Source organism: Salvia hispanica, chromosome 1 (assembly GCF_029641045.1).
Source record: "Salvia hispanica isolate PSC_SH4W2 chromosome 1, Shi_PSC_v1, whole genome shotgun sequence".
NCBI lineage: Eukaryota > Viridiplantae > Streptophyta > Magnoliopsida > Lamiales > Lamiaceae > Salvia > Salvia hispanica.
The window spans coordinates 35,754,423-36,005,966 of record NC_142692.1 but is presented as its reverse complement, the minus strand read 5'-3'; the positions used below and the strand labels follow the sequence as shown (position 1 = coordinate 36,005,966).

The 251,544-nt window shown below is 36.4% G+C and overlaps 24 protein-coding genes, 4 long non-coding RNA genes, 1 other non-coding gene and 3 pseudogenes across 43 annotated transcripts; 15 read left to right on the top strand and 17 right to left on the bottom strand.

The window, feature by feature from the left end:
• Positions 1-7,491: 7,491 nt before the first annotated feature.
• Positions 7,492-27,394, top strand: LOC125223085 (protein SPIRRIG-like). Of its 2 annotated transcripts, XM_048126053.2 has the most exons (19): positions 7,496-8,290; positions 10,193-10,265; positions 10,393-10,478; positions 10,932-11,067; positions 11,152-11,208; positions 11,659-11,832; positions 12,493-12,684; positions 12,776-12,841; positions 13,811-13,925; positions 14,184-15,331; positions 16,038-16,737; positions 16,826-16,928; positions 17,031-18,145; positions 18,302-19,952; positions 20,105-23,155; positions 24,225-24,533; positions 24,678-24,984; positions 25,090-25,236; positions 25,779-27,394. In XM_048126053.2, the coding sequence occupies exons 1-19, from the start codon at positions 8,076-8,078 to the stop codon at positions 26,955-26,957; spliced, it is 10,824 nt and encodes a 3,607-aa protein (XP_047982010.1). In that variant the 5' UTR covers positions 7,496-8,075; the 3' UTR covers positions 26,958-27,394. The 2 variants fall into 2 exon arrangements, 1 of the variants encoding a protein (XP_047982010.1); XR_016134586.1 differs by lacking the exons at positions 24,678-24,984; positions 25,090-25,236; positions 25,779-27,394 and adding an exon at positions 23,411-23,485 and having other exon boundaries at positions 7,492-8,290; positions 24,225-24,286.
• A 157-nt stretch (positions 27,395-27,551) lies between these two features.
• Positions 27,552-27,623, bottom strand: TRNAE-UUC (transfer RNA glutamic acid (anticodon UUC)). The gene has a single exon. It is a non-coding gene; the product is annotated as a tRNA-Glu (tRNA).
• Positions 27,624-32,463: 4,840 nt separating this feature from the next.
• Positions 32,464-39,181, bottom strand: LOC125218467 (protein transport protein SEC24 A-like). Of its 2 annotated transcripts, XM_048120139.2 has the most exons (13): positions 38,060-39,181; positions 37,831-37,969; positions 37,066-37,256; positions 36,299-36,406; positions 36,017-36,220; positions 35,604-35,835; positions 35,310-35,459; positions 34,978-35,134; positions 34,587-34,714; positions 34,055-34,377; positions 33,803-33,976; positions 32,945-33,185; positions 32,464-32,852 (listed from the first exon to the last, which is right to left on the bottom strand). In XM_048120139.2, exons 1-12 carry the CDS (start codon positions 39,179-39,181, stop codon positions 32,952-32,954), a joined length of 3,162 nt encoding a protein of 1,053 aa, XP_047976096.1. In that variant the 3' UTR covers positions 32,464-32,852; positions 32,945-32,951. The 2 variants fall into 2 exon arrangements, with proteins under 2 accessions (XP_047976096.1, XP_088919082.1); XM_089062956.1 differs by having other exon boundaries at positions 33,803-34,377.
• Positions 39,182-41,506: 2,325 nt separating this feature from the next.
• LOC125218468 (uncharacterized) lies at positions 41,507-43,454 on the bottom strand. Its single transcript, XM_048120140.2, has 2 exons — positions 42,710-43,454; positions 41,507-41,846 (listed from the first exon to the last, which is right to left on the bottom strand). Exon 1 carries the CDS (start codon positions 43,403-43,405, stop codon positions 42,770-42,772), a length of 636 nt encoding a protein of 211 aa, XP_047976097.2. The 5' UTR covers positions 43,406-43,454; the 3' UTR covers positions 41,507-41,846; positions 42,710-42,769.
• A 1,174-nt stretch (positions 43,455-44,628) lies between these two features.
• Positions 44,629-46,251, top strand: LOC125220791 (glycerol-3-phosphate acyltransferase 1 pseudogene; annotated as a pseudogene).
• Positions 46,252-48,798: 2,547 nt separating this feature from the next.
• On the top strand, positions 48,799-50,501 carry LOC125220792 (glycerol-3-phosphate acyltransferase 1 pseudogene; annotated as a pseudogene).
• Positions 50,502-51,843: 1,342 nt separating this feature from the next.
• On the top strand, positions 51,844-54,323 carry LOC125220415 (3-isopropylmalate dehydratase small subunit 1-like). Of its 2 annotated transcripts, XR_016134585.1 has the most exons (3): positions 51,844-52,640; positions 53,851-53,904; positions 54,065-54,323. XR_016134585.1 is itself a non-coding variant. In XM_048122588.2 (2 exons), the coding sequence occupies exon 1, from the start codon at positions 51,869-51,871 to the stop codon at positions 52,631-52,633; it is 765 nt and encodes a 254-aa protein (XP_047978545.2). In that variant the 5' UTR covers positions 51,844-51,868; the 3' UTR covers positions 52,634-52,640; positions 54,065-54,323. The 2 variants fall into 2 exon arrangements, 1 of the variants encoding a protein (XP_047978545.2); XM_048122588.2 differs by lacking the exon at positions 53,851-53,904.
• A 3,130-nt stretch (positions 54,324-57,453) lies between these two features.
• LOC125223359 (Cyclophilin-like peptidyl-prolyl cis-trans isomerase family protein) lies at positions 57,454-63,649 on the top strand. Of its 3 annotated transcripts, none has more exons than XM_048126478.2 (14): positions 57,454-57,607; positions 58,577-58,682; positions 58,806-58,860; positions 59,204-59,292; positions 60,041-60,065; positions 60,173-60,211; positions 60,293-60,410; positions 60,533-60,693; positions 60,805-61,147; positions 61,470-61,612; positions 61,737-61,941; positions 62,127-62,465; positions 62,784-62,870; positions 63,121-63,649. In XM_048126478.2, exons 2-14 carry the CDS (start codon positions 58,605-58,607, stop codon positions 63,470-63,472), a joined length of 2,034 nt encoding a protein of 677 aa, XP_047982435.1. In that variant the 5' UTR covers positions 57,454-57,607; positions 58,577-58,604; the 3' UTR covers positions 63,473-63,649. The 3 variants fall into 3 exon arrangements, with proteins under 3 accessions (XP_047982435.1, XP_047982434.1, XP_047982432.1); XM_048126477.2 differs by having other exon boundaries at positions 62,124-62,465; XM_048126475.2 differs by having other exon boundaries at positions 61,737-61,953.
• Positions 63,650-64,050: 401 nt separating this feature from the next.
• APG1 (S-adenosyl-L-methionine-dependent methyltransferases superfamily protein) lies at positions 64,051-66,547 on the bottom strand. Its single transcript, XM_048126480.2, has 3 exons — positions 65,855-66,547; positions 64,922-65,228; positions 64,051-64,524 (listed from the first exon to the last, which is right to left on the bottom strand). Exons 1-3 carry the CDS (start codon positions 66,406-66,408, stop codon positions 64,369-64,371), a joined length of 1,017 nt encoding a protein of 338 aa, XP_047982437.1. The 5' UTR covers positions 66,409-66,547; the 3' UTR covers positions 64,051-64,368.
• A 1,168-nt stretch (positions 66,548-67,715) lies between these two features.
• Positions 67,716-69,738, bottom strand: LOC125219952 (putative xyloglucan endotransglucosylase/hydrolase protein 26). Its single transcript, XM_048122058.2, has 4 exons — positions 69,379-69,738; positions 68,811-68,911; positions 68,437-68,630; positions 67,716-68,211 (listed from the first exon to the last, which is right to left on the bottom strand). Exons 1-4 carry the CDS (start codon positions 69,560-69,562, stop codon positions 67,815-67,817), a joined length of 876 nt encoding a protein of 291 aa, XP_047978015.1. The 5' UTR covers positions 69,563-69,738; the 3' UTR covers positions 67,716-67,814.
• A 15,084-nt stretch (positions 69,739-84,822) lies between these two features.
• TRM5 (zinc finger CCCH domain protein) lies at positions 84,823-87,743 on the top strand. The gene is made up of 4 exons (XM_048119705.2): positions 84,823-85,084; positions 85,156-86,265; positions 86,337-86,514; positions 87,113-87,743. Exons 1-4 carry the CDS (start codon positions 84,965-84,967, stop codon positions 87,670-87,672), a joined length of 1,968 nt encoding a protein of 655 aa, XP_047975662.1. The 5' UTR covers positions 84,823-84,964; the 3' UTR covers positions 87,673-87,743.
• Positions 87,744-93,871: 6,128 nt separating this feature from the next.
• Positions 93,872-95,872, bottom strand: LOC125185374 (putative histone H2A variant 3). Of its 2 annotated transcripts, none has more exons than XM_048081900.2 (3): positions 95,729-95,872; positions 95,044-95,188; positions 93,872-94,399 (listed from the first exon to the last, which is right to left on the bottom strand). In XM_048081900.2, the coding sequence occupies exons 2-3, from the start codon at positions 95,158-95,160 to the stop codon at positions 94,103-94,105; spliced, it is 414 nt and encodes a 137-aa protein (XP_047937857.1). In that variant the 5' UTR covers positions 95,161-95,188; positions 95,729-95,872; the 3' UTR covers positions 93,872-94,102. The 2 variants fall into 2 exon arrangements, with proteins under 2 accessions (XP_047937857.1, XP_047937858.1); XM_048081901.2 differs by having other exon boundaries at positions 95,044-95,184; positions 95,729-95,870.
• Positions 95,873-101,983: 6,111 nt separating this feature from the next.
• On the top strand, positions 101,984-108,108 carry LOC125223436 (uncharacterized). The gene is made up of 17 exons (XM_048126582.2): positions 101,984-102,365; positions 103,309-103,411; positions 103,646-103,715; positions 103,807-103,845; positions 103,947-104,064; positions 104,167-104,224; positions 104,694-104,758; positions 104,916-104,922; positions 105,038-105,098; positions 105,264-105,323; positions 105,425-105,444; positions 105,540-105,605; positions 105,944-106,111; positions 106,401-106,658; positions 106,732-106,944; positions 107,181-107,452; positions 107,610-108,108. Exons 1-17 carry the CDS (start codon positions 102,277-102,279, stop codon positions 107,740-107,742), a joined length of 1,800 nt encoding a protein of 599 aa, XP_047982539.1. The 5' UTR covers positions 101,984-102,276; the 3' UTR covers positions 107,743-108,108.
• On the bottom strand, positions 105,703-109,123 carry LOC125223437 (uncharacterized). Its single transcript, XR_007176716.2, has 3 exons — positions 108,911-109,123; positions 106,332-108,673; positions 105,703-106,193 (listed from the first exon to the last, which is right to left on the bottom strand). It is a non-coding gene; the product is annotated as an uncharacterized LOC125223437 (long non-coding RNA).
• An 844-nt stretch (positions 109,124-109,967) lies between these two features.
• Positions 109,968-113,085, top strand: LOC125218137 (Mitochondrial transcription termination factor family protein). Of its 2 annotated transcripts, XM_048119740.2 has the most exons (7): positions 109,969-110,624; positions 110,721-110,858; positions 110,935-111,180; positions 111,371-111,484; positions 111,586-111,768; positions 112,294-112,511; positions 112,596-113,085. In XM_048119740.2, the coding sequence occupies exons 1-7, from the start codon at positions 110,028-110,030 to the stop codon at positions 112,921-112,923; spliced, it is 1,824 nt and encodes a 607-aa protein (XP_047975697.1). In that variant the 5' UTR covers positions 109,969-110,027; the 3' UTR covers positions 112,924-113,085. The 2 variants fall into 2 exon arrangements, with proteins under 2 accessions (XP_047975699.1, XP_047975697.1); XM_048119742.2 differs by lacking the exon at positions 110,721-110,858 and having other exon boundaries at positions 109,968-110,624.
• Positions 113,086-113,444: 359 nt separating this feature from the next.
• LOC125223319 (tryptophan synthase alpha chain-like) lies at positions 113,445-116,989 on the bottom strand. The gene is made up of 9 exons (XM_048126409.2): positions 116,725-116,989; positions 115,693-115,839; positions 115,526-115,591; positions 115,154-115,262; positions 114,914-114,990; positions 114,387-114,464; positions 113,984-114,061; positions 113,798-113,857; positions 113,445-113,707 (listed from the first exon to the last, which is right to left on the bottom strand). The coding sequence occupies exons 1-9, from the start codon at positions 116,914-116,916 to the stop codon at positions 113,573-113,575; spliced, it is 942 nt and encodes a 313-aa protein (XP_047982366.1). The 5' UTR covers positions 116,917-116,989; the 3' UTR covers positions 113,445-113,572.
• Positions 116,990-121,828: 4,839 nt separating this feature from the next.
• Positions 121,829-125,081, top strand: LOC125219702 (uncharacterized). 2 transcript variants are annotated; one of them, XM_048121745.2, is made up of 8 exons: positions 121,829-122,048; positions 122,595-122,692; positions 122,926-123,047; positions 123,471-123,609; positions 123,695-123,771; positions 123,839-124,031; positions 124,188-124,297; positions 124,692-125,081. In XM_048121745.2, the coding sequence occupies exons 2-7, from the start codon at positions 122,632-122,634 to the stop codon at positions 124,295-124,297; spliced, it is 702 nt and encodes a 233-aa protein (XP_047977702.1). In that variant the 5' UTR covers positions 121,829-122,048; positions 122,595-122,631; the 3' UTR covers positions 124,692-125,081. The 2 variants fall into 2 exon arrangements, with proteins under 2 accessions (XP_047977702.1, XP_047977701.1); XM_048121744.2 differs by having other exon boundaries at positions 121,830-122,048; positions 124,656-125,081.
• A 1,742-nt stretch (positions 125,082-126,823) lies between these two features.
• Positions 126,824-128,876, top strand: LOC125185376 (uncharacterized). The gene is made up of 3 exons (XR_016134408.1): positions 126,824-126,891; positions 127,716-127,778; positions 128,642-128,876. It is a non-coding gene; the product is annotated as an uncharacterized LOC125185376 (long non-coding RNA).
• Positions 128,877-146,297: 17,421 nt separating this feature from the next.
• On the top strand, positions 146,298-149,300 carry LOC125219466 (uncharacterized; annotated as a pseudogene). The gene is made up of 7 exons (XR_016135306.1): positions 146,298-146,507; positions 147,037-147,139; positions 147,373-147,494; positions 147,954-148,092; positions 148,177-148,222; positions 148,261-148,496; positions 148,653-149,300. The product of XR_016135306.1 is annotated as an uncharacterized LOC125219466 (transcript).
• An 18,038-nt stretch (positions 149,301-167,338) lies between these two features.
• Positions 167,339-170,485, top strand: LOC125223302 (transcription factor UNE12-like). Its single transcript, XM_048126387.2, has 6 exons — positions 167,339-167,890; positions 168,464-168,589; positions 168,930-168,995; positions 169,213-169,278; positions 169,759-169,836; positions 169,936-170,485. The coding sequence occupies exons 1-6, from the start codon at positions 167,543-167,545 to the stop codon at positions 170,164-170,166; spliced, it is 915 nt and encodes a 304-aa protein (XP_047982344.1). The 5' UTR covers positions 167,339-167,542; the 3' UTR covers positions 170,167-170,485.
• An 825-nt stretch (positions 170,486-171,310) lies between these two features.
• LOC125223303 (NADH dehydrogenase [ubiquinone] flavoprotein 2, mitochondrial-like) lies at positions 171,311-175,025 on the bottom strand. The gene is made up of 10 exons (XM_048126388.2): positions 174,875-175,025; positions 174,760-174,792; positions 174,577-174,642; positions 173,889-174,005; positions 173,114-173,191; positions 172,929-173,034; positions 172,764-172,810; positions 171,965-172,042; positions 171,818-171,883; positions 171,311-171,731 (listed from the first exon to the last, which is right to left on the bottom strand). The coding sequence occupies exons 1-10, from the start codon at positions 174,935-174,937 to the stop codon at positions 171,624-171,626; spliced, it is 762 nt and encodes a 253-aa protein (XP_047982345.1). The 5' UTR covers positions 174,938-175,025; the 3' UTR covers positions 171,311-171,623.
• Positions 175,026-176,242: 1,217 nt separating this feature from the next.
• On the bottom strand, positions 176,243-177,266 carry LOC125223304 (auxin-induced protein 22D-like). The gene is made up of 3 exons (XM_089062954.1): positions 177,012-177,266; positions 176,708-176,916; positions 176,243-176,613 (listed from the first exon to the last, which is right to left on the bottom strand). The coding sequence occupies exons 1-3, from the start codon at positions 177,167-177,169 to the stop codon at positions 176,441-176,443; spliced, it is 540 nt and encodes a 179-aa protein (XP_088919080.1). The 5' UTR covers positions 177,170-177,266; the 3' UTR covers positions 176,243-176,440.
• Positions 177,267-182,932: 5,666 nt separating this feature from the next.
• Positions 182,933-183,478, top strand: LOC148933697 (uncharacterized). Its single transcript, XR_016134476.1, has 2 exons — positions 182,933-183,057; positions 183,161-183,478. It is a non-coding gene; the product is annotated as an uncharacterized LOC148933697 (long non-coding RNA).
• Positions 183,479-190,357: 6,879 nt separating this feature from the next.
• LOC125221675 (auxin-induced protein AUX28-like) lies at positions 190,358-192,498 on the top strand. The gene is made up of 5 exons (XM_048123874.2): positions 190,358-190,664; positions 191,178-191,374; positions 191,459-191,594; positions 191,929-191,990; positions 192,205-192,498. Exons 1-5 carry the CDS (start codon positions 190,450-190,452, stop codon positions 192,240-192,242), a joined length of 648 nt encoding a protein of 215 aa, XP_047979831.1. The 5' UTR covers positions 190,358-190,449; the 3' UTR covers positions 192,243-192,498.
• Positions 192,499-192,773: 275 nt separating this feature from the next.
• Positions 192,774-197,705, bottom strand: LOC125221674 (P-loop containing nucleoside triphosphate hydrolases superfamily protein). Its single transcript, XM_048123873.2, has 11 exons — positions 197,546-197,705; positions 197,164-197,288; positions 197,013-197,056; positions 196,462-196,539; positions 195,846-196,038; positions 194,685-194,715; positions 194,547-194,605; positions 194,206-194,279; positions 193,713-193,799; positions 193,153-193,243; positions 192,774-193,044 (listed from the first exon to the last, which is right to left on the bottom strand). Exons 1-11 carry the CDS (start codon positions 197,589-197,591, stop codon positions 192,955-192,957), a joined length of 918 nt encoding a protein of 305 aa, XP_047979830.1. The 5' UTR covers positions 197,592-197,705; the 3' UTR covers positions 192,774-192,954.
• Positions 197,706-198,234: 529 nt separating this feature from the next.
• Positions 198,235-201,712, bottom strand: LOC125219673 (F-box/LRR-repeat protein 17-like). The gene is made up of 11 exons (XM_048121718.2): positions 201,108-201,712; positions 200,693-200,794; positions 199,965-200,109; positions 199,687-199,871; positions 199,500-199,604; positions 199,329-199,426; positions 199,028-199,248; positions 198,878-198,944; positions 198,692-198,777; positions 198,476-198,574; positions 198,235-198,394 (listed from the first exon to the last, which is right to left on the bottom strand). The coding sequence occupies exons 1-11, from the start codon at positions 201,653-201,655 to the stop codon at positions 198,317-198,319; spliced, it is 1,734 nt and encodes a 577-aa protein (XP_047977675.1). The 5' UTR covers positions 201,656-201,712; the 3' UTR covers positions 198,235-198,316.
• A 3,251-nt stretch (positions 201,713-204,963) lies between these two features.
• GR (glutathione reductase) lies at positions 204,964-209,461 on the bottom strand. Of its 5 annotated transcripts, none has more exons than XR_007176504.2 (12): positions 209,279-209,461; positions 208,659-208,909; positions 208,017-208,242; positions 207,638-207,916; positions 207,363-207,539; positions 207,073-207,126; positions 206,848-206,996; positions 206,607-206,670; positions 206,369-206,539; positions 206,151-206,285; positions 205,533-205,631; positions 204,964-205,240 (listed from the first exon to the last, which is right to left on the bottom strand). XR_007176504.2 is itself a non-coding variant. In XM_048124762.2 (12 exons), exons 1-11 carry the CDS (start codon positions 209,411-209,413, stop codon positions 205,590-205,592), a joined length of 1,683 nt encoding a protein of 560 aa, XP_047980719.1. In that variant the 5' UTR covers positions 209,414-209,461; the 3' UTR covers positions 204,964-205,240; positions 205,545-205,589. The 5 variants fall into 5 exon arrangements, 1 of the variants encoding a protein (XP_047980719.1); XR_007176505.2 differs by having other exon boundaries at positions 204,964-205,360; positions 205,538-205,631; XR_007176503.2 differs by having other exon boundaries at positions 205,538-205,631.
• Positions 209,462-210,499: 1,038 nt separating this feature from the next.
• On the top strand, positions 210,500-211,327 carry LOC148933696 (uncharacterized). Its single transcript, XR_016134583.1, has 2 exons — positions 210,500-210,544; positions 210,629-211,327. It is a non-coding gene; the product is annotated as an uncharacterized LOC148933696 (long non-coding RNA).
• PSBW (photosystem II reaction center W) lies at positions 211,175-211,855 on the bottom strand. The gene is made up of 2 exons (XM_048124764.2): positions 211,720-211,855; positions 211,175-211,615 (listed from the first exon to the last, which is right to left on the bottom strand). The coding sequence occupies exons 1-2, from the start codon at positions 211,811-211,813 to the stop codon at positions 211,308-211,310; spliced, it is 402 nt and encodes a 133-aa protein (XP_047980721.2). The 5' UTR covers positions 211,814-211,855; the 3' UTR covers positions 211,175-211,307.
• A 29-nt stretch (positions 211,856-211,884) lies between these two features.
• Positions 211,885-217,026, bottom strand: GAUT6 (galacturonosyltransferase 6). Of its 2 annotated transcripts, XR_007176502.2 has the most exons (10): positions 216,611-217,026; positions 216,480-216,514; positions 215,969-216,010; positions 215,719-215,866; positions 215,560-215,633; positions 214,587-214,822; positions 213,646-214,003; positions 212,936-213,457; positions 212,267-212,593; positions 211,885-212,020 (listed from the first exon to the last, which is right to left on the bottom strand). XR_007176502.2 is itself a non-coding variant. In XM_048124761.2 (9 exons), the coding sequence occupies exons 1-9, from the start codon at positions 216,714-216,716 to the stop codon at positions 212,318-212,320; spliced, it is 1,797 nt and encodes a 598-aa protein (XP_047980718.2). In that variant the 5' UTR covers positions 216,717-217,026; the 3' UTR covers positions 212,071-212,317. The 2 variants fall into 2 exon arrangements, 1 of the variants encoding a protein (XP_047980718.2); XM_048124761.2 differs by lacking the exon at positions 211,885-212,020 and having other exon boundaries at positions 212,071-212,593.
• A 16,189-nt stretch (positions 217,027-233,215) lies between these two features.
• LOC148933695 (uncharacterized) lies at positions 233,216-234,313 on the bottom strand. The gene is made up of 2 exons (XM_089061177.1): positions 233,675-234,313; positions 233,216-233,221 (listed from the first exon to the last, which is right to left on the bottom strand). Exons 1-2 carry the CDS (start codon positions 234,311-234,313, stop codon positions 233,216-233,218), a joined length of 645 nt encoding a protein of 214 aa, XP_088917303.1.
• A 13,925-nt stretch (positions 234,314-248,238) lies between these two features.
• Positions 248,239-249,295, bottom strand: LOC148933694 (uncharacterized). The gene is made up of 2 exons (XM_089068040.1): positions 248,957-249,295; positions 248,239-248,838 (listed from the first exon to the last, which is right to left on the bottom strand). Exons 1-2 carry the CDS (start codon positions 249,254-249,256, stop codon positions 248,239-248,241), a joined length of 900 nt encoding a protein of 299 aa, XP_088924166.1. The 5' UTR covers positions 249,257-249,295.
• Between the last annotated feature and the right edge of the window lie 2,249 nt (positions 249,296-251,544).

Here is a 251,544-nt window from a genome sequence, read left to right as displayed (position 1 = left end):
GTGTCATATATGTGGCTCAACCTTGCCAATCCGCATGTAGTATTCTGATCAGGTGCTCTATTCCGTGTAATCTTAGCCTCGTGTTAATGAGTGTCACTCTATAAAAGAAGAAAATGAGATGGAAATTCCCTGAGGCCACCTCTAGCAAGGGGTGCGCATTTGGTACTCTCATGTAATACTTGTTGGATTTGATCTTGTTGACTTTCACTATATATTAGTGCATATAGTTTGTATATTACTTCCTCCGTTTTCTATAAATATGAACTTTGAATATAGCGAGTTTTAATAGTATAAATTTTATAAAATAAGAGATATAAAAAAGTATGTTGAAAAATGTGTTTCACATTGTAAAGAGAGAAAAGTTTCCTATTTTCATTTTTTTTAAAACGGATTAAAATGTAAAACAATTTCTATTTTTAGAAAATATAATGGAGTAGTATTAAATTTGTATAGACTAATTAGTAAAACAATCACTTATCAAAGCAATAGAATCAGTGAACTTAAAAAGGGGTAATAATCAATGCTCATGTTGCTAATTCCAAAAACAAAGTAGAAGCATTATCATTTGTTTGATATTGCGAATTTCGCAAACATTCAAGGAAGGAAATAAGTATGGACAATATCACACGTTGTTTAAGTCAACATAATTGAGGCATGCATTTGCGCAAAGAATAATTACGACTAATTTTATACTATTAATATAAGTAGCACAAATATTGTAATCGTTTGGAAGCTTTGGATCTAAGATCTAACCAAGCTCCAATTAAACATTAACAATAGTATGCATAATAGATGACCTACATTAAATAAATTATACTAAGGCTCCGTTAGGTACACGGAATTGGAATTGGAGCCTTCAATTTTAAACAGTGTTTGGTATAGTAAAAATTATTGATTTTGGAATTGAATTCAATTCCAAATTCTTCAATTCCACAATTTGAATTTCATATCGAAAGTAGTGGAGTTCCAAATATTTATTAAATTACACACACAATGCACACATTCTTACACGCACATTGCACATATTCATACACAGTGCTCACATTCTTACACGCACATTCACACACGCTGCACACATTCACACACACACACACACACTGCACACACATTCACACACATTGCACACACACACTGCACACATTCTTACACATGCATTGCACACACACTGCACACATTCTTACACACACTGCATACATTCACAATGCGCGCGCACACATTCTTACACACATGTGTGTGCGTGTTGTGTGTTTCTAGGGAGTGTGTGCAGTGTGTGTGCGCGCACGCGGAACTTTTCAAATTCAATTCCATATCAATTACTCCCCTCGTCCCACAATAAGAGTCACACTTTGCCATTTTAGTCCGTCCCACAATAAGAGTCACACTTCGTTTTTACCATAAATGGTAAACAGGTCTCACATTCCACTAATTCACTTCACTCACATTTTATTATAAAACCAATAAAGTATAAAAAATTAGATCTCATATTCCACTAACTTTTTCAACCTTACTATTATTTACATTTCTTAAAACTCGTGCCCACAATAAGAGAGACTCATATTGTGAGAAGGTGGGAGTATTTCATTTTGCCGAGCAAAGAATTTGGTCTATAAAATTCAATTCTAATTTCGTGTACCAAACGAACCCTAAATATTTTATAATCATCGATTTATAATCTCCGAAGAGAGTTTTTAAAATGTGGGATAAGTTTATTGCATTGAACAATTAAGTTTAAGGGATAAGTTCAATGACTATGGCCTACCCTTTTTCTAAAATAAATAAAAATTATAAAGAAAGATGATAAAAATGATTTTCTATCTATTTAGTAACCTCTAATTTATTAATTGGATGACTTTTTGTCAATTTAATTGGGCTGGCCTAAATTTTGTTGTGACGCTCGATTTAATAATTGCAAAAACGAAAATGTGTGCCACAATCAAATTGACTAGGTTTTGCTTTGAATAAGACTATTTATATTATGAGTGTATTAAATTGACTTGATCACACCATATTTTCGTTTTGTTTATTCCCAACATTATTAAAGGAAACTTCTTTCTAAGTGGAGCCTTGGATCTGATGTTGGGTCGTGCTCATATATCTTGGTTGTGCGTTGTATATATGGACATCGATTGACTTTTGAGGCTATTTATTTTTTAACAAGACCTATTGTTTTTTTTAATAAGATAAAATATTTAGTAGATATTGCTCAGTGGAGATAATATTATATCAAGGGTAAATAAATCACACGACATACTACTTGTACTATTTGTTTGCTAATTGGCAAAGTAATTTGATTATTCATTTTTAAATTTCAGAATTTATCAGAATATTTAAAATAAGAAAAGAATCCCAATTTTATAAGTTTTACATATTTGGAAATTTAATATTAATATTATTTAATTATTATGTTATGATCAATAATTATTAAAAAAAATTATGTAATTTTAAAATTATGGATTATACTTACTATTAAAAATATAATAATAATGATATTTACAACTACGTATTTTCATTTTTTCTGACGTTAAAACCTTTGGGCTGCATAAGTAGAGCAATTTATGTGAGTTGAAATTGTTTGGAAACCTTAACAATGTTTTAATGGCAAGTTGAGTAAAAATTTGATTTTCTTCAAAATGGTTCTATGAATGTGATGAGAGTGTCATTTCAGTTTGATGTTTTAGCCATAAACTTGTAAGACTACGACCTTGTAACTTTGTAACATTAAATTAAATATGACTTTCCTACACAAATATAAACTTTACTATGTAAGCTCTAATTGCATTTGTAAAGCATGTTAGGATGAAACCCCCCAAAACAATGAAACCGAAAAGGACTTGCTACTAATTATTTATATATATGGATGGAATAAAGAGTAATAAAATAAGCTAAAGATTTATTTATTGCAGATAGCGTCTTAGTAATGAAATTAAGAATGACACTTTTTTTGTTTTATGTGATTACAAACTAGAAACAATATTTTACGTCAAGAGCATTATGCCAGCCTCTCTCTCTCTCTGCGACGTCAACAGTACTAAAAACTCACATGTCACGTCAGCATTTATTCAAATAGGCCAGTCATAGGCCAGTCGCAATAAAAATAAATCAAAAACAACTACATTTACGAAATTAAATTTACGATTAAATTACGGAATTAAATTTACGAGATATATACGGGAAAATCCATTCATTTCATTAAAAAAAAAGGTACATAGATAAAAAAAAAATACATGTTTTTCTTTTTTTAAATGGGCTTCCACACACGAGCCCCGCCACTCTCTACTCCTCGTCGTCGCCGCCGCCACCCGAGGTATCTGAGCCCGCGTCCGAACCCCCCACTAGTAGAGCTGCCCAAGGTTTACCGAACCGGCGGTTACGGTTCCGAACTGAAACCGCGAAAAATATGCCAAACCGAAACCGTGAATTTTAGAACCGTGGTTCGATTCAGGTTCCAAATTTTCCGAACCGAAACCGCGATCGAACCGCCGGTTCCGGACGGTTCCGAACCGGCGGTTTCACGGTTCCGAACCGCCAACGCAATGATAAATTTAAACATAGTTAATCCTTATATTAAAACTATACTCCATTAAATAAAACATTGCTGAATGATCCGGTTTATGAGTTTTATACTCTTATATAAATAACTTTCATTTTTAGATTTGGTAATATCCATAGAAACAATAATGTGGGACAAAATTTTGTAGCAAAAATAACTTTATAATACTATTTGGTAAAATTGGATGGTAATTTGAAAAACATAAGATAAAAGATAATAAAATAAAAATAACTAAATTACAAGATGGAGTCTATGTTGTATGGTTTATGGTAATAACTTTATGATACTATTTCCGATTTTATTAATTAACATATTTTTTTACGTATGGAATCTATTGAGTATGGATAATTATTAATAAATATTTATCCAACATTTTTTAATAAACTTAGAAGAATTGATTATTTAAATAAAGTATAATAAATTAACATTAGTTAATGTTGTAGTCTTCAAAATTGATTAGTTGAGTCTTCAAAATTGATTGGTTGACGGTGGGCGATGGCTGCACTATTCAAAATTGATTGCACAAAACACCATTTCTTTTATTTTTATTTATTTATTTATATATTCTTAAATGTTGATTTTAAATTCAAATTTGATCTCATTTCTCTCTATTTTTATCTATATTAAATACTCCTCTATATCCTTACTTACACTCACCTCATTTTAGTGCTAACAAGAATTTCTCTCTTCAATCTTTCAATTTAAACTATCCATTTCCTTGTTCCAATTTATTTTATAATTTCAAACTATATGGCAAAAAAAAAATTAACGGAAAAAACCGTGAAACCGCGAAACCGAACCTAAACCGCTACGAACCGTCCGAAAATCGGCGGTTCCAAATCGAAACCGAAACCGCCGGTTTTCGAACCGAAACCGAAACCGAAACCATGAAACAGCCTCACGGTTCGGTTCCGGTTCCATATTTCCCAAAACCGGAACCGGCGGTTCCGAACCGAAACTGCCGGTTCATGAACCGTGGGCAGGTCTACCCACCAGTGCCCTCGAGGCATCCAAATCCACCCGCATATTCTCGAGCATCGAGTGGAGAAACCTCTTCTCCGTGGGGTCAGTTGCGGCCTTCCACTCTTGGAAGACCTTGTACATCCGTTCATCCGTTTTTGCACGCGAGAATAAGGTGTACGCGCGTGGGGGGGTGCCGAGATGACTTCCTGGGGCGATAGGGGGATCCTCCCCTCGCTGCCCGTTGCGCCCGCTTTTGGCCAACCGGGCGAGGGCGACGAGTAGAGGATGGAGGGGACGGAAACTCCTCAGCATCCAGGGGGAGGTCGTGGGATCCGCCGCTGCTGCCGTTGTAGTCGCCGGAATAGTTCAGCCTCTGCTTCTTCGGCCACCCAGCGTCGCACCCCGCCCGTAACTTCTCGGAGTCCTTCAGCAACACATAGCATTCCCTGATGCGTTCCCACCCCTTCCGGCACTCCTCCCCGTGCGGGCAGTTCCTCCTGTAGACTGCTCTAATCTTCGTCCACATGTTGACGACCCGCTGGTTGTTCGCAACCAGCGGATCGTCGCAGACCGACAACCACGCCTTGGCCACGCCGGCGTACTCATCCTCCGTCCACTTTCTCCGCGTGGGGGTGTCGTGATCAGCGGGCTGCGACGACTCGCCGACCACCTCGCCCTTCCCCTTGGCCTTCTTCTTCTTCGGCGCGGCCCGACCCGCTAGAACGGGAGTGTCCGGTTCCCCGAGATCGATCCCCATCTCATGCAATGACAAAAGGTCATCGCCAGTGAACTGCGTCTCCACTTGGGTCGACGTGTGAGACGAAGCCGTCAAAAAATCAAGAGAGGGACGATAGACCGTGTCCCCCCCGGTGACCCCTGCATCCCGGGATGCATACCGGGCTGCATCCCTCCCTGCCATACCGGCACCATCCCCATCATCTGCTGCATCATATGCTGCTGCATCTGGGGCATACCTCCCCATCCCGGCGTCGCCTGCCCGCCGTTGGCCTGCACCCCGCCCGGCATCCCCCACGGCTTCCCCCCTGGTTCCCCCCTGCATCCCCCTGCGCTCCAGCCATCATCCCCATCAACTGTTGCCAATGGACGTTAAACCCTGAGCCCATCTGGCCCATCCAGATCCCACGGGTATCGTGGGAGTCCGAGATCCGCTCGTCACCGAGCTGGACTCGTTGTTGTTGTTGTCTAAGCTTGTTTCTTTCATATTCCATTAATTAAACCTTATCTAAAAAGCTACGAAAATAGACAAATGACAATAATCAATTTCCTATGTTAATCAGTGTAAGTAATCAAAACATGAGGCGTGCACGGTTCATTAATTAATTAAAATTTTGTTTTCTTGAACATGTGAATTTGATTTTAGGAATAGCAAAGACCATGAAAAGTAAAAGTTTGATAAAATTAATTAGTGTTTATTGGATAAACAGTGCTTTTTTCATCTAACACTCGAAGAAAAGTAAAAGTTTGATAAAGTATCAATTTTCAATTAACTCTATTGCTAGCGTAAAGTAAAATAATCAAGATTTAGATACCACCGACAAATATAAAATGTACAAGTTTTAATTTATAGTGGAGATACGAAAAATCTATATTCAAATACTAGAATAATTTTATAAATTTTGAATATTATACTCTTATGAAAGAAAAAATCCACATAGTTCACACGAAAGAAGTCAAATTTCGACTTCGAAGAATACAAACAAAGGTTCATCCATATTTTGATCAAACCAAGAAATTATGAATAATGTTATTAAATGTAATGTAATCAGACAAAAATAGCGACCATTTATCCGGTTTCGTATTTTCTCAGATGCCAGGCACAACAGTTGAATATGGAGTATTTGAAGCATGAAGTTTGGTTGATTTTAATTAATTATATGCTAGTATTTGAAAATAGAATATTAAATTATAGTACTAAAATTCATTTTTTCCTGAATTGCGTCATGTATTAAAAAAGGATGCCTTTTGAAATGCTCGAATGCGTTGGTTAATTCCACATTGTTTTGTTTATATTGAATTCATTTTTATAAAAATAATTACATTTTACAAGAGTAGGGACTATTATTTAATCATATCACACTCAATATCAATATCAAGAAAGAATATAAGAACATATTATTAGTTGAATATCGCAATATTATGACTAATCAACACATTTTCTTATCACGAATTATTCATGGCAAATATTTGAAAATATGTAGTACTAGGATTTTGATTTTTAAAAAATGTATTCTACGATTAGGAGCATGGAAAAAAGGCAAGTAGATCCACACATAATATCATCAAAGTATACAAAATAAATATTGAATACAAACACAAATGCAAGTATCTTTCTAATATCAAATATAGATTATCAGTAATAAGATTCAACACGTCCAACAAAATATCTTGGACATTTTCATAATTTTTGAACAAACTCGTTATTATAATTTATACTAATAACTAAATATAGATATAGTATATTTTTTCTAAATTTCGATTACAATATTGAATAATAGTAGTACTCCCTCCGTTTCTTCATAGTTGAGGCGGAACTTTTCGGTAAGGAGTTTTAGAAATGAATGTTAGGTGTGTTAAATAAATAGATAAAATAGTAAGAGAGAGAAAAATGTAGAGACAATAAAGTATAAAGTGAATAAAGTAAGAGAGAGTAAAGTAAGAAAGAGAAAAAAGTTACCATATATAAAAATGACTCAACTATGAAGAAACTTTCTGAAATGGAAAAATGACTTAACTATGAAGAAACGGAGGGAGTACATTTTAAAAAATAATAATAAATGGATTTGGTGAAAAAGGTAGAGCTCACGTTGAGGATGTCGATCCCCGTAAGCCACATGGCAGATTTATGGACGTTGATGTGAGCTGCCTACGTGGAATATCGAGAGTTTTAAAGGTAGGGACGCGGGTTTAAGATTAAGCCTAGAATTGAAAAATAGAGCGAAAATAAAGAGGTGCTAATATTATTTACATTAAAGTAATTTTAGAGAGAGAAAGAAACATGTCAGAGATATAGAGCGAGAAACAAGGCGCGAGAGGCCGTCCGAAACAACAGAGAAAACACGCTGCATTTCCTTTCTTCTTCTCTTTTGCTCTAAGCTTTTTCTTTTCAACTCCCAATTTCTAGGGCAAAATCTAAGATTCAAGACCGCCTCGATCATCTATCAGAAAATTGTTTGACTGGCATTTTCGATTGTCCACGGATTGATTAATCCAGCACACATAATTAGATTTGTTTCTCTCAATTAGAAGGAAGCGATTGGATATATTCACAACTCGGATCCTGCCGCTCTTAATCCCTAATCCGTCACCAGTTGATCGCATTTTGTTTTGGTTTTGGATTTGGCTGTATCGAATCGTTTATTTGTGGAAATAAATCTGGGGGATGAGCTGGGAGATCCTTCTAGCTTATGTCTAGAAGGGTTCGTGTTTGAGATCTGATTGTTGATGTTTGGTAAAATTGAAATATTGGCTCTCGGATGAGAGAGCTGCCTTGTTTGACATATTTTTATCATCTTTTCCAATTAGTTGAGACATCTGCTCATATATGTTCGGAAATTCAAGTGGAAACAAAACGATGAAATGGGTAACATTGCTTAAAGACTTCAAGGAAAAAGTCGGTCTTTCATCGCCTCCGGCATCGGCACCAACAACTCCATCCCCGCCGCCCCCGAGGGATAGAATCAGCAGCAGCAGCAGTAATGCTAACGATTTGTTGTCGCCGACCAGCCCAGACTATTGGTCATTTGCATCGCCTTTAAGGTTCGATTTCTATTCCAACGAGGAACTTTGACCGAGTCTCTCACTTTTATCTTCTTTTTTTCCTCTCCTGGTTTTATGTTATCGTAATTTTGGCTGCAGTATTGTGAGCTCAAGGAGCTACCAACAATAGTTTAGGTGGTTAGATATGAATACGTTGTGATCAGCTGATTCCCCTTTAAAATTTCTTCTATGCTAATTTGGAGTAGAGGTTTTAGTTATTTTTATTGGAGTCTGCTAGTTATTGATGAGGATAACCGCTTAATCAGTGTACTGAATACGACTACTTTAAGTGCACAAATATTGGCGATATATGCTGAGTTGTTACACTTCCTCTTTACATCTAGGTTACATTGGAGAAAGAGGTCTGTGCACCATATTATTTTGATGAAAGTGATGGTTAGATATGAATACGTTGTGATCAGCTGATTCCCCTTTAAAATTTCTTCTATGCTAATTTGGAGTAGAGGTTTTAGTTATTTTTGTTGGAGTCTGCTAGTTATTGATGAGGATAACCGCTTAATCAGTGTACTGAATACGACTACTTTAAGTGCACAAATATTGGCGATATATGCTGAGTTGTTACACTTCCTCTTTACATCTAGGTTACATTGGAGAAAGAGGTCTGTGCACCATATTATTTTGATGAAAGTGATGGTTAGATATGAATACGTTGTGATCAGCTGATTCCCCTTTAAAATTTCTTCTATGCTAATTTGGAGTAGAGGTTTTAGTTATTTTTGTTGGAGTCTGCTAGTTATTGATGAGGATAACCGCTTAATCAGTGTACTGAATACGACTACTTTAAGTGCACAAATATTGGCGATATATGCTGAGTTGTTACACTTCCTCTTTACATCTAGGTTACATTGGAGAAAGAGGTCTGTGCACCATATTATTTTGATGAAAGTGATGGTGAATTTGAACTGCTGTACTTTGGCCACTACTTTGCTTTGTTGTGCTTTCGTTTAGGAAATATATATGCTCTTTAGTGGTGGTGTCAAATGTCAAAGTGGAAAACCCTTTGATATTAAACACATCTAGGATATGTTATATTGTTATGCAATAGAGGTGTTTGTTTGTTTCCATTGTAAATTAAATTCCCACAGAGAACTGCATTGCAGGATCGACTGTTTTATGGATGCAAGCCTATGCATTGAACTTTTAAATTGCAGTATATTGCTCTGATAAAACGTACTATATTACCATTCCCATGTTGTCACATTAAGGATTTTTTTAATTATACTTTATGGTACTTATGGTTGGACATTTTATAACATTTGCTCAGAATAAGAAGGTTATTCTTAAGGAATATGTGACTAAAGTGTAATACTAACACATTAGAGGATCAAGACCACACATTTAGACTCTATTTGTAGGTAGAGTGTTTAAGGAGCTACCAATGGTATTGGAATCACGGAACAGTATTAGCAAAAGTGGCGGATTATTACGGAATCACTGTCATACAATTTTTGGTCCGGAATGGGTACAAAGAAATAGGAGATTGGCAGAGTGTAAGAATCATGGGATGATGTATGGTAGAGATTGAAGATGTAGTTAACAATTCATGAATGACACTAATGTTTTATGAATACAATATTTGGTAATCTTAATTGGGGCTTTAGTTGATTTTTTGAGGTACTAGTTGAAAGAATAGTGGTAGATTGAGAACTGGAAATACTGAGATTAGTAATTATTAGTACATATTTCTTTTCCTCGGTTGGCTTTTCTTCGTACTATAGTTTTCTTATAAAATATGCAACTAAATATGGCAGATTATCATACTATTTATGTTACTCTTTTAGAGCCTCCACATTTACTTTTTTTTTTTGGATTTTCTGATTGCGTATGTGGATTTTTGACTAGAGAAAGTGATAAATTTCTTTCATTTTTTTTCCCTCAAAGCCGAGACAAAGATGAACTGGAATTGGATTTCAAGAGATGCTGGGAAGTGTTTCGTTCCTCCAATTCCGAAAAGGTGCGGATACATGTCATAAGAATGTGTCTAGCTTTATTTATTGTTGTATTTTTGTTGTGTGTTCCTACTGAACTTACCAATACTATCACCACTGTTGATATATTCATCATTTAATTTTCTGTCACAGGAAAAGGAGAGGGCCTTGACATGGACTGTAGAAATTTTTTGTAGATTAGAGAGGGAACACAAAAATGTTGCCCAATTAATTTCCATGTAAGAGAGACTTTTCTTCATTTAATTTCACGTGGATATAATTCAAAATACATTTGACTGGATGGACATTTCTACTGCCTGAGACGTTGAAAATATTGCTTTGCTGCCAATTTATTAGGTTTATGAAGAACCAAATTTAAAACAAGATTTGTTTATATGTTTTAGAAAGCTTAAATGTCACACTCTGCGAATGTTAATATAGTACAATGAAATCAACACATCATGGAAACTAGTCCTGAGATCTTTCAGTATGTTTTTCTATATTGCGTGAAACTGTTCGTTATCTTCTCCAGATGTTTACAGAATTCCTGGTGATGCACTATTTGACTAAAATTAATATGGTTAATCATTATGGAGCGTATTCACAACAATTGTTTTTCTCTTGCTCTTAGAGTTATACTTGTGAGCTCAAGAGGATGCTAATATTTTATATCCTGACTGCAATTAATGCAGATTGGTAGAGACGCACATTTTTTCGTTTGTTGTGGGAAGGGCTTTTGTAACTGATGTAGACAAGCTGAAGTTTAGCAGTAAAACGAGAGCTCTGGAAGCTGAGAAAGTTTTATTATTTTTCTCAGAAATTACCAAGGTATTTTCAGATGTACAAGTACAAGGTAATCCTATTTTGGTGGAGTCACGTTCTTCAGTCACTTATGCTCATAATTCACTGCAGGATGGCATTGCACCTGGTGCAAATCTGTTACATGCAGTGGAAGTCCTTGTTTCCGGGGTTTGTTAACTGATCCATATGAAGATTTCAATAGAATAGTTTGGCTTTTACTTTCTTTCTCGATTTCTTGATGCTACATTTTTGAATATCTAGGATAAAGTCAAATTGGTTATTTCTATGATAAAGTTGCCACAACATTGGTATTCAAATTTCAAAGTTCCCAAGTTTTGGCACCCCAGGCAGTCTAATACATATGCTTTACGTTCCATTTGTGACTTTGATGCTAAAAAGCCATTGTGAATTTTTGGATTTTGTATGTGGCAAATTAGGCTGTTATATTTGTTAGTGGAGTGTATCTTTTCCACATGTTGCGCTGCTGAACATGTTACTGGGGATAAACTTTGAGTTATAATTACTAGTGCAAGTGGACCTTATTCTTCTTATTATCTCTATCAGTTGATTCAGTTCACTTTTTTGTTGCTTATGCTTTTGATGATTTTGTGATTGCAGCCAGTTGATAAACAATCATTTCTTGATTCTGGGATCTTTTGCTGTCTTATTCATGTCCTAAATACTCTTCTTGCTCCTGATGGTAGCAGTCATTTAAAAAAGTCAAATCACAACGAAGACTTGTCTACATTTGATGAAAATGATGACGGAACCAGACCTGCTCGCAAGCTTGAGGTTGTATTTTCGACATTTCATTTTTGTATTTTTTAGTTTATTGTATTACGTTGTAGCATTTGAAGTAGCTACTCCATTTACATTTTCTGGTGTTGGTATGTGCTAGTGATAGTGTTTTTTAATGTTAATTTAATAGCTGTTCAACAGGTTCCAAGAATTTTTTTCAATAAGGATTTGTTGTCTTCTTCATTTAATAGATTGATTATATTGAAACTCTCAACTATCTCCTGCATGTTGAATATTTGACTTTCCTGCATTTTATGCCATTTTAGTCGACCTATTTCATTCTTTGTATATACTGCAGCTTTGTAGTTTGTTTTTGTTCTGTTATGTTTGTAACAGTAAAACAAATTGTGTCCTCCCCCCGCCCCCCCTCTTTTCCTGCATGTTTATTTGTTGATTCTTTGAATTGTTGGAGATTGTTGCTGACAAAATCAATATTATATACTTTGGTGCCTCTTGCTTTCTACTGTACTTATTTGGTTGTAATATAATTTGATGCCCATGATTCAAATATTATATTTTTCATTTCTGTGTCACCTTATGATCAGAACATATCCACTAACTGGGGAGGTATTTTCCTGGTTATTTTAGTTGCTTAATAAACAGGGGCCTTATTTATGATCTTGAGAATACTTACCCTGCCAACGTTTTTGTCAGGTTGAAGGCAGTGTTGTACATATTATGAAAGCATTGGCTAGCCATCCTTTAGCTGCTCAAAGTCTGATAGAAGATAACTCACTTCAATTACTGTTTAACATGGTTGCCAATGGTTCTTTGGTGGTTTTCTCTCAATTCAAAGAAGGTCTAGTTCCTCTGCATGCCATTCAGCTTCATAGACATGCTATGCAGGTAACAGAAAATTTCATCTGGTGTTGGAATAGTGACGAGTTATTTGCACATAAAAGTGGACAACTGATGACTAACTGGCTTATAATTGCAGATCCTCAGTCTTCTTTTGGTTAACGACAATGGTTGCACTGCCAAGTACATACGCAAGCATCATCTGGTATATATATGTGCACATAATTTATTTTTAGCATGCATCTTCATTTTTTTGTTGCCAATCATATTATGTCTTTTGGTTTGTTGAATTAAGAAGACATAAGAACGTGTAATTATTGTATTCCTCTTGAAATGATATTTGTTGTGTATTTGGTTAAATCTCTTCAATCACTGAAAGATGACAGTCTTCGGAATTAGTTTCTGTGAATTAACTAATTAATTATTACTTATTTTTTTGGAGGCAGTTTGATATTAACTCTGAATGTCAGTCATAGATGCATTACTCCCATTTACTATCACACAATGAAACCTTGAATACCTATATTCTCTCTTGTCCATCTACTACAATAAATACTTGGCATACCTTTCTCTCTATTAAAAATGACAGCAAATTACAATCAATTACTCCCTCTGTCCCACCATAAGCGAGGCGCTTCTTTTAAGCACTCAGTTTTGGGAAAATGATATTTAATAGTTAGAGTGGAGAGAGAGAGTAAAGTAAGAGAGAGAATAATGTAGAGAAGAGTCTTATGGTGTCGCTTATAGAATGAATCTTTTCTCTGTATATCATATCATTATGCTATTCCATTAAAGATTGTGAGAATTATGGCTTCATATTTCGATAGGAAAATGCTACCACCCAATACTTTGTATTATCCGACTCCCTTTACCAAGTATTTTTTCAAATGTCTGCACTAGATTTTTAATATTTTCATATGATACCTAAATTGCCATGCCAAGCTCATTCCTGTTGCCAAATAATAATGACTACAGATTGCATCTTGTTTATGGCAGAGTTGGTATACATGATTACAATTTACATGTGAAAGGAAAATGTTACTAAATTTCATTCAAATAGCGCTCTCTGCTCCTTTGATTCCTTTTGGTCACTTCTTTTATTGATTCCCTTAATAATATATAGTATAATCTAGCTTTTAATAATAAAGCTGCTTGTTCTCTTTCTGTTTGGCAGATTAAAGTTCTCCTAATGGCCGTGAAGGATTTCAACCCAGATTGCGGGGATCCAGCCTACACTATGGGCATTGTAGACTTGCTTCTTGAATGTGTGGACTTATCTTACAGACCTGGTAAGATTGTACTGTATATGTTTTCTTATAAACTGACATGAACATAAAATATTCGTTTCTTCTTAACTGAATGGGTGAGATTGCATCGATTCTTGAATTGTCCAAAATTTGGCTTTCTTTATTACTAAAGATGGATAATAGTATAGCTTGAGTGAGAAGTGTGGTGTGATCTAACTAGACACCATGGATTCTCACTCAGATACTGAACTGCTCAAATAGATTTCGCATTCTCTTTAATCTTTTTTCATTTTCGTGTAGAGGCTGGTGGTATCAGGCTCAGAGAGGATATTCACAATGCTCATGGCTATCAGTTCCTGGTTCATTTTGCCTTGACTCTGTCAAAAAATCGATCTGGCCAGACTTTCAATTCAATGACATCTGAAGATTCTTCTTCAGGCAGTTTACATGAAGATGAGGGGGTGGATGGAAGGAGCTCAATCGAAGAAGTAGTATTAAAGAACTCACCGCACAGTCTCTCACCAACACTTTGTAGGCTCCTTGATGTCATTATTAATTTTTCCCAGATAGGTCCCTCAGAAGCTTCAAAAAGTTCTAATATAAAGACAAGCAAGCATGGAAAAGGCCACACATCATCTAGTGATAGAGCAGTGGAGGACATTTGGGAGAAGGATGACAGCCAAGTAAGAGATTTAGAAGCCGTACAAATGCTGCAGGACATTTTAATTAAAGCAGAAAGTACAGAACTGCAGACCGAAGTGTTGAATAGAATTTTTAAGATATTCTCAGGCCATCCTGAAAACTACAAAATGTGTCAGCAATTGAGAACTGTTCCCCTCTTGATCCAAAACATGGCTGGTTTTCCTTTGTCTTTACAAGAGATAATCTTGAAAATTCTTGAATATGCAGTTACTGTAGTGAATATCATCCCTGAACAAGAGTTGCTATCTCTTTGCTGCTTATTGCAGCAAAAACGATCTGCTGAACTGAATCAGACAATTCTGTCCTTTCTTGTGAAACTCCTATCATTTGACCAACAGTACAAGAAAATCCTAAGAGAACTTGGTATGTTGGAGTTTCTATTGGATGATCTAAAGCAGCATAAATTTTTCCTGGGGACTGAGCAGCTAATTGGTGCTCATGGTCAACTGGAGAGAAAAACTAGCCCTAGCAGCTTCAACAAGCACTTGGACATAGAGGGTGCAATTCTTTCTTCACCAAGACTCTTAGAATCCGGTTCTGGGAAATTCCCTCTTTTTGAGGTAGAAGGGACGATCTCTGCTGCTTGGGATTGTTTAGTCTCGTTATTAAAGAAAGCAGAAGCTAATCAAGCAACATTTCGTTCTGCTAATGGTGTCTCTGTTATACTTCCTCTTTTGGCCTCTGATGTACACCGCCCTGGTACCCTGAGGGTTTTGTCATGTTTGATAACCGAGGATGTCAAACAAGTAAGAAAGTTCTTTATGCATTTTTCAAAAATATTTTAGTACCTTAGTGCTTTAGTTTTAAACTTTGATGAAGTTCTTGTCTCTATTGTTAAAATAAGAATTATGCATGTCCATTTCACATGTGAAATTTGATATGTCGGTGTTAACTATGCCGTATAATTATTTTTGTATGTCCTCAGGATCAATCATCAGGTATAACATAGACGATGCCTTAAAGTTTACTTTTTTTAATTGGCCGTGTAAGATGGTTAATGGGACACATCTTTTGTATCTCTGAGCCCGTTTACTAATTTGCACCTGTGGTTTTAGCCTTAGGGAGTGCAGAGAAAATTGACATGTATGGTAACCACTCATATTAGTCTAATTAGAGTTCTCTTCAAAGTTAGCATATCCATGGCTACATTATACATTCTTAAAAGCACTATGTCTTCCATTTGCTTATGATGAGTTAGGTTGAAATCATTCATTGAGATTAATTGCTGCTTGTGGATGATGTTCTGGCAGTTCATTGGTGTCAAGACATATTGTCTTAGTCATGTTGGAACAAATCATCTAAAGCTTGCAGTAATGTATTTTCGTATGCTATGATCCAAGTGAAACATATTTTAGGTGTATAACTTCTGATGTTTCAAGAAACCAATGTGCTCTTTCTTTTAATTAACTAAACCTACTGTATTAATTTTGCCTTACCCCCATATGCTATCAGGCTCATTCGGAAGAATTGGGTACTGTGGTTGAAATTTTGAAAAGTGGAATGGTCACAAGTGATTCGGGTTCTCAATACACACTTAGAGATGATGCAAAATGTGATGCTTTTGGAACATTATGGCGCATATTAGGAGTTAATGGCTCAGCTCAGAGGGTTTTTGGCGAAGCAACTGGGTTTTCTCTTTTATTATCCACACTTCACGCTTTTCAGAATGACGGTGAACAGAAAATCCAGCGATTGATGTCTACAAGGGCCAAGGTGTTTACATATGTGATGCGTGCGATGACAGCAGGGGTTTCTGGTAACGCGGTGAATCGGATGAGACTGCACACAATATTGGCATCACATACCTTTTCTGATCTTTTATGTGATTCTGGACTCATTTGTGTTGACTATGAACGCCAAGTCATACAATTGTTTCTGGAACTTGCTGTAGAGTTAGTTCTTCCACCATTTTTAACATCTGATGCAGCAACAGTAACTAGTGAGATGCAAAATGAAACAACTAGTTTTCCTTTGATTACACCATCAGGTTCCTTCATTCCTGAAAAGGAACGTGTGTACAATGCTGCTGCTATCAGAGTGCTCATACGCGCCTTATTGCGGTGCACTCCAAAGGTGCAACTTGAATTGCTTAACCTTATTGAAAAACTTGCTTGTGGTAGCTCCTTCAATAAAGAAAACCTCACATCTGTAGGTGCGAATCTTCGAAGTCAAGTTTAAATTTGTTTATTAGGCTGATTGTAGTGATCACATATAATAATTTTTTGTTCCTCTGCTGCTAGGTTGTGTACAACTTCTTTTGGAGACTATTTATCCCTTCATTTCTAGTGCTTCTCCTTTAGTTTCCCATTCTTTGAAGATTGTTGAAGTCCTTGGTGCCTACAGGTAATGGCACTGACTAATTTGGGCAGGGATGCATCTGTATTTCTGTTAGGCGATTCATTGAATATCAAACTAAAATAATCTATGGTTGCAAAATTTTGACAGGCTATCAGTTCCAGAACTTAGAATTCTTATCAGATATATATTTCAAATGAGAGTAAAAAGTTCTGGTCGCTGTCTTGTTGAAATGATGGAGAGATTGATCCTTCTAGAAGATATGGGCTCAGACGATGTATCTCTTGCGCCTTTTGTAGAGTTGGACATGAGCAAGTCTGGACATGCTTCCATACAAGTGCCATTAGGGGAAAGGTCATGGCCTCCAGCTGCTGGTTATTCTTTTGTGTGCTGGTTTCAATTCCGAAATTTTCTGAAGTCATCAGCTAGGGAGACTGAAGCTCCTAAAGCTAATTATTCTAGAAGGCGCGGCTCATCAATAGGACAGCAACTTGGATCCCAAGTTCTTCGAATATTCTCTGTTGGGTCTGTTGAAAATGGAAATACTTTTTATGCAGAATTACTTTTGCAGGATGATGGACTTATAACCCTTGCGACAAGTAACACTTCCTCCTTGACCTTTTCTGGGCTAGAAATGGAGGAGGGTAGGTGGCATCACCTAGCAGTTGTGCACAGCAAACCAAATGCTTTGGCTGGGCTATTTCAAGCTAGTGTAGCTTATGTATATGTTAATGGAAAACTGAGGCACACTGGGAAACTTGGATACTCTCCCTCTCCTGCGGGTAAGTCTCTACAGGTAAATATTGGGACACCAGTCGCCTGTGCCAAGGTTAATGATTTGTCATGGAAACTCAGATCTTGCTACCTATTTGAAGAGGTACTTTCACCAGGTTCCATATGTTTTATGTACATTCTTGGAAGGGGATATAGAGGGCTTTTCCAGGATAGCAACCTGTTGCAATTTGTTCCAAATCAGGCATGTGGAGGGGGCAGTATGGCTATTTTAGATTCTCTAGACACAGACTTGCCTTTGACTGCTAACAAGCAAAAGCCTGAGAGTGCTGGCAAACAAGGTGTCACTAAAGTGGATCAAAGTGGAATTGTTTGGGATTCTGATAAATTAGGAAACCTATCACTGCATTTGTGGGGCAAGAAACTGATATTTGCATTTGATGGGACGAGTACAGAAATGTTCAGAGCATCTGGAACCTTATCCATGCTCAATCTAGTCGATCCTCTTTCAGTTGCCGCTTCTCCTATAGGGGGTGAGTAAGTTAATATAGTTCATTTCATTCGTAAGATGACGTAATTTGTCTACTCATTTCTAATATACACATATAATACCATAGTACTGCTCTGCTAATTGTTTGATTATAACATTTTATGCTAAAGTTTTAAACATTTATATGGATTTCTTCCAGGGATACCACGCTTTGGCAGACTTGTTGGAGATATTTATGTTTGTAAGCAATGTGTCATTGGTGATACTATACGCCCCATCGGTGGCATGTCCGTTGTACTTGCACTTGTTGAAGCTGCTGAAACAAGGGACATGCTTCACATGTCGTTGACATTGCTTGCATGTGCGCTTCATCAGAACCCTCAGAACGTCAAAGACATGCAGAAGTACCGAGGATACCACTTGCTAGCTCTTTTTCTTCAGCGCAAAATGTCATTGTTCGACATGCATTCACTTGAGATCTTTTTCCAAATTGCCGCATGTGAGGCTTCATTCTCTGAACCAAGAAAAATTGAAACGGTGCATAACAACCTCTCACCAGCAGGCACCATTAATGAGTCCAGCTTTAATGATATTACTTTATCAAAGTTCCGTGATGAATTTTCGTCAGTTGGGTCTCCAGGGGATATTGATGACTTTTCTGCAACAAAAGATTCATTCAGTCATATATCAGAGTTGGAAAATACAGACATGCAGACAGTTACATCTAATTGCATTGTTCTGTCTAATGCTGATATGGTTGAGCATGTGTTGCTGGATTGGACCCTTTGGGTGAGAGCTCCAGTCCCAATCCAAATTTCTTTACTTGGATTTCTAGAGCATCTTGTCTCCATGCATTGGTACAGAAATCACAATCTGACAATTCTTCGTAGAATTAATCTTGTTCAGCATTTGCTGGTTACCCTGCAGAGGGGCGATGTTGAAGTGCCAGTGCTAGAAAAGTTGGTTGTTCTGCTGGGTGTCATTTTGGAGGATGGGTTTCTTCCTTCTGAATTGGAGCTAGTTGTGAGGTTCGTGATTATGACATTCGATCCTCCTGAGCTAACATCGCGTGTTCATATTATGCGAGAAGCAATGGGGAAGCACATCATTGTAAGAAATATGTTACTTGAGATGCTAATTGATCTTCAGGTGACAATTCACTCAGAGGAGTTACTTGAGCAATGGCATAAATTGGTTTCGTCAAAATTAATCACTTATTTTCTTGATGAGGCTGTTCATCCTACCAGCATGAGGTGGATCACGACTCTTTTGGGTGTGTGTCTGACATCATCTCCTACATTTGCACTTAAATTTCGGGCAAGTGGAGGCTATCAAGGTTTGGCAAGGGTGCTCCCAAGTTTCTACGATTCTCCTGATATATATTACATTTTGTTTTGTCTGATATTTGGGAAGCCTGTATATCCGAGATTGCCAGAAGTGCGCATGCTTGACTTTCACGCACTCATGCCAAGTGACAGTAGCTACATAGAGTTGAAATTTGTAGAACTTCTCGAATCTGTTATTGCCATGGCAAAATCAACATTTGATAGGTTGTGCAAGCAATCAACACTTGCCTATCAAACCGGAAATATTTCTCATGTTAGTGCTAGCCTTGTAGCAGAACTCACGGATGAACATGTGGACATGTCTGGGGAGCTCCAAGGTGAAGCTCTCATGCACAAAACTTATGCTGCTCGCTTGATGGGTGGAGAGGCATCAGCGCCTGCTGCTGCCACTTCAGTTCTCAGATTCATGGTTGATCTTGCAAAAATGTGTCTTCCCTTTTCTGCTGTCTGCAGACGTGTGGAGTTTCTTGAAATCTGCATCGACCTCTATTTTTCCTGTGTCAGGTCTCAGACATATTTTCATGCCTAGCCTCATTCATAATCCATAATATGCAGATATATGTTACATTTGATGCATGCAGCATTTGATTTCATCAACTTATCGTGCCTGTGCCTGTTTTATTTTTGGCTAACTATGTTTCTGTTTGTTAATCCAGGGCTGCACATGCTGTGAGAATGGCCAAGAAAATTTCTGTAAAAACAGAAGACAAGAATCTGAATGATGGTGAAGAAGATGGCACTAGCTCCCACAATACCTTTTCGAGCTTGCCTCAAGAACATGAGCTTTCAGCAAAGACCTCTATTAGCATAGGGAGCTTTGCCCATGGGAATGCTAGTGCTAGTTCAGAGGATATTCATGTTTTCCCAAATATTGTGGCTAGTGAAAAACCAGATATTGGTACTGTGGAAACACAATACCAGCCACTGAAAGAAGATGCACAAGTAGTGAGGAACATTGATGTTGAAGCAGTTGAGCAGGCCTCCCATGCTACTTCTGGCAGCAATGAGCTCAGTTTTCATGATATAAAAAGTACATCAGATCCTAGTCATCAAAAGGATTTGCATAGTACTTTGTCTTCCACTATGCTGGAATCTCCTATTATGTCTGAAAAAGCTAATTCCATGATCTCGCCAACCTCTTCTTCTTCTCCAGTTTTAGCTTTGACATCTTGGCTGGGGAGTTCCAGTCGAATTGATCGAAGATCCCAGTCAGCTCGATCCATGGATTCTTATGTATCATTGAATGATACCTATCTCACTCCAGATTTTAAGCCTTCTGATCAGACTAAACCTGATACAAACATGTTAGCAATCAGTCCGATGCTTCTGCTGGAAGTTGATGATTGTGGTTATGGAGGTGGTCCATGTTCTGCTGGTGCCACTGCAGTATTAGATTTTGTAGCAGAAGTTCTTGCTGATTTTCTCACTGAGCAAATGAAAGCTGCATCAGTTGTTGAAACTGTGCTGGAAAGTGTACCTCAGTATGCTGATGCTGAATCTGTTTTAGTTTTTCAGGGCTTATGCCTTGCTAGAGTAATGAACTTTCTTGAGAGACGTCTCTTGCGTGATGATGAGGAAGATGAGAAGAAGTTAGATAAGACCAGGTGGTCCTTAAATCTGGATGCACTGTCCTGGATGATAGTCGATCGTGTATACATGGGAGCTTTTCCTCAGCCATCTAGTGTATTGAAGACTCTGGAGTTTCTGTTATCCATGTTGCAGTTGGCAAATAAAGATGGACGCATTGAAGAAACAGTTCCAACTGGCAGGCTCCTTTCTATTGGGAGAGGAAGCAGACAACTTGATACTTACATACATGCTCTCTTTAAGAATACAAATCGCATGATACTGTTCTGTTTCCTTCCATCGTTCTTACTCACCATAGGGGAAGATGATCTTCTTTCGCGCCTGGGCCTGCTGAATGAGCCCAAGAAAAGATTGTTTGTGTATCCATCACCAGAGGAAGAAGGGGTTGACATTTTCACTGTGTTGCAGTTACTGGTTGCTCACAGGAGAATAATATTTTGTCCCAGTAATCTTGAGACGGATCTGAACTGCTGTCTTTGCATAAATTTAATATCCCTTCTCCACGATCATAGGCAGAATGTCCAAAATGCAGCTGTTGATATTCTCAAGTATCTTTTGATACATCGAAGGGCCGCACTTGAAGAGTTTTTTGTTTCTAAACATAACCAAGGATCTTCATTGGATGTTTTGCATGGTGGTTTTGATAAGCTTTTGACTGGAAACTTACCTGGATTTTTTGATTGGTTTCATAATTCTCAGCCAATTGTTAATAAAGTGTTGGAACAGTGTGCTGCCATTATGTGGGTACAATATATTACAGGGTCAGCAAAGTTTCCTGGAGTTAGGATAAAGGGCATGGATAGTCGTCGTAAAAGAGATATGGCCAAAAAAACAAGGGATACATCAAAAGTGGAGCATAAACATTGGGAGCAGGTGAATGAACGGAGAATTGCACTTGAATTGGTTCGTGATGCCATGGCTACTGAGCTGCGTGTTATCCGTCAGGATAAGTATGGATGGGTGCTTCACGCCGAAAGTGAGTGGCAAACTCACCTCCAACAACTTGTGCATGAGCGAGGAATATATCCGATCAGCAGATCTTCTATGAGTGAGGAGGAGCCTGAGTGGTATCTTTGCCCCATTGAAGGCCCATATAGGATGCGGAAAAAGCTTGAACGGTGTAAACTAAAGATTGATACAATTGAGAATGTTCTGAATGCACAATTTCTGTTAGAGGAAGGAGAACTGTCCAAGGAGAAAATTGAAGATGGAGATCATGCCTCTGATACTGAATCAGATTCTTTTTTACGATTATTAACTGCGAAGCCAAATGATGAATCTTTTAGTTCTGAATTATATGATGCATCAACTTTCAGAGAATCAGAAGATGCTAGGGATATAGCCTTTTCGGGGGTCGGATGGAACGATGATCGTGATAGTAGCATAAATGAAGCAAGTCTGCATTCAGCTACAGAATTTGGTGTCAAGTCAAGTGCTGGATCAACTATAAGAGCTGAAAGTGTTCCTGGAAAGTCTGAGTTAGGCTCTCCAAGGCAATCTTCTTCTGCAAGAATTGATGAAGGCAGAGTCGCAGAGGATAAATCAGATAAAGAACTAAATGATAATGGTGAACACTTGATCAGACCATATCTCGAACCATTAGAAAGGATCAAGTATAAATACAATTGTGAAAGGGTTGTGGGCCTTGACAAACATGATGGCATATTTCTGATAGGAGAATTGTCCCTGTATGTCATTGAGAACTTTTACGTTGATGATTCTGGGTGTATATGCGAAAAAGAGAGCGAAGATGACCTCTCTGTCATTGATCAGGCTTTGGGTGTAAAGAAAGATTTTTCCATTTGCATGGATTCTCAATCCAAATCAACTCTGTCGTGGAGTTCTACAGTGAAAGCTTATGCTGGGGCTAAGGCCTGGGCATACAATGGTGGTGCCTGGGGAAAGGAAAAAGTGGGGAGTAGTGGTAATGTGCCTCATCTTTGGCATATGTGGAAGCTTGACAGTGTCCATGAGCTTCTAAAGCGTGATTATCAGCTTCGGCCAGTTGCCATTGAGATTTTCAGCATGGATGGTTGCAATGACCTATTGGTTTTCCACAAAAAAGAACGAGAAGAAGTTTTCAGAAATCTGGTAGCCATGAATCTACCTAGGAACAGCATGTAAGTTATTAACTTTTTCTGTCTCAGTGGCTCCTTACTTTACTTTTTGACCTGGCTTCATTACTGCTTCTATGGGCAGCCTGTTGATTTTGTTACTATAACTAATTTGGCTAGCTAGGGGTCCATTATGTTTGTATACAGTGATGTTTTTCTGAAGATCTTACAGGCAACAATTAAGAAAAATAGTCTAAACAGTTCTTTAACTTTTTGCTATAACTTTTATTTCTGGAGATGTCAATACTTTGTTGTGACCAGATACTCTTAGCTACCAGAGAATGTTTGGAGAGAGGTTCCATTTTAGGTTGGATCATGACTGTCACTGCCTTACAAGTATGTTTAAAAAGTTCTGAGTTTTATTTGTGTCAGCTTCTGATTATTCTTTGCTGAATTGGTGGCTGTCGGGATAGAAACACAATTCTGGATTTGATTTCCTTAAGAAAATCTTGCTGGATATGTTCTTTTTCACAAATTAGTGCTCCGATGCCCACTTGATGCTACAAAAGTATTCACTAGGATGATGCTTGTTTATATGGCTGTCTGAAACACTCCTGGTATATGAGTATTGGCTAATATGGCTGTCTGAAACTATCCTGGTATATATTGGCTAATACTCCCTCCATCCCACGTTACTTGAGGCATTTCTTTTTGGCACGAGATTTAAGAAAGTTGTGTTTAGTGAGTTAAATAAAGTAGAGGAGAGAGTAAAGTAAGAGAAAGAAGAGAGAGTAAAGTAAAAGAAATAGTAAAGTAGGTGAGATTAAATGTTTTGTTTTTAGCCAAAAAATAGAAATTACTCAAGTAACTTGGGACAATCCAAAAAGGAATACGACTCAAGTAACTTGGGACGGAGGGAGTATGATTTTGCTTCTACTTTGTGGAGATTTAGGTCATTGTAGCTTTTTCCTTTTGTTTCTTTCCCAAGCTTATCTGTAACAACTTTTATGTAGTGTTTTTTGTTGGTTATTTTATGCAAATAGATATTTAATAATCTATTCTTTATGGTTCTGTTATGTTTACCATTTTCTCAATAACAGAGTTTGAGCTAACATTCATGATATATAATTTACAGGTTAGATTCCACAATCTCTGGTTCAACCAAACAAGATAGCAGTGAAGGTAGCCGTCTATTCAAGGTTATGGCAAAGTCCTTCTCCAAGAGATGGCAAAATGGAGAAATTAGCAATTTTCAGTACATCATGCATCTCAACACACTAGCTGGCCGTGGATACAGTGATCTTACGCAGTATCCTGTGTTTCCTTGGGTGCTGGAAGATTATGACAGTGAAACCCTTAATTTCTCAGATCCAAAAACTTTCCGGAAACTTGATAAACCAATGGGATGCCAATCATTAGAAGGAGAAGAGGAATTCAGGAAGAGGTTGGCAGTGCTTTTATAAATTCTTTACTCCCTGATCTTGTTGTCATCCTATATCTTCATTTCTCGCTCCTCGTCTCCATTCTTGAAACATAAATATGTTTTTTATAATATACTCTCTCTCTATCTCTCCCATGTCACGTACAGATACGATAGCTGGGATGATCCAGAGGTCCCCAAGTTCCATTATGGTTCTCATTATTCTAGCGCCGGGATTGTTCTCTTCTACCTCCTACGCCTGCCTCCCTTCAGTACAGAGAACCAAAAGTTGCAGGGTGGACAATTTGATCACGCTGATCGTCTTTTCAACAGTATACGGGATACGTGGTTGAGTGCTGCTGGGAAAGGCAACACTTCCGATGTCAAGGAACTAATTCCAGAGTTCTTCTACATGCCTGAATTTCTGGAGAACAGATTCGAGCTTGACTTGGGTGAGAAACAATCAGGAGAGAAGGTGCGTGGATGTATTTTAAAAAGTTGGAGAAGTTTGTCCCCAGTTTGACCTTTCTCCTGTATTAGTTATATCTGAGTTTGCTGACAGAGAATAATCTTTCTACAGGTTGGTGATGTTGTCTTGCCACCATGGGCCAATGGCAGTGCTAGGGAGTTTATCAAGAAGCACAGGGAAGCTTTGGAGTCTGATTATGTTTCAGAGCATCTGCATCACTGGATAGATCTTATTTTCGGATACAAACAGAGAGGGAAGGTGAGTGTGCTAGAATATTCTCCATGATAATGTTAAATAAAAATTTAAACTTATTCAATCACCGGCAGTTCCTTCTTACTCTTGTTATGTTTATTATGACCGTATTTTTTGGATAGTCCTACATTTACTTCCTCCTTTTTTTTTATCATGCTGGTGTCATTGTTATATCTTTAGCATAAAGAGGTCTTGTAATATATGTGATCAACCTGGTCTATTCTGGGGTTATATTTATTTTTCGATTAAATTATGAATTATCCTTCATGTATTATCCACACTCCCTATTTATGGATCTGGGATCTGGATTAGAAGAATAGGATAGTGAGTTTCATATTGAGTCGACCTGAACCTTTTTTTGGTCCTAGAGGGTTTTCGGATTCTTTGCATGTGAATGAAGGCCTTGCATTATACTGGCATTAATTAGTATACACACTTTGCTATATGCATCACCTGTCGTCATGTCTAAAACTTCAGCTGTTAGCTCATTCATGTTCTATTCATATTTATATGGTATTAACTGATGATGCGTGTAATGTGTTTTCCAGGCTGCCGAGGAAGCTGTTAACGTCTTCTACCATTATACTTACGAAGGCAGTGTTGACATTGATTCAGTTGCAGATCCGGCTATGAAAGCTTCAATACTAGCACAGATTAATCACTTTGGACAAACACCAAAACAACTCTTCCAGAAGCCCCACGTCAAGAGACGAACAGATAGAAGGCATCACCCTCACCCACTTCGGCATTCTCCGCTGCTTGTTCCTCATGAGATTCGCAAGAGCTCGTCTCCTATATCTCAAATTGTGAATTTTGGCGACAAGATTCTTATTGCTGGTGCAAATAATTTGCTTAAACCAAGAACGTATTCTAAAAATGTCGCATGGGGTTTTCCTGATCGGAGCTTGAGATTCGTGACATATGATCAAGAAAGGCTTCTTTCTACCCACGAAAATCTTCACGGGGGCAGCCAGATCCAGTGTGTTGGTGCGACCCATGATGGTCAGAGTTTGGTTACTGGGGCTGACGACGGCTTAGTCTGTGTTTGGAGACTCGGCAAAGATGGACCTCGTGCAGTTCAACAACTGCAGTTGGACAAGGCTCTTTGTGGTCATACCGGTAAAATCACCTGCCTTCATGTTAGCCAGCCCTACATGATGATTGTGAGTGGCTCTGAGGACTGCTCAGTAATAATATGGGATCTGAGCTCTTTGGTTTTCGTGAGGCAGCTGCCTGAATTCCCTTCACCGATATCAGCAATCTACGTGAATGACCTGACGGGAGAAATTTTGACTGCAGCAGGCGTGATACTCGCTGTTTGGAGCATCAACGGTGATTGCCTTGCAGTGGTGAACACATCACAACTCCCATCGGATTCCATCCTCTCCCTCACAGGTAGCACTTTCTCAGACTGTCACGATACACAGTGGTATGCATCCGGTCACCAAAGTGGCGCAGTCAAAGTGTGGAAGATGGTTCACTCTTCGAGCGAGGAGTCGAGCAAAGCCAAACAAAACACCAGCCCTAGAGCTGGCCTGGGACTCGGAACTAAACTTCCCGAGTATCGGTTGATCCTACACAAGGTGCTTAAGTCCCACAAATTCCCAGTCACGGCTCTTCACCTTTCGAGCGACCAAAAACAGTTACTGAGTGGGGATGCGGGAGGCCACCTTCTTTCGTGGACGCTACCAGACGATCGCTTGAGATCCTTAATTAACCATGGCTGATGAGAGCAAGTGCGAATGGTGGTCGAATCCTCCTTTCGTTCACAGGCAGATCAGGTCTCTTGGAATGACTTTGACAGAGGAAGAAACTAACCGAGATGACAATGCCAGCTGCGCCAGTGTGTTGCAAGGACGAACGAGAGCTCAACCTCGGATACGTGGCAGAATACGCGTGGTCGGGGCTCGGGGGGTGCTGCAGGTGGATTGCAACAGCAAGATTGTGGAGGGATGGTTTTTGACACTGTAAAATTATCTTGTACAGATATATATGTGTGTGTTTGCACGGATTGTAAGTCTCTGTTAATCTTATTAACAATGAAGGAGAGACCCCACCATCTTAGTCATGCTCCATTTTTTGTTGTGAAATGAGTGTAAATGAACAGTGCATATATATATATATCTTAACTTGTGAGGGTGTAATTTTCCCCCTTTTTTTGTCATTTCTATCTGCCTGCTCAATGCAAATTATTCTATAAATAATATTTGGGCAAATGGTAAGAAAAATCACGGTTCTGATTATTCTGTAACTTCTGTTATGTTCGCAATTCTGATGAGTGTAATTGTATTTATTAGTCGAAAACGGTGAAATCGAAAAAATTCCGTTGCCGGGAATCAAACCCGGGTCTCCTGGGTGAAAGCCAGATATCCTAACCGCTGGACGACAACGGATTGTTGAATGCTAAAATTACATTTTACAATTAATAATCCTATTTCATGCACAGTTGTACCATTTCAGCTAGGAAAACACTGTCATCTCCTACACTTAATCCATTTTTCACATCATTTTACAACTTGATATATAAGACTATCTTTATAAGTTAAAAAACATTGTAAAAGAAAAGAAAATCTATGATTATTGAAAAAATAATGGCAAAGAATCATACTCATATATGCATTTCATTCCTATCATGTATCAAGTGGTCTTTATTAGATTTGCAGATGGTGACTACTTACTTGAATGCTTGAATTCATCTTTCTCCAATTTAGTATTTTTAGGTAGTCCTATTTTCTGATTTTTGTTTATGACTCCTCATTTGATGTCTCTCTTCATTCACTGTCAAAATGTGTGAGAAAAGAGGGGCTCAAACTTAGCTGGCAATGTCAATAAAATAAATGAGGCATGCAGCATAAACAGACATAAATACTGTTATCAAGAAGAAATTCAAAAAAAGATTATTTTGTAAATAAAAAAGCAAGTCTTCTTTCTGCTTCATCTTCATCAGTCCTCTTTTCAGGTTCATTTTATGTGTAGGTTTGTTAGCCATTGGACCACTCTACCTCTATACTATGCTGTTATTATCTAGGGTTACTATTTGCTACACTACTACTACTACTACTACTACTAATACTATCTATCTATCTATCTATTCTTTTTTTAAATAGGAATAGTCCAACAATTATTCAAGATAAAAAGATCTTCTCCCCTCCTAAATAGACACAAAACAAATTCGTTTAAAACACACATTGTAGAATCAAAACCGTATCATATTTGAACATATATTTCTAATATTTCATGCTTGAAAGTTGAATCTCTTGTTAAGCATATTTTAAAAAAAAATTAATACTAGTAGAATAGTACTCTTTTTATTGAACTAAGAAGTGATGACAAATCAGTCTAGGCATAGGGCTATCTGTGCTCAAGACTGCAGCTATAAAAATACGGTAGTGGCATTTTAATTAAGGCTATAATAGCTGAAGTATTTTGTCATGTAGTACTAATTTCAATTTAATCATGTTATTCTGTTGATTTTACAACAGTTGCTATACAAGTGTCTTTGACCATTTATCTCTGGTCCCCTTCTCTTATATCTACAACCTGTCTTGTTTGAAGCCAGTCAAATTTCTTCTCTTTTTTTCATTTTTATTTTCATCATGTTTAAAAACAATGATCTATATTCTATACTAGCTATCCCTTTATGCATTAGTTTCAAATATTCTCCATTTTTTATAGTAGTGGAGTACTATAGATTTGTATTAACATTTTAAATTTGATATTATTTCAGTCATGTACTGAATCTGATATTATTTTAAAATTATCATTCTTCTTCCCTTTTATCATCCTTCACTTTGTTTCTTTATTTCAATATTAGATTTAATTTTACAAAATTAAATTTTAAATTTCAGTTTTTAAATATCAATAAATTTTTTTAATTATAAAAATTAATAAATAACAAAAATTAATAGTCATAATCAATATTTGATAGAGTCTAATATTTAATCAATAAGATATGACAACGCCTTAGTTTTAATCAATATTTAATAGCTTTAATCATAAATAGATCATATAACACGATTTATTCTGAAATAAATATGCATCTAATGCAAGACTAATATAATTTTCGTTTATTAATTTGAAAACAATCAAAATGACTAGAAAATTTCAACAAAAATAATCCTATATAAAATTTTTAGTCAACTTTATAATATTCAATCACAAGCAATTATAACAACCGAACGAAGGCTAAATAGAATAACTCTTATTTTTCCATCGTGATTAATATTATCTTTCTGTACTTCTTCAATTCAGCTGAATATTATATTAAATAACAAAAATTAATAGTTTTAATCAATATTTATAGTGTCCATGAATTAATAGTTTAATTAAAAAAAATTTTGATAAATTAAAATTTAAAATATAATTTTATGAATTAAATCTAATATTGAAATAAAGAAACAAAGTGAGGGATGACAAAAGCGAAGAATGATAATTTTAAAATAATATCAGATTTAGTACATAACTGAAATAATATCAGATTTAAAATGTTAAAAGTGTAAAAAGATCAAATTGCCCAAACCCCCCAAAACCCTTCAAAAGGGCATTTTCGTCTCGAAACAGTGCAAAAGGACCGTTTTTGATATTAACCCTTAGTTCAGGGACTACTGATGATATTTTTAAAGTCCAATGACTATTTTCGAGATAAATCCATAGTCCAGGGACCATTTTTGAAGTTCACTCTTTTATAAAACATCTTGGTGAATAAATACAACTAGTATATCTTGATTTCAAATTTTAACCATGAAACAAGAAAAATAATCAAGTAAAATTGACCACTCCATGAAAAAATACACATAGATGTAATATATATATATAGGGTAGTGATAAAATGCAAACTTATATATTATACAAACTCAAAACTCCTCAACACAGCTTTAACACAGTGTCAACACAATATCAACACAATTTCAAGATTTTAATGTTAACACAGTGTCACCACAATATCAACACAGTATCAATCATTGACTACCGTTGAAATTCTGTTGATATTTTTCTGTTGATGCTTTTTTGTGATTTGTTGACATTTTTCAATGGTCCAGATCATAATTTTGAGTTTCTACAATATTTAGAGTTTTCATTTCATCACGTTCACGTTCACGTATACATGTGTTTGATATGTGTCAAAAATGAATTGATTTGAGTTTATCCTTCTCTGCCCTTTAACAGACCTGAAGTGTCATAGAGTTGACCAAAACCCTACCTTTGCATTCTATTTTTATTATTCTGATGATTACACAACAGAAGCCCCCTCTCTCAATACTTTTATATAGGTACTATAAATAAAGGTAGTTAGCTATAAATATTTCCTTTTCTTTATGACTCCTTTAATAGCTTCCCACATGACTAGGCCTTAAATTTACTGTTGAAGAAATGTGAGTTTGTCTCCTTCATCATTTCTCCTCCTATAAATACCCTTACCTCTCTCAACATTAAACACAAATTCTCCATTCTTCTTCTCTCATCCTCTTATAAATAGCTTATTTCTTCTTGATTTGAATTTGGAGATCTAAGAGAGGAACAAGTGAAGCTGCCAGCATGATCTATGTTGGGATAGTTTGATAATTTTTTCTAGCAAGAAGAAATTGTTCTTGTCCCAAATTAGGTCATGCTCTGACAGCATCACTCCTTCCTCTCCGGAGACATACATACATATATATATACAGACAGAGATTCTTCTTATTTTGTGTCTATACCTCAACAAACATAACTATATTTTTTTTACTTCTTTTAGAATATTATTGTTGGGTCTCTGTCTCATGTTGTCATGCTAGATTCTTGTTTTTTTTTCTTCTTTTCATCATCAATTATTAATTTGGAGGATATGTCGACCTATTTTAATATGTCAATCATGATAATTGTTACATTCCTCTAATTCAGGTGGAAGGCTTTGAATTCATGAAAGAGTATCACAAATAACAATTATTTTTATTTACTTTATGACAGATCGATTCTTTTTAAAACTGTACAAACCCAATAAAAATCAGTGGAATACTTTTAAAATTACTCTATGCCCTAATTTTTGGCACCTTCATAATTTAAATACATTTAGCCATTTAGGACAAATAATACCACTGCAACATTTTGATGACATCTCTTGCAAAAATTTTGACATAAGAAAAAGAATAAATCAACCTCTAAAAACTTCCAAATCAATTTCAAGTGAACTATGAGAAATTGCAAACATAATACTCCATGATTAAAGACGAATTCTCGACTACTTACAAGTTAGAACTAAAGATTATAATGCTGAAAAGATGACCTAAAACGATCTAAATGATATCCGTATAAATTTCAATTTTCTAAGATAAACTAAAAAATTTTAAAATACCTCCATACTAGCTTAAACCGCGTGATGGTTTGCAATAAGACGCAGTTGCTTGCATCTCATTGGGATAGGGCAACACACTAATTAGCTTCATCGGAAATGGCGGGTTGCTTGCATTGTCATATATATATGTCCCTCATCAATGTATCTATCTGCTCACTGTGAGAGAGGGGCATATCATATATGAGAACGCAAGCAGCTCGCCATTTTTCGGAAGCTTTGGATACTAAGAGACTGCCGTCGTAAAAAGTAAACAAGAAAGACTTCATTTATATAGCTGCATATTTGGAGAGAGAGGTGTGAAAGAAGAAATTGTATGAAGGTTTCGTTCACACTAATTTGAGTAAAGAAAGTCAAGAGTGTGTTTTCGCAGCCGCCGAAGTTTCCTCGTTTCCTCTTCCTACATCAACTCATTTTCCCCAAGAATATATAGGTACTACTTCATCTCTTTCATTTCACACTTGAAAGTTGAAACTATGGCTTAATGTCAAAATTTATTTCTGTCGAGATGTAGTACTTATCTAAAATTTATGGGTTATTCGTATTCATAGAATTTTTTTGGATGTCACATTAGAATTTAATTTAGATAAAATTATTCAAATTCATAGGTTTTTAACTTTTTATGGCTTTAGAGATGAATTCCACTTGAATTATTTGAATTCATAGGTTTTCATGGCAGAATTTGACTAATATTATACTCCAGGAGTACTACTTTGAGAGGTTGACTTTAGAGATGAATTCTACTCGTGGTTGTGTTCTCACATATCAAGAATATTCATCACTCATTTTGATCCATTTAAATAGATATGTATATATCGAGAGAGAATTTCGTTGACATATTTTAAGTTGGTATGCCAGCAAAATGAAAATTGTCTCAACTCTCATATAACATTAGACGAGGCAAAAGATTAATCCCAAATACAACCAAAATGCTTAAAGAATACTGTTGAATACATATATTTATAATCTAAATACACATCTCTAAATCCGGTATTGCAAATTTAAAATGGAATGAAATTACACCAAAAAAAGTAAAAATCTATAAACCCAAAAAACCAGTTCCAACCAAACAGAGGATGAATATAGAATAACTAGTGGATCATCTCTTGCATTTTCCAGAACTATAAACACCACGAGCAAAGGCCGATCCGCTAGCTAGCTGCTACTCCTGAATATTTCATCTCGAAATCTAGATCTCCTCTTCTTTTTATTCGCCTTCATGAATTTAACCGTATGGAATCTGAGGGGCGAGCTGCTGTCTGCTTCGAAACTCTCACATGCCCGTAATATCATATTCCTGGACAGTCACAACATCAGAGAGAGGGAGAGGGAGAGAGTATTTCTCTTAGCCATCGTGCGAATTTTGGGGTTTTATTGTAAGATCATTACCCGATTATTATGCATTTTGTTGGACTTGCTTAAAAAGCAGCACCATCCAGTCAGCATAACCATTGGCACCACCAATCTGGTCCTCGACAAGACTTGTAAGTAGGAAGAAGCCTTCTCTAGGTTGATCACCCTGCCTCACAAGATGGCATAGCTGAAAATATGACGGATCGCTCTTCCTACATTGATTAAGAATCTCCATGATCTTTCTAGACACGGGGTTGTCTCTTTGGGAGAGGCTAACCTGGATCCACAGATGAAGAAGAAAACATCTTACGACAGGATACAAAGGCAAAACAAGAGTTACTTCAAAGAAAATACCGAAAGACTAGTATGATTTAACATAAAAAAAAAAAAATTATAACCAGCTACAGAGATATGAAACAATAAACTAACATCCTAATTGATGCGTGTCAATGTAGTCAAAGAAAATTGCATTATTAAAACTTAAAACAATTGTGAGTGATGGTCAAACTATCGGCTAGAAACACTTCAGGTATTGTCCCACCCAATACAAAATTAAAGAAATTTTACACATTGCTGTTATGGTGAATATAACATACAAATAAATTTAGTACTTCGGAATAAAACTAAAATAAACTAATAAATACAAAACAAATTTTAAACTAAATTATATATATGCCAAAACAGTTTGAAAAGTGCACACATGGGAAAACTTAAACACAAAGACGACGCATAGTGTGTGCATGCTTATATGATACCTACATTATTTATTCCTGTTTAATCGTTTTTATTTAAAAGACAAACTGCAAAGAACATGATTATCTTATTACTTTGCGTATAAAATAGTTGCAGAATGAAAGTTGTGAGAAGTTATATAAAATGGTCAATGAAGTTCACCTTTGAGAAGTCCGTGGCAAAATCTTCCCCAACCAAATTCTTAGTTATGTCAGGTGAAAGTGCTTTGCCAAACCATATGACAAACCGGAAACCATCATCAAAGATATAGAGACCTCTGGTGTCTAAGCTCTCTACGGTTAGTGGAAGCCTCTTTTTGGAGTCAAATTCTTCATTCTGAGGAGACATAGGGAATAGGTAAGATGCACACCAAATCATACTCCAACAAAAGAAACAAGAATGCAATAAACTTACTTTTACAAGACACTCATCCACACGAACCAGGTTGGGATACAGAAGTTTCAGCAAACTTTTAACAGGTAAAGCCATCATGGTGTATGCAGCTGCACTGCGCTCATCAAGCTGCACATCGGAATACCCACCGCGGAGGGGTAGTGATTTACACAATGCTAGTCCATACAATGGTAAGAATTTTAGTGACTCGGGGTAGATCATCCTTCCTGATAAGCGATGTTGAACAGCATAAAGATTTCGGTATTCCCTTAGAGCTTTGACAATACGATGTTGAACACTAGTCCGAGCTTCTTCCAGCTTGGATGTCAAAGTCTTTTCAATTGCTGCAGATTAATCATGTTAAATTGGGACCAATGTTGCATGGGCATTATAAAAGAACATAATTATACACTTATATCTTATCTATTTTGTTTCCTTCCGATTGAGGGGAAAGAGGTTGAGAGTGGGGCAGGCTCGCGAATTTATCGATTTAGATTTGTAAAAAGAACAAAATTTTTGTTGTCAATTTTATATGATAAAAAATGATCCTTACCTAGCCTGGAGAACAGAGAAATAATTGCTCCAGTGTCAGCTAGGCGGTACATCTCTCCTAGATCTGTAACAACTGGAGCAGCTGCAGTGTGTACTCTGATACGCCGTTCGCCAGAAGATGATGTGTATCTTATAAATGGTTAAGGCTTTTAGTATTCTAAAATCTCCAATTGAAGGTAATGAGGATGGCCCTAAAGATTCCTATAACCTAGATGGCTAGTTAATGACATGAAAAGACAAAAGACGTGATAATAGAATGTCAGTAGTTCTCCCAAAAGAAGAGAAATTTGCCTTTCATGTTATTAGAACAAAGAATCTGACAGTTATATGTACTAACTTGCAAGATATGATCAAATAGATAGTTACACAAAAAAAGGGTTAGATAAGGATACAATAGTGCAACTTGAAAGTACACAGTCTGAGTAGTCAACAGTGTCTCTTCAAGAGACAACTGTGCAGCATAAGCCTTATCACAGTCAACAGCAGGGAGTGCGAGTAAGTCTGTGGATCTTAGCATAAAATTTCCATGATAAGATGTAAACCGTACTCCTACAGACAGAGAACAAAAAAAAACACAAGCTTCCAGCATCAGAAGTGTATCCAACAATACTTAAATTATCTGCAGGTGAGTGTGAGAGTGCGTGTGTGTGTATGAGAGAGAGAGAGAGAGACATAGACTTCTTAACAACTAGATTTCATCAACATGTGACTTAAAAGTATCTACCTTTTCCACATCTTATCCTCATGACCGCTTCCCACGCAGTTTCTCTGGTAAGATCTCTGGTTAGCTCATGTTTCAACTTTTCTTTATGGATACTAGCCTGGAAATTCGGATAATAATACACCTGACCGCCAGTATACTTTGCCAGTGTTCCTAGGAAGCATCAACGATGGCAGAATTAAAGTGAAATCTAATTATCATTTAACAAGTCAAGGCCTCGGTTATGTCAAGGCCTACAAGTCAAAAACCATTGACAGTTCCAACTAAAACAAAAGGTTGAAGGACAGTATAACATACCCAAAGTTGCTATATCCGTGTACTTATCACTGAATGCATATACATTTACAGCTATCTGATACTTAGTAAAATCAGCAGCCATCTGTTTATAAAATGGATCTTCAGGTAATCGTAAAGTATGCTCTTTATCAGTCCCATAAACTCGAATATCATCCCCACGCAGCTTCAGGAGGCCAGCACCCAGAGATGGTAGACTATTCTGGAAGATTAACAATTTACCGCCAAGTTGGCTCTGACAATTGAAAGAAAAGCTCGTTAGTCTAGGCTAAAGGAGAACAGTTTCCGAAAGTACAACCCTTAACAGAAAACTGAAGATTAGTAACATGAACCATCAATGGTTATTTCAAAATAAAGTTCATACTCAATAGTTAAAATCAATGTTTAAATGGTGCAAGTTACAGAGGGAGACGCACCATAACCAAGAATGCAGCTTTGAGAGCTGGACCAAATGCGGATTCAACATTCATGTTCTCCTGGAACATGGAGGGCAAGCTATCAAGAAATGCCTCCACCACACTCCTAGATTCTGACAAGTTGACTAGAAGATCATCTGGCAATGGAACAAATATATCATCCAAATCCGAGACAACCATCATCTGAGGCTGTGCCAATGATGACTGATGCAAGAGAAAGCCACCAACATTATGTTAAGCTAGAAAAAACTTCATAAATAACTTCTATGTGTAACAATTTACCTTCATGTTATAAAAATGTATGGTGCTATCATAAGTTATAAAGCCAATCTGTGTTCGTGTTGAACCAGGTAAGCTGTCCAGGCAAGACTTAATAGTCTGTGACATAACCTGAAATTTATTATTAGCATTAATTTAATTAATAGAAGAACTGACAAATAATTGGGATATAGTAGTAGTCAATGCTTTATTGTTCTGGAAGAAAGAAAATATTTCTTCAACCAGTTTGCATGAGAAAACATAAGATGACAGGATGACTCAGAAATTACATGATATGGAAATAATATAGGTATTAAAACTGAATAAGTACTCTAAAAAGGAAAATGGAATAAGCTTCCAAATAAATTGTGTCATATCACCCATTAAACTGTTTAGCTAAAAGCACCTATAAAAGTACCACCCTATTAACTAAACATTAGGATAAATGAACCCCTACAATATTATTATGAGAGAATTCAGACATTAGTATAGGAACAGTAGATTCAATATATAACTCGCACATGCAGAGTAGCTGAATCTCAAACCAGAAATTTTACGTTGAGAATACAGTCAGATCCAAGCCTACTTTCACTCCTACCAAATGCATTAATTATGGATAAAAGACAAACATAGCATAGAATCTGTCTTGAGTTCCAATGCAGGATTACAGGAAATTGATATTAGCTCTTACATAAAAGTAACATATTAGTAGTCCTGTTAACTATACAGTGAGTTGTACTTCAATTAAAAACAACATTTTAGTGGATTAAAATTCAGTATAAAAAAGTTACCTCAAGCATTCCGCTTTTAACAGCAGATATTGATACATCGATGAGGAAAAAATAGAGTGGTGGCATTGGAGGGCGGACCATGTACTCAGCTGGAGCAATAAACTCAACACTACCCTTTATAAGTTCAGGCCTTTGATCCAAATCAACTCTTCTTCCACTAGCATCCACGTGGGCAAAATAATCACTTGGAACTGCATAAGAAGCTACTGGTAAACAGTGCAGAACCTTTTGAAATGATAAAAATAAAAGGACCTAAATAAATTTCCCTGAGTTGCTTCTAAATTTTTCAGACTTTTTAGTAATCCTAGATTAACAAGGCAGATATGGCATTAAATCAACAATTGATTCCTCCAGATTGACTGTTAAATCATGCCATAGTTGTAAACCAACAATGAAAGAATATCCAATGCAAAATGAAAAGAAACCCACTAAAATAGATTAAGTAAAAACAGAAACTGTTTGAATTTGTTAATTTTAAGTTTACAACCCATCATCGAGGAAAAAATGAACCTTTGAAAAGCATCAATAGAAAGGTTTACTAAATCATTTATTTAGCAAGGTGGTCTTATACAAAAGGGATAGTTTTAAGAACCTATTAACAGAAAATTTATAGTCAGTGAATACAATAGCAAAACACTAGCAACTAGCTATAGCAGAAATCTTCTCAATTTTTGTGATTAAAAGAAAACATCAAAATTGGATATGGATATACATATATAATTATACATACAATTTAAGACTAAGTAAAGTTTGGGAACGATTTACCATCATTTAGCAATGAGCATATATTGCATCTCCACTTTCTTCCATTGTCAGTGAACGCGACATACGGGTTCACATAAGTACGGCACCTTCTACATCTAATGATTCCTGTTGTGGCAAAATTAACAATTGGAACTTCCTCCTGGAAGTAAATTAAAGTTACAATTAAAACAAATAGATTGTAGATTGCAATCTACATATGTGTGAAATCAACTTCTTAATAAAGACTAACCCCGGGAGGAGTTTCTGCTAGAGGGCAAACAACAGCCCCAATAGACAAATGCCATCGTGATGCCAATGATTGAGAGTTTGGTATGCCACTTGTTGTTAGTCGCAAGAATCTAGAATCACAATTCATTGGGTACATATCAGCATAAGACTTAGGTTCCACATCACCGTCTAATGGCCTTGGTAAGGCTGTGATATCAAGTCCTGCATCATAAGATCCTGGTACTGATCCAAGAGAGAGCGAACTAAAATCTTCAGCCAAACCCTGTTGAGCAGGTGCAATGCCATGTTGCTGGAACTGGTTCCCTGAATAGAGGCCAGATGAAGTTGAAACAGGTGGAACAGGAGCATAACCTCTTTGTTGAGCTAGAAGAGATGTTGGAGGTGCTTGTGGAGCATAGCCCCGTTGTAAAGGAAAGGATGACTGCATAGGTGGACCATAACCTCCTTGTTGCATTTGAAAGGAGGCAGGCGGCATAGGTGGAGCTTGGGAAACAGAATTTGGTTGCATGTTGGCATACCCTGGATAGGTACCCCTGCCAGCTGGATAAGATGTCCCAGTTGGTGGAGAAGAAGGCTGGGAACTTGGCCTGAGAATGGGAGTTGAGAAGCGTTGATCTGCAGGAGGCGGGATATTTGGGTTAGGTTGTCCAGTTTTTATGCTTTGAGGTGGAGATCCCATGGATACCAAAGGTGGCTGGGGATGTGAAAAAGGAGAAGCAGGACCTGGAGGAGGTCTGGTTGGTGGAGCTATAACAGGCTGACCTGTAAGAGAGATGTGAGGAGGTAGTACTTGACCAGCTGACGACACGGGGGGGTTTGGGAATCTCTGAAATCCTGAGGTAGGTGGGCCATAAGATGGTGGAGGAGGTGGGCGGACCACTTCACCAGGTCTAATTGATGGAGGGGGTCTAAAGGCAGGGACCTCCGTTCCAACCAAAGGTCCCCCAGCAAAGGGAGGTGCTTGAAAGTTTGAGGCTGCAGGAGGCCCAGGCCTAAAGACGGGTGCTTCTGATCCAACAGCAGGACCAGTCGATGAGAAAGGTGTTGAAGATTGCTGAGAAGCAAAGGGTGTTGCAGCTGGTCTTAATGGATAGTTTGGACGATTAGGATTTTCGGGCCCCATAAAGATTTAGCTTGAACACTATGGAAATGGCTGAATTTCTGTAAGCAAGGAGGCACAAGTCACAAAATGCGTAAGAAACAGAATATAATATACATGTACATATCTGTATATATTAAATGATGAGAGAAGCTGGAGTAGCAGATTCAGTTTTTTTATGATTCCCTTGAAAATAAAGTCACATAAGTCAAAGACCTATAAAGTTGGATAAGAACAAAATGATTTGTTACTTAAGTTAAAAGGGAAATGCGAGGGCTCCTATATGGGCAAGAGGTCATACTGCAGCATGATACTCCAATCTTTAACAATGTCAGAAAACATGCAAAGTTTACAATTCTATGCATTGAGCCCGCCAGACCGGCAAAGCAACCTTATGACCTAAAGCAACCACCTAAATGGATTTCTTAGAATATTCAAATCAAGACCTATTGCCTGAACATAAAAACCAAAAGCAAGTGCATATTTACTTTTATCTAATAAGATGCAAAAATTCAACATAGTCCAAAGAAACTAAGATATTTAAGACAGGAATCCATTGTATTGATCAATTTTCGAGAGATAGATCTCTGTTCTTCAGTAATTGTATGTAGCCTAGCTAGCTGTCTGGGCCACTCCACCAAACTCATAACTAGACCTAAATAAGTAAGACTTTCTAGCCTGTCCGGCATGCCCATTCTGCAACTCGGAAAGTGAGGAACGAACGTGCTCTCTTTTCCACAAAATTACAGGCAAAGATGACTAAGTAATGTTGCAGTAATGGAAAATTTTAGCTTAAAACAATCATCAAAACATGCCAAATGTAGATTTATGATGCTATCAAGTACAAATGGATTGTGTGGCGATGCAAGTGAATTCAATGGAACACTATTCGAAACAAAGGATCTCGTGAGCTAAAAGAAGTGCATCAACAAGAACAATGTACATCTGTATTTTCCTAGGACAACCTCTCACTAGTAATCTAACAACTAAAACACAATTATACACGGCCAAATTCTGTCAAAGCTGCATCCTTTTCTCTCTGCAAATCTAAATTCATCAAACCCTCCGTAACCTAAACTAAATCAGTTCACAGACAGACAGCAGATGATAACTGAAATTCTGAAATCCGAAATTCAGTGTTGACTGCGCGAACTCGCACATGCACTCGATCTCAGTTTGCAAAATATGACATAACCAATCAAGATCCGCCTATGGAGAAGGTAGAATCACAGTGATTCAGCATAAATCAATCTCGCGAGTGAACACATAAAACCCAAACTTGAATCAAAGGAAAAGGAAGATTCGCTACTCCAATAATCCAACAACACAATTTTAATCAGGAAATCCTGATTCCGAATACCTGATCGGAGATCTCGCCGGCGGAGAGCGCGGTGGAGGAATCGAGAGCCGGCGATCAGAGAGAGAGAGAGGAGAGATGAAAACACAGCGAAAGGAGAGTCCGATAACTTTCGCTCTATTAATTAAGTGGAAAAAACGCAGTCAAAAAAATAAAAATATAGTTCTAATAATATAAAAAATTCGTCTGCAGTTGTATTTTTATGAGATTGATTCCAATCTTATTTCAAATTGGATTCCATTCTTATTTCAAATTGGAGAGCTGATATAATGTTTCACCGATTCTAATCTTAAAATTCATTTATAAATTACTGAATTATTGATTTATTTTAATTTTAAAATTCGTTTATAATGCGACAATAGTTTGGTGATTGTTTATACTATGGTACGGAATTCCGCTTGTGACAATATATAAGTTAGGAGCAAAATAAGAACTAAATGAGAATTAATTACGTCATTTTTTATTCATATCAGATTCATCATTCATATGGTGCGAAATGTGAAACAAATAATAAAACTGGAATAAAACTTGTATACTATAGTTAGATAATTCATTAATGACATTTTTTTTATTATAAGCACAATAAGAAATTATGGAGGGGTTGCTAAAAGATTTTAATCAAATCAGCCATGCATGACATTTTGATTTTTGAATTCCTTAGATTGGAGGTTTTAAACAAAAGGAAAATAGAGTACACTATTATTTATTCAAAATATTACTACTAGTATTTGGCTAATATAAACTGATTAAACTGTTTATTTTAATTGAATAGAAAAACCTGATTATTTATCCCTTAATATGAAATTTAAGAAACTATTTTTATTCCAAATCACTCTGATATTGAAATTCATAACAATATGAAATAAAATAGAGAAAATTGAAAACGCAAGAAATGCAACACAAATCCCCCATTGCCACAAACTCAAATTAATTACATCAGCAAATTTCCTAAGAATAAATTAACAAAGTGCACCAGTAATTTGAGCAAGACATAGCCGAAGAACTTTTTTAACAATTTCCATATTTACATTACTCTGATTTACAAGACATTTACTACTGGAAATTATGTTAATATGTTATCTACAACATTTCAGAGATTCTAATTTACAAGTTAGTGATACCAAAAGCAAGAATATTGAAGAAGATATAGACCTTCGCTACGAGAGCTCTAAATCACAGGAATCTCCTGTTCTCTCTATAGCAATGATCATCTTTGTAGATCAGGAAGAATTCCAAAAGATACAGAAGTTTATATGTGGAGAAACTTTGAAGTGAACCATCAAACTTAGTATCAAGTATCACGTAGCTACAACTGTATCCTAAGTACAGTAGCTGCAAGTTTCAGTTAGAAAACAAGTATCAACACTGTTGAAATTGTAATAAGGTGTTAAAACAAAGGGTGATAATGGCGGATCATGTCAGCCCATAATGTAGACTACTACAGAGTACAGACATCCTAATAATCATAATAATCAATAGGTAGCAATGAATTCTCTCCTCTTCTTCGAGCACAGTAAATGTGGTGGGTATTATAAATACACTATGCATGCAAAGATGCAACCTACCACAAAAGGTTCCTTTAAGCTCACTATGGGCAGCAGTTTATATGAATGCAAATGCATGTTCATGTAACAATAAAAATGGAAAGCTAAGAAGAGTGAATATACACTATTTTGTGGGGCAGATGGAGTATAATTTAGCCTCATTTTGTGCACTTATTTACAAAAAAATCCAAACGTGATCCACCATTATCTACGTTAGGTTGTTAACTAACATAAAAACAACCAAATGGGGTTCTTTGCTCTCTCCACTCACAAAAACACACTACCTAACTTCGATTAAAATTCGTGCCACGATTGAATGTGCACATTTTTGTGGGACAAAGTGAGTAATAAGCATTCCTATAAGCTTGCAGCATGAATTTATATCTAGCTCCATATGACCTTTCGTAATGCAAATCATAAGACGGGTGAAAATGGAGGGTTTTGATATATCCACATAACCAATAAACAATCATTCAAAGTGTATAAGAACATGAATTTTTTGAATAGTCTGTCCAACTACAACTCATGGTTTCCATGAACTTACAAATTTCTTATTTCTTGATGATTCAATGTATATAATCCAAATTTTTAATTAGAAAGTAGTTTACAAATCAACACATGACAACAAATGGTAGGGCTCAAGAGCACTACCTGAAAATCTCCTCTTCAGCAGAATCTCATCTCCATTTTGTTGAAGAAAGGATGAAAATCTCACACTAAATTCTTTCCCAAATACTCATCTACATCCACACAATTGGAACCCAACAAATCCCCCCCTCTAATATTAGTAACCTCACATTTCTGCCCAAATTCACCCCAAAATCCAATCCCATAACTCTTTTCCTCCGCAAAACAAACCACTGAAATCAACCGAGAAACTCCCTTCCGATCCACCACGCTCGAATCAAATCCAGTCGCCACAATCCTCGCATTCCTGAACGCCGGCTCACACTTCTGCTTCGCGAAGCCGCCGCATCTCTCCTTGGCAGCGGCGAAACACGCCTCCATCTCAATCTCCTCACACTTCTCCCTCTCCTTGAAATCCTGTTTCGAGTATACGCCTAGAATTACTCTCCACCACGGGGGTTTGCATTTGCTAGAGGCGGAGATGGAGCAGCCGATCCGCGCACCCGATTCGCATTGCGCGGTGATTTGGGCGCGGCAGCTCCGATACGCGGCGGCCCATGCGCGGGCGGATTTGAAGGCGAGGAGGTATGGACCAGAGGAGGGATCGTCGAGAGGACCGGCTTTGATTGGACCTCGCAGGAGAGGGAGAGGGCGGGGGAAGGGGATTAGGGTTGCGGCGGCGGAGTAGTCGTCGGGATTGGGGAGCTCGCCGCCGTCCATTTGCTGCTGGGTTAGGATATTGCTAGGATTTTGAGTAATTTCTAGAAAATAAAAATGCATTAATCTCTTTTTCGATTAATTGTTTTATTTTATTTATGTATTTATCTATTTTATTCCATTTTCATTTATAAATTTTTTAAAAATTTTGTTTTAGAAAAACTTCAATTTTACCGGGGAATTATCCATTTAAAATTATATCATGAATTTCAATTTCATTAATCAAAACGCCACTTCATATCCCAATATACTTCCTCCACAATATATGGGTCATCTTCTCATCAATTATAGCGCCACGATCGCCATCTAGACCTGCCCAAGATTTATCGAACCGGCAGTTAAAAACGAAACAGTGAGAATTTACCCAAATAGAAACCGTCGATTTTTGAACCGTGGTTTGGTTCAGGTTCAAAAATTTTCGAACTGAAACTGTGCCGGAACTGCGAAAAACCGCCGGAAACTGTGAAATCAAGCCGGAACCGCAAAAAAACCGGCGGTTCAAAACCATAAAAAATCGTAAAAAACCGCCGGTTCAGAACTGGAACCGGAACCGTGAAACACCCACGTGGTTCGATTCCGGTTCAACAATTTCCAAAATCGTAACCAGCGGTTCCGAACCGTGGGCACTCGGTTGCTCCCTTTGTTGGAAGTGCCCACTGTCATCATCACCACTAAGCACGCTAAGTCGGCGGCAAATCTAACCACATATATCAAATTCAAGACCCTCATCTACGCCTCAGGCTGCAGGTGCAATATTCGAGTCCCCTCACAACATTCGGACCACTCCTCCATCAATATTAAAAAATAACATTTTATTAGGTATATTATCATTTAATATTATAATTTTAAATCAAACTAAATATATTGCTGTATAAAATAATAAGCATGTTTGCAACTCCTATAAAAATATTTTTTTATATATTTCCACGATATAAGCATACGTGCGACCAAGAAATGTACTCGAATCCAAACTATATGGTATATAATATTATAAATAGTCTACCATATCCAATGTCATCTAATACAATATATGCATGTAAGATTTAGTGATAAAACAATAATATCACCTCTTAATTTTTTACACAATAAGTCAATGGACATGGTAGCTGGTGTCTAAATAAAATAGTCACAACTAATTTGCTAGCTGCCTTAAATCACCACTATAAATTGGTGTACACATTGTCACACAAGCGTACAATCCCAAAAAGCACAGACACTAGAAAAAGATGGCAATGCACACGTACAACCCTGCTCACCCCAGCCTCTCCGAGTTCCGCCGCCGCGGCCGGAAATCGCAGACCATCGCCTACGAAGTCCATCGCTGCCTCGTCCGATCGCCCTCCTTCTTCCCCTACTTCATGCTCGTCGTCTTCGAGAGCGGCGGCATTCTCAAAGCTCTGCTACTCTTGCTGATGGAGATGAGGGTCATGATTTTCGTCACATTTTTCGGGATGAGGGTGAGGGACGTGGAGAGCGTTTCTAGAATGGTCTTGCCGAAATTCTACCTCGAAAACCTCAATCTCCGCGCCTACGAGGCGTTGGATTCCGCCGGAACTAAGGCGGTCTTCACCGTTGTGCCTAGAATTATGGTGGAGGCCTTTTTGAAAGACTATCTCGATGTTGATTCGGTTGTCGGGACCGAACTCTGCACCGTTGGTGACTTCTTCACCGGTTTGGTATCTCCCTCCGGTTTGCTTGTCTAGCATAGGGCTGTCGAGGACTTGTTCGGTGACGAGATGCCCGATGTCGGCATCGGATCGTCTAGTGTGTGTGATCATTTATTCGTCTCTCTCTGCAAGGTATATCGTCTCATTTTACTATTTTTGTCCGACAAGAACTAATGATTAATTCTCTTTTAGTAATTATATTACCACTCATAATTAAGTCATAGTATAACACATCCAACTAGAATAATTAATTTAAAATTATAATAAAAGTGTGATCCCCGCTCCATTTATATTAGTCAAAAAATAAATTAAAATATTTGACGTAACTAAATGAGGCATATTTTTTGTGAACATATAAACAGGAAGCATATGTTATAACAGGAGACGACGACGTGGCAAAAATGCCAAGAAGCCGTTATCCGAAACCCCTAATTTTCCACGACGGCCGGCTGGCGTTCCTGCCAACGCCAGCCGCGATGTTATGGATGTTCACATGGCTCCCCGTAGGGATCCCCATTGCCATCTTGCGTCTCTTCATCGGCTCTGTTTTCCCCTGCCACCTCATCATCCCCCTATGTGCCGCGACCGGCATGGACCTCCGTGTCTCCGGACCCACGCAGCCCGCTGCAACCACCGCATCGTCATCGACCCAGCCTTCCTCGCCTGTGCCCTCCGCAAGCCCCTCACCGCCGTCACCTACGGTATGAGCCGGACAACGGAGATCATATCGCCGATCAAGACCGTGCGCCTCACCCGTGACCGGAGGCACGATCGCGAGACGATGTAACGACTGCTGGCCGAGGGCGATCTTTTTGTGTGCCCCGAGGGGACCACGTGCCGGGAGCCGTACCTTCTCCGGTTCAGCTCCCTTTTTGCGGAGCTCGCTGACGAGATCGTGCCGGTCGGGATCGACACGGAGGTGGGCATGTTTTACGGAACGACGACGACCGGTCGAAAGTGGTTGGACCCGATTTTGTTCATGGCACAAGACCGGTGTACAGTATCCGGATTCTCGACATGGTACCAGAGCAGCTAACGTGCGCGGGGGGAAAGACGAGCCACGAGGTGGCGAATTATATACAAAGGGAGTTGGGGGAGGCGTTAGGGTTTGAGTGCACCAATCTCACGAGAAGAGATAAGCATTTGATGATGGCCGGCAACTATGGCAAGAACAAGCATTGATGCAATATTCTGATTATTCTTGTTTTAAGTGTGAAAATTTATTAATGGTTGCTTGTTATATTGACACGTGACTCTTAAAGATGGTAATCGAGAGAGGTAGAGAAAGGTTGATAAGGCTTATTAGAAGTAGAAAGTAGAAGGATATATTTCTTGTATTTTTTGTGTTGTATCTTACATTTGCTCATCACCTTAGTATTTATAGGGATGTTTGAGACTCTTCAAGTACATCAATAAATGAAGATTGGAACTCTACAACATAGGAACTCTCTACTACTTAGGAATTATCTACTACTTAGGAACTCTCCTACAATAAATGAGAAGCAGCCATTTAATCTTCTTCTTTTTTCCCCACGGTGACAATAGTTTTTTTAATTTTATGACTGGTTGAGCATGTATACTTTTGCAAAATAAGATGTTTGAGAAATCGTTCCATGGAAAAAATAAATAAAAATAATCATCAACACCATGATTTTAAAGTTGAAAATGTTAAATAGAATTTAATTGTTCATTGATTGTGGCATAATTTGGAAGTTATGATTCAATGTTGATTTTGATTCTAATACTAGGATCGACTTTTGAGTGATTTTGTCGCGTGTAAACCCCTCCGAAGTATATATGTACTCTATATATTAAATAAATAAATGGGTACTAATGTAGCCAAATGCCAAATACAAAAACACTGAGATATACTCCCTCAATTTCCTCATAGTTGAGTCATTCTTCCATTTCGGAAAGTTCTTTCATAGTCGAGTCATTTCCATATATGATAACTTTTTTCTCTTTCTTACTGATAAGGTCAATTTCATGCATCGGTTATGGGGTTAAATTCTGATTTCTATGAACTAATACACGATTTAAGTTTAGGTGCGTACATGATCTGCCAGGTCAAGGAAAAGGATAAAAAAATCTACCAAGCAGAGGAAACCGGAAGAAAATGGAGTGAAGAAGCCAGCTGCAACCTGACCCGGGAGATTGCGGAAGCAGCTGTGAGCGGAAAAGTATCTTTTTGAAGGACTTTCTAGGATGGAAAAATCGACAAATCAGCAGAGAAGTTACCTCAGAAGTTCGAGCCTCAACTATAAATAGAGACACAGCATGAAGAGAGGCATCATCAATCATCATTCACCAATCACTTTTAGCTCTTAGCCCATCACTTCACACACATCATTTCGCACTTAGCAATTATAGGGTAATTTATGGGGATTCGTTGTGGCCTAGTTCGATTTCTGTGGTGTAACACCATCCTTGCGAAAGGCGAAGATACAATTTACTGTTTTCCGTCGGTTTGAGCTGAGACTTCATCGTTTTAGAAGCTCAGCGTTTATTATTTCCGTGTTGAACCTTAAATATCGTAGTAGTATGGAAGTACGTTTTATGTTTCGTTGCTTCTGATGTTTTGATTGTTGAAATCCTAATTCGAGTATACGCCTAGAATTACTCTCCACCATGGGGTTTGCATTTGCTGGAAGCGGAGATGGAGCACCCGATTCGCGCCCTCGATTCGCATTGAGCGGTGATTTGAGCGACGGCAGCTCCGGTACGCGGTAGCCCAGGCGCAGGGGATTTGAAGGCGATGATGTATGAACCGGAGGAGGGATCGTCGAGAGGACCGGCTTTTATTGGGCCGCGCAGGAGAGGGAGCGGGCGGGTGAAGGAGATTAGGGTTGCGGCGGCGGAGTAGTCATCGGGATTGGGGAGCTCGCCGCAGTCCATTTACTGCAGGGGATATTGCTAGGATTTTAAAAATCAATACTTATATTTAAGTAGTAATAATGCATTAATCTCTTTTTCGATTAATTGTGTTATTTAATAGTAATTTTTTAAAAATTTTGTGCTAGAAAAACTTCAATTTTAACGAGAAGTACAAAACATTAATTTGAAGCTTTTGTTGGAAATGTAGTTACATGTCATTATCCATTTAAAATTATAGTGAATTATAGAGCTACGATCGCCATCGCCCCTAGGGCTGTTCCCTTTGGAGAAGTGCCCACAGTCGTCATCACTGAGCACGCCAAGCGTCACTGAGCACGCCAAGACGGCAAATTCGAGACCCTCATCCACACCTGCAGGCTGCAAGTGCAATATTCGAGTCCTCTCGACAACATTCAGACCCCTCCTCCATCAGTATCAATAGAAAACATTTTATTATGAGCACCTAATCATTTAATATTATAATTTTAATCAAACTAAACATTTTGCTGTATAAAATAAAAATCATGTTTGCAACTCCTATAAAAATATTTTGTTTATATTTCCGCGATATAAGCATACGTGCAACCAAGAAATGTACTCAAATCCAAACTATGGTATATAAATAGTCTACCATATCCACTGTCATCTAATACAATATATGCATCTAAGATTTAGTAATAAAACAATAATATCACCTCTTAATTTTTTAAGCAATAAGTCAATGGCCATGGTAGCTCGTGTCTAAATAAAATAATTACAACCAATTTGCTAGCTACCTTAAATCACCACTAGAATTTGTTGTACCACATTGTCACACAAGTGTACAACCCCGAAAAGCATAGACACTAGAAAAAGATGGGTGCAATACACACGTACAACCCTGCAAAGCACCCCAGCCTCTCCGAGTTCTGCCGCCGCGGCCGGAAATCGCAGACCATCGTCTGCGACATCCATCGCTGCCTCCTCCGATCGCCCTCCTTCTTCCCCTACTTCATGCTCGTCGCCTTCGAGGGCGGCGGCATTCTCAGAGCTCTGCTACTCTTGCTGTTGTCCCCATTGCTGCTGATTCTCGACGATGAGATGGAGATGAGGGTCATGATTTTCGTCACATTTTTCGGGATGAGGGTGAGGGACATGGAGAGCGTTTCTAGAATGGTCTTGCCGAAATTCTACCTCGAAAACCTCAATCTCCGCGCCTACGAGGCGTTGGATTCCGCCGGAACTAAGGCGGTCTTCACCGTTGTGCCTAGAATTATGGTGGAGGCCTTTTTGAAAGACTATCTCGATGTTGATTCGGTTGTCGGGACCGAACTCTGCACCGTTGGTGACTTCTTCACCGGTTTGGTATCTCCCTCCGGTTTGCTTGTCAAGCATAGGGCTGTCGAGGACTTGTTCGGTGACGAGAGGCCCGATGTCGGCATCGGATCGTCTAGTGTGTGTGATCATTTATTTGTCTCTCTCTGCAAGGTATATCGTCTCATTTTACTATTTTTGTCCGACAAGAACTAATGATTAATTCTCTTTTAGTAATTATATTACCACTCATAATTAAGTCATAGTATAACACGTCCAACTAGAATAATTAATTTAAAATTATAATAAAAGTGTGATCCCCGCTCCATTTATATTAGTCAAAAAATAAATTAAAATATTTGACGTAACTAAATGAGGCATATTTTTTGTGAACATATAAACAGGAAGCATATGTTATAACAGGAGACGACGACGTGGCAAAAATGCCAAGAAGCCGTTATCCGAAACCCCTAATTTTCCACGACGGCCGGCTGGCGTTCCTGCCAACGCCAGCCGCGACGTTATGGATGTTCACATGGCTCCCCGTAGGGATCCCCATTGCCATCTTGCGTCTCTTCATCGGCTCTGTTTTCCCCTGCCACCTCATCATCCCCCTATGTGCCGCGACCGGCATGGACCTCCGTGTCTCCGGGCCCACGCAGCCCGCCAACGGCAACAACAAGGGCAAGGGCATCCTATACGTCTGCAACCACCGCATCGTCTACGACCCAGCCTTCCTTACCGGCGCCCTCCGCAAACCCCTCACTACCGTCACCTACGGCCTGAGCCGGACATCGGAGATCATATCGCCAATGAAGATCGTGCGCCTCACGCGCGATAGGAAGCGCGACCACGATACGATGCAGCGGCTGCTGGTCGAGGGCGATCTCGTGGTATGCCCCGAGGGGACCACGTGCAGGGAGCCGTACCTGCTCCGGTTCAGCTCCCTTTTCGCGGAGCTCGCGAACGAGATCGTGCCGGTGGCAGTCGACTCGGAGGTCAGCATGTTTTACGGAACGACGACGACGGGACGAAAGTGGTTGGACCCGATTTTGTTCCTAGTGAATCCAAGACCGGTGTACAGTATCCAGATTCTCGACATGGTACCAAAGCAGCTAACGTGCGCAGGGGGGAAGACGAGCCACGAGGTGGCGAATTATATACAAAGGGAGTTGGGGAAGGCGTTAGGGTTTGAGTGCACCAGTCTCACGAGAAGGGATAAGCATTTGATGATGGCCAGCAACTATGGCAAGAACAAGAATTGATGCAATATTCTGATTATTCTTGTTTTTTTTTGTGAAAATTTGTTAATGGTTGCTTGTTATAATCACATTAGTGTTTTTTAATTTTATGACTGGCTGAGCATATATACTTTTGCAAAATAAGATGTTTGAGAAATCATTTCATGGACAAAATAAATAAAAACAATTATCAACACGAGGATTTAACGTTGAAAATGCTAAATAGAATTTAATTTGTCATTGATTGTGGCATAATTTTGAAGTTATGATTCAATGTTGATTTTGATTTAAATACTAGAATCGATTTTGTGTGATTTTGTCGCATGCAAACCCCTCAATAGTATTATCAATATACTCCTTCATCAGTGTGACCTTCTAATCTAACCACTCAATTTACAATACATTTATCTAATAAAAAAAAATGGAGGAAAGTGAATATTGTAAAAATGCGTTAGTCACTATAGCTTTGTTTAAATTAACGATGCATGAGTGATGGATATTAATTCGCGAATATTGATTATCAAATGCTATTAGGGATGAGAATTCGGTCAGTTCGGTTCCAATCGAACCGATTAGTCAGTTAACCGACTCCCATTTTTTCCAAAATTCAGAACTGAAACCAAACCCTCTGTCGGTTCGATTCCTCAAGGAACCGATCGGTTCATTCTTTGGTTCCAACGAAGGAACCGAACTCAAGTGCAATATAATACATTAAGTAATAAATCGTGAAATCAAAAGGACAAAAGTAAAAAACCATGATCATCAAAAACCAAAATTCCAACAAAATTTACAAAACTAAGTCCAAAACCAATATAAACCAACATCATTCATCAAACTAATTTTTACTTTTCTAAAACAATAATAATAAAACTAAAACAAATATATATAAATTAAATATTTAGAAAATAACGGTTATTCGGTTAGAACCGGAACTGAGATTATCTTAAACTTAATAACTGGAACCGAACCTTAACCTTATTTTTTCGATTTCCAATTAGGTTCGATTCTCGGTTAAAAAAGAACCGAGAACCGTTTCCCCAGTCGTAAATGCTACAACGATATTATACAAATTGGATGATCAAAAGATGACTAAGGCTGTCATACAATTAAAAAAAACAGCCATTCATGCATTAAAATTTGAAATTGGATGATCAAAAGATGATTAAGGCTGTGATACAATTAATTAAAAATTGAAATTGGATAATCAAAAAGATGATTAAGGCTGTGATACAATTAAAAAAAACATCCATTCATGCATTAAAAATTGAAAATAATATTATTACTTGTAAGAGTTACCAAAACTTATTTTTATTTATAATAATTATAGAAGATGAACACTACTAGTATATAAATCTTACTCCATTTTTAATCTCTCTCACTATCCCACAACAATGGCGGCTATCTCAACAGTAACACCACCCACTTTCAACCTCTCCTCCTCTTCCCGAAACCCTAATTCCCCTTCCTTCTCCTCCCTCAAGCTCGCCTCCTCCAATGCCAATCGCTCAATCCCCAACCCCAAATCCCTCAAGCTCCACCGCAATTCCCGATTTGTAACCGCCGCCGCCACTTCCCCATCCGCCGCCTCCCCCGCCGCAAACCCTACCAACACATTCCACGGCCTGTGCTACGTCGTCGGCGACAACATCGACACCGACCAAATCATCCCCGCCGAGTACCTCACCCTCGTCCCCTCCAACCCCGACGAGTACGAGAAGCTCGGCTCCTACGCCCTAATCGGCCTCCCCTCCACATACGAATCCCGATTCGTCGAGCCCGGGGCCACCAAAACCAAGTACTCGATCGTGATCGGCGGCGATAACTTCGGCTGCGGCTCGTCCCGCGAGCACGCTCCCGTGGCGCTGGGGGCGGCCGGCGTGGCGGCGGTGGTGGCGGAGTCGTATGCGAGGATTTTCTTTAGGAATTCGGTTGCTACTGGGGAGATTTATCCGCTGGAATCGGAGGGGAGGTTGTGCGAGGAGTGTACGACTGGGGATGTGGTGACGATTGAGCTTGGGGAGAGTAAGCTGATCAATCATACTACGGGGAAAGAGTATAAGCTGAAGCCGATTGGGGATGCTGGCCCTGTCATCGAGGCCGGTGGGATCTTTGCTTATGCTAGGAAAGCTGGAATGATCCCTTCCCGCGATGCCTGATTCCTCGGTAATTATACAATATTATTCCTTCAGTATCAACGCTGTTCTGTTGTGTTATTTGGTGAACCTAAATCATGGACTGGATAAAATCTATCTCCATTTTATTGAGCAATTGAATGAGGTCTGTTGTGAAATTTGGCCTAAAGTAGTGAACCTGAATCATAGAATGCATAATTTGTTGGCTTTCGTAGTTGATCTATCACTGTTTTCTCGAGCAATTAAATGTGGTCTTTGTGTGTTTATTGCGTTTGCTACTTATCTTGACATATAGTAATACAGAAGAAGAAAATTGAACTTTGAAGAAAATAGTTTTTCTTGACTGGTTAAGAACTTGATTCCCCTATTTAGAACGTTGAGATATCCATCATGCTCATGAGGAAGAGCATATATACAAACTTAATCTAAAACATTTTGCATTATGAAGGGAATAGATGACTTGTGTTTGTGTAACATGTCTACGGCCGAAGTAAGACTCTGTTGGATGCCTGATAGTTCCCACATTTAAAGAGGATTAAATAAAACAAACCTCTCTATATCTTCCTGGGACTGGTTCACCATGGTAGACCACTAGACCTATAAAAGTTTGTTGGTGTCTTGCATTGTAGTCTTTCTGGTTTTCTTATGGATCCAATATCCAGTTTGTTTGTTCAGTGGCTTTCCGTGGTTGATTGATTGTTGTAATACATGTTTGTTTGAACCCCCAAAAGGTATGCAAAATCATGCTGCGTGTTTATGGCATTTAATTGCTATGTTCTACAATTTGAAGCTACCAGACACAATTTAATCTGTAGATTCATCTGTATTCTTCGACCCCATTTTGGGGTTACATCTGTTTCTATTTTGTTGATACTATTTAAATTCTAAAACAAGCATGGCACTTCTTGCGACTGTTACTCCTTGAAGTTTTTTAATATGGATTTGTTAGAGCTTTTGCAAACAGAGCCGTGGTTTAATCTTTTCTTTGCAAATAGTTTAACTTCATATATGTGTACACAAAAGTATTCTGGAAAGCCTAATCTGCATATTTTTAACCAAATAAAGAGAAAGAAGCTGAATTGTGCTTTTCTTTGGTACATGGAAATGGTAGCAATGGGGTGGTAAATTTTTTCATTCCTGCTAATTATTTGCTGAAGTGCATCAACAGTTACTATTGATTAACATATACAAATAAGAATGTTAACAAAACATTTACTTTTCTTGCTTTGAAACTTAACAAGATACTGGGCTCACAATTACAACCTTATGGAAACCACAAACATGATTCAAGACAGGTATGAAGCTCACACTCGAGAGTGAAGGAGATCAAATGTGTTTGATTCTCAACGCTCTCTTTGTTGTGCATCTCATACAAGCTAGGAGTCTTAACTGATTGGTAAATCCGTTATCAGATGCTATGCTTCTCATCGTTTTTTTCTTTTTATTTCGGTGCAGGTATCTTCACATCCTGACACCGTACGCCACCATGCATCTCCATCAGTCTTGAGAAGTGACATTGTGATTTCTAAATAGATTCATGTGTGCTTGTAGTGTGATAGAATGATGCTTCTTTATCCTACATTAGTTTTAGTGATTCAAGTTGGAACCTTATTAGCTGTGCTGTGTTAAGACTTGAGATCAAATTATTGTAAGGCTGTTTTGCTGCATTTAAACTGATCTAAATAAATGTGAACAAATGTTTTGTGATGCAAAATCATCTTTCTTCATCCTGTTATTAAAACGCAATTTTGATGATTTAATTAAATAGTATCAACTGATTGAAGCCATCATCATCCTTGCAATTTCTTTGTAGCTGACTTGTCCATCTCTGTCTAGACCAACTTCTTTAATCATTTCTTCTACTTCTTCATCACCCACTACTCCCAAATTCATCAACGCATCTTTCAACTGTTCGAAACGGGCCATGATAGATATTTTAAGGTATAGTTCGTATATGAAGATATGTCTGCGTTCACCTCAATAAACGATATAAATCCATCTTTTCGCAGTTGAAAAATGTGAAGGCTTGTTTTAGCCTCTTCATCTACATCTTCCTATTAGATCATCAAACTAAACTAGTACATCAAATTTCTGAAACTTTTAACCTAAATGGAGTACTATAAATGCTACTTTACCTTCATTTTGGCTCCATAATAATTAAAAACTCTTGGGGTTCGTTCAGTACACGGAATTAGAATTGAATTGGAATTAGAATTCTGCAGAATTGAATTTGAAAGAATTGAATTAATTGATAATTGATAATTGATAAGAATTTGAATTCAAAAAAATTATGTAGTGTGTGTGGGCTGCTGTGTGTAGGTGCAGGGGTGTGTGATTGTGTGTGGTGTGTGTGTGCAGGTGTCAGTATGGGTATGTGTGTGTGTGTGTGGGTGTAGGTGTGTGACTGTGTGTGCAAGTATGTGTTGTTTGTGTAGGTGTAGGTGCGTGACTGAGTGCGCAAGTGTGTTGTTTGTGCAAGTGTGTGTAAATGCGTGTGTTGTGCGTGAACGTGCAATTTTATTATTACTTGAAATTCCAATTATCTACTTCGCATATGGAATTTAAATTATGGAATTGAGAGGAATTGGAATTGTAATTCAATTCTAAATCCAAATACTTTGTGGTATCGAACATTGGATTTAGAAACTCCAATTCTAATTCTGCATGTCCAATTTCGTGATAACGAACGGAGCCTTGAAGATCAATGAATCCATCACGATCAATATCGACCTCATTCATCATTTCTTGAATTTCTTCTTTGGCACTCATAGATGAGATTGCTGATTCTAGATCTCAGCCTACAAAAACATAAATAGTACACTAATATCATGTTTGGTAGGGACGATAACATGAAAATCCATGAACAAAGTGATAACTCATCTAGGAATGGAAATCCATGAACAAAAAATTTATTCATGGATTTCTATCCCTATATGAGTTATCACTCTTACTGAACATGCCATAACTCACTTAGTCCTAGTATTTTTATAATTCATAGAAAAGGAAAAAAAATAAAATAATAATACATGTATAGACAGAATCAGTAATAAAACAATTATATGTAGATAAACTCATGGAATAAAGTTGGTATGAGTTATGAATAATGCATGACTTTTCAATAGACGCTTTTTTTTTAGAAATATGTTAGAATGATCAAATATTATCCGAACTGTTGTCATATATAGTAGTAGTTAGGGCATCCACAATGGGGCGGAGGATGCGACGTCCTAAGCCTTGCCCTATGCACTGCCACATCAACATTTTATCCTTCGCCTATTCCATCTGCAATGAGGCGGACTATAGCTCGCCATAAGCCCCGCCCTAAGTATTTTATTTATTTTTGAATATTTAAACACTACAATATTTATTTTTTATGTTTGCAAACATATCAATTAGCAAGAATAAATATAAAAACACTATATATTAAAGACAAATCATATTGTCAATATTTATTTTTTATTTTTTATTTTTTGTGCTTGCAAAAATGAAAAATTGTCGGAATTCATTATTGAATTTAGAGAGAAATTGAGATGAGGAAGAGAGTGGACTGAAAGGTGTGAAATGAAGAAAAAAAATTGGTGATATATATAGAAGAAAATACAAAAAAAAATAAAATGTGTGCATCCTCCGCCCTATAGTCCGTACCGCCTGCAATGGCGGACTAAGGGGCGAAGGATAGGCCGGAGGATGCATCCACCGTGTCATAGTCCGCGGACGATGCATAAGGCGCGGAGGATAAAATGTGCATAGTCCGTGGTGCTGCAGTGGTGGACTAAGGGGCGGAGGATGCATCGTCCGTCGCATCCTCCTCTCAATTGCGGATGCTCTTATATATAACGTATACTCGTCCAGATTGAATATTTTTTATTATGAACTTCAAGATTGATTACTGGTGTTTGCAGTGATTTGGCGTCTAAGGGTGTCTCCGGTGCGCCCCTCCCACTCGCCCCTCCCATGCCACGTCAGCACTAGCTCTTCCCATTCCACTGCCACATCACTAGCCCTTCCCACTAGGACTTCCCGCAATAAAATTAATAAATTCACAATTAAAATTAAAATTTACGGAATTAGAATTTCGACACGAGCCGTATTTATAGAGTTTTTTTAAAAAAATAAAAAATAAAAATCGGTGGGACGTCCTACCCACGCCACAGTGGCGCCCGTCAGGTAGGACGTCGACGGGAGGGGCGAGGCCATCGCAGGGGCACACGGGACGGGCGTGGGCGCCCTTCCCGCCCACTATGGCGCCCGTCAGGTCGCCCGTCCCCGACGGGCGAACGGGAGGGGCACCGTTGGAGACACCCTAAGTATATCCAACCAATAATCACTATTTTTTATATATTATGTTTTTTTATCTATTAATTTTATAGCTTAAAAATATACTTTTAAATATTTAGCATTTAAATAATGCTCACTTCACTCCATCACATGTCTCATTTGACTTTTATTATTCTTGATAAACAAATATTGTATTCTACTAACTTATTTGTTATTATAAAGTGAGAGAACGAAGTGCAATAAAACAAGTAAATAAAAGAAGAAATAAAAATAAATAAAATAATTATTGATCTCTCTTCTCGCACTTTATACACTTTATCTCATTGTCATCCGCTCCCGGTGACCACCTAGGCCCGCACATCCCCGTCTTTGGTAATTGAGTACCAAAATGGAGGTACGTGTAGGATTTAGAGCAAAATCGGAGCTGAATATCCGACTTTTTTCAAGTTGGATCCAAAATAAAATGTCTTCGACTTTTAAAAATGAAATAAAAATATCCACAATTTGGGCCTTTGATATTTTCCTGGCCCATTGGAGAAGTAAATTAACAGAGGGCGCGAGTTTTTTGTTTTTACCCTTTTTCACCAAGAATCTGAAATGCATAAAAATCGAAGCACCAAACATTTTCTCCATATTTAATTGCTGTTTTTGCAGTAGCCGTCTCCTCTGATTTTCGCAGAATTGGTGTTTCTTTGCTTGCTCAGAGCTGTATAGATCGAGGTATGTACCGAATTTGTTTTTCCGCAATGCTAGGGTTTAGGGTTTTATGCTCCACTGAGTAGAATACGCGTGACTGAGCTGGATTCACTTTTTCCGCATTCACAGAGTTCAATTTGGTTTGAGTTTATGCTCATTGATTCAATTTGGTGTTCGGAGTCGATTGGATTTCCCCTGCCCAGTTGAATTTTGGCATTTGGACATGTGCTTTAGCTATACTCATTCATTTGTATGATTTTGCTTTTTCTGAGAAGCGGTTGTTATGGATACTGATGCAATTAGGAGGAGATACATGCGTATTACTCCATGTTTTTAGTATGAACTGAAATCCTTCGGTACTGATTAAGGAGCGATCATACTAGTTAGGGCATTTGGATTTGAAGTATGCATGCCTTTTGAGTTAGCTTGCTTTATCATCCGACACTGTATATTGTCACGGTGTGGGTGAGTTGGTTTACGCAGTAGTTTCTCCTATACATTTTTTGCTATTGATAAATATATCAATTTTATGTGAATATTTCAGGCAACAGGGTTTATCAGTTTGTTTATGTTCTGAAGTTTTGCAACCTTTCTGGTTGTTTGCTTCACTTTTTCAACTGATTCTTCTTTGTTGCTTGCATTAGCTATCTTAATTCACGGCGGGCTTGAGGTTTTCTAAGTTGGGCTTGAGGTTTTCTAAGTTGTTTTGAGTTGTGGACCTATTTCATGTAAATCACCTGCATATTTTATTGCCTGCAAATTTTAGAAGTTATGCTCAGTGGGGGATATATGTAAGGAGAATATTATTGTTCTTCATGTTAGCAATTCTACAAGTATTATTCTTTTTTTTCTTCATTGTGTGCGTTAGTGTGAATATTCTGGGGATCTGTACTATGTGACATACTCTATATTAAATTAGCTCAACTTACTGGCCATGATATTTTTATAGTTGCTGTTTTCATTTGACTTTATCGAAATGGTTTTCCTTTTCAGGGTCTGCTATCTTAAAACTGTAAGCACTATGAAGAAGACAAAAAACCCAATGGTTTTCTTGGATGTTTCCATTGATGGGGATGCTGCTGAAAGAATTATCATTGAGGTAGTTATCCTATTGGAAACACCTTCAAGCCCTTTAGTTGGCATAAACTTCAAATATGGTATCTAGTGATAATAATTTATGCCTTCCATTGTCCTGCTCTTACACAATTAATTTGTAATGCAGTTGTTTGCTGATGTTGTCCCTAAGACTGCTGAAAATTTCCGGGCTCTCTGTACGGGTAAGTTGAATTTTTTTTCCTCATTTCCTTTTCATAACAAAGAACAGTAATGCTGAAATATTGGAGACCCCACAAGAGGGGGAGTGAAACATTCTGAGCTCCAGCTTCTTCTTAATTTGTCATTGATGATAAATCTAAAAGCTGACTTGTTAGTTCGTTGCAAGGATTACGTTTATCTGTTATGATATTGATATTTGCTGAGGTTTTTGGTTGAAAACTCGAAATTTTTGAGGAGTTTGTTGGAAGTGTCCGCTGGTTGGCGTTGGACCATCATTTCAAGAGTTCATTTGTATTTTCCTTTTTGCCTGGCAGTCTTTAAAGCAATATTCATTTCCCTTTGTAGGTGAGAAAGGCATTGGAGCCTCAACAGGGAAACCTCTTCACTACAAGGGTTCCACATTTCATCGCATAATCAAAGGGTTTATGGCTCAAGTATGCAGTTCAATGCTCATAAAAAATTGTTTAACAGAGAAGATATCAATACTGTTTGCTGTTTTTGTTAACTTTCATGTGATCTGTTGCTATCTACTTATTTCTCATTAGTTCACTCCACTAGATGCCTGATAGTTCCTTCATCCCTTTTTTTAAAATGGATTAATAAAACCTCTTTACATGCCCTACATCTTCCCAGGACTGATTCTCCATGGTAGATCTAGAAAATCTTGTTGGTATCTTGCACTGTAGACGTTCTGGATATTTGATGCATCACATCTCATCTCATTCTCAACTTCTTCTTACCATTGCTGGAGGCTGCTTAGCTGAAAGCAGTGTTTGCTTGTTTGTTGCTGTCCATGTTTATTTGAAACTCAAAAACAGTATGCCAGAGTCCAAACATATGGACTCATGTTGTGTGCATCTGCATTTCATTTTTCTGTTATTCATTGTAAATTTGATGGCAAATTGTTTTGTGGATCCATATGTGATTCTTTGACCCCTCACAGGGTTATAATTTTTTGTTTCCATTTTTGTTGATTAAAAAATATTTAAATTGAAAACAATTATGCCACCTTTCTTGCCACTGTTGGTCTGAGTAGTTTTTAATATGGAGTTGTGATAGCTCATGCAAACAGATCTTTGCCTTAATAGTCCTTTTGCAAATAGTTAGATTTCAGACATGTATATAGAAGAGTATTATGGAAAGTCTAATCTACGTTTTGGTTTTCCCTTTTTCCACCTGAAGGGCGGTGACTTTTCAAAAGGAAATGGTACGCTTTTCTTCTTCCGGATGTGGTGGTTTCAAATGATGCCGGTACACAATATAACTTGCGTCTTCATGCTGACTTGTACATCATTACTTCTTGATGGTTTGCAGGAACTGGTGGGGAAAGCATTTATGGAGGGAAATTTTCTGGTAACATTTTCCCGTCTTTAGTTTCCTACACGCCCCATTGTTAATAGTTATTGCTTACATATAAATGTTATTTCTGTGCAGATGAAAACTTCAAGCTTGATCATACTGCAGCTGGTCTCCTCTCGATGGCTAATGGTGGTCCAAACACAAATGGATCTCAGTTTTTTATAATTTTCAAGCGACAGCCTCATCTTGATGGGTATGCCTTTCTCTGTTTTGTTAGATTACCTGCCCAATTTTTTAAGTTGTTAAACTTTACCATGTAAGTTTGTTATGATTATTTTCTCAATTCCTCCCTCAAATTTCATTTTATGGTGACAGAAAACATGTTGTTTTTGGAAATGTTGCGAGTGGAATGGATGTTGTTAAGAAAATGGAACAGCTTGGAACAGCTGATGGGAGACCAGATGGAATTGTTAAGATCATAGATTGCGGTGAGATGTCTGATGCAAAGACACAAAACTTAATTGTAGCTGATAAAGGTATTGAGCTTGTCAGATGGAGAAAATTGTTTTCTGCATATATTTCTAATTGAATTTTAACATATATTTTGTTTGAAAATAATATTATCTTGTGTTTGTGTTATGATTCAGTAAAGAAGAAAAAATCAGTAAACGAAGATGCATCTAATGACGATTCTGACAGCCATGCCAAACGGAAACAGAAAGTATCTGTGAAGGATAAAAGGAGAAAGAGGAGCTACTCATCTGATAGCTCTGCCTCTGATTCATATTCATCTGGCTCTGATTCATATTCAGACTCCGAATCGGATGCTTCTTCAGAGTCAGATTCTTCAACTTCATCCAGAGATGGACGGCGTAGGAAGAAGAGGAAGGTGGCTAAGAAAGGAAAACGTAAACATGGGAAAAAAGGGGGGGCTGGAGAAAGGAAGAAGAGAAGAGGTCATAGTCATAGATCAAAGAGAAAATCGAGAAGGTCTGTCTTTATGTATTGTGATTATATTTCTTTCTGATAGATGCCATGGGAATATCTGTCTCCTTTATCATAATTGTGAATTTGTGAAACAAATTTTTGTCTCTCTCAATATTCAAATTTCTATGGAAGATATGTTAATGTTTCTTGCTTATGTGCTTTATGTTAGGGATAAAGAAGAGTAATCTTACCAGTGCACAAATTTTAGAAACAAATTCATGATATGATTGCTGGATAAATGTTTTGCTGTGATGTAGTCCTGCAACCCTGTCTTCCTATACTTTTTTTGGAAAAATTCAAAACATGTTTGTCATCGGCTGTTTAGGTACTCGGGAAGCTCTAGTGATACGGAGAGTAGTGGAAGTGGTTCTGCTACCAGCAGTTCTGATGACGAAAGTCCACGAAGGGGTAGATCACGGAAAAACAACAGGAAAAGTGAACAAGAGAAGAAGCCGATCCGCATTCGTGGTATTTGTACAGTTCTTAGATTCTCTGCATTTGAATAAGCATAATCATTTTGTATCTTTTCATTTTGTTTTTCCTTTAGCCCAGTATCTGATATGTGTATCTAATGTGACTGACCAATGTGAAGGGAATGAGAGAAAGCCACCAAGTCCTAGCTTAGGATCTGGAGATGAGCAAAAAGGTGATGACAGGAAACACACTAGGGGTGACTCCTCTCATGAAGAGGGTGAACTTCCTCAAAAGAATGGTAGCCGCATGAATAATGGCCAAGGGAATATCAAGAACAATGAAACTTCCGCCAGAGGACATCGAGCTTATTCAAGCAGATCCAGGTTTTTTGAAGGGTTTGATTCATGCTATTTACCTGCCTTTAACCCTTGCAATGTGGACCGCTCCATCTGTACTCCTTGTTTGTGTCGTTGAGATCAATTGGGATTGGTTGATACTCTGCTTTCTCCAATAGTTGTAAGGTTGGTAGTTAACTTACTTTTACACATTGTGTTCTTTTGACTAGCAGGAGTAGGTCTCCAAGTCCTGGTGGAAGGCCCAGTCCTCGCAGCAGTCCAATTAAGACTCCCACACTTGAAGAGAACAGTAAAGTTCCTAGAGAGAAAAATCATTCTCAGAGTCCAGTCAGGAGTCCTTCTGACAAAGGTATTCAACCTCCTGCTTCTACTCATGGTCGGGATTTGTCACAGAGCCGCTCTCCAGGTGGAACTCCAAAGCGAGTAAGAAAAGGCCGAGGCTTTACTGAGAGATATGCATTTGTTAGAAAATACCGTACACCTTCTCCAGAACGTTCACCTGATATATCTTATCATCACGGAGGAAGAAATTTTCAAAGGAATCATGAAAGGTGATTTCTGATGGCTTTAAAAGTATGCATGTTGTATTATGACTTATTTAGTTGGCATATGCATTTAATCAGAAGTTGTCAGTTGATCTGGATAATGCATGTTTTTTTCACTGAGAAACTATGTTCTCATTTTTAGTTTCTACTATAAAAAATTGTTGCAGAAATTTGGTCATCATCTTATGTCATGACGTCCAGTAATTTTTGTTGAATGTATTTGACATACTATTATTTATGACCAAGTCAGTAAATTATATGGGTTTTGCGCGAGTGTCCTGAGAAAAGTTGTGACTGGGTTGTGTGTTGCAATCTTTGTTTCAGGTATCCAAGCTACAGAGGCAGCAGGTATGAACGCTCACCCCAAAGACATCACCGTAGTCCACCTAGAAGAGGAAGAAGCCCGCCCAGGTCTATATTTCCCTAGTCTCATTTCCCTTAATCTCCTCATATATCCTGCTCATGTATGCACTTTAATGCCAGCACGGTATCACAGATTTCATTTACGAATTATGCTCTGTAAGACTTGTATACCGTTAGAAACACAAATATAGGTCGTTTGCCAGCAGCATGCCAGAATATATATGGATCTTCCTTGTTTCAGTTTACAAAGCCCTCTGCTGTTCACATATTTTGTCTTATAGTTTGTTATTGGAATTAGATACGAACGCAAGAGGAATCGGAGCAGGTCTCCATCTCGAAGCCCTGGAGCCAACCGTGGTCGTGGGAGGCGCTATAGCAGAAGTCCCGTGCGCAGCCCAAGCCCTTTAGATAGGCGCCCACTGATTAGTGACAGACTGAAATCTCGTCTCGGTCCTCAGAAGAGTGACGACTCCCCTCGAGGAAGGTCAGTGTCACGCTCCAGGAGCCGCAGCCCCCGTAGATCAAGGTCACCTCTGAGAAAGCATCCACGCAAAGTTTCGCCTGGAAGCTCTCCATCGAGCCCTTCTGGTGGGCATCAACGTGGACTAGTATCGTATGGAGACTTGAGTCCAGACAATGGGGTAAGTTAGTTATTTTGGTGCTTATTATTGATATGGAACATGAAATCGTGGATCATTCTTCTTTGTTGTAATATCAGTCAATAGTTAACTATGGTCCATGGCTCTATGCCTCTTCTAAATCTTGAATGTTTTTTTTGACTACTGATTTGGATATTAACTATGTTTATGGGATTTTTCAGTCGTCCATTTTTGGTGTTTCGTTTCTGCTCCACAATTAAATTAGGGCTCACGAATTTAATTATAGTTATTTTTTTCTGGATAAAATTGATATAGCTTTGATCATAATGTATAATATTTTAGTATTTAGTATACTGAAGTAGTATTAGTTAGGATTTACTTATAAAAGTTGGTAGGACGTGGTAAAAGACATAGTAGAATTGAAAAATTTAAGCCTCAACTAATAAGTACTCATCTGCTATTTTCATAATACTATGAGCATAACTTGTGTCATTAAGATTAATGTAACTTGAAGACATGAAATAATTTTTATAAGTGGAAAAAAATTAGATTAAGAAAATGCATGTTCCAAATTTCATGACTCAAGTCCAATTAGCAACTAAATTTAAAAAGAAAATGCACAAAACAAAGAAGGGAATGCAGATCGATATTTTCTACGAACAGATTTTCTACAAAATAGCACCAAAATGTGGATTGCCTTGTTACAACCATTATTAAGTTCACCAGTCTTGGTTGATTATCCAAATACTGGAGGGGAACTTTCATGGTTTGAACAACTAAGTTTCACTGATCTTGTTTGGTACATTAACTCGAAAACTACAAGGGAACCCGCCTATCAATCTGCAGGGTGAGAATTTTTAATTTTTGGGAACTGCCATTTGAGCTGAGGAGGAATACAGTAAAGGTCCAACAGCAGGAACAAACGGTTTGCTTTTAGCGTCAGCCTCCTATATGGGCTGCCCTTTCGGGACAATTTGGTCCTTGAGCCACATGTAAATCGGAACCAACACGTAGTAAGCTCCTGCAATGGCACCGAGAATCAACCGGGCCAGAAACACCAATGGATTCACAGGTTTTGATACATCCTCAGCCTTAGGACCAAGCTGCAAAGCAAAGATCTCAAGAGTTTGATGCCATTCCCAAAAATATAAAGGAAAAATGTAAAAGGAAGACAATAAGTCATAAATAGATATCTATGAATTAACTACCAAGCTGTAAAATTCGAGTTCCACAAGTAACATAGTTTCCATTATGTTGTATGTACTCGGTAATGAGTTATGTTCCAACGCACCAGCAACAGAAAAACTAATACTTTCAGAGAAAATCTTAGTTAAGGGGCCAAAATTCATCCCTATACTTTTCATTTTGAAGAGATATCCTTATCAATTTCATCAAGAATTCAACTAAACAAAGTTGAGAAATGCAAAAACCAAAGTTGAGTCTGGCATGAAGTAAAAAGAGCATGTTAGTTGGTGCTTGGGAAACCAATTCGAAGATTACCTGCAGAGGTGAGTCCCCGGAGCTGGCTTTCACACCTGAGACAGAACATCCCATGATGAGCCCATGTCTGCGAACCCCACGATACCATTTTGGGCCAATCCTCTTAAGTTGGACATTCTTGAACCCTGCCTTTTCAAACCACTCTATGTACTCTTCCTCCTTTGGGAAGAGCATCCACGCATCTGCAAAAAAGCGCGACAACCAGAAGGTTGGATACACGGGACCAATCAAGCACGCCTTTCCCCCAAGTCTCAAAACCCTGTACGCTTCCCTGATTCCTCGCTGTGGGTCTGGCCAGTACTCAATACTGAAAAAACAAAGAAAACATCCAACATAAATAGGCTACCCAAAAAGACATCTCTAAACAGAATCAATCAATACCTTATCGGCTTATCCCTGTCAATCTCTCAACAGTTTGGCATCTATCCTAAGTTCCTAACACCCTTCCCACCTTTCACTAGTAAACACTACCACGAGATAACTAATGGTTCGAGTTTAACTCCAAGTCCTCACTATATAATACTCCTACTCCATAATCCTTTAAACATCAAAACAATCACAAACATGTTGGCAATTCACAGCCATCAAGAGCTGAAGTCCATAAACCTTTTGTGCATTTGGATGTACAGTGCGCATCCACCCTAATCAAATCCAATTAGGGTTTATTCATCTCCAATTAGGATTTAATTAGAGCGGATTCCCCAAGGTATGCCCCTAATCCTTTCAAGTTTCAAGTATTAGTTGAGATACAATCATAAACCTCAGGAAAAACTTGTGCATTAGGGTTTTTTGATCTCCAATTAGGATTTAATTAGAGCGGATTCTCCAAGGTGTGCCTCTAAACCTTCAAGTACTAATTGAGATACAAAATCGTCAAAATTTTCAAGCAAACAAGAGAAAACACACAACACCAAACTACAAACACACATATACCTCCCAGCAGAGACGTATCGATCGACGGAGTCGGTGGGGAAGGGGAGGTCCTCAGCATCCCCCTCAATAATCGTGCACTCCTTGAGCGGCTCCTTCTGCCTCGCCTTCGCCAGCTGGTGCGGCGACTGATCGAGAATCGTAACATTCTTCGCATCCACATGCTTGACAATCCCCAGCGTGGTGAACCCCGTCCCTCCGCCGACGTCCACCACCGTCAAATCGCGGTGGTTCAGGTCGGCCGGCTCCAGCGCGTCGTCGCGCATGTCCTCCGTCCAATGGCCAGGGTTTATGACGTGGTCGTACACGATGGAGAGGAATCGGTAGAACCAGAACGCCTCCTTCTTATGCTGGATGAACCGCGGCTGCGACGCCGGCCGTGGAGCCGGAGCGGAGATGCTGCATTTCGGAGTCCTTGCAGTTCGAATTGAGACGGTGCTGCGGGAGATTGGGGGTAAGCGGAAATGTGAGGTGTGGAGACCTAATCGGTTGGGGTTTGGGGCGATTGCGCGGAGGAGAGTGAGGTTTTCGGCGCCGTTGAGCATTGCGGAAGCCATTGGAGCGGCGAATTGAGGAATCGCGGGGATTCAGCAACGGAGATTTGGTGAAATGAAGAGAAAATGGGCGTGAATGTTGAGAAGAAGAGACTTCTGTGGAAGTCTGCAATCAAAGGCTGTGACTGGTTGTGGAAGTGATATAGCAGCCACAATATTTTTCATTTCATTCATTAATATTTATTCGATTAATACGTACTGTACATTATATTTGGACACATTGCATCATTTGCCAAGTTGTTAATATAAACTTTTGAGAACCTTTTTATAGGTAAATTACCAGATAAATTTCTACTGCAAAAATCGATCCAATTTTAGCTAAGTTTCACTAGTGGATTATAAATCATCGAAATTAATCCATCTTCTTTTTGGTGATATAGGGTGACAATCAATTTTAAATACATTATCCATCATATAAATATTACTACTATTACATCCGTCCGAGAATAGATCCGGCACATGTTTTAGTGGAATATTGATATTACTTGTATTTATTAGTTTTAAATAATATGTGGGTAGAATGAGTTAGTGGAATATGAGACATCTTTGTCATTTATAGTAATTATGAACCAGAATTCTTATTCGCGAAGGGTCCAAAATATAAAAAAACGGAATTCATATTTACGGATAGATAGAGTATATTTTATCAATGCAATGAATCCAATGAAGAGAATTATCATTCCTAATCGCATTCCTTTTCGAGCAACTCCATAATTAAGTTATATTTTTGAATAAAAAAACTTTATTTCACTTACACTTTATTAGATTTTCACTCTACATTTAACTCAACTATCAACTCATTGTCGTGTATCATTTCTCACTACAAAATTGTCGTAGTACTAATTTGTATGATAACCCAATCCGCTGAATATATATGAATCGATTTTTTTGAATTGTATGCTATTTTAAAAAACACTTAAATTCTCAATTTATTAATTAAAGAGAAACATTTCTCAAACGAAAAGGTATCTCAAAATGATACTGTCATTAAAAAGAAAAAGAAATGTAGTAGGTGTAGTACGTTTGGAAAAATCAAATTACCAGAAATTAATTTTAGACTTCAATAATTAATACAGTTTGATTCAATTTTTTGGGATCGACTTTCCTTACTTGCAAAACCATGTTAACTCTGTTTATTAGTTACAGTAATTATTAGTTTATCACCTATCATGAATTATTGCAAATATATTGTCCCTTTTCGCATACAAATTCAAAATCATTAGTTCCATCCTAATAAAAAATCCATTTCTTTAGGTGAAAGATTAGTTCTACCGATTATGTTACAAAATCTACGAACAATGCTCAACAAATAGCTCCAATAACGATCTTTTTTATCCTAGAAAGAATATATGTAAATAAATAAAAGAGAAATACACGTTAATTGAATAATTCTAAATTACGTACATCCCTTAATATTGTGGTTTGAAACACTCACCAGGAAATAATCCCTTGTATCGATCATCATCTTCGCAATAATCATAGATCAAAGATTTATATCTGATCAGCTCCATTTGGCTCTGACCATCAAGGCCGAGCTCCAAGGTTGTACTCGCCGCAGCAGCTGCTGTACATTTCCCAACGCTCGTGCTTCCTTCAAACTTGCAAGCCCGAGCACGAAATTTGCGCAACTTGGCGACGAAGGGTGCTTTGCTCCAGTTGATCCTGTCCAGGCCGCCTCTCGTCGCCCAGCTATCCGCATTCCAAATGCTTGAGTACGCCCTCATCGGCTGGTCCAGGTCCGGGTACGGGATTCCTTCGTGTAGATAGTTTCTGTATACTCTAATCGGAATATTATCCACGAACCACCTGATTGAATAGTCACATTTCCACATTATACATATGTATAGAGATGTGACTATAATCTTATACATTTGTTAAATTTTAATATTTATAGGCAATCAAATTGATTGATGGGAACTTTGGCATTACAATTCGCAATGGTCTCTTGCGAAAATATAAGTAGTAGATCGATAAGAATTCGAACTCGTGAACTTAGGCTTCAAACTATAAGATTCAAACTCGTGAGCTTACACGATGCGAGAGGGAGACCAATGGATGGTGTAGTTGTGGTAGTCTTCAGAGGGGTCGAACCACGGGTAAAACTGCACTTCTCTGCCAGCGGCTCCTTGCGTATAGATGTTGGTGTGTATAATGATGGGTTGTCCCGTTACATTTCCTAGAAACTCAAAGTCGACTTCGTTGTGCTTCGCCCCTAGAGAAGATAGCTGCAAAACCAACAAAATATGTGTCACATTTCATCAAATTATTGATGTTTCTCAATAACAGCTACAAGATGCAAACTACTGTCAATTAACATATTTATAAATATATTATTGTGATTGTATGATGAAAGCATAGATACCATTCAAAATTAAGGATAATTTATGAATATTTGGGATACTTGCATAGAATGAAGTAACAGTGCCAGCGGAGTCTCCAGGAACAAGCTTGATCTGCATCTCAACCGTTCCAAACAAAAATTGATCCTTCGATTGGATTCCAGAACCTTCATCAAAACCATACACAATTTAATCAACAGATTTTTGTGCAACGGAAGCCAGATTATTCCCAAACAGATCGATGCATGTGTGTGAGAGAGAAAGATATGGAGCTTTTTTTGTAGAAATTCACATCTCCAATGAATTTTCCCCAATCAATCGGTTAAAATGTATGTATGTGAGAGAGAGACAGAACTACTTACTTTTACAGTTTATGTATTCTACTAATCTAATTTCAATTTGCTGGATAGTTCCTCAACAGATCGGTGCGCTGTGTGACTGTGTGTTGTGTGTGTGAAAAAAAGATGAAGCTTCGTTGCAGAAGTTCTCATCTCAGATTCAAATTGCATGATTTTCCCCCAATCAATCGGTAAAAATATCTGTGAATTGTGATATGATCTAAAAATCAAATTGCAGGATTGTTTCTCAACAGATCGGTGTGTGTGTGTGCGTGAGAGAGAGAGAGGGAGAGAACCGGAGACAGGATCGAGGAGGAGCGTAACATCATCTCTACCGGCGGGCTGAAGAAATCCAGAGCGTTGAGTGCCCCAGCTCAAATGCATGCTCTTCAACATGCTTTTTCCTTCAATCACATTTGAATTCAATGCAGCAGCAGCAATCACAATCGCCATTGCTATCGCAAACTCAAAACCCGCCATTTCTCCAAACTCCACCGATCTTCAACCTAGCTCTCTCTTTCTATGTATATATAGCATTAAATATGTAAATATTTGAATAAACAGCTCAACTTTATGATTAAATTTAGCACAATTGATGCAGCAGAAACCGGTTTGCAGAGACAAAATGAAGACTAGTTAGAACTCTGTCTCAATCATACAGATTATTTTACTCTTATTTTTATCTCTCTAAAGTCTATGAATATTAAATTATTAGAAGTATAATGATCATAGTGAGTGGTGATCATTAACAGATAAATTAATTTAAATTTAATCAAAGGCATCGGATTAACCAAATTGCTTTGCTTTATTATGACTTTGAAATTCGAAACAAATAGTACAATATGGAGTATAAGAGTTTTCTTTCGGCGTACATAATGAAAAGTGACAACTTTTATAATTAAAAATAAGCTTTTCCCTTTTTTTCATAGATAAAAAAATTATGAATTCAAAATATTTATAATAAAAATACCCAACATAAATCACACCATTCGTTTAGGCGCAATCCACTCTTCTTTGGTTTCCAGGTTGGACAAATGACTTAGTTCATATTTTGCATATAGCAATTATTATGGTTAGTTAACGTCAATAATTTATTTGAATCTGTAATGTTTATAAGATCCTTTGAAAAATGTGGATTTAAATATGTTATGCAATTACAATATTCTGATTTTTATGGAAAAGTTTGTTTAACATTTCTATATAGTTTTACTATATACAAAAATGGAGATGAGCTAGATTGGCGATTGAAACAAAAAATAAAATATTACTACCATATTATTAACAATAACTTTATAATTATACTGATTTTAAATTTGTCTTTAATGGGCCTAATTTGAACTAAAACAACAAATATCGAAAATCAGGCATGCTTTAACGGAACCAAAACGTAAATCATATGAATCTATCTATCTATCTATCTATAACAACTATATAAGAGCATCTCCATTGGCAATAGGTCAACCACAGGCTAGCCACTCTCTCCCTGTCACGTCATCATCACTGAAAATCCATATGCCACATCATCATTTTAAGCAAATAGGTTAGCCTAAGGCCAGCCACAGGCTAGCCGCAATAAAAATAAATAAAAAACAACTACATTTTACGGAATTAAATTTACGATAAATTACGGAATTAAATTTACGAGACATATACGGAAAAATTCATTCATTTCATTTAAATAAAAAAAAGGATACATAGATAAAAAAAATACATAATAAAAAAAACTATCGCCGTGCAGTCTTCCGTGCCCACAACTCTTCAATTATATCCTTTTGGAGTTGAATATGAGCATTCACTTGGCGCATGTCGGCATGTGCCTGGAGGCGGCCGGCTTCATCGTGAGGTACCCCATGTCGTACGTTAGCGGTGGCCACGCCGTGGCTTTGACCGGCTTCATCGTCGTTGGCCCAATTAGTCAGTTGTACGCCTTCGTCTTCGACGATCATGTTGTGCAAGATAATGCAGGCGTACATTATATCACCAATGCAGCCGACATCCCACAAACGCATTGGACCCTTGATTGCTGCCCATCGACACTGGAGCACACCAAATGTGCGCTCTACGTCCTTGCGCGCCGACTCCTGCCGTTCCGCAAAGTAGGTCTTCTTGTCATCACTTGTGTGCCGATCGTCTTCACAAAGACGGGCCACCTAGGGTATATACCATCCGCTAAGTAGTAGCCCATATCATGCCGGTTGCCGTTGGCCACAAATGAGACGGCCGAACCGATGCCCTGACACTGCTCGTTGAAGAGGGGCGCAGAGTTGAGGTCGTTGTGCGACCCGGCTACCCCAAAATACACATGCCAGATCCACAGCCGGTAATCATCTACGGCCTCGAGGATTATCGTGAGATTCTTTGACTTATAGCCGGTCGTGTAGGCCCCCTTCCAGGCAGTCGGACAGTTCTTCCACTCCCAATGCATACAATCTATGCTGCCTAACATCCCGGGGAACCCATGCTGCTGCCCGTGCATCTGCATCAGATCCTGACAATCTTGGGGGGAAAGGCTTCGAAGGTACTGATCACGGAATATTTCAATCACGCCCTGACAGAAATATATCAGACATTCCAGGGTTGTCGACTCACCGATGTGGAGACACTCATCCCACATGTCTGTCGCGCCTCCGTAGGCCAACTGCCTGATTGTCGTCGTGCACTTTTGAATAGGGGTGTGGTTGGGTCTGCCAGCCGCATCATGCCTGAAGCGGAAATAAAGATATCGACGCTCCAAAGCGTCAACGATACGCATAAACAACTCCCTGCGCATTCTAAAACGCCGCCTGAACTTGTTTGCGGGAAACCGCGGGTCCGGAGCGAAGTAGTCGTCATATAGCCGTTGATGTGCAGCTACGTGATCCCAATCAATCACTGCTCGGCGGTGGACAACCGGTGGAGGGCGAGGTACCGCCTGCTGTTCGACCCTTCGCATGTACTGCTCTATCTCACGGTTCATGTAGGCCTCCATAGCCTCGTTCATCCGCCGTTCATACTCCTCGGCATCCCCACCACTACCACCTCTGCTACCACCCGCGTTACTCATCGCTCGATGTTGCTCTTGTATAGAAATGTAGAGAGAGAGAAAACTCGTTAAAACAAGTGGTGCAAATGAAAATGAAACTAAAATCGCGTTTATATAGTTTTTCAAAAATAAAAATAAAAAAAATTAAAAAATAGCGCTGGCCGATCGCTCGTCGATCGGCACGCCACAATTAGGGCTGGCAATTTTTTACACGACACGATAACACGACACGAACCGGCACGAAATTAATGGGTTTGGGTCAGAGCTTATCGTGTTCGTGTCCTTATCGGGTCGACCCATTAAGGACACGAAAATTTCGTGTCGTGTTCGTGTCGGGTTCGTGTTATCCGTTAACAATGCGTGTTCGTGTCGTGTTCGTGTCGTGTTCGTGTTATCCGTTAACACATAATATTTTAATATTATTATTCTTATTAACACATAATATTTTAATATTATTATTCTTATTATTTTCATTTTTCAATACTTATTTTCGTGTCATTAATGGGTTCGTGTCGTGTTCGTGTCGTGTTGACCCGAAACGGTTCGTGTCGTTAATGGGTTCGTGTCGTGTTCGTGTCTGAGGGTAGCGGGTCGTGTTCGTGTTCGTGTTTGAGGTTTTCTTAACGGGTCGTGTTCGTGTTTGTTGTTATCGTGTTCGTGTCGTTATCGTGTCGACACGATAACGACCCGACACGCACGATTTGTCACCCCTAGCCACAATGGCGGCCAGCGCATCGGCCAACGATCGCCTATTTTCTCGCTGGCCGATTACAATAGTTCGGCTAGCCGACCGGCTAGTGACGCGAATCGGCTAGCCGGTGGGCTAGCCGCCACTGAAGATGCTCTAAAAAACGAGTTTTAATCTTAATCTTAATAGCAATTTATAAGTTTTGGGTATGAATTTGAATATTATAAATTCAAATATTGAATACTTAATACTTCCTCCGTCCACAAAAATACTATGTACATTCCATTTTTTAAAATTTATCCCAATTTATTATCCTTATACAAACTTATTTATAACTGATACCACCATTATTTTTTTATTTTAAATAAACTCATATATAAAGGAGGAAATTACAAATGATATCAAGAGGGTTCGAACTTGTCACTTTAACACTCCCTCCGTCTCACTATCCGCAAACATTATCTTAACTATTCTTCTCCTCCTATCTTTTACTTTACCAATTTATCTTAATTCTCGTATCATATCAATTGATCATATTTTTATGGAACGAAGGGAGTATATAATGGGTGATTACATGATTTTGTATGCAACTATTTTAGCTATATTTATAAATAAATTTTATTTAATATGAAACCTTATTAAATATCACGCACATGACTAAACAAATTCAACCATAGCAAAAAATAAAACGGCAGGTAAATTTATACTACTATTTGAATGTGGATATCAATTACTACGAAACATCATAATTGAGCGTATGGCATATAGTGCAAAACATGCTATAATTCAACCATGGTTAATGGAATCGGAGGTTACACTAATTTTATTAAGAGAAAAAGATAAATGTACATAAATTGTACATGTATAATGAGGTTTTAAAAATTGCCGGGATCCTTAATTTTTGTCTATAAATATATGTTCTTTCATTGTGGAATTATCTTTTTAATACAAATATTAGATAAATTTCATTACTATTTCCTCTAAGAATTCAAGCGGCTGACGACGAGAGTTCTCCTGCAATAATACATGGAGATAAAGGCGGTGGAGATATAGTCTTATGAGAAAGAGTGAAAGACAAAGAGCCAAAGACGCGAGTCGGAGGTTCTAGAGAGAGAGTCATGTGAGAGAAGGTGAAAGGAAAATATTTCTTTTAAATCTTATTTTGAGGATCATGTTATGTTTGAGTGATATTAGTCCATATTTAAGTATATTTTCATAATGTTATTTTTTTTACGAATATAATAAATCATAGAAACAGACTATCAATAATATTTTGAAGTTAATGCATTGCATATTTATCTCGAACTTCGTCGCTTTCACAGATTTCATGCAAAGAGAACATTCAAAGTCAACGAAATGGCAAATGGAAGCAAAGAAGACATAGAGTATAAAATATAACATTGTTTTTGTGTACATGTATAAATCATCAAGTTGGAGAGTGGGGAGGAAAATAAGGTAGAGATAGAGTTAGTGACAGAAGGTGAAAGGAAAATAGCACTTTTAAATCTTATTTTGAGGATCATGTTATGTTTAAGTGATATTAGTCCATAATTAAGCTTTTTTAATGTTAGTTTGTTTGATTTTTTGTTAAGTTTTGTTTTAATTTTTTTTTTTTGTCTTAGCTATAATAAATTTTTAAAGTAGAATATCTCATAGAAACTGGCTATCTCTAATATTTTGAAGTTAATGCATTGCATATTCATCTAACACTTCGCCACTTCCACAGATTTCATGCAAAAAGAGCACCTAAAGTCAACAAAATGGCAAAAGTTGTAATATAGGGTATGTAGTTGATTTTTGTTTGAAATTATTACATGTACATGGTGAAAAACTGACTTATGGAATAGATTGCGCCAGTGTAAGACGAGTAAAGTGCAGGAGTTGATAACCGGTGATGAAGAAGGGTACCCGAGCTAGATGGAGGCGGATAATAGATGTTGGGAAAATGATAAGGTGAATGGGTATTGGAGTACAAAGAGACGTCGGAGACGAATATTTTAATATGAATGAGTTACTACCTAATAAATTGTTTGTTAGCAATACACTTTTTAATTAGTTGACCCAATTATATTGGTGAAGAGTTTACATGATTATATTTTTATGAGACATATATGATATAAAAAATTCTTATGGATTTAGGGCTAGATTCAGTTGCGCTACAATTCCAAAAACGTACATAAAAAAAAACAAAAAATAAATAAATTCTTATGGATTTATGTGATGACTTGGATTAATGTGATGAATTTATTATTTAATTTAATAAATTAGATCTTTGAAATTGATAAAATATGAAGATAGATTATATTTATTTTATTTCTCTATGACAATGACTTCCATCTTTTGAGCATTACAATTGTATATTAATAATTTCACATTGATGGTGTTGACATTAAATTTTTTACTATGTATTGTTTAAATAAGATTATTCTTTTTTATATCCAAAAATGTTTTAATCAATATATATGCTTTTGTTGTTTTAATATTATTTTAAATATTATACTAATTGCATAATTAGTATTAATATTTTACTTATATTACTCTAGATTGATTATAGTTATTAGTTGTAATTAATTTTACTATATTATAATTTTATTTTTATACTTAATTATTGCTATATTCATACATCTATTAATAAAAAAATTGATAGGAGTATTAACTATACAAATTGTAACTTTCGAAAAAAATATCAATAAAGATTCTCTATTTATTCTCGTGATGATCTGAATTTCTAACCTATTAAATTGAGAAAAAAGTGTTTTATCAACTTGTAGCGTTTCATCGTCTTCTTATTTTAGTATTTCTATTGTACGGAATGTGTTTAAATAAATGATTAGCTTGGTTTTTTTTTAATTAAAATTTGGAGATAATTTATGATAGAAATATTTAGGAATAAATAGAATATATAAGAAAAAATTAGAGAATTCTAGAAGAGAAAAAATAGGATGAAAACTTTAGAACAAATACATATGTAGTCTATATTTATGTCTATTGTAAATATTTTGTAGATGTTAAGTTTTGCAAGTTTACTTTTTTTAGTTTTCAAATTCGAGTGATGATAGTGTGATATTAAATTAGTTTTCATAAAATTAATTGAACTGTGCATCGTACGGGAGAAGATACTAGTTGAACTAAAACAACAAACATAAACAATTTCATCCAAAAACTAAAAGCAGAATGGAATCAAAGGAAAAAAAAGGAATCATATAAAAAAATTAAACTAATACTCGAAACATCGCTGGAGCAATTTAGAAGAAAATCTGCCACCATCTTCATTGGTGTCGTCGGACGACAATTATTATCATGTGTAAACCCGGTGGTCATATCAAGATTATCAACTCTTAACTCTACTGTTGACCATTGGGCAAGCTTTTGATGCGCGTTGTCCCATGACGACCCACGAGGTACCACCACAACCTCCTGCACTGTTCCCAAGCTGTGTTGAATCTTGGGACGACGCAGTACCCGATGGCAGAGAAATCGTGTCAAGAGGCACAATACAAAATAATGTTGAGATCAGTGGAATTGCGAGAATATTTGAATTTGATGTTATGACTTGAGGGGTTATTTGAATATTCTCAAATATATTATTGTTATATGTAGATATGAAACATATAAACAAGAACAACGCAATTATTCCACGTATGATAGCAATAATAAATATTTTAACTAAGCACCACATCAACTTGTCACAACCTTCCTCGGCAGCCATCAGATTTGTCACGAAGAAAGCCAATTGACTCAACACAAAGTTTAAAGTTATGGAAAAAAATGGCTATTATTTATAGACAGAATAAGTCTTAATCCTATTTGTAAAAGATAATATTAGTTATACTTTGGATTCTTAACAAATTAACAAAACAAATTAAAAGGTAATTACATACGAAAGATAAATAAATCAAAGGCACTAGATTAAACAGAATTTATAATGAAAACACAAGCTTGACACTGTTATGACTTTGAAATTTGGAAGCAACATATAATAAGAACTCTTTTAGAACAACTTTTATAATTAAAAATATGGATTTTTAAAGAAAAAACCAGATTTTATGAACGTGTAGTAGTTAATTAGATTTAATTAATCATATCCAATAATTAAGTTGATGCAAATACAAATATTTCTCATAATAAAATTAAGATAACCATGATAACAAGAACTACTTTCCTTATTTTAATAATTTTATAATTCTCCTTAGTCGATAAAAAATGAAGCAAAGAAATAAACTTAAATGTTTTGGATTAGATTACTTTACCAATATTACCAAATAAAAAGAGCCAATAAATATTACTACATTCTATTCTTCAAGTCTTCATAGTCACACCCTTTGCTTTAGGCGCAATCCAGTCTTAGTTGATTATGGTTAGTTGACGCCAATAATTTAATTTTAATTTATTTGAATCTGTAATATTTATAAGATCTTTAAAAAGTATGAATTTAAATATTTTTTGCATTTACAACATTCTAATTTTTTTTGGTAAAGTTTGTTCTGACAAATTTATGAAAGGACTTAGTTTTACAAAGAAAACAACTTAGTTTTACTAACTACTTGGAGATGTGCTAAACTGCCGATCGAAACAAGAAATATTAATTATGCTATAGGTGTAACATTTTACTAAGAATAATTAAAATTAAATGCAATTATTTTATAATTATACTGATGTTTAATGTTTAATTCGTCAGAAATGGGCCCAATTTATAGTGTTTGCGATGGCTAGAATCGATCTTTAGAAGATATTACATGGGCCTTTTAGGTTCAATTTATATGAAATGGGCCTAATATAAATTTGGGATAAAAAAAATTCTTCGAGTTATGTGGCATATTACAAATTTATTTTCAAGTGATTATTTATATTTTTAGATGTGGGACTATTATAGTCTGGGAAAAATAAAAGGAGTACATAATTTCCTTTCATAAAATAATTGCGAAGAATAATTAGAATTTATACTGGGCCGACCCAAATTGAGATTAAACAAATTTGGATAACTGTATTGTATCTGCATGTGATTCAATGATGTCACACATTCCCAAATTCGAAATTACATAATTAAAAATTAGGAAAATAAGATTGTTTTTTAGAACCAAAATTAAGAACTCAATTAAATGTCAATTTGATTGATCAGTATTTTGGGGGCACTAAATGTTTTGCCTTGGCCTCTTGAAGTCTGAACAAAATTAATATTAGTTGAGTTATTCAAAGTTGCCACTTGCTTGGACCTTGATTTTAGATAATTTACCTTAATTAGGTTTTGATTTGGAGAGAAAGCTAGTTAAGTGAAATTGATTGGAGTAAGTGCTTGTATTTTAGCATTTCTAGGATAGAAGTTCTTTTAGGAATATGAGAAAATTTACAGGTAGTGGTCATTTGCAAAGTTGTATAGACATACAACAAATCAATTGTAATTCGAGAGGAAGGAAATCATTTTTTCCTAAAACAAATTATCCTTCAGGTAGTGTTTTCGGGTTGACGTGTTATTTCTAAAAATAAAACAACTTACTCTTAATGTGTAAGAGTGCTTCAATTAAGAATTAATGAACTTTTAATATTTAATAATGATACTGTAGCTGAAGTTTCAAACTGTATTGTTGATTATTGTTTTATAAACAATGTTCCGAGATAGGAGCATGTAGTGCCGATAAATTTTACAACAATAAAAATAAAAGAAAACTATAACTAATTTTGAAGTTAAAAATAGCTTCTACTATATTTTTTGAATCATAAAAATAAAGACCGGCAAGAGGGATGCATAGTCGAATCAAATCACATATCACGGCCAGAACAAGATGGCCTATCAGTTCTACCGATCTGATTCTCAATCTAAAATTTTTAAAATCGTAACATGTACTCAAATGTCGATTTCGGTTAAGCCTAGGAAAATTTTTTAAAAAAATCGCTCTCTTACTAAATATAGTCCATAGCTATTGTAAAAGGTTTATTTGTTTGTTTTTATGTTTTAATTTTAATAAAATAATATAATTAGAGGTTTCGAAAAATCACTTTCACTTTATAAATATTAAATATGTGCCTAAATCAAGGAAAACGTATAATGTGTAATTTGTCTACATAAAAAGTAGAAACAAATGAAAAACTGAGTAATAGATCATGTTTGGCCATCGAATATTTAAGAGGCAGTTATAAAATAAATACATTATTGTTTATTAAAATAATGAAAAAGACATTTGAATTTTATTGTTTGCTAACTATCCCTATTAATTCATCTCTCTTTGCGTAAATTGCTAAACGTGCACCTATCTACTTCTATTAATGAAAGATCATTTAACTCCACTTTTGTATGGTTATTAACCTCTTTATTTTCATTTACAAATATTGTTACAATTAGTCAATCACATACAGTGATTTATTTCTAATTACTGCATATATAGGTACACAATTAGCCACTAGACATTTATATTGGTAACATATCACTATCTATTTTAACAATTAAACTAGTATTAATTTTCTAAAGCCCGAATGTTTTAAAGAGACTCCTTATACTACCATCTTCATTATCCAAAAGTTTTAAAGAGACTCCTTGATACGAGCATCTTCACATGTCAAACCCAACTCATAAACCGAAATACTTATGACACAACCAGAAGGAGGTAGGAGATGCGGGATAAAGAGTGATTAACAATCTTTATCATAACTATACTTTAGATTTAAGGGCAAATTGTTGGAAAAATCAAGTTTGATCAATTTATAGACAATTCCTCAATTTTGCAAAAATGACATACCAACTTTGATATTTTTCTCAATTATCTTATAATGGAGTAACTATTTGATTTGAGGACAATTATGTACGATGTGGTGGACGGAAAATATTATGCGTACAAAATGGTTGACTGATTAAACGATGGCGTCAATAAAGATGTATACGCACGTCAATAAATTCAGACATAAAATATGACATATTCATTGTAATCAGACAATTAAGAAAAATCTCAAAATTATATAATTGGTCATTTTTGTATAATTTTTCCGACTATTTGCAATAGATTTAATCGTAATAAAGGAAATAAAAAGAAAAGGGTATATTCCATCATTATGGAGTCAAAAGGCTATAAGAAACATGCAATAAATTCTGTTATTGTACAGAAATATTTAACAAATAATGTGCATTTACATTGACGCAACAATTCAAAGCATCTCAGTGGAGATTGTCAGATTTCAATTCACATTCATTATTGTTTGTTGTACAAAAATTTGAGGTCATCCGCATCCATGTCTCTTATTCGTCTCATCTTTTACTATTCATGGCCCTACTGCGCTTTTCAGCTCATCTCTTAACTAAGAGACAACACCTGCATCCCTTCATCTCTTAACCATCTCTTAACTATTCATTTAATTTCATTTTTTATTTTTAATTCCAACAAATTCATTTAATAAAAACACACTTCATTAAATAAAATAAAGATTACAATTTAAAAACCTAAAAAAATACATAATTTAAAATTCTTAAAAATAAAAAATTACATAATTAAAATACTCTAAATTAAACTATAAAAACTACTCCGTGGGCGAATCATCATCCCCCGAAGTCGGCGGTGCACCCAAGTTAGATTGATTCCCTATACCAAGTTGAGCTTTCATAAACTCAATTCCGTCCATATGGGCTGAAACTTGAGCAGAAGTCATTTTTGAAAGGTCAGCTATCGTGGCGACCAGGTACATGGACATTAGGGTGTTCGAGTCCGTGCCCGTGCCGGAGCCCGAGCCCGCCTGGCTTGATTCGCCGCGGCCCGTCCCTCTCCCTCTCCCTCTCCCCCTCGCTCTCACTGCCTTGGTCCCTTGCGGCCGACGCCGTGAACCGGAAGAAGACCCCCCTACATCATTGGTTGGCGTGCCCTCACGTGAGGTGTTGCCTTCCCCGCCATCACTAGACGAGTAGTGGCCACGCGCCGTGTGCTTCGTGCGTTCCGAGCCCAACTCGACACCGCCAGCCCACCTTTCAAGGTGGTGGACTTGCGACCAAACATCGACAAACTTGAAATCTTTACCGACGTCGTCTTTGAAGACCCCGCAACGCTGCTCTCAGAATGTCGGCTCCACTGGCTCCGCTTTGATAATTCGCCTCTTCTGCCCTGTATATCGTGCAAAAAATTTTGACATCTTTGTCGCATCGGTCCCAATGACTGTGGAGGATCTTCACGTTGCGGGCAAAGGTGTTCTTCGGCCTTCGTGCGTTGTAATTTTCCCAAAAACACTTGTTGGTTTGTTGATTCCCGACGACAGGATCGTACGAGACGCTGATCCAAGCGTCGTACAGAGCCAACGTCTCGTCTTGGCTGTATGGATGACGGGTGTCGTCTCCCACAACCTCTTCCTCCTCGGCATTGAGGCCGATCCTGCCGGAGCCGGAGCCGGAGCCGGAGCCTCCACCTATTGGCCAGTCGGACAAAGTGCGTTCAGGGGCCAAAACATTCTCCGGAATTTGGGATAATCCCGACGATTGCCCGTACCTCTGTGGGCGGAGGGACGATAGTGTGCATCCACATCAAAATGTGGTGTTTGGTACGCCGGCGGAGTGGTCGAGTCTTGAGTGCCCGGCGACGAACTGGGAGTACCCAAAAAGTTGTACATGCTCGCCCAATCGTCGAACGAGTTCAAGTCGAACCCGCCGGAGCCGCCGCCGCCGTCGCTGGAGTTTCCATCGCCGGACATTTTTTCAACAATTTGAGAGAAAGGAATAGATGAGTGTAGTGAATGGAAGAGAAATGAGAGTAGTGTTTGTGTGTAAAATGGTTAATGGAGTATGGAGTATATTTATAGAATAATATAAGAAATTTTTTTTTTTTTTTAAAAACGACCGTTTGAGGCCAACGGTCATTTGACCATTTAAAAAAAAAAATTAAATTAAATTTGAATTTTTCGAATTTATATATATAAAAAAATTATTGCGTCATAATTCCGATGCCCACTCGCGGGCCGGCGAGTGGGCGCCACGCCATCCTCCAGCGCGCGCGGTGGGGCGCGCGCATCGTCTCGCCAGCTCCAGGCCGGCCTCGCCGGCACGCGTCGCACGACGAGATGTCGCGTCTCGTCGAGACGAGACCGAGACAGCATCGAGTCAGCGATGCGGATGCCCTGAGAAAAAATTGGGATTTTATCATTATGAGCAACTGTTTTCAGTTGAATCATTATTTTCCTCAATCTCCAAATATTTTGACTCATTTATAATTTGGAAATTCACAGTATTCTATATTTGGATTTCAAATGTCTGTAAATTTATTGTGTGGTGTGTAAATTTATATTGGTAAATTGGGTGACAGGCAGAGGTGAAACGACATGAAATAGAAGATTGAAGAAGATGAAGAAGACTGACATTTTACAGTGTATGCTATGAATGAATCTGTCTCATGTGATAATTTTGGAAAATGAGGTGAATTATGTGATGTATAAATTCAAACTACTGTTTCTTCATTTGCAGACATATTTGTCTGCTGCTCCCAACAAAATTGTCCACAGTAGTATGAAAATGTGACAAGAAATTTTGAAAAAGAAAAGTTACTTGGGAATAAAAAATATAGTTGGAGATTTTACTCAACTTCTTTGAGTTCTAGCTTTTCTTTTTATAAAACAAAATGGTAATTTCTTTTTAGTGAAAAACATTTATTTAGGTTGTAGTATTTTCTTAACTTATACTACCTCCGTCCCTGAAAATTTGATAAAGGTTACTATTTTGGTCCGTCCCTGAAAATTTGATACACTTCACTTTTACTATTTTTGGTAGTGGACCTCATATTCCACTAACTCATTCATACTCACATTTATTATAAAACTAATACTTTAAAAGTAGGACCCACATCCCACCAACTTTTTCAACTCACCTTCCATTACATTTCTTAAAACCCGTGTCGGGTCAAAGTGTAGCAAATTTTGGGGGACGGAGGTAGTAGTATTATTTAAGCTTGCATCATGCCATATAAAATTGGGCATACATAAGAAAAGGATTAGAGAGAGACCATATCTTGTTTTAATGTAGAACCCATTGGTAATGCCCTAGTTTTCACTTTTCATGCTGTGGGGCTAAAAAGACCACTTTTTTATGGGATAAAGGCCACATAGATATAGATAGCAATACATAATGTGGGTCCTGAATAGAAAAAGAAATAAACAAATAAAATGATATAGATAAAATAAAAATTGAACAAGTTTATTTGAGATTATTCGAATTTTTATCCACTCTTAAAACTCGTATTAAAACAATTGTTGCTTTTTCAAATAGACATTCTTTAATATAAGGTGGATGTCCATTGATTAATTTTTTCGAATACACTTTCTTTTATAAATTTTTTATTTATACTCAAACGAATATTTTATTATTCACAAACTAAAACATGTAGTACTACTTAGTACTTTTGCAATTTTGAATATTATTATATTTAGGATAACACAAATTTTAATACTATAAAAAATTAATTATTATAAGCGAGAGTAAAAAAAATAATTAAATTAATATTAATAGATAAGAAGATCCACAATACTAATAACATATAATACTATAAAGTAACAAAGATTTCAACAATATAATTTTAATAATATACAAAAGAATGGGAGTGATCAATTGCTAATTAATTAGCAATTTCAAACTAAGACTAAATCTTAGGCATTAGATTAGAAGATCCAGTGGTTGAAATAATACTATATGGATTATATTTTTAATTAAGAAAATTAATAAATAAAATTAAAAGGTATTAATATCAATTCCCTCTTATTAAAATCAACTTAAGACTTTAAATTTACGTAACTCTCTCGATTTAAATTATTTTTTCGCAAAAATATATAAAATTAAAGATAATTTTATAAAGATTCCAACGAGATATCAATTGCATATGTTCCGACGACATTCGGATGATGAAATTTGATATTTTTTATTTTAGTTTTCGTAAATGTTGACAACCAAATTTTTATCAACAAATACATCAAAAAACTCAATAAAACCATATAAAAATCTCAATAAAACTATGTAAAAATCTCAATAAATATGTGTTGATATTTTCTTGTACTAATGTTGATATTCTTATGTCATATTGTTGATATTTGTAATACACTATGTTAATATAAAAAAACATTCACGAAAATTATCATAGGATAACATAATGATGATATTACCCTTTTGTTAATATTTTGTCTACTATTTATTAAGATTCATAAGATTTAATCTCATCCGCTAATTTTAAAATCTAAGGGTGAAAATTTGGTCTTGATTTTGGATTAGGATGTTATAAACATTAGAATATGACCCTACAAAAGAAAAGTTATTTTTGTTTTGGTGGCAGAATAGAGAATATTATAAACTATAAAAAGGAGATATTGTAATTATTATAAGCTACTTTCTCTGTCCATATTACTTGCGGCTAGTTTTCTTTTCAATCTTTCCATCAATTCTTGTCACAGTACTACTTTTGGTAATGGATCATATATTCTAATCATTCTATTTATATTTTACTCCTATCATAAACTAATACTCTATCTGTCCCATAAAAATATGTATACTTTCATTTTCGTTCGTCTCACAAAAATATGAGTATTTCATTCATAGAAAGTTATCTCAATCTATTATCCTCATACATCAAGTTATTTACAACTCATACCATCATTAAAACATGGGTTATCTATCCTACCAAGCATGATTCCACTATCCACTAACACTACTCTAACTATCATTTTTCTCTTTTTTCCAACTTTATTAATTTTATCTTAATTATCGTCATATCATTAAAAAGTATAATATATATTTACTAACCATTTTCCCCGTCATTTCCTTTTATACTTCCTATGCCTCGTAAAAATAAAGACTAATAAAAATAGAAATAATTTTTTGTAGAATATATTAAAAATAAAAATGATTAATATTTTTATGATACAAAGGAAGATGTAGTAGTAGTGGAATAGGAGTATAATTTAAAATGGAGGCAAGTCAACTTATTAGAGTTAATGAAGATGAAATAGAGAACTTAATTTTGATCAAAGTCAAATAATGGGCGCGTGAATATAGCAAAACTCTTGTTCCACCTGCGCCATTTCTCCTTTAAAAGAGCAGAAAGCGGGTGAGAGAGTAAGCTCCCAAATACTACTATGAAGCTAACGTAGCTGACTCAAGTGTGCTTGAGAGAGACAGAGAGAAAGAGAGTCACCGGAGTCTGACGTCAGCGCCGGCGAGATATCAGCAGGCATGATGAACGAGCAGAGCTTGGAGAAGCATATGGGGAAACAAATGGGTTGTATGACCGGCTTCCTTCAAATCTTCGATCGCCACCAGATTCTCTCCGCCAACCGCCTCCCTCCCTCATCGGTACCATTTCCTTCTCTCCACATTCACACCTTAATTCAATATGACTATATCACCGACACCCCTTGTTTCAGGCGTTTGATTCTGCATCGGAATCGGAGATATCAGCCCCTGCTTCGCCGGCGATCTCGATGGAATTTAGAAATCCGCCGCTCGCCTCACCTAGCCCCGATTTCCAGATGAAAGAAGGCGCCGCCGCCAAGTGTTCGTGGAAATTCGGCAGAGAACCCCCGCGCCTGTCGCTCGACAGCAGAGCCACCACCGATGCCAAAGGCGGCCTCCACCCCAAGGAAATCCGCGCCGGCGCCGGCGATGAGAGCGGCGAAACACTGCATCAACGTTCTCCCAGCGTCATCGCCAGGCTCATGGGGCTGGAGCCGTTGCCGGAGCTCCGAAGATCCGCCTCCGCCTCGAGAGTCTCCAGAGATCTCTTCCACTCGCGATTCGACTCAGAGAGAAGCGATTTCTCCTCCAGTCAGGCCTCTGAAACCGCCGCCGCTGAAGAATCACTCCTGTTTTCAGATCCGATAAATTATCTGCTGAAGAATGCTGCTAATATTGATACGCCGAAAGCATTCAACAGAGGCGGCGGATTTCAACGCAAAAGCTTCGTCGACTCCGGCGACTTCTTCCCCGAGCCAAAGCAGGCGGTTTCTATCAACGGCGAGACCGAAAACAGATTGAAACTGCGAGGAATTGAGGAGCCGTCCAAGGATTTGGAAACACTGAAGCAAATCCTCGAAGCTCTCCAGCTCAAAGGACTTCTACATTCCAGAAAACACTCCGAGCTACACCAAATCCCCCAACGCACCTTCGTCTTCGACGATTCCCCGATCGTCGTGATGAAACCGTCGAGATCGCCGATTCACAATCGCAGCGGCGGACGGAAGGCGTACGGTCTCTCCGCAGAAAATTCACCGTCGATGAGCCCCCGCCGTGACCGGAATCCGCCGCAGACCGGTCGAAATCCGACCACGAACCGAACCGAAGGCATTGCATTCGGAAGGCGGTCCAACTCAGCGCCAAACCGGCGGCTACCTCCGGTTCACTCTCCGAAGCTCAATCCGAGAAACAGTAGATCAGCGGCGGAGATCCATCGGAAAGAGAAGAAGGCAGGCGGCGGAGAGGATGAATCGTCGTCGATTTCCAGTAACAGTACCGTCACCACATCCACCGATACAGAGGTAATTGTGATTAACGTATGTTAATTAGAGATTAATTAAAAAGTAATTAGCTGATTAATGTGAAATTGCAGAGGTGTAAAAGCGAGGGGAGCAGCTTGTTAGAGAGGTGTGATAAGCTGCTTCACAGCATAGCGGAAATGAATGCAACCGAAATGCAGTCGAGCCCCGTGTCAGTTCTTGATTCGTCCTTGTACAAGGACGAGTCCTCCCCTTCACCCATCACGGCACGACGTAGTATTGATTTCAAAGGTACAAACTTCATTCATCTCTGTTAAATAGCATTAATATTAAACGTTATGCGAAGAAAAATCACAAATTTTAGTTAAATTTTGGTATGTCCTTCAACTTTAAAAATTACTAGTGTACAAAGCATTAATTTTTATAAAAAAACATCTCAATTTTCCCATGATAATGTCTCAATTTACTATTGATAGTATATCATTGATTAAGTGAATACTAAGAATGTAAGAGAAAGGAGAAATTTTTTTAAAATGTTAAAATTCATGGTTTTACTGTGAATTTTTTTAAGTTGCGGGACTAACAAGAACTTAAACAAAATTCATTGTTTTTCTAGCTGTTTAACTAGTTAATCTTGAGCAATCGAACACCCTTCGTCCTTGGTCGATATGGCTGATGTATCACCTACACATTGATGGTAGTGTTGTTGGATTTATAATCAATTGAAAACGACTCATACTTGTTGTTGTTGGAGTGAATTCCTCACTATCAATCTTGCATCATGTCATAAAAAATTCTCAAATTTAAGCTACAAAATCTTGGAAAATGTTACTATTGCATACATAAACTACATCAAATTAAAAGTATGGTGTTTGAATGATGCAAACAGATGAGTGTATTGAACTGGTTGAGGACTGGAGCTCCGAGATCGTCCCATTGCAAGACGACGATTTCGTGTACGTGTCCGACATCGTAAGGGCATCCCATTACCTCCCACACGAGTCGGACGTCTTCTCTTTGTTAGAGAAGCAACGGCGTCTTAAGGGAAAGGATACGTGCAAAGTGTCGAGGCTGCAAAGGAAGTTGGTCTTCGACACGGTGCATGAGATCCTTGACAGGAATAGGCGGTTGCCTCCGTGGAAGGTGGCCACGTGGGGCCAGCACTGGCCTCCTCTGGACAAGGTGTGGTCAGAGTTCCAAAGAGTGAGGGAGAGGGACGCGGCTCAAGACATGTTCGACACCATTTGTGGCGTCCTCAAGAAAGACCTAGCCAGAGATGGGATCTCCGGCTGGGAGGATTGCCCGTTGGAGATGTCCGAGATGATCTTGGACATTGAACGGCTCGTGTTCAAGGATCTCATCGGCGAGGCGATTCGAGATCTAGCGGCATTGGAGTCGAGAAACAAGGCAATGTTGCCAAGCTTGCCTAGGAGGAAGTTGATTTTCTGAACTCCTAATTAGGGCCTTTTGTCATGATATTGTGACAAATACTACAATGGTATATTATGCCCTTTTCATTTCGTGGTTGAGTATTTTCTTCATTTTGTCACTTTTGCTACATGCAAACTGTAAAAATGAAAACAAGAAAAAATAAAGTAGAAAGGTAAAAGAAATCATGTGCTGTCATTTTTTTTGTGTTATAACTTTATTCTTGAAAGGGAAAAGAGAGATAAAGTAAAAAGGGCGAAATATTTACTTACAATGGATATATTCTCTGCACCACCAACTTTCTTTTTTTATCAAATTTTACTCACAACATAATTACTTTCAATTCCGAAATTAAAGAAATACACTAAATTAGAGTAACATATATACTATGACCCCAAAATTTAGTTTTTTTTTCGTGTAGGAATAATAGTTATGGTACAATTTCATCGCTTGTTTTTATGTGTATATTGGTCTTTTTTGTTTTAGTTCATTTGATTGATATCTATACTTTGATATAACTAATGTGTTATTTCTTGGTTGTATCTAGTCTTGCTCAATTCAGAAGTCTTTTCCTTCATGTCCAACTTCTTCTACGGAGTCTTTTCTTGATTTCGATGCTTTTAGTTTTTACGTTATCTTTTGATATGTTACACTTTGAGGAGTTACTATTCTCTTGTTTTATTTTTATTGATGTGTATAATGTTACGTGGTTTTTGTCTCCTACTTTGTCGAACTCGATGCTCACCGTCTCTTTGGTTTAAAGCATTTTTACTGCATTTAAAAAATGAAAAATATGGTATTAATAGTTATAATTAGAGAATTAGATTGATTGGGGTATGGTTTATGTCTGAAAAGTGAAAATCATATGGAGTGGGGTGGGGTGAGGCTGGGCCCACTCCCCAGGTGCTTATGATAAAATTCATTTTTGTAGGGCCTAATCTAATCCACTCCAACATAGGTAATTGTTACCAAATGTTGATTAATCGAATATTCTGGTTTCGGGCCAAGCCTAATATTTTATTATTACTTTATAATAGAGTAAGATACTAATTTGATTTCAGGATACTTATATTTTTTAGAAAGTTGTCCCACTTTGGCTATGTTGTAGGAGTATTTCATTTCATGAATTTAGATGGGTGAATGTGCACGTATAATAGTACAAATTAAATCTAGTTTTAAAAATATATCTTCTATTTTATTGATTCGAGTCACTTTTCTTTGTGGATTGGCTGATCCATTTTCTATTTTCATAATTATTTTACATTAGATTTATTAAATATACGAGCTCTACAATTGTATATAATTATCTCACATTTCTAAATAACGGAGTATCAAAAAGATGAGTATTATCGAACTATTGTTACCATTAAGTGCTTGAGCTATTAAACTATGCACGATATATTATCAATGTGTCTAAGTTTTTATTTTACCCAAATAATAGACTGAATATATTTTCATCGTTTTTAATAATTTATATAGCTCAATGGTGAACGAGATTCATTTAGATTTTAAAAACCACACAATAGTTTTTTCACAATAAATTTTACAATTAACTATTAAATGGCTACATATATAGGCTTTTAGAGTTACAATGTGGTCAAGTTGAACTTATTTTATAACATAGACTGCAATTATGAAAAAAAATTCAAGTTGAGAAGAAAGATCTTGATTGTCATTATTGAAATTCTCAAGGTTCTGACTTCGTATCCAACTACATTTATATTCTTGATTCCGAATCTTATATTTTTATTTTTATTTTTATTTTTATTTTTATTCTTATTCTTATTCTTATTTTTATTTTTATTCTTATTCTTATTCTTATTCCGTACTTTATAAAATTGTAGTGAGGCTCCACGCTCATTGATTAAAAATTCGTGTTCAGAGTTTACATTTTTCGCCCGAACAAATGTGCGAGGATTTACTCAAAATTAGAAGGTCGTTGCGCATAATCAAGAAAACAACGGAAAAACACAGCTCAATTTTTCATTATTTAAAACTATTCGCATTTTATGGATAAACACACAGCTCATTTTATTTTTCTGATAGCTACTGTGATTTCTACTTTTTGTGCATGAGCTTTATATCTTCTTTTAGAGTTGATATGTTGACTCGTGATAAATGATCACATGATCACATGTATTTATTTAAAATGAAGTGGATCGTCGATCAAATAAATAAATAATCTTAACCTAAGTATTTTAGAAGTTGGTCTACCTACGTAATTCCATATATGGCTAAGGAGGGCCCTAAGTGTGGGGACTTTTCTTTATAGATATATTTACTTTTTTTTCTCTTTGTATTAAAAAAAAGTGCATCCAAACATATGTGAGATTCAAACTTAGAATCCGATGTTGCCCGACCTCCTAGCCGAAGCCGCGAGCCAGGGGCAAGATCCATGACTCTGAGACTTGGACTTGGGTCTTGACCTATCTTTAAATGATTTTCGTGTTGTTTTTTGGGTCTGATTGTTGGACTTAAGTTTAACTATGTTTAAATTCAAAAATTGTATCTTCTGCCGCATTTGAATCTGCATTCATGTTACATTGATTCCATCATGTTCCTTTTGTGCTTCGCCAATAAATATGGTAGTACTACTGGGCGTATTTCGTTTTGCGAAAAGAGATATCACTCATGTTTATTGCAATTTTTTGTTGATTTTCTTGTATTAGTTTATTTCTGTGCATTTCTTAAGCTTTTCTTTTAGAGCATCTCCAATGGTCGGCGAGCGACCGGCTAGCCAATTCCCGGCGCTGGTCGGTCCGCTCGCCGCCATTGTAGGCTGGCGATCGGCGAGCGATCGGCCAGCGCAACTTTTTTTTTTTAAGTTTAATATCCAAAATACTATATATACGCGATTTGAACGTCATTTTCATTTGCACCGCTTGTTTTAACGAGCTTTCTCTCTCTCTTAATTTCTGTACAAGAGCAATAACGCGAAATGAGTAACGCATGTGGTAGTGGTGGTAGTGGTGGTAGTGGTGGGGATGCTGGGGAGGAGTTCGAACGGCAAGTGTTGGAATAGTTAGAGGCCTATACGAATCGCGAGGCAGAGCGGCTGTTACAAAGGGCCTTGCAGCCACGGGTACCTCGACCTTGACCCATTGTCCACCGCCGAACAGTGATTGATCGGGATCACGTAGCTGCACATCAGTGGCTATATGACGACTACTTCGCAGAGCAACCGCGGTTTGGGGACAACCTGTTCAGGCGGCGTTTTAGGATGCGCAGGGAGGTGTTTATGCGTATCGTTGACGCTTTGGAGCGTCGATATCTGTGTTTCCGCTTCAGGCACGATGCGGCTGGCAGACCCGGCCACTCAGCTATTCAAAAGTGCACTGCGGCAATCAGGCAGTTAGCCTACGGAGGCGCGGCAGACATGTGGGACGAGTACCTCCACATCGACGAGACGACTGCCCTGGATTGTCTTAAGTATTTTTGTGAGGGCGTCGTTGAAATATTCCAGGACCAGTATCTTCGAAGCCCTGCCCTCGAAGACTGTCAGGATCTGATGCAGATGCACGGGGAGAAGCATGGGTTCCCGGGGATGTTAGGCAGCATAGATTGTATGCATTGGGAGTGGAAGAACTGTCCCGCTGCCTGGAAGGAGTTCTACACCACCGGCTACAAGGAAAAGAATCCCACGATGATCCTCGAGGCCGTAGTTGATTACCGACTGTGGATTTGGCATGCGTATTTTGGGGTAGCCGGGTCGAACAACGACCTCAACGTCCTCAACTCGTCGCCCCTTTTCAACGAGCAGTGCCAGGGTGTCGGTCCGACCATCAGTTTTGTCGCCAACGGCAACCGGCGTGATATGGGCTACTACTTGGCGGATGGGACATACCCTAGGTGGCCCGTTTTTGTGAAGACGATCAGATGCGCAAATGAGGACAGGAAGGCCTACTTTGTGGAACGGCAGGAGTCGGCGCGCAAGGACGTGGAGCCCGCATTTGGTGTGCTACAGGCTCGATGGGTGGCAGTTAAGGGTCCAACGCGTTTGTGGCATGTCGATTGCATTGCTTCTATAATGTACGCCTGTATTATCATGCACAACATGATAGTCGAAGATGAAGTTGTACAACTGACTAGTTGGGCCAATGACGATGAAGCCGGTCCAAGCCATGGCGTGGCCACCCCCAACGTACGAAGGGGGGTACCTCACGATGAAATCGGCCGCCTCAAGGCACATGCCGACATGCGCCAAGTGGATGCCCATATTCAATTCCAAAAGGATTTAATTGAAGAGTTGTGGGCGCGGAGGACTGCACGACGATAGTTTTTTTTGCTTTATGTATTTTTTTTTTAATTATGTAATTTTTTTTAGGACGCGCTTTTTTTAATTTGAATGAAATTATTGCATTTTCCCGTATATGTGTCGTAAATTTAATTCCGTATTTTGTGTTTAATTTCGTAAATTTAGTTGTTTTTTAATTTTGATTGTTGTGGCTAGCCTATTGCTTATCCAGTTGTTTGTCCTGATGATGTGGCAGGAGGAATTTTAGTGTTGATGATATGGCAAGAGGAATTTGTGACTAGCGTATGACTGACCTATAACTAGCCTATTACCATGGGAGATGCTCTTATGTTTTGGGTTGTACTATGCACGGAAAGTTCTTATATATATATCCAACTTCCACCGCTGCTAAAAATATTTGGAACTATAATTTATTTGGTAGAAGCCTAGAAGTGAAAAGGTTAAATATAACAGTTTTTAAGGATAGAAATGGACCTACATTATCTAAGGTCGTAACAATTAAGACAGCAAAAATGGGACTACCATGTGAAGACATGAGAGGGAAAAGGCTATTAAATACAACCACTTTCCACCTCTTGTTTGTCAATACTTGAAAGCTCCTTCCAATTTTTTTTAGCATCTATGAACCCCAACTACCTAATTTATATTCATGCAATTTCAGCAACATTACGTTTTTGTATTTAAATAGGATCAAATGCAAGGAAAAACTATAAGTATAAAACACAATTAGTTTATGAGAGGGCGAACTCAAGTAGTAGTTGAATTATTTAAATTTTTAGTCTGAAAATGGGGCTTATGGATATTTATTAAAACTAGTTTGACAGAAGATACATATTAGTACATATTTTCTTTACCAAATGAAATTTTTCTTGTTTTCTTTAATTATTTTATTATCATCGGATTTGGGTTCAATGATTGGTGTGTGAAGCATGCCTATGAAATTTCACATAAATAATGTTGAATTTTATGACTGACCATTTCCAGCTCAAGTTGTGATTGTGTGGGGAATCGTGTTATCATATTTTGTGTAAGATAGTCATTTCCACTAGAAAAAAGTATTAGTAGTGACTAGTGTAGATTGGTAGATATATTGTACAAATATTCAATCCGTTCCAATTAGAAGTCTTATTAAATTTGACACGAAATTTTAAAAATATAAATAATAAATTTTAAAAATATAAATAAAAATTAATTTAAAAAATAGTAAAATATAAGTCTCACTTTATATACTCCCTCCATCCCTTAAAAATATGAGCATTTTCCATTTCCGTCCTATAAAAATATGGGCATTTCTATTTATGAAAAATTATCATCAACTCATTACTAATATACATTAATTTATTTACATTTTATACCACGATGTATATAGAATGGGCATGATGACTATACAGATTCTTAATAATGCCTATATTGATTTTCGCTGTTACATATAAAGATTGAGGAATACATGTACATTTTTTTGTTATTTTTATATTTAAAAAATCATACAAATATATCTGTATACATATAGGCATTATTTAAAAAATAATGCCTATATGCGATTGTAAAATATCGACCTTGCAGTACATGAGCTCTATCTCAACTTTTTGGTGTTGGCTTTACTTTCATTTTTCATCAATCATTCATTGTTACTTGCTAATGTAGACTGTCACACTAACTCTATCCTATGATGCTAACTATGATCTTTTTCATAGTATCCGACCTGCAAGTTTCATTCTTAGAAATTAGAATCCAGTCTAGAAGTGTAATATATAATTCAATTAAAATACTAGTACCACTAAGTTTAATAATTAAATTGAAATACTACCGCTTATTGTTTCGTGACATTATATGAATGTTAGGTAAATATAGTAGCCTGGCATACTACTTCTGTTTTCGAAATAGAAGTAGTAATATTTAAAATCTTTAATTTTAAACTAATTGACATCTGATACAAAATAAAATGGATATTCTAACAAAATAATGTAACAATAGAACCATCAGCATGATTCAAAATGCATATTGCAAACTAAAAGGACAGATACTTCATCAAACATAACGTTAGAAACAAACTACATCAAACGATCAAACAGTTCAAATGGTTGTTCATAATTACGACTGAAATCTAATTCCTAGCATACAAATCTAAATCAAATAGAAGCAATGTCACAAACGCATCACTATGGATCAAATTAAATAGATTTGGGGCAGTAATCCTCATTCCTTGGTGGTTTTGTTGATGAGGGATTTGTGAATGTGAGGAATCACACCACCACCGGCAATGGTTCCTTTGATGAGGGTGTCGAGCTCCTCATCTCCCCGGATCGCCAGCTGCAAGTGCCTTGGCGTTATCCTCTTCACTTTTAGATCTTTGCTGGCATTCCCAGCCAGCTCGAGCACTTCAGCAGTCAGATACTCGAGAATTGCAGCGGAGTAGACAGCTGCTGTGGCTCCAACTCTTCCGTTGGCATTGGTTCTCGACTTGAGGTGGCGATGAATCCTTCCCACAGGAAACTATAAAGCAACAGACAGGAATGGAATTTGAAGCATTTGTGACTTGACAATATAAACAAACACTCTTTGCCAATAAAATCAAAACTTTTCTACAAGACCTCTCCCATAATCAATCTAAACACAAAAACGCAACAAAGAACGCGCCACCAAAGAACTTAATACAACAATATAACTAGCAAACAAAAGAAATTAGTATATTACTAGCATACAATTCAGAAGTAGGTGTCTCAATGCAACCTATACCACCAAACGAACCCTTTCAATCCAACATGCCAAAGATATGAGCAGCAGAACTGTCTATTTAACCAAAGACAAAGGACCTTACGAGTTACTACACTGCTCATGGAGCGCTTATATTCAACATACACCGCAAATCATTAGCAAGGGACATGAGCATACCAAGCAGTAACAATTCCAAACCATAATACAATTGTGTGGCAACTGGAAAGTTATAGTTATTATGTTCCAACAACTGTGATGCATTGGACATATTATAGATGATGGTCAAAAGTTTAATCAGTAATGAAACGCACACTGTGTGGAAAGCTAACTTCAACAAAACAAGTATTTAAAATTCTAGTGAAATTGTGTCAATTATATGTTGGTTTTTTTAAGTTTTGAGTTGTATAGAGCTGTATTTATACCTGCAGGCCAGCACGAGCTGACCGGGAAACAGGCCGCTTCTTGTCCTTATCCTTGTTAGCTGCAGCAGCTGCCATTGTCTTCCCTGCCACGAGCCCCTTTCCACCTTTTCCAGCCATTTTAATCTTACCGCAGCTTCAGCTCTAACTTCATAAAGGCAAACAAATTAGACATAACATCTAAAAATACACAGTTCATCAACGATTCATCATAAAGCAAAGGACCAAACTAAACCAGGCACAAAATAGCTCCAAATAACAAACAAAGGGGCCAATTTTTCCTTGTATAAACGATGTTTCATCAAACCTTTACAAGAACCAAATCTCACTACTAATTGCTTAAAACAAATTGTCCACACAACTAAATCTCAAGAAAAATCTAGGCTTTAAAACAAATCTCTACAATCCTCTAGCTCAGTTTTTCGACTTTCAGTATTACACTAGAGAAACATTCAAATCCTTTCCCAAAATCCTTCGCTTTTTCTCAACCCTCGCAAATAATCGATGTAAAAAAACCAGAAAACGAACATAAATCTAAATATACGTCGTGTTCTACAGCAGATCTGGTCAGCTTAGGTGATAAAATTACCGATCCACAAACTAACAGAAAATCAACACAACTCAAGCACCAAACAGATCAAAACAGCCATAGGAGAAAACAATTAACGATGTAACAAAGCATTACTACCTGAGAAATTAGAGAAAACAGCAGGAATGTTGTGTGCGTAAACAGTGAAGAGAGGAAATTTATTGCGTTTTTGTGAAGGTTTTTGAATCTGGATCGAAATTTTGGCGGTTGCTTTTGGGTGGGAAAAAAGCAATTTCGCAAGCCGGAAAATATTTCAATTTGGACGATTCTGCCCCTGTCCTTGCGTTTGTTAGAATTGGGCTCAGATGCGAGTTTTATTGACCTAGGCCCATCCCCGCGGCCCATCTCGATATTGTTATTGCTTCGTGTCTTGTTTATACTATCGGATTTCAATTAAAACGACCTCACATTATACTATATATAACAAAAAAGCATCGTAGTCCCTCCTGTCTTATAAAAGTTAAAGATTTTGAAGAACATGCGATTTTTAATGCGTAATTGATTATTTAATTATAGTATAAGAGAAACAGAGAGGATAAAAGTAGTCAAAAATTTGTTAGAGCATTCTCATCCGTACTCTTAAATAAGAACACAGAGATGGCTCTGGACCCACTTTTAATCTTTGTCCTTAGGTAAGAGGACAACACTTACATCCATGCTCTTTCGTAAGGACAAGCTCAAGAGTCCCATCATCCTATTATTCAATTTAAATACTTCAATTACTAAAAATATTTTTACAATATAAAACTATATTAAAATATAAAAAATACATAATTAAATCCTAAAAAATAAAAATACATAATTAAAATCCTAGAAAATAAAAAAAATGTGAATTTTGAAAAAATAAATTAAAAGTGTGTAGAAAACGGATATAATTTATTGGGAAGTGGAAAAATATTTTTTTTATTTAAAAACGTTTTCTTTAATTAATTTTGATTTTTTTTTTAAAAGAAAAAATCAAATTTGCCAACGACTATCGCGAGATGCCATGTAAGGTTGCTCAGCGGCACGGACCTGCTCTTATTTAAGAGCAGCGTTGTAACGACCCGCCCATCTAGGGTATAGTAAATGCGGCGATCGTTAACTAGGCGGACTTAAATGCATCAAAGATCATAGGCTAGGGTTCCATTTAAAAAGGGATTTAACCAAAGCATTTAATGAACAATTAAGTAGGAGAGAAATAATGCCTTAGCAATGAAATCCAACAAAAGGCTATCACCAATTATGCTCAAAAAAATAGCAAAAGTTCCAAAGTAATCTCATTTGTTTTGTATCTAACATATTTCCACGAAATAAAAGAGTTTAACCCAACCAAAAGATCACAAGTTTTCATAATATAGCGGAAGCGACCAAGAAAGAAGTGAGGCTATGTATGGAGACACAACGACACTTAGAGTTCCAACAGATCATCTTATTATTTCCTACTCAACACCACCGCCCGCTCGCCACCGCTCAACCTGCACATAGGGAAAACACATGCAGGGCTGAGTACTTATAATCATACTCAGTTGACTCATTGCCGAAAACAGTTTTTTATCAGCAGTAGTAATTATCATGCCATTTTCAAGTGTCCGTCGGGGTTTTTAACTTTAGAAAGACCCGAGGCACCAAAATATATTCTTTATCAAATATCACGGTCGCGCAACCATTTTTCACATCGACGTTTACCATATCCTCATTCTACATGACAAGGAATGCGGCCGCAATCCAGGTCACTAGACCGGCCAACCCGTACGCTAACACTCGGTCTAACATTGGTGTACACTAACTCAAGTAGAGTTTGCGGCTCTACAAGGATCCGAATTCGATTAAATCAATAGTGGCATAGCCACGAGGGATAGGCACGACAAAACAAATCAAGACATGATAACACATATCTCATTCTCATCAATATCAGTTTAGGACAATGTCCTTATTTTAAAAGAAAGCCCACCTCGTCGGCTTAGCTCGAAAGTATTCTCTTCTCCTCGTTTATCACGCTGAGAGCGCGAAGTATCACCTTTAAATTAGGCGTATCACAAATCAGTTTCAATCATTGATCTCAAATCATGCATGTTCCCATGTTTCCCTTTTTCCCATCGATAAATCTTTAATATCATCATCCAAAATCAAGGTATGATTAGCATATCATTTTTATTCAATTAACAACTCCAAATTCACTATTAAATCGTGTCACGCATGAGTGCTCTACACACACAACACACGCACACGAACACCACACATGTGCACGTCGACCGAGGCGTGCGCACACACACACACGACCACACACACACCACCACACACACACACATCCATACATCCCAAATTCATCAATTTAGTTCCCCTTCACTCAATCTAAATGCATGTGGACTCAAGAACACCGATTAATCGGTAGAAGAAGAGGAGATCAAAATTTAAGTACCTTTTTCCAAAAGAACAATCGGTAGAAACAAATTATAGCTTTGGTTCTTCAATAAATTCTTGAACTTCAACTTGGATTCTTCTCAATTGATGAAGAATTCTTGAAGAAAGGATGAAGAAAATTTGGAGAGAGTGGGGGAGAGAATTTTCGAAAATATGGAGGAGTGGGGCGTCGGTTTTGATTTCTAGGGTTAGGGTCTCTCTCTTATTTATAGAGTGTAGGATATAATATCTTTAATTAAATAAATTAAAGATTTTAGAAGATATGGAGAGATTTGATAGTAGTTGGCGTTGAAACCGTTGAGAATTAGGAGGATTTCGAAAATTATAGGCTATTTAATTAGCCTATAATTAAATTCAAATATTTCACGGAGTAGAATAATATATCACGGAGCAGAATAAAATAATTAAATCCTCTCCAAATAATAGTAGTACGCGATTTTTATGCCTATCTCAGGATTAAATTTCAAATCCTAATTTAATTAGGATATGGCAAGATCTTCTTAGATATGGCAAGATATGGTAAGATATTCTAGCATATTTATATTTATTCATGGAAGAGAATAAGTAAGGGATCAAATAAATAAATAATTCTCTCTTCTCCAATATATGAGATTTTCGAAAATCTCATGGGAAAAATCAAAGTGGAGTTTCGAAAATTCCAAGGTGGAATTAAAGTATAATCGGACTTTGATTTAATTTGGATAATCATCCCAAACAAATAATTAAATCCAAGAAAAATAGGATTTCTTCTCCAAATAATAATAGGAGGGATCGAATAATTCCACATGATTAAATAATGCTTCTATTTAATTCTCACTCATCCCTTAGGAAAAATAATCCACGATTATATTACTCCGCATCAAAAATTCACACCAAATCAATCATTTCTTCACTTTCACTTCATTATCTCAACGCATTGACCTTTCAACGGCCACGTCATATTTTCCACATCTTTGACTATTCAATAGCCACGTCATAATTTCAACAAGTTGACTATTCAACTCAATCTCAATTCTCATACGCAATTAGATCACAAAGACACCATGCAATTAATTACTCATCAAATAATCCACATATCATAGCATTTAATGCAAAATTTTTATAACCCGAAAATTAGGGTTTGAAAAAGTGGGACGTTACAAGCGTCGTACCGTTGGCACGGACAGACAGCTTGCAGCGGTGGAGCGTGCCGCTGGCACGGACGGACATGCCCCCGCTACAAATGCTCTTAGTATGGCTCACCATATAAGAAAAAAATCGTAGAAAATAAACATCAACTAAAATGGTAGGACATTTGAAAATAAATATAGAACTGTTTTTCATTGGACACGTATTATTTTACATTAAATAATCTTATTTGTTGTAAAATATTTTATATCGTTTTTCATTTGTTGTTCCTCATTTTTTCACTATCTTTTCATTCATTTTTAAAATAAACTTTATTCAACAAATAAATTATTTAATCAAGCATAATACGACATTATCTTACCAACTAAAACGTGATATCGTTTTGGACTTTTGGTCACATTATGCGAGTGTTGAAACTTGCTTGATTTGTTGCAACGACCTAACAAGTTATAGTCGTAGTTTATAAAGTATTTTAAAATTAGTATGAAAAATACAAATCTATAAAGGTTTAAGATTTGACATCCAGTTTAAGCAAAAACTATAATACTACTCGTTATCATACAAATTGAAAATATTTTTTTACCAAAAGCTTATTTTATTATTTGATTTTATCAATAATTTTAAATCCTAGCTAAAATTTAAAACTCAGTTGTATTTTATGATTGAAAAATACTACTAATAAGGGAAATCAAACCCTACGCCCTCCCAAACAAAATAACAAGGCACATTTAAATTTAGTATAAAATGGTAAGCATAATTGCTATTATGGCAGAAATCAGTATCAATTTTTCTTGGTGGAGGGAACATCTTTTTTAGTCCACGAACTTTGCCAAAGTATCATTTTAGGTCCGTGATCTTTGAAAATATCATTTCAGGTCCATCAACTATGGGTTAATATCATTTGAAGTACTTTTTTACTATTTCTAAGTTTTTCTGGACGAAAATACCCTCGATACCTTAAAGGATATATATTTTAAATAAACTTATCATATACTCATATTTTTTATAAATATCTTTACAATATATTTTTGACGAATTTTCTAAATATAATTTGACCTTCAATATTATCACTTAATTATTTGACAAGTAAAATTGCTTCTTCAATTTTTATATTAAAGAATTTTAAAATTGAATAAAGAACTTTTCTTTAATAATAAAAAATTTAATAAGGATCTTTTCTTGCATGTCACTTAATTACAAAATTAAGTGATAATATTGAAGGTCAAATTATATTTTAAAAATTCATAAAAAATATATAGTAAAGATATTTATAAAAAATATGAGTATGGGATAAGTTTATTAAAAATATATACCCTTTAAGGTATCAAGGGTATTTTTGTCCAAAAAAACTTGGAAATAGTTAAAAAGTACTTCAAATTATATTAACCCATAGTTGATGGACCTGAAATGATATTTTCAAAGTTCACGGACCTAAAATGATACTTTGGCAAAGTTCGCGGACCAAAAAAGATGTTCCCTCTTAAATTTTTTAGGTCCGTGAACTTTGAAAATATCATTTTAGGTCCGTCAACTATGAGTTAATATCATTTGAAGTACTTTTTTACTATTTCCAAGTTTTTTCTGGATGAAAATACCCTCAAATTCAATACCTTGAAGGGTATTTTAATAAACTTTATCAATACTCATATTTTTTATAAATATCTTTACTATATATTTTTGACGAATTTTATAAATATGATTTAACCTTCAATATTATTACTTTTGTGACATGCAAGAAAAGTTCCTTCTTCAACTTTTTATAATTATAGAATTTTAAAATATTTTTAAGATGTGGATACTCGTAAAAATTAATGTCGCATTCAATAAACGATACTTGAATATTGATATATTGATAATAATATATCAAGATTAAAGTATCGTCTATTGACCGTGACCTTGATATTTTACAAGTATTCATGCCTCAAAAATATTTTAAAATTCTTTAATTATAAAATGTTGAAGAAACTTTTCTTGCATGTCACAAAATTAAGTGATAATATTGAAGGTCAAATTATATTTAGAAAATTCATCGAAAAATATGAGTATTTGATAAGTTAATTAAAAATATGTACACTTCAAGGTCTTGAGGGTATTTTCGTCCATAAAATCTTGGAAATAGTAAAAAAGTACTTCGAATGATATTAACTTATAGTTGACGGACCTCAAATGATATTATCAAAGTTCACAACCTAAAATGATATTTTGGCAAAGTTCATGGAAAAAAAAAGATGTTCCCTCAATTTATTAATTGATACTAGCACTTAACCAAAATTTCCTTATCGACCTGAATTTGAATTGTTTATTAATCAGAGATTTTCTATGCGAAATCGTTTTGACTAAAATAAATTGGAAATGGTATGTACGATACGATTTGGATCAGAAAATTAATGTTACAAATATAATGAAAAATAAATATTCTTAGAACTAAATTTAAATATACTGGTAAAATGCTGTGATGTATTTTCATATTCAAAAAATACCCTCAAATAAAAACAATTCAGTCGAAACAAATGAATTAATAACATAAATACAAATTTGTAAAACTTACTGTATTAAACAAATCGAAAAGTATCTAAATGTTACATATAATCCAAAATAAAAAGGTGGACTAGTAGTATTAGTTATGGAAAATGAAATAAATTTCTGTAACGATCAGAGCAATTAATGATAGATGATAAAATTATCGAGTCAACCATGTTAATTATTTAAGTATTAAAAAATCACTTTTTGTAGACAAACTAAAGTCGCTATTTGTCCGGAGCGCTTACTTCGCAGCGAGGAATTAAAATCGGATTGCTGTCGGGAGTTGTAAACGGGTGCGGAATAATCCTCTACTTTGCGGCCCACTGTAGTCCGTCACGGATCAAGAGAAGAAACTCTTCTTCCACTCTTCCTCTTCACCTTCGACTTTCAAGATCCGAAATCCAGTTACAATTCACTTTCAACTCTTCAAATTTCTCCATTTAATCTCGAGATCCCCCACCCTTCCCCCCCCCCCCCTCTCTCTCCATATCTCGAAAACCACACGTTTTCCCCTTCGTTGTGATTGCTGTGGTGCGATTTATGCGCTTAACTGCACTGCATTTTGTGGATAGCTGCTTCTCCACGGATCAGATATGCTGGCGTTGAGTCCGGTTGCCGTTTTGGCGATTTTTCTCTCCTTTTTCGCATCTGTGTCGCTCTCTATTGAGAATTTCCGTCAAGCGTGAGTTTTCCTATTTTTCATTTTTTTCTGCATTTTCCAGAAGTTATTGGATTATGTGAATGTGTGGTTGTATAATTATTGATATAGTGAACGTTTTTGCTCCTGTGAACATTGGAAATGATTGTGCTTAATCGGGGGTTTTTCACCTTTGGCTGATTTCGATTTCAATTTCAATTTAAGCATTTGATGGAAAAGGCTTGTTTGATATTTTGATGACTTGGTTAGGAATATATTTGCAATTTTGCAGTTAGCGTAGTTTGCAGTACTCACTTCACGGGCAAATAGAGTGTTGTATTGAAATTTAGCTTTGGTATATGTCACATTGAGCAAGACATGAATGAGTGAGAGTACGATGCTAGTATAATAGTTATAAGGATTCTAGGATGAACTCCGTACCAATTACGTTTAAGGTAGTTGATTGCTTTGAGATTGCTTGCGTAATGTGTTTGTCGATGAATGGATAAGCTGGCTTCGAACTTCTTAAGAAAATATATAGTGCAACTGGAGATGGAGTGAATGCTTGCTTGGTAAAGAATTCCATTCTTTTTGTTAGCTGTGATTTTTTTTTAGCACTAGAAGAATGATGGTGTGCATGTGGCTCTGATTGTAATCTTTCTTGAGCTTAGAAAGGGCAGTAGAATCTACTAACTATTGACACAAGCGTTCATTGTTGATAAACATGAGTTGCTTGCTGGTAATAACTAGACGAAACCGATCATAGAAATTGAATAAGATAGCATGTAACCTGCCACTGTAATGGCCATATGATTTTATTTGAACTGCTATACGTGTTTCTTCCTCTGTTGTACATTTGCTTTGTAGGTTGCCTACTACGGTACCTAATCTATTTGGGTTTCTGATTTAGCATGTCGTAGTCAATCATCTTAGTTGCCAGTGTGACTTATATCTATTTCTTCGTAGATTTGATATTTTCTCTATACAGGTTTCCTATCATAGAACCGGATCCTGGCCACACAAAACTACGCCTGTCAAGAGAAGGCCTGGAAGCAATTGAGAAAATCACCACACCTATAGCAGCTGTTGCTGTAAGGGATAGATTAATAAAGCCACTAGCATGTCAATTGCTACTCTATTATCTTATTTTTCATGAGGAAGAGTCCAGTTCGTACCTTTTCAAAAGAACATAGTAGTAGAATTTGAAGCATTAGATTAGGAGGATAATAAATGTCTTCATGTTTAGCAATTTTTGTTGGCATTAGTAATTTTTTCCAAAATCCCACGTCCTTTTTTTGCTGACACAGTTTTATTTTATTTTCTAGGTCATTGGTCCATATCGGTCTGGGAAATCGTTTTTACTGAATCAGCTTCTCTCCCTATCATGCGATGAAGGTGCATTTTAATAACCTTTGCATATTAAGTAATGGTGATCCATTGTAAACTCTTTTTCCCTATTCCTGACTTTGAAGTAATAATTTGGCAGGTTTTGGTGTTGGGCACATGCGTGATACTAAAACCAAAGGTTTTTGCTACTGATTTTGAATCTCGGCCAGTACTAAATGACATAATACTATATGAGTACAATTTATATGTGTGTTCAAATCTTTGTATTGGTTTTTCTAGGTATTTGGGTGTGGGGTACTCCAGTCGAAGTGGATATCAATGGAGTTACGACTTCTGTTTTCTACCTTGATACAGAGGGTTTTGAAAGTGTAGGGAAGTCTAATGTGTATGATGACAGGTAATTTTCCAAATTACTTATATGTCTACTTTGTTACTGATACCAAGTATTTTAGAAAAGCTTCTGATTGATTAATATGGATTTCTATCATCTGCTCTGCAGGATTTTTGCCCTGGCTACTGTAATGAGTTCCGTGCTTATATATAATCTACCCGAGACGGTATGTTACTGTTATCCCTCTTGCAATCCCCTTCAGGAAGTATTTTTATGCAGATGATTGCAACTTTTATGATAAAAAAATATCTTGAAAGCACCCTGCTGTTGTGATATGGTATGGGGCTATAGAATGGGGTTGCATGGGCTTTTATTGGATAGGAAAAATAGTTTGAGGTAGCAAAAGGTTTTATGTAAATGCCTCACTCAAGCAGATTCACCGCCAGTTCTTTGCCCAGGTTGTATATTGATCAGGGATTTAATTTAACATAGAAGCAAAATTGCTCTAGAAGATTAATTGTATGGAAATTGCAAGTATAGATTATGCCTTAGTGATTGCAACGTTGAGAAAGGGCTGCTATGGCTTTTTCATGGTTTTACATACCTATAAACGTGTTGTTCTTCACTGCTGCTGGCAGTGGTATTATTTACCAAATATTAATGCACTTATTAGCTGCTTGGTATTTCTTTCTTAGATACGAGAGGCAGATATATCTAGATTATCATTTGCGGTGGAGCTTGCTGAAGAATTTTATGGAAGGTCCGTAATAGCGTGTAAATTTGAAGCTGCTAGTTCCCTCATAGCTCATAGTATATTTTTGTGGTTAATTTTTGTTTGCCATTTCTACCTAGTTCATTTTTCCTGATACACTTTTTTTTTTTTGTTTCTGTTTCTGGAAAATGAACATGATGAACAGAGTCAAGGTGATCCTTTTGTTTCTTTGAAACTAATTTTCCTTTGAACACACAAAAACACACACATTTACGCATATAGATAATGCTTAGAGGTTGAATTTTGTAAATTTTCTTTTTATTTCAGGGGCAAGATGTGGCTTTTGAACCGGCTAAGTTATTATGGTTAATCCAGCGTGATTTTCTACGTAAGTGTACAGATACCCTAATCTACTTGCTTATCTTACTATTATTATAGACCACAGTCAAGTTACATTTCAAGACCCTTAGTTTTTGGTAATATAGCTGCTGTATTTCCTTTTTTTTATCCTTGTTAATATTTCTTATGTGAAATTCATATTTGGGAACTTCAGAAGGGAAGTCGGTGCAAGAAATGGTTGATGAGGCTCTGCGTCGAGTCCCTAATGCAAATGGTTTGTTTCTCAATCTGAAAATTGTCTTTGCCTCTTTGCCATGTATTAGAAAAAGTTATAATGATTGCGAATCTAACTGTGTGGGGATTTTCTTTGAGCAGAGGACAAGAATATTGATCAGGTATGCCAAATCTCTACATTCTTTTGTTATCATTAGCATGTTGTGTTCTGATGCTCAAAATGGCTTAATATAATATTTTTGATCATTGCTTTCAGGTCAACCAGATTCGTGAGTCATTGGCTGTCATGGGTGATAATAGCACGGCCTTTAGCTTACCTCAGGTTTGTGGTTATACTTTCAAGTGTCACAGCTATTCTTTTCTGATAGAGAAGATTGTGATTGCTGCTGGAATTGAACAGAAGACAGGAAAGCATAAAAGATAGAACGATATAACTAAAAGAATATAGAAAATAAAAGATAACTGTCCTCCTAAGAGGCCACTACTCGGAACAGCTAAATGCTAAACTTAACTATATTTCTGAACAACTAAATCATAGGAACTAAAGATAATGAACTGCTGGGAACAATCTGCGATCCTGCAGGGACGGCTCCAAGCATTTCATTCTGGTAGTGGTTGTTTAATACTGATGTAAAATCCTAAACGAACCCTGTTTTACAGCCCCATCTCCAGCGCACAAAGCTCTGTGATATGAAGGATGATGAACTTGAGCCTATGTATGTAAAGAAGAGGGATCAGTTGAAGGAAGTCGTTTCTTCTATAATCCGGCCAAAGATTGTCCAGGGTAATACACTCAATGGCAAGGAATTTGTATCTTTCCTGAATCAGGTGCAATCTTCTACTCCTTTCTGGCATTTCTTCAGTTTTGCATAACAACTCGTGTAGCTTCTTGTTATTTTATTTTCTGTTCCTGTCCAAAATATTGAAATATAATGTTCATAATCTACTCAATTGAGAATAGAGATTAAGGATGATCAAATTACCCCTTCTAGTTTAGTGGACTTTTAAGATATCGTCTAAACTTCTTGGTGAAGGAATTGGTAATTACCTTGTGAATTCACATGTGCGAAACTTTTCTAGCTTTCTTCCGTTCCTTATAGATAAATTTGTGTTCCAGATTCTTGAGGCACTAAATAAAGGGGAGATTCCATCAACAGGCTCGCTCGTGGAGGTCTTCAATAAGGGTATTCTGGAGCGTTGTTTGAAACTATATAATGGTCACATGGCTGTTTTGAGTTTCCCGACAACGGAGATGTCTCTTCAACAAACTCATGAAGATGCCAAATCTGCATCTCTTGTGGCATTTGATGAGCAACATTTTGGGCATCATCATGCAAAGCGCTCAGCTGAGCAGTTGGTGGAGGAGATTGAGAAGGTACGGACTGAAGAACAGTAGCTTTCCTTCTAGAGTTCTTGGAATCTCTCTGCTTATCCATAGGTCTATGCAGGTGTACAAGAACTTTGTTCTAATCAATGAATATCAATCATCAAAGTTGTGTGAGGGTCTATATACTTCATGCGAGGAAAAAATGGATCAACTACAAGTACTCAGACTCCCATCTATGGCTAAATTTAATGCAGGATTCAACCAGTGCAACCAGAGTTTTGAACACGACTGTGTTGGACCATCTAAAACCAAATACGAGATGCGAATGTCAAAGGTTCGTGACACTCTCAATTACTGGTTATGTTAATTCTTTATTCCCTAGGATTCTGTCAGATTGTGTGAAGGTACAATTAAACAGAAACTGATCAATGATAGATTTGGCTTGTTTTCCTGAATCTCCTCCCGTTAGATAAAATCTCCGTTTTGACATCTATGAGTAGTGCATATTTTTTTAAATTTTTATTCACCTTTACCTGCCGTTATATCAAGACCATTTATATTTGAATGCAGATGTTGGGGAAAGCAAAATCTCTCTTTATCAAGGAATACAACCAAAGGCTCTTTAATTGGTTGGTGGCCTTCTCACTGGTCATGGTGGTGGTGGGTCGATTCATCGTGAAGTTCATTTTGATCGAGTTGGGAGCATGGGTACTTTTTATATTCTTAGAGGTGTATACACGAATGTTCTGGTCCTCAGAATCTCTTTACTACAACCCCGTGTGGCATGGTATTGTGAAGACTTGGGAAACTTTGGTCTACAGTCCTGTCCTCGATTTAGACAGGTAATTACGATCCTGTGCTATATGTGTATGTTTTGTGTTTAAAGAGGGAAGTAGGGATTTTTGTTCTTGAGTTGATAACCCGACAAGTTGAAAGTTGCAAAACCAATATTCGTTTAATAAAAAAAAAACTTATAATTGTGCATGTATTGTTCTACAGATGGGCGATTCCCCTTGTAGTCATAGCCGGGATACTGTTGCTTTACTGGCGGTGTTATGGGAGGAGGAAACACGGTTCTCGTTGGATGTTACCAGTGTATGCCAATCAGAAAGACGAACGAAGATCAGAGTGAAACATACATATATGATGGTGCAACACAGACATCCCATTAATCGGCCTCAGGTGCTTTTCATTTTTTATATACGAGCACTCGTGGTTTTCGTGTCCACATACGTATATACACCAATTAACCTGGAGGGGATTCAAGGCAGATCTGCTTGCTCTTGGATTCTTGGTGTTGTAACAACGAAATGTACAAATGGTATTTTCCTTCGAGTATAGTTCGGATTTTTTGATATGTCACTGGTTCACTTTTACGGTGTTAGATAGCTCGTTTCGAATGTTTAACCATGTTGAGCCAAGAACAGCTACAGATTTGTTGTTACAGAAAGCACAACTATTTGTGCTTTGTAGCAGTTTGTTTGGTCATTTTGTTTCATATGGAGGATTATGCTTCGTTATAGATTTGTGGATATCCATTTTGTTAATGTAGTGATAAAAAAAAGAGTAAAGGTCAAAATTGGTCCTAAACATATGGTCATTTTATCTTTTTGATCCTAAACTTTATCTTTTGGATTTTTTGGTCCTGCACATATGGAAATTTGATCATTTTGGTCCTCTGTCAATAGTTCCGTTAAAAACTAACGGCCAACGACGATTTTGACCAAATTAAACTGTTAATTCTGATTTTTAAGTCACTAATTAATCTCCAAATTAAACTCTTAATTCTTTCTTCTTCATTCCTCTAATCTTTCATCTTCTTCCTTCATAATCCTCACACACCGTAGCCGTGGCCGCCGACACCATCTCCCTCACAACCCCTCCATAATCCTCACACACCGTAGCCGTGGCCGCCGACACCATCTCCCTCACAACCCCTCCATAATCCTCACACACCGTAGCCGTGGCCGCCGACACCATCTCCCTCACAACCCCTCCATGCTGCAATAGATTCTCATGGGTGGGCAGGCTCACACCCATGAGAGAAATCAATTGGACGAAATCTGCCAGATAATCAATTGGACGAAATCAATTGATTTACACGAGCAAGCTCACACCCATGAGCAAGCTCCTTCAAATAATCAATTGGACGAAATCTAATACTAGTTTTACACGGGATTCATTAAATGCATGAGAGAAACACATTTATATAAACTGAATAGCAGAAATTTCATGAAATTGGACGAAATCTGAGAAACCCCCAAACAAATTGTTACTAGATTAGGAAAGTCGAGACTTACCATGCTGATTTTAGGCACAACAGATCTGAGGATGTAGACTCTGTCATTGAGCTTCTTCCTCCGGCGCCGCTTCACCATCAGATTCTTCGTCGGCATCCCCTTCCCTCCTTTGGGTGTGAGCCTGCTCACCCATGAGAATCTGTTGCAGCGTGGAGGGGTAGTGAGGGAGATGGTGTCGGCGGCGGCGGTGACGGTGGGTGGAGATTAGAAGGAAGAAGATGAAAGATTAGAGGAATGAAGAAGAAAGAATTAATATTTTAATTTGGAGATTAATTAGTGACTTAAAAATCAGAATTAAGAGTTTAATTTGGTCAAAATTGCCGTTGATCGTTAGTTTTTAACGAAACTATTGACGGAGGACCAAAATGATCAAATTTCCATATGTGCAGGACCAAAAAATCCAAAAGATAAAGTTTATGACCAAAAAGGTAAAATGACCCTATGTTTAGGACCAATTTTGACATTTACTGTAAAACTAAATAGCTATTAGTTCTAAAATATGTTAGAATATGAGTTGAATGAGTTAGTATAACGTTAATTATTTATCAAACAATAATAAAAAAAGGTTTGAAATTGTTAAACTGAAATGAATTAAAATAATAAATTGAACTTTGAAGTTATTATGTTGGTACTGTTATTTTACAAAAATCGAGTTTCATTACAATATAAAGTTAAATTATCGGAATAACTATGAAGTTTGGTTAAATTATGACGTGTATCCTACAAATTCATATCTCAGTAAAAAATCGTGAAGTTTAGAATCGATTGCAATTATCACATGACGAAAAAATTTTATCATATACATGTAATATATTGTTGATGTTTTTCAACCAAACAACTTAGTTTTCTTTATGAATAGACTGCATCTTATTTACTCCACTGATACAAATTAAAAAAAAAGAAAAAAAGAATTGTCTGTGATAATTGTGAACAAATAAACTCTACTATAATTTTTCCGATTAATTCTAAAATTGAGCAAAATATGACAAAACTTAATTATTCAATAATTATACTAATAGCTCAACAATTTCAAATTTGGGCTTACATTGTGGGCCCATTTATTAGAAATCAAAAGCTAAAAGCAATACGAGAGCACCAACGCCGGCACACACCTCCAATGGCGGCTCCGCCACTCCTCCACCGCCATTTCTCCAATTCTCTCTCATCTCCGCCCCTCCACCGCCACTTCACCTCTTCTCTCTCCTTTCCCTCCCCTTCCATGCGTCCCGCTGCTCTCGAACCAAATCTCTTCATCTCACCTAAACCCTCCTTAAACCTCAGCAAAACATTTGCATCCGTTTCCTTCGAAAACCAGCGCAGAAAGCCCACGAGCTTCGCCCCCGCCTCACACGCATCCGATTCCGAGCCAGAATCGCGCGAAAATCGCGTTGGAGAAGCGCGGGAAGCCGTTGCCGAGTATCTACAAAAATACGGAGCTTCGCGAGAGGAGGCGAATTGCGTTTCCTCAAACTGCCCTAGCTATCTGAGCATGCTGATTGACGGCGTGGATGACCTCGACGGTTGGAATTCGTTGGCCGCTGCGGCGGAGAATGTAGAATTCAAGAGGAAAGTGTCTCAAATGGCGGAGCAGAAAGGGGATAAGGGCGTTCTTCCTTTTTTGGAGAGTATTGGCCTCTCTCTCGCCTCGGCTTCTCGCTTAGCGCGATATTTCTCTCCTTCCAAGTCCAACGCTCTTCCGCGCCTAATTCACAAGGTTTTTGATCGAATCCTGATTTTTTTCTCATTCAGAAAAAGTGGTAGGGTTTTTTCGATTCCTGATTTTGTGTGTTCTCCTCAATTACTATTATAGGTTGAGTATATGAAGGAGATTTTATTTTGTGGTAGTGATGATGGTGGAATCATTGGGAAAAATGCGTTGAGAATGATGGCGCATATCTCCATTTCCGCTGATGATGAATTTCAGCAAACTTTAGCATTTTTAGAGAAGGTTAAAGATGATAAGATTGTTTGTTGATAATGTGTCTGCCATGTTTTTTGTATTAATCTCATTTTTAATTGTGTAGATTCAAGCGAGGCGTGGGGGTTTGCATCTATTAGGCTCTGAGAATGCCTCTTTTGGGTATCTGATTGAATCCTTTCCTCGTCTCCTTGTCCTGCCTCTAGAATCTTGTGTGAAGCCAATCGTGTTGTTTTTGGAAGTCGTCGGAGTCCCTAAAGAATGCATACGAAACATAATATTGCTGTTCCCGCCCGTTCTGACCTATGATATTGACACAGATATCAAACCAAGATTGAGGTCATTTGAGAAGGTACAATTGAAAATTTGCCTCTTTAAGTTTGCTGCTTCAGTTTCTTCGTGTACGAGCCAATGATTTGCAAAGCGATATTTTGAACATCTAGTGATTCCCGTCTTGTTGACTATGATACTGTATTGCTGGTGAATTTGATACGTTTAATATGGCTGTTCACGGTTGGCTATATTGGTATATTGCCTTGTAGATTGGTGTGAAGGATACTGATCTTGGGAAGATGCTCGTTAAGTATCCATGGATTCTTTCTGCTAGCATCCTAGAGAACTTGGAGAAAATCCTCGATTTCTTTGATGAAGAGAAGGTATTGTTGGAGTTCAGATGCTTGATTCCTTCATCTCGGAATCTGATGCAGCGGAATAGATATCTTTCTGTACTTACAATTTTTTATTGGACGCTCTCTAGGTTCCAAGAAGCTGCTCCTCGCAAGCAATCAAAAGCTGGCCACATATTTTGGGTTGTTCAGTTAGTAAGATGAAGTTGATAGTGGAAGAATTGAGTAAAATGGATATTAAAAGTAAGAAGTTAGGTCATGTCATTGCTACAAGTCCTCAACTACTACTTCGCAAGCCTCAGGAATTACTTCAGGTTGGTTCGACAGAAATATCTTTATAAATCTTAAATCTATCGAAACATTTCTTTATTGTACTTTGTTGTGTTTAGTTATCAAATCAGTTCAATTTGGAGCTTCCCATGTGAACCTCATGACGTCAGTTGAATAAGGGCAAAGCAAAGGCTTATCACACACAAAATTAGAATCTAAGTGTTGTTTTTTATCTGGGCCATTCAAGTTAGAGGCAGATTGCCTGGTCGAAATATGTGTTCAATTTATCGATAAAGGAATCATGATGATAGTTTATTTTTACGGCCTTTTGTGGAGTTATGTTGCAAAGACTTGGTTTATGTGCTACTCTTTGCAAATGGTTTTGGTGTCTGTTACATCTTTATTAGTAAAACAGAATCCTGATCTTGTGTTGCAGACCTTTTTTCTTATCTTAATTTTTTTTTATAAAGCTACTTTGGTGAAGGGATTTTATGAAGCCATTGCATACAAAGCAACCTTTTTTGCATCATTTCTTTTGTTAAACTTTTTCTTTTTCTTCCTGCATTCAGGTGGTGTCCTTCTTTAAGGAGTTAGGAATGGATGAGGATGCCATTGCTAGGACGCTAGGCCGTTGCCCTGAAATTTTCGCTGCAAACATAGACAAAACGCTTGATAAGAAGTTGGAATTTCTCTCTAACATTGGCATCTCCAAAGCCAACATCCCACGAGTCGTCAGGAAATACCCGGAACTATTTGTTTGTGATGTCGACAGGGCTTTACTTCCCAGGTAAATAATTTTACTATGCTTGAACTATAATTACCATAAAAAGGGGGAAAAAAAAACTAATGCTTAAGATGTGATTCTTGGCAGAATGAGGTACCTGATTGAGATCGGATTGTCAAAGAAAGATGTCGGGTTCATGGTACGGAGGTTCTCTCCTTTACTCGGGTACAGCGTTGATGAAGTCTTGAGACCTAAATTGGAGTTCCTAGTGAAGACCATGGGAAGGCCTGTACGTGACGTGGTGGATTACCCGAGATACTTCAGCTACTCATTGGAGAAGAAGATAAAGCCGAGGTATTGGGTTCTGAAAAGTAGGAACATAGATTTTTCACTGAAGGAGATGTTGGGCAAAAATGATGAAGAATTTGCAGATGTATATATAGGTGATGGAGAGGTGCTTGTTCCTCCCTCTTGAAATCTCTGCAATCACATAGTTTAGGGATCCTTCTCTATTTATCATGATGTTTTAGTGTTGTGCAGTTGTATATGAGATTAAACTATGATAGAAAATTAAGGATTGTGTATATGATATTGATTCTTTGAAATAGCAATGATAGGTTATCACTTTGATTTTTTATTTTGTTGAGTTTTTCACCATTATTTTTTTAGTTCCTATATTTTTTTAATCCTAATTTGATGATATTTTTCATCAATAATATGGAAATTATCAATTGAAAATAATGAGTTAATAATAACAATAATGATAATTTTTAATCCATACTTGTTGATAATGTTAGGGTACCTTCAATCTCAATGTAATTCATTTATTAGTGATTTATTTTTACTTTGAGCTTTCTGAATATATATTTTTAATATTCTTTATTTATTTAAAGCAAATTTGATAAATATATATACATAACCAAAATTCTATGACAAAGAAGGTTAATTTAGCACTCCATAGGAGAAAAAACAACATAAACCCCTGAAAAGAGAATATAGGAGAAGAAACAACAACCACCACCATTGTTTTATTAGAAGGAAACTGAACATATTTTATTCATATAAAAAAAATTGTGGTTTTCAGTTTTGTTGCAATTCTAGGTGCTCAGTTTGAAAGAATTTCATCACTCAAGGGCTGATTTTAAGCTTTTGGTGAACACCTCTAGCTCCTTTAGCCCTTCTTCAGGTGATTTTGCTTCACCAAGTATTCTAACCATGGCACTCCCAACAATCACGCCATCTGCTCCCCAATCCGCCACCTGAAAACGACGATTTAGATGCTTAAAAATGTCCATTATCAACAACGAAACGCGCATCAGATGCTAAGCAATAGCATGTTCAAGACATACCTGCTTAACATGCTGTGGTTCTGATATGCCAAAACCAACTGCTACTGGCTTGTTCGTTGCCTGTGGAGGGTAAAAAAGGTGAGTGTTATTTGCATCAACCTTTACCAAGATTTTCTCGAGCCTTATAAGGGCAGTGTAAGAGATTGAGAGGTGTGGAGACTCATTATATATAATAGAAATCTTTACCTCCTTGATGTCCAGTAGAAGAGATTGAACCTTATTATTGACAGAACCTCGTGCTCCAGTAACTCCCACCGAGCTCACCTATTAATAGACAAAGGACATATAGAGTAATTATTTTGATTTCACGACTCAGGTTGCAGCTTAAATTGGAGTCACATTTATCTAGCTTGGAGTAATGACCACTGACAATCGACAAAAATGAGAAGTTGAGTTAAAGGAGATCGACATTTGCTATTGATGTTGTTAATGCTTTTATGTGCTTTGCATCAGAAGGAGATGAACAAATATTCAGAAAAAAATTTCAACAAGTGGCTAGTGGCATTATTTATTTTTTCTTTTTATTATTGAATGATAAAAATAAATTGATCCAACCAGTAACTGCTCAAAAAGGAAATGTGAATCTTACAAGGTAGACGAAACCTTCTGATGCTTCAACAATGTCTTGCATTCTCTCTCTTGGAGTGGTTGGTGTAGTCAGCAGCACCTGGATTACATTTCCCACTAATGTCAAAAATGCAAACATGAAAGCAGCTCAGATCTAACTTCTAAGCATATAACTTATCATCTTACTCTGCAACAACATGTGCCTTCACATCTCTACCGATCAAATTGTTGCACAAAATTAAGCTACAAACTACAGCCCCTCTTCTAGTTAAGCATTATTAGAATTGTCAATAGAGATAAATGTAACATAAGGTGAGACATATTGCTGAGTATCAACAATAATAATCATTTTTTTCGTAGTTTCTGAAACACGCCACACCCAAAATCCAACAAAAAAGAATGAGAAGTTACAAGTAATACTAGGTCAGATCTTCTAACCAAGAGAAGAAAACGGGGGCAATTTGACAAGTCTTAAAATATTCAGCCAAACAGTGCAAACTAGACACATAGAACATAGCCAGGAAATGAATTATCAGTGGGAAAGCTAACCAATTCAATATTTTTATCGGCAGCTTCCTTTCTCAATATCTCAGTCTCCTCTAGAGGCACATCTGGAACTACAAGACCTGAAATGAATGAAATACGAGATCAAATTAGATAGAAAGTAGTTGCATAATTGTAGAAGGCATTTACATCAATAGAAAAGCTATATATAGCCAATAAATGAGAGATGGGGCAACTAAAGCATTGATTTACAGTTAAAAATGTAAAGCTGCAAAGTATATTTACCATGTATTCCAGTATCCTGCAACGTGGTCATGAATTGCTCCACACCACGTTTGAGTATTGGATTGTAATATGAGAACAATGATACTGGACAAGATAATTGAGGCACCACCTTTAAGAGGACAAAATGTTAATACTATGGCACTGTCTCATCACACCAAAATAGTTTGAAAATGATAGTGAAGCTACAGACAACATAAAATACAGTAATGATAAGCCTAACAAAACTAATCTCTGAAACTTAGAACACAATACGTTTATCATGGATCACGGGAAAGTAGTGGCGATGGTACCGTATACATTGCGATATACTCTTTTGTTGATAAACTACGATATACTCTTTTGTTGATGCTGTATAAAAGTAGTGGAACTTACTTCCTGCAACATTGCGATGATACTATCGAAGTTGGTTCCTTTGGCTAATGCTCTTGTTGCAGCAGCCTATGAAAGAAAATATAGATTTATTATCATTCATGAGCAATAAAACCGCTAGGTAAGATACCACTTGGATGCCAAGATTATACATAGTCACATGTTTATACCTGGATAACAGGACCATCGGCTAAGGGGTCTGAATAAGGTACACCGAGTTCAATAATGTCCGAGCCACATGAATCAAGGACCTTTAGCGCTTCCGCAGTGGTTGAAAGGTTGGGGTCACCAGCTGTGATATACGGGATGAGTGCCACCTTTTACACCAAATTCCAAAAGCATGGTTAGAACATACTGTTGAGAAAAGAATGCATGAAACCAATATAGCACAGTATGAGGAATCGAGTATTAACAGAATACAAATCAACTTGTTCATCAGGTTTCCATCATTATATAAATGATAGGTTTATGGCAGAACTTGTGCACCAAAATCATGTTCGCAGGTTGCAAAATTAAAATACTCCTATCTCTCTCTACTAAAATTGTTTGTTCTTTATTCCCTTCTCTCCATGATTCGGTATGCTGATTTTGATGGTTGATAGACTTAAACAAACAAATTCCGAAAAAGCTAAGTTTTGGCATTTTCTGTTTCATATAAATGGAAAAGACTAATTAATAGTATTGTAGCTCTAGATAAATAGAAAAGACTATTTAATACAAAGTGAATGCCATGGCCACTTTTTCTCCAGATTAATGGAAAAGGCAAATTGATGCCATCCAGTGACAAATTGCGGCTATGGTCAACTTATCTCCATATAAATATGGAAAATTATATTTATACCATCCAGCAACAAATTGAGGCTAAACAATTTCACTGCTGGAAAACAGAATCTTCCAGCGAAGATTATTTCGAGGTTAAATCACATACTCAAATATCAGCATATCGAATGTTCATAAATTCAGCCATAATCAAACCACTGAATGCATGAAAACTGAAATAGACCGCCGAAATCACGAACCAAACCTCACAAAAAGAAAACAAATGTACAGATTCGTTGATAGAAGATTCTATGATATTCTATCAACCACAGAGGGTCAGAAATCATTCAATGATACTACTAAAAAAGCATAAACAATACTCGAAATGTTGAAAATAATTCTCAATCAAAGAAATTAAGCAAATATGAGATTGAGAAGCTCACTTTTCCTTGCTTCTTCAATTTGGAGAAGGTTTCGGAGATTCCAACGGTGGGCGCGGCAGTGAGAGCGGCCGTGATCGGCTTCAATTTGAAGGACCTGTTGGCGGTAGACCTAACAAACGAGCGGCATTCAGCTGAATAGTTGCCGGCGTTGGATTGGAATAAGCGTGAGGAGTTGAGAGAAGCAGCGGCCATTGATTCTCTGCTACAGCTCGTAGAGTTGTAACTGCTAATTTTTGCTGTGCCGTTAGAGAGAGAAGGGTTCGTTTATATAGATGGATTTTGGTGTGGTAATACTAATATTTAATTTTTTTTTCGTCGCCTAAACATAAATGCTTTGAAAAAATTGGAAAAGTATAATAAAAATTAAAGTAAATATAATTATATTAATATTAGAGCACTCTCAATGCTCTCCCTAAAAACTCCCTTATTTCTTCCTAATTCCTGCCACATCAGCGCCACATCAGCACCAAAATTTATCCCCAGTTTTTAGCCAACTTTTAGCCAACTGCTCCAATGGTTTCTCCCTTATTTCTCCCTAACTCAACATTTCATTTTTACATCATTACTAATTTAATTGTTTTATTTTTGTATATAATAAAGCTAGCTAATTTATAAGACAAGACAAATAATAGTAATAAAGTTCGTTGTATTAAACACGAGTAAAAAATTACAACGACGAAAATTAAAAAAAATAGGAGGGAAATTATTTTAAATTAATTATTAAATTTTAAATTTATAGGGGGGGAAATTAAAAAAAAAAACTATTTTTATCGCCGGATTATCGCCCACAGTGGTCGGCGATAATCCGGAGAATTTTCGGGATTCGGTGTTAATTCGGTAGAATTAACGCCGGATTATCGCCGATTCCTCCCCATTGCCGGCGAATTTTCGGCAATAATTGGCGATAAAACGCCGGATTTAACGCCGAGTGCATTGGGAGTGCTCTTAATAGATAATGAGAGTCATATATTAATAGTGTAAACGTTTATTGTCAAAAAATTTCGTAGACCATAATAGTTAAATATAAATTTGGTTAAATACTATTATTAAAAAAATATTATTGGGGATAAGACCGAATATTTTCTGTAAAGTAAACATTTGAACTTAATTATAAGAGTAAAGGTCAAAAATGGTCCCTAACATATGACCGTTCTATCAATTTGGTTCTCAACATTATCTTTTTGATTATTTGGTCCCTCACAAATAAATTCGGGCCCGAATCGGTCCTTACTTAACAGAACCGTTAAAAATAGACGGTCAATATGATTTAATTAAGTTTTGACCAAAATTAAATTACTAATTATAATAAAATTAACATTATCTTAGCCAACACCACTTCCAATTCCATGGCATCATCCGCGTCCTCAGCCTCAAGCAAAACCGCTTCACCGGTCCAATTCCGGACCTCTCCAACCTCACCGCCTTAAAACTCCTCTTCCTCTCCGAAAACTGTTTCTCCGGTGAGTTTCCGGCGTCGCTGATTTCACCCTCCGCCTCGAGGAGAACTCCTTCTCCCGCAACAGATTCTCCGGTGAAATCCCCCTCTCCGTCAACTGCCTCACGCATTGGCTCACCCTCCGCCTCGAGGAGAACTCCTTCTCCGGCGCAACTCCCGATTTACACTTGCCGAATTTGCATGAATTCAACGTGTCGGCGAATAAGTTCCCGGAGCTATACCTAGCTCGTTTTCTAAATTCACTGCGTCGTCGTTTTGGAGGAATCCGGCATTGTGCGGGACGCCGCTGGAGAAATGTGGTGAAATTGGTCGCCAATTGTATCCACTAAATCAATCAAGGATACTCGACCTCTCTTATTTATTTTAGAAATGATTTCACTCCTCAATTGCTCCTATCGAAGCCAGACATGCAGATAAAATTGAATAAAGGAGTAAACATCTTTTAAAAAGAAATGATACACAATTAATCACCTGAGTGATGTATTCTTTGCCGGAGGAGGTGTGGAGAAGTTCGAAGTCGATGATTTCAAGTTGCTGAGTTTCTGGACCAATTCAACAACGTTTCGTTCGGACAAACGGATGCTGGATTTCGCCTGCTATGCAAACTCAAATTGCCTCTGCAGTTCAAGCAGTTCCTCATCCATGGCGGCGGCGGCGGAGGTGTGTGAGTGTTGGCTGCCGGTGGTGGTGATCGTTCTTCTGTTTTGCCGTAGGGCCTTTTCTGGCTAATAGATTTTGGTCAAAACTTAATTAAATCACATTGACCGTCTATTTTTAACGGTTCTGTTAAGTAAGGACCGATTCGGGTCCGAATTCATTTGTGAGGGACCAAATAATCAAAAAGATAATGTTTAAGATCAAATTGATAAAACGACCATATGTTAGGGACCATTTTTAGCCTTTACTCTAATTATAAACTACAGTTAACTCCTTCTATAAATTATAATCAACCATAATAATAGATATAAATGTTATATAAGCATGATACTATGTTATTAGAATGGCGAACCCAAGAATCTGAATTTGAAGAAACAAAAAGTCGATACAAATCAATTTATTTATTTTTATTTAGTTCGAAATAACACAATTTAAATGTGTTTAAAATTTTTAACTGAAAAACAACACCAATTAGGTGTGCCTTATTCTGAAAAGTAAAAAAGTCAATATTGCTGTAAACAAATTCGATATGTGTGACAATGAAGATTAACTTAAATTTGGGGAATAGAATGGAAAAGTTTTAAAAAATATTATGGGTTGGGATTGTGGAAAAGAATACTTATTATGCCATTCCTCAAAAATTTTGTGGATATAATTGAGATTTCTTTGAACAAAAATGTCAACAACCATTTAACTATTTAAGATAATCCAACCATGCACTCAAGTTCACTTTAACACATATATATCATATACTCCCTCCGTCCCGCTTTAGCAGTCTCATTGACTTTTCTGCCATCTTTTTGTAAAAATGATAAAAAATAGTTAAAAAAGAGAAATAGTAAATTAAGAGAGAGAATAATATAGAGAAGAGTTGTATCTACATTATTGTCTCTCTTACTTTTACCATTTCTCCACTTTAACTACTTTTTATCATTTTTACAAAAAGAGGGTAGAAAAGTCAATGAGAGTGTTAAAGCGGGACGGAGGGAGTACTTCATATGATGCAAAATCAGTCAAATAAGTGAGTGACAGAAAAAAAATATTTCCATATAAAAAAATGAAGTTTATGGCACGAAACTATTATTGTGAACGATAAAATTTGAAAAACATATGTGAATGGATAAAGTATTAATCTATTTTTTTTAAGAGTGAACTACAAAAATGGTCTCTGGACTATGGGTTTATCTCGCCCATAGTCCCTGGACTTTAAAAATATCGTCAGTAGTCCTTGGACTAAGGGTTTATTTCGAAATTGGTCCTTTTGGCTTTTTTTTGTACGAAAATGCCCTTTTGAGGGGTTTGGGCAATTTGGTCTTTTTACACTTTTAACATTTTAAATATGATATTATTTCAGTTATGTACTAAATTTGATATTATTTCAAAATTATCATTCTTCTTCCCTTTTGTCATCCTTCACTTTGTTTCTTTAATTCAATATTAGATTTAATTTTACAAAATTTTAAATTTTAATATTTTAAATATCAATAAATTTTTTTAATTACAAAAATTATTAAATAAAAAAAATTAATAGTCATAATCAATATTTGAAAGTGTATAATATTTAATCAATATGACAACGACTTAGTTTTAATCAATATTTAATAGTTTTAATCATAAATATATCATATAACACGATTTATTCTGAAATAAATATGCATCTAATGTAAGACTAATATAATTTTTGTTTATTAATTTGAAAACAATCAAAATTTACTAGTAATTTTCAACAAAAATACTCCTATATGAAATTTTTAGTAGGATCAAATTTTTAATCAACTTCATAATATTCAATCACAAGCAATTATAACAACCGAACAAAGGCTAAATAGAATAACTCTTATTTTTCCATCATGATTAATATTATTTGTGTGTACTTCTTCAATTCAGCTGAATATTATATTAAATAACAAAAATTAATAGTTTTAATCAATATTTATAGTGTCCATGAATTAATAGTTTAATTAAAATTTTTATTGATATTTAAAAATTAAAATTTAAAATTTAATTTTATAAAATTAAATATAATATTGAAATAAAAAAACAAAGTGAAGGATGACAAAATGGAAGAAGAATGATAATTTTGAAATAATATCAAATTTAGTACATAACTAAAATAATATCAGATTTAAAATGTTAAAAGTGTAAAAATATCAAATTGCCAAAAACCCTCAAAATCCCCCAAAAGGGCATTTTCGTACCAAAAAAGCCAAAAGAACCAATTTCGAGATAAACCCTTAGTCCAGGGACTACTGGCGATATTTTTAAAGTCCAGGAACTATGGGCGAGATAAACCCATAGTCCAGGGACCATTTTTGAAGTTCACTCTTTTTTTAAATGATAGGTTTTTATACTAAGAGCATCCGCAGTGGGCTCTTGTCCGTCCTTGCCAGCGGCGGGGACGCCGCTCGTCTGCTGCTGCGAGCTGTCCGTCCTTGCCAGCGGCAGGGCGGTGCTCTTAAATAAGAGCACGTCCGTGCCGCTGAGCAGGCTGACGTGGCAGCACGCGATTGGCCAACGACAATTTCGTTTTTTTAATTTTTTTTTAAAAATTCGAATTTTAATTTAAAAAATCATTTTTAAATAAAAAAAATATTTTCCCACTTCTCAAAATTATATCCGTTTTCTACACACTTTTAATTATGTAATTTTTATTTTTTAGGATTTAGTTATGTAATTTTTATATTTTAATGTATTTTTATATTGTAGAAATGTTTTTAGTAATTGAAGTATTTAAATTGAATAATAGAATAGTGGGACCCTTGAGCTTGTCCTTGCGAAAGAGTATGGATGTGGGTGTTATACTCTTGCCTAAGGATAAAGAGTAAAAATGGGTTCGAGCCCAACTCCGTACTCTTATTTAAGAGCACGGATGGGATGCAAGTGTGATTTTCATATATTATTAACCAAGTTTAATAGAGCTCTGAATTGAATAAAGTGATCTAAATTATGAAATAAAACATGAAAGCCCAAAGAGCCCAATATTTCAAATTTGAGAAAAAGGCCCAGAAAAATATGCAGCAGTTTGCATTTCATGTAAAGAAATCGTTTCTCTCTTCAATTCGTTTCCCAATTTCCATTGATTTTTGGTTATGGAAACTGAATCAATATTCTCGAGCTTCTCCAACTCACAAATGAATGTCGATTTCTAGAGTTTTGAATCTCCATCTTTTCTTCTCAAATCAATCGGAGCATCTCCGAAGATTTTGAACAGGTAATTTTTATGGTTTTTATGTATAGGAAATTTCACTTGCATTCGATTTTGTGGATTCGTATTGTTTTCTAGCTTCGCGCTGTTTGTTTTTCTGGTGAAGAATGTTTCGTGTATTGATTAATTTTAAGAAATGGAAATAAGATGAAAAATTATTCTGCAGCACATTTGGAAACTGGAAGTTCATACTCTAAACACACAGCTGAGGAATGGAAAAATGAACATCCTTGATTTTATGCCTCAATTCAGTTTATTTTTTAATTTTGAATCATTATTAACTGGTTATTGTTTCTTGCAATTGAGAATGCAATGAGCTGTTAGGGTTAGTGTTGAGGAACTGTTGAATTTAATCAACTGATCATGGCAACTACAAAATGTGTTTTCTTCTACATTATTGAGTTCAAAATATTAGCTACTAGTATTACATTTTAACTGATATTTTGTGGAAGCTGGTTGAACTTTTACTTCTCATGTACTGATATTTAAGAAACAGATTGTTGAAAATGGTGCTAAGGAACTGCTCATAACTGTGTTTCAATACAAAAACAGATTTTCGTCCCCCTGGAGAATTACACACAGGATAAAGATGCTCGGCATTTCCTACGGAGAGCTGTTCCTCATTGTTGGAGCTGCAGCCGCCCTTATTGGTACTCTCTCGTTATCTCTCTACACATACGTAATTCGGTAGGAATATGTCCAATCAGTTTCACATCACATGTTATTCCCTGAATCGTTCCATGGTTGCATTTAAGGCTGGATTTTCTAATGCGTGATTTTACTTTTAGGCTCAGTTTCCTGCATTTTAGAAACCATGTAAACTTTGGGGTTGTTTAAATATAGGGAAAATAAATAACATTGGTCGAGTTTGCGATTGAATTAGGTCCAAAGGATCTTCCAGTAATAGCTAGAACGGCTGGGAGGTTAGCTGGGCGCGCTATTGGGTATGTTCAAGTGGCACGGGGACAATTTGAAAGCGTTATGCATCAATCTCAAGCTCGTCAGGTAGTGGTTCCTGCATGGTTCTTTAATGTCTTCCGATTCCGATGCAATTGGTGTTTATATTTGGCAACTTATTAGAAAATTGCTCTGCTTAGCAGTGGTGTTTTTAATGTTGTTTCTGTTTGTCTAAGGTGTAGAATTATAGAGGGATTAGCTTAACCACATATACCTTGAAATGCAAAAGCCGTTCTTTGCTTTTTAGTTGTATGCTATGCCATTTAGTGGTATTGCACCAGTGCCATCTCTGAATTCAGATATTAAGGTGTTGTGTATGTGATGACATTCTCAGTGGGAATAGTATGATAGTCTCCAATTCCATTTCGATGGCCATATATATATCTCCAAGATTATCCTTATTGTCTGAATTCAGTTTGTGTTTTCGTTCTACAATTTGTTGTTTTAACATGGGAAAATCTGTGAGAACAGGTGCATAAAGAACTGCAAGATACAATGGCACAACTAGAAGCCATACGCCATGAAGTTCGGTCCATTTCTTTCATGAACCCTGGTCCCTTGACAACAAGACTTGTTGATAATATTGCTAATCAACCACCTGTTACAAATGGTATCCATTTGGTTACAACTTTTTGTTGTTTTATGCAAATAGCTTTCTCTTCTCATTCTCATTTTGTTTTGTTACTCAATTACAGAGGAAAAGGAATCTTCAAAACCTCCTCAAGGGAGCAACGTGAGAGTTGAGATCCCGGTTGCCAGTAGCACGACCAAGGTAACTTCAGCACTGTATTACTAGTACTCTAAATTCAAGTCCTTATTGAACTTTCAACTGTCTTAAGGATCACAGTCCATCGACCTTTTCGCTGTCTGATATACATAGCCAAGCAAGCGCATATGCAAGATTGGCTGAATCTGCACCCTTGACTGCAAATTCCATAGACGAAGTTCTTAATGAGTTAAAGGATGATTCTGGTCAGTTCGTTGTTCTACCTATATCAGCTGAAACTGCTAAACTGTTGCCCTGTCAAAAAGGTGACCATATCTAAATTTCTGTTTGGGGCTCTTTCATCACCATGCTTTTACCTACCAATTTACGTTATCAGCAGAAAGCTCATTTTTCTATTTTTCTGCACAAATTGTGTCACGTATTTCATGGACTAAGAAACTCACTAGTAAATTTGGGGTCAGGTGATTTGAGTGGATCCGACTTATTGTTAGAGGCAGTACTTGAGGAAGAGGTGGCCCGCAATGCAAAGAGTTTCTTCTCTCAAGCCCAAAACCAAACAAAGAGTGAATGAGTAAGTACTACTAATATTTGTCCTCAAGTTTGTTCGATTGTCTTGAGATTTGCCTCCCCCCCCAAAAAACAACTGTCAAACCAGTAAAAGCAATTGAATACTACTCTTGATAATCTTTATGCTGCATATTACATTGCATTAGTCTACTTAGTTGTGGCTGAGTTTTGATAGTATCATGCAACAAAGCGCAAACTGGGAAGCATCAAGCTCGCTGTTTTACTTGAAATGACTCTAGCACTACCCAGAACATGAAAAGATTTAATTAATTTCCGAGGAGCATCTTCACTCTTCTGTACTTTGCTTCTGCCCCTACTTTTTCTTCGTTTCCCTTGACCACATCATATCAATCTTATCGCAGTAACATATGGTGGCTTTTGATGGGCAATTCTTCTAGGGTTTTGTGACAGCGCGTAAAATAAATCGCCAGATTCATCCTCAAATGTTGGTGATAGATCAATTCTTCTGTCCCAAATGGCATAATAAAGGTATATAGACGCCACGGTTTTGAAGAATGGAGCAAATTCAACACAATCGACCACCAGATCAACAAATCCGATTTGGATTGAAATGCTATGAATGTGGTGAGCCTGATCGTGAGTGCTGGATGAGAGGAGGTTCAGTGCTGCTAGATGCCGTCGGAGCCCAAGCTATGGTCGAAGGTAAATGACTTTGGAGTAGTATTTATATTTGCAAGCCAATTTGCGACTACTTAAACTTTTTTTGTGGATTTCAATTGCAACGATTAATTTTACGATGGTGATGATAGCATTTCTGTGATTTCATAGATTGGCATTTTGTTCAACTGTTTCATATACAACAATCAATTTATACTAAACAAATACCCAAATTTGATCAGACTCATCGTGTATTGTTTTGGTGGACATTTGGCTTCTTTAGTTTGTGTTTTGGTAAAGTTAAAGTTTGGCTCACATTTCTACTCACATTGTTATCCATTTCAATACCACCGTTAAAGAAAGTACTCCCTCCGTCTCATAAAAGTTGAGTCGTATTCCTTTTTAGTCTGTCCCAATAAAGTTGAGTCATTTTCATTTTTAACAAAAGACAAAACATCTAATCACTCTTACTTTATTCCATCATTTATTTTACTCTCTTATATTTCCTACTTTTTTCATCTCTCCTATTTATTTAATATAAATTCTTAATCTCCGTGCCCAAAAATTTTGTCTCAACTTTTATGGGACGGAGGAAGTACTTTTTTATGGATTCGAACTGCAACTATAGACATAGATTGACATTTTGGTCAACTGTTTCACATTTTGGTCATCAATAAATACCCAATCACCATTAAAATCATTTTTTACATTTACAATCATCTTCATCGTCTACATTTATTATTGCGAAAAAAATCATGTGGAACAATTTTCTTAACTTCCAACATTTTTATGAACAGTTTTCACCACAGTTTAATTACTTATTAAGGTTGAAAATGTTTCTTAAGTTTCAATTTCTTTCATTTTAAAGTTATTTTATTTTCCTTGCAGAAACGCCTTTTATTTAGAAATAAAAGATAACATGCTTCCACCTACAATCTCTTGTAAAATAATCTACTAGTCTCATTTGAATAAATAGTAAATTGCATTCAACTTATTCAATTATTTCAACACACTTGAACTCTTACAAATAATTGCTACTCCCTCCGTCCCGGATAATTCGGGTCACTTTGACCGGGCACGAGTTTTAAGAATTGTAATGAAAAATGGGTTGAAAAAGTTAGCGAATGTGGGTCCTACCTTTATATATTAGTTTTATAATAAAATGTGAGTAGGAATGAGTTAGTGGAATATGAGGTCCACTACCAAAAATGGTAAAAGTGAAATGAGACAAATTATGTGGGACGGACCGAAATGAAAAACTGGGACGAATTATCCGGGACGGAGGAAGTACTATACAAAATTATTTGAACAATCTCTTACAAAAAAAAATTACTACTACAACTAAATACAAAAACACGGGCGTCACATAATAATATTTACAGCTACATACGGACTTCTAGTATCTATGGGAACATACGTGTCCCATACGAGCTTCCTCAATGTGATATCCCTAACCCGAAACCTACATCATTTTGCACTATTGCATATTTTTATTATCATTTTAGGACTATTGTTATATTATATCTTAATAGTTAAATTATAAGTCTATAGTATATGTTTATTATTATATGCTATAATGCAATGGATTGCCTATATAATATGTATAGGACATTTTTTTTACTAATAAAACCTACGAGTACATATGCATTCATCTACTACTTGAGTTTATGAATATATATATATATATATATATATATATATATATATACTATTATATTAGGTAAATATATGTTGTGTGTGGAACTAATTATATACTTTGGCAAGAGTACAAATAAAGATAATGCATAAATAAAAGAAAATCCTTACTAGTGACACGTGTAACTGAAACGTGTCTCATACTTGCTTCATTTGATGCTTAGTGTATTTTAAGATAAGGTTTGAATACTATAGTGTTGGACATAAGAACAAAAATAAAACAAAGGGTGAACTTCTTCAAAAAAGAAAATAAATAAAAATAGTCGGATATCATCTTTCTTGAAGGTAATACTTATTCAAATTTTTATTTAGCCTCATACACATGCTTTTTTATTTGGAAGTAATACGAGTACTTTGGAAATTACTTGTTTTCCAAATATATACACCTAATTAATTTGTTTTTTTTAAGATAATATATTTATCGGAATTTATCTGCATAAGTTCTTATAACATGTATGCATAGAAGCAATAAGAATTTGTAGCATGTAATAATTTTTATAAGTTCATGAGATATCTAATATTTTTTTTTTTCATAAATAGATGTATATGTTAGTATAGGTTTTTGCAGCAGGCATGCAGATATATATATATGTACATATGCATAGATTTGAGATAGTAAGTTAACTAATTATATATATATATATATATATAGGGACGTGATCAAATGCAAACTCTAAATATTGTACAAACTCCAAACTATGATCTGGATCGTTAGAAAATATCAACAGATCATGAAATAATAGCAACAAAAAATGTCAACGGTTGATGTTGTGTTGAAATTGTGTTGACATTGTATTGATATTGTGTTGATATCAGAATCTTGAAATTTTATACTGTGTTGACATTATGTTGATATTGTGTTGAAAAAGTTTAGAGTTTGTACAATATATGGGTTTGCATTTTATCACTACCCTATATATATATATATATATATGTAATTAGATCTATATGTGTATGAGGAAATAATATAATTAAATTATCTCTTAAGATCCGTACTGTAATATTTAACTACAGTTATGTGTATAAATATAGGAGACCATTTACAATTTTAATTAAAGTAGATAACATACAAAAAGTTGTAATAATTTAATTGTGCATGTATTATATAGGACCAAGGGCTATAGATCGAGAAACGGGAACAAGTACTCTACCAGATTATCTATCTTAATCAGGTGTGTATAAATCACACTTTTAATTTTACATGTCTTATATGTTTCTTTGCTAGGTATTTATATGAAGTGAATAATTGGACTATATGATGTGACCCTGATATGATTATGTGTTATTTGATATCAATGGTAGAATATGATAGAAATATGTAATTGATGCAATTGATATGTTTTCCACATGGTTTTGGAATTATTTGAATCATTGGATTAAAAAGGATCTGTGGCAGTCATTCTCTGGGTCTGATATCAATGGCAATGGACCTTCGGGTCATATATATGTTTCTTTGCTAGGTATTTATATGAAGTGAATAATTGGACTATATGATGTGACCCTGATATGATTATGTGTTATTTGATATCAATGGTAGAACATGATAGAAATATGTAATTGATGCAATTGATATGTTTTCCACATGGATTTGGAATTATTTGAATCATTGGATTAAAAAGGATCTGTGACAGTCATTCTCTGGGTCTGATATCAATGGCAATGGACCTACGGGTCATATATATATACAATGGCAATGGACCTTCGGGTCATATATATGTATACAATGGCAATGGGACCTCCGGGTCATACTATACAATAGCAATGGACCTTCGGGTCATATATATATGTACAAAGGCAATGAGACCTTCGGGTCATATACAATGGAATCCCGGGCAGATACCAGGCTTGATTTGTCACAGAATAATAAGCTGAACAAAGTGGCATCTGCATATGCATATGAATTTGTTTTATTATTCATTGGTTATTGCTATATATATATTGGTAGAGAATATGAGTGATATTTTGGGATATGGAATTAAAGGGAAGATTTATATACACTGAGTTGTGGCTCATATAAACCACTAATATTTTTCAGGAATAAGATATCAGTGAAGTTTTTGGTTGACGTGGGTCGTAGGAACTGCACGTGTTATCAGGTTCGGCGGCTGACGCGTTTTGGCAACCTTCTCCTCCTCATCATTTTTGCATGTAGATAAATGTGTAGTATATAGAGTGGTGAGAGGGTCCCACTACGGTTTAGAATGTTTTGAAATATGTACTTGATAAATGTTGGTATTCGAAATTATATAATGTGTGTTTTATTTGCTTGACATGTGGATTGTTTATTTTAAATTTTGAATTTATTTATAGTAAGTGTATAAGTTATAAGGGTTGAGCTGTGACACTCAATATCTTGAAGTACCCGTTGTAGCCCCAATCGACACCATAGGAGTTTTGACAAATGTAATATTTGTCAAAACCATCCTCACCACAACCAACAATGGTTATGGCATGAGTGGCTTTGTAGGGCGAACTACTTGTATCTTTCAAAACATCCTATCAGTTTAAAATTTTAGAATTAATAATCAAATACTCCCTCCGTCCCAAGCAAGATGACCCCTTTCTTGGGCGGCACGAGATTTTATGCAAATTTATTTTGTGTGTTGAGAGGAGAGAGTAAAGTAAGAGAGGGAGAATAAATTAGAGATAAAGGTGTTTCCATTTTAAGTAATGGGTCATCTTAGTTGGGACAAACTAAAAAGGAAAGTGGGTCATCTTCAATGGGACGGAAGGAATACTATAAAATAAATATTGAAGTAAAGAATTTATAGTGTCATACCCCATTTCTGCAATTTAAGAATGAGTCTGTGACCCAAATACAACCGGTAACTGGTTGTCTGCGCAAAGTTTCTTCAATTTCGTAGTCGGATTTCAGCTCTCTATAGCTGCTAATCCGAATCTTTTCATCCTGCACAAAAGATGAATCATTAAAAAATTCACATACTACAAAGTTCTATTTAAATATCGTAAATTTTACTTACAAGTTCTACTGGTTTACCCGACACACGAATCTTCGGCAATATAGGATCTGAATGATCCCATTTACAGTTCGGATTAAATTTACCTGTGTAGGGATAAACTATGTTTGGACATAGACCGTAGTTAATACATAAGCAAGTGCTATATTTAAATAGCACCTATAACCTCCAAGCGGGATGAGATTAGGAATCGGTTCTTCATGATAAATCAAATATAACCAATTTACAAACTCTTCTACGGATCCGATGAGAGACGATTTTTTTTTGTGCCATCTCATCGCGTACAGTGCGGCCGTGACAACAAATGCATAACATGAATCTAAAGCACAAGAGATAATTATAAAAAAATCTTGTGCTTTAGATTCATGTTATGCATTTGCTGTCACGACCGCACCGTACGGCGATGAGATGGCACAAAAAAAAATCATCTCTTATCTGATCCGTAGAAGAATTTGTAAATTGGTTATATTTGATTATTCCTGAAGTACGTGTTGGGGTGGTTCCTTATCTCATCTCGCCTGGAGGCTATGGGTGCTATTTAAATATAACACTTTTGATTATGTACTTAAATACGGTCTATGTCCAAACATAGTTTATCCGTACACAAGTAAATTTAATCGGAACTGTAAATGAGATCATTCAGATCCTATGTTCCCGAAGATTCGTGTGTCTGGTAGACCAGTAGAACTTGTAAGTATAATTTACGATATTTAAATAGAACTTTGTAGTATGTGAATTTTTTAATGATTCATCTTTTGTGCAGGATGAAAAGATTCGGATTAGCGGCTATAGAGAGCTGAGATCCGATTATGAAATCGAAGAAACGTTGCGCAGACAACAAGTTACCAGTTGTATTTGGGTCACAGACTCATTCGTAGAGTGCAGAAATGGGGTATGACACTGTAAATTCTTTACTTCAATATTTTTAACTAAAATTTTTTTAGAACTCCAAAATAAACTTCTGACACGTCTATCAAAATCCACGCACAAACTAAACTCATGCGATCTATTTACTGTAAAATCATTGCTTTTTCACACTTTTAGGAAAGTTCCAATTCTTATAATTCATTTTTAACATATTTTTTCAAAAACAAGGACACAACATTTGACAGATCTGAAAGGTATGCACATATCTGAATCATTACCTTATTATCATCCATGGCCAAGGAGAACATCGTAGCTCTCTTCGCGCAAACAATCGAATCCGAGGCTAGACTGCCACGCCATATCAACAGCAAATCCAAAGCGCACCGATTACTCCGATCAGCTTAGAAGAAATTAAGCAGATGTCGATCGAGAACCAGCTCAATTCATTGACGAACATCGCATATATGAATGAAGATTATGATGATATGAAGATTAGAAATAAAAGAACCGTGTCAGTTTTATGCTCATTTGCATTAACTATTTACCAATGTCACAATACAATTATTAAAAAAAATTCAACCACCGTAGCACACAAGGAAATTGATGCATTCAACCTCATATTAAAGTAACTTACCTCAATAAAATAAATTGAAGAATCCAAATACTAAACTGAAATCAATTTTTTCGATTTGAAGTTGAATGCATTTATTTTTCCTTGAGTCGACAAAATATAGACTGCAAGGGCACATATCAACAGTTATGTTTCCACAAGAGAGTTACGCATGCTCTGCTAATTATATACTCCACATTTCAAAAAATCAGTTGCACATTCAAAAAATGCATAGAACTATTTTAGAATTTTTTTTAAAAAAAACTAGCCCAGTTTGAGAATTTTGACTCTCTCAAAAAGCATCATAATTGTGTATGTATTTTTTATAACATGACAGCTAAAATTGAATTTTATTTTCATCATAGATTTGAAAGTACAATCACCTCATTTAGAGACTGAAGACTCAAATTTCTAACATAGCCAGAAACTTCATATGAATGAAAAATGTATGGCTCACTTCGAAGAGATGTTATCATCGAATAAATAATAAGATCAAGTGTAATAAAAAAAAAGTTGTGTGTGCTCACATATATATATATATATAGTGGCATAATAATAATAATAATAATAATAATAATAATAATAATAATAATAATAATAAATTACTTTAATTATAGTAGTAATCATATTTACTAATACATTATGCATTATTGTTATTAGTATGTCATCAATTAGTTAATTATTAATAAATATTAATGTAATTATTAAAATTATGAATCATATTCGTACAATTGGTGACAGATCCAGAAATATAAATTAGCTGGTATTAGAGTATAAAAAGAAAAATTATATTACTATAATTTTATATATACGATATTTATAATATTTACTACACACAAATAACAACTAAAAAATTTTGAATATTTCGTCATTCTCAAAATTTTATATAAAAAATAAAAAAAATATTTTATATATAAGATATTTGTAATATTTACTACACATCAAATAATAACTGTAATAAAATAAAATTGAATATGTCATTCTCAAATTCATAAATCACAAATTGAAACCTAAGATTGTAACTATTTAGTTCCAAAATAATAAATCAAATTATAATTAACATACAACTATCATAATGAATAATTAAATAATTTTAGATTGAATATATAAATGAACAAATCATTATTGTAATTAATAAATACATAATATTTTATAGATTAAATAAATATAGCATCGAGTTCTCCTTTACTTGAATAAAAAAATAAGCTCATATGCAATTACATTTTACTAATAAAATTTGGATAATGAAAGCAATTTTATTTTACGCATATAAAATAGAGAATAAGTTAATTAGCAATAGAAATTGGGTTTCGTACTGAAAGGGATTTGAGATAAAATGAGGGCTTATAGCTTCGTACTGTCGGTAGTCGATAACCCTATTACTGGCTTAATGCAATCTTTGTTTTATGTTTTTATTCTGTTAAGAATATTAGTAGTGTTAAGTATATTATGTATTCTGTCCCACATCGGAGATGTGATATAGCCTAGCTTAGTCTCTTAACACATCAGAGACTACACTACTAATATTCTTAACACTCCCCCTCAAGCTGGAACATCTATATCAATCATGTCGAGCTTGGTACAAAGTTCTCATAAATGTTTTCCCTCAACAATGTAATGTAGACACCGGTAGCAATAGCAGTAGTAGTTGAAACTATAGCAGAAGTCACAACTATAGAGCAGTAGCAGATGCAACTGTAGGGCAGCAATAGCAACTGTAGCAGAAGTGGCAGATGCAGGGTAGTAGTTACAGCTGTAGCAGAGTAGCAGCTGCAGGGCAGTAGTAGTAGACATGATAAAATATCATGGAGCAAACTCTAAACTAATCAGCCAGAGTTGCCATAACCCTAATTTGGGCAGAGCGTCGGTTGGACAAAGTAAACCATCAGTAGCGGAAACCCTAATTTTGGCAGAGAAGAGCAGTTGTACAATAAGGCAGAGTAGTAGTAGTAGAAACCCAAATTGGGCAGAGTAGAGCAGCAAGAGAAGCTGTGCAATAAGGCAGAGTAATAGTAGAAACCCAAATTTGGGCAGAGTAGAGCAGCAACACCGTAAACCCCAGTTTGGGCAGAGTAGCGCGGTAGAGCAGAACAAAAAATAATTCGGGTAGAGTGACGGAAGAGCAGAGTGGGGATAGTAGAGCGGGCAGCAGCAAGAACCCTAATTTCTTTAAACCCTAATTTTCTAGAGACGGATTCGAACCCGCTCTGATACCATGTAGAACAGTAAATTATAGATATATGGAGAGAAGTATACAGACATAGTAGAGAATAGTCGTAGGTGCAGGTGTATTTCATTAGTCAACATAGGCCACATATATATAGTACAAGAGACTAAGCTAGTCTATGCCACATCTCCGATGTGGGAGAGAATACATAATATACTTAACACTACTAATATTCTTAACATATTCTATATGTGTAATTTTTAAATTGTGGAATAACTATAAATTTAGAACGGTAGAGTAGTGTTTTTATTAAAAATTTAAATATAAATTATTATTAATTAATCTTATTAAAATAATTTTAATGTAATTATGGAGTATATTATTAATTATAATTATAAAAATATTGATAATTGTTATTATTGTTGAGTACTACTAGTATTATTAGTGAATGCACACTAGATCAAGGGGTACACTGCCGTTTAATCAGCTCACATGTCATAGAAGAGTACCGAGAGGTCTAGAAGTAGAGAATTATCCGGGTTATTAAAGTCCAGTCAAATAGAATCTCATTTTTAGTTCAAGTTCAGAAAGTTTGAGTGAGACAAAACTAGAAGCAGAATCAATGGCCGAGAATGAGTACAATGATGCCCCACCACCTGTGGGAAGGTTCGGAGATATCCTTAGATCGGGAGTTGAACACCTGGGGGAGTTTGCCTACGCAAATGACAATGTCAACATTCCACCACACAATATTAGTTTGGTGAATGGAGGAAATGTCTTTCACGGTCGTGATGATGAAGATCCAATGAGTCATTTGAATGTCTTCTATGAGTTGACAAATTCTCACAGACCTCCAAATGTGGAGCACCATCGGATCAAGAGGACTTTATTCCCTTTTTCATTGAGAGAAAGCAAGGGAAAGGTATGATTCATTACCGGGCTACAACATTGCAACATTTGAAGAGTTGAAGTCGAAGTTTCTCTTGGAGTACAATTCCCCAATGAAGATTGAAAAGTTGAGAGAGGAAATTACTTCATTCCAGCATAAATTTGATGAGTCATTTGCCGAAGCTTGGAAGAGACTTACATACTTGCCCAAGTCATGGTCTAGCTTTGGGGCATGATCTTTTGAAGTTCTACAAGGGACTTAATCATGAAGGCACATGGTTAGTGACTGCAGGGTCAAATGGGAACTTGGACGATTTGACTCATGATGAAGTGAGAACGCTATTTCAAAGATTAGTGAACAATAAGAGGAACTGACATAATCCAAGAAATGTAGCCGCGGGAGATACATTTGGTGCTACCAAGGAAGCTGAAAGAGTGATAGCAATAGAGACTCAAGCTGATTTTCGTACTCAAATGTCTTCAATGACAAAAGTCGTCAAGTCCTTGCAATTGACTCCTCAATCCCAAGCTGCGCTGTGATGAAGTGTGGAGTATGCCAAGGAGGGCATTATACACATCAATGTCCAAGTTTGCAAGGAGCTCGTGTGGAAGATGCGAATTATATTGGAGATAATCGCCAAGGCTACAATCAAGGGCCTCAATACAATCAGCAGAATTGAAGACCCCAGCAAGAATATTGGAATCAAGTTGGTCCTAGCAACACTACAGATAATTAATGGAGGAGCAATGCCCAACCTCCGAGATTTGCTATGTGCATACAGAGAGAAGGGGCTTTTTGCACTTATATAGATAAATTTTGGTGTGGCGTCAATTTTATTATAAATTTGATAAAGTATAAAAAATGTTATGTTAATATTAATAGATAATGTTAGACTTGCTATTAATAGTATTAAGTTAAAAAATGGCTAGTTTTGATGGACAAACTGAAAGAGTTAGTATATCCTATTTTCGAATGTCTGTAATATACTACTCCCTCCGTCCCATAAAAGATGTCACACTTGTGGGACTGCATGGGATTTTAGGAGGTTTTGTTTTGTGTATTAGGTGGAAAGAGAAAATAGTAATATTTATATTAATGTGAGAGAGAACTTTTTCCAAAAAAGGAAATGTGACATCTTTTGTGGGACAAACTAAAAAGGAAAGTGTGACATCTTTTGTGCGACGGAGGGAACAGAGGGAGTACTTAAATACGTAGTTATTAAAATATTATTTGTCACGCCCGCATTTTTAAATAATAGAAAGCACGGTTGAATCGCGACTATTGGAGGATTAAAGAAGCAGGGAAGAAATAGGGGAAACAATCAACGGCTCGAAACATATGTCAACCTTGGAAAATCATCAATTTAAATCTGAGTGTCCAATCCCAATAGTTCAACAACTAAAAGAAACAATATTCAACAATATCCAAAGATAAATGAAACAACATTCAGCGGAAGCATTCGAGAGTAGAATACTATTATATATGAAGACATAATATATTCAGAAAATTTTATTTACTATCTTCTTCATTTTCATGCTCAACACCCACCACACTCGTGGCTCAACTTGCACATAAGGAAAACACATGCAGAGCTGAGTACTTGATACACTCAGTGGACTCATGCCGAAAATATTTTCAATAAAAATATTTATCTTGTCATTAACGAGTGACCTCGAGATTTTAACTCTGAAATGGCCCAAGTCACTAAAACATCTCACCAACATCGCCATCATCATCAACCTCAACATCACCAACATCACCATCATCATCAACCTCAACATCACCAACATCACCATACCATATCTGAACATACATGACAAGGAATGTGAGTCACTAGACCGGCCAACTCAGAGAGATAGCGCACGATCTACGTGGTGTATACTAGCCTGAGTAGGGACTCACTCCCTAGTCAGACCCGAATTCGATTAACCATACATGACAAAAGCCACTTCAGATAGGTCCAATAGCAACACAAAAACATGGCATGACAATCATATTTCGCATCATTTGAAAAGTAAATATACTTAGGACATAGTCCTTATTCAAAAAGAAAGTTCACCTCGTTCTCTTAAATTCTCAACTCCATCTTTTCGTTTCGTTCTCAAACAGCGTGCAAAAATCACCCTTTTTCAAAAAACATAATATGCAAAAATTAGACTTTAAGAAATTAAATTTAATTAAAACAAAGCATATATCCTAACATGATGTTCAATCTTACTCTTCATTCTCTCTTAGAAAATTCAGAAATTTTCCGTACTTTATAATGTCGTATTTACCCTTCTATTGACTTTTTTTCTTATTCACTGCCGCTCGAGCCCTCATCATTATTGTATTCGAGTCCAACTCAATAGAACAAGCGGCCGAAGTCTCCTAATTAAAATATAGCCCGACATATACTAGTTACTAGTATTTATCAATATTGCTTGAATCAAAACTTATGGCCAAAAAATAAATAAAACAAGGGCCATACTCACATATTGTTTTTTCTCATTACGTAAATTCCAAATATGGGATTCGAAAAGAGAGATTTCGGAAAAAGGGGCTCAATTCGCATGTCTTTCGAAATTTAGGATTAAATTCGTTGACCTTTCGAAATATGGGATCGGAGTATGCGAATTTTTCGAAATAAGGAATTTTTAAATTTTTATCAAATTTCTCTTCTTTTATCTTATTATTTCTTTCACAATATCTACAGATTGACTAAATTATCCCCTACTATTTTCATTACAATTTTAAATTATTCTGTTTTCACCCAAATCACGGCAAAAGACTGCCGCCTCCAAATGCATAACCTGTAAGAAAAACATGTGGAAATGTGAGAGGTCTAATCCTTTCATTTCCTTAAGACCTTTGGTCTTTCATATGGTGTAACCTCCAAAATGTTTATAGAGTGCCTTAATACCAAGACCTTTCATGTAGGCTCCCCTTTCCTATAAATAGATGGAGTTTTGGGAGATGAGAACACACAATCAATCATTCTCTCTTCTCTCTAAGATCTCAAGCATTCTAGTTCACATATAGGAGCATTGCATAGCTCGGTTCTCGACTCCAATCCAAGTTCGTCGGAGCCTACGAGTTTGAGGTGCTTCAACTCGGTAGGAGGAAAGTCGTTTCATCTTTGGGGACGTTGCGCCAATAAGTGAGCACTAGCCGGGGCGTATCTCGTCTTGCGGAGAGAGGGTTACCTCGACTCGACTTGAAGAAGACAATAGTTTGCGTCTTGTTCTCTTATTGTATTTCTTTTGTTTTATTTACCTTCTAGTTTCTTGGTTCTTTTGTAATAGCAAGAGTTGCCCGTGTAAAGGCTACACTATTTCCAACAATCGCAAGACGAGATACTGTACTCTTGCCATCATCATGTCGACCGAAGCTGGAGGAAACATAAAATTCAAAGCTGGAATGAAGCAACAAACAGACGCAATGTCGATGCGCAATGAAGTGGCTAATTTCTTGAGATCCATTCTCTTGAGAATTGTGTTTATCGTTTGTCATTTGACAAGCAAGACCAGTTTTGACTTGGTAGTAATAATGCATGTGGTGTTGAATATACCAATGCACATATGGTTCAAGATAATTGTGTACTTATTGATGGAGACAATATTGTGCAAATTATTTGAACGTGTTGTTATAAACAACAAAGATCACGAGGTGGTCGCAATGGTCTCCGACGTGAACCATGGTAATAATCCAAATGAATGGTTTGTTGATACGGGTGCCACATGTCACGTGTGCTCCAAGAGAAGCGTTTTTTCTACTTACAAATCTGTTGGAGGTAGAAAAGTACGCATGGGAAACAAGCCTCTTCTGAGGTGGTTGGTGTGGGTAACGTGTTCCTAAAATTAGGATCTGGAAAGGTTCTTACCCTTAAGGATGTGCTGCATGTCCCAGACATCCGAAATAATTTGGTGTCAGGTTGACACACTTCTAGTAAATCATGGATTTTCACTAGAATTTGAGTGTGAAAAGGTTATATTAACCAAGTATGGAAAGTTCATAGGTGAAGGTCACCTAGTGAATGGGCTGTTTGAGCTGAATGTTATGGTCATTCACCGTGGAAAAGCAATAAGCAATAAGGAAGATGGCACATCTTCTTATTTGCTTGAATGCTCTGATTTATGGCATAAAAGATTGGGACATGTAAATCTAAATGCTATAAAAAGATTAGTAAATCTTAATTTACTAAAAGTTGATGAGTTTAATTCACAAAAGAAATGTGAAGTCTGTGTTGAAGCAAAAATGACCAAGCTGCCATTCCACTCGGTAGAACGGAGCACAAAACCTCTAGAATTGATCCATACAGATATATGTGATTTAAAATTTGTGCAAACTAGAGGTGGTAAAAAGTATTTCATCACATTCATTGATGATTGCACGAGGTATTGTTACATTTACTTATTAAGAAGTAAAGATGAGGCAATTGAAGCGTTTAAAGACTTCAAAAATGAAGCCGAAAATCAACTTAATTGTCGAATTAAGTGTGTTCGGAGTGATAGAGGTGGTGAATATGTGGCGCCGTTTGCAGAATTATGTCATGCAAGTGGTATAATTCACCAAACCACAGCTCCATATTCTCCTCAGTCGAATGGTGTTGCTGAGCGCAAAAATCGAACACTGAAAGAGATGATGAATGCTCTGTTGATTAATTCAGGATTACCCCAGAACATGTGGGGGGAAGCTTTGCTAACCGCAAATTACATCTTAAATAAGATTCCACTCAAAAATAGGGATGTGACTCCTTATGAATTGTGGAAGGGAAAGAAACCTTCATATACATACCTCAAAGTGTGGGGGTGTTTAGCAAAGGTACAAGTGCCGCCTCCAAAACAAGTTGCAATTGGCCCTAAAACAGTCGATTGTATCTTTTTTCGATATGCATTGAACAGTAGCGCATGTCGCTTCTTAGTTCATAAGTCAGCTATACCTGATGTAGCTGAAGGAACAGTAATTGAGTCAAGGAATGCTGTATTCTTTGAGAATGTGTTTCCTTGCAAGAAGCAAGATGATCATTCTAGTGAAAGAATGATGGATGAAACCACTAGTTCTAATTCTCCAAAAGTGACGAGGACAAGTCCCGAGGATGTAGAACCAAGACGTGGTAAAAGAGTTAGAGTTGCTAAGACTTTTGGTCTAGACTTCATAACTTTTATGTTGGATAGTGAACCAAAGTCACTATCAGAAGCATTGTCTGGCAGACGCAGTGTGGTGGCTAGAAGCTATCAACAGTGAAATTGAATCCATTATGCTAAATAACACATGGGTGTTAGTAGACTTGCCGGAAGGCTGCAAGGCCTTAGGATGCAAGTGGATTCTGAAAAAGAAATATAAACCCGATGGTACTATAGATAAGTACAAAGCTCGCCTAGTGGTAAAAGGCTTCAAGCAGAAAGAAGGGCATGACTTCTTTGATACTTACTCACCTGTTACGAGAACAGCTTCCATCCGGGTGCTTCTTGCGATTGCTGCGTTGCACAATCTTGAGATTCACCAAATGGATGTGAAAACTGCGTTTCTGAATGGTGATTTGGAAGAAGAGATATACATGGAGCAACCTGAAGGGTTTGTTGTGCCCGGGCAAGAACGCAAGGTATGCAAATTGGTAAAGTCTCTTTATGGATTGAAGCAAGCGCCGTTGCAATGGCACTTGAAGTTTGACAATGTGATGTTGAGAAATGGATTCACTATCAACGAGTGTGATAAGTGTGTTTACATTAAGAACACAGATAACGAGTTTGTTATTGTGTGTCTTTATGTTGATGATATGTTGATAATGGGCCGCAATAGTGCCATTATTAACGAGACAAAAAACATGTTGAAAAGAAATTTCGATATGAAAGATATGGGTCTAGATGATGTGATTCTCGGAATCAAAATTTTGAGGACTAATGAGGGAATTGCCTTAACACAATCTCATTATGTTGAGAAAATGCTTAAGAAATTCAACGCGTTTGATTGTAAGCCAGCAAAGACTCCTTTGGAGCTCAATGTCCATCTAAGCAAGAATATGGGTGAGCCTGTTGCTCAAGAAGAGTATGCAAAGGTTATAGGAAGTTTGATGTTTATCACAAACTGTACTAGACCAGATCTTGCTTGTACGGTGAACAAGTTGAGCCGATTCACGAGCAATCCAAGCAAGGAACATTGGAAAGCTCTGTGCAGAATTTTGAGATACTTGAAGTATACTATTGACTTTGGATTGCACTACACAAGATATCCCCAAGTACTTGAAGGGTACTGTGACGCAAATTGGATCTCTGATTCAAAAGACTTATTTTCGACGAGTGGGTATGTGTTCACTGTGGAGGGTGGTGCTGTTTCGTGGAAGTCAACGAAACAGACGTGTATTGCTCGTTCCACCATGGAATCTGAGTTTATCGCTTTGGATAAAGCAGGGGAAGAAGCCGAGTGGCTCAGAAATTTCCTAGAATGTATTCCATGTTGGAAGAAGCCAGTGCCCACAGTAGTGATACACTGTGATAGCAAAGCCGCTATAGGTAGAGCACACAGTGGCTTCTATAATGGTAAGTCTCGACACATTCGTCGACGACATAATACCGTAAGGCAGTTGATCACAAGTGGTGTTAACGCAGTTGATTATGTTAAGTCAGTGGATAACATAACGGATCCATTAACAAAAGGCTTAAACCGTGATCAAATGCATAAATTGCTAAAAGGAATGGGACTGAAAATCACATCTTAAAAGATGAGTATAGTGGTAACCCAACCATACGATTGGAGATCCCATGGGCTTGGTTCAATGGGAAACAAAGCTATACAAATCTAGTTGTAACACTCAGAAGATTTTTATCTTCGTCCATTCTTTAGAAAGCATTGAGTGTTGTAACCTGCACGTGGTAAGAGGCTAAGTCTTTTGACTTTTAATGATTCTTGAAATCTCAAGGAGATGCAGTATGGCAAGATACTCATGAAAGAATCACCTATGTAAGTGAGAAGTGGGGCCGCTTCGTGTGTGTGAGTCACTTACGAATTCCAAAGAGGTGTTCCACGGCCGAAACGGACACAAACGTGAGAACTGATGGAGTTGAGACAATATTGTGTTGATGCTATTGACTAGGCATACACCAAGGAGGAATAGTTTAAGGCATCGCGTCCACTAGCCCGCCGGTATGTCCGATAGTGTTGACTATGGAAGGTTCAAAACCACAAGTTACCTTTCCAAAGACAGTATCGTTTCTCGAGAACTGAGCAAAGAGTCTGCATACATGCATTTGTGTCTGGTGTTGGTTTGAGCTTGCAGCGCTCTAACCAATGTGGGGGATTGTAAGAAAAACATGTGGAAATGTGAGAGGTCTAATCCTTTCATTTCCTTAAGACCTTTGGTCTTTCATATGGTGTTACCTCCAAAATGTTTATGGAGTGCCTTAATACCAAGACCTTTCATGTAGGCTCCCATTTCCTATAAATAGATGGAGTTTTGGGAGATGAGAACACACAATCAATCATTCTCTCTTCTCTCTAAGATCTCAAGCATTCTAGTTCGCATATAGGAGCATTGCATAGCTCGGTTCTCGACTCCAATTCAAGTTCGTCGGAGCCTACGAGTTTGAGGTGCTTCAACTCGGTAGGAGGAAAGTCGTTTCATCTTTGGGGACGTTGCGCCAATCCGTGAGCACTAGCCGGGGCGTATCTCGTCTTGCTGAGAGAGGGTTACCTCGACTCGACTTGAAGAAGACAATAGTTTGCGTCTTGTTCTCTTATTGTATTTCTTTTGTTTTATTTACCTTCTAGTTTTTTGGTTCTTTTGTAATAGCAAGAGTTGCCCGTGTAAAGGCTACACTATTTCCAACATAACCCACGAATCATGAAGCTCGAGAACGTACTGCTCGACGAGAACATGAACCCTAAGGCCTAAGCTGACTGATTTCAGGCTCGAGGAACTCCAGACAGCATACGACACGCTGTGACGACGAGGCACGACAGCTGGCGAGGGAGTTCGAGCATCGAGAGGGGCTGGCGGCGCTGAGCATCGAGAGGGCGACACTAGGGAGATAATTTAGTCAATCTATAAATATTGTGAAAGAAATAATAAGATAAAAGAAGAAAAAATAGATAAAAATTTAAAAATCCCTTATTACGATAAATTCGCATGCTCCGACCCATATTTAGAAAGGTTAGCGAATTTAATCCTAAATTTCGAAAGGTCTGCGAATTGAGCCTCTTTTTCCGAAATCTCTCATTTGGAGAAAGCCCAATTCCTTCCTCAGTCATCCTCTTTCTCTTTCTCCCCTCCGTCGCCTCTCTCTCTCTCTCTTCTTCTGACTCTCCACTCCCTCTTTGCTCTAGGTTTCTCTCAGATTTCGAAATTTATTCAACGTGGAGAAGACATGAATGTTTATAGATGGTTTCACGTTGAAAGTTAAACTGATTTGGTTCCTCCTTTTTCTTGTTGTGCAGATAATGGCCAAGATTTTCGGTAACAGATTATTGAGTGTAAGAGCATCCACAATAGAAATAGGTAAGCCATAGGCCAGCCACTCTCTCTCCCTACTATGTCAGCAGCACTAAAAATCCACCTGCCACGTCAGCATTTACTCAAATAGGCCAGGCATAGGCCAGCCGCAATAAAAATAATTCAAAACAACTACATTTACGGAATTAAATTTACGATTAAATTACGGAATTAAATTTACGAGACATATATGGAAAAATTCATTAATTGCATTAAAAAAAAGTACATTCATTTAAAAAAATAAATTACATAATAAAGAAAAAAAACTATCGCTGTGCAGTCTTCCGTGCCCACAACTCTTCAATTATATCCTTTTGGAGTTGAATATGAGCATCCACTTGGCGCATGTCGGCATATTCCTGGAGGCGGCCGACTTCATCAAGAGGTACCCCATGTCGTACGCTAGGGGTGGCCGTTCCGTGGCTTGGACCGGCTTCATCGTCATTGGCCCAACTAGTCAGTTGTACGCCTTCGTCTTCGACGATCATGTTGTGCATGATAATGCAGGCGTACATTATATCAGCAACGCATTTGACATCCCACAAACGCGTTGGACCCTTAATTGCCGCCCATCGAAACTGGAGCACACCAAATGCGCGCTCCACGTCCTTGCGCGCCGACTCCTGTCGTTCTGCAAAGTAGGCCTTCTTGTCATCCGCCGCGTGCCTAATCGTCTTCACAAAGACGGACCACCTAAAGTATATCCCATCCGCTAAGTAGTAGCCCATATCATGCCGGTTGGCGTTGGCCACAAATGAGACGGCCGTACCGATGCCCTGACACTTCTCGTTGAAGAGGGGCGACGAGTTGAGGTCGTTGTTCGACCAGGCTACCCCAAAATACGCATGCCAGATCCACAGCCGGTAATCAGCTACGCCCTCGAGGATTATCGTGGGATTCTTTCCCTTGTCGTCGGTCGTGTAGGCCCCTTTCCAGGCAGTTGGACAGTTCTTCCACTCCCAATGCATACAATCTATGCTGCCTAACATCCCGGAGAACCCGTGCTGCTCCCCGTGCATCTGCATCAGATTCTGACAATCTTGGGGGGTAGGGCTTCGAAGGTACTGCTCACCGAAAATTTGAATCACGCCCTGACGGAAAAACTTCAGACATTGAAGAGAAGTCGTCTCACCGATGTGGAGGTACTCATCCCACATGTCTGTCGCGCCTCCGTAGGCCAACTGTCTGATTGCCGCCGTCACTTTTGGATAGGGGTGTGGCCGGGTCTGCCAGCCGCATCGTTCCTGAAGCGGAAATAAAGATATCGACGCTCCAAAGCGTCAATGATACGCATAAACAACTCCCTGCACATTCTAAAACGCCGCCTGAACATGGTTGCTGGAAACCGCGGTCCGGAGCGAAGTAGTCGTCATATAGCCACTGATGTGTAGCTACGTGATCCCGATCAATCACTGCTCGGCGGTGGACAACCGGTGGAGGGCGAGGTACCGCCTGCTGTTCGACCCTTCGCATGTACCGCTCTAGCTCGCGGTTCATGTAGGCCTCCATAGCCTCGTTCATCTGCCGTTCGTACTCCTCAGTATCCCCACCACTACCACCACTACCACCACTGCTACCACCCCCGCGTTACTCATCGCTCGATGTTGCTCTTGTACAGAAATTTAGATAGAGAGAAAACTCGTTAAAACAAGTGGTGCAAATGAAAATGAAACTAAAATCGCGTATATATAGGTTTTCAAAAAAAATAAAATAAAATAAAATAAAGAAAATTGGCGCTGGCCGATCGGCACGCCACAATGGCGGCCAGCGCCCTCTAATCGGCTAGCCCACGCCGATTTTTACACCGATTCTCGGCTGGCCGGTTGCAATGGTTCGGTTAGCCGACCGGCTAGCGACGCTAATCGCCTAGCCGATCGGCTAGCCGCTATTGTAGATGCTCTAAATCTGATAGTTTTTCTTCTCCGGGCTCCTCCAATTATTTCAAAGCAAGGTCCAACAATGTATGTTAGTAGTAGGTTTCTAGACTTATAATTTCTTTTCCATACTCAAATAAAACATATCTCGTTCTTGTTCTTCAACTTCATTTGCATCTTTCACATCGATCACGTAATCAAGTACTTCAAATAAAAATAAAATGAACTTGGCTCCTGGATCACGAATTCGGCTACATAATTGACATTCTTTCAAATCAATTAAAAAAGAAAAAGTTGGGTTGTTACATTATTAGTCATTTCATTTTATTAGAAGTATAAAAATAGTAAAAATGATTAATTTTTATGAGTAGCCAACAATCAATTCAGAAACAAAATAATTAATTACAGATATTGGGGATAAGACCGAATATTTTCATGTAAACATTTGAACTTAATTATGGAGTATAAATTATAATCAACCATAATGTTATACATATACATACTTATTATTAAAAATGGTTAAAAAGCATAGAATTAGAATTTTCGATTTTGTTTTCTAAAAATCAAATGGTGCCGAGCCAAAAAAATCTGAATTTTGCAGAAACAAAAAATTGATAAAATCAATTACTCCTCCAGTCCCACTCGAGATGGCCACATTCTTGAGTGGCACAGATTTTAGGAGGAGTTATTAGGTGGAATAAAGTAGATAGAAAAAAAGGTAGTTAAATATTTTAATAAGGAGAGATGAGAGAGGAGGATATTTCTAAAATTGGAAAGTGGTTATTTTAATTAGGAAAAAAAAAAAGAGTGAACATTTTGAATGAGGTTAAGGGAGTAATTTTTTTCATTTTGTTCGAAACAACTCAATTTAGGTGTGTTTATATTGAAAAACAACACCAATTAGGTGTGCCTTTATTGAAAAGTGAAAAAAGTAATGCAATATAGCTATAAACAAATTCAATATGTGTGACAATGAAAGTTATCTTAAAATTTGGGGATAGAATAGAAAAGGTTTACAAAATTTTATTTTGGATTGGGATTGTGGAAAAGAACATTTATTATGCCATTCCTCAAATTTTTTTTGGATATACGTATAGTTGAGATTTCTTCGTACAAAAATCTTAACAACCATTTAAATTAATCCAAGCATCTATGAACTCAAAAAAAATATTCACACATATTTATTCATATGATGCAAAATCAGTCAAATATTTTGTATCGAAAAATGAAGTTTATGGCATGAATTAATATTATGAACGATAAAAAATGAAAAACATAATTTTGATAAAAGAATGATAGGTTTTTATACTACAGTGTGCTTTTCATAAATTATTAACCAAGTTTTTATTGTGTTATTTCGGGATATATATTCTGGTAATATAGAAAATAGTAGTACTATTAATATCTCTAAATTGAAGAAAGAGACAAAATTATTAAGGTATATTCGTCCTAATATCAAGAAACTTTCAAAATGTTCAGTTTTTCCTACGAGTTTTAAAATTGACAAATAATATCACGAATTTTACCAGAGTTTGTTATTTTCCACTAACGAAAAAATTACAGCCATACTGACAGAGTGAAGAGCAATTTTGGAGGGTGTACTTTGAGAAAAACTATCCTCAAAGATTGAAGAACTAGAAGCTCTCGAAATTGTTGTCGAGAAATTAGGAAAAAGAATCTGTATCATGATATTATTTGTCATAATTTTTTTGCCCGTAAAAAATAACTAACTTAAATAAAGTATATTATTTGATAATTTTAAAAGTTAGTGGGAAAATTCAACTTTTTAAAATTTTAGGTGAAAGCCCAAACAGTCCAATATTTCAAAATTGAGAAAAAGCCCAGAAAAATCAGCAGCAATTCGCGTTTATGTGAAGAATACTTTTTTCTTAAAAAATTCTTTCCCGTTTTCCAGTTATTTTTGGTTATGGAAAATCAATCGATATTCTCGAGCTTCTCCAACTCAGAAATGAATGTCGATTTCTAGAGTTTTGATTCTCCATCTTTTCTTCTCAAATCAATCGGAGCATCTTCGAAGATTTTGAACAGGTAATTTTTATGGTTTTTATGTATAGGAAAATTCACTTGCATTCGATTTTGTGGATTCATGTTCTTTTCTAGCTTCGCGCTTTTTGATTTCTGGTGAAGAATAATTTCGTGTATTGATTAATTTTAAGAAATGGAAATACGATGAAAAATTATTCTACAGCAGATTTGGAAACTGAAAAAGTTCATACTCTAAACACACAGCTGATGGAAAAATGAACATCCTTGATTTTATGTATCAATTCAGTTTATTTTTTAATTTTGAATCATTACTAACTGGTTATTGTTTTTTGCAATTGAGAATGCAATGAGCTGTTAGGGTTAGTGTTGAGGAAATGTTGAATATAATCAACTGATCATGTACAAAATATCTTTTCGTCTACATTATTGAGTTCAAAATATAGGCTACTAGCATTACATTTTAACTGATATTTTGTGGAAGCTGGTAAACATTTGCTGCTCATGTAATATTTTAGAAACAGATTGTTGAAAATGTTGCTAAGGAACTGCTCATAACTGTGTTTCGAGACAGTAACCGATTTCATCCCCCTGGAGAATTACTCACAGGATAAAGATGCTCGGCATTTCTTACGGGGAGCTGTTCATCATTGTTGGGGCTGCAGCCGCCCTTATTGGTACTCTCTTGTTATCTCTCTGCACATACGTAATTCGGTATGAATATGCCCAATCAGCGTCACATCACATGTCATTCCCTGAATCGTTCCATGATTTCATTTTAAGGCCGGATTTTCTAGCGCGATTTTACTTTTAGGCTCAGTTTCCTGCATTTTAGAAACCATGTAAACTTTGGGGTTGTTTAAATATAGGGAAAAATAAATAAAATTGGTCGAGTTTGCGATTGAATTAGGTCCAAAGGATCTTCCAGTGATAGCTAGAACGGCTGGGAGGTTAGCTGGGCGCGCTATCGGATATGTTCAAGTGGCACGTGGACAATTTGAAAGTGTTATGCATCAATCTCAAGCTCGTCAGGTAGTGGTTCTTGCATGGGGCTTTAATGTCTTCTGATGCAACTGGTGTTTATATTTTGCAACTTATTAGAAGATTGCTCTGCTTAGCAGTAGTGTTTTTAATGTTGTCTTCTGTTTGTTTAAGTTGTAGAATTATAGCTTAACCACATATACTTTAAAATGCAAAAGCCATTCTTTGTTTGTTAGTTGTATACTATGCCATTTAGTGCTATTGCACCAGTGCCATCTCTTTAATTTATATATTAAGGTGAATAGGTGATGGTTATATTCCGTTTCTGAATTTTACCTGCAGATTATATGTATGTGATGACCTTCTCAGTGGGAATAGTATGATAGTCTTCATTTCCATTTCGATGGTCATATATGTCTGCAAGATTACCCTCATTGTCTGAAAGTAATTTATGTTCTCGTTCTACAATTTGATTGTTTTAGCATGGGAAAATCTGTTAATTTCTGTCAGGTGCATAAAGAACTGCAAGATACAATGTCACAACTAGAAGCAATATGCCATGAAGTTCGGTCCATTTCTTTCATGAACCCTGGTCCCTTGACAACAAGACTTGTTGATAATCTTGCTAGTCAACCACCTGTTACAAATGGTACCCATTTGGTTACAACTTTTTGTTGTCGTATGCAAGTAGCTTTTTCTTGTCATTCTCATTTTGTTTTGTTACTTGATTAAGTGGAAAAGGAATCTTCAAAACCTCCTCAGGAGAACAATGTCTTCCAGTAGCACGACCAAGGTGACTTCGGAACTATGATACTAGTAGTCTAAATTCAAGTCCTTATTGAACTTTCAACTTTCTTAAGGATCACAGTCCGACGACCTTTTCTCTGTCTGATATACATAGTCAAGCAAGCGCATATGCAAGATTGGCTGAATCTGCACCCTTGACTGCAAATTCCTTGGACGATGTTCTTAATGAGTTAAAGGATGATTCTGGTCAGTTCGTTGTTCTACCTATATCAGCTGAAACTGCTAAACTGTTGCCCTGTCAAAAAGGTGACCATATCTAAATTTCTGTTTGGGGCTCTTTCATCACCATGCTTCTACCTACCAATTTACGTTATCAGCAGAAAGCTCATTTTTCTATTTTTCTGCACAAATTGTGTCACGTATTTCATGGACTAAGAAACTCACTAGTAAATTTGGGGTCAGGTGATTTGAGTGGATCCGACTTATTGTTAGAGGCAGTACTTGAGGAAGAGGTGGCCCGCAATGCAAAGAGTTTCTTCTCTCAAGCCCAAAACCAAACAAAGAGTGAATGAGTAAGTACTACTAATATTTGTCCTCAAGTTTGTTCGATTGTCTTGAGATTTGCCTCCCCCCCCAAAAAAAAACTGTCAAACCAGTAAAAGCAATTGAATACTACTCTTGATAATCTTTATGCTGCATATTACATTGCATTAGTCTACTTAGTTGTGGCTGAGTTTTGATAGTATCATGCAACAAAGCGCAAACTGGGAAGCATCAAGCTCGCTGTTTTACTTGAAATGACTCTAGCACTACCCAGAACATGAAAAGATTTAATTAATTTCCGAGGAGCATCTTCACTCTTTTGTACTTTGCTTCTGCCCCTACTTTTTCTTCGTTTCCCTTGACCACATCATATCAATCTTATCGCAGTAACATATGGTGGCTTTTGATGGGCTTGCACCACTCTCTTTGTCAGTACTCCTATGTAACTTCTACTCTTAGTTTTTTACTCGAGATAAGTAGCAATGTAGCTCAGTCTTAGTTTCAATTTCTTCCTAAATATCTAAAGATTTTGAAACCCACTTTTACCAATCTTATTTTTTGGTGCCATTATGTTGAAGCATAGCACATAAATTTTGAATGAATTTTTGTGTCATACTATTTGTTTATAGGCTATAGTAAGTTAAGAGTCTCTCCAATGACGTCCTACCCGGTAGGACGTCCGCCGTAGTAGCTCCGAAGGGCGCCCGCGCCCGTCCCATTTGCCTGTCGCATGGGCTCGCCCGTCCTCCCCACGGACGGGCACACGTCCGCCATTGTGGCGACACTCGGACGCCCCGTTCGGACGTCCGACTTTTATATATTTCATTCACACCATTTGTGTTGACAAGTTTCTCTCTCTAAATCTACAAATTTCATTTCTACAACAATGGAGTACAATATGAATTCCCCCACCACGAGCGGCGGAAACACACCCCCGATTCCCACCGGAACAGAGGGAAACTTTGCGGGGATGAATCCCCAAATGGCGAGGATGGCAGGGATGACTCCCCAAATGTTCTACAATATGTTCCAGTTGATGAGTCAGATAATGACCGGGTAGCGGGGATGGGCGGTACGCCGTCAAATATGGTGGGGGTGGGGGTGGGTAGGATGATGCCAGGGGTAGCGGGGTTTGGCGGTATGCCGTCAAATATGGTGGGGGTGGGTGGGATGATGCCCGGGGCAGTGGGGATGGGCGGTACGCCGCCAAATATGGCGGTGGGTGGGTCGATGCAGCACAGGAGCCCGAGGACGCATAGGGAATCTGTCTATCGTCCATATATAGATTTGTTGGCCGACGATTCCCCTAGTACTGTTCCGGAGACTCAGTACGCCGGCATCGAGACTTTTTTGAGGAGCTGGGAGCGGAGTTGGGGCTATCGCCGATCCGTGAGGCTCCGGATGAGGCGGAGCTTACTGCAAGGAGCAGGAGCAAAGGCAAGGGCAAGACCAGGGGCGGAGGTAGGGGCAAGGGCAAAGTCCCGATCTGGATCGTGTGGGAAAATTTCGCGCTTGCGAAGGCCTGGGTCGGTGTAGTAGAGGATCCCTATGTCGGGCCGAACCAGTATGTTGACCGATTGTGGCTTCGCATTAGTGAGGCCTGCCGCATATGCAAACCGTCTGGGGCGAAGCCTCGCACTTCCGAGCAATGCCGGAAACAGTGGCTTCGGTTGAGGCCTAAGCTCAGTCGTTTTGCCGCCCTCTACCAAAACAACATGCGCATGACAACCAGCGGCATGTCTGAGGATGATGTGAAGAGACGAGCATTGGCCCAGTACCCCGACAAAGAATTTAAGTTCAAAGAGTTTGACCAATGGGAGGCCTTTCTCGTGGTCAAGGAATCGCAAAAGTTTGTTGTGGGTGTCGACCCGGGCTGGAAGCGGACGAAGATCAACTCTTCCGGTGAGTACAACAGCAGTGCTGGTTCGCACTAGCTCCCCGGAGCCGAGGAAGTGGCCCCGCTACCACGAACAGACTCTCGCCGTCGCTGTCGCCCGATGGGGCAAAAGGCTGCGCAACGGATGGTAAGGGGAAGCGGCAGCGGCAACGGGTCCTACGAGGTCGAATCGGAGGCCCTAGAAGACCCAGGGAACGACCGTCTCGCCCGCGCGCAGCTAACGAAGACCCCGATGCAGAGCACGAGTAAGTGGTTTAACACTCACGATCCTGTGTTCAAAAGGCTGTGCAAGGATGTGGTCGATCAATGTCGGCGCGATTTATGAATGCCACCCATTGAAGATTATGGCGTCGAGATTGGGGGCGGGCACGTCAGAGGCGGCAGCGGCACGGGCGACGGGGACGAGGACGAGGAGGAGTGAGAGCCGAGGGTATTATGTAATTTTATTTTTAAATAATGTAATTTTTTTTAAAATTATGTAATTTTCTTTAAATTATGTAAATTTTTTTTTAATTATGTATTTTAATGAAGTTTTCGAATTTTCCCGTATTCCGTGTCGACATTTTAATTCCGTAAATTTTAAGTCCGTAAATTGAATAATTGTGGGAAGTCCTAGTGATGTGGCAGTGGAATGAGAAGGGCTAGTGATGACGTGGCAGACAGTTTTGTGGGAAGTCATAGTAGGAGGAGCGCCACCGGAGACGCTTTTAAGTCTTAGTTTAATTTACTAAATAAATTGGTCCACTTGTTCACTCTTTTGGCATTCTTGAAAACGATTTGCTCCAATTAATAGGTTTCCTAGGAAACTTTGGTGACATTGAGTTTGATAAATTGTCACAAGTTATACACTCTCATGTACGTATGTGTATGAATGTATTCATTAAGTTAATTGAACATAAAGTCATAGGAATGTAGAGGAGTTTTGGGAGGTTTTAAATAATCATTTTATGTTGAGGGATGTAGATGTAATTAATATAAAATTCAGAAATTAATCCTAATAAATATATAATCCACTTAGTTGGTTAGTTTCCCATGTTTCATACGTGAGTGAGTGGGAGGTTATTTACACTAAGAATTATATTATGCTTTGCTCTACAAATGATCGTTTTAATACATATTGATTATTGATTTTGTGCATTGCAAATTGATTTTGTTCTTTAGTTTATTGTAGTTTTAGGTGAGACAGGCGGCTTTATTTACGAGTTCTGTTGAAGAGGGACGAGTTGTGAAGAATTGAAGATTTTAGTTTATAATGATGGGATTGATTTTAATTTTAAAGTAAATGTAGTGTATAAAGAAGCTTTTAAAATGATGAGAAATTATTCATTGTATTTAATTCTTTATTGTGATAGAGTTTTATCTTCTTACTACATGATTTAATATTTAAACATTATATTATGTGATATGTTTGAAATTTATTATGCTTCAATGTTGATTTGTATAGATTTTTTATTCTCATATAACTAAAATTGTTACTCATATTGTTCATTGTTAATATTGATTCTAATTTATTTAATTAATTTAAAATTAAAAATTAATGTTTTAAAAATATATTAATATGTGCACGTATAAATAAAAATACGCTCCTCCTGCACCTATTTTCATTAAAATTCAAATAATTCTTGTTTTGTTTTGAGTTAGCTGTTCATTAATGCACGAACTTACACTTATTTTGTAATTTTAATACGACTTTCATTTTCCTGCAAAGTGTACTTTCAAATAAGTGTCCGCATTTTGAGCCTAAAACTAATTCAATCAAATTTTTGTGCATTAACTTTACAGTATACACTAAAGTATGGTGACATTAATTAGTAATTTAATCATGATCTAAATTTTTTACTAAATATATCAATCCAAAAATTAAAATAAAATAAAAAATTCAACAAATTAGAAAAAAAAAATATACACAACTCGTCAACTATCCCTATGGAATCTCTTAATACAAGAGATCATCTTTCCCCGCCACCTCAGAGTCCTCGCAACAAAAAACTCTCAAACTACTCCACCCCGACTCCCTCACTCCCCACAGCCACATCAGCTGCCTCGATTTCACAAACTGCCCCAAAGCCGACGATGTCTTAATCTCCGCAACGTTGAGATCCGTGGATCTGTCGATATCGCTCTTCACACACGCGGCAATGCGGCATAACTTTTTTTTAAAATATTTTTGTTGGAATAATTGAATGAACAACTACATAAAGCTCTCTATGATGATTAACCGAGAACGACAGAGAAGGAGTATAAACTGTAGAGCGGAAGCGTACCTTGACCCATAACGAATTGAACGGCGGAATTGCTTTGCAGCGGCTATGGATCTTCCAAACGATCAGAGACATTCTTTGCAATAGTCTGCCGAGAGAATACAGAGATATCGAATGTTCTTCTGACGTCTGGGGACCATAACCCTAGCTTATATTTATATTAAATATAAACCCTTTTATTTTTTATTCGGTCTCTCATCAAATAGAAAATCACTTTATGGTATCTACACTTATTTCCATAACAATTAAATACACTTTAGCCCAAACTTTAATCTTTATTGGATCACTTTAATTGGGCAACTGAAAGATAGCCATACACATTAAATTAGTCATGTGGAAGCCCAAATTTCTAACAATCTCCCACTTGGGCAACACATGACACCAAATAAATGTGTACAAACTGAATGAGCGCTCAAAATGCTATCACATAGTGTATTTCCGAACAATCTTATTATCAACCATATCGACATAGGACTAAAGGGGCAGTCACCATATTTTTTCATGATTAAACCCATCAGTAATCACATATGCAAATATAATCAACAACAGATCAATTATGGAGTGTAGCATGGAAATTTCATGCAAGGTGATCATACATGCCTATTTCCAACTGGTCCTCCCAAAGTGAGATCAAACCAAAATTAATGGACAAAACATAATACTTTATTTCTGCAGAGAATAACATGAGTTTTATAAATACATGTTCAAAACACAATATAGAGCAATAACCAAAACTACTCCCACTGAACGGAAGTGTCCTTAAACAGCATAACACCCATTTGGGCTACATGCCCATAAAGACCTTGGGTGATAGTCCCTTAATGATTGGATTGTAATCATCAAATCCATTCCCTTATGCTCTATATGTATTTGTCCATTCCGAACTCTTTATTTAACAACCAGGAAGCTCCTGTTGTTTTAGAATATAATACTGTAGAGTTATTGTCACAACATAACTTAAGTGGTCTTTCAATACCTTACAATATGCAGCCCAGTGACAAAATTTCACAGTCATATTCATCAACTAGATGCCCCAAAACAAGTTACGAATTCTGTTGTCATGGCAGAAGTAGCTACAAGTGTTTGCTCAGCACTTCTCCACGAAATGGCTCTACAGCCAACAGACACACGTAACCTAAAATGGATCTTATACTGTATTGACATCTAACAAAATCAGAATCAAAATGCCTAAAGATCTCTCCAAATGATCTAATTTTCTGTATGCGAGCATGTAATGCTTAGTTCTCTATAAATATCTCATAACCCGTTTTGCTGCTTCTTAATAATCCATATCGGGTTATTGAAATATCTTCCCAACATATAAACAATTAAAACCAAATTGGGTCTAATACACACTTGAGCACGCATTAGGCTCCCAATCACCGAAGCATATGGAACCTTCTGCATTTTCTAAATCTCAAGATTATCTTAGGGCACTGAATGAGACTAGGTTTGTCTCCTTTAGTCATAGGGGTATTTCTTTACTTGCAATTATGCATCTCAAATACTTTAGGCACCTTTTCACTATATCCCTTCTGTGACAATCGAAAATTATTTCTTTCGATTCCAAATACAAAAGAAGATGCATTTGCTCCCACTGAACTTGTGATACACACAATCATCAATAGCGTTCTTTCTGAATCCAAATGAAAGAACTACTTCATAAAATTTGTGGTACCATTGACGAGAGTCTTAGTTGAGGTTGTTGAGATTGACTTTAAATGATATCATCCGCATGAGATTGAATGTTTACAACAATATCATCTTGAGGTTCTTAATATGCTTCTTCTTCAATGATAGTAATTGATACTTGATCATTGTCAGAAGTAGTAGTAGGTGTCTATACAGACTCCTCCTCAAAAGTAATGTTCCCTAACACATTCTTCCCCCCAAACTCAACATCCTCAAAGAATACTATATTTCTCGTCCCAAAAACTAGTTCCTTTTGTGGGATCATAAAATTTAAAACCCCTAAATTTTTCTGGAAGACCAAAGTGAGAATATATGCTATAGTCTTTAATGTCTCTCCCTAAAGCGAATGCGACAAGGAAGAATGATAATTCATACTCCTTCACATATCTTTAAGAGTTATTTCGTCTTTTAGCTACACCACTCATGCTAGGCGATCCTGGCATGGTGTACAAAAGGACGATCCCACACTCTTCCAAATAGAAGACAAAAGGTCTTTGACATTGTTCACCTGAGCAGTCATTTCTATCGTAGTATTCGCCACCACGGTCAGATTTGACTTTCTTAATGCCTTTGTTGAGTTGGAGCTCAACATCAGCCCTGAATATTTTGAACTTGTCTAAAGCCTCAGACTTTTAATAGATTAAATGTAGGTGCCCAAAACAAGAATATTCATTTGTGAATGATATAAAATATTGTTGATCATTCTAAGAAACCGAAGTGAATGAACCACAAATGTCCATATATATCAATTCTAAAATGTATAGCTCTATTGGCACCTAATTTCTTAAGTTTGGTCTGCTTTCCTTCGATACATTAAACACACAAATCAAGTTCTGAAAAGATAAGTGTATTCAATACAACATATGACAAAAGTCTCACAATCCTTTATTTTGAGATATGACCAAAATACTTGTGTCATAAATTAACCAAATTCTAATGATTTAATTTGTTTATTCCCTTTGGATTCAACATGTAAAGCTTCTGAATATGAAGTAACATAATTGAGCATACAAAGATTGTTATATGCACTTACGGAAACAGTGCCCATAATACTAGAATTATTTGAAGGAAGAACTTTACTATTTCTGAATGAACAAAGGAAACCAAATTTGTCCAAAGCAGAAATAGAAACCAAATTTTGTCTAAAAGACAGTACAATAAAGTATCCTTCAAAGACAGAATAATTCGAGTCTTTAATAACAATCTATAATGCCCAATAGTCTCTACTTCCACCGATTTGTCATGTCCCACATAGATATATCTTTCACCATCAATTGACCTTCGGTAACTCAAACAGCCTTGCACTGATAACCTTATATGAGTAGTAGCACCAGAATCTACCCACTAAATATCATTTGGGACTAAATCCAAATTAACTTTATAACATACCAAAACAAGAATTGTAACTTCCTTTGCACGCTATGCGTGATATTTACAATTCTTCTTTTTATATCCATGTTTACCACAAAAGAAACAACTATCATTATCCTTATGTTGTTTCTTTTGTGATAAACCCTTATCCATAGCAGCATTCTCAATACACTTTCTCTTAATGCCTTTTACTTTATTTCTTGAGATACTAACCAGATGTGCAACACCAAATGCACAAACAAGTCTTTAGAATTCAAGCTTAAGTGAAGCAACGTGAGACATTTTCATAATGTACTCCCTTATACTGCCCTTGCCCTTATATACTTTATTGAGATCAAGCACACTTGTCTCAACCTTATCGTTTCGCAAAAACGTTCTTTAATTTTGGCAAGGTATTCACTGGCCTTAGTGATATACTTAGATGCATTGCCTCAAAAGGCTTATGGGATGCTAAACTCAATGATCGGTAGACTTACACGATTCAAGCATTCCTACTTCTTGTAGTTTCTCCTTTGATAAGAAGTACTACCGCCCGTAGGAGAAGTAGGTTGCTCAATCCTTAGCGTGTAATCCAGATCTATGCAACCCAGAGCAATAAAAATATAATCTTTGGAATCCTTAAAATTAGACCCTTTCAACACTGACATGTTCATGTTGGAAGAAACTGCAGAAGCAGACATCATAATTGAACAGAGAACAAAACTAAAATAATTGTCATGCTCACATAATAAAATTCAAATAGAAGGTAACATCTCGAGGTACCGGCACAACATTCATATCAAGTCTTTTGACAGTAATATGAACTTGTAATTGGTAACCTCATCGTAGTGATCAAACACTGATAATAAGATCTGGTCATGTAGAGTCCACCTTTTGGCATCACACTACTCACATGATCACTAAATAATTATTACGTATTTATCACCACAGGTATATATGTATTTCGTGCCAAACATTAATCTTCCTTTTGGCCGACTAATATCCGCATTAAAATACATACACACATACCGTCCTAACATTAGCAATAAAGAAGTATAGACAAGAGAGGTTACTTTTGCAACGTCTTGCTTCGACTAATCTACTTTGAACATTAGTAAAACATTATGAGGTACCGAGCACAACATCCACATCAAGTCTTTTGACAGTAATATGAACTTGTAAATGGCAACCTCCTTACAGTGGTTAAATACTGGCGATAAGATCCTGTTAAGTAGCGTCCATCTTTTTGGCATCACACTCCTCACAAGAAAACTGAATAATTGTCACGCATTTATTACCACAAGTATATGTGTATTTTGTGCCAAATATTAGTCTTCCTTTTGGCCGACTAATATCCGCATTAAAATACACATTCATTAGTAGAAAATAAGGAACATGAGATGTGCCCAAAAATTTGAATTTAAAATTTTAAAACTGAATATAAACGCTTGCAAGCAAGTCGTTGATAATTTTTCAGAATACAGTGGCTAGCCAACGAGTCACTAGGTTCGCGTACCTTGCGAACTCAGTGAGTCGCTAAATCCTGACGGCCAGTCCAATAGCTCCCCAGCAAATTGCAAATTGCTGACTCCTAACGGGATTCCATATAATTTTACCAAATCCGATTTTCACTAAAATCGACAAAATCCAGATTTTGATGCTCCCAAGATCAAAATTAGCAAACACAGATAATCACAAGCAACATCAAAACAACTAAATTAAATTCGAAAATCCCAAATCAGATACAATTTTGCATCAGCAGTCAAACCAAAGCACCAAACACGCCAAAACATGAATATAATTTACCATCACGTACTCATAAAGTTAATTCTCATAAGAATTCTCAATCATCAACCAAAAAAGGTCCCTGTACATGTAATTCCTAATCCTTTAAGGTCGACGGAACAAAAAAAAAACATATTCCACATACCCACAAAGCAAAATCGAGATTTTCAATATTAATAGCTAAGCTTATCGACGAACATGTAATTCTACATATTCAAACAACCTTAAATAAAATCAAATAATTTTCCGTAGCAATGAATTATCAATTCATACAATAAACAAACCGCACAGAACCCATATTATATCTAATACTCTACTACACATCAGTTTTGAATTCGCGAGAATTCATATTTGATCAAATCCAAAGTATTAGAATTATATAAACAATCAATTTAACCGGCAGCTTTTTATGAATAAAACCCTAATATCCACATAATTGATTCTTTATTTCCAAAACACGAACAGAAAAATAAACCTTAATTTTCCTTTCTCCAATTCTCAGAGAATCATCAATAGAGTGGCTCTGATACCACTTGTTGGAATAATTGAATGAACAACTACATAAAGCTCTCTATGATGATTAACCGAGAACGACAGAGAAGGAGTATAAACTGTAGAGCGGAAGCGTACCTTGAACCATAACGAATTGAACGGCGGAATTGCTTTGCAGCGGCTATGGATCTTCCAAACGATCAGAGACATTCTTTGCAATAGTCTGCCGAGAGAATACAGAGATATCGAATGTTCTTCTGACGTCTGGGGACCATAAACCTAGCTTATATTTATATTAAATATAAACCCTTTTATTTTCTATTCGGTCCCTCATCAAATAGAAAATCACTTTATGGTATCTACACTTATTTCCATAACAATTAAATACACTTTAGCCCAAACTTTAATCTTTATTGGATCACTTTAATTGGGCAACTGAAAGATAGCCATACACATTAAATTAGTCATGTGGAAGCCCAAATTTCTAACAATTTTTTAATTAATAGTTAAAAAATACCTATTTATTTGTTTCGTCACCACCATATGAATTTATTATTTATCAGTAAGAATAAATATATTAGATTATTAGTCAATAGTTTATCTAAAATAAGCGCAATAAATTATCTCAAGGACCAAGATTTGTCCATATGTTGGAAATTTAGAAAAATGATTGAAGTAAATACCCAACCCATTGCATAAGCAAAATATTGGTGATAGATCAATTCTTCTGTCCCAAATGGCATAACAAAGGTATATTGGTTGTACTCAGCTATATTAAATGAATTCGGAGGAGTAGTATTTATATTTGCAAGCCAATTTGTGATCCATTTCAATACTCTGTTTTGGTGTTCTCAAATTTTTTATAGATTTCAATTGCAACGATTAATTTTACCAAAGTCTCGATGGTTAGAAAGTTCTTTGATTTCATAGATTGGCATTTTGGTCAACTGTTTCCGTTTTCTTCCCTCTGCTTGATACAGTTTGAACGTAGAAATTGGATTAAAACCTTCGGTGTCAGAATAACTTGAAATTCGCACGGTACATGTGAATCGGCGTTTGGAATCGAACTCATCGCGACGATGGATTTTGGCCATCTGTCATCGTTTAGGGGGTGAAAACGACATTTTACTGTTTTTTCGGACTTAGTTTTAAGTTTCTATTTTCCTTTTGAATTTCTAGGGTTTCCAGACGCTTATAAATAGCGTGGTTTTGTGTTTTTGGACGCAGTTGATTTTTTATAAATAAAATTGAGTTCGATTCCAAATGTCGATTCGCATGTGCCGTGCAAATTTCAAGTCATTTTGACACCGAAGGGGTGCGTGCGAATTTCAAGTCATTCTGACACCAAAGGTTTTAGCCCGATTTCTACGTTCGAACTGCATCACTGCTTCTCATACAACAATGGACCATACGAAATAAATACCTAATCACCATTAAAATCATTTTTTAATTTACAATCATCTTCATCGTCTCCATTTATTATTGCGAAAAAAATCATGTGGAACAATTTTCTTAACTTCCATGTTCTTATGAATAGTGTTCACCAAAAAATAAAATTTCAGTTTAATTACTTAAGGTTGAAAATGTTTCTTAAATTTTCAATTTCTTTCATTTTAAAGTTATTTTATTTTCCTTGCAGAAACGCCTTTTGTTTAGAAATAAAAGATAACATAACATTGCTTCCACCTACAATCCCTTGTAAAATAATCTACTAGTCTCATTTGAATAAATAGTAAATTGCATTCAACTTATTCAATTACTTCAACACACTTGAACTCTTACAAATAATTGCTACTACACGAGTTACTTCAACAAACTCTTACAAACAATATTTACTACAACACCAAAGATAAAAACACGGGCGTCACATAGTAATATTTATAGATACAAACAGACTTCTAGTATCTATGGGAACATACGTGTCTCATACGAGCTTCCTCAATATCTTGAAGTACTTGTAGCCCCAACCGACGCCATAGCAGTTTTGACAAATGTAATATTTGTCAAAACCATCTTCAGCATAACCAACAATGGTTATGGCATGAGTGGCGTTGTTGGGCAAACGCCTTGTATCTTTCAAAACATCCTATCAGTTTAAAATTTTAGAATTAGTAATATAATTAAATCAAATACTATAAAATAAATATTGAAGTAAAGAATTTACAGTGTCATACCCCATTTCTTCACTTTAAGAATGAGTCTGTGACCCAAATACAATCGGTAACCGGTTGTCTACGCAAAGTATCTTCTTTTTCGTCATCGGATGTTAGCATTCTGGAGTCCCCAAACCGAATCTTTTTATAATGCATAAAAGATGAATCATTAAAAGATTTTACATACTACAAATTTCTATTTAAATATCGTAAATTTTACTTACAAGTTCAACTGGTTCTCCAGAGTGACGAATTTTTGGCAACATAGGATCAGAATTAACCCATTTACAATTTGGATTAAATTTACATGTCCATGGATAAACCATGTTTGGACATAGACCATAATTAAGTACATAAGCAAGTGCAATCTTCACTTGAAGATTGCACTTCAATCTATCACTTAAGATTGCACTTGCTTATGTACTTAATTATAGGCTTGGGCTTCGGCGGCAGTGTCTCGGCAGCTCTCATCCCGCCGACAGCTGTCTCCATTCTGATTTCGGTGACGTACTTCTTGACACGCTGGCGGCTGAAGATGACGTCGAATTCTTCTTCATCGTTGTCAGAGGAATCGGTGGCGTCGGGATCGGTCACAGAGATGCAGACAGTTCTTGTGGCTCTTGGAATTTGGGATTTTCTAGGCTTATTTTGGTGGTGGTTTTTTTGTGCTCGGTGTATTTCAATGGGAATAAAATAGTTTGGTCCATGGATTTTGATTAACAAACAAATGAAAACATTAAGTGGAGTGTTGTAAAGGGACACCGGTTTGAGGCTAGAGGGGAACCAAACCCACGCTTGCAAAAATCTGACAAATGAAAAAGAATGATTCAAAGTGGAGATGGGAAAAGAGATTTTTGTGAGATTTGTGATTAAAGGGATACCGCATCGAATTTATATTTATACAGCGATGAGATGGCACGAAAAAATTCGTCCCTCATCGGATCCGTAGAAGAGTTTTCAAATTGGCTATATTTGGTTTTTACCCCTGAAAAACTTGTTGGGATTCCTAATCGCATCCCGCGTGGAGGCTATGTGTGCCATTTAAAGATTGCACTTGCTTAAGTACTTAACTATGGTCTATCTCCGGACATGGTTTATCCATGGACAGGTAAATTTAATCCAAACTGTAAATGGGATAATTCAGATCCTATGTTGCCGAAGATTCGTGTGTCTGGTAAACCAATAGAACTTGTAAGTAAAATTTAAGATATTTAAATAGAACTTTGTAGTATATAAATTTTTTAATGATTCATCTTTTATGCGGGATGAAAAGATTCATATGAGCAACTATAGAGAGCTGAAATCCGATGACAAAATTGAAGAACTTTGCGCAGACAACCAGTTACTGGTTGTATTTGGGTCACAAACTCATTCTTAAAGTGCAGAAATGGGGTATGACACTGTAAATTCTTTACTTCAATATTCATTTTATAGTATTTGATTTGATTATATTATTGATTCTAAAATTTTAAACTAGTAGGATGTTTTGAAATATACAAGTAGTTCGGCCTACAACACCACTCATGCCATAACCATTGTATGGTGAAGATGGTTTTGACAAATATTACATTTGTCAAAACTCCTATGGCGTCGGTTGGGGCTACAACGGGTACTTCAAGATATTGAGGAAACTCGTATGGACACGTATGTTCCCATAAATACAGAATTCCGTTTGTATCTGTAAATATTACTATGTGATGCCCGTGTTTTTATCTTTTGTGTAGTAGTAAAAATTTTTTGTAAAAGTTTGTTGATGTAATTCGCATAGTAGCAATTATATGTAAGATTTCAAGTGTGTTGAAGTAACTGAATAGGTTGAATAAACTAGAAGAATAAAAAAATTGCATGATACGTACCTTGACCCATAAAATGGCTACTCTTCCTTTTATAACATGTATGCAACTATAGCAAAAAGTTGCAATAGAAAAATTGATTATGGACTGAAGTGGTGAGGCAAAAATAAGAACTATAGAATGATCATAAATCAATTCCAAATTTAATTTGGTTTTTATTAACCGTGGTACCAATTTCTATTTTGGAGCCTTTATTTGATCGATTAATCGATAAATCAGTTTAGTTATTAACTTATAATCAGTTACATATTTAAAAATGCATAAATTTTAGAATTAAAAAAAGGAAATTGATCAGAAAAATCATGAACTTTCATAAAAATTTGATATTTTCCACAATCTATAAAAGTGGTCTTAAAAATCATCAACTTTTCAAATTGTGCGAATTTCCCATAATAAAGTTTCCGGCGTAAATTTGGCTACGTTGAATGCAAAAAACCTACGTGTAATAGTCGAAGCTACATTACATCTAGTATGGAAGATGAAACTAATGATGATATGCATGCTCTAGAGATATTCCATGTTGGCAAAATTTAAGGCAGAAACTTTTAATTTATACTAAAGAAACTTCTTATGAAAGAAAAATGTATGGCTGACTTCGAAGAAATACTATCATCGAATAAACAATAAGATCAAGTGTAAAAAAAAGTTTGCGTGTGCTCACATATATATAGTTGCATAACAATAATAAAATACTTTAATTATTTAAATATAGTAGTAATCATATTTATTAATACATTATGCATTATTGTTATTAGTATGTCATCAATTATTTAATTATTGAGAAAATATTAATGTAATTATTAAAATTATGATTATAGAGTCCCATTATCCACAAATCCACTCTTAAAGACCGAACCACCGAACCCTACCAAATTAGGGCTTTTAGATCTAGTTTTTTATGGATAAGATACAGAAATTTATAAATTATTTTCGCCTTCATCACGAGCCTATTTTAATTCATCTGAAGGTAAATAAGTCATACTAACATGTTACGAAGATTTAACTTCGTTCCAGAATATATTACTTCATTCTAGTAGGTTATTACTTCATTCTAGTAGGTTTTTACTTCATTCCAGTAGGTTTTTTACTTCATTCCAGTACATAAATGTGGTTTCGCCGTCGCGTACCGTTCTTTCTCTCTACAATATCTATCACCAACGCCATGACGCTAATATGGTTTAATAAACATATGAGATAATGTAATAAATTATTGGAATGAAGGATGTGTAGAAGCATTTGAAGTACAGAATGAAGTAATAAACATATATAATGAAGTAAAATGGGCTTGTAATGAAGCCGAAAAATTTTCACAGCAGCATGTCTCATCAAAAAAACTAGATCTAATGGCCCAGATTTGGTCTCTAGTTCGGTCTTTAAAATTGGTTCGACATTGATCACAACTCTATGATCATATTTGTACAATTAGTGAGGGATCCAGAAATATAAATGAGCTGGTGGTGAAATTTTATATAAAAAAATAAAAAAATTATATTATAATTTTTTATATAAGATATTTATAATATTTACTACACATCAAATAACAACTATAAAAAAAAAATTTGAATATTTCGTCATTCTCAAATTCATAAATCACAAATTTTATATAAAAAATAAAACATTATATTGTAATTTTATATATTAGATATTTATAATATTTACTACACATTAAATAACAACTACTATGATAAAAAAAAATTGAATAAGTCATTCTCAAATTCATAAATCACAAATTGAAACCTAAGTTTGTAACTGTTTAGTTCTAAAATAATAAATCAAATTATAATTAACATATCACTATCATAATGAATAAATAAATAATTTTAGACTGAATATATAAATAAACATATCATTGTTATAATTAATAAATACATAAATTTTTATAGATTAAATAAATATAGCATCGAGCCTCTCCTTTACTTGATTAAAAAATAAGCTCATATGCAATTATATTTTACTAATAAAAATTGGATAATGAAAGCAATTTTATGGCTGGGCCGAATAAATTTCAAGGTTTAGTTGGGCTGGACTTGAACTTTGGGCCGAGAAGTAATTAAATTATGTGGGCTGTGAGTGAGTACAATGCTTGGGCTGAAATAAAAAGGCAAGATTCCTATTTTGATTAATAATTATTCAAGTTTAATTATTTTTGAGAAAATAGAACTACTCCAGAATAAGTATAAAGAGTAATTAAATTTCGCGACTACTTTAAAGAAATAATTAGAGATTCTATTAGATGAGACTAAGAATCGCGGCAACGGTGATGGAGGCAACTGCGGTTTCCGTGGCCCTTGCCGTGATGGCAGTAGATATGGTCGTTGTGATGTCCAATGAAAAGAGAATAAAACAAGGGGCGGATATGGCCACTCGTTGATCTTTTAGGAATGTAATTGAGTGGCGAAAAGGTCAGGAAACTCAGAATTATTGCTTGTTGAGGCGGTGGAGCATGGTGCTAATTGCATTATTACTATTGGAGGGATACAGAGCAATCACTGTTGTGGCTGCCAAGTATTTGAATCTCCAATATTTGCATAAAAAATTCAGGACCAAATAATTAAAATGGTATTGTTCTGGACCAAAATTATAGAATCGTCATATGTTTAGGATCATTTTTTGTCCTTACTCTTTAATGGATGTATACAAACCAAACAACGGTCCCGAAACAAGGAACTTGAGGAAAGTGTCTGATAACTACTCCATTTTAATACTTTTTCAAGATAAGTGGAAAGAGCATCCACATCCATGTTATTGTGCAAGAGCACGAATGTGGGCCCAAACCCACCTTTATTCATTTTTAATTCTCTGCTCTTCCACAAGGCATGCTCTTACATTATTCATAGGTACCACAATTTTATTATTCAATTTAAATACTTCAATTGCTAAAATATTTCCACAATATTAAAATACATTCAAAATACAGAAATACTATTACAATACTAAAAAATAAAAATAAAAAGACATAATTAAAATCATAAAAATTAAGAATTACATAATTAAATTCATAAAATTATAAATTACAAAATTAAATCCATAAAATCAAATTAATTTTTTTTTATTTTTTGATTATTTTTTACGAATTTAAAAAAAAAATTAACGGTACCTTTAGATTGGGTGTCAATGCCCAACTAGAAAATGCCGCGTCGCCTGCTTGTTGGCAAGGACGATGCTCTTCGGCAAGAGCACGTCCGTGCAGTCGACAAGAGCACAACGGGGAGCACGTCTCTCGTCATGCCGTCAGCACGACTCCCGCTCTTGCGGAAGAGCACCGCAGCAGATGTTTTAAAGCGGGAACCAACGGAACAAACACTCCCTAAGTACGTAAATCTTGCTTAATTAGTTTTTTAGTCAAGAAAAATTGATTTGCCTGAGTTTCTATTTCTTCTACATATCTAAATTTTTGGAAACCCATTTTTCTTTTGTAGTGGTGCCATTATGTAAATATTTGAATGATTTTTTGTTTCATATTTCTAAAGAAGCTTTCCTTTATAGGCACCAAGAAACTGACGCATGTTACCATCTTTTGCAATAAAGAATTCTCTCATCATATGCTATTAAATCCAAAATCTAAGTCATTAGATTTGTCGATTATGATTCTTGGTGGAATCACATTCCACTTCTTTTGTCTCACTCCCATTTATTTATCTTGTAAATGCTGTCATCTTTAGTTTAATATTTTACCAAAATAATTGTCTAATCAAAGTCATGAGCAGAATTGATAATGATCATTCATCCAAAGAGAAATATTGGAACATATTCCATCCTTTGGAATTTTTTTGTTTCAGAATTTAAAGAGTATTTCTCACACTTGTACGGTGGATTGAGTTGTTGTCTTTATAACCTTAGAATTGAACTCTATGCTTTTAAATTTAGTTAGTTTATTTGGGTCAGCCAATAAATTTTGGGTGGCACTGACGTTCATATATAAAGTAAGATGCGTGCTTGTGAAAACAAGTGATGTAACTAGAATTGTGATAAATTGCGATGCCAGAAGTGGTAAGAACGTAAAACATTATTATTGTAAATATCACATTAAATTGAGACATGTTAACTTAATTAAGGCTAGATGCAATACAATAAAATAAAATGAAACCATTTTGCAATACTATTACCTTTTGACTTGGGGTCTTCTCATCATTTCACTCACCTATATGAAATTGAAATTTTGGAAATTTGAATCATGACCCTCTTTGAATGAGAAGTCAATTAAGTCATTGTTTGTCAATATAAGAATTCTTAGCATGTCATTATTTAACATAAAAAATGTCCACTTGTTTGACTCTTTTGCCATACTTGAAAGCGATTTCTCTCCAATTAGCTTTAATCCTTTTCTTTTTACCCAATTTTATTTTATCATTATCCTTCCATTTTTCCATGCCAGAAAACAGGTCTCCTAGAAGACTTTGGTGACATTGATTAAGACAATTTGTCACAATTTTTATGATAAATACTCACTTACTTAATTTGACACACCTCATCATGTACGTATGTGTGTGAATCTATTCATTTAGTTATTTGAAGCACAAGTTCATAAGAATAAAGAATCACTTACGAAATTTGACATTATTATTTGAATTTAAAGAAGCAAATATCGATATTCCCCTATAGAGTATACTAGTATTTCATTAAATGCAAATAAATGTATTTTGTTTTGAGTTAATTGTTCGTTAATGTGATGTGTCATAGTAATATTGTCATCTTTCAATTTATTGCAAAGTAAGTATTCGCATTTTTAGATGGCCACATGATTTTATCGTGTTAATTCTATAATATATTAAAATATGGTGACATTATTATAATATCTCAAAGCTTATTAATAGATGTGCACTTCCGTGCAACAATTTAAAATTTAATTATCACAAAAATGGTCGAAAATCAAAATCAAAATTGAAGTAGCAAAATCAATTATAATGTCCATATGATTACCATTACATCACAGTTGTTTTAATTTATATTCAAAATTAAACGACATCGTTTTGCAATTATATCCTACTGGAGTATTTGATTTTGTCACATTAATTTTAATTTAGGATTATCAGAAAAAATTAAAAAGTGGAAGTGTATTTGATTTAATTTAATGTGAGAAAAAAGCGACCCCCGATTTTCCGCTCTTATTTTCTCACCAGAAAAAGAAAGCACACCAGAAATAAAGCTGCTTCTCTCTCTCTCTTCACCTCTCTCTTTCTCTCTCTAGGCGCGAGCTCTTCAACCGCCACACACACACACAATTTCACTGCTGTTGATTCGAATTCGTTGTTGGTGAATGTGATTTGAGAAATTTACGAGGTTTGAAACTCAATCGACGACGATCGTGAGCTCGGAGCTCGCTGCCATGGCGAATAATCCAGGCGAGGCCCCGTCCGACGACTTCCTCGAGCAGATTCTAGGGTTCCAGGGCTACGGTACCGGCGCCGATGAAAATTTGGCCGGAGGCGACGCGGCGGCGGCGCCTTCGCCGGCGATGATGCTGCAGCTCGGCTCGCCTCACTTGGGAGGCCCCATGGGGGTCGGTCTCGGCGGCGGATACGGCGTCGGAGGTGGTGGTACGGGTGCGGCGGGTTTCCCGTTGGGGTTGAGCTTGGAGCAGGGGAAAGCGGGGTTCAACGACGCCTTTGGGAGCGGGAGGAGGTTCTTCCGCGATGATGCCTTTGATTCCCGCGGCGCCGCTTCTGTTAAACCGGTACAAGTTTTGTGGAATTCGGTGTGTGAGTTCGATGAGGTTTTACCAATTAGGGCTAGTTTTTGGAAATTGAGATGATATCGATTGTTCTCCCTGTGATAACTGCCACATTTTTAAGCTTGAATGTTGATTCAGTTCGGTTAAATTATAGAATGCAAAAGGAACTAATATTGTTGTATCACGTACAATCGTTTGTGCTGTAGATATTTCTTTAGCTTATGTTAGTTATTTCTTTTTGTGTGTGTGTGCGCGCGTATACGACTTGTTTTTGATGAAGTTTGGTCATGTTTTGGGGTTGATTGATTGGTGCAATTGGTCAAGGAAATGTACAGAGGAGGTTTTTTTTTGCTTCTGGTGATTTTTGGAGTATATTTCTTTAGCTTATGTTAGTTATTCCTTGTGTGTGTGTGTGATGTACAACTTGTTTTTGATGAAATTTGGTCATATTTTGGGGTTGGTTGATAGGTGCAATTGGTTAAGGGAATGTAGAGAAGAGGCTTTTGTTACTTATGATGATTATGTAGCTCTTGATATCACCGTAAGCTCAGTAGATACCTTCTCTTGAATTTGTAGGGATTTCATGGTCAGCCAATGACAAATACTGTTCCTGCAGCGCCTCAACCTCAGCCTCCTGCAGTTCGTCCAAGGGTACGAGCTAGACGAGGCCAAGCAACAGATCCACACAGTATCGCTGAGAGGGTATGCGTAGTTGATTCTCCAGAAAATGCTCTTACAGTTGATTGCTCCATTTGTTTTTTGTTACAGTGTTGGTTGACTTAGATTTGGCCGGGAACAGTAACAAATCTAGAAGGATTTTGTTTGATTTCTTCAAATGGCAATGTGAAACACTTTCTTCAGTCGTTTTATATGCTTGCAGAGGGATGAATTATTTTGATATCTTGTGGCTAGTTGAGTTTTTTATAAGAGTGAAACTTCATGTAAATTTTTGCTGGTTGTCAACAACAATCTTGAAGGAAGTCTATTAAATGGGTTTTTTTAGCTAGCTGGAAGGTTTAATTTAGCAAAACTCTTATTGCAGTTGCGGAGAGAAAGAATTGCTGAAAGAATACGAGCATTGCAAGATTTAGTTCCCAGTGTCAATAAGGTAATCTTTCTCTATCTTTTACAGCATACTATAGCCTCAAACTTATCTTTTGGTGAGAGGACAAAAGCCAGAGATCTTTCAAAAAGAGTTTGTTATCACTTCCCTTCCTTTTTTTGATTCAGTGTCTCTTTTTCCGATAAAGCTTTTCACTTTATATTATTGCACGATCTACTTTCAATAAGAATATCCTCATACTTGAATGGAATATCTCCTGCAGACTGATAGAGCAGCTATGCTTGATGAAATTGTGGATTATGTGAAGTTCTTGAGACTCCAAGTGAAGGTGTGTATGTCTTTATAGATATAATACAGATGAAAGTGTGTAGTGTGGATTTGATGTGACTGATTTTTATAGGCATCCATAGAATTAGACGTGATGTTTTACTACTCCTTTGGTGCTACTATCATCTTCTACATTGCTTATTGCATGCGAAAGCTTAGTTGTTTTATCTATTATTAACTGGTTGTTAGGTGCACCATCCTTAAACTCTATGCCTGATTGTAATGAAAAACATAACGGTATTTTTCCACGACGAATTAACTTTTTTTTTTCTTTTCTCAATTATCTTTAGCCTTCGGAAAAATCATGACTGTACCACTTAATATTATGCAGTGACCTTTCCTTAAAGCACTGAAATACTTTGTCATGAGTTCCATTTATGCTGTCTAGCTTCTTTTGAGGAGGGGTGGCTTAGCCGCCAAAATCTCTTGCATAATTCATTGGCACTTTCTTCGGCTTAACTCGTCACTATCTATATCCCAGGTGTTGAGCATGAGTAGATTGGGAGGGGCCGGTGCAGTGGCTCCACTTGTCACAGACATCCCAATATCATCTGTGGAGGTAACTAACTACTAATAACTAATAAGAACTATTTTCTGCAGTGAGAACCTGTCTCTATAGAAAGATTTTTGATATAATCTTCATGCCCAACTTTGATAGGAAGAAGGCAGTGACGGGGGAAGAACGCAGCCAGCCTGGGAGAAGTGGTCGAACGATGGTACCGAACGACAGGTCGCTAAGCTTATGGAAGAAAACGTGGGTGCTGCAATGCAATTTCTTCAATCCAAGGCCCTCTGCCTTATGCCAATATCCCTTGCCTCTGCAATCTACGACGCCCAGCCTCCAGACACCGTGCCACTCGTGAAACCCGAGTCTAGCCCCCCGTCGTAAATCCCCCCAAGGGAGATGTGCGTGCAACTTGGTGGGGTTGGAGGTAAAAATGTCAATGCTCTCTTTATGATGATGTTTTTCCATCATATGGGGTTGGCTGCTTTGGTGATGAAAGCAGTTTAGTGGTGGGGATATGCTGATTTTGGTAGTGGATTCGGGGACCCTTTTTCGATGTGGTTGGGGGTGTATATATAATGTAATTTTAGTGTTATTTATCTTCAGTGGAATTGAATGGTTAGAAATCTGGATAATGGTTTTATTATTATTATTTTCCCAGAAAAGTAGGACGCTTAGTCCAATGCAAACTCACTTTCTATCATTGCTTTCGCCACATTATCATAGCAATGCGCAATCCTGTTGTTGTACTTATTCATTCTTAGAGCATCCACGATGGTAATTCTCCTACTGCCACGTCATCCAGCATTAAAATTCCTCCTGCCACATCATTAGGATAAGCAACTGGACAAGCAATAGGCTAGCCACATCATCAACACTATTAAAAAAATATTAAATTTACGGAATTAAACATAAAATACGAAATTAAATTTACGACACATATATGAAAAAATTCATTAATTTCATTTTTTTTTAAAAATACATTAATTAAAAAAAAGTTACATAATTAAAATAAAAATCGGGCTTCCACACACGAGTCTCCGCCTTACTCTACTCCTCACTAATTTATTAAAAAATACATTAAAAATGCAATAAAAAATGCAATAATTTTATATAAATTAAAAAAAAGGTACATCCTAAAAAAAATTACATAATTAAAAAAAAAATCATAAAAAAATACAAGAAAAAAATGCATAAAAATATACATTAAAAAATGTAATAAATAAAAGAAATGCATAAAAAAAATACTTTAAAAAAAATGCAACCGGCTAGCCGAAATTGAGCCTACTATAGCGGCTAGCGCCCGCGAATCGGCTAACCTATCCACTAGCCTCCATTGTGGATGTTCTTAGACTAAATATTCAATTAGTCAAGAAGTTTTTAATTTCCTTAATTATCTTATCCGTTTTCTTTCTAATGAAATATGTGTGAAAAGGTTGGATTATGTTAGGAATGTTAATTCATTTTATCTGGTGGGTAGTGTGTTTACAGTTGCTTCAATTTATTTTTAGGGCAAGGCCGACTGAAATACTCAAAACTCAACTCACGTTTTCATAGTCTCATTGATAGACGAACAACTCGCTTTTTCATAGTCTCGTTGATAGACAAACAAACACCGATGCTGCCAGAGATCGCACCATTATTTCAAGAATATCTAAGTTTACAGTGTTTTCAAGGCTTTGGCAGATGCACCATAGTCCCACCCAATACATTTGGCTGGCAGGGTGAGCCAAAATGAGAATCATAATTCTGACATTCGTTTTGGGAAATCTGACAGCTTACAGATGCTTTCCAATCACTTCTCGTCATTCTATGGAACAATAATTTCAAAATCACGTCGTTCAGCAGGCATCAAGGTCCCGGCATGGAGGCGGCTTAGGTTCACCTAACAACGTAGTGTTCCCACCTTCTGGTCCGGAGTTTATGCGAGCTGCGTTTTGTGTGCCACGCTGAAATAAAAACATATGTGACATGTAACTAAACATAGTAACTACATGATTGACAATCTTGATATATCAAACTATGGCTCTCTTACAGGTGGCTTCTCCCCTCTTCTCAGGGCCTCCACGATTTCGACAACTCTCTTTGGAGTGATATCTTCCTGCAACAATCAAAAGCAACTACGGTTATTTCTGAGGCATTTCAGCTGCAAAACACAAAAATGAAAACAGACAATACTCACGTAATAGTTATAGGTATATCCCTCGGATCCGTTGGAGTAGTCAGCAACTGTGATCATTGGAGCATTCACACAGGATCCCTAATACACCAACAATACCTCACATCATAAATTGCTCAACAAAAATCACTATAATTTAGTTATTTGTAGGGTCGGAATTTGATTAGAGCCTTAGTAGTATGTCATTAATTGCATTTAGCTTCTGTTAGCAGATTAGATCATTTTATTACTCTTAATATTACTTATCCAATGTTATCCTTTATTTATATCAATCGTATGCTGGTTATTCCATCGGAATTGCTAGACAGGAAGAAAACCTGGAGTTTATACCAGCTTAGTTTTACAATTTTTTTTCTTAATATAGGATTACCACCACTTCTCTGGTTTTCTAATTTCATTTTTAGAAAAAATGAAATGATGAAGCAGCAAAATCAAAGACAGCATTCAATCGCAATTCAAACATGATATGATGATTAGTACTTAGTAACTAGTAAGCAACTCTGCAGCATCCCTAATAACATAAGAATCTAACCCCATAACAGAAAAGATGATTAAATGATTGGGATTGCAGATATAGTGTCTTTGCACTTAGTGATGCAGCTCAAGAGCTTTGTACTATCTAAAATCATAAAATTGACACTTCCAGATTCAAACTGCCGATAAAAAACTTAAGTGACTCAGACTGAACATAACTTGCTGCTGATATGGTGATAGTGAAGAAACACCATCTTATTAGCAGCTCAATAAGCACAACAAGAAAATAAATGTCTATTATAGCAAAGATTCTCATAGGATAACATACCATACATTCCATTTCTCCAACAGAAAAAAGTCCATCCTTAGTTACTTCTGCAGAAGGTAAACAAAGAGCTTTAAATCAAAACAGGCTTCACAAGATTCCACGCTACAAAAACACAAAAGGTCACAAAATAAACATACATGAAAACTGGAATAAATGAAAATATACCATTGCGCTTCACTCCTAGGTGATTCAATAGCGCTGATTCAATTTCTCTAGAACCACGAATCATGCAAGGTGTAGTGCCACATACCAATAGGTGGTATTTTCCAACCTTCAATTGCCAACAGGTAGCTTAGCTAATGAGAAATTCACCAAAACTTCTCATAACCAATTTGGAACATTATAATTACCTTTGTTCGGTTGAACATCGAATAGAATGTTGCAACCTCATACACACGAATTGGAGGAACTTCAATGACTTTAGCAACCTTTAATGATGACAGAGAAAATTCAGATACAATGTTAGTTTAATCATACTAATCAGGTATCACAAAACCATACAGAAGTAACAAGGATGATACATACTATCAGACATCACTGTCGCTATCAATAGTTACTGGTTGGGGAGATGTGTGGGGGGGGTGGGGGGGGGGGTGTAGAGAGTTGGACCTATAGCCTATAGACACCCATCATAACCAGAATTATTAAGAAGAGTGGAGCACTATATAAGCGAAGCAAGTAAGATGTGATCTTTAATAATGTAAGTTTAAGCTGAAGCAAGACATGATCCTTAATTATGTTAGTTGGGAAGTTAAGGAGACCTATAAAAATGCTATCCTCAACGAGTCTACAGCTGCTAAAGGTAAAGTTGTGTACACAATGCATCTCTATCAAACAAGGATATCCCTACACCCTACATCGCAGATCTGTACCTTGACAGCTCAAGTAGTGTTGGCAATTGGAAAAGAGACAACTATCATCTAACACTTCTGGTCACAGCATCAGAATGAAGCATGTTTATCCCTAAATCAAACTTTAATTTATCACTAGTACTGTATTGCAGCATAGCACCAATATTATTTCGGGTTCCACATGAACAATTTTGTAACAAAACACCTGAGATGGACTTAGATACAATAAAAGGTATATTCAGCAGAAGACATTGATAAAAACTGATTAACATACATGATTCATTGCTGAAACCGATAGCCAACCTCCATGTTGCTGTTGTGCAAGATCAAGCAAGGGAATGACAGCAGATTGCTTGTAATTTGAAGGATAGTGGGACAATATCTCCTTAACCTGTGCAGAATAAAAAGTTTATACATAAAGACACATATTGTCTGTGCTAAGCTATAACAAAGCATATCTTATCCATAGTTTCTAACTTTCTATCAGCATAACTTACCTATAATAGCAACAGTGATTATCAATCAAATATGCTACTGGGAGGCATTTTCACATTGCAACCAAAAAGTCTAGGTTGATTTATATAATTGGACACACATACCAAAGAAAAATGCTAAACTAGAAATATTAACCTACATTGATTGCCATTTGCCAACATAAAATTAGCCTTGCATTCTTATGAGATGAAAAAAGTAATTAGAAAAAAAGAACTCCATAACCTATCAACTGATGTCATAGAAACAAACAGATCATCAGCATTGACAACTGCAATTGACCAAAGCAAACACCATTTCTCCCTTAAAACAGCTAAAATCAAATACCATTCCTCTCCTTTAAACTAGCTATCACTATTAAATGGAGTAGTAGATCAATGATACACCATTTGTGCATTCAAATTCCACATTTGAAAAGAAAAAAAAGGAACCAAAAACAGCAATAATCAGAAGCAGTCAATACAACTTACCTTTTCCTTGTTCTTTGCCGAGAATTCCCACGGAAGGTCTGGATTATTATCCGGACTATCAAGATGCTGAAATCCACAAAAAAACGATAAATCAGGTCTCTACCAGCTGAATTCAGACAATCAACAAAAAATGCTAGGTGAATCTCAGCAAGTAAATCAAATTAAACATCAAAACAAACTCACATAGTTAAGCGCAGTCGAGAACGATCGCGATGCCTGCACAAAACACAATTTAAGATCGGAAATAATAAATATAGAAGACAAACACCAAAAAAAACTCAATAATGAAGAAAAAAACCTGTGGCTGACGGAAAGCTTGACGGAGCTGGATAAAGCGTTGGGCGGCGAGACGGCGCAGCATTTTTCCGTTCAATCCGAAGGATTCTTAGGTGAAATTGAAAATGAGAGAGATTAGTTGTGAAAGTTGAAGAACTTAGAAATTGAGGGGGGTGAGTCTAACATTAACGAGGTGCGCACTGCGCCACAGTTCAGACGCGTGTTCCACACACGACCACAATTTGGATCGGCCCATTTAATTAAGTTTATGGGCTTCCCACATTTATAGGCCCGTCAAATTTAAATTCTTTGTAATGTTTTATTTATTTATTTTTAGTGTATGGTCGATTTTGTGTCGAACATCGTTATTTAAGGAGTTTACTGAAAAATATCTCATTTAAACACGTACATGTAGTAGAGTATACACAATTTTATTTATATTAAATTAAACTATAATTTTCCAATACGATGTCTTTTATCATATTTTCTTATCGTCAAATTAATAGTTATGCATGACTTTCAATTGACAAGCAAGGTATGATGATTGTCAAGATTTTGGAAAAATGGAAATTTTAACACAATACAAACGAAATCTATGTTACAATCTCTGTGGGTCAACTATAGATTGCGAGAAACAAAACAACCAATCGATGTTGCAATATAATAGCACACCTGTCAATAGGGTGGCGGCACGACACCAAGTCGCAAAGGTTGCAACTTGCACGCCATGAAAGAATAGAGGAGGTCCTAGCGATTTTGGGTTCAACATTCTCATATTGGAGAGGAAATTAAAAGCAAAAGACTAGGTGTGACTTGTTGACATTTTGGGTTCTAGATTTTTTTTAAGATGATCAATAACGAATTTTTGTTACTCTCAAAATAAGTTAAACCTCGATAAGTAATGGATTTTTATCTTCACATTGGGCTCTAGAAGTTGAACATTATAAAATTTAAAGAGATAGTTCTTATTATAATTGTACAATAGTAATAATAATAATCATAATAACAGATTGGGAAAACAATACCCGACCTGACTCTGCCTAGTTGCCAACCTTAAGGGTCCCTCACTCTCTCGCTCTCGTGCTCGGTTGCTTAATCGGGCATTAGGGATTTTCAATTCGATCATGTTATTTGCTATGGTTACGGAAACTCAACCATGTAATTAGGTCATGATGAGAAAGAACACACGTCTAGCTAAACTAGGAATATATTTACGATGGATTTATCATGTTTGTATAGTATCTTCTCAACAAAAAAAATTATATAACAAAAAAGAAATTGAATTTTATTATGAAAAATGGGTTTTACAAACAGATCTACCCATAGATTACCACAGTAGTAGTAATATTTTGTGATATTATGTGGAGTAATTTTAAAAACGCCAGATCCAGAATCCAATTTTCGATCTAATTGTATTAAATAGGAGTATCGTATAGTGTAACGCTAACTCTATATCTATAAATACATTACAAATTCCCCCAAATTCATTTAAAAGAAGAAGAAAGACTATACACATGTCTTCAAAAACCCTTCTCTTTCTCTGAAATGTTGCATGAAAGAATTCAAAACACGTCCACTGTGTGTGGATCTACAGGCAGCCCAACCCTCTCGCTTCTGAGCCTTTCATGATTCTCATCCTTTTGCAAGACGTCACAAACATCTCCCATGGAACATCCCCAACCAGCATCCAATCCCCATCCTTGTCTTCATACGTCGGCGCAAACTCAGATCCGTCGTATCCTTCTCTCTCCGAATACACTCCTGAATCAAATCGGAACAAAAACAAATTTCAAAATCCAATCCATATGAGAGAGAGAGAGAGAGATTTGTTGCATTTGTATGAATTGATCTGTACCTATGGTGCACTTGAACATGTTCTGCAAAGCCTTGAGCAGATCGAGGTAATTCGTGTAAAACTTGAGATCGATCTTCCTCAGGTACGGAGCTCCATCCATGCTCACCTTCACGAACATCGCCGAGCTATCCGATGACGATGACTCCGCCTTCTTCTGCAGAATGTTTTTCCGGTAGGATCTCACCGGCGGCCATCCAACCACTTGCGCCCTAAACAAATCACCAAATCAAACCGATAAGCCTCCGATCCACATCCACAAACACATAGCAGATCTCAAACACACAAAAAAAATTCAGAAACTAACTTTAGAGCTGGCGCAACGGACTCCTGCTGCGGATCGCATGAATCGTCCATCTCGGAAGAAGATCTCTTGTTGCTAACACTTGTTAATATCTTCGCCTCCGATTCGTCTCTTCCTGGTAAACCTAATCTGAGCTCCGTCGCTACTGAAGTTTTTTCCATTTCACTTGATGATTTATGCGAAAATCGAAGCAGCGAAGGTAGAGCGAAATTGATTTTGATTTTGATTTTTGTTGTGGAGAAAGGATTGAGAATTGGAAATGTTGGGTGCGGGAGTTTTATAGGAAGTTATTCCGCGCGTGTGCGGGCCCACGCGCTGGAGGGGGGGTGCGTGTCACGGAGGGAGAGGGGACAGGGAGTTATGAGTGGAGAGAGAGATGTTGGGTGAAAGAAGGGCAAATTTGATGCGGAGGGGACAATCGCAACCGCCGCTATTCAAAGCTGTGGACCGGATGATCCAACGGCCGAACCCGCTCCTCCAATCGGGACCGTTGGATCGTCAATACAATTTTCTTCTTTAATTCAAACAATTTTTTCAAATTATAAAATATGAGAAAATCAACTAAAGGTTGTTACAAATTAGAATGATATTCCTTTTTTATTTTCTTTTATATATTTTTTAATTAGATAGTGAACGTTCTAAGCCATTACAAAGCCGCGATTTTGTAAAGATATGAGATCATTCAAAAAATATTGTTTGATTTAATTATGTTTTCAAATATTTTTTCCCTATCATCATTATTTTTGTTATGGAGTATGGAGTACTACTTTTTGCGTCTGAAGAATAGGGTGTAGAGAGAAAACTAGAAGATACACCTTCCGTCCACGAATAAAAGTCCTGTTTTTTTATTTTGGTCCGTTCACAAATAAGAGTCTCGGTTAATAATTACCATAAATGATAAAGAGACTCTACGTTCAACTAACTCATTTCACTCACATATCATTTAAAACTAATATATACAAGTGAGACCCTTAATCCACTAACTTTCTTCCACCCACTTTTCTTAACATTTCGCGCTATTCAGAAATACGACTCTTAATCGTGGACGGAGGGAGTAGAGGCTCGAAAATGTTGGAAAATATAATTATATAATACCGTATTAATTTTAAAAGGTTTCATTGTGATCATTTTTTAATTTTTTTAATTTGTTTGAAATACTATTAAAATTAGCATATCGAATTGAAATTATAAAAGATAGTACTCCCTCCGTCCCGCTTTAGCAGTCCCATTGACTTTTCTGCACTCGTTTTGTAAAAATGATAATAAATAGTTAAAGTGGAGAAATAATAAAGTAAAAAAGAGAATAATGTAGATAAGACTTTTCTCTATATTATTCTCTTTTTTACTTTATTATTTCTCCACTTTAACTATTTATTATCATTTTTACAAAACGAGTGCAGAAAAGTCAACGGGACTGCTAATAGCTAATATAGTACTGTACAAATAATTTTTTCACCGCTGCATATTTTCTATTTTCGAAGATTTATCACAAAATAAGGCGGACTTTGTAAACTTTATTTTTTTTTAATCATATCCGTTATATGTTAGTAATGTTACCATCATTTTTTTAACATGTCTCATTTATATGTCATCATTTTTAACATGTCTCATTTATATGTCATCATTTTTAACATGTCCCATTTTCACAAGAATGATCATTGTTGTGGTTATCAAATTATACAGTAGTACTACAAAGTATATTCAGATAAGACTTCATATTAATTTAAAATAAGAATTGAAAATCATTTTTAATCATTTGATCATTAAAATTATGATAGATGCATCCCCCTTGTTATTTAAGTGCAATACCAATTCGATTCCTTAGAGGACAGAAATTTTCATTGAACTTAGTGTCTCTTTGGTATAGTTAACTTGACTTCAGCGTTAAACACAATGTTTCTAGAATTTCTTGTGTTTCATGATAAGAATAAATTTAGACATCAACTCACCTCTATATATATTGTCTGAAAAGTTAAAGTAAGGAAAAAACTATAGGATGTATCAAACTTTCATGAAATCTAGAATGTTTCTTTAGAGTGGGAAAAAGAGAAAAATAAATATTTCTATCACACCACTTTATTTTATCAAATATTCTCAAGATTGTGAAGTATAAAAAGAATATTAACACGTCAACATTTTATGATAATATTATCATCAATTGAAAGGGAAAATAATGTTATACATGTCGCGCATGAAAAACTATCCATCATATTAACAGAATATGTGAAAAATTTTAAAAAAAGAAGGCATGCTCAAATATTGTATTGTAGTTATTTTTTGCAATTTTACCCGATGAAATTCCCTATTATGTTTAGCTAAAATTGATGAACTATAAATCCAAGATGCTTCACTCGTAATCAAAGGTTGTTTTAGCAATGAAAAATCTGAAAAAATCGTAATTCCGTAAGTTGTATAAACCGTTTTTTCCAAATAAATCATACTCCACTCCATAATGTAGAAGTGAAAAAATAGGGAAAATAAAGGGCAGTGAATAGTTAATTTTCTGTGGGCAGTGCATGTGAGGTGGGCCCCAAGGGTGTCGGCATGGGCATGTGAGTTGTGAAGTGATAGAGGGCCCCACCTTGAGGAATGGTCGTATGATATTAGCATGACCATGTGACATGCTACATACATCATATCAACACGCATGCATTGCCCAACTCTAATTCTACCAAACATTTTAAAGTGAACTACAAAAATAGTCTCTGGATTATGCGTTTATCTCGCCAATGACCTCTGGATTTTAAAAATATCCCCAGACAATCCTGGACTAAACGTTTATCTCGAAAATGGTCATTTTTCATTGTTTCATGACGAAAATACCCTTTTGGAGGGTTTTGGGGGATTTGAGAAATTTGGTCTTTTTACATTTCAAATCTGATATTATTTCAGTGATGTACTAAATTTGATATTATTTTAAAATTATCATTCTTCTTCCCTTTTTTCACCCTTCACTTTGTTTCTTTATTTAAATATTAGATTTAATTTTATAAAATTAAATTTTAAATTTCAATTTTTAAATATCAATAAATTTTTTAATTATTAAAATTACTATCAAATATTTAAAATTACTATTAATTTGTGATGTACTAAATCTGATATTATTTCAAAATTATCATTCTTCTTCCCTTTTGTCATCATTCACTTTGTTTCTTTATTTCAATATTAGATTTAATTTTTAAAATTAAATTTTAAATTTTGATTTTTAAATATCAATAAATTTTTTTAATTATTAAAATTACTATTAATTTGTGATTTAATATTTTTAATCAATATCTGATAGTGTCTAATATTTAATCAATAAGGTACGACGATGCCTTAGTTTTAATCAATATTTTAAATATTTGATAGTAATTTTAATGATTAAAAATATTTATTGATATTTAAAAATTGAAATTTAAAATTTAATTTTAAAATTTAAATCTAATATTGAAATAAAGAAACAAAGTGAAGGATGACAAAAGGGAAGAAGAATGATAATTTTGAAATAATATCAGATTTAGTACATCACTAAAATAATATCAAATTTAAAATGTAAAAAGACCAAATTGCCCAAACCCCCCCAAAACCTCCCAAAAGGGTATTTTCGTCATGAAACAGTGTAAAAGGACCATTTTCGAGATAAACACTTAGTCCAGGGTTGTCTGGGGATATTTTTAAAGTCCAGGGTTCATTGGCGAGATAAACGCATAGTCCAGGGACTAATTTTGTAGTTCACTCAACATTTTATCTCATAATTCAGACATATAATTGAGATATTAAAATAGTTTTATAATGTGTCGGGTGAAATTATCTCCTATTTTTATTTTTATTTATTATTTTACATTGTACATAAAAATTCTAAAATCATTTATATAAATCGATTATACATAAATGTAGGACGAGGCCCATCAAATTTCATGATGATGGTTTACACAGTTTTTTTGCTTAATTTCACAATTATGAATCTGAACTTTTTTTTAATTTTATTGGCAGATGTACAGTTGACACCACAAAACATTTTAATTTAATTCAATATTAGTATACTGATTCATGAATTATAGCTTCTGACTCGATATCAATAGTAATATATTTTGTTACGTTAACTGTTAACTGATATTAGTGTATCATAAAATAAATACGTATAATTTTAAAATTTCAAAATTCAATTTTTTTAGAAAAACATCTCACTAAAATCAATCCCTTAATAACCTAAACTAAGTCTTTGTCTATATGTTATCAAATTTTTATTTGGGTTATATAGACTTATACTCAATTACAATATATGTTTAAAGAGATATTAAAAATATGTAAAATTTTACAAGAGATAAATTTTCATCGATACATTTTAGACTAATTAATAAGCTAGCTTAAAATCAAATATGAAGTACTATTTAGAATTATGATTGACAATTTCTAACCGATAAACTTTTAGCACGATAGACTCGCATCCAATTAATCTCGAATTCCAATAGTTATAAGCTAGCATAAGTAAAATTTAGTAGAAACTCACACCGATATTAAATAAAAATCATGCTCCATATGTATATAGTTGGTGTCAGTAAATAATGTCGCAAGAATCGTGGAGCAAACTTAAGTTCTGTTTGTCGGCTAAATGTTTATTAATTAACAATGTAACATTTCTAATTCGTTCTGCTTAATTAGTATAGTTTATAGTAATATACTATGCGCAGCCTTGGATAATATAGTAAATAATAATTCCTCTATATTTACAAATCAAACATTTTAGCATAATAGCTTACTCGAATCATGAAAGTCCATATATTACTACTATCAAACTAGAAAATAGAGTTACTGTGCTTATTTTTTAGGAATCTTATTTTTACAATTGTTATAATCTGTTTTATTTTTTAAATAGAATAAGTATTAAACACCCTCGATCTAAAATCTAAGTACAAAAACGATGCAACGTGGCAAACTCTGTGGTATAAAAATAAACACAATTGAAAAAGCATACATAGGATTCTGAATGATGGAAAAATGGAAATTATTTCAAAGGGCCAAATTCAAAGTCATGGACTCATGATCAGTGGGTATGTGTAATTTAATCATTCTTAATAAATTGGGTGGAATAATCAACACATGCAATTATGCAAAAATGCGCATCAGTCGGTAAATGGTAAATTTGGATTAGTTCATTGAATTTGAATCAATTATCCTTTCTTAATTAAACAAGCTAAGAATACCGCAGTTACGTGGTAATTAAGCTTGTCGCCCAAATGTTATTCAATTGACACTCAATACCTATCTTAATAACAAAAATTTTGTTTCTCCTATAATATCCTGAATTTTATCCAAATTTCTTAAAATATTGTTATACAAAAGTTTCTATCAGAAATTAAATTACTTTAAAGTATATTTTCAATAAAATTTAAAAATATATCAGTTCCTACCAAAATTTATCTACGCCCGCCCCTGCCTTGGAAAAAAAAAAGAGTCAATGAAGACATGACTACCGAGCAAATCACTAGGGAAACACCTATAGATGTACCCAGGTGGGATCGAACGGGTCGACCGATCTCACTGTCATCTTTTCCTATCGCACGAGTTTCAAAAACAGAGTGTGAGTAGATATAACAGCAAAACGAAAAAAGATGTTTCATCAATCCAAACGTCAGTAGGTTGAAACAACTTTGTTTTGGTGACGAATTTTGACTTTACAAGTTTAGTGTCACCTAACCTAACAAGAAAGTAGTGAAATAATACATGTTTCACTATGGGTCTCACAATTTGCAACTCACCTAAGTAGAGTAAACTAGTACTACTATGAATAATCATTTTTCATATAGGATGTAAATAATTAAGCGTAGGCATTGAGATATATTTTAAAAAAGTAAAATTAAGAAAAGAAAAAAAGGCTTAGGCTTATTTTATGTAGACGTGTATATTGTTTCGCATTACTCATTCTTAGCCAACCAAGCCAACCATATACTTATCCAAGTAAATATCAAGAAATATTATCCTAGAAAATAAATTGTTAGTACTCCATTTCACATCCATTGTCAAGTTCACATCGAATCCATCAGCTTTCACGGGTGAAATAAGAGTGGTACGGCAGCAATGAATGCTAAAAGAATTGAATTGTCCATACATTACCTTTTCCTTTTACACCTTACTTTCATAAATTTTTTGTCCATTCTTGCAATTGATAGGAGCCTAGGAGCATCACCGGTGATTCTCGTTCCGGCCGGATGCAACGGCATAGGAACACGCTGCACGAAGGGAAGAAGGCAAAACAATCCTCCAGTATATGTTAAAGTATGTTCGTTGAGTGTGCGCTGTAGTACCTGCTAGCGCAGCTATGCAGTAGAAGGAAAGGAGCCTAAATCGACCCCTTCCTTTTTTTTTTCAAAGAAAAAACGCAGTACAAGGAAACTTTTATTTAAGTCGGATGAGACTAATGTAATTAAGAAAAAATAGCACTCCTAAGTTATGGATTTTGTGTAACATTATCTTAGACTAAAAAAATATTTTTGTATAATTTAATAAAAATAAATTAATGATTTAGTTTATAATATTACGTCTTTATACTTAGACAGATGGTTTGATTACATATGTACATATAATAGTCATAAAAAAAGTGAGTGTTTCATTTAATTGCTAAATAAATTAATATTATTTTATTCAAACGCGACAAATTATAGAATCGAAACTATTGGAAACATCATGATCAATCTTTCTAATTGTGCCCACGAATTTCAATTAGCAATTAAATATGACGTGAATCGCTAGGAAATTCAAAACCTCTAATTCGAAAAAATTAGTTGGCAGCTGTTGATTTAATAATATTTGGGACATACATAGCAATTACGAAAATGAAATTTTATAAGTATGTTGGTTGTCGATATTTGTAAATCAAATCAAAAGAGACAATTTTTAATTGCTACTTTGCGAACCACTAGAAAATTGGAAATGTTAATCAAAAACTTATTAGTCTAAAATGTTAATCACATCGTTTCATGAATAATCAAAGCTTTAACTGTACGCTCGCAGTAGACGCAACTGGTTTCGAAGGAGCTGAATTGTAAGAAAGTTTTAATTATTTAATTACATATTTATTTTATTTAACTTACTCGCAACAAAGCAGGGTTATACAATGGTGAAAAATGAAAATAATGAAATGCTGAAATTAGAGGTGACTTGAACAATAGTGCTACTAAATAACTTCTAAGATTTCGAGTTCTCTGAAATGTCAGTGTTCGGTATATCTTCTGTTTTGTATGCTTGCTGTGGTAAGTGATTATTTCCTTCTCTTATTTTTTTTGGGGCCGCTACTCGATCCTCTTCTTCTCATGTTACTAGGATTTTGCCTGTTGTAACTTTATTTTGTTATAATTAAGGTGGTACTTTATGTGCTTCCTCTTTCTTGTTATTATTATTTTTTTCTTGTGTCCAATTATTTAATTTGTTTAATATAAGTGCAATATAATTTTGATGTTTTTAAAACAATTAACATCATTTAACTTACATCCACCTATAATTTTTTGGATGCCACTTCAAATACAATTTTATCAAAAAAAATTCATCATGCAATAATTCCAAACAAATTTATATTTCATATTTTTTTACTGATTTAATAATTGCGAAATTGACCGGACCAAAATTTAACCAAAATTTATGGTTTTGCGGCTAGGTATCGAAGATAGTACTATAATATATATAGCCAGCCCCCTATGGACCAAACAAGCCACTTGAAAGCAATGACGGATCCAGAAAATATAGCTCGTGGGGTCGGACCGAAAATTTAATACTAATATATAATATTTAAATAAAAATTAATATATATTAAATAATTATTTTTATCATTTTTGTTGTCCTTATTATGTTTTTGTTATAATTGAATACAAAATTTATAAAACTTGAATTAAATCAATTAACTATGCTAGTTAATTTTTTTTAATATTTAACATAGGATCAACTAAAGCTAAATTAGTTACACAAGATAAACAAGCACGTGGTATTAAATATATCAATTACTAGTTTACAACATAAAACAAAAAAATAATGAAATAAAAATCATAAATAAAAAAATATTCCTAGATTTACTAAATCGCCGCCCCCTCTCTTCTTCCAAGCAACGTTTTTACAGTTTTCTTCAAATTCAAAATTCATCAATGGAGCTTCCTCTTCACTAAATTTTTGCAATATCTTTAAATTCACTCTTCTTCTCTAAATATCCTTCCTATTATAATCAACAACAATGGTTTGTCTATATTTTTCTACTCTCTTCTCATTTATTCTCTAAGTTTCCGTAGAGGCGGAGTTGTTGTACGTGGGGTCGGGATGCGGAGTTGCTGTGGGTCGGAGGACGGATTATAGAGCTTCCCAAGCAGTACTCACGGACCAACGGTGGGGTCGGCCGACCCCGCCCGACCCCACCTGGGTCCGTCGTTGCTTGAAAGCATGGGTAGGCCTTGTTTGCCATCTCTTGAATTCCAAAAGTACAACTCACACGATGGTAGAAACTAGAAAGTACAACACAGCTTTGCAGCATTAAGTTTGGACAACTAATTATGTTTTCACATTTGGCTACTACTATTTGTTTGGACCAAACTGATTTGCTGGCATTCTTCACCACCCAACCCCTCTAATATTTCTTCATACAAATACATAATTTTGGACCACAGACAAACAGGGCCTACTTCACTACCATTATTTAGATCTAGGCTTTGAATATTTGCTTGGGATGCTTGTTTTTCTCCTACACCACTCATGCATATTCTTCAAATTTAATCCTCATCCTTATTGTGGACCTCCATCCACAGCCATTTTGATTCAATTATTTTTGCAATCCTTTGTTCTCTAATTCTACAATTCATCTTCTGTCACATTTAAATGAAATGAAAAGAAATAAAATAATTTATGTTAGAGATTGTTGAATTTGGACAGGGTTAATGGTTTTGCTAGTATAGGTTCATCTCCCCCACCCTGGAGTGATGATTATAATTAATACACAAACACATACAAGATTTATTTAATAGTAGTAGTATTAAATTTAAATTATAGCAAATGAGTCACACTAATTCCTGACAGTTCATTTATCTAGCCACAAAAAAAGACACTTCCCATTCTCATATATAAATGCATCTGAGTTGTCTATTACATTAGGTTTAGTTAACGAGATAAGGATTGAATATTATAAATGTTGTTTAATTGGATAAATACGACATGATACATAATCTCGGGACAATGCTGCATATGATTAGTCACGGCCTTACTCGTGCGAGTAGTTCAAGACCAATTCAATCTTGAACAATATTACGTTAATTTAATCTTGAGCAACAGAATACGTCAATAACTAGCAAACTATTACGTATATAGGAGTATTATTTTCATCATACCAGTTCTACGCTTATATGATCATATCAGAGTCAGATAAAGGTGAGGTCGGTTGGGATCGACCGACCCCATCGTCGGCCATGGGTGACATTGTAGAACTCCATTAATTAGCTCGACAACCCATGATAGTTCCACTTCTGACCCACGACAATTCCACCTCCGTTCCAATCCTACCAATTTATCAATACACGAACTATATAATAATAACATACAATAAGGTTTAGGGTTGAATTCAAGGGTGTGGTGATATGGGAATTGGATAATGAAATGAATAAGATGCAATGGATTTGGCATTTGGATGGTAGGAATCCTAGGTTGATGGAGAGCACAACATTGAATAAGAGATATATACTACACACGTGTGAGTATTAAATGCTGTGGGCCTTCCCACACGTGGGTATAGGTGTCGATTTGGACTTTAGGGTCAATTATGGCCCATTTTGTCTTCTCGAAAAAGGGCCCACTCACACAAACATGTGGTTTTTATGTCCAATTTCTTATGTTTTGGGCCCTTACATTTTGTATTATTGGTTGGGAAGACGACACACAAATAGACATGGCCACGGTTCAAAAACCTACCGGTTCCGGTTGGGAATCGGCGGTTCCGGTTTATCGAATGCTTGAACCGTAATCGGTCTAGATACCGGTTATTCGGTTCTGGTTTAACCGCCGGTTACCGTCGGTTCCGGTTTCGGTTACTAACCGCCGGTTTTTCAGCGGTTCCGGTTCGATTTCGGTTCTTATTTTTATTTTTTATTTTTTATTTTTTATTTAAATCTTATAGTTATAACTTTTAAATTCTATAGTAAAATCCAAAGAGACATTGAAACCGATCGAAAAACGCCGGTTTGTGTCAGAAAACCGTCAGTTTCTGACCGAAAACCGATGGTTTCCGAAACCTTTTCAGACCCTACGCTGCAACCCTACGCCTACGCCTGCAACCCTAGCCCTGAACCGTCGGGAACCGGCGGTTTTGTGTCAGAAACCGACGGTTTTCCGACACAAACCAGCGGTTTTCTGACCTTTTTCAGTCCTACGCCTGCAACCCTAGGAACCTACCGGCGACGTCTACATTTTTCCGGTGAACCGCCGGTTCCGGTTTCATATTTTTTGAACCGTAACCGGCCCGTTATAAACCCTAAACCGGATTTCGAACCGGAACCGTCGTCCGGTTCCTGTTCCGATTCCGACCCGCCGGTCCGGTTGGGTTTGGCCACCTCTACACACAAATAGAGGATATACATATATTTTTGATTAAATAGTCTTTAATTATTTATGAGCATATTTTCGTGAACATCATCTATATGTATTCTATATGAAATAAAAATTGTCCCATAAAAGAGCTTATACTTCATTAAGTTAGGAGTAATAGGTTTGTAACTGACGAAAGAGTGCCGCATTTTGTTTATGGGACTAATGTAAAAGAATTGCGCAATAAAATTTGAATTTTAGTAACATTTCTTTATTATGTGTCTTTAGTAAAGGTACGAAATCAAAACGCAGTTCTCATCCTTAGAGACGTGAAATCGAAACGTGTCTTATCTTACTTAGATGTTTAGAAAAAAAATCTCCCAGACGAAAAAATACTACTCCTATGTATAGTTTGAGAAAAGAGTGAGCTAGGGACAAGGTTGGAATGTTGTAAATTCAAATGTGAGCAATATCCAATAAAAAAATTGTTTTTACTTGAGAATTTCTTACCATTTATTATTTCAATTAGTTTGTCCAGGCAGTAGCTGGGCCCCCAATGTTGTGGGCTTTTGCTGCTGTTGGGCTGCGTCTCTATCCTTATTTTTGGGCTTATTGGGTGTCAATTGTCATGCCCAATTTTTCTAATTAAAAGGTGACCCCTAATCTCAATTGTGTCAATTTACTTTATTGAATAGTTAATATAAGGAAATAAATTAACATACGACTGTCTGATAGAAAACATATTTAGGGGTTGATTGCAAAAAAAAAATGTTACTAATAAAATAATTTCGGAAAAAGGAGAAAATAGAATATAGGGAAGGAGGCCCACATGGAACAGGGTTTGACCCAAAGGTTCACATGCCCACTTCTGAGGGCCCCACCTTTCTGAATCTTAGCACATGACTTGCTACTTGGTTCCCCCACCCACTTCCATTTCAATTTCCCTTTTTCTTTTATTTAAATATCTAACAAATATTTTTCATAAATAAAAAATGATCAAACTCAAAAAATTTGTGAAGTATAGTGATACCAATACAAACAGTAGTAATAATATAACAAGAATAAAAGTATATTAAAAGATTAATAAAAACTAACAAAGGCTTCACATAATGCTATGTACATAGATATATCGACTTTGCAACGGGAGAATTCAAGCGACATCCATATGCGAAATGACACAAACTCTTTAACTTGGGATCTAATAGTAATAAGTAATATCGAGATGAAAGTATAATCAAATACCCCTTCCATCCACTACTATTAAACCTGGTAGCAGATTGTACAGTTTTTATTCTGAAATTGGTCAAATACGATATTGAGAAAAATACTTTCTTACTAATGGACATTGTGAAATTTAATGTAAAATTGATAAAATTAGCCTTTATATCTATTTATTGTAAGTTTCTCTATCTAATGTGATGGATGCATGATGTATGTCATTTTTCATTAACAATACTTCAATCATATTTTCTCTATCCCTCTAACTGTTCGCGACTAAGATTTTTTTTTATGGACGAAGGTGATGCAATAAATTTTGCAATGTTTTTTTGTTCACTAGATATGTGTCTTTATCCAATTTACTCTTCGTAGCATGAAGTCATCCTTGCTTTCGTCGTATGTTTTTTTTTGAGGAAATGAACTAAATCGAACTTTGTCATTTACCATTATACTATGAGTGAAGAATTCCACTAAAGTACAAACCTAGTTTTTCAAGAAAGCAAATTAAAGTTGCAACATCAACCTCATACACACACTTTACATATGTGGCCATCACTTAATAAAGTAGTGTTGTCAACTCAAATTTTTCTACAAATACACAAAAATAATTAGTCAATTACAAATGAGAAGAATATACTTTATGTCTATGTCACAATTGTAAGTGAATTATTTGAAGCACTCGAGCTATCAAATGAGAATATTTTCAAACACTTGACTGCTTAACGATTGAATAAATTAAAGAGTAAAAATTAAGAAGAAAATCATAAATTATTCCAAAAGCGTAGTTCAAGAAAAAGTGAGGCTTTGGATGCATCATTGGGAGACACACATACATTTTATAAATATGTGAATAAAGGATTCCTAATTGATAGTACTAATATTTTAACATAGGAAAATGAAATTAAAATTTCATTCCCCTACCTATTGAATTTTGATACTACAATTTTACTCAACTAAATAATGTTATTGCCTGAGTTTTAGTTTTAATTGATTAATGTAATTCTAAAAAACTTTATTTGATGATAAAATCCCCCTCCCCGAAATCATTTCAAGTCTACTTGGTTATACTAATTAAACAATTGCTTGGATACATATGCTTGCACATTGTTTTCATTTTGAACTTAATTTTCCTAGGTAATTGTTAACCATTGTCGTTTTAATTGATGCTTTGCTCAGACTCAGTTCGTATTAGATATTTAACAAGTATTGTTTAAAGTCGTTGCTGGTGTCGGAAGTTCAAGGTCATGCAACAATTTTTACTGGCAATAGAAGAACGAAAGTAAACTCCAATTACAAACAAGAACTTTCCGACTTTCAGGGGACAACAATGAGATCGGTCGAGATTCCAACTATCTATAGATGATTTCCATTGACAATGACAAGCACGTTAGCTTTATACTCCTAAATTAGAGAAAATTAATTTTGTAAAAATATTATAAAGTCAAAAAATCCTAACAATAATTATACAAATCAAGAAACAGTGCAATAAAAAGGTGTCTACAGAATTTCCAGCAGGATTGGGATATCCAGCTCATCCATGCGCCACGTGTCGACCCTTTTTCCATTAAACAGACAATTTCCGATTATATTTATACGCCTTTCTCTGCAAATATTCACTCTTTCTTCTCTCATCTTTCCATTATCACAAATTATCAATCACTCATCAATCTGTTTCCACTGGAATCGATCAACAATGGTGGATACCGTCACTATCACTACTCTCGACGTCGAGGAGACTGAGCTGCGCCTCGGATTGCCCGGCGCCGCCGACAAGAAGCGCGGTTTCGAGGAAACCGTCGATTTGAAGCTGAATCTCTCATCCAAGGATGCGCCTTCCGATCAGACTCATTTTCAGGGGGAAAATGTGACCGACGATGCTAAGACGAGCTCTGCTAAGCCTCCAGCTAAGTACGCCCCCCTCTCTCTCTAGCATTTTTTGAGTTTTTTAGGATGCGTTAATTAAAATGTAAATGCGTTTAGGTTAAGCTTTTTACGTCATGATCGAAAACTCGCTAGCTAGATATTTCGATTGCAGTGTGTGTGTTGATTCGAGTTTTTAGGCGGAATTTTACCAAAAATTTGGATTAATTGCAGCTGAGATTGGTTATGCTGAGTATGCCTCTCTCTCTCTAGCAATTTTTGAGTGTTTTAGGATGCGTTAATTAGAAGTTAAATGCGTTTAGGTTAAGCTTTTTTCACATTATGATCAAAACTTGCTAGCAAGAGATTCCGATTGCAGTTGATTCAAGTTTTTTAGCGGTATTTTACGAGAAATTTCGATTAATTGCAGTTGAGATTGGTTGTGAAAAACTAGCAAGAGATTTCGATTGAAGTGTGTGTTTTGGTTAAAGTTTTGTAGCGGAATTTCACTAGAAATTTTGATTAACTACTGCAGCTGAGATTGGTTGTAAATTGATGTAGGGCGCAGGTGGTGGGGTGGCCGCCGGTCCGGTCGTTCCGTAAAAACGTGATGGCGAGGAGCGCGGGGGAGGAGAGCGCCTTCGTGAAGGTGAGCATGGACGGGGCGCCCTACCTAAGGAAAGTTGATCTGAAGATGTACAAGACTTACCAAGAGCTGTCAGATGCATTGGGCAAAATGTTCAGTTCCTTCACTATCGGTAAAGGAAACTAATACTACTCCTACTATAAGTTTCCAAATATGAATTGTTCAAATGTTTTGTGGTGATTGGAAATGGAAATAGGTAAATGTGACACTCAAGGAATGTTGGACTTCATGAACGAGAGCAAGCTGATGGACCTTCTGAATAGCTCTGACTATGTGCCTACTTATGAAGACAAGGACGGGGACTGGATGCTCGTTGGAGACGTGCCGTGGGAGTAAGTCTGCTTCCATAACCATAGATATCAAACTGCTCATACGTATATTGTATGCCCGTTAAGCTTTGGTTTTGTATGAAATTAAGTACTAGGATGTTTTGGAGTTAGTTTGCTTCCATGACCATAGATATCAAACTACCCAGATATATTTATAGGATGTTTTGCCATAACCATATAGGTATCAAACTAATCAGACATATATGCTCATTAACTGTTGGTTTTGTATGAAATAATGGGATGGTTTGGAGTAAGTTTTGCTTCCATAACCATAGATTATCAAACTACTCATATATGTATACTCATTAAGCATTGGTTTTGTATATGAAATTAATAGGATGTTTGTTGGATCTTGCAAGCGCCTGCGCATAATGAAGGGCACTGAGGCAAAGGGACTCGGTTAGTAGCATCATATCTGTATTACTCCACTAGCTATTGCTACATGTGATTGAATGAAATGAAACATCTACACATGGTCACATTCCCTGCTATTCTTGAAACTGTTCACACACACACACACACACACAGAGGCACTGATGGTAGTAGGGGAAGATGTGTTTATGATTTGACGCACGGATTAACAATGAATGGGGTTGTGGGGTTTCGATTTCAGCGCCGCGTGCGATGGAGAAATGCAAGAGAAGAATCTGAGAGTGTTCAAATTCAAAACCAGAAGCTGCTTCTTGGATCTTAGCTGGCTGGACCAAACAGAGAAGATGGATGGAGCAGGATGCTGGATTGTGTCTGTACTATTGTTATATGCTTGGCTTTTTTTTAATCAAGTTAAAATCTTTCCACTTTTATTATATACAGTAGTATTATTGTTACTCTTGTGGTGAGACTTTGTTGTTCAGAATCTTTAGTTAATGCGCCTCAATAATACCATTTGACTTGTATATTAAACTAATTTCTGTGTGCTTCTTCTTTTCATCATTATTCATGTGAAGGAAAATTCTTTGCCAAAAAAGGTGCAAATTGGTCTCTTTGTGGGATGGGTACTATATTCTAATAAGGTAAGTAAGAAATAATAGTGTAAGGGAATAAATTTATATGGGTAGGGAGCAACGACATGTGCGGGTCTGTTACTCAAATTTTCTCTCTATTTAATAATGGTTCACATGGATTCACTAGGATGAATAATAAAAAAAGATCTCTAACAGGATATTTGTATAATACTACTAATAATAGTAATCTCTTTTTAATAAAAGGAACTGCATGTACAAAGTTAACCTAGCTGCAAAAAAAATAGCTTAACGAACTAGGCATGAAATCTTGAACAGTACTTACAGAAGCAACCCTCAGCCGTTATTGAAGAATGGAGCCGAGCTCGTGAATCGAGTCCTTTTATTGCAACGTGATTCGCCTAGGAGAAGTCGACTGATTTGATCAACAGGTCTGCTCTCTTCTTTGAATTCATTATTAGCTCTGCGTTAGGCCGATCATTGTAGTCAATCTGCACATTGAGATGGTGAAAACAAACTTTTACCTTAGTCAACCTGCATAGTTACTTGTAACGTTGATTACTGCAGAAATAAGGAAGAAAGTGGATTCGACATTTTACCCGCCATTTAGCAACATCGCGAGGCTTTCCTGTTGATATGTGTCTTTTCAAGACCCGTTGCATTGCCTTGTGAATGTCCACGTCAATGAACCTGCAAAGTAAAATATGATGTGCTTGTAATACGGTTGGGTTTGATTTACATCTGCATTAAATTTTGAAGTACAGCTGAGGCAACTAATGTATTGTGAGAGAAGTAAAGAAATTCCAACAAAGCACGGACTCACAGTTGGATTAGAACGTAAGGATGGTTCGACTGAAGAGCCAACACAAATTAGTACTACAATGTATCTCTCTGTCTGATTCTCAGCTAAGCAAAGCATGTAGGCCTCACGTTTAAATCAGAATGGATGTGGGGTATTAAGCAGACACTAACAGAATAATGTGGCAATAACAAGCATAACTAACATGAATGGCATTACTATGGAGGAGAAAGCTACGCCAAGTATTTAGAGCTACTAAAACTTAATGTTGGAAAAGATTCGAACATGTTTGTTCTACTCCCGGGGCTATACTCTATAGTTGAAAGTAAAATTAAAAAAATAACATGGGATGTGTATTACCACTTCTCGTCCAAGAGGGATGCAATGTCCCTCCACGCGCCCTCATCCAAAAGCAAATAATTACCTTCAACTATCACTACTTTGTGCCTGTAGAAAATGAAAAATTAAAATAAAATGATGATTAAGCTGATCCAGATAAGATGGCTATAACAAGCATCAACTAAAGATGCTTGTTATAGCCATATGATTAATTAAAAATCCAGCCTGAAAAAATTCCCCGTCAAGTTCTATTTTGTAAACAAAGATGATGCTTAGTTAAGCCACCAGATAAAGCATTAATCATATGCTAAAATTGTGAATCACGTACAACATTCAAACCGGCTAATTTCCATATGCACTATGTTTGTAATCGGTATGTAGATAAATGACACTTGCACCACGAGGGTGATTACTGCATGCACATATACAATATATACTGATCTGCACTCGAATAAGATTCACCATGACACTTCCTAAACACATTTTTACCATCCTGTACCAAATGTACACTTACTGAAGGCTCACGAAGATATCATCTTCAACAGGATCACCCACGCCATGGTCAAACGATGGGACACACACTGATCCCTGCAGTAGAAAACAAAGTTTAAAAGATTATAAAATTAACGACAAAGATACTAAAATTAGAATACAAAGAATTTAACGACAAAGTGCACACATTTAAAAGGGTCTAACTTATAATTAGAATACACTTATAATACAAAGAATTTAACGACAAAGACACTTATAATTACTTGGTTATCTCACAGAACAGAAGAGTAAAGTGCAAAAGTGTAAAATTAATTCATGTAGCAGTTAGTGCACGCATACTAATTCATGATAATCAAATTTCACCTCATTTCTCAGACTTGTGAGACATCTCAAGAGTCGGTCGGGGGCAAATGTCCAAGGAGCTGAATCACCATAAGAGAAAGATCAATATGTTTCATACATATAAGAACCAAAATCAAGTTACTACGGAAAATGACTCACCTCCTCTTCTTGCATGAGCTTCCTCTGGATCCTAATAAGCAAAGAACAAATTGTGAAGTAATCAGAGTAGGCACCAAATGGTAAAAGGGGACAATTTTTCAAGGATGAACACGCTAAAGAGAATATATAAAGCTAGATTGGGAACTAGTTAGGATAGAAAAATGCTTTAATGGCATTTCTTATTGATGTAATCGCATATTATCTAGCTGCAACTAGTAGTCTGATGCTCCTTGCACAACTGCGCATTAAGAATTATGTTATTGTGATCTTTTCAGATTCGTATGGGTTTAATTTAGCATAAATAAGATATAGCAATTCCTAGAGATCTAGCAAGGCTTCTGGAGAATATATAGTCATAGAAAAATCTAGAGAATATAAACATTGAATGATTAGACAAAAGTGTAGATTAAATATTGCAAATCTAAATACTCCATAAGATAATCTTTTAAGGTCATAAGCTCTTAGATCTTATTTCAAAACTAGGCCATTGAAGAGATGAGAACAAGTAAGACATTGGAGATTCTAAGGTATAAGGTGTTGGAATTACAAAGATCTTTTACTGACATAAAGACTAGAACTATATATCTAGAACACAACCTGGGTGACATAAATACTACTCCCTCCGTCCCACAAAAGATGTCACACTTTCCTTTTTAGTTTGTCCCACAATAGATGTCACATTTTCCTTTTTGGAAAAAGTTCCCTCTCACATAAATATAAAAATTATATTTCCTCTCTCCATTTAACACACAAAACAAAACCTCCTAAAATCACGTGCCGTCCCACAAGTGTGACATCTTTTGTGGGACGGAGGGAGTAGTACTTAGTACTTTCACATTTTTATATAAAGTAGGATTTTTATTTGGTAATTTTACTAAAACTCAAGGAAAGGGGATGCAATTCACCTAAATATGTGATGTTGGAACTCTTGTTTCTAACAGCTCACTCTTCCGAAAAAACCAAAATAAAACAAATTTGAAGGTTTATAATCCTAAAGCTTAAGAGTCCAGCCAAACAGTCTGATAGTTTCTCCCAGGGTTGGATATCACTGCCAACTTCTATGCAAACTAGCAGGATTCCTGAGCCAATCATGTAACTGTATAAGAATGTACTCCACAAGAAATTCAGCAGTTCGAGATGATAGGATTTATTATGTACTACCTTCATTGCATCCAGTTCACGACGATAAAGATGAAATCCATCCATGGGAAGAACAATTGCGACTTCAGGAGAATCTACTAGCTCATTAAAGAAAGAAGACCTTTGCACCCATAACTCATTGACACGATTAGCCACTTGAGATGCCAGAGTGCTCTTTCCAGCACCAGGAGGCCCACACAAACCAACAATATGCCTGCAGTTCATGTTTTAAAAAGATTACTAGAGTCTGAGTAGGTGATTGGTATTGTAGGAGTAGTTACAGAGAGTTAGGTGATAATTAATCTAATGGTCGCATCCAATCCAAAGAGAACTATTTATTGGACAGATGTGGCAGAAACTTGAGAGATATTTGCTATTTACTATACCGTTATACTGAGACCAGCAAAAAGCCATGCATTTTTTTTATGCTTCATTAAAAGAAAAACTTTATAATTTTATCCTGCTTTTGTTCAAACCAATTTCCTTACAACTGCAGCTGAGAAGCTTTTCTAGCATGTTGCATAAGGTGATAATTATAAAAGGCAAAGAAGAGGAGAAGGGGGTGGAGGGGGAATAACCAACTTGTGAAGAAAAACCTGAATGTTTAAGATCGAGAATTTGAGGGTCCAGAACTTACTTAAAATTGGGATTTGATTCAGCTGCTGCAACAGGAACAAGACGTTCTGCCAAGACATTGTATATTTCATCCATACTCCTGATAGAACTGAGTTAGTCTAAATATGAAACATAAAATAAACACAAAATACTCCAAAAGAGAGGACATTTCTAACAACTTGAGCTACAAAAAGCACATACTCATATAGTATCAAACATAGAACAGAAGAACTTTTTTACAGTAAGTGCGATTAAAAGTTTTGATCATCACAAAAGCTTTCGTTTAATTACATATTATATGCATCTCAGTTTTCTCAAGATACCAGCCACGGCACAAACAACTGAGTACTGAACTTAGCTTTCATTTTTATGACAAAACGGTGATACACATGATATATTAAGTCACAATGACATCCGTAAAAATGTGTCAAAAGAAACCATAAGGAGAATTCGAGTAATATCCCTAGTCACCAATCACACACTTCGACCCAAAGTATAAAAAATACTGAAGTAGAATGACGATTAAATATATATCAAATGAAATTAATCCACACTAACAAAGATAAAGCATACCCTGCCTCTACAGTCGGAATTTCCTTCAACTGACACTTTAAAACCTGAAACATTAAGATATGTGTTCAAGAAAAAAAAAGGAATAACAGCATCATCTACCAAAATTAATACTCCCTTCACTTCAAAGATAATAGATGAAGAATAGAATAACCTGTGAACGCAAATGATTTTGCTTCCCATTTGAAATTGCAGCCCGACGCAGCATAGGCGTCGACACTCTTGTTCTAGGAAAGAAATAGAGCTGATTATTCATAGACCATCTCTTCTGCGGCAGCTCTGGCATTTTTCGAGAAGTAAACAAACACAATTATTCCACTAGCTTAAAACGAAAAGACACAAAATAGAGGTATAATTAATAGCTTTATGCTATCTGCGATTCACAACCGAGTAACAGAGTTTTGGAATCGCTTGCAGAGATTGCAATTCACATCAAATTAGGGCAAAATTCCGTGAATCTAAGCGGAAAACGAGTATTTAATGAAATTCATCAACAGAGAGCAAAATGAAATCGTAAGAAATGATTGGAAGGGCACCTGAATGAATTGGTTTGCAGGTTGTAGAGAAGGATGAAAGCTCCATGATCAAAGTTGAGAATTCGGCGGCGATCGGCAGTTACGGTTAGCTCAACGAAATCGTTTCCAGCTTATAAATCTTCTTTCACTCTAAACTCATTTTTTCATATTTTGAGCTATCCACCTAAATTAATCCTTTTTTTAACTATTTTTTTTTAAATCTTTTTCTTTCTGATTTTACTAATTTTATAGTATTAAAATCTGTGAGAAATCCTAGGTGAGAGAATATAATTTTTTTCATTAGAATATTTCTCTAGTTCTACTTATAGAATTCTTGTGATTTGGATTAATTGATGAAGTTTCCCTTCATTCAAAAACAAATGTGGAAATGCATATATAAGCATAATTTTACTCTAATTTGTTATGAATTATGTATCCAATGTAACAAAATAATTCTGAAACCAAACTAAAACTATATTTCTTCATAATAAACCTCAAAAAACAATGTCTCCAGAACAATAAAGTTGGAAATTTTATTAATCAAACCTGAATCTCTACCAAATCACAAGTAGAGAGACGTATATTTAGTTGAGTGATAGTAATATTCAGCTTCTCTAACTACAAACAGGATAAATTTATTGAATGAGTACATGTTTTGAAGGCACTAACGCCTCTACTGAGTTTACAAACTACACATAATAATACTAATATTAGTAACAATAATAATAATAATAATAATTGAACAGTTTTCAGACTGACATACTAATATTCAACAAACAGATAGTAACATAATCATACAGACTCTCCATAAGCAATCACTGCACAATGGCGTTTCGTGGGCCGTCTTCCCTTCTCACCATCATCACATGGCTGCACAGACACGACTCACTTCGGTTACAAAGAAAAAACCATGAAACGTTTTGATCAAGAAAGAGAGTCCTAAGCTTTTACCTGAGGGCTGCAAAAATATGGAAGTCTAACTCTCTTCGAGCCATCTGGTAGGCGTTTCGACGAATACTGAGTTTCTACTGGTGAATAGTCGCTGTCCACCTGCAGAGCATCGAACGAGAGTTAGTGAGGTTTCTGCGTTGCTTTTGATGTCTACACAAAGTTGGACGAAACATCGATTGAAATTGTGAAGAAGCAAAGGTTGTAGGTTGTAACTACCTGAGTCTCAATGGTTTTGATTAGCATGTTTTCACAATCCATTGCATACACACTATTTAGATTAGTGCATTGAAGGAGCAGCCTCTCTGGTGTAAATGCGATAGCAGTATCAGTTTCGAGTTCAAAGGAAACAATTGGTTCGATATACAGAAATGTAGCTTCCTCTAGTATATTCAAAGAAAATACCTGGATGCAAGTTTGTGCAAGAGTTGAGGTTCAGTTCATACAGATTAGGGCAATTTAGATACAATGCCTGCATTGGAAATTCTTGTGATCAGATTGTGAAGCAGGAACGAATAAGTTAACTAGAAACTTAGACTCCAATGCTAAACTTACATCCAAACCAGAACAGCCCCATAAGCTTAGTTTCTTCAACCGGTTATGCTTGATTATTAACTTTTGGTATGTTAGGTGCATTTTGCTATTGGGTGTTTTCTGCAACTCGGTGTCATCATCCTCTTCATCGGTGGATTTTTCACAATCCGGATCACATATGGTCATTCCACAGTCCATAAGTTCCAGACAAGGGAGCTGAGCAGCAGCAAATTGAATGCCACCTACAGAAATTGAAGGCATAAAAATGAGTTCCAACAAAAAGGATTGGTTAAGTCGCGTGGATCCAGGAAATGGTCATTACTCGAAGTGATGTTGGGGCAAAGAGCAAGAAGTAGCTTTGATAATGTTTCAGGGAAGACATTGCAGATCATCCCGAGACCACTGTCACTGATGCTAGACCTGTGATGAAGTATTTCATATAAGCATATTTCAGATATAAAATTGTTAGTATCATTTTGGGGCTAAAACATACCCACTAAGATCAAGCAATTCCAACTTTGTGAAACTTGCAGCAATAGCTGCTACCGATGCATCAGTTATTCCCGATCCAAGAACAAGAGAAAGCATCCGCAGTCCCCTGAAACGGAAGCAGATATAAGATTATAGGAAGGCTCAAAACATAAACTGTTGATGAAGTGAAACAAAGTTCCACCACTAACCTCAAACTGGCAGATGATAGAGCCAGAATGGCATCATGTGAAAGCAAAACAGAAGCAATGTGGATGTTCTGAAGCTTTGGACAGCTTCTTCCAAGACCATCCATAACAGAGGTGAGATCAGTGGAGTCGGACTCTAGGCGCGAAAATTCCAAAGAAATCTCTTTCAAACTGGGGCAGTTAAAAACCTGTCCACGACAATGCGCAGGTAAGTCATTGTAAAATAAAACAACGATACTAGTTAACATGATAAAAGAACTGATGCTGGACACACAAATTACCATCTTTGAGAGTGAATGAAGATCGGAGAGCCAGAGGGTAGACAGACTGGTTGAAGAGAAAACAAAACCACCCAGGTTTGAGCAGCCTTCCATCTTGAGACTGGTTAGACACTTCTTGTCGGATATGAAACGAGCCAAATCATCCCTGGTAATTAGTCCAACACAAGAACAATCAAATAAGATAATATGACTATCTGGAGAAACATTAGGACATCTGTATCAAGAAGAAAATGTTTTCCTGGATAATAATACTCGAATTAGGAAGGAACAATTTCTATTCTAGAGTATGGAATTCAGTAAAGAGTTTCAAAATGATCTTTAGGACACAGGCTAACGCCTTAATATTACTCAAGACATGACTTCGAATGAAATTCAAATAGTCCTAACTCCTAAGATCAACATATTCACAACTATGGACATTAAAAAACTGAAATCATTCTTCAACAGGTGCATAGAATAGATCATATTCACTCCCAAAGGATACAAAAACTTACAACCTACATCTTACATAAAAACAAGCATATATCTTCAGTCCTATTTGATGTATGCAGAGAATAGATCGGCCAGTTAATGTTTAACTTCAATAAGCTTTTACAAATACCGAATCAGTAACAGAACCCCTAATTACATGACTAGAAAGCATCTATACACCCACATAATCACACATTCTACACTACTAATTCACAAAAAAAACATGTAGATCAGCATCAAAGACTTAGAATCAATACCCAGAGATCCGGTTGATGCAGGAATCAGACGTTGAGATCTCCAAAGACTGCAAATTAGGGCACGAAAACGCAATGCAGGCCAGCATCGTTGCATCAACATCACTGGAAAACCAAATGCAGAAACACATAATCAGATCAAAGTAAACCAAACCTTATTGCCAATCCGTGATCCCATCAATAAACAATAACAATTCTAATCTCTACACTTAGTCCTAATTGTTCAACAAATTGCACCTGCAATTACTTTTACCATTTTACATCTGATGCTAATTCAATTTTCCACTTAATCAGGTTTCTTAATCACTGATCTCTGTTTTCCTGTTTAATTGACTAAAATTTGTATGAAACAGATAGTTTTAATCCCGATCCCCTTCACAAAACCTTAGATCCATCACAGCTTTCCCTAAACCCTTACCTTTCAATTGCAATTGATAGTTTCAACAGTCCAGGGCATTTCTGCAACACGGATCCAACAAATCCAATCTGCGCCTTCGCCGGGACCCTAAGCCGGAGCTCCTCCGCCGCCCGCCAAAGCCTCCTCGTCGTCTCCCTCCACCCCCTACACACTCTCGCCGCCGACAGCATCCCCACGGGAGGCAATCTCCTCAAAACCTCCCACAAACAGCTCGCCGGAAGCCCGCCCGACCCGTCCAGATCCAGATCCGGATACTCATCAATCTCCTCCCGATCCTCCTCTTCCATCTCCAAATCATCCGCCAATTCCGCCGCAAATTTAACATCATCGGATGAGAGAGCTCTCATCCGCATCGGAGGCGTCGCCGGAGCCACGGCGGCGGGAGCTGGAGTGGATGCATCGTCGGATTCGGCGCCGAAGGGACAGTTGTGGCCTTTTTTGGGGAGGCCGCAGCGGCCGCAGTTGTAGCTCCCCCGCTTCTTGCCGCGCTTGATGAGGAAGGCGGCGTCGGAGATCGGGGTGGCGGGGTGCGGTTGATGCCCCTGCATTGATTGTGGAGTGATGAAGAAAGCTAGGGGGCGGAGAGGGGGAAGAAATAGGGAGGGAGAGGGGGCGCGGGAGAAGTGATGGAAATGGCGCCTGTGTTTTAATTTTTTTGGAAGAGAGGAGCGCCTTCGCACGTGCCGATTTTTGACTTTTAAATTTCCTTTTTTTTTTTAATCTTTCTTTTTGGTCGACGGTTTTTCTTTTGTCGGAAATGATACTAATGAATGTAGGATTTCAGATTTCTACTTATTTACATGAAAAATAAATGTATACACATATTTTCTATTGAGGGAACTTCTTTTTTGTCCACGAACTTTGCCAAAGTATCATTTTAGATCCGTGAACTTTGAAAATATCATTTGAGGTACATTAACTATGTGATAATATCATTTGAAGTACTCTTTTACTATTTCCAAGTTTTTCTAGACGAAAATACCCTCAATACCTTAAAGGGTATATATTTTTAATAAACTTATCATATACTCATATTTTTTATAAATATCTTTACAATATATTTTTGACGATTTTTCTAAATATAATTTGACCTTCAATATCATCACTTAATTTTATGACATGCAAGTTAAATTGCTTCTTCAATTATTTATATTAAAGAATTTTAAAATTGAATATAGAACTTCTTTAATAATAAAAAAAATTGAATAAAGATTATTTCTTGCATGTCACAAAATTAAGTGATAATATTGAAGGTCAAATTATATTTAGAAAATTCATCAAAAATATATAGTAAAAATATTCATAAAAAATATGAGTATATCATAAGTTTATTAAAAATATATACTCTTAAAAATATTGAGGGTATTTTCGTCCAAAAAAACTTGAAAATAGTAAAAAAGTACTTAAAATGATATTACTCCATAGTTGATGGACCTTAAATGATATTTTCAAAGTTCACGAACCTAAAATGATACTTTGACAAAGTTCGTGGACCAAAAATGATGTTTCCTCTTTTCTATTTTAATGCAAATTCGATTTTGTTAGCGGCTATTGAGCTCTGAGCATATGAAGCACGGAGTAGTTATTGTACCAATAGGAGTGAGTTAATACAAAACTATGTGAAACGTATAGTTATTGTATTCACATTCAAGGTGACGTTAATATGAAAAAATGAATTTTCTAATCCTTGTGGAATCTAAACGCTAGCATTTGAAGTATGGAGTAGTATATTAATAAGAGTCAGTTAATGCAAAAACTATGTTAAACGTATAGTTATTGCATCCACGTAAAAAGTAATGTTAATAGTATGAAAAATATGAAATTTCCACTGCTTATGGAATCGAAACTCAAGTGCTATCTTCAACTCGCGAAGATAAATTAACCGTAGATTTTTACGATCGAATAATTAAATATAGTTATTCATTCTTATTTCAAATACAGATTCTCCTGTCCTATGTACATCTTCCATGTTCCAAAAGAGAATATGTTTGTGATTTGTGAACATATTCATTTTTTGGGGTCGGGAATTGGCTCATTTGAGCTTGAACCGAACATGTTCACAAGCCTACGTAGCCATATATACACTATAGAGCTTGAGGCTTAACTCGAGTATTTTATCGAGCTCGACTCCAAAATCGAACTTAACTTGTTTACAAAGCAAACAAATTTCGAAAAAATCTTGCTTGAGTTTAACTTTTAATTTTGATACATTTAAAACTTATATTTGCAACAACATGATAAATTTTCTCACACCTCACATATTAATTATTATAAATAATTAATGATACTCATAATATGGTGGTTTCTATTTTTATTTTCCTTTTTTAAAGTGTGGTGGTTTGTATTTATGTGAATATGCCATTGATGATTATACTGACACTTAAAATTTATTGGACCACCTCTTTATGATATCGAGTTGGTAAAGCTAATTAACACTAGTGCTTATAAACGCAAAAGTGAAAAAGAAAATGAGAGAGAGGGAGGAAAGTGGCCTTATTAATTAAATATTTTGAAGATGCCTGAAATCAATCTGAGTCGAGTTTAGTATTTGTATTTTCATTTTATCTGTTTTGATTAAAATTTCAATTTGAGAATATATATCGTATATGTACATTCGACATTTATTATTATGTTTCTTTACAAAGTTGAATAAACTAGTGTATGTATAAGTAGTAAATGACATGGACGGACCTAGCGTAGGCCAAGCCGCCGCTCCAGCGGGGGCTTGGCCGGCACTGGACCAGTATCCACCGTGGATGCCCATGAAGTGTGCGATTGTTTATGAGAGAATCGTTTGTCTATGAGATGGACTTAAAAGATGAAGAAGAAGGGATACGGAGAGGTTTTTTATGGGAAATGTGAAAGCTTACATAAAGTAGTTAAAGATGTCAAATCGCATATAAGCAGCTAGCTCCTATTTCCTTCGTCCGCGAACAAGAATCTCATTTCTTTTCGGCACGAATTTTCAGAAATGTTAAGAAAGTGAGTGGAAAGTTAGTGGAATATGAGTCTCACTTGTATATATTAATTTTAAATGATATGTGAGTGGAATGAGTGGGTGGAATATGAGGCATTTTTATCATTTATGGTAATTATATTATCGGGACTCCTATTTGCGGATGGACCAAAATGGAAAAATGAAACTTCTATTCGCGGACAGAGAGGAGTACTAACTAGTTACCCCATTTTATTTATCAATCCAATTTATTAAATATAGATATATAAATACTTCTTTTCCCCCTTGAATTTAATATCAATTATTTAGGTATAATAAATTAAGGCTGAATATTTTATTTATTTTAGGATTGTGTTTTTTTTTAAATTACTATAGTGATTTGTGATTTTTTTTATTAATTCTAGTTTTTGAATAGAAAGTTAGAAATGTAGGTAGTAACTTGTGATTTATAATTGTAAATAATTTTAAAATGGAGATTTTAGTTTTTGTTCATTATCTAGCCTCTAATAAAAATTATAAAGACATTATTTATAAAAATGGATTATTATTATTATTGTTGTTATTATTATTATAAATTTTAGCACCGGCTTCTTAATATTTCTGGTTCCTTCAGTTTCCTCATTGTTTACTAAAAAAGATTTTATAATAATGAAAACAGGTGAGAATGAAACAGTTAAACTAATTATTTAAATAATGAACTACAAATCTCGAAAAGAATTACATAAGCCGATAAGATAATCATTCGTAAAATATATTCACAATTTCTAAGAGTAGATGATATAATTAATTTGGAATATTAGTTACTCCATTTGATTTGATAGTTGGAATTCCTCCATCCAGATGATTTCATTTCTTCAATAATATTAATAAAATATATCATAGGTGCTTAATATAAACGGATTACGGAAGCAAAGTTGATTTTTGGCATCGAAAAGTCTCAAACTCTTATAATAAGATTCTATCAAACAAACCCATAAATATTAAATAAACATACTAAACAAAACCAATGAGAAATCGCATCTATGCAAGAAGGTGAACAGAAGAAACACATTTTTTTACAGCCGCTTTTGCTTCGTCTCTTTCATCAACTGCATATGCAATATACTCATTCTAGCTTTGCACAGCTGTCCGGAGAAGGGCAACGACTGAGGTCACTCGACTGGCCCGGTGTGGATTACTGCCAACACGAAATCGTAGACAAGTTAAAATCTCAAGCAGCTAATAATCTCTGAAAGTGAGACTCGAGGATGGCAATGGCCCGGATCTTGCTAGGTCCAGATTCATCGCCTCATCGGGCCTAGAAAAATGAGACCCGGGTTTAGAGCCACTGATCTGGATTCAGATACATAATTTTTCTTAAATTATAATAACACAGCAGTAAGAAAAGACATAAGATCAACATAATAAAAGCAGCAGAAGAGAGAATGATGCAAGTTTAGAGGGAATGGCTATTTATGGTGATTACATGCCTTACCCCATACATGTATATCCTTCGATGCAGCAGTTTTTCGTTGCATAAACTCGAATTAAACACCAGCAACAGCTTTGGCATCAGAATCTGATTTTCCCTGAAATGATGTGAAAGATACAACAATAAGAAGATTAAATACGATTCAAATGGAAATACTAAGAAGCAACGTCTGGAGTTGGAGGTTTTAAGTTCTATTGACTCGAGTTATAAAAGAAAAACGGGATTTTGCGCAGGAAACAGTTCAAGGTCATGCAGCCTCGATGTAGTTAAAATAATAAGCCATTCGCATATCTGTCCCTCTCATAAATTAATACATCATCTTACCCCTATAGACGGTTTATGAATTCATGATTGATCTCTTGATCTTTTATAGCAAATTCAACCCTTCGAAATAAACTTCAGAAATACATTAGAAACATCAGTTTCAAACAAACCAATTTATTTATAGACCTAGGTGAGTTTAGGTTAAGGGAAAATGGTTCCTAATTCACTGATACAAGTCAGTGCAAGTAATTGTATTCTCAATTACAGAATAGGAAGAGAACTTCTAATGGCATGGGTTGGACTTTCCAGAGAGCCTAAAACTTACGATAGAAAAATGCAGAATTGGCATTACCTCAGATGGAGCACTTCTGATCTTCCGCGTAGGTGTTCTCATGGTGACAAATTCCTCTGCTGCAGTTGGGTGGATACCAATTGTTGCATCAAAATCAGCCTTAGTCAACCCAGCTTTCACAGCAACAGAAAATCCCTGGAATCAGAATTTAAATATGAGACCATCAAGTAAAAAGAGATATTTGACAGTACAAAATTAAACTAGGCAGAGGAGGCAACCTGGACAATTTCTGCTGATTCTTCACCACACATATGCAGACCGATGACTTTGTTAGTTTTCGCACATACAATAAGTTTCATGAAGACCCGATCCGGCAGGCCAGAAAGGGTGGCCTTTAGAGGCCTGAAATTTGATGTATAAATATCAATATCACCATATTCCTTCACTGCCTGCAAAATATTTGACATCAGAGATGGAAATCCATCAAATTACAGCTATACATGCTATCATTCTCACCTGATCTTCAGTAAGACCAACTTGCCCGATAGGAGGCTGAGAAAAGACCGCGCATGGCACAGCACTGCATAAGACAAAATGTGTTCAGGTGGATAACTGGTAGAGCTTACCATAGGGTGAATCATTGTGGTTCCTTAAATCTCAATAAACAATTAATTGATATATTCAAGCAATTTATATGGCTTAATCTATTACTAACATTTCTAATCTACCAAAGATTTCACCATATTAGAAATCGCACCTGTGATCAGGTTTTGTGGGTTCATTTGCAAATAGAGTTTTTGCTAGTGCTCCTCCTTCCATTAAGGCAACTGGGGTCAAATTTATTCTGTCAGTAACATCTCCTACCGCCCAAATTGATGGAACAGAAGTTCGAGAGAATTCATCAACCTGAATAAATCAAAAACGAGAAGCTGCATTACTATTCACTTGACAATATACAGAGAGAAAGCTTAGATGACAATACCTCTATAGCTCCATTTTTTGACAAATTCACTCCGACAGCTTCTAAACCTAAATTCTGTTGGGGAAGCCAAAAACCAATTAAGATCTGTTATTTCTATGTCGTGTACTAATGAAGCCGTGCGGATAATAACAGATCCAACATATCAACAAATATGATCCAGTCTTTTATCGGCCTTTCAATCATAACAAAGGCTCTGTATTGAACACAAGCATGTGTACTATAAAAGAACTATTAACAAGTACATTAAAAAATTGATGATCATGCAATCTCACAACATAGGAAATATTAACCTTCGTATTTGGTTTTCGTCCTGTTGCAAACATGACATGAGTAAACCCATCAACTGTTCCTTGGTTTGTTTTCACAGACAGTAACCCATCTGATGACTTAACTATAGCTTGAGGTGTCTCCTCAGAGTGGATATTAATACCCCTTAATGACATTTGTTCGCCAAGAAAGTCTCTGACCTGCAGAACAAGAGAAGGAATTTTTAACATAAGCACAGGACATATTGGATGAAGCATTTTTTACAGGGGTATGATGAACTCGTCATGGAAAAAACAACCTCTTCATCAAATCCTCTCAACAACTTTTTCTGTCTTATGAATACATGGACATCGCTCTTAAATCCATTGAAGATACCAGCAAACTCAACTGCGATATAACCACCCCCAACTATAGCAATTTTCTTAGGCTTTGAAGGTAAATCAAGGGCAGCATCAGAATCTATTGCATATTCACTTCCAGGAATATCAGGAATGAATGGGCGCCCTCCAACTGCAATAAGAATGTTCTTTGCTGAATAGAGTTTTCCATCTACGTCCACTGTATGTGGATCCACAATCTGCAAAGGAAGTTACAAATGACCATAGAACAATCAAGAGACTCAAGAACGCCGAATAAAACTGATTGCCAACACGCTACTGTTGTAGGATATCACCAACCTTGCCACGTCCTTCGAGTAGCATGACTCCAGAATTTTTCAATATGTTTTTGTAAATCCCGACAAGGCGCTGAAGTTCAGCATTCTTATTTGCAATCAAGGTGCTCCAATCATGTTTAGGTTCTGCCTCATAACTCCATCCAAATCCACCACTCTCTTCAAATTCATGAGAAAATTTGGATGCATATACAAGGAGTTTCTTAGGAACACATCCACGGAGCACGCACCTTCACAAGGTTTACCAGAGGCTGAAGTCAATTTAAAGTGCTTCCAAAGTAAAAGCACTAACTTGAAATAAAGATCTCCTCAAGTTTAATTCTACTAAAAGAGAACATGATAAAAGAAACTTGTTTCAGCTAGACTTAAAAGTAAAAAGGATATTCATTGGCCCTTCAAAGAGATTAAAACGACTCATGTAAAACTTTAGACTCGAGAAGCTTGATAGCTCACTGATATCTAACTTAAACTGCAGTAAGCTCCACACTTCAATATTCATAATTAACTGCAGCAGTCCCAGATGTTGGAACCATATTCATGTGAAAGTCAAATATAACTATACAGAACGACAAACATAACAATCGTGACAAAATATTCTGTATATACATTATAAATATTAGAAAAAGAACGAGAGGAAAATATTTACGTGCCACCAACGCCTCCAGCAGAGTCGGATGATATGGTAGCAAACGGCAGCTCGCAAACCGCAACTTTAGCTCCAAAATTGGCTGCGAAGCGAGAGGCTCTAACACCTCCGCTGCCAGCACCGATAGTGAAGAGGTCGAAGTCGTATGGTGCAGATGGCTCAGAGCCATTGGTGGACTCTGCCCGGACCGCAGTGGTAAAGCGGCGGCTCCGGTGTGCACAAGGGAAGGAAGGTACAACGCTTAGCATCAGCTGATCAATATGTACCCACAGTTTGGTAGAAACCTCATGTCAGCTATTTCCATTAATTCCAAAATCATTTCCACGACTTTGGTATAATTTACAAATTTGGCAGCTGACACAATGTATATACATTGGTCAGCCTAATCCATCAAACTCTCAATTCTAGCTATAATAGAACAATTTGACTATTCATATACATTTCCCCTTCGATTCAAGGGCAGCAATTGAGAAAAACTTGTAACATCAACACAGCATAATACGAAAGATGAGGAAACGAATTTCAGATTCCACAGCTCAGTCCTCCAATTAAACGTAAATTTCCAATCAAATTCAAATAGAAGACGAAAACAGCATAATACATCCGAGTTTTTGCATTACCTTTTTGCCAGAATCGTGGACGAAGAAGAGGCGTTTTTTCTGCGAGAGCAACCTGCCGTTTCTGAAGCAGAGATTGAGGCTTTGAGGCGTGGAGACGGCGTTACCCGCCGATGCCATGACTCTCGTCGCCGCCATTTCTTTGTGCTGAGTTGAGTGACTCAAATCGAGTTTCGTCTTTTAACCACAAACTTTTTCTGCCTTCTATTAAATAAAATTGTTTTTTGGGATTACTTTCAACACATAACTATATTTCTAAATTGGCTGATTATTTGATTATTATATTCGATATTGCATATTAGCATACATAGTTTGTTTACTTCGGTAACAAATCATTGAATTCTTTTTTAATAGTTTCGCGAAAAAATTCACTAAGGCCTTCAGCATCCCGGTCTCTTATCCCGTTTTTTAACCATCTAATCTCTTCATTATTCATGGGCTCTACTGTACTTTTCACCCCATTAACTAAGAGACAACACCTGCATCCCTCCATCTCTTAACCATCTCATCCCTTAACTATTCATTCAATTTCATTTTTTATTTTTAATTCCAACAAATTCAATTAATAAAAACACATTTCATTAAATAAAATAAAAATTACAATTTAAAGGCCTAAAAAATTAAAAAATACATAATTAAAATCCTAAAAAAAATTAAAAATACATAATTAAAATCATAAAAAAATTAAAAAAACACACCATTGAAAAAATTTGAGTGAGAATAGAGAGTTTTTTATGGTGGATAATTTATGGGAAAGATTTGGTATTTATAGAAGTGATTGGAGGCTTTAAAAAAATTGGAAAAAAATTACAAATTTGAAAAAGACGGCTATAAACGGCTAGTATAATTTTTGGAATTTTTTTATATATATATTTTTTAATTTTTTAATTTTTTCTGATTTTTTTAAAAAAAACTAATTTTAACGGATATAAACGACGCCCACTCGCGGGTCGGCGAGTGGGCGAGACGTCTCGAGGCCGGCCTCTTCGGAAGGAGACACGGGACGAGATGTCCCGTCTCGTCGAGACGAGATGGAGGCCGCATCGCTGTCTCGATGCGGTCTCGTCTCTTCGAGACGAGATAGAGCCCACATCAAGACGCGATGCGGATGCTCTAATTTCGCCACAGAAAACGACTTTATTTCGTGGCTTATCCAACGACTAATATATTTTCGGCAACCTTGCAAGTGCATAGCTTCACCTTTGATTAATTCTCCAAGTAAAACTAAACACAAAAGTGAGGTCGTTCATCACACATAAATTTTACTTGGTAATTCTGCTAAATTTTTTTCCAAATTTCACCACATATACATACTCCTCAAATTCTAAGAAGTTCTCTGCCCCTACGTAGCAGGAATTGAAGATGGCTTGTGTACCTTTTTTGGAAAGCAATCAGCAGGAATGCACAAAATCATGAAGGAAATTACGTTCTCTCTTGATACTGCGTGATTTCCTTTGTGATCTTGTACAATCCTTCCAACACCTTTTTGGGAACTATCGATCACAGATTTTTCATTTGCAAGGATAATCTGGAAACTAGCTAGCAGATTTTTTGGGTTGCAAACTTTCAAGCAGTTTTCATACTTTTATTGTGATCTATGGAAAATCTATGTTGGCCTTCCAAATCAACAGAAACCCTATGTTTATTATATCTTGTGATCAATATGGGATATACACATAAAAAGTTGTGTTCCAAGACTTCCCGCTGAATTAGACGTTTGAGAATAATTGTTTCTTTTAGTGTCTTCAGATCAAGTATCAGCCATCGTTATTTGCTTCCATATATTTGCAATCTCGTAAAAATTTCATTAATTTTCTCTCTTCGAACAAAATCTTGTTTAAATTGGATGTTCCATATATGTATTGCCGGTTCACACATAATAATGATGATCAAGCACTATTAAAATAATTGCAGGAAAAGCAAAGGTAGTATTATGGTACGTCTAATCAGAAACATTCTCGAAATTGAGAAAATTACAGACAGAAGATGAAGATGTTTTACATGAAGAAGGATATCATATATAAGCAGAGGTTCAAAGAGATAAGCCTGATTCCTCATCCTCTTCAAGAGAGGAAGCATAGATGAAGTAGAGAGCCCAAATCAAACCAAACACACCCAACAAGATCCACCCAAGGAGGTTGTTGCTCAACCCGAATGGCAGCCCTGTTCCCTCTGTGCTCATTCTGTCATCCACCAGTGCCATCGCTGCCGGGCTCGACATCGCCGCCGCCACCGCTGCAGCCATCATCGAACCACCCATCCCCAACTTGCTGTCACTCCCCTCTGGCTTCCCCTCCACGGAGCATCTCACTCTCCCCATCTTTGAGATTGATGGCAGACCTGAAATGATCAACTACTTCATCATACATGTATATATGATAGAATCTTTGATCATTTATAAGCATATCCTACTTTGAAAGATTCCAAGTTTGGGGGGATCTTACCGAGCACGGTCGCGGGGCGGGCGGGCGAGGCCTTCTGCACGAGGGCGGCGCGTGCGACCAACGAGGTAGAGGTGCAGGCAGTGATGGTGGCCATTTTAGGAGATACCAGTTCTTGACTCTGTGTGTGTATGTGTGTATGGGCATGCAAGTGTATGTATCTAATGTTCCTCTCTATATCAAAGGAGAACAATCAACCACACGCCACGGATTGGGCATCTAGCTTCTAATCTATTATAAACCAACCACCTTCCTCCACGTGGCACATCATCCACTCCCAGCCACTAAGGAGTGTGGTCTCCATCTACGCCCAATAACAAAAATCAACAAATTTAATAAAAATCAGAAGAGAAGTAAAAAATAAATAAGTCTAACAAGGTCTCATGTAATATACTAGAGTATACAGAGTTGTATATACAGAATCTGCATCTAAGCATTCCGGCCCGTTATTGGTAGAATAGGCCCGACATCTATAATCTTGAGGCCGGGTCAAAAAAAAGGAATAAAAATTATATTGAGAGAGGGTAAAGATGAGTGAGTTGAGATTTACACAGTAAAAAAATGTTGAAAAATGACAAAGAATGCTATGTTTTGAATCCAACTAGGCGTGGAGATTGCATTGTTGTAGATACGGATGCTCAAACTTGACATGTTTATTCCACAAGTGCTTGTACTTGTCTATCCCGATATCCAACCACGGTTTCATGATTCCATCAAAATGTACAACGGCCGCCCGTTCAATGTCCTTTGTCCTCACACCTGCGTCGTATCCCAACCCGAGTACATGCCAACTCTTGTCTAATGGGAGAGTGTCTTTGTAGAAGGTGGCCCAACCTATGGGCAAGCTTCCCGCAAGCCATAATTGCCTTTGTTTCCCCTGCAAGCAGAATGGAACTCTTAATGTGCAACGAACTTGAAATTCAAAGTTAAATGTGAAAGGTAGTAAAAAGAATATTTTTGCAAGATGATATAAGGCTAATCCTTCTGTTTCATGTGCATTAAATTTTGAGACCAAATTACAACAAATTATTCTTCATTGAAGCAAATTTTGGGTAACTTCAATCGACCCAGGAAAACAACAAGAACAGTATCACTAAGTACCGATTAAAGATTATAAATCAAGAGGGAAATGAAAGTTAGATATGAAACTGATTCTGTCAAAAACAAAGTGCAGATGGTGTGCAGGGACATGAATAAATTTGGGTAAAAGTTTACTGACCAAACGGAGGTATTTGTGATATAGAACAGTTAGATTCCGCCGCCTCCATGCATTAAGATCAAATAGATTCATCCCAAAAGCCCACGTGCATGAGTTGGCCTTAAATTTTTTAGCCACCATTGGGTCTGTGAAATCAATTAGCATATCCATACGATGGAATGAGATCTCCCCTTCCTTACAAGTCTCGACCGCCCCATTTACTTTGCCTCTCATGTCGATGCTCCAAAGTCGTGTTAAATCCTTTTTCACTACCACATCATGATCAAGAAAGACAATCTTGTTCAGACGAGGAAAAATATCTGGTAAATAAAACCGGAGGTGGTTCAGCTCAGAAGTATATCGCTGATCAACTGAACCTTCCTTCCCCAAAGTTACATCATATTTGGTGGCTAGCCATTGAAAATTATCAATGCTCTCCACATTGACTGTAGCTTTTCCGGGAGGGTTCAATAAGAACCACATTGAAATTGCTGGCACGTTTAGTGAATCACTCACTATATGAAAAACTACTTTCTCCGGTTCCTGTCATGCAAAGAGAGGAATGTTTCATAAGTATCAGGCATTTCCATTATTGACTTCACCCAAAAACAATTACATCAGGTGTCCTACAAAAACATGACACGGTTCTCCTCAATTAGAATTATGATAGATGCCTTCATAAAGTTTGTCCATTTAAATCATGGCATAGAGAAGAAACAAAAGCAACTTACCCTGGCAGTGGAGACAGTTGAGTTCACAACAACCGCACAAGCCAATACATTGTCAGAGAATAGGGCAAAGTGGTAAAGATATGGATCTTGTAATTTATGTTGGTAAGGAAGCTCTCTTTCCTCAGGCTTCAAGTTAAAATACTCAGCGGTCAACCTCATAGAGAGGCAGTGAAAGCCTTTTGGTATGGTTCTTGCACCAAGCCCTCTTAGGAAAGCTTCTTGTTTACTATGAGACCGAACCTGCTCTTCCGCACTATAAGTCATAGCACGTAGTTTCTTTATCATGGCAGTACAATCAGGGTACAGACGACTTGCTTTTGACAGGGTAGATTCCATTGCTTTCATCTTCTGCAGAGAACTAACAAAGCAGTGGATTATATATTTATGCAATACCAGTAAATTTCATGAAAAAGCATTGTGATTTCGCAACATTTTTCTTAGCCATCTATCTAAAATATGTGTATTATCAAATCTGCATGATTTAACTCGCTAGGAAAGGCTGAAACAATGTTAAATTGCCCAATCACGGCATGATTTTAACCTGCAACTAAAAACATTTTCTAAAAGGTAGATAGGTATGATCACCAACAGTAATCTGTAACATAGTTCAAAGAAAATCACTGAAACCATTGGACTACTGATTTAACATCCCTAAACAAAATTTTATACAAAAAATTGACTCCAACATGACAGTTCACAAAATTCCTCTTCATAGTAAACATAAGTTGTTCATCACGGGACTTACTAAAACATGCCATTTCTTTCAGGTAATGGAAGACATTAAAAAGGCGCAAAAGCCTTAAACAGAATAGCATACAAAAATGCTAAACCACAATCCCCAGAAAGGTAATTTAATCTAGGGCACATCGAACGAAGTTGATATATATAGTTTTTAAGTGATAGTATAATGTTAAGGTTAGGAGTTGTAGAAAATGCCATACCTCCTAGATACTCTAGAATCTTTGGTGGACTGACTTACAGCTCGTTCAAGCTCTCTCATTCGAAGCTTCAACTCTTTGACAAAATGAGAACTGCTATTTGTTGGTGTGAAGTTTAAGTAAGCTCTGGCCCTAATCACCTGGTCTTTCATCTCTTTTACCGTCTCATCTACCATCCGTGTCCCCTGTCTGGTGCGTGCAACCGAGTTATCATGTCCCTTGCCTATATGTGACACTTCCTGTGTGAACCAAAAGTACATGATGAAAGAAACAGGAAAAGCAGCTTTGCTATCATCCTCAAAACTGTAGACAACAGTTATTATGCACTTTCAAATGTGATCTCGTACATAGAGAACCATTAAGATGCAAGTTTTCAAAGGTCATATGTACTTTTAACTCTATATCATTGTTATGACCATACAAGAGACAGAAAGAAGAAAATGAGAAGAATAACAGCACAATAGTACATTGTAACATGGAAGTATCCAAATAGTTAACAGAAGAATAAGCAAAAAATACAACAGATCTTTTCTACATATATTTCAGGTAGTTTTACATCCAACCACACTTCCCAAGCACTTTCTCCATAAAATCACATGACCTTCTGTTCAACTAATCAAACTTTGGACATGAATATATGATATTGTGTGGGAGACCTAATGTGAGTCTGACTCTCATGAATCGTTCTCAACATCTACTGACCCTATAAAAACTTCTGGGAAGATTTTTCAAGAGATAATCTAGCATACACACATTGGCTCCAGCCGCATATTTTCTTCGTAAGTCAAATACATCACTAAGTACTGACTCCAAACTTCAAACAACAGATTGTTGTTTATAATTCCAGTGAAGTTTACCAAGCTCCACATAACGCTCAATCAGAGCTAGTGGACTTGCATACATAGCAGTAACTACAGCATGTAACTTAAATATGCATTCAATTTTAGTAAAATATTCTACTAGCACAATAACACACCTTTACATCAGACACCAGCAATTCTTCTTCCAGCTCTTTTTTCTGGCTACCTCCATCTCTGTCATGTCTGGTAGCTGAACTTGAATTGAGAGACAAAAGTGAGCACCAACTTTATTTCAATAAATAACCTTGAATCGAATGCGAACACAGCATACAAACCATTTTTTATCGGTAAGTGAGTACCATCTGTAGCAAATCTAACTTCGCCAAATCTTGTATCATCATCAGAACTAACATTAATCGACGAATTAGAGTGATCATCTTTGTACACCAGCAGCGTTGGTTCTTTCAAACCTCGAACGCCTTCCTAACCACAAAATCATGGGACATGCAGGAGCATCAGAATAAAATATAACATAATATAACATCTCTGCCAAAGACAAAATCAGTATGTCAATTGTCAAACTACCTGCTCAATTGCACTAAGTGAATGAGCCTCCGTCCTATGTTTCTGTACAACAAAAATCCCATATGTAACTGTTCTAACTTCAATGGCAACAAATACACTCCTAATGTGAAAATTGAAATCCTAAAACAAATAACAGGAATTTAACGGCATTTGATAAATCCGGCTGATAGTGGCAGGAAGCCAAAAAATAAGACCAGGAAAGTACATCACGAGATGTGATGCTTCTTTTGGTCACGGAGTGAGATGTGTAGCCTCCGCCAACAGTGTTTGTCACGGGATGAAGAAATTACCAATATAAGACAAGATAAACTCCAAGCACAAACAACCAATTAGCAAACAGATAATCAAACAAAACACACAAACGGCGATACTCCATTGCCCAAGCCAATCAACTACCAGAAGAACTGAAGCCAGATAGAGTAGCAAAGGAAGCATCCCCTCACATCACATCAATCAAACAGATAACCATAAAATCAGTAATGTAAGTAAGAGGTGAGGATGAGATTCATACAATGAATGATAAATCTTCAATAAATTCTTCAGATACTGCACCAAACAAAACGAAGAAAGCTGATGAATCAGATTCCACTAAAAAACAATCACTCTAGCTATGTAAAACAAAGTAAACACACGCTCGCTCACCATCGGCATGTTTGAGGCGATGCGACAGTAGAAAAATAGGAGCGAGAACAGAGAAAGAGAGGAAGCAGAGGATCAGAATCCTCGAGTATCTCCGCAATGGCTTCATCAAATAGCCTCCACACCATCGAGTCAATCGACGATCCTCGGCATCGGCGGAACCAAAAAAAACGGTTAAAAAAATTGGAAAATCCAAAATCCGGTTTCCGAAATCTCGAAAGTGAAGAGGATTTAGGGAGCTAGGGTTTTTGGCTGTGTGGTGAAGGAGGAGGAGAAGAAGAAGTGGAAGATCTCGAGGGAGTCATGTTCATGTCATGTGCAGCGAGGATTTAAAATAAAATTGGAAAATGGAAAAGGAAATTAGGAGGCGAGGACGGCGGGGAAGGGAGGTGGTGGCACGTTCATATCAGGAATTTATTAATGGAATAATATGTATATTTATTTATTTATATAAATACAGATATAAGTATACCTTTGTAGAGATGTGAAATGAAATGCGGGAATAACGAGGTAATCATGTAGTTGGGATTGGCGGTGCTGTCATGTGGGGTAAGGTAATTCTTGTTTTTTTTTTTACTGTTTTGGTGAGTATTTATTTTGGACGGTCATTTTAATAAATTAAAAATGAAATCAATGTACTTACGTATTTTTTGATGGATGCAAGTAAATTTAAAGTTTAGCATCTTCAGATATTTGAGTTTGTATTTTGGCGAGAGCAGGAGAGGGGGATAAGTATAATAATTAAATAATAATAATAATTGGGTTTTATTTCATAACGAATATACCTAATATTAACCAGTTAGGTTAATAATGTTTGAAAATCAAATTTAGATAATTATAACAATCAAATTTATACCATATATAAAAGGGGAATTTTGGAAATATTCACAAGATTGCCATTATAAAATGTTTGTAATATTGATATAAAAAAATTTATTTTATCAGTAATATGTTGATACTTCACGGAATCATGGGAGCAGTTCTGGATTAGTAGAGTAGTGGATGTCATAGATGGAACTACTTCTGGTCCAGTCAAACTTGAGGTCATTCCCATAAACCTATAATTGAAATGCTATGTGCATAACAGGTTTTGCTTTAGAAAAATCCGGTAAAAATTCCTTTTTTTTCTCTGCGTGTGGGCTTTCAGCTTTAAAATTATATTTTCTGTTGAAATAGCGGTTTAATTATTGAGATTAGGGATTTAATAGGATGCATGTTTTCAAGGTAGTTTGAATTGTGGTAAATTGAACATATGTTATCAGAATGGAGGGGCTGCCTGATATGGGTATGTATCACCGTTATCTTGTTTCCTTGAATGCCAACAACCTCCGGTTTGTGGCCTAATACAAAGAAATGGTTTTTCCAGTCGAAAGCAATGGCAGATTTTGGCGATGGAGAATATAAGCAGATGCTATGTGTGAATGCAGCAGCAATAGAGAAGAACATCACCCTGAAACCAGGAGAGGAGTGGACGGGTAGAGTCGAGCTTGCAGCTGTGCCTTCAAGCTTCTGCTGCGACGAACTTGAACCTCAACTCGACTACTTTTGATGTTCGACTTGTGATCGGTCGTTTACTCAATTTTGTTTCAAGTGAATTATGTTGTAGTGTTGAGGTTTTTGAGCCGTCGGGGTCGTGTACTTCGTTCCTGAGTATAACCCGTGATTAATTGATCTCATGATTTTGCAGGTAATGGTAATGCAGCAAAGAGAGAAATCATGGTTTGCATCTTCCCTTAGATCAAGAGTGCAGTATGTTGGGGCCTCTCCCTGCCTGCGGTTGCAAGTGTCACCTGGAGTGATGCTGTTGAGTTCTTTAATCAATTTTTGAAGGGATTGACTGATAGATAGATAAAAGTGTATAGGCTAATCAATTGTTAAATAAGATGTATTGGAACTTGGCGATATGCCAAGGCCTTTGATAATTTCTATCTTTCAAGTTAAAGTACTGGATTAAGTATCTTATCAACTATGTAAAGTAAATGGACCATTTATAAATTATGTATAGTGCATAAGAAGTGTGCAATCTTTTATCTTTTATGAGTTTTTCATTGCCTCTCTCCGGCCTTGGGAATCCCTACGAAAATTAAAGAATGGTATGGCATATTTTTTTATGCTCATAAATCATGTGGAATATGTACATTTTTCTATTCCATATGATCATAGCAAGCTTATGGAAGACTGCTTCCAAAGGTTTTTATTCTGATTTGTAAGTCAGGTGCTCTCGATTTGGACGTGATAGAAGACTACAACCAGTTTGGAACTATTACGTATTGGGAAATCAGCTTAGTTCTCCTTTTATGCTGTAGTGATTTATGGTTTTTCAATGGCATAATGGTGGATAGGTAGCATGAAAGTGAGAGACTCAAACTTGGTATTGATTCCCTGTCAATTTTCTTCTACATCTACTACATGTTTGCTTGTTATAAATTGATAAATAGTGATGCTGTTGAAACTATCAAATGAGTACAACCGGTGTATGTCATAGTTAAGAAGGTGAAGTGGGGCTGCTTTAGACTAATGTGGTGACAAACGAGATTTTACCAATGCATTATGTTGGAGAGTGAAAATTGTCTTTAGTTTAAAATGATGAGATTGATTTTAATTTTAAAGTTAACGTTGTGTATAAAGAAGTTTTAAAAATAATGAGTAATTATCCATTGTGTTTAATTCTTTACTGTGATATATTTTTATCTTCCTGTTTAAACATTATAGTATGTGATTTATTTCAAATTTATTATGCTTCAATATTGATTTGTATAGATTTTTTTTCTCATATAACTAAAATTGTTAATCATATTGTTTATTGTTAATATTAATTCTAATTTTATATAATTAATTTAAAATTGAATACTAGTGCGTTAAAAGTATATTAATCTGTGCATAGCACAGACGTGATACTAGTTTAAATAACAATCAAAATAAATTATATCAAATAATAGTATGATTCTAATGATGTCTTCAATGGGCGGAGTGCGGACACACATGTGACCAAGGAGAAATAAGTATAATAATTTTGTTGGTATTTTGTATAAAATAAAATGCAAAAATCTTTATCAAAATAAAAAAATATAAATAAATTATTATTTTATACAAAATTAGAATATATAGCTCCTACTATAATTATTTTTTACGTCGGCAGCTTCAATATATTTATACTAATGTCAACTTTAATAGAAAACAGTTAGAATTGATGATATATGGCCATCAATTCTATTTTATTAGGGTACATAAAAAAAAGTTTGTGAAAAAATAGTAACATAATCAAACAAAGAAATCCTAAAATGGAATGTCAATGTTCATGGACCACTAGAATTTGCCGCTAATAAAGAACTTGCAGCATGATTATAATGGAATTTGTACACTGAACTGGGGAGTGATCAATTGCTAACTCATCATTTAATTGTTAACTGTAACTAATTTAAAGCCATAGGATTTTAGAAAACGTGTGGTCTACAATTTGCCACGTGTAATTTTCATTTTTATTAATAAAATAAAAAAAAGATAAAAAAAAACTCCAAATTAGGGTTTTGGATGAAAATGTCAACATAGTGTTTCGAAAATATCACCACAATGCTTTGAGAATATCAACATAATGCTTTAAAAATGTTAACCTATTGCTTATATTGACATTCTACATGTATTATATTGACATATTTTATATAGTATGTTACATTTTTTGCTGTACGAAAAAATTAAAAAATATTAATTTTTTTTTCAAATTTTGACGTCGGAACATATGCATGTAGGATATCGTTGGAATCCTTATGAAATTATCTTTAATTTGATATATGTTATATGAATTTAAAGTTTTGGGATTTCTTTTAAAAGTTAGTTATAACTAAACATGTAGTTAATTGACATTAATACCCCTATTGATATTTTTAGGAATTAATTCTATGGCCTTATTGATGTTTTTCGTTGATCGTATTGACATTTAGCTATTGATGATCTAAGCCCTTAATTTAAATATCTAATGACTATTATTTAGTTGTAGTTAACAATTAAGTTATGAGTTAGCAATATGACACTCCCCACTGAACTATAGTATAAAACATGTATGTGGGTATTGAATGATCAATAATTTATTTTCTTAAGTCTCACATCAATATGAATAGGTAGGTTACTAATTATATCCACGTGTCCAATTCTAATTTAAGATGTACTTAGATTGGTTGGTTTTAGAGTGTCTCCAACGGCGGACGTCGTGGTAGGACGTTACCGACGTCCGACCGGACGTCCGCCGTAGTGGGTGGGAAGGGCGCCCACGCCTGTCCCGAGTGCCCGTTGGATGGCCTCGCCCCTCGCATCGACGTCCGACCGGACGTCCGCCACTGTAGCGAAGGTCGGACGTCCGCAATTTTTTTTTTTTTTTTAAACTCTATAAATAGGGCTCCCCCAACTTCATTTCATTCACACCACTTGTGTTGACAAGTTTCTCTCTCTAACCTCTTTTTTCAAGTATATCTATAATGACGAGTAGTCGTGCGGGTGGTAGTGGCGGAGGCGCTAGTGATAGTGATGGTGATAGTGATGATGAATTGGATCTCGCTGTGCAAGAGGCGATTGATCGATTGCTCCGGCAGAGGCAGCAGCGGCAGTAGGCGGCGGCGGTACCTCGGCCGATCCATCGCCAGCGGCATGTACCCCGGGACCACATTGCTGCACATATTCGGTTGTATGAGGACTACTTTGCTCCGCAGCCGCGTTTTGGGGTTGCCTTATTCCGGCGACGTTTTAGGATGCATCATCATCTGTTTATGCATATCGTGGGTGCTTTAGAGAGAAGATACGAGTTTTTAAGGATCAGGGAGGATGCGGTTGGCAAACCCGGACACACGACAATACAGAAGTGCATTGCCGCAATCAGGCAACTAGCGTACGGAGGCCCGACCGACATGTTCGACGAGTACCTCCACATTGGGGAGTCTCCAGCCGTCGAGTGTTTGCTAAATTTTTGCGCGGGCGTTAGATCGATATTCGGGGATCAGTATCTTCGGCGTCCGAGCCCCGAAGACTGCCAGCGGCTGATAAATATGCACGGGTCGGTGCACGGGTTCCTTAGGATGTTGGGCAGCATCGAATGTATGCATTGGGAGTGGAGGAACCGCCCCGTCGCCTAGAAGGAGATACACACTTCCGGCCTCAAAGCCAAGCATCCCACGATGATCCTTGAAACTGTAGCTGACTACCGGCTGTGGATATGGCATGCTTATTTTGGAGTCGCCGGGTCGAACAACGACCTCAACGTCCTCCAGTCGTCGCCCCTGTTCAACGATCAGTGCAATGGCGTTGGTCCCGCCATTAGTTTCGTCGCCAACGACAACCAGCACAACATTGGATACTATTTGGCGGATGTGATATACCCAAACTGACCCGTCTTTGTGAAGACGATCAAGCATGTGATCGGACCAAAGAAGTCCTACTTTGTGAGCCGGCAGGAGGCAGCGTGCAAGGATGTTGAGCGCGCATTTGGTGTGCTCCAGAGTCGATGGGGGATGGTGAGGGGTCCGGCACGGCAGTGGTATATTCCCAACATCGGCGACATCATGTATGCATGTATCATTTTGCACAACATGATTGTCGAAAGTGAAGGGGACGAACTGACTCAGTGGACCAACGAAGATGATACGGGTGCCGGTCCAAGCCACGGCATGGCCAGCGCGAATGTGAACATGGGGGTACCTCATGGAGAGGTTGAGCGGTTGGGCGCATTTATCGACATGCGGCAAAGAGCTGCCCATATTCGACTTCAGGAGGATATCATCGCAGAGGTTTGGATGCGGAGGGGTGGACGTTGATGTGGTTGTTTTTTTTCTATCTACTATGTAATTTTTTTTTTTACGAATGATGTATGTTTTTTTTTAATGAAATATTCGCATTTCCCCGTTCGTATTCGTGTCGAATTTTAATTCCATAAATTTTAATTTTAAATTGTGAATTAATTTTATTGCGGGAAGGATTAGTGGAAGTCCTAGTGGGAAGTCTGAAGTCCTAGTGCAGTGGGAAGGGCTAGTGATGTGGCAGTAAAATGAGAAGGGCTAGTGCTGATGTGGCAGACAGTTTTTGTGGAAATGGCTAGTGGAGATCCTAGTGGGAACAATCTTAAAAAGCAAGTTATGTTTTGTGTACAACCTGCATTTAATTTACTGCCACTATGCAGTATGCACACTCTTACAACAAAACACATATGTTTATACATATAATGCACATTTTATACGCATTTTTATGCAGAGTTCCGTAGCTTAAAAATAAAAAACGATTTCAATTTAGCTTATAAAATTAAATTTTAATTATTTTTTGGTTTTTTCACGCAACTTAAAGATTTGTTAGATGATTGATGAACTTTTAATCCTATGAGGGTCAAATATTAATCAATTCTGGCTCACATATAGTAGTATATAAATTGATTTCAGTTAATCTAATGCAAATTCTGTGAAATATATTGATCGATTTATCTCGAATTTTAGGTGATCGCATCAACTTTGAAAAGCTCAGAACGCAATATCCAATTGGATAGTAAAATTTGATGTGATCACTAATTGTCAAACAAACTTAAATTGATTTTCAAAACCATGATCTGATTTAAATCAGTGATACGTATATAAAAAAGTACAGTGGGAAAAAACAAAATTTACATTTTACAGTGACAATCATATATTATCCTCATTCACGTGACACGTGGCGGTCACGAGAGGCAACACATTATGTCGACCGGCAACCGCTTACCACAGAATAAAGCAAACTGAACTCTCAACACTGCCACCGGAACTCAAGGCACGTGACATGTTGGGTTTAGTCACACGTTGTACACTTGTACTACTAAATTTGTTACTCCCTCCATCCCGGAGTATTAGACTCACTTCTTTTGGGCACATGATTTAAGGAATTGATATTTAAATAGTTAAAGTGGAGAGAGTAAAGTATGAAAAAGGGAAAAAGCAGGGGAGAGAAGAGAGAAAAAAGTAGGTGGAGAATAAAATAAGATAGATGCTTTTTGCTAAAAAAGGAAATGAGTCTAATATGTTGGGACATCCCAAAAGGGAAAGTTGGTCTAATACCTTGGGACGGAGGGAGTATTTAAATAAAGTGAACTACAAAAATAGTCCCTGGACTATGTGTTTATCTCAACAATGAACATTGGACTTTAAAAATATCCCCAAACAATCCTGGACTAAGCGTTTATCTCGAAAATAGTCTTTTTTCACTGTTTCGTGACGAAAATACCCTTTTTGGGGGTTTTGGGAGATTTGGGCAATTTGGTCTTTTTACATTTTAAATTTGATATTATTTCAGTGATATACTAAATCTGATATTAGTTTGAAATTATCATTCTTCTTTCCTTTTGTCATCTTTCACTTTGTTTCTTTATTTCAATATTAGATTTAATTTTATAAAATTAAATTTTAATTTTTGATTTTTAAATATCAATAATTTTTTTAATTATTAAAATTACTATTAAATAACAAATTAATAGTTTTAATCAATATTTGATAGTGTAATATTTAATCAATAAGGTACGACGACGCCTTAGTTTTAATCAATATTTAATAGTTTTAATCATAAATAGATCATATAACAAGATTTATTCCGAAATAAATATGCATCTTATGTGATATAAATCTTGTTATATGATATATAAATATAGGGGTGCGTTAGGCTCCTTTACATCCCTATATTTATTTTGGAATAAATCGTGTTATATGATATATATATAGGGGTGCGTTAGGCTCCTTTGCACCCTAAGTGTCCTATTTCCTTCTTAATCTCAGCCCTTGGATCCTTGAATTGGATGATTGTGATCAATGCATTATTAGTCTATAATGTTGCATTATTAGCCGCTGTGCATTATTAGAATGAAAATGTGCATTATTAGTCTATAATGTTGCATTGTTAGTATATATATATATATATATATATATATATATATATATATATATATAGAGTCCCATTATCCACAAACCCACTCTTAAAGACCGAACCACCGAACCATACCAAATTAGGGCTTTTAGATCTAGTTTTTTATGGATGAGATTCACAAATTTATAAATTGTTTTCTCCTTCATCACCAGTCTATTTTAATTCATCCGAAGGTACATAAGTCATACTAACACGTTACGAAGATTTAACTTCATTCCAGAATATATTACTTCATTCCAGAAGGTTTTTACTTCATTCTAATAGGATTATTACTTCATTCTAGTACGTAAATGCAGTTTCGCCGTCGCGTGCCGTTCTTTCTCTACAATATCTATCACCACCGCTACGGCGCTGATAATAATAAATTATTTGAATGAAGTATGTGTAGAAGCATTTGAAGTCCTACTGAAATGAAGTAAAAACCTTATCCAATGAAGTAATAACGTTTCTGAATGAAGTAATAAACTCACTTGAATAAATTGCATTTTTTAATGAGAATAAAGTAAAAACTCATGTCAATGAATTCGAATGAAGCATATGTTGAATAATTTCAAAACCTAGTTGAAGCAAGTAAAAACATGTTGTAGTTTCAATGTATTACGTACGGAATGAAGTAATAAACCTATAGAATGAAATAAAATTGGCTTGTAATGAAGAGCGAAAAAAATTTACACAGCAGCATATCTCATAAAAAAACTAGATCTAATGGCCCAGATTTGGTCTCTAGTTCGGTCTTTAAGAAGAGTTTGACATTGATTACAACTCTCTATATATATATATATATATATAGATGTGATCATATCATAACCCCCAAATCACATAATAACTCTATAATCAAATCTGGACCACACATATTTGATAATATTGTGGATGAGATTAAAACTTAGATTTACTTCATAAAAAAGGCGCAGAGGGGTAAAAATGTAATTTCCTCATTTAATTTCTGAATTTTACTCCAAACGCGCGATTCACGCTTTCATTCAGTTTGAACTCAATTCTCTCATCTTCATCTTCATCTTCACAATTAACAGATCGATTCTGTCATCTTCATCTTCCATATTTCTCGTCTATTTTATTTCAACATCTCCAGATTTTCTTCGATTTGTTCATTATTCCGTAGTCTCCAGATTTTGTTTCCATATTTGTCGCATAATTGTGATCGGGAAGATGTTTTCAATTTTGCTTTCTTATTCATTGATTACCTCTTCAATTGCTGTGAAAATTTGCTTCGATGGAATCTGTAGCAATAACGAAGGGAACAATCATTATCTATTATTTAGCTTATTGATTGAGTTCATATTCATGTATTGAATTTGATTTTAAATTAATATTAGTTGTCGATTGGTTTATGTTTCTGATGTACTGAAATTCTTATTTGATTATATTATGTATTGTCGATTATGTGTTAAAATGATACTTTTGGCTTATAAATGTTAGGTTTACTGCATAACATGATAGTTTTGTCGGATAAAATGATACTATGATAAAATGATACTTTTACTGATTTGTAGGTATGTACATTCCTGTTTGTGATGATGCTTTGAAGCCAATGATTGGTATGAAATTCAATACATTAGTAGAAGCAGTTGGTTTCTATGAACATTTTGCTCGTTCAGTTGGTTTTGGCATTCGTAAAATGGGTAACAAATCAGTTCAAGGTATTACTAAGTGGCAGTATTTGGCTTGCAGTAGACAAGGTTCTAAGAATTTTATACCTGGTCATGCATCCTAATAAACTGAAGTGTCTTTTAAGAAGCGTAGGTGTTGGTCATTTAGGTGTGAATGTCTTGCGAAGCTCAATTTGAGATATTTTTCAGATGGCAAGAGCAGAGGATATGAGGTTTATCAGTTTGTTGAGTATCATAACCACTTAATGGTTGCGGATGAGCATAGGCATTTTATGATGGCTAATCGCAATCTGGATCCTATCCATCGGAGGTTTATGGAGGATTGTGGCAGGTGTAATATTGGTCCCACTCTCGCATTCAAACTTTTGAAGGAGATAATGGGTGGACCTAAAAATGTTGGATGTGATATTATTGATATTAGAAATAGTTATCGTGATATTATGTCCAATATTGATGGTTCAGATGCTCAAATGATTTTTGATTATATGCGTTCTCAAAAGAAATCATCTGATGCCTTCTATTATGAAATTGAGATAGGATCTCATGGAAAGTTAACTAGACTCTTCTGGGCTGATGCTATTTCAAGATGAAATGATCATATGTTTGGAGATGTAATTTCATTTGACTCAACATACAACACTAACAGGTATATTACTTTTGTTGCTAATAGACATAAAATTATACTTTTTGTTGATTAAATTACTTTTATGTTATAAAATGATACTTCTGAATTATATAATGACAAAATGATACTTGCAGCAGATAAAATGATATTTTTGGCTGATAAAATGATAGTCATAGCTGATAAAATGATACTTTTGGCTGATAAAATGATAGTCATAGCTGATAAAATGATACTTTTCAGACGTGTCATAGCTGATAAAATGATAGTCATAGGTGATAAAATGATACTTTTGGCTGATAAAATGATAGTCATAGCTGATAAAATGATATTTCTGTATTATATAATGACAAAATGATACTTCTCACTAATAAAATGATACTTTTGGCTGATAAAATGATAGTCATAGCTGATAAATATAATTCATTTTTATGTTATATTCTGAAGGTATTGCATGATTTTTGCTCCATTCACTGGAAAAGATAACCATTCTAGACCAGTTACATTTGGAGCTGGCTTGTTATCAAGTGAAGGTAGAGAATCCTATTCTTGGTTATTTGGTTGTTTTGTTCGATGCATGGGGGTAGCACCCAAATTGATTATCACTGATCAAGATTGGGGGATCAAACTTGCTGTTCAACAAGTACTTTTACAAACAAGGCACCGATGGTGTATGTGGCATATCATGGTTAAGGTGTCAGATAAGTTGCCCAAATCTTTACTTGGTAATGAAGATTTCAAAAAAGAGTTGAATGCATGTGTTTGGTCTGATTTGTTAGAGCCTAATGAGTTTGATATAATATGGAATGATATAATGGAACGGTATGGATTAGAAGACGTGCACTGGTTTGGATCAATGTTTGAAGATAGAGAATTCTGGGTTCCTGCTTATTTTCGAGATTTTCCCATGGGGTCGCTTCTTAGGACTACATCGATGTCTGAATCGGAGAATAGCTTTTTTAAAAACTACACAGAGCCACGTGCAAATCTTGTACAGTTCATCAATTTCTTTAATTATGCTGTGGGAGATCAAAGGAATGCCAATTCACGATTGAACTACTTGGATTACTCAACTATTCCTGATTTGTCAACCCAATTGCCTATTGAGAAGCATGCATCTACAATCTACACTGATTCTATTTTCAAACATGTACAACAGGAAATAAGTACGGTATGTGAGATTGTTTCTATAACTGTTGAGGATAACATCAAGATGCATCAGGTCAAGGACCAATATGGTAGAACATGGGATGTTAAGTATGATTGTAAGCAAGACACATTCGACTGTAGTTGCAAGAAGTTTTCCAGAATTGGTTTGCTATGTTGTCATATATTTTGTTTGTTGAAGAATAAGTCTGCTAATCTCATTCCTGAGAAATATTTTGGTCGAAGGTGGTTGAAGAGCTCTTTACTAAAGGCAGCCCATGGTCTACCATCTGAGGAACAACAACCATTTGAACGTGTGCTCCATTTTTAACCTTATTTGTAAAAATTCTATTTTTCAGTCAGAGAAATGATAGTATTTATTGTAATAATGTTATCTTTTATCTTGCAGATTTGGATGAAAAGCAGGAAGTTAAGAAAAAGTTGTTCTCCAACTTTTATCGATTAGTCCAAAAGTCTGAGGAAAGTATGGATCATTTGTCTTTGTTAAGTGCTGGTCTTGATGATTTGGAACAGCATATATTTGGAAATTGTGCAGCACCTTCAGTCATTGAAAAGAAGAAGATGGTTGAGGATTTTTATGGAATGGCAGTACCTGATGTAATTGATGTACATCCCCCAGACGTTGTTAGTACCAAAGGATCAGCTTAGTGGCAGAGTAGCAAAGAGGGAGAGTGCAATAATGAAAGCAAATAAGCCTCTACGACGGTGTGGTAAATGTCATGAGCTGGGTCGTCATGATTCAAGAAATTGTGGTAGAGTCAATGAGAAGACAGATTGAAGCCATTTGATATAGTTTAGGTATTTTTGGTGTATAAAATGACATTTTTGTTTAATAAAATGATACTTTGGGCTTATAAAATGACATTTTGGCTGATAACATGATTCTTTTGTTTATAAACTGATAAAATGATACTTTAACCTGAAAAAATGATACTCGCAGCAAATAAAATGACAGTAACATTATGAAATGATGTATAAGCTGGAAAAAATAACATATAAGCTGATAAAATGATAATATCAACCGATAAAATGATATTTTAACCTGACAAAATGATATATAATATGATAAAATGATACTTCTGACTGATAAAATTATAAAATGATACTCGCAGCAGATAAAATGATACTTTTGGCTGATAAAATGATAATCATAGCTGATAAAATGATAGTCATAGTTGATAAAATGATACTTTTGGCTGATAAAATGATAGTCATAGCTGATAAAATGATACTTTTGGCTGATAAAATGTAATTTCCTCATTTAATTTCTGAATTATATAATGACAAAATGATAATCTTGGGTGATTATATTCGAAACCACTATTACAAAACGCTATTCTCAAGTCAAACAAGCTAGTATTCAGTGGGGGGTATAAATTCTCTTATCATCTTTTCAACATCAATTTCTCCTTTTTTGCTGTCATTCTCAAATTTCTTCTGGATCATTGTAAATGTGTCAAAACCCTTCTTGTTAGTATCTCCAATAAGCAATGCTTCAGTATATCTGGCACGGAGTTTTATGAAAGACTCTGCCCCCTTCTTCGTTAAATCCGAATTCCAGTTACGAACAGCACGACCCATGTAAGTCTCCAAATGGCGCATCACATAAATTCCACAGTCAACTTTATTTGTATCGTTCTGCCATGACATATTCATGTATCTAGTTTTTGACAGTTTGACAATTCTCCCCATTGATGGATTGACTCCATTTCCAAGATAAGTTCGGAAGAAATTTCTCTATTCAAATAACACAAAACATACATGAGGTTGATTTAAAATGATATTATGTTCCGTACTCAATTATATTCAATGCATTTTAGCTAATATATATTGAATGCATTTAATTAAACATACCAGAGTACTTGGTGCATCTTCATATTTCTTCTGAAGTAAATCTTCACTAACCAGAGAATTGTCAATCACATCCATCATTTGCATTTTGAGATTGAAGCAGATGATATAATAATGTTCGTACGCCCAGATCGGAAAGAATATCTAATTTTCAAAACATTATATACAAATGTCATTTTCAAAAATATAGTGTGACGCCCCGGAATTTCGTTCCCTTCTTTCGAGATAAATCGGATTTAGTAGCTTAATTAATTCCTTTCTAGAAGCTGTGTAATCGTAGTCGTGGTTGTAATTTCGAATTTGGAGTAATGCAAGTATTTTTCGTTGGATGAAATAAAGTGCAAAGAAATTTTGTGTCAAGGATAAAAGTAAAACTATGCTTTTATTAGATAGATAATTGAGGAACAAGGTACACAAGATTGTCAAGAATTTATTCACATAGTGCTTACATAAGTGAAAGTGACAATACACTCTTCTCTAGAGACTCTAAATTACATGAAAATGGAAAGTATGACTATGGTTTCCAAACCAACATTTGGATCTTTCCAAGAAGAGGATCATGAGGATCTTGAGGAAGATCATCTCTTCCTCTCTCTCGACTTCTACACCACCTTGATAGCCAAGTTACACCAAAGAAACCTACAAAAAGAATAGCCACCAAAGAGGTTAGAAAAATTCCAAGAAAAGAGCAAGGATTTTGGCGTTCACCAATAAGGTATAAGTGATGATCAAGACATCACATTGCTGCCATGGAATCGAGAAAAAATATGCCCAAGAACCGAGACATCCCCAATTCTCCACATAGAGCAATAGAGACAATAGTAGACAAGGGATGAAGTCATCATCTAGGCCTAAAAGGGAGTAAGCAAGATCCCTCCTTACACCAAGAACAAGACTGAAAATACAGCCAAGGATGTCATCCAAAAATTGCATCAATTTGGCATGAAAAGCATAGTCACAAAGCTCAAAAGAGAGCCAGCTAGTAGCTCAAGAATAGCAGCCCCATATCGATTTAGGAGCCGCCAAGAACAGTTCCAAAAGCCAAGAACCATGGCTACATAAAGGAAAGCCCCTACCTTCTCTTCCTCCACAAAAATTCGAAACCAACAAGGAGTGGAAGAGGAGCAAGGAGGGCAGCCAACAAGCAAGAGGAACCACCAAGTGAGGTAAGTACCTCAACACCAACAACCAAACTTGCATCATGTAGAGTTACCAACACTTAGCCAAGAATTTAGATCAATAGTGTTGCACAATAGCTTGAGCAAGTCATGAGAACTTAGATTCATAGGAGAACATCAAGGCAGTAGCTAAAGCAGTCATGAACCAACAACATGTATCGCAAGAACAACAACAAATCACCAATTCCATAAGCTATCAAGAATTAATCTATGAAAACAACAAATGCCCCATCAAGTTTCCCATCAAGCACTCACTGCCATAACTCAAAGGAATGAGTAAAGGGGAAAGGGAAGGGTGACTTAGCTTAGACGGGGAGGCGGACCGGCGAGGAAGCAAGCGCCGGCGCAGCGAGGGAGGATCGACCGGCGGCGTCACTCGCCACGGCTGACGGCGGGGGTGATGCTAGGTTCGGGTTCCACGCTTGGCGGAGGACGAAAGGCGATGCCTTTCCCCATCGATCGGCGACCCTGCCGCGGGAGGCGACGCGGGCAGCGCCTCTGCACGCCGGAGCTGCGCGGCGTGGCGACGGCGACGACGGCGGTGCCGGCGTTTGGCATGAACCGCCGGAGAAGCCGAATTTGAAACCAGAGCACCACTACTCCTCCGCTCCTCGAAAATTTGGGGGAAAGTGAAGGGATGGCGGATCGTTGAGGATTGAGATGTGAACCGGTGAGGAGGCGCGCCGGCGACGCAGGGGACGGCGACTTCGCCGAGAATCGGGCGAGAGGGAGGAAGCCGCCGCTGTCGGTTCTCCATTTTCGATTTCAAGGAATGGCGATGGGAGAAGATTATTTTGGGTTCCCATTTCTATCTTGTTGGGCCACTTGAGTTGATTGGGCCGAGATAGGTAAATTAAGGAGTTGGGCCAAGTTAAGCAATTGAGGAGTTGGGCCAGTAAGAAGAGGCTTTAATTTAATTAAGTTGGGCTCTAGTATTTAAGTAAGTGAATGCAGTGGGCTTTGAGCCAAGAAATTAATTATGAAGAGTTGGAATTTATTTAAGGATTTGAGGTGGAGCAATATATTAATTCCCAAATAATTACTAAGTTTTCGGAGGTGGAAAATATTTGGGTTGGAGCTCACAAGTCGAGAAATAAATGTCTAAATAAATTATTTAAACTTCGAGAAAGGAAAGTATTAAGGTGGGAGACGCGAAAGCCGACCGGCGTCGCCCCGCGACGCCATGGGCGGCCTTAAGAAAAACCCGAAGAGAAGGATTTTTTGAAGAGACTTTCCAAGAATTCCTATTCTTGTAAATAAGTGCCCGAATATTTAAGTTAGAGAAAATAGAATTTCTCCAAGGTTAGTAAAGAGAATAAATAAACTCTGCAGAGTAGTAAAGCCGAGGCAGGATTAAGAAAAATCCTATAGGCCGAGACTGAGATATAGGTGCTATCCAATAGGATGCATGCATTCTTTCTAAAGAGAATTAATTCAAGTATTGATTAGCGTGCTACGCTATTTATTTTCAAGGGATAAATTGCTCGAGGGCGAGTGAGGCCAAAGCGAGTAATTGAGTTGAGACATAAGCATATCAGGTGGGCTTTCTTTTAATATCCAGCACTATAGTGTGGATATAAAGCAAATACTTTTGAAGTTATGAAAAATCATTTTCTCAAAATGAAGCAGTGATTATTTCAAAGTTGTTGTCATGCCATAAAATGTTTATTTTGAGGCCTATCTGCTAGGGGCTAGATGCCTGTGGGTTTTGGCGATGCCAGCCCGAGTTTAACGAATTCGGTTCCCAATAGGACCGCAAATCCTGTTCGGAATAATGTGCACGAGAGCCGTGAGCCATCGGCTGTTGGCCGGCGATGTGTCCGCTGAAGGTGGCCACCTTCACGGTACACGATTTTCAGATAAGACGAGGATCCAAAAGAACTTAGACTGCAGTCGGACTTTTAAGATCACAAGAGAATTTAGTATGCTCGGGCCTTTTAAGAAAAACCCCTGTGCGATACTGTGGATGGATGACAACTATATATTGTATGTTTTATTTTCGGCATGTGTCCACTGAGTACTCCTGTACTGAGCCCTGCATGTATTTATAAATGTGCAGGTTGAACGTCAAGAGGATGGAGAAATGATCGGAGTCGATGCTACTAAACAATCAAGTGGATCTTTTCACGATTCGTGTCTTCATACACGAAGTCGTCTAGTATGGACTTATTCCGCTGCTCTTTTGTGAGGTGAGACATCTTAGAATCTCACCTTCGAACTCTGATTTATTGATGTAATGATTATTCTAATTCTAAGACCATGTAAGGGTACATTTGGCTTCTATCCTATGATATGATCGACTTGGCCTTCGGGCATATTCACAAGTTCTTTCCCCGTTTCTTTAATCCCCCCATTAGTCGCGATTTACCCGCTTTTGCTATCCTTAGCAAAGTGCGGTCGTGACATATAGGTATGTTGTTCTGTAAGGGATGTGATCATATCATAACCCATATTTATGGTGATAACCTAATAACCCTCATTTTATGGACGAAAAGTATCATTTTATAGAACAGAATATCATTTTATTCCCCCGAAACTATCATTTTATCATGCAAAAGTATCATTTTTCAAATAAAACAGAACCACAAAAAAACATCATCAAACCTATATCATTTTAACCATATAAATAATCATTTTATGTACTTAAACTATCATTTTTAAAAGTTACCTCATTTTCTTCATTCTGAACTTCTTTCTTTGAAACTTTTTCCTTTTCTTTTTGAACTGCTTTATCAGCCATTTCCTTTTCACTTTCATTCTGTTTCTCTTGCTCGTTTTGCACCTCATCATCTTTTTCCTTCTCCATATCCCTTTCCCGATTAAATTCTTGATTCTCATTAGGACTGTTGTCACATTCAGGTATCAGAGTGAAGGTAGGGAACTCATTCCTATTTTTCAGTATATATGTCCTCTCAGCAGCTTTAGTTAACTCAATCATGATATCAATCCATTCAGGATCATCAGTTTCATCGTTGTTTATAGCCTGTGTCATTGTATTCTGACATTCTATAACATGCTGCACACCTTCCTCTCTCAATCCCATTGCATTTCTCGTTGTATCACAGATTATCTTAAAGCTATTGAGATTCCTGAGTTTATCCGGCGCTGCTTCAAGGACATCAACAATCTTCAACATTGAGGCTTTAACATTCTTGGCAGCTTCCTTCCATTCATTTATGAAATTCTCCCATTCACTGGTTGTCCCCACTTCATCATGATCATTTGTCTTCAAAACTTCTACATTTTGAGATTCATCATCTTCGTCATTTTCATCATTTTCTTCATGTGACTGCTTTTTATATCGTTCATACTTATGACCCAGACCAAAAGCTGAATTATCCATTTCTGCTCTTTGTCTTTCTTTCAACAGTTCGGCAGTCCATCCTTTAACTGTTGGATAACATCTTGGCACCATTTTTTTTTCATAGACAATTATGTCCATGTAACAAGCCTACATTAAACAAAAACTAATTATTAGTTTTTCTGTAAATAGATTCATAGACAATGCAAAACAAATATATTCTTACCACTACAAAGATAATTGGCCCGGTAAATATCTTTGTTGTGTTGGTTTTCCTCCTCTTTTGTGTTTCATGAAATCTAGATATGACATAGTTACACCAGTTGTATTGTTTGATCTTCTCAACATCAGCTATGTAATCTAAAATTTTTGGCGTGATATTTCCATCAGCAGGAGTTTTAATCAAGGCATACTCCATGAGAACCATAAAAGTCCATTTAAACAACTCACCACCTTCTTTGTCTCTCTCCATCTGCTCTACAACATACTTTGGCACCATTTTTTTCTCTCCATCTTTACAGAATCTAGCAATTTCAGTTTTGATGTGGATATTTTTTCTGAAATTTGGTTTTATTGATAGGTAAAGATCCAATCGGGAACCCAAGAGTTATGTGAACATCTTCATCATCTAAAAACAGTGATTCCCCACTGTTCAACTCAATTGATGAACTTTTATGGTTAAAGTTGTAGATCAGATAATACCCCAATGCTCTTGGGAAACTTCTTATATTGAAGTTTAGGAGTGCGCCAAACCCAATCTCTCGAACAGCTCTTCTTTGATTCTTGTTTAGAGATTGAAGCATGTCAACGAAGAAGTCAATATTCCTTCTTCCTGCCAAAGTTGCTGTCTTAATGACTGTAATATCTTGAACAACTATTTCCTTGCCCTTCTTTGAAGTTGTCTTACCATCAGTTGCATCATCATTCTTTCTTTTCTTCTTATTTTTTATATGTTCTACTTCTTCTGCTAATGTTCTATGTTCATCATCATCAACATCACGAATGTTCTTTCCTAATAAACAAAAGATTTCAGTGTGTTAAACAGTTTATGTAATTATATAAAGTCAAAGTATCATTTTATAATCTGAAACTATCATTTTATAATCTGAAACTATCATTTTCTAAATTTCAATGAGTTCAAAAAAGCAGAGAGGGCATAACTTGTCACTTAAGTAGAACAAAACACTATTCACAAAGTATCATTTTATCATTTTCAGAAACTATCATTTTATGCACCCAAAGTATCATTTTATCAAGCAAAAGCACAATTTCTATATTTAAACAGATCATCCAAACACATAGCAACACACACACACACAAAACACAGAGACACACACAACAACACACAACACACACACACACAAATATAAAGTATCATTTTATCCCATGAAACTATCATTTTATCCATGAAACTATCATTTTATAATATGAAACTATCATTTTATCAAGGGCAATTATCATTTTATCTTCTGAAACTATCATTTTCTAAATTTCAATGAGTTCAAAAAAGCAGAGAGGGCATAACTTGTCACTTAAGTAGAACAAAACACTATTCACAAAGTATCATTTTATCATTTTCAGAAACTATCATTTTATGCACCCAAAGTATCATTTTATCAAGCAAAAGCACAATTTCTACATTTAAACAGATCATCCAAACACATAGCAACACACACACACACAAAAACACAGAGACACACACAACAACACACACAAACACAACAGCAGTAGTATCAGGACACACACACACACAAATATAAAGTATCATTTTATCCCATGAAACTATCATTTTATAATCTGAAACTATCATTTTATCAAGGGCAATTATCATTTTATCTTCTGAAACTATCATTTTCTAAATTTCAATGAGTTCAAAAAAGCAGAGAGGGCATAACTTGTCACTTAAGTAGAACAAAACACTATTCACAAAGTATCATTTTATCATTTTCAGAAACTATCATTTTATGCACCCAAAGTATCATTTTATCAAGCAAAAGCACAATTTCTACATTTAAACAGATCATCCAAACACATAGCAACACACACACACACAAAAACACAGAGACACACACAACAACACACACAAACACAACAGCAGTAGTATCAGGACACACACACACACAAATATAAAGTATCATTTTATCCCATGAAACTATCATTTTATAATCTGAAACTATCATTTTATCAAGGGCAATTATCATTTTATCTTCTGAAACTATCATTTTCTAAATTTCAATGAGTTCAAAAAAGCAGAGAGGGCATAACTTGTCACTTAAGTAGAACAAAACACTATTCACAAAGTATCATTTTATCATTTTCAGAAACTATCATTTTATGCACCCAAAGTATCATTTTATCATTTTCAGAAACTATCATTTTATGCACCCAAAGTATCATTTTATCAAGCAAAAGCACATTTTCTACATTTAAACAGATCATCCAAACACATAGCAACACACACACACAGCAAAACACACATAAACAAAGCAAAACACACACACAAACACTAGTAGCACACACAGCAAAATGTAAATCTAATATATAGATTGTTCTCAATATTGTTATGCATGAACGATATTGTATAAATATAAGAAATATCTACACTAAAAAACTACAGAATCTAAAAAAAAATCGAGAAAATCTCCAGCAAAATGATAAATCGAGCAAAATCAAAAGTGAAATAAGAAATAAACTTCATCCAACCTTTCTTCGATGATGCTTGAGCGTTTTCCTTCGACATATTCCAGAATCAGATGATTTTTCCTTCGATTCGAAGGCTTTGAAACGCGATTCAGAGGGTTTGATTGTGAGAGAAATCGAATGCAGGGTTTGAGTGTGAAAGAAATTGAATGGAGTGTTTGAGTCAAGTTTCCTTCATTCCCACCAAATTTTAAAACGAAATGACAATTTTGCCCTTAATATATCCGAAAATGATAGTTTTATTTGATAAAATGATAGTTTTGTTAGATTAAATCTAGACCATATATTTTAAAAATGTGTGGTGGAGATTTAGGTATAGGGTTATCACACAAATTGGGGTTATCATTATAATGCACCCATATATATATCTATATATATATATATATCTATATATATATATATATGATTAAAACTAAGGTGTCACCGTACCTTATTGATTAAACATTAGACACTATTAAATATGGATTAAAACTATTAATTTGTTATTTAATAGTAATTTTAATAATTAAAAAAATTTATTGATATTTAAAAATTGAAATTTAAAATTTAATTTTATAAAATTAAATCTAATATTGAAATAAAGAAACAAAGTGAAGGATGACAAAAGGAAAGAAGAATGATAATTTTGAAATAATATCAGATTTAAAATGTAAAAAGACCAAATTGCCCAAACCCCCTAAAACCCACCAAAAGGGTATTTTCGTCACGAAATAGTGAAAAATGACCATTTTCGAGATAAACCCTTAGTCCAGGGTTGCATGGGGATATTTTTAAAGTTAAGGGTTCATTTGCGAGATAAACGCATAGTCCATGAATTATTTTTGTAGTTCACTCATTTAAATATTGTGATAAATAGCTTTTCTGAAATTGTTTTAATACTAATTTAATAAATAGAATGAAAAAGTAATTTTTAGAATATTGGGCACACATAAAGATAGTATAGAAAAAAAAAATAGGAGACATATGATAAAATAAGATATAGATACAGTATGTTTTTTGACATTAAAGAAAATAGCACTTATAGTAGGATGGTCTAAAAATATACGACTTATTGCATGAACTAAATGAAATATATTTAAAAGGATTTTAGGATTGATGAGTGACGAATGCATGTAACTAGCATTTATTTGTCTGGTTTTGTAAATTGTAAATAAAGCAATTAGTTTGACTATATTAATTAGCTCCTCGATCATAAATGCATGCTACTACCTAAATATGCATGTGCTTATTTAGTTAGCAATGTTTAATTAGTGATAATTACATTGGGGAAATCACAATAGGTTAGGGGCTTAGGGCGGATCATGCCTTTTCCCTTTAATTAAATTAAACTCTCATGTGCTCTGATTCATGTACTCTTATTGATATTCCTTCCGTCTCATAATAAATGTCACATTTTTTTTAATTTATCTCACAAAAGATGTCACATTTTTCTACTTTTGGAAAAAAAAGATTATCTCTTACATTAATATAAAAACAATATTTTCACTCAACACACAAACAAAATTAACCTCTTAAAATCATATGTCATCCCTAAGTGTGACATATTTTATGGGACAGATGAAATATATTTTTCCTTAATTATTTGCTAAACATATGCCCTCATGAATTTCCATAGATTATGAGATTTTTGAGTAATTATGACTTTATAACCTAACAGATACTATTATCATTCAACGCGATTCAACTAATATTTGTTTCTAATAAATAATCCGGAGTTACGCCACCTAAAAGGATTGTGCATATTTATGCGAATGTATAAAATTGCTTAAAATTAGACTATATTATATGAGATAAGTTTTTCTTTTCATTTTATTGCTAACACTTTTGCTTCTTTAATTCTGTTTTTCTTTGTAACACTATTTTGTGACTTCGAATATTTTATATGTTCTTTGCGTGCATCCTAATTCATGGTTTCTTTATAAAAAGTTATACTCAAATTACATTTTCAATGTAGTTCTTTCTTTAAGGATGAATAAATTAAAAAATTATCACTATAATAAATGGGATTTAGTGAAGGCGATAAATCGCTAAATGTACAAACTAAAGTCATACGTATTATTAAAAAGTTCAAAGAGTGATAACTTTGTATTAATCTCAAGATCATGATATAATTGATGCATATGCCTCTGAAAAAAGACAACGAACATATTATTAAGTCCGCATTCAAGGAGTTAGGCACAGAAAAGGAAGTTGCATGAATATAAATAAGCATAATTTGGCATTACACATATATTTCGTAAGTTCGTCCACAAATATTTTGCTAAGCAATTAAAGTCTGGCACGCGAAATCATGGCGGTTTGAATTAGTGATTCCACACAACTCACCATTTTTTTAATATCATATTTATATAATCAATATTTGAATAATAAAAAGAAATGTGTTAATGCTTAAAGTTGAATTTTGGTGGCAGTTCATGTTTTTTAAACAACAGGAAATTATTTTTTGTATGTATTTTTATTTTTCTTATACTTATAAAATCAAATTCAGTTATGGAGTATAATTTTTTTTTTCAATAGTATTTTTTTGTTTTAAAATCATTTATTTTTCATTGTTTTCGTTTTGTATTATAATTTATGTATATTAGTATTTTTTTTTATTTTAAATTATGCCATTTTTATTTATGTTAATTTTTAGATGTTTAATGATATTATTAATTTTATTTTTAATGCTATATAGATTATAAACATTGACACTTTAAATGTACAGATGATCTAATAAATGAGATCGAATTAATTTCTTCCCCTTGGGTGAGGTTGGTTTGGTGTAGAGTGAGAATTCGTTATAAATGCGACTCTCTGTTTCTTTCTTGCCCTTATCTTTGGGCCTAAACTATTTTTCACATTATTTTATTTGAACATTTATCTATTTGAATATTTTATCCAAAAAGTCATCATAAAAAATAGCAAGTTATGTGTTTAATTTTGTGGACAATCCAAAATAAAATAAAAATGGGTCAGAATAAAACATCATGTCATCTATAAATATAGTTCTACTCGTGATCTATGTCTCTCTTTAATTTCAATTAAAATTGAAACTTAGGCGTATTCGATTTATTTTTTATTAATAAAGCTCTACGCGTGATCTATATCTCTCTTCAATTTCAATTAAAATTGAAACTTAGGAGTATTCGACTAGTTGTTAATCACCGAACAAGTTTTATGACGTGCATATAGCCCGAGTAACATATTATTCTTTAACTTTTAATTTGAGATACGTATTGTGCGACAAATAATACGTAAAAACTCAAGCGTAGTACATTAGTAGATTATTTTCTATTTTAAAGTTGTAGTACATATTAAAATACAAAAATTCAAGAAGGTGGTAATGCAATTAAAATGGTTCAACGAGTTAATCCTGCAATATAGTAGTAGTACTTACATACTCCTAGTAATATATTTTTATTCGTTAATTTTATTTACAATGTTCGATTATTTATATCTACCTATTCGTATTGAGCGTATTTGTCCTATCAAAAATTGTGAATTCGATGATAGTAGAATCGACCTGGATGGTATATGTAAATATCTAAAATGAACATAAATGTAGTGATGCTAGTAGGAATTGTGAATTCGATGATAGTAGAATCGACATGGATGGTATATGTAAATATCTAAAAATGAACATAAATGTAGTGATGCTAGTAGGAAAATTGGTGACATATATTTGTGACATATCTTAGAGTGTCCACGATGGTGGCCCTCTTGGACATGCCCAATAAATTTGGCCTTGCCCATGAATACTTGACCACTATAATGGTGATTCTCCGGGCCATCATTTTTTGTTATATTTCAAAAATTAAAATTATTTTCATACATTTTTGTTATATTTTAATATTACTAGAATAAAAATTACATGCCTATAATAATTAAAAAATGCATACTTTAAAAAAAATGCATCCTTTAAAAATTACAAGGACATATTGAAACCAAATTTTCATCGTATTATAGATAGGGTAAAATTATACAACGAAATTTAAAAAAAAATAAAAAATGACGCCACCGCCCGACTACTCGGTGTCGTCATCGGAATCCATCACATCTTCTTCACCGCCGCCGCCTCCACCGCCACCACTGCTGCTTGCACCACCCCCACTGCCGCTGGCATCGCTCGTTTGCAACCCTTCGCCCCACCCCAACTTCGACCTCAGTCGAATAATGAGGTCGTAGTAGAATCTCTTGGTCTCCGCATCAGTCGACTTCTCGTACAAGGCCAAGCTATCCCGAAGTTGCTTTATCATCAGTACCACTAGGGTATGAGCCAACGTCGCCCTCGGTGTTGAGGGCACTGCTGTAGCACTCGCAGCGGAGAATTGGGAGCCAGTTCTAGCTTCCTAGATTGCGGCACGCTTGCCTTGCGGACTTGGGCGCCGCGAGAGTGTGGAGGGGGCCTCCTCCTCCGAAGCATCGTCATTCAGGTTGAAGGCACGTGACACTTCGGCCCAGGGACAGGCTCCTGGTCGATGAGGCCTGAATTTCAGGCAGTCACGCAGAACGAGGTATTCGTCCCAGTAGGTAAACTTGGGCCACTTTTCAGTATTGAACAACTGAAAAGACAACGCTCGTACGCCGGCTTCGTTGCGGCCGCTCTCAGCAAGGCGGAGTTGGGTCTCGTATAAGCCACTGAACCTCTTCAACGCTTTAGTAATCCTTCCGAACTTCTTCCGGATCTGGCTATGTGTACGCTCGACGCTCCCATCTGGTTTGAATCCATTGTACACTTCTAGAACGCGCTTCCAGAAGCAAACGTCGGTCTGATCCGTACCGATTATAGAATCCGTCATGACCGCCTCCCAGGCTCTGGCTACAACAAGTGATTCTTCATTGCTGTAGAAGGTTGCCCGCCGGCCTCCGCCGCCACCTCCACCTCCACCTCCACCGCGTCCGCCTCCACCGCCTCGCCCACCACTTCGCCCGCCGCCTCCACCGGTCCCCTACTCTCCGTCGCGGCCGGCGCCTCGCCCACTGCCTTGGCTTTGCCGCCCACCCGCGCCGCCGTTTCGCCCGCCGCCGCCAGCGCCTCTCCCACCACCACCGCCTCTTCTCCCCATATCCGCAGTACCGGATGTCGAGGTCTCTGTGGTGTCCCCATAAGTTGTTCCCACGTGATAGATTCAGATAGAGGAGATTGGGTGTATTGGAATTGGGAGGATTAGAATTGCTGAAAGGGTTGTTGATCGCGTCCATATTGGGCCGGTAGTCGCCGAACCCCGATTGGGGACGACCCACGTTCCTCTGCTGATGAGAGGAGGACTGACTCAGGTGTTGGACCGTCTGTTGCCACGGCGGCGCGATTGCGGACTCCACAGGTGGTTTGGAGGGTGGGGTGGGAATCGATCTCCACGGTTGGGAAGATGAAAAGTTGCCAAATCCCAAGTCTCCATTGCCAGGAAAATCATCTCCACCTTGCATTTTTTAGAGTTTGAAAATGATAGAGATTGCAATTAGGGTTTAGAATTGAGAATGATAAAAAAAGGGAGGAAGTAATATTTATAAAAAAAATTTGAAAAAAAAATCAAAAAGGGGGAGGGCCGCGGTTCTCGGCCCCTGCAGTGACGAGCCACGCCTCGCGCCCAAGGGCCTCGGCCTGGCCGAGAGCTCGGCTTTCTCTCATCCACCCCCTGGGTCACCACTCCTCCTCGCCTGGGTAGTGAGGGCCGTACCTAGACCGACTCCGAGCAAAGGGCCGCGGCCCTCCCACTGTGGACACTCTTAGGGGGTGTTTAAGTTCCCAGTTATGGTGAGAAATAGGGTCAATTCATGGGCTTAAATGATGTTCATGTTTCAATGGTTATTTCCGGAGAGCCTGCTCAGAAATAGACGGCCCGCACTGTTGGGCTAAGTATTACCCTTAAATCAAATCTCTTTCAGAACGTGGTTTTTCAATTCTGCTTTGAAGATTGTGCCTAGAAATAGAGTTCCATTTACTATTTTGCCCATTGACATCTCGAAAACATAACAAAATCGGTTCCCCAACCCATTCTGATATTTCCTCACACTACAAAATCGGGAGAACCCTAATTTCCCCAATTTGAATCAGTATACAAATTACACCACACTTTGTGGCCGAACTATCAAAATCTGGAATTGTTGAAAGGCGACATAGTCATACGGCGTGCACTGTCGATTGTGTGATACAATGTGGTAGGTATCGCCGGTGAGCCTATATTCGGTCACCCTCCTTCTTCAATTGAAGACTTGTAATCCATTTTCTGACGCTCTTCGGCGTGTTTGTTTATGAATCTGACAGGTTGGATCGGAAAACTTGTACACTACAACTAGATTGCAGCGATAGCAGGGTCGACGAACAGCTATATTGTATTCGGTGTGTTTTTTATCTACTGGCGAGTTTCATTTATTTTTATACATGTGTTTGTTAAATTTTTTTGATTATATGTTGTTGGTATGCATCGCCTTTCGTTAGTATGTTTACTTGAGACATCGATGTTTATCATGTGTTCATTTAACTTTACATACTCCGCTGAATCCGGTTGTGTAGTGAAGATGACAACCTTCACTACAAATTATATGAATCTAAGCATGTTGTTGGAGGACATTATGGTTATATATCGCGTAGAAACCACTGCCATTATACATGAATACATGTGCGCTGGTTCTACTTGGCAAAGACGTCGGGTTGTGGAGCGTGCACGTCGGCGCAGTGTGATCCGAAAGATGCCAATACAATTGAAGAACTTGGATCGTCTGGTACACTGGACTGATGCGGCTTGCATTGCCAATTTACGAATGGATCGTAACACATTCGCAAGGCTGTGTCGTATATTTTCTGGTCGTGGTGGTCTCACAATCAAGAAAAGTCTAGGAATTGAAGAACAGACTGCTATATTTCTGTCTATACTTGCGCACCATAAAAAGAACCGTGTTGTTAGCCAAAACTTTTGGCGATCGGGGGGAACTGTATCGCGATGTGTACATAACGTCCTGGCTGCTGTGCTTAGCCTCCATTCTATACTGCTTTCGAAGCCAAAACCAGGGCCAAATGATTGCACGGATCATAGATGGAAATGGTTCAAGGTAAGACCGTCTCTTTGTTGTTGAAAATATCAATTGTTTCGCCCTCATGAGTTCCCTGCCTTTTCTAATTGCCACACACATTATTTATTTTATTACTGTAGGGATGCCTAGGTGCTCTTGACGGCACCCACATTAATGTTTTGGTTAGCAACGAGGACAAACCTAGGTATAGATCCAGGAAAGGGCAGATAGCGACAAACACACTTGCGGTGTGTGACCGTAACATGCAGTTCGTGTATTTGCTCCCTGGCTGGGAGGGGTCAGCCGGTGATTCTCATGTATTACGGGACGCCGTATCGCGTGAGGGTGGGCTGAAAGTGCCACAAGGTATAGTACAACTTCTTGAAACTATATATTTTCAACTCAAGGTGGTATTACAAAACTAAAAATTGGGTACTTAAATACAGGGTGTTACTATCTGTGCGATAATGCTTACGCAAACAGCAGTGGCTTTCTAACTCCTTACAAGGGGGTTAGGTATCATTTGAAGGAATGGGGGCCAGGCACCGAGATGCCGCAGAACACAAAAGAAATTTTCAACATGAGACACACGAAGGCAAGAAATGTTATCGAACGAGCTTTTGGAGTATTAAAAATGCGGTGGGGAATTCTGCGGAGTGCCTCCTTTTATCCCATTAAAACGCAAATTCGTCTGATTATGGCATGTTTTCTCCTCCATAACTTTATTAGGCGTGAGATGGAAATCGATCCTGCCGAAATTGAACTAGACGGAGTTAGCACCGCTGTTGAGGAAGATAACATTGGACTAGACTATGTGGATTGCGTGGAACCGTCATCAGAGTGGACTGATTTGAGGGATAGCATAGCATTAGAAATGTGGAATAACTTCTAGACCAAAAGTATCGGTTGTGCTGCTATATAATTTAGCTTTGGTCTTTGTCTTGAACTAGAAAATTGAATGACTCCTCTCTTCTTTTGTCATCTGTTGACATCGATGCTTTAGCTTTGATACAATTTGCTGATTTATTTTTTGTTCTTCATTTTCTCTTTGCTGATTTGTTTTTGGTTCTTCATTTTCTATTTGTTGATTTGTTTTTGGTTCTTCATTTTCATATATCTATGCATCTTCTTTCAGCACTATGATCAAGATGAGCGATATTCCAGAATGTGTATGTGGTTCTGGTAAAATGGTGTTAAAGCGTGCCAGTGAGAGGGCTATGAATCCCGGTCGACATTATTTGAAGTGTCCACTAAATGGGAATCATGCCGGATCTTTCAAATGGTATGACAAGGTGGCCGTGGAAGTTTGTACTAGCTCTACAGTCCAAGCTGCCCGATATAATCTCGATACTCCAGTGAAACCAACAGAGGCAACTGATGCTTCTTATACCGTCCAAGCTGACCGAGATAATCTCGACATTCCAGAGAAACCCGCAGAGGCGACATATGCTTCTTATCTCATTCAAGCTGACCGAGATATTCTCGACACTCCAATGAAACCAGCAGAGTCGACTGATGCTTCGTCCAAGGAAGCCAACTGCTCATCTTGTGTCTCCGGCTTTGAAGTTGTGAACACCAAGGCCAATGTTATTATTGTGTTCACTGGGTTGAGTTTGGTCCTAATTGGCTTTCTGATTGGGAAGTTGGCATAAATTCGAAGCTACATTAAACTTTTGTTATATTTTGTTAGCAATATGTAAGAATTATTTTGACAATGGCACTAGAACCATTTTCTTTTGAAGCATGTGTAGTTTAACAATATGCTCAATGTCTTCATTATCAATATGTTTGTTAGCAACTATGTTTGTATTATTTTGAATTTGTGACCACAACCATTCTCTTTTGAAGACTGTGTATTTTAACAAGAGGGAACATTATTTTTTGTCCACGAACTTTGCCAAGGTATCATTTTAAGGGTATATATTTTTAATAAACTTTTGATATACTCATATTTTTTATAAATATCTTTACTATATATTTTTGATGAATTTTCTAAATATAATTTGACCTTCAATATTATCACTTAATTTTGTGACATGCAAGAAATAATCCTTATTCAATTTTTTATTATTAAAGAAGTTCTATATTCAATTTTAAAATTCTTTAATATAAATAATTGAAGAAGCAATTTAACTTGCATGTCACAGTATGATAAAATTATATTTAGAAAAATCGTCAAAAATATATTGTAAAGATATTTATAAAAAATATGAGTATATGATATGTTTATTAAAAATATATACCCTTTAAGGTATTGAGGATATTTTCGTCTAGAAAAACTTGGAAATAGTGAAAGAGTACTTCAAATGATATTATCTCATAGTTGATGGACCTCAAATGATATTTTCAAAGTTCACGGATCTAAAATGATACTTTGGCAAAGTTCGTGGACCAAAAAAGAAGTTCCCTCTTTTAACAATATGCTCAATAGATATTGTACATTATCTCCCACCACCATTTATTGGAGTTACTCTCTAGATTAATTTATTACAAACCTACTCACTTGAGAGAGGTACACTGTCTTCAATGGGGGAATGCAAAAAGTTGGCTCACAAAATGTAAACCGTGTATAGATTATTGTGCGAGAAAATCACCATAAATTGAGGAAGCTGTCAATGTAATGATGATCATGGTTAGATATATGTCAATCACCATTAATCCCAGTCATACTATTGATGCCATCCTTATGGTTCTTGGATTACCACACACACACACTAGCTCCCCTCATACGTTTGACCCCCAACCATGAATATCCCTTCATAAGAGACTTTCTTATACAAAGCTCCATGGTCTCATTCATTTGATCGGATACTTGTGGAGTGCCTTATCAGCCTCAAGACACAGACCGACTGGGATAAGCTATTTTTTCCTTCATGGTTTCTCCACGCCGCTGCAGATAAGTTAAGGAACGAGACGGGTGTGGTCTTTGAGGAAGTCGACCTTAAGGAGAGGGTCGAGATACTCCATAAACGGTACAGGACTTTCAAGGCTGTAACACGCATAAGTGGTGCGTGGTGGAGTATGGAGGCGAAGGCAGTACTCGCACCAGATGAATCATGGGACTCGATCTTGAAGGTATGTCTCCGGCTTTGAAATCTGTTACTTATTGTCGTTAACCATAATATTTCTAATCTCTTCTCTTTTTCATGCAGGTCAACAGCTTTGCGGGAGCTTATTTCTACAAAGAAGAGCCCATGTATGCGAGCCTTGCATGTCTATTTGGGATGGATGATGTGAAGGTGGAAGAAGTGCCGGACGTTGTGGTCATATCGGACACCACAGATGTACTCCCTGCTGACGAAATGAACATCACCAAACTCGTTGACAATGAGGACGAGGTGAACTCTCCAAACGTTTTCCTTGGTCCAAGAGTACGTAGAAAGTTGTTCGACGAGCCCGTGGATCCCATTGATCAGGAGTCCATGAACCACCCAGGGGTCTACATCATTGACGTTGATCGAGATGGGCAGTTGCGAACTCGTGCCGAGAAGGATAGAATGTTGCCAAAACCAGCACCACTAGCCAATCAGCGTGCGGGTTCGTCAACCACAAAGTCTCCCCTTGGAAGCTCATGCGGTTCAAACTCTCCAATTGGGTGGTATCCGCATAAGGTTAAAAAGCCATAACTAGACTCTGCTTTATGGTTTGGAAGGTAGCTATATCTAGCACATTAGGAGGTGTGTGAAGTTTTCTGTATCCCAACTTTGGACTACCCTTTTTGTTGCACCCTACCTCCCCTTTACATGAAGTTTAGTATTTTGTAATTTAGCTTCAACTCTAGTAGTTTGTAATGTATGACCAGAAGCTAATGTGGTTGCAATGTATTATGAATTTGCTTCATTATGATATAACTATGTATGTAATCGTTTGATCTTCTGCTCTATGATAATCCTTATTGATGTTTTGCTTATCCGGTTAACACATGATGGACTATTGACTGAAAAATTGGTTCCATATGGATCTATTTACTTAAAACACCTAGCTCCTTGAAGGTATAAAGTGTACCCCCTCGCACAGAAATTAACATAGCAACATTTTTTGGCGATATTCAGATTGAATAAACGTCTAACATAAACAAACATTTGTCCATTAGAAGGAACATAATTTAGTCACTGCTTACCCACAAAACCGAGCTACAGGACTTTGCAGTTATCAGGTGCCTAAACAAACCAAAAGCTAAGTACGAAACCGTTCACAAGCAACGCCAAAATACTAGACAAACTATGCTTGATAGCTAGATATATAATAAGCCAAAAAACAGCACCATAACCCATTCAAACGGCACCACGCTCGTACTGAATCAGGCGTAGGAGATACCCAAGTCTTGCATTGGTGGGCATCCCATTGAACACTTCAAGTCGTTGAGGTTTGTCTCCCAAGATGTTGCACAAATCATAAGTTTGATCAAGTGTAAGCCCTTCGACAGTACCTAGCTTAGCAAACACCTCTTCTCTTGCCTTGGCCATGTCGAACTCATACCCTATCCTGTTGGAGATCTTCTCCAATCTGGTATTTGTTTCAGCATGAAGGTTGCCAAGAAACTCCATTAGTTCACCATCGCGTGACACCTTTTTGCGTTTCTTTGGGCTTGTTCCGGAAGTCGATGTTTGTTTGCCAACATTTCCAGAGCTAGTGTCGTGGAAGTCAGTGTCACCCACAGGAGTGTTTGGGTTGGGGATAAAATCCTCAAAGGATGGATAATAGTCGTTTTCATTGCATTCACTCCCAGACGGCATTTGTGCCCGCAAGCGAGCTGCTGCCGCGTCAATGTTTTCAGCACCACCCCCCGATGCGCGATCTTTGCTGAAGATGAATTTCCAAGTGTCATACAGTGGCCACGACTTTGTGCGCATTAACTTCGTCTCATTGTCTGCCTGTATACACATCAAAGTTAGGAGTTCCACCATGAGATTAGGAGTTGAGGCGTACTACTTATTTTAAACAAAACAGAGTAGCAATATGTAAGAAAATGGAATATAAGTTGTTCAGTACCGCAACAATTTGATCCCACTGATCATCACTGCAATCAATTTTGTATTGACCATCGTTGTTGAAACCGACCCCACTTCGAGACAGAATGTTTCTTAAGAGACCATAACTTTTTTTCCACGCACCGATCTTTGAAGTTATATGAGGTTGGCCTTTCAAGTCAGAGTTGGGGAACTCCTCACGGATACTATCCTCAATCTTAGTTAGATACCCCGATCTGAAACCGTTGTCCGATTTCCAGCCCCTAGCCACGAGTTCCATCAACGTTGCCGCTAGTATTTCCTCCTCCTTAGCAACCCACATCCGGCGAGTTCGGTCTCCCTTTCGAAACTTGCGATAAGGAGTTTCATCTACAAATGAAAAAACACAATAGGAACAATGTCGACTCTAATACAGCAGGGCAGTAGCAATAATCCCACACATAGACCTTTAAAGCAAGACAATTAGATAGACAATACATACAGTCAGTGCCGAGGCTGGTAGAGCGACCTCCCGAAGGGCGTGTTCCTTCACTACAAATACCTACAACAAGATGAGCAAATTATGCTTTCGTGCACAAAATTCAGACCATGCTTTCATGTACGCAGCGTATCGAACAACTACTCTACCACAAACGAACAAACATTCAGAACTCGCAAGATCTATAGGAAGCAATTTCACATTGTCTAATTGAAAGATAACATACACTATGCACATTTGCAAATTCACAGACCCACAATCAATTCACAGAATGAAAGTCGAGGTTAAGCAAAAACACCCACAATCAATTCAGAAGGTCGGGCATACCTTTACCCCGTCGCTGTGTCGATTGCATTGTTCTTCGATGAGTGTGGTTTCTGCAGTGTAGATGGGCGCCTCTTTTATTTCCAGCCAAATGCAATCAAATTTGGAGTATTTGCCGCTCAATAATTTTGGTTTGGCGGGACGTCTAGGCACCAAATTTTGGAGTATTTGCCGCTCAATAATTTTGGTTTCTCCAGAATTTGAGTCGGGGGTATTATGGTCTCATAACCCATGTGAGATTAAAATAATAATTTCCGCCGTAACATTTCTTGGTTTATTTCGTTAAAACATGAACACCCTAATTACTTTCAATTTTTCATTTATGAACAGTGCCAATTCTGGCTTAGATTTTAATCTGACAAACCCATATTGTGTAAAATGAACAGGCCCTTAGGGTAAATGGAAAATCATTTCTTGCTTTTTCTTTCAAAATGTCAACCATCGCCGCACTTCTATTTTTACTATTTTATTTTGATTCTTTTTAGATAATAATCTTGTGGAATGATAATCATATCGGGGCACATGAAATTAAGATCCTATTTGTATGTAGGGATGTCAATTCAACCTGAAATTCATGGGTCGGCCCGAACAACCCGGTAATATGAGCGGGTTACGGCTGTAATTTTATTACTCGAATACAAAACGGATTAAACGGGTTGGCCCGAATGGGTTGGCGGGTTAAATGGGTCGGTCCGAACGGGTTGCGGGTCGGCCCGATGGGTTGTGAGTTTTACTTATAAAATATTAAGTTTTAGGGGTTTTTTATATTTTTGAATCCCCAATCTTCATTCTACACAATCATTAGTCTTATTCAATCTTCATTCTACACTTTTCCATTCCCACAATATGAGCTTTCATGTCCCATCATCTGCTGCCACTAGTGTCTTACCACTACCAAAGCCAATCAAGACAAAATTAAGAACTAACCCATCAAAATCTTAATATATTTATCATTTTAATAATGATTCATGTAAGATATGATTTTTAATTTTCATAAAGAATTAGTTACGAACAATGCCATAATAATGACACGAACACAAGCTTTAATTTATATTGTAGCTGATCGAGATGAAAGGCTTCTTTTCAAGTATTATTGAAGAAAACTATGAAAATTTGAAGATTTTATATCATTCTAAACCAAAAAGTAAAAAGTATCTAAAATTTAAAATCAATTTATAGAAGAAAATTTTGATACAAGAGATTATTTTCGAAAGCTTTTAGGCCCGAATAGCCCGATGGGTTAGCCCAAAACCCGACGGATTAGGATTAGGGTTGAAAATTTATGACCTGAAAAATCCATAACCTAAATGTCCCGCACCCAAATAGCCCGGCGAGGCTGGCCCGAACCCGAACGGGTTAGCCCGATTGACATCCCTATTTGTCTGCACGAATATTGCCCTAAGAAACTAATATGATTTCAATTATGTTTGGTTAAAATATTTCATTAAATGGGAAAATTAATAAGAATTTAAAAAACAAAAAAATAATAGTATAATTTTAAGAATTATTATTTTTTTAGTAGTAGCTTTTAAATGTATATTTCTTTTTTCCAGTTTCCGAATGGTGAACTAGGAGAACTTATACTCTCAAAATATTTCATCATGATGCATTTCTTAAAATTATACCAGCTACTATATATTCTTTTATATGACGGTGCATTTTTAAAAATTATAAATTGGGTAGCAAGAGAAAACACTTTACCATAAGCATGGACAACGGCGTATTCAGGATTTAAAAATCATGGGATCGGACAATACAATTAATATACTATGGATATGATCAATGTCAAAATAATTCCTAGCGTTGAA

Bases quoted from the DNA above. Each gene is read 5' to 3' on its own strand.
- LOC125223085 (XM_048126053.2), top strand. From the start codon at position 8,076: ATGTTCGGAAATTCAAGTGGAAACAAAACGATGAAATGGGTAACATTG. The intron at 11,068-11,151 runs GTATTTTCAGAT...AATTCACTGCAG, and splicing joins TTTTCTCAGAAATTACCAAG to GATGGCATTGCACCTGGTGC. The intron at 13,926-14,183 runs GTAAGATTGTAC...ATTTTCGTGTAG, and splicing joins GGACTTATCTTACAGACCTG to AGGCTGGTGGTATCAGGCTC.
- APG1 (XM_048126480.2), bottom strand. From the start codon at position 66,408: ATGGCTTCCGCAATGCTCAACGGCGCCGAAAACCTCACTCTCCTCCGC. The intron at 65,229-65,854 runs GTATATGTGTGT...TTGTTTTTTCAG, and splicing joins CGATACGTCTCTGCTGGGAG to TATTGAGTACTGGCCAGACC. The intron at 64,525-64,921 runs GTAATCTTCGAA...TTTGCTTTGCAG, and splicing joins CCGGGGACTCACCTCTGCAG to CTTGGTCCTAAGGCTGAGGA.
- LOC125223304 (XM_089062954.1), bottom strand. From the start codon at position 177,169: ATGGAAAAAACTTCAGTAGCGACGGAGCTCAGATTAGGTTTACCAGGA. The intron at 176,917-177,011 runs GTTAGTTTCTGA...TGATTTGTTTAG, and splicing joins TCCGTTGCGCCAGCTCTAAA to GGCGCAAGTGGTTGGATGGC. The intron at 176,614-176,707 runs GTACAGATCAAT...GATTTGATTCAG, and splicing joins CATGTTCAAGTGCACCATAG to GAGTGTATTCGGAGAGAGAA.
- LOC148933695 (XM_089061177.1), bottom strand. From the start codon at position 234,313: ATGGATAATTCAGCTTTTGGTCTGGGTCATAAGTATGAACGATATAAA.
- LOC125223303 (XM_048126388.2), bottom strand. From the start codon at position 174,937: ATGCTGCGCCGTCTCGCCGCCCAACGCTTTATCCAGCTCCGTCAAGCT. The intron at 174,006-174,576 runs GTAAGTTGTATT...TATTCTGCACAG, and splicing joins CGGCAAAGAACAAGGAAAAG to GTTAAGGAGATATTGTCCCA. The intron at 173,035-173,113 runs GTAATTATAATG...TGGCAATTGAAG, and splicing joins CGATGTTCAACCGAACAAAG to GTTGGAAAATACCACCTATT.
- LOC125218137 (XM_048119740.2), top strand. From the start codon at position 110,028: ATGGCGGCTCCGCCACTCCTCCACCGCCATTTCTCCAATTCTCTCTCA. The intron at 111,485-111,585 runs GTATTGTTGGAG...GACGCTCTCTAG, and splicing joins ATTTCTTTGATGAAGAGAAG to GTTCCAAGAAGCTGCTCCTC. The intron at 112,512-112,595 runs GTAAATAATTTT...GATTCTTGGCAG, and splicing joins GACAGGGCTTTACTTCCCAG to AATGAGGTACCTGATTGAGA.
- LOC125223359 (XM_048126475.2), top strand. From the start codon at position 58,605: ATGAAGAAGACAAAAAACCCAATGGTTTTCTTGGATGTTTCCATTGAT. The intron at 59,293-60,040 runs GTATGCAGTTCA...TTCCACCTGAAG, and splicing joins TCAAAGGGTTTATGGCTCAA to GGCGGTGACTTTTCAAAAGG. The intron at 62,871-63,120 runs GTCTATATTTCC...TATTGGAATTAG, and splicing joins AGAGGAAGAAGCCCGCCCAG to ATACGAACGCAAGAGGAATC.
- LOC125219952 (XM_048122058.2), bottom strand. From the start codon at position 69,562: ATGGCGGGTTTTGAGTTTGCGATAGCAATGGCGATTGTGATTGCTGCT. The intron at 68,912-69,378 runs GTTCTCTCCCTC...GTTTTGATGAAG, and splicing joins CCTCCTCGATCCTGTCTCCG to GTTCTGGAATCCAATCGAAG. The intron at 68,631-68,810 runs GCAAGTATCCCA...TTGGTTTTGCAG, and splicing joins GCACTGTTACTTCATTCTAT to CTATCTTCTCTAGGGGCGAA.
- LOC125223436 (XM_048126582.2), top strand. From the start codon at position 102,277: ATGCTGGCGTTGAGTCCGGTTGCCGTTTTGGCGATTTTTCTCTCCTTT. The intron at 103,846-103,946 runs GTTTTTGCTACT...TGGTTTTTCTAG, and splicing joins GCGTGATACTAAAACCAAAG to GTATTTGGGTGTGGGGTACT. The intron at 104,225-104,693 runs GTATGTTACTGT...TTTCTTTCTTAG, and splicing joins TATATAATCTACCCGAGACG to ATACGAGAGGCAGATATATC.
- LOC125221674 (XM_048123873.2), bottom strand. From the start codon at position 197,591: ATGGAGCTTTCATCCTTCTCTACAACCTGCAAACCAATTCATTCAG. The intron at 194,280-194,546 runs GTGAAATTTGAT...TTTCTACTGCAG, and splicing joins TCACAAGTCTGAGAAATGAG to GGATCAGTGTGTGTCCCATC. The intron at 193,800-194,205 runs GTAAGTGTACAT...CATTTTCTACAG, and splicing joins GATATCTTCGTGAGCCTTCA to GCACAAAGTAGTGATAGTTG.
- LOC125223302 (XM_048126387.2), top strand. From the start codon at position 167,543: ATGGCGAATAATCCAGGCGAGGCCCCGTCCGACGACTTCCTCGAGCAG. The intron at 167,891-168,463 runs GTACAAGTTTTG...TTGAATTTGTAG, and splicing joins GCGCCGCTTCTGTTAAACCG to GGATTTCATGGTCAGCCAAT. The intron at 168,996-169,212 runs GTAATCTTTCTC...TATCTCCTGCAG, and splicing joins TAGTTCCCAGTGTCAATAAG to ACTGATAGAGCAGCTATGCT.
- PSBW (XM_048124764.2), bottom strand. From the start codon at position 211,813: ATGGCCACCATCACTGCCTGCACCTCTACCTCGTTGGTCGCACGCGCC. The intron at 211,616-211,719 runs GTAAGATCCCCC...TGATCATTTCAG, and splicing joins CCGCCCCGCGACCGTGCTCG to GTCTGCCATCAATCTCAAAG.
- LOC125223319 (XM_048126409.2), bottom strand. From the start codon at position 116,916: ATGGCCGCTGCTTCTCTCAACTCCTCACGCTTATTCCAATCCAACGCC. The intron at 115,263-115,525 runs GTAAGTTCCACT...GTCCTCTTAAAG, and splicing joins TCATCGCAATGTTGCAGGAA to GTGGTGCCTCAATTATCTTG. The intron at 114,465-114,913 runs GTTAGCTTTCCC...AATGTAATCCAG, and splicing joins CCGATAAAAATATTGAATTG to GTGCTGCTGACTACACCAAC.
- GAUT6 (XM_048124761.2), bottom strand. From the start codon at position 216,716: ATGAAGCCATTGCGGAGATACTCGAGGATTCTGATCCTCTGCTTCCTC. The intron at 215,634-215,718 runs GTTTGTATGCTG...ATTCAAGTTCAG, and splicing joins TCACTTACCGATAAAAAATG to CTACCAGACATGACAGAGAT. The intron at 214,004-214,586 runs GTATGGCATTTT...CTGCTTTGTTAG, and splicing joins GATTCTAGAGTATCTAGGAG to TTCTCTGCAGAAGATGAAAG.
- TRM5 (XM_048119705.2), top strand. From the start codon at position 84,965: ATGATGAACGAGCAGAGCTTGGAGAAGCATATGGGGAAACAAATGGGT. The intron at 85,085-85,155 runs GTACCATTTCCT...CCCTTGTTTCAG, and splicing joins ACCGCCTCCCTCCCTCATCG to GCGTTTGATTCTGCATCGGA. The intron at 86,266-86,336 runs GTAATTGTGATT...GTGAAATTGCAG, and splicing joins CCACATCCACCGATACAGAG to AGGTGTAAAAGCGAGGGGAG.
- LOC148933694 (XM_089068040.1), bottom strand. From the start codon at position 249,256: ATGTGGGTTGCTAAGGAGGAGGAAATACTAGCGGCAACGTTGATGGAA. The intron at 248,839-248,956 runs GTACTGAACAAC...ATGTGTATACAG, and splicing joins AGTGGGATCAAATTGTTGCG to GCAGACAATGAGACGAAGTT.
- LOC125185374 (XM_048081900.2), bottom strand. From the start codon at position 95,160: ATGGCTGGAAAAGGTGGAAAGGGGCTCGTGGCAGGGAAGACAATGGCA. The intron at 94,400-95,043 runs GTATAAATACAG...GTTGCTTTATAG, and splicing joins CAGCTCGTGCTGGCCTGCAG to TTTCCTGTGGGAAGGATTCA.
- LOC125221675 (XM_048123874.2), top strand. From the start codon at position 190,450: ATGGTGGATACCGTCACTATCACTACTCTCGACGTCGAGGAGACTGAG. The intron at 191,375-191,458 runs GTAAAGGAAACT...AAATGGAAATAG, and splicing joins GTTCAGTTCCTTCACTATCG to GTAAATGTGACACTCAAGGA. The intron at 191,991-192,204 runs GTTAGTAGCATC...TTTCGATTTCAG, and splicing joins CACTGAGGCAAAGGGACTCG to CGCCGCGTGCGATGGAGAAA.
- LOC125218467 (XM_089062956.1), bottom strand. From the start codon at position 39,181: ATGGGGCCCGAAAATCCTAATCGTCCAAACTATCCATTAAGACCAGCT. The intron at 37,257-37,830 runs GTAAATCGTTCC...CTTCTTATGCAG, and splicing joins ATGCTCATTGCTAAATGATG to TTCCAAGTGATTATTTTGCC. The intron at 34,378-34,586 runs GTAAGGATCATT...ATTAATCTGCAG, and splicing joins TTCTCTGTTCTCCAGGCTAG to CAATTGAAAAGACTTTGACA.
- LOC125218468 (XM_048120140.2), bottom strand. From the start codon at position 43,405: ATGGACGGCGGCGAGCTCCCCAATCCCGACGACTACTCCGCCGCCGCA.
- GR (XM_048124762.2), bottom strand. From the start codon at position 209,413: ATGGCGGCGACGAGAGTCATGGCATCGGCGGGTAACGCCGTCTCCACG. The intron at 206,997-207,072 runs GTATTGTCATCT...TGATTTATTCAG, and splicing joins CAAAAAATGGAGCTATAGAG to GTTGATGAATTCTCTCGAAC. The intron at 206,286-206,368 runs GTTGCCTCCTCT...TTCTGATTCCAG, and splicing joins AATCAGCAGAAATTGTCCAG to GGATTTTCTGTTGCTGTGAA.
- LOC125219702 (XM_048121745.2), top strand. From the start codon at position 122,632: ATGCTCGGCATTTCCTACGGAGAGCTGTTCCTCATTGTTGGAGCTGCA. The intron at 122,693-122,925 runs GTACTCTCTCGT...CGATTGAATTAG, and splicing joins AGCTGCAGCCGCCCTTATTG to GTCCAAAGGATCTTCCAGTA. The intron at 123,772-123,838 runs GTAACTTCAGCA...AACTGTCTTAAG, and splicing joins TTGCCAGTAGCACGACCAAG to GATCACAGTCCATCGACCTT.
- LOC125219673 (XM_048121718.2), bottom strand. From the start codon at position 201,655: ATGCAGGGGCATCAACCGCACCCCGCCACCCCGATCTCCGACGCCGCC. The intron at 199,872-199,964 runs GTAATTTGTGTG...TGTCGTGGACAG, and splicing joins TTCATTCACTCTCAAAGATG to GTTTTTAACTGCCCCAGTTT. The intron at 198,575-198,691 runs GTAGTTACAACC...GATGCTCTGCAG, and splicing joins TCAAAACCATTGAGACTCAG to GTGGACAGCGACTATTCACC.
- LOC125220415 (XM_048122588.2), top strand. From the start codon at position 51,869: ATGGCGGCTATCTCAACAGTAACACCACCCACTTTCAACCTCTCCTCC.